Source organism: Dendropsophus ebraccatus, chromosome 13 (genome assembly GCF_027789765.1).
Source record: "Dendropsophus ebraccatus isolate aDenEbr1 chromosome 13, aDenEbr1.pat, whole genome shotgun sequence".
Classification (NCBI taxonomy): Eukaryota; Metazoa; Chordata; class Amphibia; order Anura; family Hylidae; genus Dendropsophus; species Dendropsophus ebraccatus.
In genome coordinates, this window is record NC_091466.1 from 18,896,831 (window position 1) to 19,185,188 (window position 288,358).

Consider the following 288,358-nt stretch of genomic DNA (forward strand, 5'->3'; position numbering starts at 1 on the left):
TCCTTAGGGGGTCTAGTTTCCAAAATGGGGTCATTTGTGGGTTTTTTTTTTTTTGTTCTGGCGGCTGAATACCTCTCCATAAGTACAATGGGGCCTAATTGATTTTCAAGCTAAATTGGTGCTCTAAAAACCACTGGATGCTCCCTTCATTTGGAGCCCTGCCATGTGCCTAGACATTGAGTTAGGGGCACAATGGTCATATGTCTGAACTCAGAAGAAATGGGACAATAAATTAGGGGGTGCCTTTTCTCCTTATCATGCATTTAGAAAGGATAAAAAAAAATTAAGTGACACGAAGAAAAAAAAAATTGACACTTTCACCAGCTTTGCATTAATTTTGTCCAAACACTGTGGGGTTTAAATACTCACTCTACCCCTAGATAAATTCCTTATGGGGTCTAGTTTCCAAAATGGGGTCATTTGTGTGTGTGTGTAGGGGGGGGGGGGTATTGTTCTGGCAGCTCTGTACCCCTCCAAGTGAACAGTGGGGCCTAATCAGAGGCGTAACTACCACTGTAGCAGCCATAGCGGCTGCTACGGGGCCCGCCGCATCAGGGGGCCTGGTGGCCCACTCCTACAATACACTAGGCCCCCTGAGTTGTCATCATTTTTAGCACACAGTGGCCAAGCGGGCCTCTCAGGTTCTGCAAATGTCCCTTTAACTGCAGGCACTCGTGACAAGCACTTGCAGTTATACAGTTATGACTTGACGGCTTAGTGGTCAGTTGGGGGGGCCCAATCAAAACTTTGCTATGGGGCCCAGCCATTTCTATATACGCCCCTGGGCCTAATAGATTTTTTAAAGCATAATGGGTGCTCTAAAATCATTGGATCCCGCTGTGTGTCCATACATTGAGTTAGGGCCACAATAGTTATATTTTTGAACTTAGATATGAGATGATAAATTCAGGGGTGCCTTTTCTCATTGTTATGTGTGAAAGACGGATAAATGTCTTTACAATGAATGGGAAAAAAAAAATGGTCACTTTTACCTGCTTTGTGTTCATTTCATTCAAAACACTGTGGGGTTAAAATACTCACTCTACCCCCTAGATGAATTCCTTATGGGGTCTAGTTTCCAAAATGGGGTCATTTGTGGGGGGTTTCTATTGTTCTGAAATGTATGAGCCTCTGAAACTTGGCTTGATGCAGGAAATAAAATGCAATTCACAATTTTTAAAAAGTATGGTTTATTTTGTACGTTCTCCCCCCAAACTGATGCCAAAACAAAGGAAACAGATGGATATATATGTATGATAAAAAAAATTCTACAGAAATTACATATAAGTGGAAAATTATAGTTAAAAGTTGAAAAAAATATATTTTTTTTAAATTTCTCACATTTTTTGCTTTTTTAATCTATATAAGAAAATTATATCAAACTTTTTTTACTTCTGCGATAAAGTACAAGATGTGACAAAAAAAATCTTAACCCCTTAGCGACCCATGACGTACCTGGTACGTCATGGTGCCGCGGGGGGTGTTCAGAGCAGGGTCCCACCGGGACCCCGCTCTGAACGGCGCTGATCCCGGCTGACACGTGCAGCCGGGCAGTGCCTCTATTAGCCGGCGCGGGTCCCGTTGCCGCACCGGCTAATTAAGCACTTCAATGCAGCTGTCAAACCTGACAGCTGCATTGAAGTGCTTTGTACACAGCATCCCTGGTGTCTAGTGGCACGGATCTCCCCCCTGCGATGCGATCACGGGGGGGAGATCCGTTCTTCTGGCCGGCCCGGGCCTCAGCGCCGTAATGACGCTGATCCCAGCTCGGCAATAGATTGCTATGGCCTGCAGTAGGCCATAGCAATCTATGACCAATCTCATCGATCTTTGCTGTGTATATACACAGCAATGATCTCTATGAGAGATCAGTGCTTTGTATATACAAGTCCCCCAGGGGGACTTCTAGTTTATGTAAAAAAAAAAGTAAAAAAGTGTTTTTATTAATAAAAAATTCTTTCCCCCAATAAAAGTCCAAATCACCCCCCTTTTCCCATTTTATTAATATAAATTATTAAATAAACAAATAAATAAACATATTTGGTATCGCCGCGCACGTAATCGCCCGAACTATTAAATTATCACATTCCTGATCGCGCACGGTAAACGGCGTCAGCGCAAAAAAATTCCAAAGTGCAAAATTGCGCATTTTTGGTCGCATCAAATCCAGAAAAAATGTAATAAAAAGTGATCAAAAAGTCTCATATGCGCAATCAAGGTACCGATAGAAAGAACACATCATGGCGCAAAAAATGACACCTCACACAGCCCCATAGACCAAAGTATAAAAACGCTATAAGCCTGGGAATGGAGTGATTTTAAGGAACATATATTTGTTAACAATGGCTTGAATTTTTTACAGGCCATCAGATACAATATAAGTTATACATGTTATATATCATAGTAATCGTAACAACTTGAGGAACATGCATAACCAGTCATTTTTACCATAGGGCAAACGGCGTAAATGCAAAACTCCCCGAAATCAAAACAAATTCGTTTTTTTTTTTTTCAATTTGACAGCGCAAATGATTTTTTTCCGGTTTCGCAGCATATTTTATGGAAAAATAATGCCTGTCATTGCAAAGTACAATTGGTTTCGCAAAAAAATAAACGTTCAAATAAGTCTCTAGGTGAAAAAATGCAAGCGCTATGGACTTTTAAACATAAAATGGAAAAAGCAAAAGCGCAAAAACCAAAATTGGCTTGGACCTTAAGGGGTTAAAATCGCTTTGATGTATGAAACCGTTATAGAGTTATAAGCAGATTAAGTGAACCATAGCAGATTTCCGAAATTTGGTCTGGTCATTAAGGACCAAATAGGCTTGGTCCCTAAGGGGTTAAAGCTTAAAGGGGACTCCGGTGAAAATATTTTTCTTTCAAATCAAGTGGTGTCAGAAAGTTATATAGATTTGAAATTTACTTCTATTTAAAAATCTCAAGTCTTCCCATACTAATCAGTTGCTGTATGTCCTGCAGAAAGTGGTGTATTCTCTCCAGTCTGACACAGTGCTCTCTGCTGCCACCTCTGTCCATGTCAGGAACTGCCCAGAGCAGCAGCAAATCCCCATAGAAAACCTCTCCTACGGGGGCGTGTCCTGGCTGTCTAGCTGTGTGGATGCACTGAAACTGAGCTCCAGCTGCTGCAACATTTATTAAGCGATTCATTAGCTTTTATCACCCACAAACCCAGCATCTATTGTGGGAAACAACGGCCACCATGCCTCTAAAAAAAATAGATCTACAAGACCAGTGAAGTTGAGTAACTTCTACCTCTCCAGAGATGAGGAAGCAGAACAAGATGGAGCCAACAGAGACACAGCACATGGCAAACTGCTGCAGGGACACACAAGACAGAAAGGAAAGAACGTCCTCTCACCTCTGCTAAGCAGAAGATCTTCCTCAGACCCAGAGCTACACCAGAGCCATAAGGTAAACAGGTGAGGAGCAGGGGAGGGAGATAAAACTAATAGCAGCCATGACAGTGATGAAGGAAATGGCAGCCCCTTACTACCACAGAGATCCAGACCAGAGAGCTTAGCCAGTCCATCTCCACTACAGAGCCCAGCAAAGCAGAGGCTGCGACTTTCAACCTTAGAAGAACTAAGGGGAGAAGCAGGAACAGAATGGGGCTCAGATCTTACAGGAGAAAATGCACTAATGAATCTCCCTGTCACAAATAACCCACCTACTGAGGCGTCCATGAGAGACATGTTAGTGGTGATGCAGCAATCCTTCCAAAACCACCTCACCTCACTGATCACTCCTCTAACAGCAAATGTAGAGAAACTAGGAGCCAGGGTGGACCGTGTGGAAAATAAAATGGGGGAAATGGTGTCCTCCCATAATAATCTTATTGACAGCCACAATGAATTAGAGGACACTGTACAAGCACTGAAAACCAAAATGGCTGACCTAGAAGATCGCAGCAGGAGGAACAACCTCAAGATTAGAGATGTGCCAGAATCAGTACCAGTACAGGAACTTTTCCAGTATGTTAAATCTCTTATTCATGTAGCCCTGCCTGATCTCCCAAAGCATGATCTGGAAATAGACCGAGCTCATCGCTTACCTAAACCTAAACACCTGGACCCTGCAGTACCTCGTGATGTCATAGCGAGGATCCATTTCTTCAGAGTGAAAGACTTGCTATTAGATTTCTCCAGAAAGAATAGCTCCCTTCCAGCTCCATTCCAGAAAATAAAGATCTTTGCTGATTTATCAGCCTCTACTCTTCAGATGCGCAAATCTCTTCAATCTGTCACCATTTCCTTACGTGACCAAAAAATCCCTTATAAATCGGGATTTCCAGTCCATTTGCTGATCCACAGAAATGACGAGCTCCATGTGATCAAGTCCCTGGAAGAAGGAACATCCCTCCTAAAAAGCTGGAATATCAAAATGGCGGATATCTTCCTACCTCGCAGACCTCCACGCAAACAAATACCTGAAGACTGGTCTATTGTAAAGTGACTTGGGTGGAAATACTGTACCGCAAGGTGCTAATAGGAGCAATTCACTATGAAAGGCCACAGTGGAACTCTAACCCCCACCTGGTTGCACAGCCCTATGGCTGTCTACTTTCTTTTGTTTTCTCACTATCTTATTGTTTATGTACCGATTTATTAACCAAAAAATAGAAACAGGCGGCACTATAGACCAGCAAGAAACGGCATACACGGGATATAGTCAGGAAGGACGATCTGCTGCTCATAGACTCTAATCAGTGGTGCAATAACTGCCAAAATCATAGTGAACAGTCTTAGTAACAGCAATTCAATAAGAAAGAAAAATGGAGTGCACTCACCAGGGTAGTCTTCATCGCTTTATTTCCTCAAATGAAAAAACACATAGGACATAGTGCAGACATGGACAAGGTGGACGCTAGGAGACAAACAGGGCGGTGACAGGCTGTTTTGTGCGTGACCGCGCTTCTACAGACCTCCCCTTACAACACGTCATGTGCTATACAAATAGGCAAATGTACTAATGACATGCATACACCTGTGAAACATAAAAAAACTGAAAATTTTAAAAGAAACTGAATATATTGCATAGATATTTAAAAACCATACAGACTTTAGAGCATCAGATTAAAAAACTGCGGTCTACCCTTTCATTCAAACCCCCGGGGCCCTCAGCAATAGTACGTATAATCCAGCTGAGCTTCGTTCTCAGCAGGAGACGTTTTTTTTCTTGCCCTTTTTTGGTGTGTACCCTCTCAATACCGGCAAATTTTAAAACAGAAGCATCCCCCCCGTGCTGCTCCCTAACATGCTAGATTAAACGGGGGGGCCCCTGCACGAGTCTTTATAGAGTAGTGATGTTCCCTTACCCGGGTACATAATGATCTTTTGGTTTGCCCTATATAAAACCTGCCACACGGGCAGAAGAGGACATAGACTACTGAGCATGTTCTACAACAGATGAAATCTTTCACCGGAATATTGACACCATTAAGAGTCAGGGCTGGACCTTTATACATGAATTTACACCAATTACATGAACCGCATAAATAATTACCTCGTAGTTTATTGCTCAACCAGGTACTATTATTCTTCCCTTTAGAAGAGAATTTGCTGTGCACCAGCAAATCTTTGAGACTAGTGCTACGCTTGAAGGCAATATAAGGTTTATTTTCTGTCCATTCACCTAAATCAGTGTCTCCTTCGATTAGATACCAATACTTGGCTATGGCTCTGCGTATATGTGGGGCCATGGCGGAAAGCTGAAAAGAGAAAGCAAAACGTTTTTTTTTTAATTTTCTTAGATCTAGAATTTTTTATAAGAGTCATTCTTTCTCTTCTAGCAGCCTTGTCACGGGCTTCATCCAACAGGGCCCTTGGGTAACCTCTCTGCAACAGGCGTAGAGAAAGATCGTCCGCCTGGAGCTGATAGGATTCAAGGGTACTGTTAATACGGCAAAGTCTAAGGACCTGCCCATAGGGCACTGCTTTTTTTGTAGCATCAGTGTGATAACTATCGTAACGGAGGAGTGTGTTACAGGAGGTGGGTTTTCTATATCCTACCGTCTCGATATCACGATCTTTTTTCTGAACCATGACATCTAAAAACTCTACTAGTGAAGAGCATATTCATCGTGTTAGAACAATTGAGCATAGAAACGAAATCTTGAAAATCTTGGGTAGTACCCGTCCACACGATGAATATGTCATCCACACAGCGTGTGTATTGCTGGATAAACCTGAAAAATGTGTTACTGGTGGACCAGACATATTGCATTTCAAACGATGCTAAAAAAAAGATTGGCAACGCTGCAAGCCACCGGAGTGCCCATGGCCACTCCGGAGACCTGCAGGTACCAAGAACCATCAAACTGGAAAGCATTATTAGAAAGAATGAGGTCGAGGGCCTCACATACAAATTGTATATACTTCTCACTCTTGTCTGTCTGCTAAAAAAGGGTGTGAATACTCTCTATAGCCAAGCTTTGTGGAATCCTAGTGTATAAAGATTCGACATCAATAGATGCCAAAAGAAATTTATCATCCTCCAGATGGCAGTCCCCCAGGGTGTCCAAAAAAGCATTAGTGTCCTTAACAAGGGCCCGGACTCCCTCCAGCAAAGGACCAAGTAACCAGTCAATGTACTGGGGGAGTGGTTCCAATACCGAACCCACACCGGACACTATAGGGCGCCCCGGGGGACTGCGAGCATCCTTATGGACCTTAGGCAAGAAGTACCAGTATGGAGATCTTGGATTAATAGGAAAAAGCTTGCGAACTGTATTCTGGGAAATCATACCACACTCAACCTGTTTTCTAAGGAATGTTTGTAATTTAGAAGAAATTCTATGTGTAGGGTCAGTGGTTAACCTTCTATAGTTATCTTCATTGTTGAGCTGGCGTAACGATTCCTTGACGTAATATTCCCTAGTCATGAGTACCAGTCCCCCCCCCCTTATCAGCATTTTTTACAATTATATCCTCCCGTCTTTTTAGATTCTGTAAGGCATTTTGTTTAGCTCTATTCAGATTCTGCGGTTCTGTAGGATAAATCAAAGCTTTAATTTCATTCAGAACCCCTTTCTGAAAGAGATCTAGACTGCTACCTGAAACAAGAGGGGGGGGGGGGAATGTAACACCCTTAGGGCCCTATTCCACTGGACGATTATCGTTCAGATTATCGTTAAATCGTTCGAATCTAAACGATAATCGTTCGGTTGAAATGCAGTTAACGATTAACGACCGAACGAGAAATCGTTGATCGCTTTATAAGACCTGGACCTATTTTTATCGTTGCTCGTTCGCAAATCGTTCGCGTTGAATAAGACATCGTTCGGTCGTTCGCAATAGATACGAATGCAATAGCGAATAAATAGCGAAGAAAAAACGATCGCAATTACGATCATAAGTAACGATTATCGTTCAATGGAAATGAGTGAACGTTTTCAGGTCTTTCGCAATAGTGGTCGTTTGCGATCGTTAATCGTTAATGATATGCAAACGATAATCGTCCAGTGGAATAGGGCCCTTAGAGAAGCCTGAGTCATCCAAAACTGTAGGGGGTCTAATAACAGATGTATCCCCAGCTAGTTCAGCAAGGGCAGCAATACAGTCACGCTCAGGTGCAGTGTCCAAATCAGGTGCTATAAAACCTAAAGGACCTGCACTGGAGCATACCTCACCTTCAAAGAATTCATGAGTAGAACTATTCTTGTTGTGGAAGAATTTTTTTAAATTTAATTTGCATATTCCCCGAAAAAGGTCCCTTTCGAAATCCGTTTTGTCAAAGGGCTCAGGGACACAATAGTTTAAGCCCCTGGACAGAACGGATATCGTGGCCTCATCCATGTTTATGTACCGATTTATTGTTTTCGTAAGCGTGCTTTGGATTTTTTTATTGTTTCTTTTCTGTTTAGGTATATTTCAAATGCTTGGCGTGGTAGAAAACTTCTGGGCGCAGCCGTTCTTGCTGCGAAATGGTCTGGGTCCAATCCAATTAATATGTTTCTGCTTATTATAATTGCGCAAAAACAACTATTATTTTATGGTTATTAATAGAGATGAGCGAACCTCGAGCATGCTCGAGTCGACCCGAACCCGAACATGCGGCATTTGAATAGCGGTGGCTGCCGAAGTTGGATAAAGCCCGACGGCTATGTGGAAAACATGGATATAGTCATCGGCTGTATCCATGTTTTTCAGACAACCTTAGAGCTTTATCCAAGTTAAGCAGCCCCAGCTAATCAAATGCCGAACAATCGGGTTCGAATCGATTTGAACTTGAGCCAGGTTCGCTCATCTCTAGTTATTAACACAGCAAGCATTAATGTGAAAGGATTAAATGCACCCCACAAGAGGTCTTTCATATGGAAAGAGGCACAAGCATTAAAATGTGACATATTATGCATGCAGGAAACTCACCTGCTTTCTGCTGACGACTTTCGGCTCAAAAACCCTCATTTCCCTTTTATTGTACATTCCCACTATAAAAATAATACGCGTGGAGTAGCTATTGCCGCACGAAATTCTGTAGCCTTCACATTAGGAGAACAGATCACGGACACATTTGGACGCTATGTGATTGTAACCTGTCTAATTAATAATGAACAGTACACTATCGTGTCCCTATATGCCCCTAACAGAGGGCAAGTTGACTTTCTTAATAAACTCCTTAAACTGGTTAAGAAAAATGCTAAAGGCAGAATTGTGATATGTGGTGATTTTAATGCCGTAGCTGACCATTCCATGGACACCACTAACCCTAACCACTCAGTATCTCAACCTCTTGCCTCAATTTTCCATAGGGAAGACCTATATGATATATGGCGTTAGCACCACTGTCAAGAGAAAGATTTCTCCTTTTATTCTCCTAGTCATAACGTATACTCGAGGATAGATATGTTTCTTTTAGATAGGCAAACCATCCAACTAGCACAAGCCTTGACCATTGGCATGATCAAATGGTCAGACCATGCTGCCATCACCTTGTTTCTGCAAGAACATTACACACAACCAAACACATACCTATGGAGAAGTAGCCCATTTCTTATGTCTCATACACAGCACAGTGAAGAAATAGCATCTAACCTCTGAGAATTCTTTATTTTTAACCGAGTAGTAGATAGTGACCCACATATAGTCTGGAATGCCCATAAGGCATATATCAGAGGCCATTTTATTAAATTAGGTTCCATGGTCAAAAAAGCTAGGGATAAACAGATCACAGATATAATAGCCACAATTAACCTGTTAGAATCACAAAATAAACAATCCCCAAATGCCACTCAGGCAAACAAGTTAAGAGAATTACGTCTGCAGTTATGCAATCTCCTATTATCTTATTATGAATTTTTTTTCCGTAAACTAAAAGCTTCCTATTAGGCGCAGGATAATAAGTCCGGCAAACTATCAGCTGCCCGGAATAAATCGAGGCAACTAAAATCTAAACTGCCATTTGTGCATCACCACCAGACAGGAGCCAAATTATATGCTCCTAATGATATAGCTAAGGCTTTCCAGGCGTTTTATTCCGACCTATATAACCTCAGAGATAATACACCTAATATTCCCTCTCTGAAAGAGGATATTTCATCTTTCTTAGCTACACTTATTTTGCCCAAACTCTGCAACTAAGCAGCCTCAATGCAGAAATTACAGTACCAAAGGTGTTGTCATTGATTAGGTCCATGCCGTCAGGTAAAGCCCCTGGCCCAGATGGCTTTGCATGTGAATACTATAAGCGTTTTGGTTTGATTCTAGCCTCTCCCATCTGAGATTTCTGCCAACATGCCATCGCTAAGGGTAATTTCCCACAAGAAAACTTGCAAGCACACATAGTGACAATCCCGAAACCAGGGAAGGCCCCTACCCATCCTCAGAATTCCAGGCCCATATCATTATTGAATAATGATATCAAGCTATTTGCCAGATTGATAGCACAGCGACTAGCTCCATTGCTCCGTAGCCTGATAAGCGATGATCAGTCAGGTTTTGTCGCAGGCCGTCAGGCATCTGACAATACACGTAGGCTGCTGAACATCTTGCACATAGTGAAGAAGAGGGGTACCCCCGTCTTGGTATTGGCACTTGATGCCGAGAAGGCAAACGACCAGCGAAGAAGGCAAAAAGTTGGAATTTGCTGGCAACATAATATCTGCCTTAGCAGCATTATACTCTAATCCTTCGGCAAAGGTGTTTGTAAATGGAGCTTTGTCCCAAGATCTGATAATAACTAATGGAAGCAGGCAGGGGTGCCCACTGTCTCCATTAATCTTTATACTTTCTATGGAGCCCTTGGCCCAAGGCATACGCAGCAACAGAGATATTACAGGGGTCATGATCGGTGATAAGGAGCATACTATAACTCTTTATGCAGATGATGTCATACTGACACTATCAAATCCAACGGAGTCTTTGCCAGCGATTATGGACCTGATCAATAAATATGGTATTCTATCATACTATCATCTCAATACATCTAAAACTCAGGCACTACAACTTAATTTATCCCAGGAGGTATATACTAACATAAAAGAGAAATTTTCCTTTGACTGGAAAGCAGAGAGAATAGATTATTTAGGAATCACACTGACAGCCCCACATGATAGGCTATACGCAGCTAACTATGAACCTTTGTTAAAAAAAGGTGGCTGAAGAAGCCCAGATACTGTTTAAATATGAGATTTCCTGGATTAGTAGGGTGGCCTCCTGTAAAATGTTTCTATTGTCCCGATTCCTATGTGTGTTTCGTAATGTCCCAATAGCTCTACCTGCCCGCTTTTTTACTAAAGCCCGAAAAATTATTAATTCCTTTGTTTGGGCAAATAAGAGATCAAGAGTTGCCACAAAAATTTTGTTCAAACATAGAGGAGTTGGAGGGCTGGGTGTCCCCGAAATAAAAAGTTACTATGTTGCCTCCATGGTAGCAGGAATTAGAAAGTGGTGGCAAGCAAACTCGTCCGCTCCATGGATACAAATAGAATCTAATGAAGTAGCCCCACTTAGCCTTAACCATGTTATGTTCCTTCCTTTCTGGAAGGGACTACGCTTTGCCTGTTCTAACCCTTTAGTCCTAGCATCTCTCCAAGCTTGGAAACAGTACCACATTTCCTCAGACTCCAACGCTGAACTCCACCCCTCTGTAATCCCTCTGTCATTTATTGAAGCAAATTTACCAAATCTTTCACTTTCCGAATGTTAAGCTAAGGGTCTAACCACCACAGCACAATTCTATGAGGCTGATCTTCTCCGCCCTTATCAAAGTCTGCAGGATGAATTTAATATACCAAAAGAAGACTTCTACAGTATTTTTATTCTTATTTTCTAACAAAAAAGGCCTGCGTGCTTTATATGAGTAACTAAATAACCTGACGACCTTTTCAAAAATGCCGCCCTTGTGTACTTGGGAGCGGGAGCGGGAGCTGGGCCGGCAATTTAGTGACAAAGATTGGCAAGCAGCCTTCTCTGTTATACATAAAACCTTCATATGTAGCACCCATATAGGATCTGCTATAAAAACCATCTTGCAATGGTATTACACACCAACAAAACTGGCACATATCTACCCAGGAACATCAGACAAATGCTGGAGGAATTGTGGCAACCGTGGCACGCTCTTCCATCTACTTTGGCAGTGCCCTATAGTGAAACCGTATTGGGACTCATCTTTCACAATCATTAATAGAGTCCTACAGGTGCAGCTGCCCCTGGGGCCCCACATGATCCTTCTTTTCTTGGATACCCAGTCTATTCCTCCCACAATCAGACCATTAGCTTGTCTCCTATTCATACATGCAAAAATACAAAAATAGTGTTAGCCAGATACTGGAAAACTTGTACCCTCCCTCTGGAAAATGAGTATATAACTGCAGTAAACTCATCTTTCCATTTTGAAATGGTTTTAGCATATGGCGCCGACTCCACACAACCTTTTCTACGCAAATGGGGTTTATGGATGGAATCATCATACTGTACACACGCACAATAAGCAGCTCACATATGGGCTTTGAGGAAATGTACACTATATTACAATATATTATTTTTCTCTCTTTACCTTGTATATTATCTTTACTGACAAACCAGTATACTTTACACCAATTTTCTCAGGAGGTGCTACACCTAATGCAGTTCTACTATGCTGAATGTATGTTACCACAATTTTATATCTATATAATATACCGAATGTTATTCCTGTTGTTTCTAAACGTTAACTATACTGTTGGCACTAAAGTCAGTGCTTATAGATTTTCTATTTTGTAATTTGTTCTTAAAAAACCTAATAAAAACATTAAACCAGAAAACCTCTCTGGACAGTTCCTGACATGGACAGAGGTGGCAGCAGAGAGCACTGTGTCAGACTGGAAAGAATTAAAATTAAAAAGAAAGGTAAGGACAAACTGGAGATGGAAGCCTACCGGCCTATCTCATTACTCAATACGGATTCTAAAATATTTGCAAAACTGCTGTCTATTCGATTGGGGAGGGTGATGGAGACCCTAGTTTTGGAAGATCAGAGCGGGTTCATGCCCTGTAGGACCACTATTAACAGCATAAAAAGGGCATATCTAAATATGCAAATCTTCGACCGTGTAGAATGGTCCTATCTATGGAAAGTGTTAGAAACATTTGGATTTAGGAGATGTTATCTTAGTACGATCCAATTGTTATATAGATCCCTCTGGGCAGCGGTTGTAGTTAATGGATCTCCCTCCTCTCCTTTTAAAATATACAAAGGGACCAGACAGGGTTGCTCCCTCTCTCCAATGCTTTTTTGTTTATATATTGAACCAATAGCAGAATTGTTAAGACAGTGCTGTCCATATCAAGGTTTTGGGGTTAGGGGGGTTAGGGAAAACATACTACTTTATGCCGATGATTTGCTCCTTTTTGTCTCAGACCCCGGTTCCAGTTTAGAAATAATTATGGAGGGTCTTCAGAAAGTTGGAGCCCCCACAGGGTTAGAGATAAATCGGACCAAGTCTTCGGTACTTGTACTAGATGGGGATATCATGAATTTAGCAGGGGGGTTAAATATAATCCCTAAAGGAGGGGGAATGGAATATCTGGGAGTAGTACTTACAGACTCGTCAGCACAATATGCAGAGTTCAATATGAAACCAATATTTAAAAAAAATGAAACAAAGATTGAAGTGCGGATAAAGTTGCCGTTAAGTATGTCAGCTAGACTGGCTTTAGTGAAAATGGTGATTCTTCCCCAGATCAACTACTTCCTTTCTGCTGCCCCGATCTGGATCAGTGAGAAATGGTTCAGTCGGATTGAGCAGATTTTGGACGGGTTGATCTGGGGAAGAAAGAGGATTAGACTTAAGTATTTCCCATTTTTGGCCTAATCTTTAAAACGGGGGGTTCGGGCTACCGGACTTTAAATGATACTTTTTGGCCGCACAGCTTGGTATCATAAGAATGCCGTATGGTGGGAAGAAGAATGCTTTATGGGGAGGAGAAGGGATATTTGGGTACAGTTGGAAGCTGGAGGATTTGAGGTCAAGGCGACGACTAAAGATTGGTTTGGAAATGTATTTTGTAAAGTCTGGAAAGAGATCAAAAGAGTATGTAAGGTGAGAAATAGTTTAGAGTTCACTGAGATTTGGAATAATAAAAATTTTGTAGAATTCACTTAAATTCAATCACAAAATTACAGGAAAAGAAGAGGGTATGTGAAAGGTTTTTTTAGGGGGGCAGTTTAAAAATATAGACACATTAGAAGGAGAGGCAGGGATACATTGGTTACACAAATTTAGATATTGGCAACTTAGAAAGGCGTATGAAGCATCACATAATAAAGATTTGTTTAAAGTCACTTATAATGAGGGTATACAAAACTTCCTGGATATTAGAGGCGTAAGACATCTGATGTCTAGGATATATAAAATTTTGTTAGCACAGAAATACGATTTAATCACAAAAGGGCACAGGGCACAATGGGAAAAAGATATTGGTTTACTTACAGAGAGTTGGCAAAATATTCTAAGCAGTGATTCCAAGGTATCATTGAATCCTGAGCATAAACTGACTCAATTTAAAATTATCCATAGAACCCATTATACTGCAGCATTAATGAATAGGATTGGACTAAGGGAAAACTCCAGTTCTGTGAGATGTGGGACGGAGGGAGCGGACCTTTATCATTTATTTAGGTCGTGCCATAAGATCCATAGATTTTGGTTAGAGGTAACAGAAGAACTGAAGAGACGGGGACTATTAGAAGACAACCTGACATTCACACAAGCCATATTGGGTGAGGAAAAAGAGAAAAAAGGTGATAAAAGACTAATCAGCAATGTATTATTTTTAGCCAGACTAAGGGCCCTATTCCACTGGACGATTATCGTTTGCATATCATTAACGATTAACGATCGCAAACGACCACTATTGCGAAAGACCTGAAAACGTTCACTCATTTCCATTGAACGATAATCGTTACTTATGATCGTAATTGCGATCGTTTTTTCTTCGCTATTTATTCGCTATTGCATTCGTATCTATTGCGAACGACCGAACGATGTCTTATTCAACGCGAACGATTTGCGAACGAGCAACGATAAAAATAGGTCCAGGTCTTATAAAGCGATCAACGATTTCTCGTTCGGTCGTTAATCGTTAACTGCATTTCAACCGAACGATTATCGTTTAGATTCGAACGATTTAACGATAATCTGAACGATAATCGTCCAGTGGAATAGGGCCCTAAGTATTCTTAGAAAGTGGCTCTCCTCCAATAGTCCATCAAGACATGAATGGCTTAACCAAGTAAATCGAGTCAGATGTTTAGAAGGATGGTTTCATAAGGCAAAAGGGAATGAGCAAAGCCCTTGAAGAAATGGGACAAGTTGTAGATGGTATCTGAAGGGGAGTGGGAGAAGAACTTTTTAAATTTTTTCCCCCCTGGCCTGGGGGGTGGGGGTGGGGGTGAGGGGGAAAGGGATTGGTGCAAGAGCAAAGGGATACAAGTTGTTATGTACAGACAAAACTAGTTATTTTTACACGTTATGTAAGGTTTGGTCTAAAACAATCAAGATATGTTATGTATGCGTTGTGTACCCCCCAAACGCAGGGTGAGGGGTATGTGAGGTGCCAACACGTCAGCGTTATACAGCAATCTCCCGGAGCGCCAATGACCCCAGCTTCGGAGGAGGCCCACCTTCCTTCCCCCAGCACCTCACACCGCCCGTTCTGATACAATTACAGTGAATAGGGGGCGGTGTATGGGGGCGCTGCTGGGGAAGAAAGCATAGTGGGCGGATGGACTAAGGAGCGGCATTGATTGGTCCTCAGTCACTGCTCCAAGATGGCCCCTCACCCGCACGTCCCACCAGCCCCGTCTTTCCTCACACTGCCTAAAAGGGGCGCTGATCTTTCTGTAGAGGGATATCTGTCTGTTGGGGGTAAATCTGGCTGCCGGGGGCGTACCTTACTACAAGGGTCATATTTGACTACAGGAAGCATTATATCTGGCAACAGGGGGCATTGCTACTGGGGAAGGGGAGATTATTACTCGATACAGTGGCCATTGTTTCAGTCTACAGGTGGCACTACATCTGGCTACAGGGGGCACTATATCTGGCTACAGAGGGCACTATATCTGACTACAGAGGGCACTATATCTGGCTACAGGGGGCACTATATCTGGCTACAGGTGGCACTCTATCTGGTTACAGATGGCACTATATTCGGCTACAGGTGGCACTATATCTGGCTACAGAGGGCACTATATCTGGCTACAGAGGGCACTATATCTGGCTACAGGGGGCACTATATCTGGCTACAGGTGGCACTATATCCGGCTACAGAGGGCACTTTATCTGACTACAGGTGGCACTATATCCGGCTACAGGGGGCACTATATCTGGCTACAGAGGGCACTATATATGACTACAGAGGGCACTATATCTGGCTACAGGGGGCATTATATCTGGCTACAGAGGGCACAATATCTGGCTACAGGTGGCACTATATCCGGCTACAGAGGACACTATATCTGACTACAGAGGGCACTATATCTGACTACAGGGGGCACTATATCTGGCTACAGGTTGCATTGTTAGGTGACGTTACTCTTATTTGAGTATTATCACTGGGACCTACAGGTCAGTCACATTATTATGGGGGGACAGCTGTTTTTTTGTAGCTGTGTGTGTGTGTGTGTGTGTGTGTGTGTGTGTGTGTGTGTGTGTGAGGGGGGGGGGGCTGTTTCTTGTAGCTGTTTTCCTAATCTTGAAAAAAACCCTTTAAGGCACGGGTCTCCAAACTGCGGCCCTCCAGCTGTTGCAATACATTTCCCATCATTACTGGAGAGCCAGATCCAAAGCTTTAGCTGTCCGGGCATGATGGGAATTGTGGTTTTCTAACAGCTGGAGGGCCGCAGTTTGGAGACCCAGGCTGTAAGGCTATGTTCCCACACAGTATTTTCGCTCAGTATTTTGCAACCTAAACCAGGAGTGACTGTCACTGAATGAAAGAACAGATGTACACTCACCGGCCACTTTATTAGGTACACCTGTCCAACTGCACGTTACCACTTAATTTCTAATCAGCCAATCACATGGCGGCAACTCAGTGCATTTAGGCATGTAGACATGGTCAAGACAATCTCCTGCAGTTCAAACCGAGCATCAGTATGGGGAAGAAAGGTGATTTGAGTGCCTTTGAACGTGGCATGGTTGTTGGTGCCAGAAGGGCTGGTCTGAGTATTTCAGAAACTGCTGATCTACTGGGATTTTCACGCACAACCATCTCTAGGGTTTACAGAGAATGGACCGAAAAAGAAAAAACATCCAGTGAGCGGCAGTTCTGTGGGCGAAAATGCCTTGTTGATGCCAGAGGTCAGAGGAGAATGGGCAAACTGGTTCGAGCTGATAGAAAGGCAACAGTGACTCTAATAGCCAACCGTTACAACCAAGGTAGACAGAAGAGCATCTCTGAACGCACAGTACGTCGAACTTTGAGGCAGATGGGCTACAGCAGCAGAAGACCACACCGGGTGCCACTCCTTTCAGCTAAGAACAGGAAACTGAGGCTACAATTTGCACAAGCTCATCGAAATTGGACAGTAAAAGATTGGAAAAACGTTGCCTGGTCTGATGAGTCTCGATTTCTGCTGCGACATTCGGATTGTAGGGTCAGAATTTGGCATCAAAAACATGAAAGCATGGATCCATCCTGCCTTGTATCAATGGTTCAGGCTGGTGATGGTGGTGTCATGGTGTGGGGAATATTTTCTTGGCACTCTTTGGGCCCCTTGGTACCAATTTAGCATCGTTGCAACGCCACAGCCTACCTGAGTATTGTTGCTGACCATGTCCATCCCTTTATGACCACAATGTACCCAACATCTGATGGCTACTTTCAGCAGGATAATGCGCCATGTCATAAAGCTAGAATCATCTCAGACTGGTTTCTTGAACATGACAATGAGTTCACTGTACTCAAATGGCCTCCACAGTCACCAGATCTCAATCCAATAGAGCATCTTTGGGATGTGGTGGAACGGGAGATTCGCATCATGGATGTGCAGCCGACAAATCTGCGGCAACTGTGTGATGCCATCATGTCAATATGGACCAAAATCTCTGAGGAATGCTTCCAGCACCTTGTTGTATCTATGCCACCAAGAATTGAGGCAGTTCTGAAGGCAAAAGGGGGTCCAACCTGTTACTAGCATGGTGTACCTAATAAAGTGGCTGGTGAGTGTATATAGACACCTGTAATTACATATATCTCACATAGCGTATCACTGCGGCATGGATTACATTACAACACTCTATTTTATTAGATATGCCCTAAAATGTAATTAAAAAGCCGAGGATGTCTTTGCTAAGGAACCATAGTAATTGTATATCTAGGTGCATTATTCCCTGACAAGTGGTCTCCTATCTGCTATGGGGGAGGTGGCCCTCATGTATCATGCTCTCCTGTGAATATTGTTGGTCTCCTGATGAGCCCAAAGTGGTAGGAGAAACGCATTGACACCCTGGTGCCAGATGTGTGGGTGTCACCAGTAATGCTATGTATGGTTTATGTGTATAAGAAAATGGGGCTATTTTAGTGAGTAAGGGTTTCCTAAACTACTTGGAAGAAGTGATCTCACATGTGACATTTGTATATATGAGAATACCCCCAGACTACTGATAATTACATTTTTAAGGAATATCGAATATCTAATAAAATACAGTGTTTTAATGTAATCCATGCCGCAGTGATATGCAAAACCAGGAGTAGATTGAAAACACAGAAAGACTATGTTCACACACTGTTGAAATTTAGTGCATGACCGTCATTTAATGGCAAATAACGGCCTTTATTTCACAACAACAGCGGTTGTTTTAGAATATCATCTGCTCATGTGTGAACATAGCCTTGCTGTGTTTTCAATCCACTCCTGGTTTTGGTTGAAAAATACTGACCAACATCCTGAGCAGAAATACTGTGTGGGAACATAGCCTAAAGAGAGATTTCCATTGTATTCTCTGTATTTCTGAGAGCCACACCTATGTTGGGAAGTGAGTCCCTGTACCCCGCTCCCCGAGCCAATAAGATAACATCCCTGAGGGTACATTAGCTTTAGGGCAGAGAATAAATGAAGAGTTATTCTTTCTCTGCCTCAATATCTACAATGGGTAAACTGTTTGAAATGGGGAGAGAACCAGTCAGGAGAAGTCTCTCCCGTCACATGATTTTTGTTTTTTTTAACAAATTTTTATTCACATAAAATTCCATACATAGCCAAGAAAAACAGGCATAGAATAAACCAAACACATTAGGCATAAACTTGACTATTACAGTACATACATTTAATACCTTTCCCCAATACCCACCCAACCACACTGCCCCAAAGAAAGTTAGAGTGAGAAGAAAAGAAGAGGGCGATAAAAAAAGGAGGGGGGGGGGGGAGAGAGGGAGATCGACCTCTAACCACTGATACCATGATACCATCTATCAATGGGGCCCATAACTTCACACATTTTGATAAAGCTTTCAGAGAACTTTGTTTAGCCCAGTATTTCTCATATTGATATAACCTCATAACCAGATTAGTCCATTCCTCCAATAAGGGAGAATTATCACCAAGCCATCTTCTAGAGATTACAATTTTAGCCAGTGCACTTAACTTATTTAACAACGATCCCATCAGACCATCATTATTATACCCCCCTAGTAGTAGACCGAGGGCATCAGTGCCAACTACTGGTCTCATGACGCCCTCAATATAGTTCTTGACCACAGTCCAGAACTCTTGCAGTTTGGAACAGCCCCATATTAGATGAAAAAAATCTGCATCATCGACTGAACACTTGGGGCAGCTAGAACTGGGTCTGTATCCCCTCCTACATAGATCTTTTGGCGAGAGATAGAGACCATATAGGATCTTAAGCTGTATCGGCCTGTGAGATGAATTAACCAAAACATAATGTATACCCTCAACGATGTCTGTCCACAAGTCATCAGAAATAATTCCTATTCTTAATTCCCATTTCTCCCTTGCCTTCCGTAAATATCCCGGCCCCCTCACTTTCAGTAGGCGGCGATATATCTATAAAGGCATTTTTGCCCAACCCAAGGTGACCTTAACCCTTAGACGACCCAGGGCGTATAGTTATGCCATGGAAGTCTGTCCCCAGACGACCTAGGGCGAAACTATACTTCCTGGGTGTTTCTCCAGCTATGAAGCGCGCTCCGGAGCGGAGTGCGCTTCATAGCAGGTGGGACCTCACCGGTAATGACACGCTGCAGCGATCGCGCTGCCGCGTGTCATTAAACTCCTTAAACGACAGGGGAGTCCCCTGTCACTTACCAATCGGGACCCCCGCAGTGTGACTGCGGGGGTCCCGATCGTTAAAACGGACCGCCGGAGGTCTCTCACCTGCCTCTGTGCGATCCGATCGGCAATCTGCTGCACTAAGCCTGCACAGGCAGGCTCAATGAGCAGAGCGCCGATAACACTGATCAATGCTATGCCTATGGCATAGCAATGATCAGTGTAAAAATCAAAGTATTGTATGTACAAGTCCCCCAAAGGGACTTCAAATGTGTAAAAAAAAGAAGTTAAAAACACTAATACACTGCCCCAAAACCCCTCCCCCAATAAAAGTCTAAATCACCCCCCTTTCCCATTATATAAATAAAACATATAATAATAAATAAACAAATAAACATATAATATACCATAGCGTGCGTAATTGTCCAATCTATTAAAATATAACAAGCGTCATTGCGAACGGTGAACGGCGTAGACGAAAAGAGGGAAAAAAGTGCGCGGATTACCAATTTAATGTTACATTATATATAAAAAAAAAATTATAAAAAGTGATCAAAACGTCCGATCTTCACAAATATGGTATTAATAAAAATTAGAGATCATGGCGGGAAAAATGACACCCCATACAGACCCATAGGTGAAAAAATAAAACTGTTATAAGCGTCACAATAGTCCCATTTTATTTATAATTAATTGCCAAAAAAAAAGGACTTCATTTCAAAAAAATATATAACATTATATGAGAATCTGTGTAACCTGCATATGGTTGTGTTCGGACTGACCTATAGAGTAATAGTATCATGTCACTTTTACCATATCTTCATAAATAATATATTTGAGATTCCGTCATACATGTTATGGTAAAATGAAAGACGCCATTACAAAGCACAACTATTCCTGTAACAACAAGCACTTACATGGCTTGTAGATAGAAAACTGAGAGTGCTAGAGCTCTTAGAAGGGGAGGAGGGAGAAACGAAAACACTAAGATCAAAATTTGCGCGGTCCACTGGGTCATTTAGGGCCTGGTCCTCATAGGGTTAAAGGGAACCAATCACTTAAAAAACGCATGTAATGCTATGGGAATGTGCTGTAGCAGCACCCAGCACACTTCCCAAACACACTTCCCAGTACAGCGGGTCCGGTCTGCGCCGTACTGCGCAGGTGCAAAATAGCCTTTAGTTTGAGGCTTTCTGCACCTGCGCAGTACTCACATAGCATTCGGGGAAGATGGCCTGCTATAATGTATAGCAGGCCATACTTGCTTGTCGGCACGGGGGGTGATTAACCCCCCCCCCCCCCCCCCGTGCCGACGATCGCTGCTATATGCTGATCAATACAGATCAGCATATAGCAGCTAAATTCAGCTTTTGGGGTCACACGGGGCTCTGAGGATGAGGGGAAGTTTCTTACCTCCGCCCTTGGTGCTGTTCCCGTGTAGTTTGTAGTGATGTCTTTAGGCTAAATGGGCGGTTTGGAGCACTGGGGGCGGGACTACAGCCGCCAAAGCACTGATCCACCCCCTGCTGGCTCCACCCTCTCAATGTTTATTAGCGGAGCAGGGCGGATCAGTGATCTGGGAGGTAGTCCCGTCCCAGTGCTCCACACCCCCCAGTTAGTCTAAGTACATAACTACAAACTACACGGAAACAGCGCTGAAGATGAAGGTAAGAAACTCACCCTCATCCTCAGCACATTGTGCACAAGAGGGACATATCAGCTGGTTAGATTCGTGTACCTGCTGACAGTTTCCCTTCAATGATTTCCCCCCCTTCCCCGACATTCAATAGATGATATGTATAGAGGATGTTCCATGCTCAGAAGATAACATGTTTTTTCTTCCATTGATAGATCGTTGCATCCCAGTATATAAAGGACTTGCAGATGGAGGGATACTTTGAGGTAAACTGACTGTTCTATAACAATATGAACAGTGACAGGTTTCTATCCACCACTTACTCTCTGTGTCCCCTATTGCAGGACAGCGACTTCGAGGACGTCGTGGAGGGTGAGTATTGCCGGTCTATGAATATCATCTCCTGATGATCGGATCTGTACTGACCAATCCAACCATAGCTTGTTCAAATGCCCTAGCGAGACAAAATTTTTTAAAAAAAGTCTAAAAAAATTCTTCCTATTATTATTGCTCTTTTATATAACAAATCATTTTAAACTTTTTTTTTATTTCAAATGAACTTTTATTTTCAGAGGAGGAAGACAGGTTAGTAAATCTTTACTGTAAATGTAGAATTTGTGTGAGCCTAAGTGATGGAAATACTATGTGTGAACATGGCCTGGAAATGTAAAGAGAGCTCAATAAATAAATACTAATGCTGATGCCATGTTGTGAATGTGTCGATATTGCGTGTTGCGTTCTCAGCATCTTCTCTATTCTGTCTCTTATAGGAGCGAGGAGTACACAGAAGAGGACATCCTGGAGTGGGCGTAAGTATCTTATAGTAATACACTGTACAATATTCTATTATCTGTATATTGTATTACTTGTAACTGCAAGATGAAAGGGGATTTCCATCATTTTTGTTGCAATTTTGTACCTTAAAGTGTACCTGTCATGGCGGCCCGGTGTCGGATCATCAGTGATTTCTTCTGTTAAACCGGAAGTTCAGGTCTCCTAGGATACAAATACGCAATCAGACCCTAATGCACCCCTCCACCCCTTCTGAGACAGATGATGGAAACAAGTCCCTGACAGGCTTTATCTGCAACATTGTAACTTCTTTATAATGCCAGGAGGGATAATGACAGTGAGTTCATCAGCAACTTGACCTCAGAATAACCCTCTCAGCATTACAAAGAAGCTACAATGTTGCAGATAAAGCCAGTCAAGGACTTGTTTACATCAGACGTCTCAGAAGAGATGGGGGGAGGGGGAGACGGAGAGAAAAGCTCACAGAGTTTTTTGTGTCTTCATCAGAAAGCAGCAGCTCAAAACTGGGGGAAGGAGACTGAATAGATAATAACAAGTATGGAACGAATTATTAGTCTCAGCATGGGCAGCAACATACAGTATCAAAAGTTATGTTTGAGTGGAAGACCCCTTTAAGGTACAAAAAAGATACAAAGTAATCACAATGTGAATACATGGCTATTGGTTACTATACATTACTATGTACTTTCTATTTACTAGTTTTAATGAACCTCCCCCAATGTGAAGCACTCGCAGGACTGGCTCTTACCACCTTATAATATATATTATTCTCGTTTTTCTTGTCCTATAATAGATGGCAGCAGGAGGTGAAGAAGACCCCGAAGATGTTCAGGTAACTATCCCACAATGCACCTTCTTGGCATAGGGATGAGATCAGATTCCACCTTTCATTCTTCACAGACTCTTTGGAACAAGAAAGGTGGAATCTGATTGGTTGCTAGGGGCAACTGCACCAGTTTCACTTTACACCATGTTTGATAAATCTCCCCCAATGTTTTTATGGAGACATCACAAAAAGATTCTCTGTAAGATTCATATAGAATAAAGTATCTCTATTCCTAACCAAACATATGTTCTCTGTTATAGTCCCGACAGATTTAAAGCGGACACGTGGACTCCCAGGCTGAGGACCATCATGTAAGTCTGATGAAGCAGCAGAGCTGAAATTATATAGGTTTATAGAAGAGTCCATTGTAATCAGTGCTTATAAACGTCCCACACAATCCCTATAACAATACATTAATATACAAGCTGATTTACATTCTATATACAGCGAAGAAGACGATGGTATCGGATGGGGAGCAGGCTATGTAGACTCTGCTCACTCCTATGGGACATTGTGGTAAATACTTATTGCAGAGACATTGTATAGTTTATAGCGTACCTGTCACTGCAAATAACTTATACATCCATCTATATACAGGGAAGAGGACACCGAGGAGGAAGAAGAGGAGCTTGTGTTCACCCCTAGGTGAGGAATCAAAGCCTTTAACTTTGTGAATGCAAAGAATTGTTTTCTTTACCATCCTGTACAGAAAGAGGACAGGGGGCACTCTAGGTGGAGGTGGCATCACATGTCCATTTATTTCAATGTCAACATACCAAACATATAGGGATTCCGTGATCCTGGCCTTTCCTGTAGCTGCTCACAACATGGAGGGGTAATCTGATGTAAACCCACTGGCGGAACTACCGCCGTAGCAGCCATAGCGGCTGCTACGGGGCCCCGCCGCATCAGGGGGCCCGTGACGCGTGTCCCGTGCTCCTCCTGACCCGGCGACTCCTTTCCCCAACCATAGGGAAAAGGAGTCACTGGGCCAGGAGGAGCACGGGACCGACCGACAGCGCTCCTGTCAGTCCCCCGTCTGATGCGCGGCTGCCGGGGGTGTCGCGTCCTATCCCCGGCAGCGTGCGTATCATAGAGCTCTCTGTGTGCCGGAAGTCGCGGCCGCAGCACAAGCCCACAGAGAGCTCTATGATACGCGCGCTGTCGGGGATAGGACGCGACACCCCCGGCAGCCGCGCATTAGACAGGGGACTGACAGGAAAAAGGCTCGACGGGGGAGCGCGTTGTAAGGTGAGTTTGTTTGTATTTTTTAAACCTGCTTTCCGGGGGGGGGGGGGGGGGAGGATAGAGAAGGGGGCATCTTTAAGGGGGATGGGGAGAAGAGGGCATCTATAAGGGGGATGGGGAGAAGAGGGCATCTATAAGGAAGGGGGGGAGAGGGGGACATCTATAAGGAAGGGGGGGATAGGAGGGCATCTATAAGGAAGGGGGGGGAAGGGGGGGGAGAGGAGGGCATCTATAAGGAAGGGGGGATAGGAGGGCATCTATAAGGAAGGGGGGATAGGAGGGCATCTATAAGGAAGGGGGGAGAAGAGGGCATCTATAAGGAAGGGGGGGAGAGGGGGACATCTATAAGGAAGGGGGGGAGAGGAGGGCATCTATAAGGAAGGGGGGGATAGGAGGGCATCTATAAGGAAGGGGGGGAGAGGAGGGCATCTATAAGGAAGGGGGGAGAGGAGGGCATCTGTAAGGGAGGGAGAAGGGGGCATCTATAAGGAAGGGGGGGGAGGAGGGCATCTATAAGGGAGGGAGAAGGGGGCATCTATAAGGAAGGGGGAGAGAGGAGGGCATCTATAAGTAAGGGGGGAGAGGGGGACATCTATAAGGAAGGGGGGGGAGAGGGAGACATCTATAAGGAAGGGGGGGAGAGGGGGACATCTGTAAGGAAGGGGGGGATAGGAGGGTATCTATAAGGAAGGGGGGAAGAGGAGGGCATCTATAAGGAAGGGGGGGAGAGGGAGACATCTATAAGTAAGGGGGGAGAGGAGGGCATCTATAAGGAAGGGGGGAATAGGAGGGCATCTATAAGGAAAGGGGGGGAAAAGAGGGCATCTATAAGGAAGGGGGGGAGAGGGGGACATCTGTAAGGAAGGGGGGGGGAGGGCATCTATAAGGAAGGGGGGATAGGAGGGCATCTATAAGGAAGGGGGGGAGAGGAGGGCATCTATAAGGAAGGGGGGAGAGGAGGGCATCTATAAGGGAGGGAGAAGGGGGCATCTATAAGGAAGGGGGGGAGAGGAGGGCATCTATAAGGGAGGGAGAAGGGGCATCTATAAGGAAGGGGGGGAGAAGAGGGCATCTATAAGGAAGGGGGGGAGAGGGGGACATCTGTAAGGAAGGGGGGGAGAGGGGGACATCTATAAGGAAGGGGGGGATAGGAGGACATCTATAAGGAAGGGGGGGAGAAGAGGGCATCTATAAGGAAGGGGGGGAGAGGGGGACATCTATAAGGAAGGGGGGGAGAGGGGGACATCTGTAAGGAAGGGGGGAGAGGAGGGCATCTATAAGGAAGGGGGGAGATGAGGGCATCTATAAGGAAGGGGGGAGAGGAGGGCATCTATAAGGAAGGGGGGAGAGGAGGGCATCTATAAGGAAGGGGTGGAGAGGAGGGCATCTATAAGGAAGGGGGGGAGAGGGGGACATCTATAAGGAAGGGGGGGATAGGAGGGCATCTATAAGGAAGGGGGGGATAGGAGGGCATCTATAAGGAAGGGGGGGAGAGGAGGGCATCTATAAGGAAGGGGGGAGAGGAGGGCATCTATAAGGGAGGGAGAAGGGGGCATCTATAAGGAAGGGGGGGGAGAGGAGGGCATCTATAAGGGAGGGAGAAGGGGCATCTATAAGGAAGGGGGGAGAGAGGAGGGCATCTATAAAGAAGGGGGGAGAGGGGGACATCTATAAGGAAGGGGGGGAGAGGAGGGCATCTATAAGGGAGGGAGAAGGGGGCATCTATAAGGAAGGGGGGAGAGGGGGACATCTATAAGGAAGGGGGGAGAGGGGGACATCTATAAGGGAGGGAGAAGGGGGCATCTATAAGGGAGGGGGGAGAGAGGGCCATCTATAAGAAAGGGGGGGAGAGGGGGACATCTATAAGGAAGGGGGGGAGAGGGACATCTATAAGGGGGGGGGGCAACATAGGGGGAGAGGGGGCCATCTATAAGGGGACAACATAGGGGAGAGGAGCACAACATAGGGGAGAGGGATATTATAAAGGGACAACATTGGGGGAGAGGGGAACATCTATAAAGGGACAATATAGGGGGAGAGGGGGCCATCTATAAGAGGACAACATAGGAGGGGCCATCTATGGGGGGGCAACATAGGGGACCATCTATTAGGGGACAACATGGGGGGCATCTATAAGGGGGACAGCATGGGGGGCTTCTATAAGGGGGGCAACATAAGGGGGTATTTATAAGGAGGGGCGACAGAGAGGAGGGCCATATAATAAAATGGGATCACATAGAGTCAGCCTTCCCACTAAATGAGGGTGTAAAGGGGCCAATGCAGATGTGCAGTATAGAGAGATGAGGATGGTGCCAGTGTGAGGAGACTAATATGTTTTTCTGGCAGATTCTTTGGATTTGTGGCTCGGAGAAGGAGATGGAGAAGAAAATGAAAAGGGAAGAACTCCGATCAGAGAAGACGTCCCCTGTAAGTCACCTGATATAACTGTACTGTAATTTATATGGTGTACAGGACCTGTGTAGAGCTGAGTGTGTTGATGGCGTAGTGGTCGATCGAGAGGGGGCGGGCGGGCCCAATCAAAAGTTTGCTATGGGGCCCAGCCATTTCTAGTTACGCCCCTGTGTAAACCATTAGACTGATCACACCTATATCACTGTATGGGCAACTCTTACAGCAATGTACAGCTTATTCCATTAGCTTTGCAATCACTTCCTTTATAATAAACTATATAAAGTGTAATATAACAATATATTTATAAGTGAGACGATTTATGTTCTATATCCAGTGAAGAGGACACCGAGGAGGAAGAGGAGCAGATCGTGGCCACCCCTAGGTGAGGAATCAAAGCCTATTACTGTGTAAATGCAAGGAATTGTTTTCCTGTACAGATAGAGGACAGGGGGCGCTCTAGGTGGAGGTGGCATCACATGTCTTCATTTACTTCAATATCAACATACCAAGCATATACGGATTCCGTGATCCTGGCCTTTCCTGTAGCTGCTCACAACATGGAGGGGTAATCTGATGTAAACTGGTTGTGTTGAGATGCTAGACAGATCCCACCTATCTTACTATAAGGCCAAGCAATGTACAGCCCAATCCATTAGCTTTCCAAACACTTCCTTTATAATAAACTATATAATGAGTAATATTACTATATATTTATATATGAGCTGGTTTATGTTTTATATACTGTACAGAGCTGAAGAAGAAGAGGAGGAAGAGGAGACGGCCGTGGAGACCCCCAGGTAAAGAGTCAAAGCCAAACATGTATTAGTCTTGGTCTGTAAGCGCTTGTTTCCCCCCCAGTCCTCCTAGTGTGTAAGCTCTTGTGTCCCCCCCAGTCCTCCTAGTGTGTAAGCTCTTGTGTCCCCCCAGTCCTCCTAATGTGTAATCTCTTGTGTCCCCCCCCAGTCCTCCTAGTGTGTAAGCTCCTGTGTCCCCCCCAGTCCTCCTAGTGTGTAAGCTCCTGTGTCCCCCCCAGTCCTCCTAGTGTGTAAGCTCTTGTGCCCCCCCAATCCTCCTAGTGTGTAAGCTCCTGTGTCCCCCCCAGTCCTCCTAGTGTGTAAGCTCTTGTGTCGCCCCTCCTCCTAGTGTGTAAGCTCCTGTGTCCCCCCCAGTCCTCCTAGTGTGTAAGCTCTTGTGCCCCCCCAGTCCTCCTAGTGTGTACGCTCTTGTGCCCCCCCCCCCAGTCCTCCTAGTGTGTAAGCTCTTGTGTTCTGGTGCAGAAATACCGTACTGTAGATCTGCAGCAGGGCCACAACGTCTGCAGGGGATCTGGTCCACTTACTTATCATCTTTAGTGTGGGAGGGGGGCGCCATGTCAATTCTCGCCTCAGGCGGCAGAAAAGCTAGAATCGGCCCTGCTATAATATAGGCGGTGCATAGTCCAGATATGTTTGCCATATAATAACCCAGCAAAGGCCTCATGTACCTCATACAACCAAATAAGTAACATAGTGCCGCCATAGTCTCCCTGTATCCCACCCACTAGGATAGCGCTGCTGCCCCTCTCTCCAGTCTCTTCTCCCATCAGCCCTGTGTCACCAGAAGACGTGTCTGATCTCAGGAAAGTCATGCTGGTTTTTCTCTCTCCCTTATAGACTGCGGGCGCTTTTCTGCTGCGGCTGCACCATCAGGGATGAGTAAAGGTGAGCAACCAAAATCTCATCACACCTCAGGCCGCAGATCACTGTTATCCTGATCGTATTTCTATACGGAGCGTATATCTGTAAACTGTGATGAATACTAATGTTATATCATGTTTATATTCTGTTAACACTTGGCTTGCTATATCTCCCATCTAGGTAACACTGCGCCGCCAGAGGAGAAGACACCCGACCACCTGGAGTTGTCTGGAGGAGGAGGTGCCAATAACATCAAGGAGGTAAATGAGGTGCCCAAAACATCTGGAGGACACATTTACCTCATAGAGGGGAAGGAGGAACCCCAATTTAACATCACAAACTGGAGGAGAAGACCCCCGTATAGATATATTGTCCCCTTGCAATGTCCCCCATATAGTTATATTGTCCCCCTGCAATGTTCCCATATAGTTATATTGTCCCCCTGCAATGTCCCCATATAGTTATATTGTCCCCCTGCAATGTCCCCCTATATAGTTATATTGTCCCCCTGCAATGCTGCCCATATAGTTATATTGTCCCCCATATAGTTATATTGTCCCCCTGCATTGCCCCCATATAGACATATTGTCCCCCTGCAATGTCCCCCATATAGTTATATTGTCCCCCTGCAATGTCCCCCATATAGATATATTGCCCCCCTGCATTGTCCCCCTGCAATGTCCCCATATAGTTATATTGTCCCCCTGCAATGTCCCCCATATAGTTATATTGTCCCCCAACGTTGCCCCCCATATAGCTATATTGTCCCAATGCAATGCTGCCCACATAGTTATAATGTCCCCCTGCAATGTCCCCCATATAGTTATATTGTCCCCCTGCATTGCCCCCTATATAGTTATATTGTCCCAATGCAATGCCGCCCATATAGTTATATTGTCCCCCTGCATTGCCCCCCATATAGTTATATTGTCCCAATGCAATGCCGCCCATATAGTTATAATGTCCCAATGCATTGCTACAAAAAAAAAATAATTATACTCACCTAATCCTGTCTTCATCTCGACTCCTGGCCTCTTCTCTCCTCTTCAACCGGTCAGTCGCCGGAGGGATCCCCCAGCAGGTGCAGCGAAGTCATCACTGCCCCTGCCGGAGGATCCCTCAGAGATCGTTTCCAGGTTACATCCGGGGCGGGGGGTTGGTGGTCCGTGCGGCACCGGCTGTAACCTGGAAACGATATACCTACGGTCAGTCGCAGGAGGGATCCCCCAGCAGGTGCAGCGACGTCATCACTGCCCCTGCTGGAGGATCCCTCATCCTCCGGCAGGGGCAGTGATGACGTCGCTGCACCTGCTGGGGGATCCCTCCGGCGACTGACCGGAGGGATTCCGAAAGTGCGAGGATCCCGGCCTGCCCGGGGATAACGACGGCGGCGGCGTGGATGCGGGGCTGGGGCAGGTATAGGCAGCGGTGTGGAAGTGCGGCGGGGCCGGATAAATAGCCTCGGGGGGCCGCATGTGGCCCGCGGGCAGTAGTTTGGGGACCCCTGCTCTAGGGGCATCTGTCTTTATTTAGGGGGTCATATGTCTTTAGGGAGACTGAAGTCTGTATGAAGAGTTTTTTCTGAGGTTTCAATCTCTTCTAGTTTCGCGCTTGGAGTCTGTACTATAATTTATAGGGGTATTCCTGGCAAAATTTGCTGATGAGCTCTCCACAGGTTAGCTAATCAGTTACTGATCGGTGGGGTGCTGACTCCCAGAACAGGCATCCATCAGCTGTTCAGCACCGTAGTACACAGAAAACAGAGTTTGTCTCCATTCATTGTGTAGCGGTGACGATGTGTAACTGCAACTCAGGCCCGTTCAAGTAAATAGGAGCTGAGCTGTAGTTGCACATTGTCTCTGCTCACTGTGTAGCGCGGCGCTGAACGACTGATCGGCACAGGTGCTAGGTGTCCCCCCCTCCCCCCCCCCCCCAATCAGTTACTAATGAGATATTTACTGGATAGCTCATCACTAAATTTTGCCCCCAAAAAACCCTTAAAGGGGGATGTAATAATTTAGCGCGGTGGTGTCAAACTCCTGGCTTCTCAGCTGTTCCAAAACTACAGTTGTGCATTTTTTATTAAGGTCTAGCCCAGGTTTATATATAGGGGTAATGTGGTCTGATTCTGTATGTATTTTGGAGTCTATAAGGATGGGCGGATAACGTCATTCATAATACATGCCAATGGCAGTGTAGCACCTGTAACTGCACATTATATGATAAGCACATTATCTCCCCTGACCTAGTTCCCTAATATTAATCAGCCAAGGGCCTTGCTCTTCTGCTCTTCTCCCTGCTTAGGGCTGGGCTCGCCCCGCGGTTATAACGTGCCAGGCACTAATAATTGCCACAGGAGTTCCTGACGAAGCAACGTGGGGGCGATACGCGTGGGGTATCTCCTACTCAGTGTCACCCAGGGACTTGTAATAGGAGGTGGTATGGCTTTCTCCCGTTCCCCCTCCCTTCTCCGTTTTTCCTCTTGGCAGACTATTATTGCTTGGATTCTATTTGTATCCTCTAGTTTTTCTTGTTGCCATTATAGTTACGTATTGTTTATAGTCCCGACATATTTGTGTATTGTACAAACTTGTGGCTCGGAGGCACAGCCTTCATTTCAGGCGGTTGCAGTTTTCTTGTGTTTTTAAATTGTTCTAGCGGGTTTAATAAAGCAATTATATTATACTTTTGGAGTGCACTGATTCTTATGGTATAACCTATTTCCTGATCGTCCTTGGCAGCACACAAATGGGTTAATGGATTCCCGTTGACCCGGAACAGAAGGGTTAATCTAGCAATACAAACACAAATAGATTAATTTGCGGCACCTGGTAACCCCCTATAACCCAGTAAGGAACACACAGAACCTTGTATTTTTTTCTCTTCTCGGTCCAGAAGGAATGAAGTAAATGAAAGAAGAAAGAAGTGGTGTCATTGCCTCTATACCGAGAGTATCCCGGTCCCTGGGGCTGTAAGGGGTTTCCAGCTGTATACCATGGGTTATCCTGGTCCCTCGGCTGAAGTCCATGCTCTGGCTATGACACCCATTACTTTATTAAGCCAACATGGAAAGAGAGCGTGGTTCGCTCTCCATACTTAGGTGAGTCTGTTATCATATACTGATCACCAATATGTCCCCTCCTGTAAATCATGTTACCCTTACTGTAATGGTCTCAGCCTGTCCACACTGTAGTGATGGAGTCCGGGTCCTGTAGGCATGTCTATGGCGGTCGCGGCATCAGCAGGTAGCTCCTCCCTCCTCAGGAAGCCCGGCTGCATTGCATGAATGCCAGAATCCAAGATGGCCGTCCGGGAGGTGGACGCGGTCTGCGCATGCGCCCCGCGGCGTCAGGAAGTGCACACGGCGCACGCGCCGGCGCCCCGGCGTTCGCGGGCTTTCTGGCTTAAATAGCAGCCAGACCAGTCAGGGGCTGCGCTCTCCCTAGGCAGCGGATCCCTGATGCCAAAGAGGTAGTAAAGTTCCCCTCTGGGGTCCTATGTCTTTTACCTTGCACATTATCTTACACTCTGTCTATGTGTGTTACAGAATGTCTGAATCTGGAGGAAAGAGAAGGAGGAAGGCCAGACATAATATTTGTGTCAAGTGTAATCAGCCTATGCCTGATTCCTGGGAGCATTCATCCTGCTCTGCCTGCAAGTCTGCTTCTCAGGATACCTCTCAGCTGCAGCCTAATGAATTCCTACAGTGGTTCAAAGATCAGCTGACAGACACATTCAAGGAAGTCAAAACTACATTTACTTCCAAATCTACTAAAAAACATAAAGCTCATAAGCGTTCTCATAAGCCATCCTCCTCCTCCTCTGATATCTCTGACCTTGATGCCAATGAAAATGTATATTTATTACAAAAAGATGCTGTTTCTAAGCTGATCTGTGCTGTCAAACAGACACTTGAGTCTACAAAGGATGTCACCCATAAGGCAAAGAAAGACCAGCTATATTATTTTCCACCTAATAAAAATAAAGTTTTTCCTTCACATCCTCTCATTAAAGACTGGTTTGAAAAAGCTTGGTCCAAACCTGAGAGATCCGAATCTGGATCAAAGTTTAAATCCACCTATAGACTTGATGCAGAATCCACAAGCCAGTGGACAGCGCCCCCAAAGGTGGATGTGGCAGCTGCACAGTTGTCTAAAAAAGCTTTCTATCCCTCAGAGGATTCTGCATTGCTTACCGATCCAATGGAACGCAAGGCAGACTCCTTATGTAAAAAAGCTTACTCAGCTATAGCTGCGTCCTCAAAAATCGCTATGACAACGGTTCCTGTAGCCAGAGCACTACGCTTATGGCTGCGTCAGTTGCACGCAGATATAGAAAAAGGAGTGCGAAGAGAGGATTTATTGGAAAATATATCAGTAATGAAATCAGCAACCGATTTTCTATGTGACAGTCCACTTGACAGCTTAAAATATACATCTAAAGCTATGGCTCTGTCTACATCTGCCAGGCGCGCACTGTGGATGAGACAATGGGAAGGAGATATTTTATCTAAAAATAATTTTGTGTCATTACCTTTTCATCCATCTTCTTTATTCGGGCCTCAGCTGGAAGGTATCCTGGAGAAGTTCAATAAGAACAAAAGACCAGTATTTCCCCAGAAAAGGAAATCCTTTAAGCTGTACAAAGGTCGAGATCAGAGGTCACCAAAAAGACAGTCTAATTTTCGTGCCACAAGAGGAAAGGGTCAGTTCAGAGGAGGCAGGCAGCAGTCTGGATCTACTACCAGAAAGAAGCCTGATATCACCAAAGAAGAGCGTATGTGACGCCAGGTCCCAGCCCCCTCCGGTAGGTGGAAGACTCCAGCTTTTTTCAGATCGTTGGTTAAAGACATCCTTGGATGCTTGGGTCTCAACTACAGTAACAAGAGGCTACTCACTAGAGATTCAACAATGTCCACCAGACAGATTCGTTCTGAACAGGCATCACAATCAAGTGATTCATCAACTTCTTCTCGAGTTTATCCAAAAGAACGCCTTAGAAGAAGTACCCCAAGAAGACAGGGGAAAAGGAGTCTACTCCCCAATTTTTCCAGTAGCCAAAGCCGGAGGAGGCTGGAGACTAGTAATAGACTTGACATATCTCAACCAATTTTTTGTCAAAAAGAAATTCAAAATGGAGACTATTCAGTCGGCAGTCTTAAATATCCAGAAAGGAGATTATATGGCAACAATCGACCTTCAGGACGCTTACCTACATGTGCCCATTCTGAAAAATCACAGAAGATTTCTCAGGATAGCGGTTCTCCATCATGGCCAAGTGAAACATCTTCTGTTCACGTGCCTGCCATTCGGCATTACATCAGCCCCACGAGTCTTCACCAAAATAGCAGTCATACTGACAGCACATCTCAGAACTCAGGGGATATGTGTAACTCCATATCTGGACGACTGGTTAGTCTCTGCGCCTACGAAGGATCTTCTTCTTCAACATCTGAAAATGACTCTGCAAACCCTAAAAGACCACGGTTTCCTTATAAACCTCAGAAAATCCAACCTTGTACCCACCAGAAGAATCACCTACCTGGGCTTTATTATAGACTCTCAGCTAATGCGCCTCTTCCTCACCAAAGAGAGAATAATGAAGATCACCAAGACAATCAGCTCTTTATTGACACAACATCAAACCACAGTTCGCTTTGCAATGAGGGTACTCGGTATGCTGACATCTACCATAGAGGCGGTGCAGTGGGCAAGGTCACATATCAGAGTTCTTCAGGATCACATTCTGAAGCATTGGAAGAGAACATCAGAAGATCTGGATACAGTAATACCTGTTACACACAGGGTCAAACAGGACCTGAAATGGTGGCTCACACGTTCTCGTCTCCAAGTTGGACGAGCTCTGACGATACCAACTCCAATAGTCCTCACCTCGGATGCCTCAGGCTCCGGCTGGGGTGCCCATGTGGAATCACATTGGATCCAAAAAAAGTGGTCACAAAGAGAACAACGCCTCTCCTCGAATATGAAGGAACTCAGGGCCATCAGGTTAGCCCTTCAACACTTCAGTTACCTTCTCCATTCCAGAGTGGTCCAGATACAATCGGACAACCTAACATCAGTGTACTACATCAACAAACAAGGGGGTACACGGTGTCCAGCATTACAAAAAGAATGCAGTCACTTGATGAGATGGGCAGAGGAGAATGTGACGTCAATTTCAGCAGTTCACATCAAAGGGTCACTGAATACTACAGCGGACTGGCTCAGCAGGAAAACAGTCCATCCAGGGGAGTGGGAGCTGAAGTCCTCAATATTCAAACAGATAGTGGACAGATGGGGTCAACCAGACGTGGATGTTATGGCCTCCAGCAGCAACACCAAGATCCGGAAATTCTGCTCCCTCTCCAGAGTGGGTCATCCTCTAGCGATAGACGGCCTCTCGATTTCCTGGCAAGGGATGTTCGTTTATGCCTTTCCGCCAATACCTCTCATTCCGAGAGTCCTGAAGAAAATTCAGCAGGAGAAAGTACGAGCCATAGTAATCCTACCCTACTGGCCCAGGCGGGCATGGTTTCCACTCGCGTGGAACTTATCGAAAGGCGTATTTTGGAAACTGCCACTACACAAAGATCTTCTACAACAGGGGGACCTATATCATCCCAACCTGAAGAATCTTCACTTAACAGCATGGAGTATGAACGAGTAAATTTGAGAAGCAAAGGCTTATCAGAGGAGGTGATACAAACTTTGTTAGCATCAAGAAAACCCAGCACACTGAAAGTCTACTCGAGAGTCTGGAAATTATACACCTCATGGTGTAAGAATAATCAGAAAGAACTCAAACAGGTTCCATCTGTTCTTCAATTTCTCCAAGAGGGTTTTCAAAAGGGTTTAAAACTCAACACCTTGAAAGTCCACCTTACAGCTATTAATTCTCACCTAGATGGTATTTTTACTAGAGTCCCAATGGTGTCAAGATTCTTCAGGGCAGTAGCGAAGCTCAGACCAAACTTCCACAATCCAGTTCCCTCATGGGATCTATCTATTGTGCTAAAAGTTTTGACCCAACAACCTTTTGAGCCTTTGGAAGAGTCATCTTTAAAATGGTTGTCCTGGAAAACACTATTCCTCATCGCTATTACATCTGCGAAAAGGGTAAGCGAACTCCATGCCTTATCCTGCAAGGAACCTTATCTAAGAATCTTGACTGACAGGGTTGTTTTAAGAACAATGCCGGGATTCCTTCCTAAAGTTTCTACCACGACAAATATAAACCAAGAAATTGTGCTCCCTGTTGTTAGTGAAGATCAAGATCATAACCTTCAATTACTAGATATCAAAAGAACGATTTCTACTTACCTGCAGAAAACGGAAACCTTCAGACAGTCCGAGAACCTTTTTATTCAATATCAAGGGGAAAATAAGGGCAAAAAAGCCAGCAAAGCCACCTTAGCCCGATGGATAAAGGACTTAATCCGTTATTGTTATACTTCAGAGAACCTTCAGTCACCTCTAACTGTAAAAGCTCATTCTACAAGATCAACTGCAACGTCTTGGGCAGAGAGGTATTATGTACCTCTAGATCAGATCTGCAAAGCGGCAACCTGGTCGTCTGCGTCTACCTTTGTCAAACATTACCGTCTTGACATCTCGGCATCAGAAGGATCAGCCTTTGGCTTGAGCGTTCTGCAAGGCGCAGTGGTGTCATAATTCCCACCCTTATAGGCATTGCTTAGTATGTCCCATTTGTGTGCTGCCAAGGACGATCAGGAAGTATAAAATTTACCTCTGAAATTTTTATTTCCTGGAGTCCGTAGGCAGCACAATATACCCCCCCAATAAAATCATTGCTGCATACAATACAAGGTTCTGTGTGTTCCTTACTGGGTTATAGGGGGTTACCAGGTGCCGCAAATTAATCTATTTGTGTTTGTATTGCTAGATTAACCCTTCTGTTCCGGGTCAACGGGAATCCATTAACCCATTTGTGTGCTGCCTACGGACTCCAGGAAATAAAAATTTCAGAGGTAAATTTTATACATTCCTCTGTCTTTTTCTTTTCTGCTTACAAGTCAGGTACACTTTGGTTACTGCAGGTGCACCAGGAGGTAGTAAGAAGAAGGTTGTGACAGCAGGGGAGAGTAGAGGAACGTCTTGAGTTGCCCTGTCCAATGTAGCAATGTACTTTGTCGGGATAGCATAGTAAAGAATAGAAATTACAGATGATACTGGTACTCACATATAGAATAGCTAATCTAACCGCCTTTGGCCCTATAGTGTTGGGTTACGCGTCCTGCTAGGGTAGTACAAGCTCCCAGATCCCTGCGCTGGGTTGAACAGACTTCTCGAGACGTCCCAGAACAGCCGTGCATTGCGATAAGATAGGTCGGCATACACACTCTATGTCAGCACTGTGCTCTGTATATATAACTACACTGTATATAACAGCACTGTGCTCTGTATATAACTACACTGTATATAACATCACTGTGCTCTGTATATATAACTACACTGTATATAACAGCACTGTGCTCTGTATATAACATCACTGTGCTCTGTATATATAACTACACTGTATATAACATCACTGTGCTCTGTATATATAACTACACTGTATATAACATCACTGTGCTCTGTATATATAACTACACTGTATATAACATCACTGTGCTCTGTATATATAACTACACTGTATATAACAGCACTCTGCTCTGTATATATAACTACACTGTATATAACAGCACTGGGCTCTGTATATAACTACACTGTATATAACAGCACTGTGCTCTGTATATAACTACACTGTATATAACAGCACTGTGCCCTGTATATATAACTACACTGTATATAACATCACTGGGCTCTGTATATATAACTTCACTGTATATAACAGCACTGTGCTCTGTATATAACTACACTGTATATAACAGCACTGTGCCCTGTATATATAACTACACTGTATATAACAGCACTGTGCTCTGTATATATAACTACACTGTATATAACAGCACTGTGCTCTGTATATATAAATACACTGTATATAACAGCACTATGCTCTGTATATATAACTACACTGTATATAACAGCACTGTGCCCTGTATATAACTACACTGTATATAACAGCACTGTGCCCTGTATATATAACTACACTGTATATAACAGCACTGTGCCCAGTATATATAACTACACTGTATATAACATCACTGGGCTCTGTATATATAACTACACTGTATATAACAGCACTGTGCTCTGTATATATAAATACACTGTATATAACAGCACTATGCTCTGTATATATAACTACACTGTATATAACAGCACTGTGCTCTGTATATAACTACACTGTATATAACAGCACTGTGCTCTGTATATAACTACACTGTATATAACAGCACTGGGCTCTGTTTATAACTACACTGTATATAGCAGCCCTGTGCTCTGTATATAACTGCACTGTATATAACAGCACTGTGCCCTGTATATAACTACACTGTATATAACAGCACTGTGCTCTGTATATATAACTACACTGTATATAACAGCACTGTGCTCTGTATATATAACTACACTATATATAACAGCACTGTGCTCTGTATATATAACTACACTGTATATAACAGCCCTGTGCAATGTATATAACTACACTGTATATAACAGCACTGTGCTCTTTATATATAACTACACTGTATAAAACAGCACTGTGCCCTGTATATATAACTACACTGTATATAACAGCACTGTGCTCTGTATATATAACTACACTGTATATAACAGCACTGTGCCCTGTATATATTACTACACTGTATATAACAGCACTGTGCTCTGTATATATAACTACACTGTATAAACAGCACTGTGCTCTGTATATAACATCACTGTGCTCTGTATATATAACTACACTGTATATAACAGCACTGTGCTCTGTATATATAACTACACTGTATATAACAGCACTGTGCTCTGTATATAACTACACTGTATATAACAGCCCTGTGCTCTGTATATATAACTACACTGTATATAACAGCACTGTGCTCTGTATATAACTACACTGTATATAGCAGCACTGTGCTCTGTATATAACTACACTGTATAAAACAGCACTGTGCCCTGTATATATAACTACACTGTATAAACAGCACTGTGCTCTGTATATATAACTACACTGTATATAACATCACTGTGCTCTGTATATATAACTACACTGTATATAACAGCACTGTGCATTGTATATATAACTATACTGTATATAACAGCACTGTGCTCTGTATATATAACTACACTGTATATAACAGCCCTGTGCTCTGTATATATAACTACACTGTATATAACAGCCCTGTGCTCTGTATATAACTACACTGTATATAACAGCACTGTGCTCTGTATATAACTACACTGTATATAACAGCACTGTGCTCTGTATATAACTACACTGTATATAGCAGCACTGTGCTCTGTATATATAACTACACTGTATATAACAGCACTGTGCTCTGTATATATAACTACACTGTATATAACAGCACTGTGCTCTGTATATATAACTACACTGTATATAACAGCCCTGTGCTCTGTATATAACTACACTGTATATAACAGCACTGTGCTCTGTATATATAACTACACTGTATATAACAGCACTGTGCTCTGTATATATAACTACACTGTATATAACAGCACTGTGCTCTGTATATATAACTATACTGTATATAACAGCACTGTGCTCTGTATATATAACTACACTGTATATAACAGCACTGTGCTCTGTATATATAACTACACTGTATATAAGAGCACTGTGCTCTGTATATAACTACACTGTATATAACAGCACTGTGCTCTGTATATATAACTACACTGTATATAACAGCACTGTGCCCAGTATATATAACTACACTGTATATAACAGCACTGTGCTCTGTATATATAACTACACTGTATATAACAGCACTGTGCTCTGTATATAACTGCACTGTATATAACAGCACTGTGCCCTGTATATAACTACACTGTATTTAACAGCACTGTGCCCTGTATATAACTACACTGTATATAACAGCACTGTGCCCTGTATATATAACTACACTGTATATAACAGCACTGTGCTCTGTATATATAACTACACTGTATATACCAGCACTGTGCTCTGTATATATAACTACACTGTATATAACAGCACTGTGCTCTGTATATATAACTACACTGTATATAACAGCACTGTGCTCTGTATATATATTACTACACTGTATATAACAGCCCTGTGCTCTGTATATAACTACACTGTATATAACAGCACTGTGCTCTGTATATATAACTACACTGTATATAGCAGCACTGTGCTCTGTATATATAACTACACTGTATATAACAGCACTGTGCTCTGTATATAACTACACTGTATATAACAGCACTGTGCTCTGTATATATAACTACACTGTATATAACAGCACTGTGCTCTGTATATAACTACACTGTATATAACATCACTGTGCTCTGTATATATAACTACACTGTATATAACAGCACTGTGCCCTGTATATATAACTACACTGTATATAACATCACTGTGCTCTGTATATATAACTACACTGTATATAACAGCACTGTGCTCTGTATATATAACTACACTGTATATAACAGCACTGTGCTCTGTATATATAACTACACTGTATATAACAGCACTGGGCTCTGTATATAACTACACTGTATATAACATCACTGGGCTCTGTATATATAACTTCACTGTATACAGGGCCGCCGATAGGGCAGTACAACCGGTACTGCCGTATGGGGCCCGGACCCTAAGAGACATGGGGGGGGCCCGGCGGGCCCGCCTTGCCCCCCCCCGACCGCTACCCCCCCCCCCCCCTCCCGACCGCTACCCCCCCCCCTCCCGACCGCTACCCCCCCCTCCCGACTGCTACCCCCCCCTCCCGACCGCTACGCTAGGGGGGCCCGCACGGCCCCCCTTGCCACCTGGGGGGGGGGGTTGTGCCGCTTCGGTCCGGTGAGCTTCCGGCACACGCTGCCTCTATCACTGTCCGGAAGCTCACAGCTGCAGCCCTGCGGTCCTTCTCTCCTGCTCAGCAGCGGCGCATGTGACGTCATCGCGCCGAGCAGGAGAGAAGTTCCTGGACCGCGGGGCTGCAGCTGTGAGCTTCCGGACAGTGATAGAGGCAGCGTGTGCCGGAAGCTCACCGGACCAAAGCTGCATGGGAAGGGGGGACCTGCCTCACCTGCCTCTGCTCCTCTGCTCCCCCGGCCGCTCCCTCTTCCCCCAGCCTCTCCTCCTGTACCCCCCCCCCTCCAGCCTCTCCTCCTGTACCCCCCCTCCTGTACCCCCCTCCAGCCTCTCCTCCTGCACCCCACAGCCTCACCCAGCCTCTTCTCCTGCACCCCTCAGCCTCTCCTCCTGCACCCCACAGCCTCTTCTCCTGCACCCCTCAGCCTCTCCTCCTGCACCCCACAGCCTCTTCTCCTGCACCCCCCAGCCTCTCCCCCAGCCTCTTCTCCTGCACCCCCAGCCTCTCCTCCAGCCTCTCCTCCTGCACCCCACAGCCTCTCCTCCTGCACCCCACAGCCTCTCCTCCTGCACCCCACAACCTCTCCCCCTACCCTACCCTCCTGCACCCCCAGCCTCTCCCCCAGCCTTTCCGTCAGCACCCCCCCAGCCTCTCTGTCAGCACCCCCCAGCCTCTCTGTCAGCACCCCCCAGCCTCTCCTCCTGCACCCCCTAGCCTCTCCACCAGCACCCCCAGCTGCTCTCCCTGCCCCCCAGCTGCTCCTCCTGCCCCCCATCTTCTCCCCCTGCCCCATCTGCTCCTCCGCCTGTCCCCCATCTTCTCCCCCTGCCACCCCAGCTGCCCAATCTTCTCCCTGCCACCCTAGCTGCCCCCTATCTGCTCCCCCTGCCTGTCACCCCAGCTGCTCCTCCTGCCCCCCATCTACTCCCCCTGCCACCCCAGCTGCTGCCCCGAGCTGATCCCTCTGCCCCACATTGCTCCCTCTGCCCTCCCCAGCTGCTCCCCCTGCCCCTCTCACCCCAGCTGCTCCCCCTGCCCCCATCTACTACCCCTGCCCCTCTCACCCCAGCTGCTCCCCCTGCCCCCCATCTGCTCCTCCTCCTGCCCCCATCTACTCCCCCTGCCCCCAGCTGCTCCCTCTGCCTCCCCAGATTCTCCCCCTGCCACCCCTAGCTGCTCCCCCTCCCCGTCACCCCAGCTGCTCTCCTTCCCCCTGTCACCCCAGCTTCTCCCCTTCACCCCAGCGGCTTCCCCTGCCACCCCCAGCTGCCTCCCTTCCCCATTCACCCCCAGCTGCCTGCTTGCAGACTAGTTGTGGTCAGAGAAGTCTTCTTGATTGCTGCGCCAGATGGAGAAGAAAGCAAGAAGCGACGGCAATCGGAGAAGACGTCACCTGTGAGTCATTAGTAACTGCACTGTAATCACTTCTATAGTGTGCAGAGCCTGTGTACCATTGGGGTCTAAATGGGTCAGTGTATTGTTTGCGTTAGTGTACTGACACAGGTCCGGGGTCACTACAGTACACTAGCGCAAATTTTTAAACTAGGACCCAACTACAACAGCCGCAGGCACTACAACTCCCAGCATATCCTGAGGGCTGCAGACTGTCAGTAAATGCTGGGAGTTGTAGTGCCTGCAGCTGTTGTAGTTGGGTCTGCTTTGTAGCATATAAGAATACATAGATCTGTGGGGGCTCAGTGCAGGGAAGTGACCCCAGAACATCACTAATAGGGGACAGAACAAAACCATCTCCCCCTATCCCCTATTAGTGATGTTCTGGGGTCACTTCCCTGCACTGAGCCCCCACAGATCTTTGTATTCTTATATGCCACAAAGCATTCAGTGTATAGGACCCAACTACAACAGCTGCAGGCACTACAACTCCCAGCATGTACTGACAGTCTGCAGCCCTCAGAGTATGCTGGGAGTTGTAGTACAGTGTAGACAGATGTATTGCTGGACCTTCAGGGCTGATGGTTGTCACCCACAGATTGCAGCCACCAGGAGCCTCTGCACACAGTGATTTATTACAGGGTTGTCCTCTCAGAGACTACAACTCCCAGCATACCCTGAGAGCTGTATAAATGTAGGGATTTGTCACAAATACAGATGAATTCAGGAAAGGAGCGGGTCAGCATGTCGTGTCTCACTGGTTCTATATTGGTGGGCCCCAGGTGCCCCAGTCCGACACTGGACAGAAGCGGCCCCCAAACTAAGAAGTCCCCGGCCTCCTTCCTTCCTCCATCACATTTGTTTGATGAGAACAGCGGGCATCAAGCAGAGCGACACCCAAGTGCCAGGGTATATACCATGCATGTACAGTAATGGGGGGGGGGGGCGCCTCAGCGTGCAAAGTGCCTAGGGCAGCATAAACTCTAAATACAGGCCTGGCTGCCGGCACTTCATACCAGCAGCCTATGGGAGGCCTGGCCGTGACCTCTCCGGCAGGCGTGATCATGTGACGTCATCACGCCTGCCGCAAGTCCCGTCCCTGCGGCTCGCAAGATGGAGCCCGAAGAGGAGGAAGAGCTGCTGCCTGCACAGCGCGGATTAGGTGAGTAGGATGTTTGTTTTTTTAGGGGCACCTCGGGGGCATTATTAGTTCATGGGGGGCACCTCTGGGGGCATTATTAGTGTATGGGGGCACCTCTGGGGGCATTATTAGTATATGGGGGCACCTCTGGGGGCATTATTAGTATATGGGGGCACCTCTGGGGGCATTATTAGTATATGGGGGCACCTCTGGGGGCATTATTAGCTCATGGGGGCACCTCTGGGGGCATTATTAGCTCATGGGGGCACCTCTGGGGCATTATTAGTGTATTGGGGCACCTCTGGGGGCATTATTAGTATATGGGGGCACCTCTGGGGGCACTATTAGTGTATGGGGCACCTCTGGGGGCATTATTAGTATATGGGGGCACCTCTGGGGGCATTATTAGTATATGGGGGCACCTCTGGGGGCATTATTAGTTGATGGGGGGCACCTCTGGGGGCATTATTAGTTCATGGGGGGCACCTCTGGGGGCATTATTAGTATATGGGGGCACCTCTGGGGGCATTATTAGTATATGGGGGCACCTCTGGGGGCATAATTAGTATATGGGGGCACCTCTGGGGGCATTATTAGCTCATGGGGGCACCTCTGGGGGCATTATTAGTGTATGGGGGCACCTCTGGGGGCATTATTAGTGTATGGGGGCCACCTCTGGGGGCATTATTAGTATATGGGGGCACCTCTGGGGGCATTATTAGTGTATGGGGGGCACCTCTGGGGGCATTATTAGTGTATGGGGGCACCTCTGGGGGCATTATTAGTATATGGGGGCACCTCTGGGGGCATTATTAGTGTATGGGGGCACCTCTGGGGGCATTATTAGTGTATGGGGGCACCTCTGGGGGCATTATTAGTATATGGGGGCACCTCTGGGGGCATTATTAGTATATGGGGGCACCTCTGGGGGCATTATTAGTTCATGGGGGGCACCTCTGGGGGCATTATTAGTTCATGGGGGGCACCTCTGGGGGCATTATTAGTATATGGGGGCACCTCTGGGGGCATTATTAGTATATGGGGGCACCTCTGGGGGCATAATTAGTATATGGGGGCACCTCTGGGGGCATTATTAGCTCATGGGGGCACCTCTGGGGGCATTATTATTAGTATGGGGGCACCTCTGGGGGCATTATTAGTGTATGGGGGCACCTCTGGGGGCATTATTAGTATATGGGGGCACCTCTGGGGGCATTATTAGTGTATGGGGGCACCTCTGGGGGCATTATTAGTGTATGGGGGCAACTCTGGGGGCATTATTAGTATATGGGGGCACCTCTGGGGGCATTATTAGTGTATGGGGGCACCTCTGGGGGCATTATTATTGGTGAACATATACAAATCAAACAGCCCCCCAGACCCTCGAAATTCAATAACCCCAAAGGGGGCATTGCCTAGTACTCAACAGCATTCTGAATACAGGGGAACCCCTACCCCACTCTTGTATAAGTTTTAGTCTCCATCATAATGAGCCCCGCTGGGCTTGTAGACACGCTATAAATTGTACGTTGCAGGGGTGAATATAACGCACTGCATACAGAGCACAAGAGGCAGCTATACAAGTAAGTGTCTGTATGGGGACATTTACATTGCACCTTAGTTTCTACAATTTTATAACTGTATAACAGAGGTTACATTTTAAGCCACTGGGAAAATGGGTTATATGAGCCAGTTCTCTAGAATTGATCGGAACCAAATTATACCTCCCAGCAAGGCGTGGGGCGAACAGACTATTTTTTTTTTTTATTAATGTGGGGGGCCCAGACACTTTGGTTGTATGGGGCCCCGAAATTCCTGATGGCGGCCCTGACTGTATATAACAGCACTGTGCTCTGTATATATAACTACACTGTATATAACAGCACTGTGCTCTGTATATAACTACACTGTATATAACAGCACTGTGCCCTGTATATAACTACACTGTATATAACAGCACTGTGCTCTGTATATATAACTACACTGTATATAACAGCACTGTGCTCTGTATATATAACTACACTGTATATAACAGCACTGTGCTCTGTATATATAACTACACTGTATATAACAGCACTGTGCTCTGTATATATAACTACACTGTATATAACAGCACTGTGCTCTGTATATATAACTACACTGTATATAACAGCACTGTGCTCTGTATATATAACTACACTGTATATAACAGCACTGTGCTCTGTATATATAACTACACTGTATATAACAGCACTGTGCTCTGTATATATAACTACACTGTATATAACAGCCCTGTGCTCTGTATATATAACTACACTGTATATAACAGCACTGTGCTCTGTATATATAACTACACTGTATATAACAGCACTGTGCCCTGTATATATAACTACACTGTATATAACAGCACTGTGCTCTGTATATAACTACACTGTATATAACAGCACTGTGCTCTGTATATATAACTACACTGTATATAGCAGCACTGTGCTCTGTATATATAACTACACTGTATATAACAGCACTGTGCTCTGTATATATAACTACACTGTATATAACAGCACTGTGCTCTGTATATATAACTACACTGTATATAACAGCACTGTGCTCTGTATATATAACTACACTGTATATAACAGCACTGTGCTCTGTATATATAACTACACTGTATATAACAGCACTGTCCTCTGTATATAACTACACTGTATATAACAGCACTGTGCTCTGTATATATAACTACACTGTATATACCAGCACTGTGCTCTGTATATAACTACACTGTATATAACAGCACTGTGCTCTGTATATATAACTACACTGTATATAACTGCACTGGGCTCTGTATATATAACTACACTGTATATAACAGCACTGTGCCCTGTATATAACTACACTGTATATAACAGCACTGTGCTCTGTATATTTAACTACACTGTATATAACAGCACTGTGCTCTGTATATATAACTACACTGTATATAACAGCGATGTGCTCTGTATATATAACTACACTGTATATAACAGCACTGTGCTCTGTATATATAACTACACTGTATATAACAGCACAGTGCCCTGTATATAACTACACTGTATATAACAGCACTGTGCTCTGTATATAACTACACTGTATATAACAGCACTGTGCTCTGTATATAACTACACTGTATATAACAGCACTGTGCTCTGTATATAACTACACTGTATATAACAGCACTGTGCTCTGTATATAACTACACTGTATATAACAGCACTGTGCTCTGTATATATAACTACACTGTATATAACAGCACTGTGCCCTGTATATATAACTACACTGTATATAACAGCACTGTGCTCTGTATATAACTACACTGTATATAATAGCACTGTGCTCTGTATATATAACTACACTGTATATAACAGCACTGTGCCCTGTATATATAACTACACTGTATATAACAGCACTGTGCTCTGTATATATAACTACACTGTATATAACAGCACTGTGCTCTGTATATATAACTACACTGTATATAACAGCACTGTGCTCTGTATATAACTACACTGTATATAACAGCACTGTGCTCTGTATATATAACTACACTGTATATAACAGCACTGTGCTCTGTATATAACTACACTGTATATAAGCAGCACTGTGCCCTGTATATATAACTACACTGTATATAACAGCACTGGGCTCTGTATATAACTACACTGTATATAACAGCACTGTGCTCTGTATATAACTACACTGTATATAACAGCACTGTGCTCTGTATATAACTACACTGTATATAACAGCACTGTGCTCTGTATATATAACTACACTGTATATAACAGCACTGGGCTCTGTATATATAACTACACTGTATATACCAGCACTGTGCCCTGTATATAACTACACTGTATATACCAGCACTGTGCTCTGTATATAACTACACTGTATATAACAGCACTGTGCTCTGTATATATAACTACACTGTATATAACAGCACAGTGCCCTGTATATAACTACACTGTATATAACAGCACTGTGCTCTGTATATAACTACACTGTATATAACAGCACTGTGCTCTGTATATATAACTACACTGTATATAACTGCACTGGGCTCTGTATATATAACTACACTGTATATAACAGCACTGTGCCCTGTATATAACTACACTGTATATAACAGCACTGTGCTCTGTATATAACTACACTGTATATAACAGCACTGTGCCCTGTATATAACTACACTGTATATAACAGCACTGTGCCCTGTATATATAACTACACTGTATATAATAGCACTGTGCTGTGTATATATAACTACACTGTATATAACAGCACTGTGCCCTGTATATATAACTACACTGTATATACCAGCACTGTGCTCTGTATATATAACTACACTGTATATAACAGCACTGTGCTCTGTATATATAACTACACTGTATATAACAGCACTGTGCTCTGTATATAACTGCACTGTATATAACAGCACTGTGCCCTGTATATATAACTACACTGTATATACCAGCACTGTGCTCTGTATATAACTACACTGTATATAATAGCACTGTGCTGTGTATATATAACTACACTGTATATAACAGCACTGTGCTCTGTATATAACTACACTGTATATAACAGCACTGTGCTCTGTATATATAACTACACTGTATATAACAGCACTGTGCTCTGTATATAACTACACTGTATATAGCAGCACTGTGCTCTGTATATATAACTACACTGTATATACCAGCACTGTGCTCTGTATATATAACTACACTGTATATAACAGCACTGTGCCCTGTATATAACTACACTGTATATAGCAGCACTGTGCTCTGTATATATAACTACACTGTATATAACAGCACTGTGCCCAGTATATATAACTACACTGTATATAACAGCACTGTGCTCTGTATATATAACTACACTGTATATACCAGCACTGTGCTCTGTATATATAACTACACTGTATATAACAGCACTGTGCCCTGTATATAACTACACTGTATATAGCAGCACTGTGCTCTGTATATATAACTACACTGTATATACCAGCACTGTGCTCTGTATATATAACTACACTGTATATAATAGCACTGTGCTCTGTATATATAACTATACTGTATATAGCAGCACTTTGCTTGTTAGAAAATAACCCAACCCAAGAAAATAAAAGTAAACTGCAGAGGTTTTTGGGATCATACGTAGAAAGAGGAGCGAAAAACTGGTATCTAATACAAAAAGATCCAATTTTATCACAAATATACCCGGATAGACCTATAATAACCTTTAGACTATGTTCACACTATGTATGTGTGCGGCTGTATTTTTTATGCGGCTGTAAATGTGCGGGTGAAACTCCGGCCGTGGGAAAAAATAGACATGCGGCTCGAAACATACGGTCATTTACTTGGAAATCTGGTTCAACTAAAAATAACAAATAAAATCTTAAGAAAGTGATGCAAACACCTCTGGATGCATCTGGGAAAGCAGGGAAACAGTTTACATGAATTGCTATTACCGGGGTTTGCGATCCTCTGCAGTAATGCCGATGTCTCTCATGGTTAATATATTGAATTAATAGAACACATTTTCGTTGTAATAAAGTCCCTTTCATTGTTCAATAATTTAATTTAAACAAATCCATCATTTTGCAATTAAATATACTGTTAAAATAAATATATATATAAATAAATGTATATTTATATATATTTATTTTTTGACAGTATATTTAAAGGACAACTCCGGCGAAAAAATTTTTTGGCTTATTTAACACACATTACAAAGTTATATAACTTTGTAATGTGGTTAAATACCCGGTCTGGCCCCCTTCCCCCACGTTCCGACCCCCCACCCCCCACCCCGGAAGTTAAAGAATATATACATTACCTATTACGGTCGTCACGGTCCTCTTCTCTGGTGTCGGGTGATGTCAGAGCTGGGGGCGGTCCGGGTCTTCTTCCTTCTCGGCGTCTTCATTGAGAGTGAATGGGAGAGAAAAGGCTGCTGGTGCACATGCGCACCAGCAGCCTTTTCATTGGCTGGAGCGCATCACATGGTTTCCAGCTTGCTCAGCCCTGATTGGCTGAGCTTGCTGGAAGCCATGTGATGCGCTCCAGCCAATGAAAAGGCTGCCGGTGCGCAAGCGCGCTGGCAGCCTTTTCTCTCTCATGGACCCGGAAGAAGGAGACATCGCTGGACGGCAGACGCAGGTGACGGTGAGGCGGACGGCGGGCGAATGGAGTGGCGATCGTCACCGGAGGGATGGTGAGTATGGTGTCTGTGTGTGTCTGTGTTTTTTTTTTTTTTTGGGGGTCCCGCCGGAGTTGTCCTTTAATTGCACAATGATGGATTCGTTTAAATTAAATTATTGAACAACGAAACTGATTTTATTTAAACGAAAATGTGTTTTATTAATTAAATATTAATTAGTACAGGAAGCTCCAGTAAGCCGTTTTTTTTTTCAAATAAATAAATAATTAAAAAAAAATGCATAGGGTCCCCCCTATTTTTATAACCAGCCGGGTTAAAAACCAAACGACAGCAGCCTGGTAACACCAGGGTGGGAAGAGCCATTAGTTTAGGCCCTCCCCAGCCTAAATCTTACCAGCCTGCTGCCGCCCGGTCCAGGAGCGCCAATTTTGATGCTCCGGGACCACTGGCACCCGGCTCTTCCCAGTACCCCTGGTGGCATTGGGTACTGGGGTAATAATGGGGGGTTAGTGTTAGCCATTTTATACCGGCTAACACTAGGCCCCAACTTAGTAATGGATTCCGTCTATTAGACGGCTTCCACTACTAAGTCTATAAAGTAAAGAAATAAAGACAAGACACAAGTTAAAAAAAAAATTTTATTCAGATAAAAACACCCCCACACCCCTCATTGACCATTTTATAAAAAAAAAAAAAACAACCGCTGGTCATCGACGTAGTCCACGAAATCCGACGTAATCCACAGGATACCGATATCTGAAAAACAAAAAGGGAGAAACACACAAAAAACACACAAACAGGAGCACAACACCCATCATTGTGAGCGGTGTTGTGCTCCTTACAGTATGCAGCATCTTTACAGATCGCTGCTTACAGTCTGACCCCCAAGGGGTTAAGGGAGGATGTATTGCATCCCCCTTAACCCCTTGGGGGCCAGACTGATGTCAGACTGCACCCATCCCAGCAAGGAAGGGGTTAACTGACCCCCCCCTTCCTTGCTGGGAGGGGTGCAGTGCTGGGGAGGGTGTGGGGAGAGCTCTATACTCACCCCCATGTGTCCTCTTCGCTGGTCCGCAGCACAATGAAGTCACTGTACTGCGGACCGGCTCATTATATGTGCTCTCAGCCGAACAGCCAATCAGCTGAGCGCACATATAATTCTAAATGTTTCTTCTAATAATGCTATTGTGATAACATAATTAGAAGAAACATTTGATGTTTTAATTAAAGTAAAGTGATGATTAGTACAGAAAGCTCTATTGCCGGCAATATGAATTAACGGCTTATGGAGCTTCCTGTACTAATTAATATTTAATTAATAAAACACATTTTCGATGAAATAAATTCAGTTTCGTTGTTCAATAATTTAATTCTAACGAATCCATTATTGTGCAATTAAATATACTGTCAAAAAATAAATATATAGATAAATATACATTTATTTATATATATATTTATTTTAACAGTATATTTAATTGCACAATGATGGATTCGTTAGAAATAAATTATTGAACAATGAAAGGGACTTTATTACAAAGAAAATGTGTTTTATTAATTTAATATATTAACTATTAGAGGCATCGGCATTCGGCATCATTGCCGGCTATTTTTGAAGTACTCCGTACGGACCGCCTGTCAATCCACGGCCGCATTTCCAGCCGCAAACAATGGTCTTGTTCATTTTTTACTGGTCCGTTTACGATCGGGCCGTAGATTCATACATAGTGTGCACTGTGCAGCCGCATATCCTATACTTTCCAGCGTACGCATGAACCACCAAAAATACCGCCGCACAATTACAGCCGCAAATACAGCCGCACACTTACATAGTCTGAACCTAGCCTAAAAAGGTATAAAAACCTAAAAGATGTGTTAGTTCATAGTAGATATAAAGAGAAAAAAAGATCCTTCTTGGCTAAAAACAACGGCCCCAAAAGGTTTGTACAAATGTAGAAACTGCGCCTGGTGTGAACAGTGTCTTACGACAAAAGCAGTAACACTAGGCGGATATACATGTACCATAAATAATTTCATCTGCTGTAAAACAAGGTGTAGTGTATGCCATCGTATGCGATTGTGGCGTACACTACATAGGTAAAAGAGTGAGGAACTTAAATAGGAGATGTTATGAGCATATATATTCATGTAAAACAACAAAGGGGCAACCAGGTTAGTAAAGCATGTAGAGGAAATTCATGGTGGTCATGTTAATTGTCTAAAGTTTGTCGGCTTAGAAGGCGTATATAATAGAGCTGGACAAGACATAAATACAGTGCTGCTACAAAAAGAAGCGCGTTTCATATTGAAAACTAGAGCACAAGCAGATATAGGCTTAAATGATAAGATAGAATTATAGATGTTTATTTAGTCACCGCAATTTGTATAAACGGAGCTATTACTGTTTTTAAATGTCTTTGTAACGCCCATCTCTGCACGTCACTGGGTGAGTGTTTTTAAATCCCAGGACATACACGAGAGGCGAGATCTGAAGAAGCGCGCATGCGCGCGAACCAGCTGTTACCTGTGTTCCATTAGGTGAGCGGCGTACTGTGAACAAGCCCATGTTGTCCGGCACTTTTAAAGTATACTGCATGAAATAAAGAAGATCACACTATAGGGTGAGGGCCCTTTCAGTCCTTTTCCTATACGGACTATGATGCTATTTTTCTATATCTGTGGAAAGTGAGCACAAACCAGTGATCAAGCTAAGTGTCAGATACAATGCCCCGTTACTAGTAAAAGCGCCCCCTGTACACAGATACAATGCCCCGTTACTAGTAATAGTGCCCGCTGTACACAGATACAATGCCCCGTTACTAGTAATAGCGCCCCCTGTAGCCACATACAATGCCCCGTTACTAGTAATAGCGCCCCCTGTAGCCACATACAATGCCCCGTTACTAGTAATAGTGCCCCCTGTAGTCAGATACAATGCCCCCTGTTACTAGTAATAGTGCCCCCAGTAGTCAGATACAATGCCCCCTGTTACTAGTAATAGCGCCCCCCTGTAGCCACATACAATGCCCTGTTACTAGTAATAGCGCCCCCTGTACACAGATACAATGCCCCCTGTTACTAGTAAAAGCGCCCCCTGTACACAGATACAATGCCCCGTTACTAGTAATAGTGCCCGCTGTACACAGATACAATGCCCCCTGTTACTTGTAATAGTGCCCCCTGTACAGATACAATGCCCCGTTACTAGTAATAGCGCCCCCTGTAGCCACATACAATGCCCCGTTACTAGTAATAGCGCCCCCTGTAGCCACATACAATGCCCCGTTACTAGTAATAGTGCCCCCTGTAGTCAGATACAATGCCCCCTGTTACTAGTAATAGTGCCCCCAGTAGTCAGATACAATGCCCCCTGTTACTAGTAATAGCGCCCCCCTGTAGCCACATACAATGCCCCGTTACTAGTAATAGCGCCCCCTGTACACAGATACAATGCCCCCTGTTACTAGTAATAGCGCCCCCCTGTAGACAGATACAATGCCCCGTTACTAGTAATAGTGCCCCCTGTAGCCAGATAAAATGCCCCCTGTTACTAGTAATAGTGCCCCTGTAGTCAGATACAAGGCCCCGTTACTAGTAATAGTGCCCCCTGTACACAGATACAAGGCCCCGTTACTAGTAATAGTGCCCGCTGTACACAGATACAATGCCCCCTTCCACTTGTAATAGTGCCCCCTGTACAGATACAATGCCCCGTTACTAGTAATAGTGCCTCCTGTAGCCACATACAATGCCCCGTTACTAGTAATAGTGCCCCCTGTAGACAGATACAATACCCCCTGTTACTAGTAATAGTGCCCCCTGTAGACAGATACAATGCCGCCCGTTACTAGTAATAGTGCCCCCTGTACACAGATACAATGCCCTGTTACTAGTAATAGTGCCCCCTCTACAGATACAATGTCCTGTTACTAGTAACAGTGCCCCCTGTGGCCAGATACAATGCCTCCTGTTACTAGTAATAGTGCCCCCTGTAGTCAGATACAATGCCCCCGTTACTAGTAATAGTGCCCCCTGTAGCCAGATACAATGCCCCCTGTTACTAGTAATAGTGCCCCCTGTAGTCAGATACAATGCCTCCTGTTACTAGTAATAGTGCCCCCTGTAGCCAGATACAGTGCCCCCTGTTACTAGTAATAGTGCCCCCTATAGCCAGATACAATGCCCCCTTTTACTAGTAATAGTGCCCCCTGTAGCCAGATACAATGCCCCTGTTACTAGTAATAGTGCCCCCTGTAGTCAGATACAATGCCCCCTGTTACTAGTAATAGTGCCCCCTGTAGCCAGACACAATGTCCCCTGTTACTAGTAATAGTGCCCCCTGTAGTCCGATACAATGCCCCCTGTTACTAGTAATAGTGCCCCCTGTAGCCAGATACAATGTCCCCTGTTACTAGTAATAGTGCCCCCCTGTAGCCAGATACAATGCCCCCTGTTACTAGTAATAGTGCCCCCTGTAGCCAGACACAATGTCCCCTGTTACTAGTAATAGCGCCCCCCCGTAGCCAGATACAATGCCCCGTTACTAGTAATAGTGCCCCCTGTAGTCATATACAATGCCCCCTGTTACTAGTAATAGTGCCCCCTGTAGCCAGATACAATGCCCCCTGTTACTAGTAATAGTGCCCCCTGTAGCCAGATACAATGCCCCCTGTTACTAGTAATAGTGCCCCCAGTAGCCAGATACAATGCCCCCTGTTACTAGTAATAGCGCCCCCTTTAGCCAGATACAATGCCCCCTGTTACTAGTAATAGTGCCCCCTGTAGCCAGATACAATGCCCCCTGTTACTAGTAATAGTGTCCCCTGTATCCAGATACAATGCCCCCTGTTACTAGTAATAGTGCCCCCTGTAGCCAGATACAATACCCCCTGTTACTAGTAATAGTGCCCCCAGTAGCCAGATACAATGCCCCCTGTTACTAGTAATAGCGCCCCCTTTAGCCAGATACAATGCCCCCTGTTACTAGTAATAGTGCCCCCTGTAGTCAGATACATTGCCCTCTGTTACTAGTAATAGTGCCCCCTGTAGCCAGATACAATACCCCCTGTTACTAGTAATATGCCCCCTGTAGCCAGATACAATGCCCCCTGTTACTAGTAATAGTGCCCCCTTAGCCAGATACAATGCCCCCTGTTACTAGTAATAGTCGCCCCTAGTAGTCAGATACAATTGACAGCTGTTAATAGTAATATAGCGTCCCTGTTAGCCAAGATACAATAGCCCCTGTTTATCTAGTAATAGTGCCGCACCTGTTAGTCAGATACAATTGCCCGCCCTGTTACTAGTAATAGTGGCGCCCCTGTAGTCAGATACAATTAGCCCTCTGTTACTAGTAATAGCGCCCCCTGTAGCCAGATACAATAGCCCCCTGTTACTAGTAATAGCGCACCCTGTAGCCAGATACAATGCCCCCTGTTACTAGTAATAGCGCACCCTGTAGCCAGATACAATGCCCCCTGTTACTAGTAATAGCGCCCCCTGTAGCCAGAAATAAAACATCCAGTAACAATAATTCTTTAGCCAGTAATAATGCCCCCAATAACTAGTAATGTTGCCCCTTTCCCCATCTCTTATATTCTCTATACTTTTCTTCAACTTCAGGTTCTGTATTTTACCTTTGTGCAATATCAAAATGGTGTGAAGTAGAATTGGCCCAGTTGCCCCTAGCAACCAACCAGATTCCACCTATTATTTTCCAAAAAATCTGTAAGGAAAGAAACGTGGAATCTGATTGGTTGCTAGGGGCAACTGAGCTTTACAGCCCTTTGATAAATCTCCCCCCAAACCCCAGAAGTGACCCCAGTCTCCCATAGACCGAGCAGGCGGGGAGAGGAGGAGGAGATGTAATAATAATATAAGTCATTTCTGAAAAAATATGCTAAGTAATTTATTGTTTGAGCAACTTTATCAACTATCAGTATATATCTGTACTGCTGCTGGGACATAGACAAAGATTTTATTCACCTTAGCAAAAAAAAAAAAAAAACGCAACATAATAATATATTGCCAATAATCCACTATTTATTATGTAATAATATAGACAATACAATTTTATCATTGTACATTTTACCCTATTTCCTCTCATTACTATTTCCAGTGTCTGTAATGTTCATTTCAGTGATCAATAAAGTTTTATTTTCCTGTAGCTGTAGATGACATAGTATGGTTACCATGGTACACAGGCCACTCTTCTAGTAGGAGTTGGAGTGTAAGTATGGCGTCTCATTGGCTCCTCCACAACTTTGTTTGTTTTTGTCTATATTGTAACTCTCCTTCATCTAATTTTTCCTTTTCTCTTATTTTCAGATATTTTTGCGAGATTTGTGACAGATTGCGAGGACGACAAAGGAGGACAGAGGAGGACAGACGACGACCATCGACGCTGATCCGGACCAGCCCCACCTAGTGGACGACATGGCCGATCAGAAGTATTTCCCAGATGACGTGAGTCCGGATTTACCACCCAACACGGGGTCAGGAGAGGAGAGGGGGGTCATATAGTGCAGAGACTATGCAGGTGGTCCCCAGGGTGAGCTGTTTATATATATATATATATATATATATATATATATATATATATATACACACACACACACACACAGGAGGACATTATAGCAGATAGGACACACTATATAGATGGGTTTGTGTACACAGTAATATCTGTACCCCTCTAATCTCCTCCCTAGTCACATGATGCTACATGGTGCCCCCTCCCCCATAGGAGACAGTGGTGATGGGATGAGCTGTGTACCATGGGGATCTATACACACCTTACATTATGTTATGTATTCCCCATATTCAGCCATTTCCAACTGTCACCGCCATCTTCCCTGCAGGGGGCGGGGCTTAGTTTGGGCCATGATAACTGCTGGGTGGTCTGTGTGGTCTATGGCCGGGCTCATGCACTGTGTGTGTCATGTGATCTCCACCACCTCTGACAAATTCTATATATATATCAGAGGTATAAAGGGAAAGCACATAGCACCCATAAGCCATGAGCCTGGTCTGAGACTATGCAGATATTTGCACTGCAGTAATAGGTGCTGATTCTATCACTGGATCAGGATCTACTGTGTAATCTCTCGAGTTGTCAGGTCTTAAAAGGGTTATGTAGCGAAAATCAACTGGATTCAGAAAAATATATAGATTTGTAATTTACTTCTATTAACAAATGTCAAATCTTCCCATCCTTATCAGCTGCTGTATGTCCTGCAAGTGTATTCTCTTCAGTCTGACACAGTGCTCTCTGCTGCCACCTCTGTCCATGTCCAGGACTGTCCAGAGCAGGAGAGGTTTTCAATGGGGATTTGCTTCTGCTCTAGACAGTTCCTGTCTCAGACAGAGATGTCAGTAGAGAGCATTGTGATAGACTGAAGAAGAATACACCACTTCCTGCAGGACATACAGCAGCTGATAAGGATGGGAAAACGAGATTTTTAAATTTAAGTAAATTTCTGTCCATGTCAGGAACTGTCCAGAGCAGGAGAGGTTTTCTGTGAGGATTTCCTGGCACGGCTCCTCTGCTGCCACTGCTGGCTATGTCAGGAACTGCAGGGCTGTGTTACCCCTTGTTGCTACCACTCAATGTAAAAACAATATATATATGATATGAAAAAAGTAAATAAAAAAAAAAAACTGTGAAAAACTATTACTTTTTCTTCAATAAAGTTTTATATTACAAAGGTTATACAAATGTAACAAATAATAATTGTTAGTCGCTGGAGTTGCCCTTTAATTTGTCAGGTCGCTCTTGGCTTTTTTTTGTTTGAAAAATTAAAAATCGGTCATGCGGCATCATTGTAACCAATCTACACAATGACGTGAGACAAATCCTGAATTAGGAAATGCATGGTAGCGAAATCTTCTCCTCTTTGGGTCATTGCTTTGTATTTTTAGTATTTGTGGTGTTATTTTGCAGTGTGCTTATGGTCTGGCATTTCTCCACAGGCTTCTCTATAGGAGAAAATACCTAAGGCTACGTTCCCACAGTCTCTTTTTTGGCTATTTGTCGGCCACCTTTATGAACGGCCATCATTTTGGGGCAAAGTAACGGCAGTATTATGCCAATTATGGTGGCAATTTGCATAATACAACCATAATTTGGCACCACAAGGACGGCCGTTCAAAAAAGTGGCCGTCAGATGACCAAAAGAAGAGGTTGTGGGAACGTAGCCTTAGGCTTTTTCTCCTATAGAGAAGCCTGTGGAGAAATGCCAGACCATAAGCACACTGCAAAATAACACCACAAATACTAAAAATGCTAAAAAAACAAAACACCAAGGAGAAGATTTTATCTAACATACACGTCATAATTCAGTATTCAGCCTAAAAACACTTGGGGGGAGATTTATCAGACTGGTGTAAAGCAGAATTGTCTCAGTTGCCCCTAGCAACCGATCACATGACACTTTTTATTCCTCACAGAATCTTTGGAAAGGGAAAGGTGGAATCTGATTGGTTGCTAGGGGCAACTGAGACAATTCTGCTTTACACCAGTTTGATAAATCTCCCCCTTGGTGTTTATTATGAAGGTAAAAAGGTTTTATTCTGGACGTCAATTTGGCAACAAAATACAAGTGTATTCTACAAACATTGGCCGTAATCTACATAATACGCCTGTATTCTGGGACCAAAATGATGTCCGTCCAAAAAAGTGTCCAAAAACTGAAGTTATGGGGAACACGGAGTATATTTTATGCAGTATGTAAATTCAGTGTAAGGTCACAGGGTCAAACACGGAGAAATGTTCGCTTTATTCTATGTAAAACCAATGTAAAATATCTATTTATGTGTTTTCTCTGTTAGGCCGGGTTCACACTGCGGTTTTGCTGTCCGTTTAATGGGAAAATGGGTGAAAAATAGGAGATTTATCAAACTGGTGTAAAAAACGGATTAGAACATACACACACAAATGAGTCTGTATTTTTTATTATACGGATCCGTTAAATGGGCAGCAAATCCGCAGTGTGAACCCAGCCTTACCCTTTGGTTTGGAGGAATCTTGGGGTGGGGGGAGATGAGGGGTCGGGGTTTTGTTAATGTTGTATAAATCTTGTCAAAAACTTTCAATAAAAAGTGACGTGATTCAAAAAAAAAAAAGAGAATGAGAAATATTTCTTTATGATGTTAGTGAGATCCTTTGTCTCTTTAGCCCGACCTGGTACATTACTGGCTGTGGGGGCCCATGTACTTCTATGGTGGACGGTTTTTCAGCCTCTGCTTTAATTGTTTGTAACCTTGTTCTGATGTCAGTGCAATAATAAAGATTTGTAAATTTGTATATGATTTTTGAGTGTGTAACTTTCTTGTATAGCTTAGACGTTTTTTCTCCGTTTTTGTTGTAGAGACTGATGGCTACACAGACATCACTTATACAGGGGTCAGATCACATGTAGCCAGTACAATTTCGGTACATAGGTAACACACCATCAGGTACATTCTCTTTAGGATTGGCCCATGGATAGAACAGCGCCGGTTGGTGCCGAGGTCCTTTTTTTGAACTACAGCCCAGTTCCCGTGTACGCCGCCGTTCTATTCACAGGCCCAGGCCGGGGGTGAAGCACTGGAGATGGGCCACCCCCAGTGGGAGGAAACCCCCGCCCCTCTATGATGTGGCTCAATGGATTCTAATGGAGCGGCGTCATAGAGGGGCGGGCCGGCCACCTCCAGTGCTTCACCCCCAGCCGCTGCCTGTGAATAGAACGGCGCTGTACACGGGAACCGGCTGTAGTTCAAAAAAAGGACCACGGCATCGGCTTTCCCACACCGGCGCTGTTCTATCCATGGGCAAAGCTTAAAGTGAATGGTACATTCTCTTTAAGAAAGGATGCGGACTATAGCAGTGCATACTAGCAGCGGCAATATGTGGCTTAACCCCTTGAGGACCTAGGATTTTTTTGTGCTATCATATTTACCTTCTTACCTTTTAAAGCTTTTAATATTTTTTCCCTTTTCCGCTGCTCAGACACGTCCTATCCTGACAGGCACCCTGTATAAGAGAAGCCATTATGTCCGGCATAGAGGGCCCCATCTGCTGGGGTAACTTATTGGCCCCCCACAATTCAGGAGTGTCAATAAGACCCCGACACCAGACCATCATGCTGGATATATCTGTCACTATGCAGGTAGAGATGAGGAAATTTACAGTAATAAGGAAGCAAACCCCTTCATTATCTCTGTAATCCGCTCATCAGCCGCTCCTCCCCGGGGGCCGGGAAAGCTGCAGCCAGTCCTGGGAAAAGGGGAGAAGTCTCCCAGGACTGGATCCAGCTTTCCCAGCACCCGGGGAGGAGCGGCAGTCAGGTAAATGGAAGCAGCTGAGGAGCGGATTGCAGACATAATGAAGGGATTTGCTTCCTTATTACTGTAAATTCTCTAAATGCAGGAACTGGCAGCTTCTCATGACTGATACATCCATTGTGCAGAGAATCCAGTATGGTGACAGATCTGTACAGAGACACTATCAGTACAATACATATAGTGTCACACCCCATCACTGCCACACACTGACTACAGACACCCCATCACTGCCACACACTAACTACAGACACCCCATCACTGCCACACACTGACTACACACCCTATCACTGCCACACACTGACTACACACCCTATCACTGCCACACACTGACTACAGACACCCCATCACTGCCTCACATTCTCCATCCTATGAGGGGGCAGGACTTCGGGCCTCAGGAATATAGATGACGGCCACCAGGAGCAGGGGACAGGGACAGACATCTGTGCAGGCAGCCTCCAGACCTCCATGTTCCCTCTGTGCTGTGCAGGCTGCCATAGTGTCATGGTAGAGACTAGTATGTATCCTCTCCTCTGAGCAGATCCTGACTGAGAGGGCAATAATACACGGCATGATTAAGAAGAGAAAGCGAGCGGCGATGTGTTAGGCCAGTGCTCACTTCCCGCTTGTTCCCCACTCGCTGTGTTATTACACACACAGACAGTGGGCAGGGAAACCGCGGGCAGCTGCGAGAGGGGCAGCCGGAACAATCCTTACATCGCTCAGGCTGCCTATTGTAGACAGCAGTGTTATTGTGATCTGGATTTCTCAACCTGTTTGAAGATCACAATCAGCCGATATTGTGAATTATTACACCAAATGATTATCAGATGGAACGGCCAAGAGTAATCAGAGAACGGCCAATAATCCTTTGGTGTAACAGGACAATTAGCTGTACAGGGAGAGGACTGCTGTGTAGGGGATCTGTATACAGGGGGAGAGAACTGGTGGGGGGTGTCTGTATACAGGGGGAGAGGACTGGTATGTGGTGTCTGTATACAGGGGGAGAGGACTGGTGTGTGTGGGGTCTGTATACAGGGGAGAGGACTGGTGTGTGGTGTCTGTATACAGGGGGAGAGGACTGGTGTGTGTGGTGTCTGTATACAGGGGGAGAGGACTGGTGTGTGTGGGGTCTGTATACAGGGAAGAGGACTGGTGTGTGTGGGGTCTGTATACAGGGGGAGAGGACTGGTGTGTGGGGTCTGTATACAGGGGGAGAGGACTGGTGTGTGGGGTCTGTATACAGGGGGAGAGGACTGGTGTGTGGGGTCTGTATACAGGGGGAGAGGACTGGTGTGTGGGGTCTGTATACAGGGGGAGAGGACTGGTGTGGGGTCTGTATACAGGGGGAGAGGACTGGTGTGTGGGGTCTGTATACAGGGGGAGAGGACTGGTGTGTGGGGTCTGTATACAGGAAAAAGGACTGGTGTGTGTGGGGTCTGTATACAGGGAGAGGACTGGTGTGTGGGGTCTGTATACAGGGGGAGAGGACTGGTGTGTGGGGTCTGTATACAGGGGGAGAGGACTGGTGTGTGGGGTCTGTATACAGGAAAAAGGACTGGTGTGTGTGGGGTCTGTATACAGGGAGAGGACTGGTGTGTGGGGTCTGTATACAGGGGACAGGACTGGTGTGTGGGGTCTGTATACAGGGAGAAAGGACTGGTGTGTCGGGTCTGTATACAGGGGGAGAGGACTGGTGTGTGGGGTCTGTATACCGGGGGAGAGGACTGGTATGTGGGGTCTGTATACCGGGGGAAAGGACTGGTGTGTGGGGTCTTTATACAGACACACACCAATCCTCTCCCCCTGTATACAGACCCCACACACACACACACACACACCAGTCCTCTCCCCCTGTATACAGACCCCACACACCAGTCCTCTCCCCCTGTATACAGACCCCACACACCAGTCCTCTCCCCCTGTATACAGACCCCACACACCAGCCCTCTCCCCCTGTATACAGACCCCACACACCAGTCCTCTCCCCCTGTATACAGACCCCACACACCAGTCCTCTCCCCCTGTATACAGACCCCACACACCAGTCCTCTCCCCCTGTATACAGACCCCACACACCAGTCCTCTCCCCCTGTATACAGACCCCACACACCAGTCCTCTCCCCCTGTATACAGACCCCACACACCAGTCCTCTCCCCCTGTATACAGACCCCACACACACCAGTCCTCTCCTCTGTATACAGACCCCACACACACCAGTCCTCTCCCCCTGTATACAGACCCCACACACACCAGTCCTCTCCCCCTGTATACAGACCCCACACACACCAGTCCTCTCCCCTTGTATACAGACCTCAGACACCACTCCTCTCCCCTGTATACAGACCCCACACACACCAGTCCTCTCCCCTGTATACAGACCCCACATACCAGTCCTCTCCCCCTGTATACAGACCCCACACACCAGTCCTCTCCCCCTGTATACAGACCCCACACACCAGTCCTCTCCCCCTGTATACAGACCCCACACACCAGTCCTCTCCCCCTGTATACAGACCCCACACACCAGTCCTCTCCCCTGTATACAGACCCCACACACCAGTCCTCTCCCCTGCATACAGACCCCACACACCAGTCCTCTCCCCCTGTATACAGACCCCACACACCGGTCCTCTACCCTGTATACAGACCCCACACACCAGTCCTCTCCCCTGTATACAGACCCCACACACCAGTCCTCTCCCCTGTATACAGACCCCACACACCAGTCCTCTCCCCTGTATACAGACCCCACACACACCAGTCCTCTCCCTGTATACAGACCCCACACACCAGTCCTCTCCCCCTGTATACAGAGCCCACACACCAGTCCTCTCCCCCTGTATACAGACCCCACACACACCAATCATCTCCCCTGTATACAGACCCCACACACCAGTCCTCTCCCCTGTATACAGACCCCACACACCAGTCCTCTCCCCTGTATACAGACCCCACACACCAGTCCTCCTCCCCCCAAGTCCTGACAGCAGGAGGCAGCTAAGTGGAGCATACACAGCACACAGTGACAGTATTGCTGTGCATCCTCCATCCCCTTCTCTATCTCCAGAGCCCTCACACCAGTGTCAGCACCTTGTGGGCCAAACAGGAAACAGCAAGGCTGAGTGGGCCAGGCAGGGAGGAAGGGCCCAGGAACGTACCATTACGGACCCCCCTCCCCCTGGTGCTATATGCCTGTGCCCCTGCTTTGCCTGCTCCTCAGCGCCCTCTGCTGGTATATACTGTAATGCACAGCAGCTCCACAAGGGGAATATTACTGGTTACAGAGAACATAGAATATACCCCCTGTAGCCAGTAATATGCCCCCTGTAGCCAGTAATATGCCCCCTGTAGCCAGTAATATGCCCCCCCTGTAGTCAGTAATATGCCCCCTGTAGCCAGTAATATACCCCCCCCTGTAGTCAGTAATATGCCCCCCTGTAGTCAGTAATATGCCCCCCCCCTGTAGTCAGTAATATGCCCCCTGTAGTCAGTAATATGCCCCCTGTAGCCAGTAATATGCCCCCTGTAGCCAGTAATATGCCCCCTGTAGTCAGTAATATGCCCCCCCTGTAGTCAGTAATATGCCCCCCCCTGTAGTCAGTAATATGCCCCCCCCCCTGTAGTCAGTAATATGCCCCCTGTAGTCAGTAATATGCCCCCCCTGTAGTCAGTAATATGCCCCCTGTAGTCAGTAATATGCCCCCCCTGTAGTCAGTAATATGCCCCCCCTGTAGTCAGTAATATGCCCCTGTAGCCAGTAATATACCCCTGTAGTCAGTAATATACCCCTGTAGCCAGTAATATACCCCTGTAGTCAGTAATATGCCCTCTGTAGTCAGTAATATACCCCCTGTAGTCAGTAATATGCCCCTGTAGCCAGTAATATACCCCTGTAGCCAGTAATATACCCCAGTACAATAATATACCCCCTGTAGTCAGTAATATGCCCCCTGTAGCCAGTAATATGCCCCCTGTAGTCAGTAATATGCCCCCCCTGTAGTCAGTAATATGCCCCCCCTGTAGTCAGTAATATACCCCTGTAGCCAGTAATATACCCCTGTAGTCAGTAATATACCCCTGTAGTCAGTAATATGCCCTCTGTAGCCAGTAATATGCCCCCTGTAGTCAGTAATATACCCCCTGTAGCCAGTAATATACCCCCTGTAGTCACTAATATGCCCCTTGTAGCCAGTAATATGCCCCCAGTAGCCAGTAATATACCCCGGTACAATAATATACCCCCTGAAGTCAGTGATATGTCTCTCTGTATACAGTAATATTCACCCCTGGTCACAGCAATATGCCCCCCATACACAGTATTGTAGACAGTAGCATGTCTGTAGCCCCCATATAGACTGCTGCCCTCTCATGTAGCCAGTAATATGCCCCCAGTACACAGTATTGTAGACAGTAGCATGTCTGTAGCCCCCCTATAGACTGCTGCCCTCTCATGTAGCCCGTAATATGCCCCCCGTACACGGTATTGTAGACAGTAGCATGTCTGTAGCCCCCTATAGACTGCCCTCTCATGTAGCCAGTAATATACATCCGTACACAGTATTGTAGACAGTGGCATGTCTGTAGCCCCCCTATAGACTGCTGCCCTCTCATGTAGCCAGTAATATGCCCCCGTACACAGTATTGTAGACAGTAGCATGTCTGTAGCCCCCCTATAGACTGCCCTCTCATGTAGCCAGTAATATGCCCCCAGTACACAGTATTGTAGACAGTAGCATGTCTGTAGCCCCCCTATAGACTGCTGCCCTCTCATGTAGCCAGTAATATGCCCCAGTACACAGTATTGTAGACAGTAGCATGTCTGTAGCCCCCCTATAGACTGCTGCCCTCTCATGTAGCCAGTAATATGCCCCCAGTACACAGTATTGTAGACAGTAGCATGTCTGTAGCCCCCCTATAGACTGCTGCCCTCTCATGTAGCCAGTAATATGCCCCCAGTACACAGTATTGTAGACAGTAGCATGTCTGTAGCCCCCTATAGACTGCTGCCCTCTCATGTAGCCAGTAATATGCCCCCCGTACACAGTATTGTAGACAGTAGCATGTCTGTAGCCCCCCTATAGACTGCTGCCCTCTCATGTAGCCAGTAATATGCCCCCCGTACACAGTATTGTAGACAGTAGCATGTCTGTAGCCCCCCTATAGACTGCTGCCCTCTCATGTAGCCAGTAATATACCCCCCTCCCCTGTAGCATCTGCTGCTTCTGCTGACAGGCGCCGTCCCCAGCTGCAGCCAGGACCACCAGTAGATGACGGTGCTATCTCCATCCTGACAACACAGCAGAGGTGCCCAGCCTGCCGGTATACCTCCTGCCGGCCGTGCTTACCACATGGAGAATAGTATCTTAGGCTGAGAAACCCCCATAATAAATACAGACCCCAGATACATGCAGCACAGCTCCACCCCCGGGCTTGAGGACCTGAAGAGATACGGTCAAGTGACCTTGTGTGTGACGGCCCATTTACAGTTCCTGCACAAATAAGTGACTGGGGATCATCCCATGTTAAAGCTTAAAGGGGTACTCCGGTGAAAATATTTTTCTTTCAAATCAACTGGTGTCAGAAATTTATATAGATTTGTAATTTACTTCTATTTAAAAATCTACAGTCTTCCCATACTTATCAGCTGCTGTATGTCCTGCAGAAAGTGGTGTATTCTCTCCAGTCTGAAGCAGTGCTCTCTGCTGCCACCTCTGTTCATGTCAGGAACTGTCCAGATAGAACTGTCCCCATAGAAAACCTCTCCTGCTCTGGACAGTTCCTGACATGGACAGAGGTGGCAGCAGACAGCACTGTGTCAGACTGGAGAGAATACACCACTTCCTGCAAGACATACAGCAGCTGATAAGTATAGGAAGACTTAAGATTTTTATATAGAAGTAAATTACAAATCTATAGAACTTTCTGAAATCGGTTCATTTGAAAGAAAAAGATTTTTGGTAGAGTACCCCTTTAACTGTATATTTAGCAGATTAGTGGCAAAAAGTGACACAATCCCACAGCCAATAACTCTTATCATTACATTTTAAATAAAACTTTATCCTCTGTTACATCATCTACAGCTGTGTTTCTCAATCAGAGGTACAATTACCACAGGGGGTACACAACGCAGGGTTAGGGGTATGTGGGGTGCCAACACGTCACCGTTATACAGCAATCTCCCGGAGCGCCAATGACCCCAGCTTCGGAGGCCGCCCACCTTCCTTCCCCCAGCACCTCACACCGCCCGTTCTGATAAAATTACAGTGATTACAGGGCCGTGTATGGGGGCGCTGCTGGGGAAGAAAGCATAGCGGGCGGATGGAGTAAGGAGCGGCAGTGATTGGTCCTCCGTCACTGCTCTACGATGGCCCCTCACCCGCACGTCCACCAGCCCCCGTCTTTCCTCACACTGACTACAAGGGGCGCTGATCTGTCTGTAGAGGGATATCTGTCTGTTGGGGGCAAATCTGACCGCAGGGGGTGTACCTTACTACAAGGGTCATATTTGGCTGCAGGGGGTGTACAAAGGGCACTATATCTGGCTACAGAGGGCACTATATCTGACTACAGAGGGCAATATATCTCACTACAGGGGGCACTATATCTGGCTACAGGGGGCACTATATCTGGCTACAGAGGGCACTATATCTGGCTACAGAGGGCACTATATCTGGCTACAGGGGGCACTATATCTGGCTACAGGGGGCACTATATCTGGCTACAGAGGGCACTATATCTGGCTACAGAGGGCACTATATCTGGCTACAAGGGGCATATATACGACTACAGGTGGCACTATATCCGGCTACAGGGGGCACTATATCTGGCTACAAGGGGGCACTATATCCGGCTACAGGGGGCACTATATCTGGCTACAAGGGGCACTATATATGACTACAGAGGGCACTATATCTGGCTACAAGGGGCACTATATATGACTACAGGGGGCACTATATCTGGCTACAGAGGGCACTATATCTGGCTACAGAGGGCACTATTTCTGACTATAGAGGGCACTATATCTGGCTACAGGGGGCACTATATCTGGCTACAGGTGGCACTATATCTGGCTACAGAGGGCACTATATCTGACTACAGAGGGCACTATATCTGGCTACAGAGGGCACAATATCTGGCTACAGGGGGCACTATATCTGGCTACAGGTGGCACTATATCCGGCTACAGGTGGCACTATATCTGGCTACAGAGGGCACTATATCCGGCTACAGGTGGCACTATATCTGGCTACAGAGGGCACTATATCCGGCTACAGGGGGCACTATATCTGGCTACAGGTGGCACTATATCTGGCTACAGGGGGCACTATATCTGGCTACAGAGGGCACTATATCTGGCTACAGAGGGCACTATATCTGGCTACCGAGGGCACTATATCTGGCTACAGGGGGCAATATATCTGGCTACAGGGGGCACTATATCTGACTACAGAGGGCAATATATCTCACTAAAGGGGGCACTATATATGACTACAGGGGGCACTATATCTGGCTACAGGGGGCACTATATCTGGCTACAGGGGCCACTATATCTGGCTACAGAGGGCACTATATCTGGCTACAGGGGGCACTATATCTGGCTACAGAGGGCACTATATCTGGCTACAGGGGGCACTATATCTGGCTACAGGGGGCACTATATCTGGCTACAGAGGGCACTATATCTGGCTACAAGGGGCACTATATCTGGCTACAGAGGGCACTATATCTGGCTACAGAGGGCACTATATCTGGCTACAGGTGGCACTATATCTGGCTACAGAGGGCACTATATCTGGCTACAGAGGGCACTATATCTGACTACAGAGGGCAATATATCTGACTACAGGGGGCACTATATATGACTACAGGGGGCACTATATCTGGCTACAGGGGGCACTATATCTGGCTACAGGTGGCACTATATCTGGCTACAGAGGGCACTATATCTGGCTACAGAGGGCACTATATCTGGCTACAGAGGGCACTATATTTGGCTACAAGGGGCATATATACGACTACAGGTGGCACTATATCTGGCTACAGGGGGCACTATATCTGGCTACAGGGGGCACTATATCTGGCTACAGAGGGCACTATATCTGGCTACAGAGGGCACTATATCTGGCTACAAGGGGCACTATATATGACTACAGGGGGCACTATATCTGGCTACAGAGGGCACTATATCTGGCTACAGGGGGCACTATATCTGGCTACAGGGGGCACTATATCTGGCTACAGAGGGCACTATATCTGGCTACAAGGGGCATATATACGACTACAGGTGGCACTATATCCGGCTACAGGGGGCACTATATCTGGCTACAAGGGGGCACTATATCCGGCTACAGGGGGCACTATATCTGGCTACAAGGGGCACTATATATGACTACAGAGGGCACTATATCTGGCTACAAGGGGCACTATATATGACTACAGGGGGCACTATATCTGGCTACAGAGGGCACTATATCTGGCTACAGAGGGCACTATTTCTGACTATAGAGGGCACTATATCTGGCTACAGAGGGCACTATATCTGGCTACAGGTGGCACTATATCTGGCTACAGAGGGCACTATATCTGACTACAGAGGGCACTATATCTGGCTACAGAGGGCACAATATCTGGCTACAAGGGGCACTATATCTGGCTACAGAGGGCACTATATCTGGCTACAGAGGGCACTATATCTGGCTACAAGGGGCATATATACGACTACAGGTGGCACTATATCTGGTTACAGATGGCACTATATTCGGCTACAGAGGGCACTATATCTGGCTACAGGTGGCACTATATCCGGCTACAGGGGGCACTATATCTGGCTACAGAGGGCACTATATCCGGCTACAGGGGGCACTATATCTGGTTACAGGTGGCACTATATCCGGCTACAGGGGGCACTATATCTGGCTACAGGGGGCACTATATCTGGCTACAGGTGGCACTATATCCGGCTACAGGGGGCACTATATCTGGCTACAGGTGGCACTATATCCGGCTACAGGGGGCACTATATCTGGCTACAGGGGGCACTATATCTGGCTACAGGTGGCACTATATCTGGCTACAGGGGGCAATATATCTGGCTACAGGTGGCACTATATCTGGCTACAGGGGGCACTATATCTGGCTACAGAGGGCACTATATCTGACTACAGGGGGCACTATATCTGACTACAGGTGGCACTATATCTGGCTACAGAGGGCACTATATCTGGCTACAGAGGGCACTATATCTGACTACAGGTGGCACTATATCTGGCTACAAGGGGCACTATATCTGGCTACAGGGGCCACTATATCTGGCTACAAGGGGCATTGTTATGTGACGTTACTCTTATTTGAGTATTATCACTGGGACCTGCAGGTCAGTCACATTATTATGGGGGGATCTGATCTGGGAATAAGCTGCTGACAGAGACTGTAAATAAAGTAATAAGTAATAAGTAATTATTATTATTATTATTATTATTATTATTATTATTATTATTGATAATAATGTGATCATAATAATAATAATAATAATAATAATAATGGGAAACACTGATACAGGACATGTTTTATACCCTTCAAATGCTTATGGAGAAAGTAAACACTTACATGAAAAGACAAGAGAAAAGAAATCTTCTACATGGTGTTAAAAAGATCAAAACTATATTAGATATATTAGAAGGGTTAAGCAGTGTTACAAAAACATGGCCGCTTCCTTTCCTTAGTTTAAGATGGGGGTTAATGATGTTAATGGAGATGAATTGTTATACCACACATGAGCTGGAAAGGGGGGGGGGGGGGCTGTTTTTTGTAGCTGTTTTTCTAATCCTGAAAAAAACCCTTTAAGGCACGGGTCTCCAAACTGCGGCCCTCCAGCTGTTGCAATACTACATTTCCCATCATGCCTGAACCGCCAAATCCAAAGCTTTAGCTGTCCGGGAATTGTGGTTTTCTAACAGCTGGAGGGCCGCAGTTTGGAGACCCAGGCTCCTATGTTCCCATGCAATATTTTTGCTCAGTATTTTGCAACCAAAACCAGGAGTGAATGTCAATGAAACAAAGAACAGATGTATATAGACACCTGTAATTACATGTATCTCACATAGCGTATCATTGCGGCATGAATTACATTACAACACTATTTTATTAGATATGCCTTAAAATGTAATTAATCAGTAGTCCGGGGGGATTCTCATATATACAAATGTCACGTGTGAGATCACTTCTTCCAAGTAGTTTAGGAAACCCTTACTCACTAAAATAGCCCCATTTTCTTATACACATAAACCATACATAGCATTACTGGTGACACCCACACATCTGGCACCAGGGTCTCAATGCGTTTCTCCAACCACTTTGGGCTCATCAGGAGACCAACAATATTCACAGGAGAGCGTGATACATGAGGGCCACCTCCCCCATAGCAGATAGGAGACCACTTGTCAGGGAATAATGCACCTAGATATACAATTACTATGGTTCCTTAGGAAAGACGTCCTCGGCATATCTTCTATTATCCATCAGGACATGGGAATCGGTGAGGGGCTCGGATGAGCCTGGGCATCTTTATACAACGTGTCATCATTGCCGACATTGCTCAGAATAAGCCATTGTTTGTGCTGTTTGAGTAATAAGGTGCACAGCACAACAGTGTGTTTTGTATCATTATTGTCTATATGACCCCTTATGTGTTAGAGCTAGGGCCCCCCCTTGTGTGGTCAGATAGTATATCTTTCCTAAGGAACCATAGTAATTGTATATCTAGGTGCATTATTCCCTGACAAGTGGTCTCCTATCTGCTATGGGGGAGGTGGCCCTCATGTATCACGCTCTCCTGTGAATATTGTTGGTCTTCTGATGAGCCCAAAGTGGTAGGAGAAACTCATTGAGACCCTGGTGCCAGATGTGTGGGTGTCACCAGTAATGCTATGTATGGTTTCTGTTTATAAGAAAATGGGGCTATTTTAGTGAGTAAGGGTTTCCTAAACTACTTGGAAGAAGTGATCTTACACGTGACATTTGTATATTTATCATCGGAGCAGGGCGGATCAGTGATCTGGGAGGTAGTCCCGTCCCAGTGCTCCACACCCCCCAGTTAGTCTAAGTACATAACTACAAACTACACAGAATTGGCGCTGAGGATGAAGGTAAGAAACTCACCCTCATCCTCAGCACATTGTGCACAAGAGGGACATATCAGCTGGTTAGATTCGTGTACCTGCTGACAGTTTCCCTTCAATGATTTCCCCCCCTTCCCCGACATTCAATAGATGATATGTATAGAGGATGTTCCATGCTCAGAAGATAACATGATTTTTCTTCCATTGATAGATCGTTGCATCCCAGTACATCAAGGACTTGCAGATGGAGGGATACTTTGAGGTAAACTGACTGTTCTATAACAATATGCACAGTGACAGGTTTCTATCCACCACTTACTCTCTGTGTCCCCTATTGCAGGACAGCGACTTTGACGACGACGTGGAGGGTGAGTATTGCCGGTCTATGAATATCATCTCCTGATGATCGGATCTGTACTGACCAATCCAACCATAGCTTGTTCAAATGCCCTAGTGAGACAAAAAATAAAAAAAAATCTCAAAAACATTCTTGCTATTATTATTGCTCTTTTATATAACAAACAAACTTTTTTTTTTTTCAGAGGAAGAACTTGTGTTTTCAGAGGAGGAAGACAGGTTAGTAAATCTTTACTGTAAATGTAGAATTTGTGTGAGCCTAAGTGATGGAAATACTATGTGTGAACAGGGCCTGGAAATGTAAAGAGAGCTCAATAAATAAATACTAATGCTGATGCCATGTTGTGAATGTGTCGATATTGCGTGTTGCGTCCTCAGCATCTTCTCTCTTCTGTCTCTTATAGGAGCGAGGAGTACACAGAAGAGGACATCCTGGAGTGGGCGTAAGTATCTTATAGTAATACACTGTACAATATTCTATTATGTGTATATTGTATTACTTGTAACTGCAAGATGAAAGGGGATTTCCATCATTTTTGTTGCAATTTTGTCCCTTACAGTGTACCTATCATGATGGCCCGGTGTCGGATCATCAGTGATTTCTTCTGTTAAACCGGAAGTTCGGGTCTCCTAGGATACAAATACACAATCAGACACTAATGCACCTGTCCCCCATTAGATCCAGTGGGGGTCATGCACATTATGGTCTTATTGTGTGTTGGTATCCAAGGAGACACGAACTTCCGGTTTAACAGAGGAAATCACTGATGATCTGACACTGGGCCGTCATGACAGGTACACTTAAAGGGGTATTCCGCTCAAACATAACTTTTGACATGTTGCTGCCAATGCTGAGACTAACAATTCCTTCCATACTTGTTATTATCTATTCAGTCTCCTTCTCTCAGTTCTAAGGTGCTGCCTTTTGCTGAAAACACAAAAACCTGTGTGTGAGCCTTTCTCTGCACTCCCCCACCTCAGAATAACCCTCCCAGCATTACAAAGAAGCTACAATGTTGCAGAAAAAGCCAGTCAGGGACTTGTTTACATCAGACGTCTCAGAAGGGAGGGGGAGGAGTGGGAGACGGAGAGAAAAGCTCACAGAGGTTTTTGTGTCTTCAACAGAAAGCAGCAGCTCAAAACTGGGGGAAAGAGACTTAATAGATAATAACAAGTATAAAAAGAATTGTTAGTCTCACCATGGGCAGCAACATACGGTATCAAAAGTTATGTTTCAGTGAAAGACCCCTTTAAAATGCTAAAAAATAATACAAAGTAATCACAATGTGAATACATGGCTATTGGTTACTATGCATTACTATGTATTTTCTATTTACCAGTTTTAATGAACCTCCCCCAATGTGAAGCACTCGCAGGACTGGCTCTTACCACCTTATAATATATATTATTCTCGTTTTTCTTGTCCTATAATAGATGGCAGCAGGAGGTGAAGAAGACCCCGAAGATGTTCAGGTAACTATCCCACAATGCACCTTCTTGGCATAGGGATGAGATCAGATTCCACCTTTCATTCTTCACAGACTCTTTGGAACAAGAAAGGTGGAATCTGATTGGTTGCTAGGGGCAACTGCACCAGTTTCACTTTACACCATGTTTGATAAATCTCCCCCAATGTTTTTATGGAGAAATCACAAAAAGATTCTCTGTAAGATTGATATAGAATAAAGTATCTCTATTCCTAACCAAACATATGTTCTCTGTTATAGTCCCGACAGATTTGAAACGGACACCTGGACTCCCAGCCTGAGGACCATCATGTAAGTCTGATGAAGCAGCAGAGCTGAAATTATATAGGTTTATAGAAGAGTCCATTGTAATCAGTGTTTATTAACGTCCCACACAATCCCTATAACAATACATTAATATACAAGCTGATTTACATTCTATATACAGCGAAGAAGACAAAGAGGAGGAGACAGAGACAGAGGACACCACCAGGTGAGGAATGAAAGCGTATAACATTTTAACAATCGCTCGGACCATGGCCGTATCCGTCCGACACCAAGCTGTGGCATAGGCTGGTATCGGATGGGGAGCAGGCTATGTAGACTCTGCTCACTCCTATGGGACATTGTGGTAAATACTTATTGCAGAGACATTGTATAGTTTATAGCGTACCTGTCACTGCAAATAACTTATACATCCATCTATATACAGGGAAGAGGACACCGAGGAGGAAGAGGAGGAGCTTGTGTTCACCCCTAGGTGAGGAATCAAAGCCTTTAACTTTGTGAATGCAAAGAATTGTTTTCTTTACCATCCTGTACAGAAAGGGGACAGGGGGCACTCTAGGTGGAGGTGGCATCACATGTCCATTTATTTCAATGTCAACATACCAAACATATAGGGATTCCGTGATCCTGGCCTTTCCTGTAGCTGCTCACAACATGGAGGGGTAATCTGATGTAAACACTAGACTGATCACACCTATATCACTGTATGGCCAACTCTTACAGCAATGTACAGCTTATTCCATTAGCTTTGCAATCACTTCCTTTATAATAAACTATATAAAGTGTAATATAACAATATATTTATAAGTGAGACGATTTATGTTCTATATCCAGTGAAGAGGACACCGAGGAGGAAGAGGAGAAGATCGTGGCCACCCCTAGGTGAGGAATCAAAGCCTATTACTGTGTAAATGCAAGGAATTGTTTTCCTGTACAGATAGAGGACAGGGGGCGCTCTAGGTGGAGGTGGCATCATATGTCTCCATTTATTTCAATGTCAACATATTAAACATATAGGGATTCCGTGATCCTGGCCTTTCCTATAGCTGCTCACAACATGGAGGGGTAATCTGATGTAAACTGGTTGTGTTGAGATGCTAGACAGATCCCACCTATCTTACTATAAGGCCAAGCAATGTACAGCCCAATCCATTAGCTTTCCAAACACTTCCTTTATAATAAACTATATAATGAGTAATATTACTATATATTTATATATGAGCTGGTTTATGTTTTATATACTGTACAGAGCTGAAGAAGAAGAGGAGGAAGAGGAGACGGCCGTGGAGACCCCCAGGTAAAGAGTCAAAGCCAAACATGTATTAGTCTTGGTCTGTAAGCGCTTGTTTCCCCCCCAGTCCTCCTAGTGTGTAAGCTCTTGTGTCACCCCCATCCTCCTAGTGTGTAAGCTCTTGTGTCACCCCCCCAGTCCTAGTGTGTAAGCTCTTGTGTCACCCCCAGTCCTCCTAGTGTGTAAGCTCTTGTGTCACCCCAAGTCCTCCTAGTGTGTAAGCTCTTGTGTCACCACCAGTCCTCCTAGTGTGTAAGCTCTTGTGTCACCCCCCAGTCCTCCTAGTGTGTAAGCTCTTGTGTCCCCCCTGTCCTCCTAGTGTGTAAGCTCTTGTGTCACCCCCAGTCCTCCTAGTGTGTAAGCTCTTGTGTCACCCCCAGTCCTCCTAGTGTGTAAGCTCTTGTGTCACGCCCAGTCCTCCTAGTGTGTAAGCTCTTGTGTCACCCCCAGTCCTAGTGTGTAAGCTCTTGTGTCACCCCCAGTCCTCCTAGTGTGTAAGCTCTTGTGTCACCCCCAGTCCTCCTAGTGTGTAAGCTCTTGTGTCACCCCCACTCCTCCTAGTGTGTAAGCTCTTGTGTCACCCCCAGTCCTTCCTAGTGTGTAAGCTCTTGTGTCACCCACAGTCCTCCTAGTGTGTAAGCTCTTGTGTCACCTCCAGTCCTCCTAGTGTGTAAGCTCCTGTGTCACCCCCAGTCCTCTTAGTGTGTAAGCTCTTGTGTCACCCCCAGTCCTCCTAGTGTGTAAGCTCTTGTGTCGCCCCTCCTCCTAGTGTGTAAGCTCTTGTGTCCCCCCCAGTCCTCCTAGTGTGTAAGCTCTTGTGTCCCCCCCCCAGTCCTAGTGTGTAAGCTCTTGTGTCCCCCCAGTCCTCCTAGTGTGTAAGCTCCTGTGTCACCCCCAGTCCTCCTAGTGTGTAAGCTCTTGTGTCACCCCCAGTCCTCCTAGTGTGTAAGCTCTTGTGTCCCCCCCAGTCCTCCTAGTGTGTAAGCTCTTGTGTCCCCCCCCCCAGTCCTAGTGTGTAAGCTCTTGTGTCCCCCCCCCAGTCCTCCCTAGTGTGTAAGCTCTTGTGTCCCCCCCAGTCCTCCTAGTGTGTAAGCTCTTGTCTCCCCCCAGTCCTCCTAGTGTGTAAGCTCTTGTGTCGCCCCTCCTCCTAGTGTGTAAGCTCTTGTGTCCCCCCCCAGTCCTCCTAGTGTGTAAGCTCTTGTGTCCCCCCCAGTCCTCCTAGTGTGTAAGCTCTTGTGTCCCCCCCAGTCCTCCTAGTGTGTAAGCTCTTGTGTCCCCCCCAGTCCTCCTAGTGTGTAAGCTCTTGTGTCCCCCCCAGTCCTCCTAGTGTGTAAGCTCTTGTGTCACCCCCAGTCCTCCTAGTGTGTAAGCTCTTGTCTCCCCCCCCCCCAGTCCTCCTCCATATACTTTATATTGTTCCTATATAATGTGCTCAGTGATTCTGCTTTCCTCACACTAACCACTTATTTCTGACCATTTCTTGGTCATTTCTCCTCAGCAGAAGCAGCAGCAGAAGCAGCAGGAGATCCATCTTTTCCAGGTAAATATAAGTGATGATACATGTACATGACAACACACGGCTATTACTGCACTGCATATCCTATACATTATATTATCAGTCACATATAATAACCCCAACACAAAAGAAAGAAAGGCCTGTCATATAAACTCACTGGCACCCCACATATATATGACATGCCTCCATGGCACACCAGTGAGTAGATATGACAGGCCCTTTCTTTCTTTTTTGTTGGTACTTTTCATATTCCTGTCATCTACAGAGCACCCTATAATATAGGCGGTGCATAGTCCACATATCTCTGACATATAATAACCCAGCAAAGGCCTCATGTACCTCATACAACCAAATAAGTAACATAGTGCTGCCATAGTCTCCCTGTATCCCACCCACTAGGATAGCGCTGCTGCCCCTCTCTCCAGTCTCTTCTCCCATCAGCCCTGTGTCACCAGAAGACGTGTCTGATCTCAGGAAAGTCATGCTGATTTTTCTCTCTCCCTTATAGACTGCGGGCGCTTTTCTGCTGCGGCTGCACCATCAGGGATGAGTAAAGGTGAGTAACCAAAATCTCATCACACCTCAGGCCGCAGATCACTGTTATCCTGATCGTATTTCCATATGGAGCTTATATCTGTAAACTGTGATGAATACTAAAGTTATATCATGTTTATATTCTGTTAACACTTGGCTTGCTATATCTCCCATCTAGGTAACACCGCGCCGCCAGTGTGAGGAGAAAACACCCGACCACCTGGAGTTGTCTGGAGGAGGAGGCGCCAATAACATCAAGGAGGTAAATGAGGTGCCCAAAACATCTGGAGGAAACATTTGCCTCATAGAGGGGAAGGAGGAGCCCCAATTTAACACCACAAACTGGAGGAGAAGACCCCACATAACATCTAGAAGGGTCTGGAGGAGGCGCCCATAAAGGGGTTATCCAGGTAACTAAACAGGTGTTGCCTTTCCTCCCACACCAGCATCTCACTTCCGGTTTGGTCACTTCTCTGACCAACACCTTCTGACCTGGCATAAAGTGCGGTGAGCTGAGACAGTGGGGCAGGTACTAGGTTGCGAATGTCGCATGTGGGTGGAATTAGTGGCAGCCAATGTACACACGATGCTCCCGATGTCATCAGAACATTGTGTATACATTGGTCACTGCTCGCGGTGAGTTTCACCCACATGTGGTGATCGCACCATAGTACCTGACCTACTGTCTCAGACTTGTGCCAGGTTAGAAGGTGTCGGGATGAGATGTGACCAAACTGCAAGTGAGAGGATGGTGATGGAGGAAAGGAAATACCTTTTAAGCTACCCAGATAACCCCTTTAACATCAAGAGGCAAATGAGGCGCCCAGAAGATCTGGAGGAATCATTTGCCTCATAGAGGGGAAGGAGGAGCCCCAACTCAACATCACAAACTGGAGGAGAGGACCCCACATAACATCTAGAAGGGTCTGGAGGAGGCGCCCATAAAGGGGTTATCCAGGTAACTAAACAGGTGTTGCCTTTCCTCCCACACCAGCATCTCACTTCCGGTTTGGTCTCTTCTCAGACCAACACCTTCTGACCTGGCATAAAGTCCGGTGAGCTGAGACAGTGGGGCAGGTACTAGGTTGCGAATGTCGCATGTGGGTGGAACTAGTGGCAGCCAATGTACACACAATGCTCCAGATGTCATCAGAACATTGTGTATACATTGGTCACTGCTCGCGGTGAGTTTCACCCACATGTGGTGATCGCACCATAGTACCTGATCTACTGTCTCAGACTTGTGCCAAGTTAGAAGGTGTCGGGATGAGATGTGACCAAACTGGAAGTGAGAGGATGGTGATGAAGGAAAGGAAATACCTTTTAAGCTACCCAGATAACCCCTTTAACATCAAGAGGCAAATGAGGCGCCCAGAAGATCTGGAGGAATCATTTACCTCATAGAGGGGAAGGAGGAGCCCCAACTCAACATCACAAACTGGAGGAGAGGACCCCACATAACATCTAGAAGGGTCTGGAGGAGGCGCCCATAAAGGGGTTATCCAGGTAACTAAACAGGTGTTGCCTTTCCTCCTACACCAGCATCTCACTTCCGGTTTGGTCTCTTCTCAGACCACCACCTTCTGACCTGGCATAAAGTCTGGTGAGCTGAGACAGTGGGGCAGGTACTAGGTTGCGAATGTCGCATGTGGGTGGAACTAGTGGCAGCCAATGTACACACAATGCTCCAGATGTCATCAGAACATTGTGTATACATTGGTCACTGCTCGCGGTGAGTTTCACCCACATGTGGTGATCGCACCATAGTACCTGATCTACTGTCTCAGACTTGTGCCAGGTTAGAAGGTGTCGGGATGAGATGTGACCAAACTGGAAGTGAGAGGATGGTGATGGAGGAAAGGAAATACCTTTTAAGCTACCCAGATAACCCCTTTAACATCAAGAGGCAAATGAGGCGCCCAGAAGATCTGGAGGAATCATTTACCTCATAGAGGGGAAGGAGGAGCCCCAACTCAACATCACAAACTGGAGGAGAGGACCCCACATAACATCTAGAAGGGTCTGGAGGAGGCGCCCATAAAGGGGTTATCCAGGTAACTAAACAGGTGTTGCCTTTCCTCCCACACCAGCATCTCACTTCCGGTTTGGTCTCTTCTCAGACCAACACCTTCTGACCTGGCATAAAGTCCGGTGAGCTGAGACAGTGGGGCAGGTACTAGGTTGCGAATGTCGCATGTGGGTGGAACTAGTGGCAGCCAATGTACACACAATGCTCCAGATGTCATCAGAACATTGTGTATACATTGGTCACTGCTCGCGGTGAGTTTCACCCACATGTGGTGATCGCACCATAGTACCTGATCTACTGTCTCAGACTTGTGCCAAGTTAGAAGGTGTCGGGATGAGATGTGACCAAACTGGAAGTGAGAGGATGGTGATGGAGGAAAGGAAATACCTTTTAAGCTACCCAGATAACCCCTTTAACATCAAGAGGCAAATGAGGCGCCCAGAAGATCTGGAGGAATCATTTACCTCATAGAGGGGAAGGAGGAGCCCCAACTCAACATCACAAACTGGAGGAGAGGACCCCACATAACATCTAGAAGGGTCTGGAGGAGGCGCCCATAAAGGGGTTATCCAGGTAACTAAACAGGTGTTGCCTTTCCTCCCACACCAGCATCTCACTTCCGGTTTGGTCTCTTCTCAGACCAACACCTTCTGACCTGGCATAAAGTCCGGTGAGCTGAGACAGTGGGGCAGGTACTAGGTTGCTAATGTCGCATGTGGGTGGAACTAGTGGCAGCCAATGTACACACAATGCTCCAGATGTCATCAGAACATTGTGTATACATTGGTCACTGCTCGCGGTGAGTTTCACCCACATGTGGTGATCGCACCATAGTACCTGATCTACTGTCTCAGACTTGTGCCAGGTTAGAAGGTGTCGGGATGAGATGTGACCAAACTGGAAGTGAGAGGATGGTGATGGAGGAAAGGAAATACCTTTTAAGCTACCCAGATAACCCCTTTAACATCAAGAGGCAAATGAGGCGCCCAGAAGATCTGGAGGAATCATTTACCTCATAGAGGGGAAGGAGGAGCCCCAACTCAACATCACAAACTGGAGGAGAGGACCCCACATAACATCTAGAAGGGTCTGGAGGAGGCGCCCATAAAGGGGTTATCCAGGTAACTAAACAGGTGTTGCCTTTCCTCCCACACCAGCATCTCACTTCCGGTTTGGTCTCTTCTCAGACCAACACCTTCTGACCTGGCATAAAGTCCGGTGAGCTGAGACAGTGGGGCAGGTACTAGGTTGCGAATGTCGCATGTGGGTGGAACTAGTGGCAGCCAATGTACACACAATGCTCCAGATGTCATCAGAACATTGTGTATACATTGGTCACTGCTCGCGGTGAGTTTCACCCACATGTGGTGATCGCACCATAGTACCTGATCTACTGTCTCAGACTTGTGCCAGGTTAGAAGGTGTCGGGATGAGATGTGACCAAACTGGAAGTGAGAGGATGGTGATGGAGGAAAGGAAATACCTTTTAAGCTACCCAGATAACCCCTTTAACATCAAGAGGCAAATGAGGCGCCCAGAAGATCTGGAGGAATCATTTGCCTCATAGAGGGGAAGGAGGAGCCCCACTTTAATATCATAAACTGGAGGATAAGACCCCCTTAACATCTAGAGGTGTCTGGAGGAGGCGCCTATAACATCAACAGGTAAATGAGGCGCCAATAAGATCTGGAGGAATCATTTACCTCATATGGGGCAGGAGGAGCCTCCTGTTCCATTAGTAACGAGGATAAAACTTACACAAAACCAAAGTAGTGCGGAGGAGGTGCCCTTAAAAGGATTATCCATGTAACTAAAACTGTATTACCTTTCCTTCTCCATGAGGATTTATTTGCCTCACATAGGATAGGTGGAGGCCCCTTTTTTACATCGGTAAATGGGTGACAAGACTCCATTAGCACTAAGAGGAGTCAGCGGGAAAATCCATAAATTCTAATGTCCATCTATCCTGTTTCTTCTGAATCTATGTAATGCTAGTCCGCCTGTTCCTCCTTGCCTGTGTGTTGTTGATTCCTTATGTCCTTGAATTTGTTATTCCATGTCTTCTGACCTGTGTGTTTATCAATTTACGCTTGCCTGCTGACCCGATCTGAGCGTCTTCATCTCCCATTGGTGACTGTCTGACCTGCATCCGAAGCCGCCTGCCTGATCCTGCACCTGACTGACTACAGAAGCCTGCTGACCCGATCCAATGTCCGACCTGCATCCGAAGCCAGGGAGGGGAGCGTGCACACACATCAGACCACAGGTACTATGACCAGTATGCTATTTTACCTCCTTTTGGTTATATTTGGGCCAAGTGGCTTTGTGTAATAGAATATATGGGGGGTTGTGCAATGATCTGTGACCTTCTACAGACTTCTGTGCAATAGTTTTACCAGTTCTTTTGCAATATTGTTTTACTCATCCTGTGTGTTGATTGGTCCCATGTGCATGGCTATTGGCTTTTAATATGTGAACCATTTATTTTATGAAATATGTCAATAAAAATTATGTATATTGATTAAATTATTGTCCTTTATTTGTAGGAGATATATCCAAAGCCACCTGCCTGATCCACCAGCTGTTTGACTACGCTTGTCACTAAAGATTATGTATATTGGGCCTCCACTGTGTGACCCGGCTGCTGTCCCTGGGATAGTAGCTGTCAGGAGGACCGTGTGATATCGGAGGCACCGGCAGCACCAGGAGAGTCTCCTTCGAGGCGGACGAGAATGATAACATCACGGTGGTGAAAGGAATCCGTTCGTCTGATAATGTTATCAACCGTATAAGAGAACCGACTTCTCCTTCTCCTAGACCACAACCACCACCTGCACAGCTAAAGCTTCCTGCTAAACTGCCCATCAGTAGTTATGCAGTTAATGAAGAAGGACTCAGGAGAAAGATTGCAGAAGAACTGGCTTTCAAACAAGCAAGGAGAGAAGATAGAACATAGTAAACGGTTGATGCAAGATGAAATAGGAAAAGCTCTGGAGAGGGAACGAACCGCCTCTACCGAACAGCTTACAAGGGCGGTACTGCGGGAGAAAACTGCCACTGAGGAGGAACGACTGAAAGCCAGAACCTTTGCTAAGATGCTGGAAGAAAAGGAACGTGAGCTCAAAGGCAGGATGAATACTATAAGGAGCAGCTGGCCAGATTGGAAGAGAGAAGTGCTCAGTTGTATAAAGTTACTACAGAACAATACCAGTCAGCTGCAAACACTGTGGAAGCAAGATTCATAGAGATATCACATCCAGTATGTGCTGACCTGCAGGCTCAAATTCTCCAATGTTATCAGCAGAAGCCACAACAGACATGAAGCTGCTCTGTTCTGGCAGGCCGATATCTACAGTGCGTCACCAGCGCCAAACAGAGCCTGCTTGGAAGAGGTGGGTAGAGCTTCCACACGTCAAACTACTCCAGCTGTAATTGGTGTTGTAAGAGCGTGAGAATGGTGTTTAATATCACGAGAAAGACCATTATAGAAACAACTGTACAGTAGAAGAGTCCTAACTACCAGTTATTATAAAAAAATGTCCTTTTATACTGGTAAAAACAGTAGATATTCTCTGCCCAAGGGACCCTACTATACCTTTCTTTGTTTTCTATACTCACCCAATGTCCCAGTTTTTTCCTTTACTGTTGCCACTTGTATTGTATTCTTAAATTGATATTGATTCACCCATAACTTGGAATTGTGTTTCTCTTGCTCCTTTATTTAATAAATTGCAGCTATGTTATCATGAAAAAAAAAAAGATTATGTATATTGATTAAATTTGCGTCCTTTATTTGTAGGCCATATATCCGAAGCCGGCGGCCTGATCCTGCACCTGACTGACTACCCTTGCCTGCTTACCTGATCTGGGCTGTTTGGCCTTTCCCGTTGCTGAATGTCCAACCTTCATTCAAAGCCGCCTGCCTGATCCTGCACCTGACTGACTACAGAAGCCTGCTGACCCGATCCAATGTCCGACGTGCATCCTAAGCCAGGGAGGGGAGCGTGCACACACATTAGACCACAGGTACTATGACCAGTATGCTATTTTACCTCCTTTTGGTTATATTTGGGCCAAGTGGCTTTGTGTAATAGAATATATGGGGGATCGTGCAATGATCTGTGACCTTCTACAGACTTCTGTGCAATAGTTTTACCAGTTCTTGTGCAATATTGTTTTATTCATCCTGTGTGTTGATTGGTTCATGTACATGGCTATTGGCTTTTATTATGTGAACCATGTATTTTATAAAATTTGCCACTAAAGATTATGTATATTAATTAAATTAGTGTCCTTTATTTATAGGAGATATATTCGAAGCCACCTGCCTGATCCTGCACTAGCTTGTCTACCCTTGCCTGCTGACCCAATCTGAGCCGTCTGCCTATCCCGTTGCTGAATGTCCAACCGGCATCCCAAGCCACCTGTCTGATCCTGCACTAGATTGACTACCCTTGCTTGCTGACCCGATCTGAGCCGTGTGCCTCTTCCATTGCTGACTGTCCGACCTGCTTTCAAAGCCACTTGCCTGATCCAGCACCTTTTAATCTACACTTGCCTGCTCACCCGATCCGAGCCGTCTGCCTCTTCCATTGGTGACTGTATGACCTGCATCCGAAGCCACCTGCCTGATCCTGCATGTCATTGTCTATGCCTACCTGCTGACCCGATCAGAGCCATTTGCCTCTTCCGTTGCTGAATGTCCAACCTGCATCCCAAGTCACCTGCCTGATCCTGCACCTGACTGACTATGCTTGCCTGCTGCCCTGATCTGAGCCAACTGCCTCTCCTGTTACTGAATGTCCGACCTGCATCCGAAGCCACCTGCCTGATCCTGCACCTGATTGACTTTGCTTGCATGCTGACCCAATCTGAGCCGTCTGCCTCTCCCATTGCTGATTGAGCTGCACCTAAAGCCAACTGCTCCAATCCTGCACCTGACTGACTTTGCTGCTGCCTCATCCATGCTTCCATGCTGATTCTCTCTTGTGATTGACTCAGCTTGCTGACCACCTCCCACTGGCTTAGCCTGGCTCTTAGGACAAGCTGACTTGTGGAGTGACCTGGTGTCCTCTAGCCACAGAAGTCCAGCTTCCACATCCTGGAGAGGAATAAAGGATGAAGACCTAGAGGGCACTCCGCTCCCTGGAGTGGCCCAAAGTCAAGCCGGTTTTGGACTCTCAAATAACCCCTGTAAAAGTTTATAATAAATACTAAATTATTTCTTTCTATAATGTTTGTTCAGTTGTGCAAATCTAATTGATAAATGTTGTGGAGTTGTACTGGGCAGATACTGGGCAGAGGAGAAGGGTGATCACAGCCATTTGTTGGAGCCAATCGCCCTAAATTAAATGGAGTGGATGCAGTAGTCTGGCTATAAACAGTGTATGGCGTTTGGCATCTGCATTTAATTATCTGTGTATCTGAGCCAGGAGGCAGGGGGTTGCTGGAAAATAAACTTACCTATCCTTGTGCCTTCACAGCGCCACTCCCGGGTCTCGTTGATGGACTCTGGTTGTCATTTTCGGCTGGAATCCAGTTACGATACGTAGGAATGTCGCGGCCTGACTGAGTGATTGCTTGATCAGCCAGTTAGTGACTGGGGTCGTATTCCACCCCAGTCACTGATTAGCTGAGCAGGCAATCACTTAGCCAAGTACATGACGCTGCAGCTGGAGGAGCTGTAGGTGTACGGCGGCCGTCGGCTGGACCTGGGAGCGGCCATACGGGGCATGAGGACGGGTAAGTTTACTTTGTTTATTATTTTCTGAACAGTAGGGACACTTGTCTAAAAGGTAGGAGTCCCTGTACACTGAACACCAGCAGGTTTTCCAAACAAAAATGACTGACTGCCTCTGCTCAGTATAGGTCATCAATTGCTGAGAACTGGACTGTCTATATCAGGGATGGGAAACCTTTGGCCCTCCTGCTGCTACAAAACTACAATTCCCTTTGCCTTGGCTTTGACTTCCCAGGCATGATGGGAATAAGAGGTTAGCTACCATAAGGGCAGACTATGCCACTGCTACGGCCCTGTGGACTAAGGGGGCTCGCTGGCCCTTTAACTGTGAGCAATAGTGATAAACGCTCAGTTAAATGCTGTGGTGTTCTGATTGACAGTGCAAGAAGCCATTAGCTAGCTGCCCTGCTAGTCTCTCTTGTGGCCGGAGGCAGTACTGCACCTCCAGCCACAAGAGGCCCCTCTTCCTTCATACACCTACTCCCTGGCCCGGCGCAGTCCCTCAGTGTTCATTCTCCCAGCTCCCTGGTTGTCATTGGGCCCCTGTACAGTTTTTTCCTATGGGTCCCCATGAATCCTAGTTATGCCCTTGATGGGAATTGTTTTTTTTCAACAGCTGGAGGGCCAAATGAAGTGTGTCAGTATATGTTTTGCTGCTGTTCCTTACTCCAACCACTAGATGTCACACTCTCTGGAGGAGGAAGGTGCTGTTGGTGAGTCAGCTGACAGTGCCACCCGCTAGTACCATGGAGGCAGACCACGTGTTTTTCCCCTGCCCCATGGGCCCCATAGCAGTTGCATGGTCATGCTCTATGGTAGCTACACCACTGCATACATACATTGTCAGATGTTACTGTAGGCCTCAGGAAGTTTCAGACCTCTGGTCAAACAGAAGACCTTGACCTGTGTACCAGTGCAGTACAAAGGCCAGTACAATGCCATCACATATCAGTGCCCTGAGGAGGAAGATGACCTGGCTGTTATGCACAGGAGAGTGCAGGAGTATTTTGTGTTTTTATCCTGGCACAAGGGGGCATAGCTGCTTACTGGGGGACTACCTGCCCACTGAGGTGACATAACCACCTACTGAGGGAGATAACTGTCCACACAGGTAACTGTCTGCTTACTGGAGGAACTACCTGTGTAATGGTGGGATCAATCTGCCTTCTGGGGGAACTGCCTGTCTTAAAGGGGACATATCTGCCTAAGTTCCTAACTGAGCTGTAGTTGCACATTGTCTCTGCTCACTGTGTAGCGCGGCGCTGAACGACTGATCGGCACAGGTGCTAGGTGTCCCCTCCCCAATCAGTTACTGATGAGATATTTACTGGATAGCTCATCACTAAATTTTGCCCCCAAAAAACCCTTAAAGGAGGACGTAATAATTTAGAGCGGTGGTGTCAAACTCCTGGCTTCTCAGCTGTTCCAAAACTACAGTTGTGCATTTTTCATTAAGAACTAGCCCAGGTTTATATATAGGGGTAATGTGGTCTGATTCTGTATGTATTTTGGAGTCTATAGGGATGGGCAGATAACTTCATTCATAATACATGCCAATGGCAGTGTAGCACCTGTAACTGCACAACATTATATGATAAGCACATTATCTCCCCTGACCTAGTTCTCTAATATTAATCAGCCAAGGGCCTTGCTCTTCTCCCTGCTTCGGGCTGGGCTCGCCCCGCGGTTATAACGTGCAATGCACTAATAATTGCCACGGTTTTGCAATGTGGTTATTGGCCTTGCAGTTTTCACAAGTGAAACATACAAAATATATACATATATATATTTAGAAGATCACACGGCAAAACTGCAGCAATTTATGGTAAATGTACAATCCAAGACACTAGCTAAGTGTAGGCCGAGCCTAGTAGGACAACTATCTCGGCAGACTTTGCTGTATATACAATATGGCTCCTCAATGTTTCCTACCCTTTACAGAAACTGCACACCCATAATGCCCTCTGGCATCAATAATTCCCTCTACAATGTCCACACAGTAATAGTACACCACAGTTGTAGGGCCCATTAGACCCCACACACTAGTAGTGCTCCGCCAACCAATAATGTCCCAGTCTTTACTCCCTATACAATAATGCCTCCCTCTGTCCCTCACACAGTAGTCATGTCCCCTTCTAAGCTCCCAACCAGTAATAATGTTCATCCCTGTGTGACCCCTATGGTAAAGTGACTCTGTGCTCCTGTATAGTAGTTTCTTTTATTCACCCCCTTTACCTGAAACTTGGAAACTCCCCAAACCTTGTTCCCACATCAAGCACCTTGGTCCTCTATTCACATTTAGGCTATGTTCACACAACGTAAAACTACGGCCGTAGTTCTCGCCGCAGAACTACGGCCGTAGTTTTGCGGGGTGGAAACATAGCCTATGTTCAATGGGATCCCGGCCGGAGCGTACACACATCATATGCGATCTGGCCGGGATTCCATGCGGCGCCGGAAAAAACTGACATGTCAGTTTTCTGCAGCCAGAATTCAGTGAATTCCGGCCGCAGAAGGACCTTTCAGTTCTCACAGTGAAGCAAGAAGCTCCGTCCGCTTGCTTCACTGTCTGCTATGGGAAGCTCTGATGCGGGCGCGCGGAGAGATCATCCGACCAGTATTTAAGTACCGGCCGGGATGATCCGTGCAGTGACCGGCTGTTCCGTGACAGTTTCTGGGTCACGGAATGGCCGGTCTCTAACGGTGTGTGAACATAGCCTTAGGAAAGATGGAGTAATCTGGATTTGATAAGTGTAAGGTAATATTTCAGAAAATGAAGTTTGTACAGTAGAATGATCCTGTGGGATCAGTCATGTTGTATTTCAAGATACCTGATTTATTTGTTCTCGAGAAGATGTTTGGCTTACCCTCATCTGCCCATTCATAGGTGTGCCCGGCCAAACATGCAAGTGTATGGGGGACTGAGAGAGATATCAATGCTCAGCCCACAGCTCCTTTCTATGTCTGGCCAGCTTAAGCCACAGGGGCTCCACCTAGATGACACAGAGCTCCTCTCGTATTGCTCCTCCAGATTGCTTTAGGGAAAGAAACACCTAGGTAAGGTAATATAACAATCTATTTGTCTTACAACTGATAATATCTTCAAAGATGCAATATAGAAACTTTGTATTCGCTCCACACTTGGGAGTAGTTTAGGATAAAAGACTTTACGAGGCTTGTCACCTTATCCTCTGGGACTCATGTTATTGAGTGGTAGGTGGTGAGACTATGTATAGAAGCAATGACAGATAATGTACGTGATATCAATGGTAACCGATACGCAGGGGTTAAGTGCACTGCTGGGGGTAATCTTGGGGTTACGTGCACTGCTGGGGGTAATCTTGGGGTTACGTGCACTGCTGGGGGTAATCTTGGGGTTACGTGCACTGCTGGGGGTAATCTTGTTGGGGTTAAGTGCACTGCGGGGGGCAATCTTGTTGGGGTTAAGTGCACTGCTGGGGGCAATCTTGGGGGTTAATTGCACTGCTGGGGGGCATCTTGGGATGCAAACCATTGCCCTGCCCCCGGTGGTGCCCATCCAGGCACCGCACAGCATAACATTAAGTTTGGAGCCCATGTAGTCTATGGGCCTCAAATGATTTCAAATTCATTTCGGTGCACACATATACTGGGAAAAAAAACTTTTAAAGCAATGGTGTAGGCATGTTCTGTAGGTGTATACATGATGTTTTTTATTTCTTCACCTTGATCCTATGGACTGTGTATTACAGTGTCCATGCCGGTCAATGGGGCCGTAATAAGGAGGAACACATCTGATGTTCCTATGCTTAAGATTGGTAAATGCCATTATCCATTACAGCAGGTGTGAGGAACCTTCGGCTGTTGCCTTCGGCTTTTGCTGTCCAGGCATGATGGGAATTGTAGTTTTGCAACAGCTGGAGGAGGGGTGGGGGCGAAGGTTCCCTATTCCAGCATTACAGGATTACCAACTCTTTGTTGAAAAGTGCATAGTTCAGTCTATTTAATAAAGGTAGATTGGCGGTATACTCACATGTATTAATGTTACACACCACTTATTGAAATATATTACTGAGTATATTTCCTTCTTACAGTCAGCTCATTTACATAATGGATTTATTGTCACTGGTGTGGCACTTTTAATAAGCTTTGTTCTATTGTAATCTTCGCTTCTCTGAACTGGCTTTAGGCCCAAGACCCAACCCAAGTGCCACAATCCCTATAAATCACACTGCGCCCTCTAGTGCTTTAAATGGTTTTTACACTTTTTTAAAAACTAAGCAAAATAATTAATCTAATAAATAATTAGAAAAATTACCGATCACGATATCTTCTGTGGGCTGCCCGGACAATCTAGTGATCACCCGGGCAGATCCCCAACCCCCCCTCCCGCGTGCCGACCTCCCCATGGCCTTCCCCGCGGCTCACTGCCCGCTCGTTGCTGGTGCGTTTACTAGCGCCAGCAGTGAGCGGAGAGTGGGGAGCAAGCAAGAATTGGCCTGACAGGTCGGCGCTCTCTTGCTCCCTCTCGTTGCCCCGTGTAATAGGGGCTTCAACCATGTTGAAATCTGACACCTTTGATCCTCCTTTCTTCTCATCTGTAGATGGGAAACTGTTGGGACTACAAATACATTGGATCCAGGGGCATTACTAGAAATGGCTGGGCTCCTATAGCAAACGCTTGACGTATGTTTTAGCATCTGCCTTTATCAACCCCTTGGCAAGGGAAGATGCCGAAACATGTATCAGGGCAGGGGTGTGTGGTGACCCAGGACATACGGGTATATATCACTGTCAGACGTCATCCATCTGTCCGTGTATTTGTTCAGGTACTCAGTCGTTTGCATTGTGCACTGCTCACTTTATTCACACTTGGGATTTACATGTAATTACATTCTATACAATATTACACAATTATTTGATTAACCATTAAAGCCTAGCATCAATAGCAGCTGCTGCGGAAGCTCTTTAGAAGCAAAACTGCCAATCACCTGATTGCTGAAATAAGCTAACTAGCATTACTACTAGCTGCTGCAGAACATCTTTGGGAGTGGTCTTTATGTGGCATTATACAGCAAAAGGACAGCAGGATAGAGGGAAGACATCTTCCAGTACAGAGATCGTGTGGTAGATGATCATGGTATTAAGATCAGAACACAGGCCTTATGCACACGTTCTGCAATTTACGGATCCAAGTTAGTGCACATTGATGTCTATTGGGCTATTCACACTATCAGTAGCAGATATGGATGGAAAAAAAAAGGACATGTCCTAGTACAGACCCGGTGCGGACCCAGATTTTTTTACGGATCCTCTCATTGAAATCAATTGTTCACGGATTGTTTACGGATTGTAACATGTTGGCATCCGTATTCCCCTAAAAAAATAAGGATGAAGTGCATTGAAAAGCATTGGAGTAGTAAAAATGGATTTACGGAAATACGGATGCAATACGGATGTCCAATCCGTAGATTTTAGCGGGTTGTTTCAGGACCAGAAAAAATTACTGAACGTGTGCATAAGGCCATAGCATGAATAGCAGCTGCTGCAGAAACTCTTTGAAAGCAGGCCTGTCCATCACCTGATAAAAGTGCAAAATGGGACAATATACAGTAGAGGGGGAATATCTTCCATGTGTAACGGGGTGGGGGGAATAACAACTATCAGAGCCCAGTATGAATAGCCCCTGCTGCCTACACCGACACCACTGACACACTCCACTGACACTGACACAGACACCGCTGACACTGACACACTCCACTGACACTGACACAGACACCGCTGACACTGACACACTCCACTGACACTGACACAGACACCGCTGACACTGACACACTCCACTGACACTAAAACACTCCACTGACACTGACACAGACACTGCTGACACTGACACAGACACCACTGACACAGACACCGCTGATACTGACACAGACACCGCTGATACTGACACACTCCACTGACACTAAAACACTCCACTGACACAGAGACCAATGACACTGACACACTCCACTGACACAGACACCGCTGACACTGACACAGACACCACTGACACAGACACACTCCACTGACACAGACACCACTGACACAGACACCGCTGACACTGACACACTCCACTGACACTGACACAGACACCGCTGACACTGACACACTCCACTGACACTAAAACACTCCACTGACACAGACACTGCTGACACTGACACAGACACCACTGACACAGACACCGCTGATACTGACACAGACATCGCTGATACTGACACACTCCACTGACACTAAAACACTCCACTGACACAGAGACCAATGACACTGACACACTCCACTGACACAGACACCACTGACACAGACACCGCTGACACTGACACACTCCACTGACACAGACACCGCTGACACTGACACAGACACCGCTGACACTGACACCGCTGACACTGACACCGCTGACACTGACACACTCCACTGACACAGACACCACTGACAGAGACCAATGACACTGACACACTCCACTGACACAGACACCACTGACAGAGACCAATGACACTGACACACTCCACTGACACAGACACCACTGACACAGAGACCAATGACACTGACACAGACACCGCTGACACAGACACCGCTGACACAGACTCCACTGACACAGACACTGCTGAAACTGACACAGACACCGCTGACACAGACTTACACACACACATATGTACTCACCCACACAGCAGTTACAGCTCTGTCCTCCCCTCTTCTCCTCAGGCCTTTCCAAGTGAGGGGATGGACAGGGTACGTAGATTCACTTGGATTTAGACGCTACCATCTCTTCACAGTAAATTTGAGGACCTTTGGGTCATGTGACATAGATCATGTGACCTCTTTCTCCCTCCCTCTGTGTGCTGCCCCTGCGGTGCCTGCCCAGCAGTGTCTCAGGAGCTCGGAGGAGGGGAGTGTGAGGTGCTGGGCCCCTTGCAGGTTGGGTGGCTGCTCCATGGTTAGTCAGTCTCAGGACAAAGGTCCTGAATGGCTAACCAGGGACATTGCAGGGCAGAGCAGGTCACAGGGCCCCCTGATGCGGTGGGCCCCATAGCAGTCGCAGCCAATCCTGTCAAAAGGTGCTCTCGAGTACAAAGAACATCAAACATGCAACCCTCCTGCTGTTGTAAAACTACAATTCCCATCATGCTTGGAGAAGCAAGGCTTTGGCTTTGGTGTCCAGGCATGATGGGAATTGTAGTGCTGTAACAGCTGGAGGGTTGCATGCTTGACACCCCTGACCTAGACCATCAATGTCTGCTCAGCTGTTTATCAGAGCCATGGCCTTGGTATATAGACACTTAATAGGGCGAGAAGCAGTTAGCGCCACTCATTGTGTAGTGGTAGATCCATATTACTGTAGCTCAGCTCCCATTATAGTGAATGAGAGGTACGCTGTAGCAACCCGGTGCCACCACTACACAATGGACAGAGCCATTTGCTTCCAGTGCCGTTCACAGTGCATGTGCCAGAGTAAAAAGGCATGGTGACAGCCAATCAGACATTGATGGCCCATCCTGAAAAAAAACTTAAGAAGATAAGAAATCTCTGTTTGTGACCCCCGCTTATCTAGCGTCAGCCATCAATGATAACTGTTGCTAGTTGGAATATCCATGTAGATTCACAGTATTGATAAATCTGCCCAGAAGACTTCTAATAATCAAAGGTATTTAGTATTTATATTAGGCTAGGTTTACACATGGTAACCCACCGGGTCACAGAACGGCCGGTGTGAGTGAAGAACATCCTGGTTGGTACTGCAGTACTGGCCAGATGAACTTCACGTATGATGAATAGGGATGTGGCGGGATGCGATGTGTGCCCGCATCCCAATTCACCATAGCACACATTGGAAATTGCAGCCGGAGCCACACTTTCCATTGTGTGAACTGACAGTTATGTGCAGCCACTACTCAATGAATAGCAGACGCACAAAACTGAAATGTCAGTTTTCTGTGCGACCGCTTGCAATGCTTGCAATCTGGCCAGGATTCCATTGACTGCAGTGCAACATAAATTTTCTATTAATCAAAGCCGTTGTTGCAAATCGGCAACAACGGCCATGATTGATAAAAAATTTACGTTGTGTGAACTTATCCTTATACTGTAAGAGCTTCTAATATCTAAATACAATAGAACAGGTCAGATTGCCAGAACATTACATCAGCTATTATTCTGTATTCTATAGCAAGAACATTGAACAAAGCTGGCGACAAGTCTCCTTTTAAGCTTTCCATTTCCCAGTATTATGTTCAAAGAATTTAACGCATAGCAAACAGAAGTATAAATATAAATATAATGGGTCCATTGTAAATCGTTCCCTTTAAGGAGAGTCAGCATCAGAGTATAGCAGAAAAATGTATTGACTATAAGTAATAACGCTATGGTTTTGGTGGCTCTGATGTGGATATCTAGATTAGGTCTATGGAAGCTATCGCCACTTCTCTCCATCTTCTTCATGTGTCTGCAGATAGATGTTATAATGGCCGCCAGTGATGCAAAAGATAGAAGAAAACCCAAAGAAGACAAACCCATAAAAGCTTCATATAAGCAAACGCATCTTGGTGCAATGACGGATGCATTTTTAAGGGAGGAATTGAAGGCCATGTTTGACCGATTTGTCTCCGATACATCCCAAGAGAAAGTAAGACTCAACAAGAAGGAGATGAGAATGGATGGAAGAAGAAGCCCTATCACCATCTTGGGGAATCTTCTCTGGACATACACGTAGAGTTGGTGTTTTAGGTTCGCAATTCTGAAGCAAAAATTTACAGAGAGCCAAGTAGAAATCCAGATGTTACACGACATTATAGCCAGACACACAGCCGTGCTAACCCTTTGGACGTCATACGTGACCACCACATGGATAGGTGGCAACTGCACAATATAGCCACAAAGTTTAAGGACTTCATATAGAGAGCTGAAGAAGCTGATGCCACAGATCAGTCCATCGGACATGCTCATACTTTTGTTTTTCACCCATTCTAGGCCATTCACGACAAGAATGAAGGTATTGCCTAAAAGCGAACACAATAGAGCAATGATATCAATGACTGCTAGCTCTATGGTCAACATGTTGGCTTTGTCTGGTCTCTGACCACTGTCAGAATGGGAAAGGTCTATATACAGATCAGATGTGTCACCTTGAGGACAATGCAAATATTCTCGCTTTGCAAGTGGACACCTAACACTTCTATTGTGTTTAACCCATGCTGGGATTGTCACGTGAAAATTTAGTTAATGCTCCCAACAAACAAAGAGGACTGAGCAATAAGATGAACAGACATCAGTAGGATGGTTGATAGATTGGTTCTGTCTTGTCTCTCGGGAACTTTTACCGAAGTTAGAATGACGTGTCTGCGAAAGGTCCATATAGACAGGATGGTTGGGAGACATATTATGGATGACAATAGACGAGAAACAATGCAAATACAGTAGTGTCTCTCATGCAAATGGGCATCTAACTACTCTCTGTTAAATGGAACCTGTCACGAAGATCCTCCGACCTGATCGCCATGCAATCAGGTATCCATTGAGTTGACCATGTCGGGTTGGTAATGTGTACGACGATTATTTGGATATATTATAGCTCTATAGTATCTATCTTTATTGTATCTACATCTTATCAACTTTATAGTATATTACTTTATTGTACATCTTTTTCTTTGCAGTTTCCAGTGCTATCTTCCTTTCCTTCGGGAGGGCAGGTTTAGACTACGTAATTCTTGCAGATAAATTCCTCTGAATTCCGTTGCCTGTACGCGCTCACGGCCGCGCGCCTCTCCGCCCATGCCATAGACACCATTCTATGCACGGGGCGGATTCTGTATTCCGCCGAAATAATTGACACGTCAATTCTTTCGGCAGATAGCGGATTCAGCCGGCCCATATAATGGTGTCTATGGAGCCAGTGGAAAGGCGCGCGGCCGTGAGCGGAATTCGGTGGAATTTATTTGTGAGGATTCCGTAGTCTGAACCCGCCCCAAGAAGGTATTGTCCTGCATAGACCATGACCCAGCCCTGGTCCTGTTTCTGTGTTCAGCTCAGAAGGTTTATACCCGTAGCTCATATTTCTAGAGAATAAGAGGATAAAAACCCTCCATGGAGCTCTAATGGCTACCCTAATGTTGTTGGTTTTGAATACAAATATATCTAATATACAACATAATAGAACTGATAAAACTTCAGAAATAAGACTATGAAGGATTACTGGTTGGGGAAGCATTGTTTAATAACTCACAATCCAGAATGTCCGATACTTCTGGTTTCTCTGGCTATGGTCGGCGCTAGTATAGTGGATATTATGTTAGCGATAAAACACGAGGACAGACGCTTCAGTGATTTCCCTGCTCGTACTGGATCCTCTGTGTGTCCCATATCCATCCCAGTCCCACGCAGCAAAGTCTCCGCATTGGCGAGGGTTGTTTTCTGGGAAATATCCCCCACCTCCGATGCAGAACTGAGAATATAGAGAGTTTTATCTTCTATTATTTACAGTCATTATAAGAAAAAATCATACAATTCCAGCAAATCCTACAGCAAGGACTTCCATCGTAGATGAGTGATATACTTACATGTTCAGTATTACACCCGATCGCTTTCATCCCAGGACACAGGGCCAGTGCCGCCTTCTCATTGTTAAAAACCCGGAAATGAATATAACCAGGAATGTACTGAGCTGTGAACGTATAGGAGTATACACTTTAAGAGGAATGACAGCAAGCATACAAATAATTCCATCACCCCCCAATACAGCCTATAGTAACACTGTGTTATCCTTACTTATTATTATAAAAGAATAATCTAATTGTTTAAATCACTGTCTGCAATAGTGTCCCTAAGGCTATGTTCACACTACGTATGAGTCCGGCCGTAGTTCGTACACAGCCGTACATGTGCGGCTGAAAGTACGGCCGTGGTAAAAATAGACATGCGGCCGGATCGCGAACATGTAGGCGAACCGCGAACATACGCCCGTAGTAGAGTTATGCTTCCCTAGCTTGTTTCGAAGTGATCTGAAACAGGTCATTTACTTGGAAATCTTCGCCCAGCCCAATAAAACACACAGAACCTTTTGGATCTAAAAATCAAGTTCAATTTGACTGAAATATGTATTCCGTACGGGACCGCATGGAAATCCACGGCCGTGAGTCGGAACATTTCCGTCCTCAAACAATGGTCTTGTTCATTTTTCACGGCGCCGTATACGATCCGGCCGTAAGCTCATACGTAGTGTGCATTGTGCGTGCGTATATCGTATACTTTCAAGCGAACGCATCAACCTCAAAACTACGTGCGTATATTCGCGGTTCGCACTACGGCCGTAAAAATACGTAGTGTGAACATAGCCTTAAGCTGTATACTTTATACTATACACACACTAGCCTGCAAGATCTGTGCATGTTAAAAGAGTACTCCGGCGAAAATCTTTTTTTTCAAATCAACTGGTTTCAGAAAGTTATATAGATTAGTAATTTACTTCTATTTAAAAAAAAATTATGTCTTCCAGTGCTTATCAGCTGCTGTATGTCCTGCAGAAAGTGGTGTATTCTTTCCAGTCTGACACAGTGCTCTCTGCTGCCACCTCTGTCCATGCCAGGAACTGTCCAGAGCAGCAGAGGTTTTTATAGGGATTTGCTACTGCTCTGGACAGTTCCTGACATGGACAGAGGTGGCAGCAGAGAGCACTGTGTCAGACTGGAGAGAATACACCACTTCCTGCAAGACATACAACAGCTGATAAGTACTGGAAGACTAGAAGTAAATTACAAATCTATATAACTTTCTGAAGCCAGTTGATTTGTAAGAGAAATATTTTTGTCGGAGCACCCCTTTAAATATATTACATTTTGACCACGTCTTTCCGAATGTGGCCCATAGAGGGAGCAACTGACCACCCGGGTCCCACTCACAGCACCCCCAGCTATTAGAGAGACAGTTCTTTACTTACATTTTGAGTCAGGAGCGTAATAGTTAGTTGTCTTTGTTTCATCTCCATGGTCATAGACAACTGGCACGGCTGGTCCATTATCTCTTTGGCAGGTGCCAATATTATATGCCACAGGGTATTTCTAGGGGAAGATAAAGTATAATAGGTAACCCATTTAGGAGCCTCTATGGGTCATGAATGATAGGTTTCCTTTAGGAAATAGATGCCAGTGCCAAGTCTATGGGGTGCCATTTGTTTGACACAAAACCTATTATTCAGCATAACATGTAACTTTATGCCACAAAATACAATTTATGTGTCGCACAGAATTTTGTCATACAGAATACTGTATATTTTTTCAAGAAAAATGTATTTTGTGACACAGAATTTTATTATTTTGGAGAGATTGTTTAGCTTGGTATGATATCCCCAGTCAATGTTATAAGACTCCTTGATAGAATGAGACTTGACTTGAAAGGACATATTCTTGCTCAAGAGATGTGAGAGCTATTTTGCATATCCTTTCTTCCCAGAATTCCCAGTGGAGCAGCAATGGTCTGTAAGTCTCCACCCATCTTTACTACAGACTCTCCTTAAGGAGAATTATTATCCCTTGAAGCCAGGTCAATAGGCTTCTCACTAGCCAGCCAACACCCTGCTTTGCACTGAAGAGGGGCCACAACCCCGAAACAGCTGTCTGCTGATGGTAAGTCTTATCTTCTGGAGAAATTGTTTGGCTTGGCATAATATCCCCAGTCAATGTTCTAAGATTTCTAGACAGAGTGAGACTTGACTTGAAGGGATGTCTGTTTGCTCAATAAGAGCTATTTTACATATCCTTTCTTCCCATTTGTAAAGTCCAAAAATTCAACGGCATATAAGGTGAAAGTAATCCAGGTCTATTCAGCCAAGTATCAATATAATGTTTTGACCAGGAAACCAGACATACTCGAAAAAAACCATTATTGGTCGAAACGTTGTATTGACACTTGGCCGAATAAACTTGGATTACTTTCACCTTGGACTTTCTTAGTGTATTGGTTCACCTTACTGGAATTGTAAACTTCTGACATGTATCCTCCCTATCTACCAAGAGCCTAGAGATCTCTTGGTGCTGCTGGACCCCCTATTCTACCGAATTTTACTTTGTCACACAGAATTTTGCCAAAACTTGATTTTCTGCCACGAAATTTGTAGGATTTACTGCAATTTTTTCATTTTTAATAAATATGGCACAGATTTAGTAAATATGCCAGATACTCCATTCTTAAAGCGAATGTACCACTAGTACATCGCGTTTTAATTTTTTTACGTGAACAGACCGGTGCAGGGTTGCTGTAGCTGTGGTCCTTTTTTTTAACTGCCGCTTTGTCCCTGTGCACGGCACCGGTCTATTACCGAGCACCAGCCCCGCATGAAGCACTGGTGGCGGGCCCGCTGATCCCCAGTGTGATGATCTCCCCTTCATTGATTCTGTATTGGCGCCGGTCTGTTCATGTGATAAACAAAAAAGCAATGTACCTAGTGGAACATTGGCTTTTATAAATCCCCCCATTATGTCACAAAATCTATATCACAAAATAATATTGTGTGCAAAAAAAAAAAAAGTTTTGTGAGAAAAAAAATGAATTCTGTAAATTGTCTGAAAATATCCATTATGCTGTAGATTTTCTTGCAGACTCTCGTAATGGTGGTGTGTGATTATACTATATATTACAGCTGGCTGACTGCATTTATTTCATGGAATCATACAATAATTCTGTTCCTACCCTTACAATGGTGGTGGTGGTGGGGGTGGGGGTGGGGAGAACGCCAAGGTTTTTATTAAACTTTTAATAAAAGTCCCACAATCTTCTTCCAGGAATCTGTGTAACTTGTTTACCATACTCGTGGAACTTAAAGGGTTTATTCGAGGATAAAATTCATAAATAAGGGTATAACAACCTATAAAAGCATCATGAGCCTGAGGCATATTGGAGGGGGTAAGCTGACAGGGAAAATTTTTTTCTTTCTTATTGTTTTTTTTTCTTTATTATATCTTTCATTATCTCCCGTAGCATGTGACAACCTAACCATGAAATACCTGGTATAAATAGAAGAGATTGTCGCCATGTGACTGCAGGAAGCCATTATTTGTTCGATATCTTAGAAGAGCTGAAATCCTCCAAAGAGAGGGGGGTGTTTTATTAGGTACTTGCCATATACCAACATCTTTTGCCCTGACATCGTAATATCCAGGGTTCTAGAAGAAGTGACCAAATAGGTTTATGTTACAGAAGAGAAACGTTTTATTACAGTATATATAGATACTGTATATATACCTTGTAGTCATCACTGGTGGCTCCTTCCGCAGTTCCGAATATAGCATAATTTGCCCAGTTACCCTCGCCTTCTGGGACATTCCGGTTGTTACCTTGCTGACTAGACCAACGATCTCCATCAGTGCATTTCCCATACATATTATTCTCATGTACACTGGCCACCAATGTCCAGCCTCCACCATTGGTAGTCATGTCACAGTATGTCTGGTAGGTGGCTCCATTTACTGTAGTCAGAGTATAAATCCCATCTAGTAATAAAATCATAATTGTTACTCGTATATATTGCCATACTGAAATGAGTTGATATAGATTGTAAGTAGCCGAGCGAAGAGAAGGATTTAAAATTTCTGATTTAATCCAGAGGTCAGCTGGCTAGCCAGTAGACATACCATGGTCTCCATTGTAGATGACCACCAGAATCCCCTGTTTTAGGACATCAGTGCAAGTTCCTGACTGAGAACACATGCACACTTGGCACACAATGGCATTCGTCCGCTATGTGATGTGTATGCAGGGGCGGGCTGGGCCGGGGGGCAGGGGGGCATGTGCCCCCCGGGCCGGTCTTACTCAATATCAATGGGCCGTGTGTTCCGGATACAGGTTAGGGGCTGCAGCGGCCGCCTACCCTGTGTGCGGAGGAGAATGAAGTCCGCCTCTGCTCCCCCGCTCTCACCCCCCCCCCCCCCGGCCGCAGGTTAAAGGACCCAGGGCCGCAGCGGCCGGCCGTTCACCTAGCAACAGGCCGGAGGAGGATGTCTGGCTCTGTCCCCGCCCCCAGCCTCCTTCCAGCTCCTGCAGCCGCACTACCCAGCCAGCGTCAGGCTGGAGGAGAAGGAGGGGGATGCCGTCAGACGGGAATCCCAGGCGCACTAATAGCAGACAGCCCATTGGCTGTCTGCCTTGTCAATCACCGCCACGCTGTTTCCGGCCACCCGCGCGCTAGTGACGTCACGCGTCTGCAGCGGGGAGAAGAGGAGCTGTGCGCAAGCCTGCCAGATCTCTAGGTGAGTATAGGGGATCCTTTACCCCCAATACTGCTCTACTACTACCCCCAATACTGCTCTACTACTACCACCAATACTACTCCTAATACTGCTCTACTACTACCCCCAATACTGCTCTACTACTACCCCCAATACTGCTCCTAATACTGCTCTACTACTACCCCCAATGCTGCTCTACTACTACCTCCAGTACTGCTCTACTACTACCCCCAATAGTGCTCTACTACTACCTCCAATACTGCTCCTAATACTGCTCTACTACTACCCCCAATGCTGCTCTACTACTACCCCCAATACTGCTCCTAATACTGCACTACTACTACCACCAATACTGCTCTACTACTACCTCCAGTACTGCTCTACTACTACCCCCAATAGTGCTCTACTACTACCTCCAATACTACTCCTAATACTGCTCTACTACTACCCCCAATGCTGCTCTACTACTACCTCCAGTACTGCTCTACTACTACCCCCAATAGTGCTCTACTACTACCTCCAATACTGCTCCTAATACTGCTCTACTACTACCCCCAATGCTGCTCTACTACTACCCCCAATACTGCTCCTAATACTGCACTACTACTACCACCAATACTGCTCTACTACTACCTCCAGTACTGCTCTACTACTACCCCCAATAGTGCTCTACTACTACCACCAATACTACTCCTAATACTGCTCTACTACTACCCCCAATACTGCTCTACTACTACCCCCAATACTGCTCCTAATACTGCTCTACTACTACCCCCAATGCTGCTCTACTACTACCTCCAGTACTGCTCTACTACTACCCCCAATAGTGCTCTACTACTACCTCCAATACTGCTCCTAATACTGCTCTACTACTACCCCCAATGCTGCTCTACTACTACCCCCAATACTGCTCCTAATACTGCACTACTACTACCACCAATACTGCTCTACTACTACCTCCAGTACTGCTCTACTACTACCCCCAATAGTGCTCTACTACTACCTCCAATACTACTCCTAATACTGCTCTACTACTACCCCCAATGCTGCTCTACTACTACCCCCAATACTGCTCCTAATACTGCACTACTACTACCACCAATACTGCTCTACTACTACCTCCAGTACTGCTCTACTACTACCCCCAATGCTGCTCTACTACTACCCCCAATACTGCTCCTAATACTGCTCTACTACTACCTCCAGTACTGCTCTACTACTACCCCCAATACTGCTCTACTACTACCCCCAATACTGCTCCTAATACTGCTCTACTACTACCCCCAATAGTGCCCTACTACTACCACCATCAATACTACTCCTAATACTGCTCTACTACCCCCAATAGTGCCTTACTACTACCCCAATACTACTCCTAATACTGCTCTACTACTACCACCAATACTGCTCCACTACTACCCCCAATACTGCTCCTAATACTGCTCTACTACTACCCCCAATACTGCTCCTAATACTGCTCTACTACTACCTCCAGTACTGCTCTACTACTACCCCCAATACTGCTCTACTACTACCCCCAATACTGCTCCTAATACTGCTCTACTACTACCACCAATACTGCTCTACTACTACCTCCAGTACTGCTCTACTACTACCCCCAATGCTGCTCTACTACTACCCCCAATACTGCTCCTAATACTGCTCTACTACTACCTCCAGTACTGCTCTACTACTACCCCCAATACTGCTCTACTACTACCCCCAATACTGCTCCTAATACTGCTCTACTACTACCACCAATAGTGCCCTACTACTACCACCATCAATACTACTCCTAATACTGCTCTACTACCCCCAATAGTGCCTTACTACTACCCCAATACTACTCCTAATACTGCTCTACTACTACCACCAATACTGCTCCACTACTACCCCCAATACTGCTCCTAATACTGCTCTACTACTACCCCCAATACTGCTCCTAATACTGCTCTACTACTACCACCAATACTGCTCCACTACTACCCCCAATACTGCTCCTAATACTGCTCTACTACTACCCCCAATACTGCTCTACTACTACCCCCAATACTGCTCCTAATACTGCTCTACTACTACCCCCAATACTGCTCTACTACTACCCCCAATACTGCTCCTAATACTGCTCTACTACTACCCCCAATGCTGCTCTACTACTACCTCCAGTACTGCTCTACTACTACCCCCAATAGTGCTCTACTACTACCTCCAATACTGCTCCTAATACTGCTCTACTACTACCCCCAATGCTGCTCTACTACTACCCCCAATACTGCTCCTAATACTGCACTACTACTACCACCAATACTGCTCTACTACTACCTCCAGTACTGCTCTACTACTACCCCCAATAGTGCTCTACTACTACCTCCAATACTACTCCTAATACTGCTCTACTACTACCCCCAATGCTGCTCTACTACTACCCCCAATACTGCTCCTAATACTGCACTACTACTACCACCAATACTGCTCTACTACTACCTCCAGTACTGCTCTACTACTACCCCCAATGCTGCTCTACTACTACCCCCAATACTGCTCCTAATACTGCTCTACTACTACCTCCAGTACTGCTCTACTACTACCCCCAATACTGCTCTACTACTACCCCCAATACTGCTCCTAATACTGCTCTACTACTACCACCAATAGTGCCCTACTACTACCACCATCAATACTACTCCTAATACTGCTCTACTACCCCCAATAGTGCCTTACTACTACCCCAATACTACTCCTAATACTGCTCTACTACTACCACCAATACTGCTCCACTACTACCCCCAATACTGCTCCTAATACTGCTCTACTACTACCCCCAATACTGCTCCTAATACTGCTCTACTACTACCACCAATACTGCTCCACTACTACCCCCAATACTGCTCCTAATACTGCTCTACTACTACCCCCAATACTGCTCTACTACTACCCCCAATACTGCTCCTAATACTGCTCTACTACTACCCCCAATACTGCTCTACTACTACCCCCAATACTGCTCCTAATACTGCTCTACTACTACCACCAATACTGCTCCACTACTACCCCCAATACTGCTCCTAATACTGCTCTACTACTACCCCTAATACTGCTCTACTACTACCCCCAATACTGCTCTACTACTACCCCCAATACTACTCCTAATACTGCCCTACTACTACCCCCAATACTGCTCCTAATACTGCTCTACTACTACCACCAATACTGCTCCACTACTACCCCCAATACTGCTCCTAATACTGCACTACTACCACCACCAATACTGCTCTACTACTACCCCCAATACTGCTCTACTACTACCCCCAATACTGCTCCTAATACTGCTCTACTACTACCACCAATAGTGCCCTACTACTACCACCATCAATACTACTCCTAATACTGCTCTACTACCCCCAATAGTGCCTTACTACTACCCCAATACTGCTCCTAATACTGCACTACTACCACCACCAATACTGCTCTACTACTACCCCCAATGCTGCTCTACTACTACCCCCAATACTGCTCCTAATACTGCTCTACTACTACCCCCAATGCTGCTCTACTACTACCCCCAATACTGCTCCTAATACTGCACTACTACTACCACCAATACTGCTCCACTACTACCCCCAATACTGCTCTACTACTACCACCAATACTGCTCTACTACTACCTCCAATACTGCTCCTAATACTGCTCTACTACTACCCCCAATACTGCTCTACTACTACCCCCAATACTGCTCTACTACTACCCCCAGTACTGCTCTACTACTACCCCCAATACTGCTCCTAATACTGCTCTACTACTACCCCCAATACTGCTCTACTACTACCCCCAGTACTGCTCTACTACTACCACCAATACTACTCCTAATACTGCTCTACTACTACCCCCAATAGTGCCCTACTACTACCCCCAATACTGCTCTACTACTACCCCCAATACTGCTCTACTACTACCACCAATACTGCTCCCAATACTGCTCTACTACTACCCCCAATGCTGCTCTACTACTACCCCCAATACTGCTCCTAATACTGCACTACTACTACCACCAATACTGCTCTACTACTACCTCCAGTACTGCTCTACTACTACCCCCAATACTGCTCTACTACTACCCCCAATACTGCTCTACTACTACCCCCAATACTGCTCTACTACTACCACCAATACTGCTCCCAATACTGCTCTACTACTACCCCCAGTACTGCTCTACTACTACCCCCAGTACTGCTCTACTCCTACCCCCAATACTTCTCCCACTACCATTCCTACTATTACCCCCACTCCTGATACTACTACTACTACTCCCAAAACTGCTACTCCCCTTATCTACTACTACACCCCTCACCTTCTACGCTTCTACTGTTACTACACCCCTTATCCACTATGCCTCTACTACTACACCCATCATAATTAGCAAAAAAAAATAATAAAAATAAAAAAATCGAGATTTAAATCTAGAATTGAGAAAAAAAAATAAATCGAGATTTAATGTTTTGCCCATATTGCCTACCCCTAGTTCCAGCCATAAGGTAAGGATGGGCGTTGGAGTTCCAGCTGTCAGGACATGAGTTGTAGTTCCAGATATGAGGTCAGGATGGGAGTTGTAGCTGCAGTTATGAGGTCGGGATAGGAGTTGTAGTTCCAGCTGTGAGGTCAGGGTGGGAGTTGTAGTTCCAGCTGTGAGATTTTTGCTACAACTGGGGGCACACAGATTGGGGAACATATGACATAATGACACCATAAATGTTTATAACATAGAGCGATTCTCTGCCTAATCAGATATCGCCCCATGTTACATGACCAGCAATCAGCTCACTTGTCGGCTGATTGTGCACTTTAAGGCCGGGTTCACACACAGGGTAAGACACCGACCGTTCTGTGACCCAGCCATGTGCACCCCCATCCCAATTCAACATTGCACACAATGGAGAGTGCGGCCGGGGCCGCACTCTCCATTGTGTGAACTGTCAGTCTTGTGCGGCCGCTATTCAATGAATAGCAGCAAAACAAAACTGACGTGTCAGTTTTCATTGCAGCCGCTTGCAATCCCGGACGGAGTGTATATGTGTATACACTCCGGCCAGGATTCCGTTGTCTGCAGCACAATGTAAATTATCAATTAATCATGGCCATTGTTGCAAATTGCAACAACAGCCTTGATTAATTGATAATACGTTGTGTGAACATAGACTAAACCTGTCCACCTGCATCCACCTGCATCCACCATTGGCTATGCATTTCTCTGTGTAATGGGGGCAAAGAGGGTTTAACTATTATATGGACACACAGAGAGGGGTTTAATTACTATATCTGATTGGTTAGGCACAAAGAGGGTCTATCCTCTATATATGGAGGCACAATGGGGGGCTTATCCGCTATATGAGGGTACAGATTGGGGGTGTCTTTCTATTATATGAGGACCAGGGGCGCATTAAGGGTACCACAGGACCCGGGCAGTTTAGAAATTGTGGGTTGTAGTATTGTACAGTGATATAGACACATATATACAGACATATATGACCCATATTGCCCCTGGCACCTGACAGTCTCACCATAAGAAGCAGCAGAGACAGACAGGTAGTCTGTCATCACCAGCAGCTGCAACATCTCTTCCGGTTGCCCCTTTTATCCTCCCTGGCATGTCCTCCTTGGTAGGCACACTTTGACACCGCCGCTCCTGACCCTCGGCGACAAGGGTGCACCACATGACCCGGACGTCCAACACGGACGCTACTCTGTTTGGGGGTAGCTGTGGAGATTGGGGGCTAGCAATCAAAAGGGAGACTAGACGGCATCAATCAGTGTGGTGCATTCCGGCTGAGGATATTTTCCAGCCATGAGCAGTGGTGTGCGTGGCTGTGTTATAATGGGGGCAATCTCCCTGGGTCCCCCGGAGCCCAGGGCCCTGGGCGGTAGCACAGATTGCCCTCATTATAATCTGCCTATGATGAGGACATAGAGTGAGCCTGCCAGCCTGGATCTAAATACTATGGGGGGCATAAAGTGGGCACTGTTATAGTGTGGAGCAATAGAGATGGGGAGTGTATAGAGGTAAGGGTGGTGCTGGAGCCAAGAGTCTAACATGTTTCTCTGGTTAATTCTGCATAGACTATTCATGGACTGGAGTAGTCTTTGTGATGGCCGGGCCAGATGGAGATGGAAAGCGAAACAACTTTGCTTAACAACACATCACCTGCAACTCACACAGAGAAGACGCCTTGGATGTAACTGCACTAGTATATCCGGGTATGATTAGTAATATTTGTTTATATGGTGGATTCTATCAGTCACCATACAGAACACAGGTGTCAGCTGTGGCCCTCCAGCTGTTACCATCATGATGTAGTTTTGCAGCAGCTGGAGGGTAGTGAGTTTGACCCTCCGGTATAGTGGTATCAGTTGCTATGTTGTGAGTAGAGATGAGCTAATCTACAGTAGGAATGGAGCGAAGCGCTTTCTATCTGCATTCAGCTTATCAGGCTGCAGGCTTTGCAGTCCGCTCTGCTTGCTGCCGCTTCTCCCTGGGTGCTGGGATCCAGTTTCCCAGGACTGGATCCATCTTTTCCCAGCACTCGGGGAGGAGTGACACAGAGTAGAATAGCCCACAGTCTGATAAGCTGAATGCAGATATAGGAATGAGGCACTTCACTTCATTTGTACTGTAGATTCACTCATCTCTAATTGTAATGATGGTGGTGGTCATGGTGCTGATAACTGATGGCTATTTAGACATGTACAGTATTAGGCATAGAAAAATGTTTTATTTTAATTTTATATATGTGTTTTTGGTTTTTCTTTATAAATCCTAAAATTTGCTGTAACCTGTAGCTGAAATATGTGCCCCATGCTGGGCCCATCAGCTACAGCACAATCCTCATACTGCCTGATAGATATTAGACAGACATGTGATAGATAGATAGATAGATAGATAGATAGATAGATAGATAGGAGAGAGAGAGAAAGATTATAGATAGATAGGAGAGAGATGATAGATACATAGATAAGAGATAGATAGATAAAGGAGATAGATAGATTTAATAATAGGTAAGGGCCAGAGTTGTCCTTGAAGGATGGGCCGCTGGCCTGCTACTCATGGGCCACTGCTATGTGGCTGCCCCCCAGGCTAAAATTTGCCAGCCAGCCCCTGTGTGTATAGCCAGCTATGTTGTCAGGTTGGGGACAGGAGGATACAAGACAGGTGAGTCCCTGTGCTGGCACCCGCCCTGCTGTCCCTCCCAACTTACCACAACTGCCCTAAGTGGCAGCAGACAACTGGGCAACAGGTGAAAACACAGAAACACGGACAATACCAACAAACACAATGAATCGTAGTCAACAAGTTGGTAGTCGCAGTGCCAAATCAGAAGTCAAAGGGGAAGTCGAGAAGCCAAAAAAGAGAATCAGGGAACCAGGAAATAAATCAAGATAAACGCTAGGTCAAGGGATACTGAGGCTCTATCGCAGGCAAGGGAGCATGCTAGGGGTAGTAGTCTAATGGAAGCCGGAGTCCCAGCCCCAGGATGTGATTGGGGCTGAAACTCCAGCCTCCAGCACACACAATGGAGCTGACTGGCGGTGCCGGCCTCCAGTCAGCAAGTACTTAGTAGAATTAGCTGTGCCGGCCGAGGAAGAGAAGTCCCGGCTGCGGCACAGTAACCATGGACGCCGAAGACCCACTAGCAACCGGCCGCGCTGATTGTCAGGTTCACCGTCTAAGAGGCCAGCCGGCAGTGCGGGGAGCCGGCTTGTGACATATGTACTACATTAGTGCTCGCTGTAAGGAAAATACAAAGCTGACTGAAACTCCATCTAGCAAAATGAGTAGTTTGTCAGGGGTTATGGGTTTGTCTTTAATAAACGCATGTTCACATTGAGGAATAGGCAAGAAATTTCAAGCAAAATCCGCACTTAATTTTACACGCATTCTGCTTGAAATTACGTCTGTAAAATATGTACAGAGCAATGGCCCATTGTGTTCAATGGGAAGCTCCGCTCTGTCGTTCACTCGGTGGAATTTACGTATGGAATGTTCCAGACAAATTCCACTAGAGAAATCCCATAGAAGTCACTGGGGCTTTGAATTTACACTTTCCTCTTGAATTTTATCAGAGAAGAAGAAGAAGAAATTTCAAGCAGGAAACTTCAATTCCTCATCTATTCCTCAGTTTGAACATACCCTTACTCCTTTAGGCCCCGTTCACACTAAGCAAAAGTGTGTCCTGCGGTGAATGAATGGAAGGGTATGCGCGCATCCGCTTCCTCCCCTCTCCGCTCAAAGAATTGAAATGTCATTTCTTTGAGAGGAGATCGGCGGGAGCGGACGCGCGCTTTCCCATTCCCTTTTTTGCTCAATGTGAACAGGGCCTCATAGTAAACCGGACATACTTTTATGCTGACTGAACCATAAGTCAATGGGGCGGTCCCTGGTGGCTTTTTCACTCCCCACAACATTGATTGATAGATCTCTCCCTGTTTGGCCATAGGGAGATTTATATAAATAGGCAGAAGCTTCAATGACTTGTGGTTCAGGCAGCATCAAATGGATTACAGGTTCCCTTTAAGACACATCAGGGGAGATTTATCAAACATGGTGTAAAGCGAAACTGGCTCAGTTGCCCCTAGCGACCAATCAGATTCCACCTTTCATTCCTCACAGACTCTTTGGAAAATGAAAGGTGGACTCTGATTGGTTGCTAGGGGCAACTGAGCCAGTTTCACTTTACACCATGTTTGATAAATCTCCCCCATGGGTCATAAATACCTAAAAACATCCATACATTACGGTATAGATTATATAGAAGCCAGTGGATTTGCTCAATATAAGACCCCAAGTTTGCTCATCTCTATTTATCTCCCAGAATGCACCTACCTTTGGCGTCTTTATCACATAGCTTAATATCATGGCAGCTGTGATATCGCAGACAACAGGTGGTGTTTCCTGGACCCTTCTCTGGGCAAACAACCGGTGCTGGGGAAATGCTGGTTTTCGGCGGTCCTTTAGTGACACACTTTACTGTATGGATACAATGGGGGTGCGATTAATCACGGACCACCTGCCTCATTGTAATGGATTCTTGTTCAGTTTTTATTGAGGCTATGTGGTAACTTACTGCAAAGCGAGGACGGAATCATGACCATCCACAGCAAGGCAAGTCCTGCCTGCATCCTACTAGGTCCTCCTGGAAGCATTGCTGCCTGAAGGCAAAACAATCGCCATATTATGTCACTAGTCGCCATATAATAGTGATAGTAAATGACCCCCTACTCTTCTTAAAGGGGTGTCCACATCTGACTATCCACCGGACAGGGGGATAATGAGCTGATCATGGGGAGTCTGACAGCTGGGACCCTACTGGTCCCCGGATTATGGACCCCAGTCTATAGATAGAATGGAGTGGAGTTCCTTATGCACCCCACCGCTCCTTTCATTATCTATGGTTGCTACAGGAAACAGCCAAACATTGCGCACAGTCGTTTCCACAGCTCCCATAGAGAATCCCCTTTCTTGAGATTGCAGGAAACCCTCCACAAGCAACTACTTATCCCATATCCTGGGGATGGGAAAACTAAGGGGGGTTAAAGGGGTACTCCGGTGAATTTTTTGTTTTTTTTTTTAAATCCACTGGTGGGAGAAAATTATACAGATTTGTAATTTACTTCTATTTAAAAATCTCAATTATGCCAGTACTTATCACCTGCTGTATGCCCTGCAGGAAGTGGTGTATTCTTTCCGGTCTGACACAGTACTCTCTGATGCCACCTCTGTCCATGTCAGGAACTGTCCAGAGCCGTAGAAAATCCCCATAGAAAACCTCCCCTGCTCTGGACAGTTCCTGACATGGACAGAGGTGGCAGCAGAGAGTAATGGGTCAGACTGAAAAGAATACACCACTGCCTGCAGGACATACAGCAGCTGAAAAGTACTGGAAGACTTGGCACCAGTTGATTAAAAAAATAATTTTTCAGGGTATAAACCCACACACCGTATACGCAGCGTATTTACTGCTGCGATACGCAGCAAATACGCAGCAGATTAGATCTAAATAACTGAACCCAGCATCAAATCTAAGGGTACAAACACACACAGCAGATACGCAGCAGATTTGATACTGTGTTCAGTTATTTAGATCTAATCTGCTGCGTATCGCAGCAGTAAATACGCAGCGTATAAGCCATGTGTGTTTGTACCCTCAATCTGCTGCGTATTTGTTGCGTATACGGTGTGTGGGTTTGTACCCTCAACAAAGTACCAGCAACCTCCACCCACCAGCTGCTGATTGTCAGTTATCCATGCTGTGTATAGGCAGTCAACTGTCAATCAGCAGCTTGAGGGCGGAGAGAAGGGTGTGACAAGAATCCTATTCTCCTGCATATTAGGAGAACTGAATGATGTAAGTAATACACCGATCTGCTCAGCATTTCTGTCACTAGTTTATGCTGCCCTCATTTATCGCAGCATAAACCTAGTGACAGATTCCCTTTAAGAGGTCACTGTCAATTCAGCAAACATTTGTAAATCTATAATCTTAAGTGTTAAAATGCATTTGGAAAATAAATGTATTAAGTTTGTCTCACCTAAATGGACGTTCTCACTCTATAAAGTCTTGGTCGGCCTATGATCTGGAGGTAAGGGCTCTATATATTAGGATGGAAATTCCCTGGATCCTTTGATGTCCATTGCCAAGGGTGGAGTAAGAGAAATAAGAATAGTTTTATCAATTGGCTCTTGAAGGTGAAGACATGTGATGGAGAACATAAGGGCCCCTCTGTGTAGCATGCTCCCTATCTGTGTACCCACTGATACCTGGGGCAGCTATTGTCATCCTATAACAATCCCCTAGCGTGTTCTCTTCTCAGCTTTCATAAAACGTCTTTCTTTCCTGTGGTTCAGCTCAAGCGGTTGTAAAAAAGAATAGAGTTTAGATAACGTTCAGTATGATATGGCATATCCAGGAGGAAAAGAGAAAAAATATGCAGAAAAATTAACTATGCCCCCCAGCCCTTATGTGCAGTATGACTGTGATTTTCAAGCCTGGCCATTAAAGGGGAAGTCCAGAAATGTTGTTTTCTTTCATATCAACTGGTGTCAGAAAGTAATATATATTTGTAATTTATTTCTATTTAAAATTCTCACATCTTATAGTACTTAACAGCTGCTGTATGTCCTGCAGGAAGTGGTGTATTCTTTCCAGTCTGACACAGTGCTCTCTGCCGCCACCTCTGTCCAAGCAGGAATTGTCCAGAGTAGTAGAAAATCCCCATAGAAAACCTCTCCTGCCCTGGATAGTTCCTGACATGGACAAAGGTGGCAGCAGAGAGCACTGTGTCAGACTGAAGAGAATACACCTTCAGGACATACAGCAGCTGATAAGGATGGGAAGACTGGAAATTTATTAATCGGAGTTATTTACACACCATTTTGAAGAAATTTTTTTGTTTAGCTGGATAACCCCTGTGTGTGTGTGTGTGTGTGTGTGTGTGTATATATATATATATATATATATATATATATATATATATATATATATATTTATCGGGTTCTGCTTCAATAAACCCCAACTCCACCTGCTACATCTAGCAGTAAATAAGTTGGTTTCAGACTATTCGACCTTAATAAAGTAGGGGGCGCCATATCCCCTAATAAGACAATTATGGCTCTGCTTACTAAGCAGATTGTCCGGTTTCGCTTTAGTAAGCATAAAAGTGGTGACAACCATGGAGAGCCCCTTTAAACAGTATGAGGATTTACTATGACTGCATTATTGTACACTGATCTAATGGAGAATGAAGTACCACATTTATCAGAGCTTTTACTTTTCATCTATAAGAAGGTCACAGGCACACGGAGGAGATTTATCAAACATGGTGTAAAGTCAAACTGGCTCAGTTGCCCCTAGCAACCAATCAGATTCCACCTTTCTTTCCTCACAGACTCTTTAGAAAATGAAAGGTGGAATCTGATTGGTTGCTAGCGGCAACTGGGCCAGTTTCACTTTACACCATGTTTGATAAATCTCCCCCAGTGATCTTTGGTTGCACCCTAAATCACTGTGTAGCCCCAGGGTCACATGACCAGTAAACACTTGTACCCCATAGATGTGAACAAAGAAGTTTGGAGTCACTTTTTTTTCCAGGTGAACTAAGCAGGCAGAATTTTTTTTTTTTTTAATAAAAAGTAAGCATTGTGCTGTGGGCTCCCCCTTCCCCTCTCGCAGCATGCTGTCTCACACTGATACACAGTCACTGAGAGAGTAATACTGCTGCAATGCTGCAGTAATTACGGTAAGAGGGTTTTTGGTGACTGAGGTTAACAAAAATGGATAGAAACCATGTGGACAGGCAAAGGAGAACAATAAGAAGCTTGGCACGATGAAGATGCCACTTCCTACATATGGCAAGGTGCCAACACTCCCAGGTACTAGGTACATGAGATATGTAACATGCTTAAAGGAATAGTTCAGAAAATTTCTTTCAAATCAACTGGTGCCAGAAATGTGTAATTTACTTCTATTGAAAGTAGTACTAGTACTTTTCAGCTGCTGTATGTCCTGCAGGAAGTGGTGTATTCTTGCCTGTCTGTAGGGCAGGAGAGGTTTTCTATCTGCTACTGCTCTGGACATGGAAAGAGGTGGCAGCAGAGAGCAGAGAGCATGCTGCGAGAGGGGAAGGGGATGCTTACTTTTTATCAAAAAGACTCTGCCTAAGTTCACCTGGAAAAAAAGGGATTCCATTTGATAGTAATCTTCTTTGTTCACCTTTAGGGGGTACAAGTGTTTACTGGTCATGTGACCCTGGGGCTACACAGTGATTTAGGGTGCAACTACTGACCCCAGAGTCTATGTGGATTTCACTTCATGGCTTCATTCATCATTGTGAATGTACAATTATTAGGAGTCTGACCACCATGGTCCTCACCGACCAAGAGAATCAAGGGGCCCTGTGAATCAAGTGAAAGTGCAAATGAATGACCACCACTTCAATCACTCTCTATGGGACCTAAAGGGATAGTTCACCCCAAAAAAACTACTTTTCTTTTAAATCAACTGGTGCCAGAGATTTGTAATTTACTTTTATTAAAAAATCTTAAGTCTCCCAGTACTTATCATCTGCTGTATGTCCTGCAGAAAGTGGTATTCTTTCCAGTCTGGAGAGCAGGAGAGGTTTTCTATGGGGATTTCCTACTGCTCTGGATAGTTCCTGGCATGGACAGAGGTGGCAGCAGAGAGCACTGTGTCAGACTGGAAAGAATGCACCACTTCCTGTAGGACATACAGCAGCTGATAAGTACTGAAATACTTGAGATTTTTTATAGAAGTAAATTACAAATCTGTGGCACTTGCTGGGACTAGTTGATTTGAATGAATTTTTTGGGGGGTGAATAACACCTTCTAAGTAATAGCTGACTGATCTCTCCTTCAGTCCCATGCAAGAGAATAAAAACCCTGTTTATGCAAGGCTTTGGATACAAAGCAACTTTCCAAAACCATGTGACCTTGTGTTAGAGACACAAATGGTAAAATTGCTGAGGAACACAAGAGGAGCCAACGACTATACTGTCGATAATCTGATGACCATTAACCACCAATGGTGAGTGATGTAATTTACCTATAGCGTCATGGTAACACAGGGTTGTCTAGAACAAGTTCCGCTCTTTGTCATTCTAGGTGTGCGTTTGGACATAGGTTGTCCTAAATGGACAGAGAGCATCCTAGGTGTGTGTATGGACATGGGTTGTCTTAAATGGACAGACAGCATCCTAGATGTGCGTTTGGACATGGGTTGTCTTAAATGGACAGAGAGCATCCTAGGTGTGCGTTTGGACATAGGTTGTCCTAAATGGAGAGACAGCATCCTAGGTGTGTGTTTGGACATAGGTTGTCCTAAATGGACAGACAGCATCCTAGGTGTGCGTTTGGACATAGGTTGTCCTAAATGGACAGACAGCATCCTAGATGTGCGTTTGGACATGGGTTGTCTTAAATGGACAGAGAGCATCCTAGGTGTGCGTTTGGACATAGGTTGTCCTGAAGGGACAGACAGCATCCTAGGTGTGTGTTTGGACATAGGTTGTCCTAAATGGACAGACAGCATCCTAGGTGTGTGCTTGGACACAGGTTGTGCTAAATAGACAGACAGCATCCTAGGTGTGTGCTTGGACATAGGTTGTCCTAAATGGACAGACAGCATCCTACGTGTGCGCTTGGACATAGGTTGTCCTAAATGGACAGACAGCATCCTAGGTGTGTGCTTGGACATAGGTTGTCCTGAATGGACAGACAGCATCCTAGGTGTGTGCTTGGACACAGGTTGTGCTAAATAGACAGACAGCATCGTAGGTGTGCGCTTGGACATAGGTTGTCCTAAATGGACAGACACCATCCTAGGTGTGTGCTTGGACATAGGTTGTCCTAAATGGAGAGACAGCATCCTAGGTGTGTGTTTGGACATAGGTTGTCCTGAATGGACAGACAGCATCCTAGGTGTGTGCTTGGACATAGGTTGTCCTAAATGGACAGACAGCATCCTAGGTGTGCTCTTGGACATAGGTTGTCCTAAATGGAGAGACAGCATCCTAGGTGTGTGTTTGGACATAGGTTGTCCTGAATGGAGAGACAGCATCCTAGGTGTGTGCTTGGACATAGGTTGTCCTAAATGGACAGACAGCATCCTAGGTGTGCGTTAGGACATAGGTCGTCTTAAATGGAGAGACAGCAGCAGAGAAAGTTCAAGATGCAAAGAACAATAAATGACTCAAATGGGTCAGAACCACCTTTCATTTTGCCCAGTTTGGCTTGTCATTGCTTATAGATGGTGTCTAAAAACAAGTGACACCCCCTGTCCACCTTCTCCACGAATGTCTACCGTATTTGCACAACAATACAACGATAAATATACAACATCTAAAAAGGGTCGTCCATCAGTAATACAGTCAAAGTGCTCAAAACTGGTTGGCGTAAGTTCTCCAGAAGGTTTGCAGAAGGTCACACAGCTGGGTTCGCTGCCCCCCTCATGTGAATGGTCTGATGTCTGACCAAGTGGGAACTTCGAGAGAAGGACTTTCCGCACTCTGCACAGGTGAAAGGTCTTTCTCCCGTATGGACCTTCTGGTGTCTCACCAAATGGGAGCTGTGGCCAAAACATTTGCCGCATTCCGTGCAGAGATACGGCTTCTCACCGGTGTGGACCCGCTGGTGGATGATAAGGTTGGAGCTGCTGATGAACCTCTTACCGCAGTCATTACAGGCATACGGCCTCTCTCCCGTGTGGACTCTTTGGTGCATCACCAAGTAGGAGCCACTTATGAAGCTCTTCAGGCATATTTTGCAGGTGTGAGGCCGTTCTCCTGTATGGGTCCGTCTATGGACGATCAGGCTGGCGTTTTGGGTGAAACTCTTGCCGCATTCTTTGCAAATGTAAGTTTTTGGTTCTGTCCGAGTCCTCTTGGCTACGATTTTGTCTGGTTTGTATGTGACATGCTTCCTACATCTGAGACGGTCACCCGTTTGGACTCCTTGATGTCTGGTAGGGGTTAGGCTCCTATCATGTTTGACCAAGTTTCTTTCCTCGGTATGGCCTGCTTTGTGTTCTAGAAAAGCTGATCGCTCCTCAAAGCAGTCCCCACACTCACTACATGTGTGTACTGGGGGCGCTCGGTCTCTCTGTCCCTCTACGGTCTCAGCGCTGTCATCCTGCTCCTTGGATGGTAGGTCTTCCATCTCTACAGGACTCTCTCTTCGACTAGACACTGACTCCTCCGGGAAGCCGGCTGTACATCTGTCCTGTTTTCTCCGGGCTCTTGATGAAGGTCTCTGGGTATCTGCAGTGGATCGTCCTGGAGAATGGCAGAAAGATACAGGAAAGATCAGCTCCTGACTGCAGTTACTTCATGGGTTCCACTTATTCCCTATGTGGCCCCCAAACTGTTCTGAGTTCAGCAGCCCCACACAGAATGACACTCGCAACGCGCTCCATTTATTCTCTATGGGGCCCCAGAACTTTTCTGAGTTCTGTACTTGTGTTCTGCAGCCCCATACAGAATGACATTTAGGGCCAGTTCGCACTGAATAAAACTGGCGGAATTCCGAATCCCACAAGCCTCCTTGTCATACTGGCAGTCTATGGGAGGCTTGCGCGTCTCCTATTTCCGCTCTGATAGACATGTCCAATCTTCTGCGTGGAGAGAGGAGGCATGCAAGCTGCCCATAGACTGCCAGTATGACACGGAGACTGGCAGCGGGGGAATCCGCCAGTTTTACTCCATGTGAACTGGTCCTTACAGCGTGCTCCATTCATTCTGGGGAGTTATGTCTCTGTTTTAGGGACTGGTGTGGTTCCAGGGGTCAGCCCCCATTGATCAGCTTGTTATTCCCTATCCTTTTCATAGAAGGTAACTTAAAGGGGTTATCCAGAAAGCAGAAAAGCTTCTACCTCTTTTGATCTCCAGTGCTCCACATCTGCCTACTTACTTTTTCTTTTTGAGATGAGAGGAAGTGGGAGCATGTTGTGGGCATTGTGTTAGGGCAAAAACATGCCTGTACGCAATGTGCAATAGCTGCCTGATGTTTCCCTCTGCTCTCTGGCAGGTGGGTTATACAGGTGGAGCAGTATGTAATTGTGCAGTGTGGTGTTGGGCTATACAGGAGGAGAGGTGTATATCGGTGCAGCGTGGTGTTGGGTTATACAGGTGGAGCAGTATGTATTTGTGCAGTGTGGTGTTGGGTTATACAGGAGGAGAGGTGTATATCGGTGCAGCGTGGTGTTGGGTTATACAGGAGCAGAGGTGTATATCGGTGCAGCGTTGAAGCAGTGTGTAATTGTGCAGTGCGGTGTTGGGTTATACAGGTGGAGCAGTATGTAATTGTGCAGTGTGGTGTTGGGTTATACAGGAGCAGAGGTGTATATCGGTGCAGCGTGGTGTTGGGTTATACAGGTGGAGCAGTATGTAATTGTGCAGTGTGGTGTTGGGCTATACAGGAGGAGAGGTGTATATCGGTGCAGCGTGGTGTTGGGTTATACAGGTGGAGCAGTATGTAATTGTGCAGTGCGGTGTTGGGTTATACAGGTGGAGCAGTATGTAATTGTGCAGTGTGGTGTTGGGCTATACAGGAGGAGAAGTGTATAGTGGTGCAGCGTGGTGTTGGGTTATACAGGTGGAGCAGTATGTAATTGTGCAGTGTGGTGTTGGGTTATACAGGAGGAGAGGTGTATATTGGTGCAGTGTAGTGTTGGGTTATACAGGTGGAGCAGTATGTAATTGTGCAGTGTGGTGTTGGGCTATACAGGAGGAGAGGTGTATATTGGTGCAGCGTCGTGTTGGGTTATACAGGTGGAGCAGTATGTATTTGTGCAGTGTGGAGTTGGGCTATACAGGAGGAGAGGTGTATATCGGTGCAGTGTGGTGTTGGGTTATACAGGAGGAGAGGTGTATATCGGTGCAGCGTGGTGTTGGGTTATACAGGTGGAGCAGTATGTAATTGTGCAGTGTGGTGTTGGGTTATACAGGAGGAGAGGTGTATATTGGTGCAGTGTGGTGTTGGGTTATACAGGTGGAGCAGTATGTAATTGTGCAGTGTGGTGTTGGGTTATACAGGAGGAGAGGTGTATATTGGTGCAGCGTGGTGTTGGGTTATACAGGTGGAGCAGTATGTAATTGTGCAGTGTGGTGTTGGGTTATACAGGAGCAGAGGTGTATATCGGTGCAGCGTGGTGTTGGGTTATACAGGTGGAGCAGTATGTATTTGTGCAGTGTGGTGTTGGGCTATACAGGAGGAGAGGTGTATATCGGTGCAGCGTGGTGTTGGGTTATACAGGTGGAGCAGTATTTATTTGTGCAGTGTGGTGTTGGGTTTTACAGGTGGAGCAGTATGTAATTGTGCAGTGTGGTGTTGGGTTATACAGGAGGAGAGGTGTATATCGGTGCAGCGTGGTGTTGGGTTATACAGGTGGAGCAGTATGTAATTGTGCAGTGCGGTGTTGGGTTATACAGGTGGAGCAGTATGTAATTGTGCAGTGTGGTGTTGGGCTATACAGGAGGAGAAGTGTATAGTGGTGCAGCGTGGTGTTGGGTTATACAGGTGGAGCAGTATGTAATTGTGCAGTGTGGTGTTGGGTTATACAGGTGGAGAGGTGTATATTGGTGCAGCGTCGTGTTGGGTTATACAGGTGGAGCAGTATGTATTTGTGCAGTGTGGAGTTGGGCTATACAGGAGGAGAGGTGTATATTGGTGCAGCGTGGTGTTGGGTTATACAGGTGGAGCAGTATCTTATTGTGCAGTGTGGTGTTGGGTTATACAGGAGGAGAGGTGTATATCGGTGCAGCGTGGTGTTGGGTTATACAGGTGGAGCAGTATGTAATTGTGCAGTGTGGTGTTGGATTATACAGGTGGAGCAGTATGTAATTGTGCAGTGTGGTGTTGGGTTATACAGGAGGAGAGGTGTATATTGGTGCAGCGTGGTGTTGGGTTATACAGGTGGAGCAGTATGTATTTGTGCAGTGTGGTGTTGGGTTATACAGGAGAAGAGGTGTATATTGGTGCAGTGTAGTGTTGGGTTATACAGGTGGAGCAGTATGTATTTGTGCAGTGTGGTGTTGGGCTATAAAGGAGGAGAGGTGTATATTGGTGCAGCGTCGTGTTGGGTTATACAGGTGGAGCAGTATGTATTTGTGCAGTGTGGAGTTGGGCTATACAGGAGGAGAGGTGTATATTGGTGCAGCGTTGTGTTGGGTTATACAGGTGGAGCAGTATGTAATTGTGCAGTGTGGTGTTGGGCTATACAGGAGGAGAGGTGTATATTGGTGCAGCGTGGTGTTGGGTTATACAGGTGTAGCAGTATGTTATTGTGCAGTGTGGTGTTGGGTTATACAGGAGGAGAGGTGTATATCGGTGCAGCGTTGGAGCAGTATGTAATTGTGCAGTGCGGTGTTGGGTTATACAGGTGGAGCAGTATGTAATTGTGCAGTGTGGTGTTGGGTTATACAGGAGGAGAGGTGTATATTGGTGCAGTGTGGTGTTGGGTTATACAGGTGGGTTATACAGGTGGAGCAGTATGTAATTGTGCAGTGTGGTGTTGGGTTATACAGGAGGAGAGGTGTATATTGGTGCAGCGTGGTGTTGAGTTATACAGGTGGAGCAGTATGTAATTGTGCAGTGTGGTGTTGGGTTATACAGGAGGAGAGGTGTATATCGGTGCAGCGTGGTGTTGGGTTATACAGGTGGAGCAGTATTTATTTGTGCAGTGTGGTGTTGGGTTTTACAGGTGGAGCAGTATGTAATTGTGCAGTGCGGTGTTGGGTTATACAGGAGGAGAGGTGTATATTGGTGCAGCGTGGTGTTGGGCTATACAGGAGGAGAAGTGTATAGTGGTGCAGCGTGGTGTTGGGTTATACAGGTGGAGCAGTATGTAATTGTGCAGTGTGGTGTTGGGTTATACAGGAGGAGAGGTGTATATCGGTGCAGCGTGGTGTTGGGTTATACAGGTGGAGCAGTATGTAATTGTGCAGTGCGGTGTTGGGTTATACAGGTGGAGCAGTATGTAATTGTGCAGTGTGGTGTTGGGCTATACAGGAGGAGAAGTGTATAGTGGTGCAGCGTGGTGTTGGGTTATACAGGTGGAGCAGTATGTAATTGTGCAGTGTGGTGTTGGGTTATACAGGAGGAGAGGTGTATATTGGTGCAGCGTCGTGTTGGGTTATACAGGTGGAGCAGTATGTATTTGTGCAGTGTGGAGTTGGGCTATACAGGAGGAGAGGTGTATATTGGTGCAGCGTGGTGTTGGGTTATACAGGTGGAGCAGTATCTTATTGTGCAGTGTGGTGTTGGGTTATACAGGAGGAGAGGTGTATATCGGTGCAGCGTGGTGTTGGGTTATACAGGTGGAGCAGTATGTAATTGTGCAGTGTGGTGTTGGGTTATACAGGTGGAGCAGTATGTAATTGTGCAGTGTGGTGTTGGGTTATACAGGTGGAGCAGTATGTAATTGTGCAGTGTGGTGTTGGGCTATACAGGAGGAGAGGTGTATATTGGTGCAGCGTCGTGTTGGGTTATACAGGTGGAGCAGTATGTATTTGTGCAGTGTGGTGTTGGGTTATACAGGAGGAGAGGTGTATATTGGTGCAGCGTCGTGTTGGGTTATACAGGTGGAGCAGTATGTATTTGTGCAGTGTGGAGTTGGGCTATACAGGAGGAGAGGTGTATATTGGTGCAGCGTCGTGTTGGGTTATACAGGTGGAGCAGTATGTATTTGTGCAGTGTGGAGTTGGGCTATACAGGAGGAGAGGTGTATATTGGTGCAGCGTTGTGTTGGGTTATACAGGTGGAGCAGTATGTAATTGTGCAGTGTGGTGTTGGGCTATACAGGAGGAGAGGTGTATATTGGTGCAGCGTGGTGTTGGGTTATACAGGTGTAGCAGTATGTTATTGTGCAGTGTGGTGTTGGGTTATACAGGAGGAGAGGTGTATATTGGTGCAGCGTTGTGTTGGGTTATACAGGTGGAGCAGTATGTATTTGTGCAGTGTGGTGTTGGGTTATACAGGAGGAGAGGTGTATATCGGTGCAGCGTTGGAGCAGTATGTAATTGTGCAGTGCGGTGTTGGGTTATACAAGTGAAGCAGTATTTATTGACTAATATTTTCTATGCAAGGACATGAATAACATTTTTAAATTGGCAGAGTACCCCTTTAAGGACCCTTAAGTTCTGGTCATTAAGGGGTTAGCAATGCACCACAAGATAATAACTGTGCAATACAGCTTTTTCGGGGGCTCTGAGGGACAATCTTTGCTTAGCTGACAGCAAGCAGAGATACCGCCATACCTGGGGAAGGCTGGGCGCTCTGTTTCCTCCTGGGCGTGTACAGGTCACTGCTCACACACAGCTCCTCCCCGCGATGAATTTTGGGCACGGTCTCTGGTTTCACGTACAGGTAACCTGGTACAAGATGGAGTATTGGATTTCACATGAGGCCCTCATAAGTATATTACATGGAAGAAGAAGATTATAAGATATGGAGGTCTTCTGGTATAGTTTCCCAGCACAGCGCCCCTCTTAGTATAGGCTGTCTATGGTACTGCAGCTTATTTTCATTCATTCATTCATTCATTCATTTACAGCTAATCTAGAGTGAAAGCGGCCATGTTTTTTGTAATCTCATACAACGTATTTAACCCCTTCCTACATTTACATATACATGTACATTGGGAATGTGGTGGGGACAACAGAAGTGCGCTTAGCCCACGCCACCTGCAGCATATGGCAGCTGTGTATTACAGTAGACACTTGCCAGCAGCATCCGAGTCAGACTTTGGGGCAGTTTAACCCCCTGGATACTGTGGTCAATAGCAGCCGCAGCATCTAGGTGGTTCGTTGACAGGTGCCACTCTGTTCCTCTAAGCAGCACAGCTTCATTCTGGTGGTACGGCACTGTATGGGTACCGCTGGTGGTGACTTCATGGCTCTTCTGTTTTTCTGAGCCTTTCCATTACCCACTGATTTTTAAGACCAGCAGTCAGGGTCTCCAATGCATCACTATGAGAGCGCTCTCATAGAAATGCATTGATAAGTCAGACTTCGGGCCTGCCCGCAGCTAATGAGAAGAGGTCAAATGGGCATCAGCGGGACCCGAGCAGCGTTGTATCACCTGAATGAAGCCGCACTGCTAAGTGTCCATAGCAGCCTGCAGCAGAAGAGAAGGAAAAAAAATTAAAGTGATATTTTTTACTTTAACTGCTCTGCTGGTTTTCACATTGTGCTATCTATGTAGTTAGAGCGCCACCTACTGGTCCGAATAACCACAAGGCATGCTGAACACCTAGTCACAATGTAACACGGTGCATGCCAAGCAGAAAAAAGAAATGCCAAGACCGGCTGTCCTGAATACAACAAAGTGATGTAAGAGGAGCAGACAGGTGCACATACTGCTGTACAGATGTCAGTTCATAATATATATATATATATATATATATATATATATATATATGGAGAACTCTGAAACAGAAACATTCACTTACCTCCCTGGCTCCAGCACTGACGCTTGCAGTCCACTCCTTCCGTCCCTGGACGCTTCCTGGTGGTGAGAGGGGACATGGGACATGACATGGTAGGCCCACTTAGCCATTCAGCAGGTGAGCGGGCCTGCCCCATCACGCCCCAAGTTACTTTTCACCACCAGGAAGTGGCCGGGGACTGGAGCAGCAGACTGCAGGCGCCAGTGCTGGAGCCGGGGAGGTGAGAGGATGTTTTTGTTTTCACCCACCTCCTCCCCGAATTGAAAAAAAGTGGCCTGCCCAGAGTTCTCATTTAAAGCTGAACTGAACACATCTGTAATATACTAATATTAGCTATGAAGAAGACACTGAAATAAAAACATTAGCTGGTCTTGCACGGTAGTCTGGCTGTGTAGTCTGGACCGCCTCCTTAATTACCATAATAACAGTTGTGAGGGGGCAGTCCAGACTACACTCTTGACTATATTTGGAAAGAAATAGTTTGAGCTGCATGTCCATCTAACATACATTGTATAGGCATCAAGGGTGGCTAGTGATACACAACTGTGCCAAGACCAGGGCTTGAGCAACCCTGCAGTTCTTGACACAGCCATTGGTGGGAGCTGAGAGGTTGTGTTGGATAATACAGTAGCTGCTCAGTCTAAAAGTGAAAAATATAAAATTTTCTTTAATAAAGTTACATTACAAAGTTATATAACTTTATTAAAGAAGTGTTAAAAAAAACACCTTAGGGATACAAAACGTTGCACAAATGTATTTGGAAAACTTAATAAACTTTGAAGACGGTTTCAACCATTGGATGCTGTTGGACTCTTTTAGCTCCTTGCATGTTCATAGCCAACAATTTAGATAGTTGGCGTTCTAGGATGCGTCCATCTTTCTACTCAATGCTACTTAAAGGGAACCTGTCACCCCCCGTGCCGGGGTGACAGGCTCCTGACCCCCCATTAGAGCCCCCTATGCTCACCTAATCCCGCCGGGTCCCGCTTCTGGAGATGGTCGGGTGACGGAGATCTCAGCCGCTGCAGCCCGGCGTGTGCGCTCCTCAGATGAGTCCGACACCCATAGAGGATGACGGAGCGTCGGACTCTCCTGTCATTCTCTATGGGTGTTGGACTCATCTCTCAGCGCGCGCGCCGGGCTGCAGCTGCTGAGATCTCCGTCACCCGACCATCTTCAGAAGCGGGACCTGTCGAGATTAGGTGAGTATAGGGGGCTCTAACGGGGGGTCAGGAGCCTGTCACCCCGGCACGGGGGGTGACAGGTCCTCTTTAAAGGGAACCTGTCACCTATTTCAAACCTGGCAGCAGGATCCCTTTAAGCCATGAGCTCTTATTAGGCAAGGACACCGCCTTTGCAATAGGTGTTTTCAGCCTAGTCTGCAGATCGGTAGGGCTCATTTTTTGCATGGTGATCTGCAATTTTTCCACAGTACACTGCAATACTAATATACTGCAATGTGCTGTAATTTTAATGATCTCCTATTAGACCCTGCCTCTGGTCAGTGAAGCAGGAGTCCTATAATGAAGGTCTTCACAACATCCACTGCAGGGACCCTCTGTATCTGTCTAACCATGTAGATGCTTTGGTCACTATTGACTACAGCATATAGGGGGTTAAATGGCCAGGAGCAGAGTATGCCCATTGACGCCTGCCACGAAGGGAAAGGCACAGCTTAATTTAGAAATTAAAGAGACTCTGTCAGTAGGTTTATGGTGTCAGGGTAGCAAAAAAAAAGTGACAGGGAAGCTGAACAGAATGATGTATCACTTACATTGTTCTGTGCAGCTGATTCAGAGATCTCCTCCTGAATAATATGGAGAATAAGTAGTCCTCTCCATTATGTGCATGAGCCCAGTAGTCCTGGATATTCATGAGAAGCAGAAAAGGCCACCCACCAGCTGCTGATTGGCAGTTATCTATCCATGCTGTAGATAGGCAGTCATCTATCAATCAGCAGCTGGAGGGCAGAGGGAGGGGTGTGGCAAGCATCCTATTCTCCTGCATATTAGGAGAACTGTTAAACAGAATGATGTAAGTAATAGAGCGATCTGTTCAGCATTTCTGTCACTAGTTTATGCTGCCCTCATTTAAGGCGGCATAAACGTAGTGAAAGACTAAACATGGGTGGTCTCTTCTGCTATTCAGTAAGGTTTGACCAGTGACAAGAGTCAGCGCCCCTCACCCACTAAGTTTGGACGTTGGTGAATCTTGATCTCTGTATTTTTACAACGTTCCTTTTCACGATCTTCTAAGGAGTCCAGCTCTTCTACTGAAAAACAGACAGTGGCCTCCTCCGGTTTTAAGGTTTCCTGTAAGACGAATAAAATTTTATATCACTAAAACAACAATGCAGACGTTCAAGTAAGTGTGACAATGTACGCCGAGCCATGCTATTCCTCCAGAATGCACTATGCTGGGAGTTGTAGTGTCACAACAGCTGGAGGGCCACAATTTGTAGACCACTTAGACCCCCTTATAACACTACAACCCCATTTTGGTTGGAGAGTACAGAGCCAGCTTGGGCCCCAAAGAAGATAAGCCCACTGGCAGCTTCTTTCCTCCCATTGCTGACAGCTCATTGTATAGTTTACCAACCACCACTCTGCTCTAAAAGCAGTGGTCTGGCTGGAGTATATATATAGCTTTAATATAAATGCATAAAAATATTGGGGGAGATTTATCAAACATGATGTAAAGTGAAACTGGCTCAGTTGCCCCTAGCAACCAATCAGATTCCACCTTTCATCCCTCACAGACTCTTTGGAAAATAATATATGGAATCTGATTGGTTGCTAGGGGCGACTGAGCCAGTTTCACTTTACATCATGTTTGATAAATCTCCCCAATAGTGTATATACATTCCATACAATATATATATATACCACTGCTTTTAGAGCAGAGTGGTGGTCGATAACCTAGTCAACCAGCTGTCAATAATAAAAAGGGAAAGAGCAGCATATCAGGAGAAGAAGACAAGTTGCGAAATGTTGCAGCACGGTCCTCTCCCCACTCGTTCCCCCAATTGGTACGGGTTTGAACACTCACACGCAGACCGATCAAAACTTTTGACATGTCTCTGTGGCATGTCAAAAGTTTTTTATGATATTAGGTACACTTTAAGGTATATATTCTTAAAGGGGTACTCCAGTGAAAAAAAAATCAAATCAACTGGTGTCATAAAGTTATACAGATATGTAAATTACTTCTATTTAAAAATGTCCAGTCTTCCAGTACTTATCAGCTGCTGTATGTCCTGCAGGAAGTGGTGTATTGTCTCCAGTCTAACACAGTGCTCTCTGCTGCCACCTCTGTCCAAGTCAAGAACTGTCCAGAGCAGCAGCAAATCCTCATAGAGAACCTCTCCCGCTCTGGACAGTTCTTAACATGGACAGAGGTGGCAGCAGAGAGCACTGTGTCAGACTGGAAAGGATACACCACTTCCTGCAGGACATACAGAAGCTGATAAGTACTGGAAGACTTGAGATTTTCAAATAGAAGTAAATTACAAATCTGAATAACATTGTGGGACCAGCTGATTAAAAAAAAATCTTTAAAGTACCCCTTTAAGAGCTTAAGCATCAACAATAATGGAATATAATAGAATTGTAGAGTGCTGTGGAACATGTAATTATTATTATTATTATTATTATTTATGAACAAAACATATGTTACCTCCATGGCGGTGGGGGTCATCTGTCTGACATCAGCGGCTACACCCTGTGCGGACTCTTCCATCAGTCTGTAAGGGCTCCTGAAAACAAATGTACATATCACATATGGAGCTTACAGCGAGGGGAACATCAGGATCAGCCATGGCCGACCTGGAGAGAAATCAGACGAGTACAATAATCCAGACATCTACAACAGTGTCCCATAACAGCGCCATCCTACAACACTGCCCCATAACAGCGCCATCCTACAACACTGCCCCATAACAGCGCCATCCTACAACACTGCCCCATAACAGCACCATCCTACAACAGTGCCCCATAACAGCACCATCCTACAACACTGCCCCATAACAGCACCATCCTACAACAGTGCCCCATAACAGCGCCATCCTACAACAGTGCCCCATAACAGCGCCATCCTTCAACACTGCCCCATAACAGTGCCATCCTGCAACACTGCCCCATAACAGCACCATCCTACAACACTGCTTCATAACAGCGCCATCCTACAACACTGCCCCATAACAGCACCATCCTACAACACTGCTTCATAACAGCGCCATCCTACAACACTTCTTCATAACAGCTAACAGCACCATCCTACAACACTGCCCCATAACAGCGCCATCCTACAACACTGCCCCATAACAGCGCCATCCTACAACACTGCCCCATAACAGCACCATCCTACAACACTGCCCCATAACAGCGCCATCCTACAACACTGCCCCATAACAGCGCCATCCTACAACACTGCCCCATAACAGCGCCATCCTACAACAGTGCCCCATAACAGCGCCATCCTACAACACTGCCCCATAACAGCGCCATCCTACAACACTGCCCCATAACAGCGCCATCCTACAACACTGCCCCATAACAGCGCCATCCTACAACACTGCCCCATAACAGCGCCATCCTACAACAGTGCCCCATAACAGCGCCATCCTACAACACTTCGCCATAACAGCACCATCCTACAACACTGCCCCATAACAGCGCCATCCTACAACACTGCCCCATAACAGCGCCATCCTACAACACTGCCCCATAACAGCGCCATCCTACAACACTGCCCCATAACAGCGCCATCCTACAACACTGCCCCATAACAGCGCCATCCTACAACACTGCCCCATAACAGCGCCATCCTACAACACTGCCCCATAACAGCGCCATCCTACAACACTGCCCCATAACAGCGCCATCCTACAACACTGCCCCATAACAGCGCCATCCTACAACACTGCCCCATAACAGCACCATCCTACAACAGTGCCCCATAACAGCGCCATCCTACAACACTGCCCCATAACAGCGCCATCCTACAACAGTGCCCTATAACAGCGCCATCCTACAACACTGCCCCATAACAGCGCCATCCTACAACACTGCCCCATAACAGCGCCATCCTACAACAGTGCCCCAAAACGGCACCATCCTACAACACTGCCCCATAACGGCGCCATCCTACAACACTGCCCCATAACAGCGCCATCCTACAACAGTGCCCCATAACAGCACCATCCTACAACAGTGCCCCATAACAGCGCCATCCTACAACAGTGCCCCATAACAGCGCCATCCTACAACACTGCCCCATAACAGCGCCATCCTACAACACTGCCCCATAACAGCGCCATCCTACAACACTGCCCCATAACAGCGCCATCCTACAACAGTGCCCCATAACAGCGCCATCCTACAACACTGCCCCATAACAGCGCCATCCTACAACAGTGCCCCATAACAGCGCCATCCTACAACACTGCCCCATAACAGCGCCATCCTACAACAGTGCCCCATAACAGCACCATCCTACAACAGTGCCCCATAACAGCGCCATCCTACAACAGTGCCCCATAACAGCGCCATCCTACAACACTGCCCCATAACAGCGCCATCCTACAACACTGCCCCATAACAGCGCCACCCTACAACACTGCCCCATAACAGCGCCGTCCTACAACAGTGCCCCATAACAGTACCATCCTACAACAGTGCCCCATAACAGCGCCATCCTACAACAGTGCCCCATAACAGCGCCATCCTACAACACTGCCCCATAACAGCGCCATCCTACAACACTGCCCCATAACAGCGCCATCCTACAACACTGCCCCATAACAGCGCCATTCTACAACAGTGCCCCATAACAGCGCCATCCTACAACACTGCCCCATAACAGCGCCATCCTACAACACTGCCCCATAACAGCACCATCCTACAACAGTGCCCCATAACAGCGCCATCCTACAACACTGCCCCATAACAGCTAACAGCGCCATCCTACAACACTGCCCCATAACAGCGCCATCCTACAACACTGCCCCATAACAGCGCCATCCTACAACAGTGCCCTATAACAGCGCCATCCTACAACACTGCCCCATAACAGCGCCATCCTACAACACTGCCCCATAACAGCGCCATCCTACAACAGTGCCCCATAACAGCGCCATTCTACAACAGTGCCCCATAACAGCGCCATCCTACAACACTGCCCCATAACAGCTAACAGCGCCATCCTATAACACTGCCCCATAACAGCGCCATCCTACAACACTGCCCCATAACAGCGCCATCCTATAACAGTGCCCCATAACAGCGCCATCCTACAACACTGCCCCATAACAGCGCCATCCTGCAACACTGCCCCATAACAGCGCCATCCTGCAACACTGCCCCATAACAGCGCCATCCTGCAACACTGCCCCATAACAGCGCCGTCCTGGACTTCGGGACTTGTAGTTTATTCCGGTGATGATGGGAGTTGTAGTTCTTCAGCAGTCAGGTGATCCACAGGTTGGGATTACATTGGGATATTCCATCCGGGCAGGGAAAGCTCCGGGTCGTACCCATGGGGCTCCGCTGTCAGACATCACCGATCTCCTGATCCGTCATACAGAAGGGCAGCGGACTGTCATTAGATTTCCCCTTTAAGGAACCACAATGTAAAGTTCTGTCTGATGGAAAACTTATGGGGCCCCTCTAAGGATGTCCCCATCATTGTATCATAGAGGGCACAGAAGCAAAGGGTTAATGGGGCAGTAACACTGCAGCACTGGTCTCCAGTGATTTATAGGCGGCACAGGATGGGGAGGGCTATGCCAGCTGCCCACTCACCACCTGTAGGAGCCCCCTCACCCACCTGTGTTATCCCCGGGCACAGCGCAGCACGGCTCCGCAGATGGCAGCACCTGGCAGCCTGGGCACGGCCACCACATCGCTGCCACACACTGGCTGAGCACCGAGTCAGGACATGGAGAGGACCGCGGACCGCGCCTGGGTCTTGTAGTTTCTGTCCCTATAGACGCCTCAGCTACAGCGGGGGAAGAAAACTACGAGTCCCAGTGTGCCTTGCGGCGACAACACATGACCGGCGTGATCCCTGCACAGAACACGGCGAGGAGAAGAGGAGAGGAGCAGAGGGAGAAGGGAAGGAGAAGAGGGGATAAGAAGAGGAGAGGAGAGAGAAGAGGAGAAGAGGGGATAAGGAGAAGAGGAGAGAGAAGAGGGGATAAGGAGAAGAGGAGAGAGAAGAGGGGATAAGGAGAAGAGGAGAGAGAAGAGGGGAGAAAAGGAAAGAGAGGAGAGAGAAGGGGAGAAGGATAAGAGGAGAGAGAGAAGGGAAGGAGAAGAGGGGAGAAAAGTAAAGAGAGAAAAGGATAAGAGATTACAGGGGTTATTAGATAGATAGATAGAGATATAGATAATAGAACATAGATAGATAGAAAGATAGATAGATAGATAGAATGAGATATAGATAATAGAACGTAGATAGATAGAAAGATTAGATAGATAAGAGATAGATAGGAGATAGATGGATAGATAGATAGATAGATAGATAGATAGGAGATAGATAGATAGGAGATAGATAGATAGATAGATAGATAGATAGATAGATAGATAGGAGATAGATAGATAGGAGATAGGTAGTAGATAAATAGATAGATAGATAGAATGAGATATAGATAATAGAACATAGATAGATAGAAAGAGATTAGATAGATAGATAGATAAGAGATAGATAGGAGATAGATAGATAAGAGATAGATAGGAGATAGATAGATAGATAGATAGATAGATAGATAGGAGATAGATAGATAGATAGATAGATAGATAGATAGATAGATAGATAGGAGATAGATAGGAGATAGATAGATAGGAGATAGATAGATAGATAGATAGATAGATAGATAGATAGATAGGAGATAGATAGATAGATAGATAGATAGATAGATAGATAGATAGATAGGAGATAGATAGATATATAGATAGATAGGAGATAGATAGATAGATAGATAGGAGATAGATAGATAGGAGATAGATACAGGGCCGCTTTAACCAGAGGGCACATGGTGCACGTGCACCGGGCCCACTGGTTAAAGGGGCCCCCCCGAGCAGGCCTGCCGTTGCTATGTGCGACCAATGCGGTCGCACAGGGCTCCGGCCACCAGCCTGTCAGGGGGGAGCGCCATGGATGAGTAATCTACTTACCCCTCCATGGCGCCCCCTGCAGGGCCCCCCCGCCGTTTGCCGCTGCCCCCGCCCGCTGCTGCTGCGGTGCTTCAGCGCTGCAGCAGCAGCGACACTGACAGAGAGAGAGCCATTGGCTCCCTCCCTGTCAGTCACTCACTCTTGTGGCCGCACTTCCTGCGGTCACAAGAGGCCGCACTCTCCCTCTAGCGCCCGACGTCACTGGAGCGTCGGCGCGAGGGTAAGGGGAGTGCAGCCTCTTGTGACCACAGGAAGTGCGGCCACAGGAGGGAAGAGAAGAGGAACGCGTGGACCTAGGTGAGTAACAGTGTTTGTTTTTTTCAATGTTATATGGGAGGGGGAGCTATATACTATGGGGGAGCACAGGGGAGCTATATACTATGGGGGGGGGCACAGGGGGCTATATACTATGGGGGGGCACAGGGGGGCTATATACTATGGGGGAGCACAGGGGAGCGCATATACTATGGGGAAGCACAGGGGGCTATATACTATTGGGGAGCACAGGGGGCTATATACTATGGGGAAGCACAGGGGGCTATATACTATGGGGGAGCACAGGGGAGCTATATACTACTGGGGAGCACAGGGGAGCTATATACTACTGGGGAGCACAGGGGAGCTATATACAATGGGGGAGCACAGGGGGCTATATACTATGGGGGAGCACAGGGGAGCTATATAGTATGGGGGAGCACAGGCGAGCTATATACAATGGGGGAGCACAGGGGGCTATATACTATTGGGGAGCACAGGGGAGCTATATACTATGGGGGAGCACAAGGGGCTATATACTATGGGGGAGCACAGTGGAGCTATATACTATGGAGGTGCACAGGGGGCTATATACTATGGGGGAGCACAGGGGAGCTATATACTATGGGGGAGCAAAGGGGAGCTATATACTATGGGGGAGCACAGGGGAGCTATATACTATGGGGGAGCACAGGGGAGCTATATACTATGGGGGAGCACAGGGGAGCTATATACTATGGGGGAGCTATATACTATGGGAGAGCACAGGGAAGCTATATACTATGGGGGAGCACAGGGGACTATATACTACTGGGGAGCACAGGGGTCTATATACTATGGGGAGCACAGGGAAGCTATATACTATGGGGGAGCACAGGGGAGCTACATACTACTGGGGAGCACAGGGGAGCTATATACTACTGGGGAGCACAGGGGAGCTATATACTACTGGGGAGCACAGGGGAGCTATATACTACTGGGGAGCACAGGGGAGCTATATACTACTGGGGAGCACAGGGGGCTATATACTATGGGGGAGCACAGGGGGCTATATACTATGGGGGAGCACAGGGGGCTATATACTATGGGGGAGCACAGGGGCGATATACTACGGGGGAGCACAGGGGAGCTATATACTATTGGGGAGCACAGGGGGCTATATACTATTGGGGAGCACAGTGGAGCTATATACTATTGGGGAGCACAGGGGTCTATATACTATTGGGGAGCACAGGGGTCTATATACTATGGGGGAGAGCACAGGGGGGCTATATATTATGGAGAGCACAGGGGGGCTATATACTATTGGGGAGAGCACAGGGGGCTATATACTATTGGGGGGAGCACAGGGGGGCTATATACTATTGGGGGAGAGCACAGGGGGGCTATATACTATTGTGGGAGAGCACAGGGGGGGCTATATACTACTGGGGAGAGTGCACAGGGGGGCTATATACTAATGGGGGAGCACACAGGAGGGCTGTATATAACTGGAGGAGCACATGAGGGGCTATATACTACAGGGACACCTTAAAACTATGGAGGCACAGGGGGGTGTAACTATGTAGGAGTACGGAGGGGTGTAACTACTGTATAGGGGTACAAGGGACCTAACTACTGTATGTGTTGGAGCCTAAAATATTTGTCTGGCAGATTCTGGAGAGAAGATTCACAGCCAGGAGAAGACTTCAAGGTGGCCCAGGCTGGATGGAGAGAAAAAGAAAAGGTGACAGACTCTGATCGGAGAAGACGCCCCCGGTGAGTCACTGGATGTAACTGCACTCTGTTATAGAGTTGTAGTGTTAGGGGTCATGATGTGGCGGTATTATGTAATGGTATCATTGGTGATATCTTTCTGTTTTGTTTAGAGCGGTTTTTATGTAATATGTAATCACTGTATGGTGGAAATAGTGTTATAAGGTAACTACTGTATGTATTGGGGCTCTTGATACAGTGTGGGGGCAAATTCAGTACATTATACAATGTGCCGAAAGGGAAGGGGGGGGCCCACTCTTGAGGGCTGTGCACTGGGCCCACCAATGTATTAAAACGGCCCTGGATAGATAGATAGATAGATAGATAGATAGATAGATAGATAGGAGATAGATAGATATATAGATAGATAGGAGATAGATAGATAGGAGATAGATATATAGATAGATAGGAGAGAGATAGATATATAGATAGATAGATAGATAGATAGATAGATACTGTAGATAGATAGATAGGAGATAGATATATAGATAGATAGGAGATAGATAGATATATAGATAGATAGGAGATAGATAGATATATAGATAGAAGATAGATAGGAGAGAGATAGAAGATAGATAGATAGATAGATAGATAGGAGATAGATAGATATATAGATAGATAGGAGATAGATAGATAGATATATAGATAGATAGATAGATAGATACTGTAGATAGATAGATAGATAGATAGATAGATAGGAGATAGATAGATAGATAGATAGATAGATAGATAGATAGATAGGAGATAGATAGATATATAGATAGATAGGAGATAGATAGATAGATAGATAGGAGATAGATATATAGATAGATAGGAGATAGATACTGTAGATAGATAGATAGGAGATAGATATATAGATAGATAGATAGATAGATAGATAGATAGATAGATAGATAGATAACAAAACACAACAATCACTGAACTCAGGGAGAACAGTGAAAAATTCCAATGGAGTACTCATTTACGAGTCTCCATTGATTGTCCCCTACAAAATTTAAATATGCAACAGGGGCCACCCTGGTGTTTCCCTATTTAGGTCCCAAAGTTCGCAACAGAGTGAGGATCTGAGGGACTACGTATCAGGGTGGTTTGGTGCTCTCCCCACTAGGAGGCACCCCTTGGCAATGGGCTTCCTTCTATGGAGAGAGGGATATCTGGCTATTCCCGTGTTTTGAGATTCGTACTTTTTGCATAGATAGGAGATAGATAGATAAATAATAGATAGATATATAGATAGATAGATAGATAGGAGATAGATAGACAGATAATTGATTGATTGATTAATAGATAGGAGATAGATAGATAAATAAATAAAAAAGGAGAGATAGATTTAGATAAAAACTACCTTGTTGAGGTCTTTATGGTATGGGTTTCCATGGCTGAGCAGCTGCATGCAAGCCTTACACCGCCAAGCACAATGCCGAACTTCAGATGGAGGGGCGCAAAGCCGCCACCATCGGACTCTGGAGCAGAGGAGACGTGTTCTGTGCAGTCATGGATCACACTTCTATCTTGGAGTCTGATGGAGGAGTCTGGGTTTGGTGACTACCAGAAGAGCATTACCTGCCTGACTGCATTGTGCCAGCTGTAAAGTTTGCAGTCAGACTCTTGGAATCACACTCCTGGGTTTTACAGCAGAATTCCTTCATCCCTGGGGCGAGTACCTCTTACTAGTAACACAGAATAATAATAACCTGAGAGCAGGAGGTGAGTGTCACGTTGTTGGCTGATCGGCAATGTGGCAAAGAGCTTGCAGGAAGAAGGAAAAGAAAGGAAGATTCCAAGTTACAGACTATATTTTGGGTGTTTCAGATAGAAAGCCGATAAAGGGGATCATACAACTGCGATCTAACCGCACACCACTTATTTATTGTACCTGTACACACATATAACCTACCTGCATATGTGTACTAGTGTTGTCACGATACCAGAATTTTGAGTTCGATACCAATACCAACTTTTTTTTTTCAATGCTCGATACCAATTCGATACTTAATAAATTTTATTTAAAAAAAACCCACAAGAATAGAGATGCGCCCGTACGGACCATATTATTTTAAAACTAAAGTTTGCCTTATTTAAAATAAATGTTCTTTAAAAAATTGCCCTATTCTCACTCCTAACACTTTTTTATCTTTTAGCCTGCATGGCTGTGGGGCAATCTGTAGTTTTATTTAGTAGCATGTTTTTATGTGGTACTGAATTTGGTGGTTTCTCCGCTTGCACCATTTACCGTGCGTCATCAGGAAGGTGATAATCTTATAATATGCACAATAACACTTCAGCTATCAGGGGGATGATGGGAACTGTAGTCATGTAACACACACTTAAGCTATCAGGGATGATGGGGGTTGTATACATGTAACACACACTTCAGCTATCAGGGATGATGGGAGTTGTAGGCATGTAACACTTCAGCTATCAGGGATGATGGGGGCTGTAGTCATGTAACACACTTCAGCTATCAGGGATGATGGGGGTTGTATACATGTAACACACACTTCAGCTATCAGGGATGGTGGGGGTTGTAGTCATGTAATACACTTCAGCTATCAGGGATGATGGGGGCTGTAGGCATGTAATACACTTCAGCTATCAGGGATGATGGGGGTTGTAGTCATGTAACACACTTCAGCTATCAGGGATGATGGGGGTTGTAGGCATTTAACACACTTCAGCTATCAGGGATGATGGGGGCTGTAGTCATGTAACACACTTAAGCTATCAGGGATGATGGGAACTGTAGTCATGTAACACACTTCAGCTATCAGGGATGATGGGAACTGTAGTCATGTAATACACTTCAGCTATCAGGGATGATGGGAACTGTAGTTATGTAACACACTTCAGCTATCAGGGATGATGGGGGCTGTAGGCATGTAATACACTTCAGCTATCAGGGATGATGGGGGTTGTAGTTGCACTATTCTAGCTGGATTCGGGCGGCAGAGTAATGTGCAGGCTACCGCCCCCCTTCCCAGTTGCAGCCATGCCGACCTTTTGCTCACCCCCCACATTGCTGATGCCGGCCCGGGAGTGTCCTGACGGCTCCCACCTCACAGCCATCCACCTCCTGTCAGGTCTCCTCCTCGCCTCCCCCACCTCCAGCCTTCTCCCCTGGACGGTGCAGCTCTCAGCCTCTCTCTTCCCTCTCCTGCCGCCGACGCTGCTCTGTAATGCTATACTGACCCGGGACCCCGCGGCGATGTGAGAGGCAGGAACGGCCGGCGGCAGCAGCATGGTGCGCGAAGATCGGGGTCCCAGGTCTGTGTTTGCAGGGGTGGCACATAGAGAACATGACAGGCGCTCAGGTAGCCGCCTGTCATGTTCTCTGCACTATACTCTGTTAAACTACGCTATTTTGTAGTTTAACAAAGTATCGATACCAGGAAATCCTGGTACCGAACCGTTTTTTTTGCCCCGAAAATCGATAGTAGTATCGATTTTTCGGTGCATCGTGCATCCCTAATGTGTACACACACACAGTCATGTCACAGGTAAGAAACATAATGCACACAGTAATGTCACAGTACAAGAAGCAGTAACTGCAACCTCTATGCCCCACAAGGATGAGGGCAACGTAATACAAAAGAATACACACAGTGATGTCACGGTAAGGGAATAATGCACACAGTCATATTGTAAAGGACTAATGCACACAGTGATATCACAATAAAGGAATACAATAAAGAAATAATGCACACTGTGATATCACAATAAAGGAATACAATAAAGAAATAATGCACACAGTGATATCACAATAAAGGAATACAATAAAGAAATAATGCACACAGTGATATCACAATAAAGGAATACAATAAAGAAATAATGCACTCAGTGATATCACAGAAAATTAATAATGCACTGATATCCCAGTAAAGGAACAATGCAAGAGAATATACACCAGGGGTAGGGAACATTGGCTCTAGCTTTGGCTGTCCAGGCATCATGGGATTTGTAGTTTTGCAAAAGCTGGAGAGCCAAGGTTCCCTACCCCTGATATACACAGTGATGTCACAGTACAAAGGTAATAAGCAGTAAAGAAATAATGCACACAGTGAAACCACAGTTAAAGAATAATGCACACAGTCATAGCACAGTCAAGTAATAATGCACACAGTCATAGCACAGTAAAGGAATAATGCACACAGTCATAACACACTAAAGGAATAATGCACACAGTCATACCACAGTAAAGGAATAATGCACACAGTGATATCACACGAAAGGAAAAATGCACACAGTCATACCACAGTAAAGAATAATGCACACAGTCATACCACAGTAAAGGAATAATGCACACAGTCATACCACAGTAAAGGAATAATGCACACAGTGATATCACACAAAAGGAAAAATGCACACAGTCATACCACAGTAAAGAATAATGCACACAGACATAGCACGGTAAAGGAATAATGCACACAGTGATATCACATGAAAGGAATAATGCACACAGTCATAGCACAGTGAAGGAATAATGCACACAGTGATATCACAGGAAATGAGTAATGCACACAGTGATACCACAGTAAAAGAATAATGCACACAGCCATACCACAGGAAAGAAATAATGCACACAGTGATACCACAGGAAAGAAATAATGCACACAGTGATACTAGAGGAGAGGAATAATGCAGACAGTCATAGCACAGGAAAGGAATACAAAAAAGAAATAATGCGTAGTAATAGCACAGTAAAGTAATGCAGACAGTGATTGTAAAGAGATAATGCACACAGTGATATCACAGTACACCCCCCTATGAATGTAAGCTTGCTCATACAGTAGTGGCTCTATATATACTATACATAGTAAATGACTGAAACATGTCAGCAGGCACATCAGCGATAGAAGATCAGGACTGCTGCGTCTGTTATTTCTTTGCTATTACTCCATCCGGTATGTGTACCATATCCATCCCAGTCATAAGAAGTGAAGTCCCCACACTGCCTGTTCAACGGTGCCTCTCCGACGTATCCCCCTCCTCCAATACAATGCTGCAACAATAAAGACAACATCACCTAGTGCACCAAACCTTGGCTGGACTATGCTACCCACAGCCTCATTAGACACTAATATACATCATTTCTTACCTTCAGGTCTAGCACTAGGTCACTGGTTTATCGTCCAGGTTATAAAGGATACAACTTTCCAGTGGTTTGGAAAGCTGCCGGCTCCAGAGCTACAGGTTACAGACCTCTTCTGTATACCACAGCTGGATGAATCCTCATCGCCATGACTAGAAAGCCCTGGCAACTATGTTTTGCTTCCTGTGTGGTGTCCCACCACAGGTATTACTAGTCTGGACACCCCTCCCAAGTGGTAATGAAGTCATGTATACGTTTTGCCACTAGATGTATGTCACTATTATGTATATCTATGTCTGTATATTGCACAGCTGTAGTGAATCGGAGTTAATGTTTGTTTAGGATCTGCACCACCAATGAGAACTGCTCTTTCCCTCTCTATCCTTCTTTCTCTTTGCACTCTATTCTCCACCACTCACAGGAGCTGTTACACACCCTGTAGGAAGTTGTCACATGGGGAGAGGAAGTGTAGTAACACACTTAGGGGGAGATTTATCAAAGGGCGTAAAATTTAGACTGGTGCAAACTGCCCTCAGCAACCAATCGCAGCTCAGCTTTCAGCTCTGGTGAAAGGAAAGAGGAGCTGTTATTGGTTGCTGTGGCCAGTTTGCACCAGTCTAAATTTTACACCCTTTGATAAATCTCCCCCCTAGTCTTATCTAAGTGTCGGTAGAGAGAGGACACAAGACAAAACGGTCCCTGCTGTAGTCCAGCTGGGCCCTGCCAGGTCCCCTACCAAGTCCAACGTAGTTTATTCTGGAGCGTGGTAGCAGACAGACGTATGGAAGACACAGAGAATTTTCTTCTTAAAACAACACTTCTCTCTCCAATGCAGTGCTAATCACCAAGAGTGGACAAGTCTCATCCCAACCCACGCGGTGAACATCTCTAAAAGTGCAGGACGGTATCCTATAGCAAAGGAACTGATTGCTACACACCTACGTACTCTATCTCGCAACGCAGGTGATACCAGGGCACATTCGGACACTTTGCTCAACTCAGGTAACAAGGACTGGGGCTCGTGTCACCCTAATAGGACGGGTCAGCCAACACTGTAGGGCAACAGGTGGCACAGCGACAAAAGGTACAAGTATTCTTCTATTTTTAAGTATTCTCTTCAAGTTTTCTTCTTCAAATGTTCCGGCAGAGCACAGTACTAAATTGGGTTGGGACTCTCACAACCTACTCCACTGAACACTCTCTATTACTCTCAGCACGCAACCAAGCCAACACTGCTGTTTCACTTCTACCTCAACAGTTCTCGGTGCGGATCTAGTCAAGTATCATACTACTTCTTGTATCACAGAAGATTCTTAAGTAAAAAGGAAGTTTATTCTATCAGGACTCAGTGGTCATTATATCAGCACCTACACAGCAGTTACACCGTTCTTGGGTCATCTCCCCTTTCTGTGGGTGGCGGTACCAGCAGTCCGGGTTGGTCATAACTCCACTCCTGACCACCGTGATAAGTGCCCAAGGGACCCATCACAACCCGGCAGGTCACCGACCACAGGGGAAAGGGTATAGCCAGTCACAAAAAACTAAAAGCAGGTGTGCCCCCATACCTGTGTGCTGATTCAGCACTGGGGTCACGACAACATACTACCTGGCTGAGCTATACTTCACCGAGAAACCACCACAATAGCAAGCGACCGGTGGAGCACATACCACACCTGCATGACCTAGTGATTCCACCATTACTAAATGTATGGAGCTGGAAGCTGGATCTAACTGCATCCAGCTTCCTATTTCCTGCAGAAGTGGTCAGAGACTGCCCCTACCCTACTGAGCTCACATCAGCTGTGACTGCTTCAGGAATCAGGAATATAAGTTGGTGTATGACCTGTTCTTTCATACACAGTATGGTTGTTGTTTTTGTGGCCTTTTTTTGGCTCTACTATTTGACATGGTCCAGCCTATCAATTTGTTATTGATATTGTTTTATTGGGTACACTCCAGTATACAAAGCAGGGGCAGATATCAGTGGTTGGGTCAGCCAATATATTGCTGAATAAATATTGATAGACCCACGTGCCTTTGTGGCTCCACAAGATAAATATACATATGAAAGTTAGGGAATATAAATGATATATAAAGAGAAAAGAAAAAAAAAACAATGTTACTTACGTGTTCTGCATCAGGACCGGTCACCTTCATTCCAGGACAGAGCGCCAGAGCGGCCCCTTCATAGTTTACTGCACGGAACTGAATGAAGCCAGCGATAAACTGCCCTGTGAAGGTGACAGGCATAGACAAATTTAGAAACATTAGGCCTTAAAGGGGTACTCCGGCAGAATTTTTATTTATTTTTTCAAATCAACTTTTGTCAGAAAGTTATAAAAATTTACTTATGAGCTGCTGTAGGTCCTGCAGGAAGTGGTGTATTCTCTTCAGGCTGATACAGTGCTCTCTGCTGCCACCTCTGTCCATGTCAGGAACTGCCCAGAGCAGGAGAGGTTTTCTATGGGGATTTGCTACTATTATGGGCAGTTCCTGACATGAACAGAGGTGGCAGCAGAGAGCACTATGTCAGACTGGAAAGAATACACCTCTTCATGCAGGTCATACAGCAGCTGATAAGTACTGAAAGACTGAAGATTTTTAGGGCCGTTCACACCACCGAAACCGCCTGCTATCTCTTTCAATGAAGCAGAGGCGTGCGAGCCCTCCCAAAGAGACAATGTTCAACACTGGGGCAGGCGGGATTCCATGGCGGAGAATTCTGCTATTTTTGCTCAAAGTGTACAATCACTAAGAGGTTAAGTTTATATGGCAGGGTAAGGGTCCATTTACACAGAAAGATTATCTGCCAAAGATTTGAAGCCAAAGCCAGGAATAGATTTGAAAAGAGGAAAAATCTCAGGCTTTCCTATATGACCTGACCTCTGTTTATAGTCTGTTTCTGTCTTTGGCAGATAATCTGTCTGTGTGAATGGACCCTTATGGCCCTATTCCACGGAACGTTTGTCGTTCATAAATTCGCTAAAACGACCGCTCGTTAACGATAATCGTTCCGTGGAATAGATGTAAACGATCGAACGACTACAGCAAAATCGTCGTTCAGTCGTTATAAAATGTTTTTCAAAATGTCGAAAAAAAATCGTTAGTCTTTCAACGATAATTCGCTAATCGTTTTGTTGAATTAGAAATCGTGAAATCGTTCACCCAATGTGTTGAAAAACTAGGTGTGTTGTATTCAAATTATCACCCCGGCGAACGTTTTAAACGAGCATGTAACGACCGCAAAGTAATCGTTATCGTTCACGTGTTATATGTTGTCGTTCGCAAAATATAGTCGTGAAATAATCGTTAACGAGCGGTCGTTTTAGCGAATTTATGAACGACAAACGTTCCGTGGAATAGGGCCAGTAGTGATGCAGGATTGCTTACAAAACTCTCCCGCAATGTGAAGGTGGGGCCCAACTCTTACATACAAGGTCTTATAACTTGGCGGCTATGTTTTGTCCAGGCAGCCATAGAGGACAATGGTGATCTGCTGCAGCTCCTATAAAGGCCCTATTCCACAGAACGTTTATCGTTCATAGACTCGCTCCAACGACCGCTCGTTAGCCATAATCGCTTCGTAGAAGAGGTGTAAACGAGCGAACGACCAAGGCGATTGTCGTTTGAAAATCTTTTTCAGCATGTCGAAAAAAATTCGTTTTTGTCTTTGAAAGATAATTCGCTACTCGTTTCGTTAAATTACAAATCTTCCAGTCGTTCGTAAAAAGGCCTACATGATCACCCCGGCGAACGTTTCAACGACCATGTAACGACCGCAAAATAATCGTTTCACTACAGGTATCGATCACTACAGGTATCGATGGTGTATTATGTATTATCGTTCGCTAAAAAAATAAGTTAAGTGATCGTTAACGAGCGGTCGTTGGAGCGAGTCAATGAACAATAAACGTTCCATGGAATAGGGCCTTAAGACGGAGTGACGGCCGCAGATCGCTGCTATCCAGATCATTGGTGTTTCCACATATTGAAGAGACAACGATCAGTTGACATTGTGCGTACCATCTGATCGCTGTCTTCTATTACACAAAGCAATTATTGTCCGTAATGGCCGATAATCGCTTAGTGTAATAGGGCCTTAAAAATTTGTCCATAGAGCTACTTCCCCTTTCTACATTGTGTACATGGAGGGGACCGTTCTCCATCACACCCAATGTCCCAGGTGTAAGCTCCCTGCTGCCGACCTGATTGTATCCCACCTGCGAATGGTTGGATGGAATTTTCAGCTTATGTCAACAAAAAAACCTTTATTTAAAAAATTACTCTCACTTCATTACATCGGTGTCACCTAGACGGGGCTAAATTACATCGGTGTCGCCTAGGCGGGGCTTCATTACATCGGTGGACAGTGTCACGTAAGCGGGGCTTCATTACATTGGTGGATAGTGTCACCTAGGCGGGGCTTTATTACATGAATGGACAGTGTCACCTAGACAGGGCTTCATTACATTGGTGTCACCTAGGCGGGGCTTCATTACATTGGTGGATAGTGTCACCTAGGCGGGACTTCATGACATCGGTGTCACTTAGGCGAAGCTTCATTACATCGGTGTCACCTAGGCGGGGCTTCATTACATTGGTGGACAGTGTCACCTAGGTGGGGCTTCAATACATCAGTGTTACCTAGGCGGGGCTTCATTACATTGGAGGACAGTGTCACCTAGGCGGGGCTTCATTACATTAGTGTCACCTAGGTGGGGCTTCACGGTGGTCGGTCCCCATCTCCTGGCTGGGATGAAATGAAGGGATTTTAGAGCAGAAGGCAGACAGAGACAAGTGTTATACAGGTATATATCACATGTACAGCGGCAACTAAGAGCCGTGTTACAGGAAGCCATAACTGACTGAATCCGGCAGATTATCGCTCTGTGTAATAGAGACAACAATCACGGCTGATGGCGTCAAATGGTCCGACGCCAAAATCATCGACTGCCAACCGTGCAATACGTGTAATAGTGATACATGGCCGACGGCTAATGACTCATACACGGTGTCCAGGAGAAGGGGAGCAGAGGTGTGTACGAGCAGGTGATACACTGTGCTCCTCCGCTGATGGGAGGGGGATACACGGCGGCCACATTGGGGTCATTCAGTGCCAGAAATTTGTAATTTACTTCTATTAAAAAAAATAATCTAATTTTCCAGTACTTATCAGCTGCTGTATGTCCTGCAGGAAGTGGTGTATTCTCTCCAGTTTGACACAGTGCTCTCTGCTGCCACCTCTGTCCATGTCAGGAACTGTCCAGAGCAGCAGCAAATCCCCATAGAAAACCTCTCCTGCTCTGGACAGTTCCTGACATGGACAGAGGTGGCAGCAGAGAGCACTGTGTCAGACTGCAGAGAATACACCACTTCCTGCAGGACATGCATCAGCTGATAAGTACTGGAAGACTCAAGATGTTTTAATAGAAGTAAATTACAAATTTCTGGAACCAACTGATTTGCAAGAAGAACTGTTTTGGTGACTTCCCCTGTAAGGCTAGGTTCACACTGCGTTTTCAGCATCCGTTTAACGGATCCGTTTTTTTTAACGTCCAGAAAAATAGGGTCAGCAACGTTTTTTGGTCCGTTTTGGTCCGCCAAAAAAAACGGATCCGTTTTTTTTTATAATGGAAGTCAATGGAAAAACGGATGCACACAAATGAATCCGTTTTTTGCAATCCGTTTTTCATGCGTTTTTTGCAAAAAACGGATGCGTTAAACGGATGCTGAAAACGCAGTGTGAACCTAGCCTAATTGTGTTATTATGTCTGGGCTGTCAGAGCAGTGTGAGGTGTGAGGTTACTCCCCCTGCTGGACAGTCACAGCTCGGGGGAGATTGTGTCAGGGAGTTGTAGAAGCTGTGGATCTCACACAGAGAATTTGGGCCCTGGAAAAAGGCCGCAGGAAAATCCATCACATGGACGATCAACTGTCAACGTCCGCCATCAATCACCTGGCAAGGAGAACGGGAGAGACGGGAGACTAAGCCACAGCTGTAACAGTGGAGGAGACCCCATTAACGTCAAGAGACAGCAAATGCCCAGCAGCCGTCCAGGGATATAAATCTGCCGCTAGCAGCACCCCAACATAGATTGTATATAAACCCCCAACATATAAGGAACAGGCGACCCTTCTCCATCACCTGCTTAAAGGGGCTGAGGAGCTTGTACAGTGTGTCCCCCTGCTGTGCTATTAGTAGAGGGGGGGGTGCGATACCTCTCCACTATAAGCACATGCACACTCCCCCCACCCCTCTCCACTATAAGCACATGCACGGTCCCCCCACCCCTCTCCACTATAAGCACATGCACGCTCCCCCCACCCCTCTCCACTATAAGCACATGCACGATCCCCCCACCCCTCTCCACTATAAGCACATGCACACTCCCCCCACCCCTCTCCACTATAAGCATATGCACGCGCCCCCCTCTCCACTATAAGCACATGCACGCTCCCCCCACCCCTCTCCACTATAAGCACATGCACGATCCCCCCACCCCTCTCCACTATAAGCACATGCACACTCCCCCCACCCCTCTCCACTATAAGCACATGCACGGTCCCCCCACCCCTCTCCACTATAAGCACATGCATGGTCCCCCCACCCCTCTCCACTATAAGCACATGCACGGTCCCCCCACCCCTCTCCACTATAAGCACATGCACACTCCCCCCACCCCTCTCCACTATAAGCACATGCACGCTCCCCTCCCCACTATAAGCACATGCACACTCCCCCCCCCCCTCTCCACTATAAGCACATGCACGCTCCCCCCTCTCCACTATAAGCATATGCACGCGCCCCCCTCTCCACTATAAGCACATGCACGCTCCCCCACCCCTCTCCACTATAAGCACATGCACGCTCCCCCCACCCCTCTCCACTATAAGCACATGCACGCTGCCCCACCCCTCTCCACTATAAGCACATGCACGCTTCCCCACCCGTCTCCACCAGGGGTGTAACTAGAAATGGCTGGGCCCCATAGCAAACTTTTGATTGGGCCCCCCCCCCCCCCCCCCCCGACTGACCACTAAACGGTCAAGTGAAGTCATAACTACATAACTGCTAGCTCTGGTCAGGAGTGCTTGCAGTTAAAGGGACATTTACAAAACCCAGGAGACCAGCAGGGCCACTCGGTGCTGCAAATGATGACGGCTCAGGGGGCCCAGTGTATTGCAGGAGCAGGCCATGGGGCCCCCTGATGCGGCGGGCCCCATAGCAGCCGCTTTGGCCGCTGCTATAGTGGTAGTTATGCCCCTGGTCTCCACTATAAGCACATGCACGCTCCCCCCACCCCTCTCCACTATAAGCACATGCACGCTCCCCCACCCCTCTCCACTATAAGCACATGCACGCTCCCCCACCCCTCTCCACTATAAGCACATGCACGCTCCCCTACCCCTCCACTATAAGCACATGCACGCTCCCTCACCCCTCCTCACTATAAGCACATGCATGCTCCCCCACCCCTCTCCACTATAAGCACATGCACGCACACCCCACCCCTCTCCACTATAAGCCCATGCACACTCCCCATTCCTCTCCACTATAAGCACATGCACGCTTCCACACCCCTCTCCACTATAAGCACATGCATGCTCCCCCCACCCCTCCCCACTATAAGCACATGCACGCTCCCCTCAACCCCTCCACTATAAGCACATGCACGCTCCCCCCTCTCCACTATAAGCCCATGCACGCTCCCCATTCCTCTCCACTATAAGCACATGCACGCTCCCCCCTCTCCACTATAAGCATATGCACGCTTCCACACCCCTCCCCACTATAAGCACATGCACGCTCCCCTCAACCCTCTCCACTATAAGCACATGCACGCTCCCCTCAACCCTCTCCACTATAAGCACATGCACGCTCCCCTACCCCTCCACTATAAGCACATGCACGCTCCCCCCTCTCCACTATAAGCACATGCACGCTCCCCCACCCCTCTCCACTATAAGCACATGCACGCTCCCCCCACCCCTCTCCACTATAAGCACATGCACGCTCCCCCCACCCCTCTCCACTATATGCACATGCACGCTCCCCTCCCCACTATAAGCACATGCACACTCCCCATTCCTCTCCACTATAAGCACATACACGCTCCCCCACCCCTCTCCACTATAAGCACATGCACGCTCCCCCTACCCCTCTCCACTATAAGCACATGCACGCTCCCCACCCCTCTCCACTATAAGCACATGCACGCTCCCCCACCCCTCTCCACTATAAGCACATGCACGCTCCCCTCCCCACTATAAGCACATGCACGCTCCCCCCACTCCTCTCCACTATAAGCACATGCACGCTCCCCTCCCCACTATAAGCACATGCACACTCCCCATTCCTCTCCACTATAAGCACATGCACGCTGCCCCACCCCTCTCCACTATAAGCACATGCACGCTCCCCTCAACCCTCTCCACTATAAGCACATGCACGCTCCCCCCCACCCCTCTCCACTATAAGCACATGCACGCTCCCCCCCATTCCTCTCCACTATAAGCACATGCACGCTCCCCACCCCTCTCCACTATAAGCACATGCACGCTCCCCCACCCCTCTCCACTATAAGCACATGCACGCTCCCCCCTCTCCACTATAAGCACATGCACACTCCCCATTCCTCTCCACTATAAGCACATGCACACTCCCCCACCCCTCTCCACTATAAGCACATGCACACTCCCCCCACCCCTCTCCACTATAAGCACATGCACACTCCCCCACCCCTCTCCACTATAAGCACATGCACGCTCCCCTCCCCACTATAAGCACATGCACGGTCCCCCCACCCCTCTCCACTATAAGCACATGCACGCTCCCCTACCCCTCCACTATAAGCACATGCACGCTCCCCTCCCCACTATAAGCACATGCACACTCCCCCACCCCTCTCCACTATAAGCACATGCACACTCCCCCCACCCCTCTCCACTATAAGCACATGCACAGTCCCCCACCCCTCTCCACTATAAGCACATGCACGCTCCCCTACCCCTCCACTATAAGCACATGCACGCTCCCCTCCCCACTATAAGCACATGCACACTCCCCCACCCCTCTCCACTATAAGCACATGCACGCTCCCCTCCCCACTATAAGCACATGCACACTCCCCCACCCCTCTCCACTATAAGCACATGCACGCTCCCCTACCCCTCCACTATAAGCACATGCACGCTCCCCTCCCCACTATAAGCACATGCACACTCCCCCACCCCTCTCCACTATAAGCACATGCACGCTCCCCCCACCCCTCTCCACTATAAGCACATGCACGCTCCCCACCCCTCTCCACTATAAGCACATGCACGCTCCCCACCCCTCTCCACTATAAGCACATGCACGCTCCCCTACCCCTCCACTATAAGCACATGCACGCTCCCCTCCCCACTATAAGCACATGCACGCTCCCCCCTCTCCATTATAAGCACATGCACACTCCCCACCCCTCTCCACTATAAGCACATGCACGCTCCCCTCCCCACTATAAGCACATGCACACTCACCCCACCCCTCTCCACTATAAGCACATGCACGCTCCCCCCTCTCCACTATAAGCACATGCACACTCCCCACCCCTCTCCACTATAAGCACATGCACGCTCCCCAACCCCTCTCCACTATAAGCACATGCACGCTCCCCCCTCTCCACTATAAGCACATGCACACTCCCCACCCCTCACCACTATAAGCACATGCACGCTCCCCACCCCTCTCCACTATAAGCACATGCACGCTCCCCCCACCCCTCTCCACTATAAGCACATGCACGCTTCCCACCCCTCTCCACTATAAGCACATGCACGCTCCCCCCAGTCCTCACCCCCTGTATACAGTGTATACAGCATCATACACTTGTATATAAGAACATAGGGGGAGATTTATCAAACATGGTGTAAAGTGAAACTGGCTCAGTCGCCCCTAGCAACCAATCAGATTCCACCTTTCATTCCTCACACTCTTTGGAAAATGAAATGTGGGATCTGATTGGTTGCTAGGGGCAACTGAGCCAGTTTCACTTTACACCATATCACCTCTATACATATCACTGGTCACCACACATGGTATATACTATATACTGCTCCATACACCTGTATATAAGAGCTGCAGGCAGGCACCATTCCTGGGCAGCATCTCCCATTACACATAGGTCCCGGCTCCCGGCAGCCTCCTCTCTTCCCTCAGGCTCTCTAGCTGCAGGAGTGTCCTCCCTGCCAGGCCCTGGAGCTGGGAGGAGAGAGCGGCCTCTAGCGGCTGCAGGGAGAATATACTGGCGCTGGGAGGAGAGAGCGGCCTCTAGTGGCTGCAGGGAGAATATACTGGAGCTGGGAGGAGAGAGCGGCCTCTAGTGGCTGCAGGGAGAATATACTGGAGCTGGGAGGAGAGAGCGGCCTCTAGTGGCTGCAGGGAGAATATACTGGAGCTGGGAGGAGAGAGCGGCCTCTAGTGGCTGCAGGGAGAATATACTGGAGCTGGGAGGAGAGAGCGGCCTCTAGTGGCTGCAGGGAGAATATACTGGAGCTGAGAGGAGAGAGCGGCCTCTAGTGGCTGCAGGGAGAATATACTGGAGCTGGGAGGAGAGAGCGGCCTCTAGTGGCTGCAGGGAGAATATACTGGAGCTGGGAGGAGAGAGCGGCCTCTAGTGGCTGCAGGGAGAATATACTGGAGCTGGGAGGAGAGAGCGGCCTCTAGTGGCTGCAGGGAGAATATACTGGAGCTGGGAGGAGAGAGCGGCCTCTAGTGGCTGCAGGGAGAATATACTGGAGCTGGGAGGAGAGAGCGGCCTCTAGTGGCTGCAGGGAGAATATACTGGAGCTGGGAGGAGAGAGAGGCCTGTAGTGGCTACAGGGAGAATATACTGGAGCTGGGAGGAGAGAGCGGCCTGTAGTGGCTGCAGGGAGAATATACTGGAGCTGGGAGGAGAGAGCAGCCTCTAGTGGCTGCAGGGAGAATATACTGGAGCTGGGAGGAGAGAGCGGCCTGTAGTGGCTGCAGGGAGAATATACTGGAGCTGGGAGGAGAGAGCGGCCTGTAGTGGCTGCAGGGAGAATATACTGGAGCTGGGAGGAGAGAGCGGCCTCTAGTGGCTGCAGGGAGAATATACAGCCTCCAGCCATAACTGCCACAGCACATTGTTTATATCTATAAGCCTGAGCTTCTATGCATGGGGGATGGGGCAGGGGGCGGGGCGTGCCATCACAGGGGTAGGGCTTTTCTGGGACACTGTAGTATATAGAGCAGAGTGATGTATGTGTGGATTATATAGAGGGGCAGTATACAGTGTTATCATACATAGGAGATTGCACATCTGTTATCTGTCATATTCACTATTAGTGCTGACACTGTCTCCGCATTGCACTTATATTTTTCTCTCCTTTGGATTGGCTGTACATTGCCATGTGGAGGTTGTTGGCCCCTCCCCCGTAGATGACATCACTGGTTATTATGGCCCCTCCCCCGCACATGATGACATCACACATGGTTCCTGTATAGGTCATGATGACATCACACACAGTATATAAGCAGCAGAGCTCTAGAATCTCCAGAGGTGTGTTAGTGGTTGGTGGAGGTAAGTCTGCTGTGTCCTTCCTTCTCTTCTATAATATAGGATGAAACTATTGCTAGAATATCCTCATCCCTACAGGTATATAGTATATTATATATCATGGGAGTACCCCTCTATTCTGATCCCTACAGGTATATAGTATATTATATATCCAGGGGCGGTCTTGGCATTTCTGGGGCCCCAAGCGAAGCTATGTCTGGGGCCCCCCTCGACACGCGTACCAAAACAATAGACCGCTGTGTGTTGCCCCCAGTAGTATATACCCCTTGTGTCCTGCCCCCAGTAGTATATACCCCTTGTTTGCTTCCCCCAGTAGTATATAGCCCCCTGTGTGTCCCCCCCATTATATATAGCCCCCCTGTGTGCTCCCCCAGAAGTATATAGACCTCCTGTGTGCTGCCCCAGTTGTATATAGACCCCCTGTGTGCCCCACTAGTATATAGGCCCCCTGTGTGCTCCCTCAGGGGTATTTAGCCCCCCTGTGTGCTCCCCTACTTGGATATAGACCTCCTGTGTGCTCCCCCACTTGGATATAGACCCCTGTGTGCTCCTCCAGTAGTATATAAACCCCCTGTGTGGTTCCCCCAGTAGTATATAGACCCCCTGTGTGCCCCACCAGTATTATATAGACCCCTTGTGTGCTGCTCCAGTAGTATACAGACCCCTGTGTGCTCCCCCAGTTATATATAGACCACCTGTGTGCCTCACAAGTAGTATATAGACCCCCTGTATGTTCCCCCAGTAGTATATAGCCCCCCTGTGTGCTCCCCCACTTGGATATAAACCTCCTGTGGGCTCTCCAAGTTGTATATAGACCCGATTCTGCTGCCCCAAGTAGTATATAGACCCCCTGTGTGCTGCCCCCAGTAGTATATAGACCCCTCTGTGAAGCCCCAGTAGTCTATAGCCCCCATGTGTGCTCCCCCTGTTATATAGCCCCCCTGTGTGCTCCCCCCATTTATATAGACCCCCGATGTGCACTCCCCCAGTTAAACAGACCCCTGTGTGCTCCCCCTCCCATATAGTATATAACACAATAAAACAAACACTTATACTCACCTGGGTACGGGCGTCTCCTCTTCTCTTCACTCTTGTGGCCGCAGGAAGGGTTTTCCCTACGATCACAAGAGGCCGCACTCCCCTTGTCCTGGCGCCGCTGATGTCACTGGAGCGCCGGCACCACAAGGACAAAGCTGCCACTTGTGACCGCAGGGAAAACCCTTCCTGCGGCCACAAGAGTGACTGACAGGAAGGGGGCCAATGTCTCCCGCCCTGTCAGTGCTGCTGCATGTAACTGTGAGCGCTCATTACGAGTACTCATAGTTACAGTTCAGATGGCAGCAGCGAGCGGGGCAGCGGCCCTGTCCAGGGGTCTTGAGCACAAGAGCAGGGCGTGGGGGCCCCCCTGGATGTTGGGGGCCCCAAGCGATCGCTTGGGGTGCTTGGTGCCGAAGACCGCCACTGTATATATCATGGGAGTACCCCTCTATCCTGATCCCTACAGGTATATAGTATATTATATATCATGGGAGTACCCCTCTATCCTGATCCCTACAGGTATATACTATGGAGGAGATTTATAAAATATGGTGTAAAGTGAAACTGGCTCAGTTGCCCCTAGCAACCAATCAGATTCCACCTTTCATTCCTCACAGACTCTTTAGAAAATGAAAGGTGGAATCTGATTGGTTGCTAGGGGCAACTGAGCCAGTTTCACTTTACACCATGTTTGATAAATCTCCACCTATATTCCTGCAGGTATATACTATATTATATATAATGTGATAACCCCTCTATCCTGATCCGTACAGGTATATACATGTTTTTCTAACGCTGGATAACCCTTTTAAAAACAGGTCTGATATATCAGAATTTCCCATTGCTCCCATATCCACTACTGTCTGATGTTCATTTTTGCATCTGTAAAGCTCATTGAGTAACTCCTGACTGTTCTTCTTTATTTGTAGCAGAGAGAAAACCAGAAGAGTTGGTGTTGGTGAAGGAGGTAGTGTTGGTGGTGAGGTAGTGTCGGTGGAGGAGGAGATGGCGGGGGTAGTGGTGGAGGATGTGATTGTGTTGATGGAGGATGTGGTGGTTGTGATGGACGACTTTGTGGTGGAAGGACAGGTGGTGAGAGTGGTGCGAGAGGTGTTGGTGCAGGTGGTGATGGCGGTGAGGCGAGTGGTAGTGGACAGAGCGGTGGTGCTGGTGGAGGTGGTAGTGATGGTAGTGGATGAAGTGGTGCTGATGGAGGCAGTGGTGGTGCTGGAGGAGGTGGAAGGGTTACAGCTGGAGGAGGTGGTGGAGGATGAGGTGGTGGAAGTGGAGGAGGAGGTGGAAGAGAAGGTAGTGGAAGTGGAGGAGGAGGTGGAAGAGGAGGTGGTGGAAGTGGAGGAGGAGGTGGAAGAGGAGGTGGTGGTCGTGGAGGAGGAGGAGGTGATAGATGAGGTGGTGGAGGAGGAAGAGGTAGTGGAGGAGGAGGAGGTGGGGAGGAGGGGATGGTGGAGGAGAGTGTCGAGGTGGTTGATGAGGTGCTGGAGGAGCGGCTGTTGTGGAGGAGGAGAGGATGAAGGTGATGGATGAGGTAGGGGGGGGGGGCGGTAAAATGTTGCTGATCCATGTCAGGGGGCATTTGTTTCACCAGTCCAGGGATTCATTCAATACCTTACCCTGCTGGTATCTTTGGCTGCCTCCCATGCATTTGGCCTGCTGCCCCTCATGTATTGGGCCTCCTGCCCCTCATGTATTGGGCCACTTGCCCCTCATGTATTGGGCCCTGCCCCTCATGTATTGGGCCTCCTGCCTCCCATGTATTGGGCCTCCTGCCTCCAATGTATTGGGCCTCCTGCCCCTCATGTATTGGGCCTCCTGCCCCCATGTATTAGGCCTCCTGCCCCCCATGTATTGGGTCTCCCGCCCCTCATGTATTGGGCCTCCTGCCTCCCATGTATTGGGCCTCCTGCCCCTCATGTATTGGGCCTTCTGCCTCCCATGTATTGGGCCTCCTGCCCCTCATGTATTGGGCCTCCTACCTCCCATGTATTGGGCCTCCTGCCTCTCATGTATTGGGCCTCCTGCCCCTCATGTATTGGGCCTCCTGCCCCCATGTATTGGGCCTCCTGCCCCTCATGTATTGGGCCTCCTGCCCCTCATGTATTGGGCCTCCAGCCTCTCATGTATTGGGCATCCTGCTTCCCATATATTGGGCCTCCCATGTATTGGGCCTCCTGCCTCCCATGTATTGGGCCTCCTGCCTCCCATGTATTGGGCCTCCTGCCTCCCATGTATTGGACCCTCTGGCCCTCATGTATTGGGCCTCCTTCCCCTCATGTATTGGGCCTCCTGCCCCTCATGTATTGGGCCTCCTGCCCCTCATGTATTGGGCCTCCTGTCCCGCATGTATTGGGCCTCCTGCCCCTCATGTATTGGGCCTCCTGCCCCTCATGTATTGGGCCTCCTGCCTCCCATGTATTGGGCCTCCTGCCTCCCATGTATTGGGCCTCCTGCCTCCCATGTATTGGGCCACCTGCCTCCCATGTATTGGGCCACCTGCCTCCCATGTATTGGGCCTCCTGCCCCTCATGTATTGGGCCTGCTGCCTCCCATGTATTGGGCCTCCTGCCTCCCATGTATTGGGCCTCCTGCCGCTCATGTATTGGGCCTCCTGCCCCTCTTATATTGGGCCTCCTGCCTTCCATGTATTGGGCCTCCTGCCTCCCATGTATTGGGCCTCCTGCCTCCTATGTATTGGGCCTCCTGCCTCCTATGTATTGGGCTTCCTGCCTCCTATGCATTGGGCCTCCTGCCCCTCATGTATTGGGCCTCCTGCCCCTCATGTATTGGGCCTCCTGCCTCTCATGTATTGGGCCTCCTGCCCCTAATTTATTGGGCCTCCTACCCCTCATGTATTGGACCTTCTGGCCCTCATGTATTGGGCCTCCTTCCCCTCATGTACTGGGCCTCCTGCCCCTCATGTATTGGGCCTCCTGCCCCTCATGTATTGGGCCTCCTGTCCCGCATGTATTGGGCCTCCTGCCCCTCATGTATTGGGCCTCCTGCCTCCCATGTACTGGCCTTCTGTCTCCCATGTATTGGGCCTCCTGTCTCCCATGTATTAGGCCTCCTGCCCCTCATGTATTGGGCCTCCTGCCCCCCATCTATTGGGCCTCCTGCCTCCCATGTATTGGGCCTTCTGCCTCCTATGTATTGGGCCTCCTGCCCCCCATGTATTGGGCCTCCTGCCTCCTATGTATTGGGCCTCCTGCCTCCTATGTATTGTGCCTCCTGCCCCCCATGTATTGGGCCTCCTGCCTCCTATGTATTGGGCCTCCTGCCTCCTATGTATTGGGCCTCCTGCATCCCATGTATTGGGCCGTTCCTTACCTTAGGTTTCAGGCTGACACAGCTAGATAGTGTGGATGTCTCCATAGCTCAGAAGCAGATGAAGCTGATAATTTGTATATGTAACGGCGGTCGGCGTTCCAGCTGCCACATGTTCATTCACTGCTAGTCCTTCAGGCCTTCGGGCCTAGCCCCATGTGTCCCCTGCATGTAGTATACATCCAGCCACTAGAGGGGGTGCGTGCACTTCCTTCTGAGAGTTTAGGCTTAGTGCCTTAATTATTCCACACCTGTGGCTTGGGTATTTAAGGAGGCTTCTTGCACATGTGCTCTGCCTGAGCATTGAGGTCCTTTGGTCCTGCAAAGATGTATCTGTGGTTGCTTTTCCTTACTGCTTCCTGTTACAGCTACCCTGTCCTACCTGGTTCCTGTGTTCCTGCTGTCTGAACCTACAGTCCCAGTGTCTCCCAGTATACCTGAGGTAGCGACCTGGCGTATCCTCTGGGAAAGTCTATCTCCACCATCAGGAGTATCTTGTGAAGAACAGAGGATACGCTTAGACAACGTCCTTAGGGATAGACAAGCACATGACACAATGGGCTTACGTTCCGCTGATCCTGATAGTATGGACTTCAGAGCTGGCAGACGTGTGGGAGCACAGAAAGAACTCCTGCAAGGAATATAGAAAGAATGTCCCAGCTCACCACACCTGATTCCAAATTTACTCCACCTGGTGCTCGTATAATGGGAATTCACCACAGGACAATAAGAAAGGAGAAGGAGCTGGAGATCGTGGACAAGGATCAGGTGCAATAGATAAAGAGCGATGAGGAGGAGGACTACCCACATGAAAAGTAAGTATATCACTGTAAAGTTGTTTTTATTATAGATGATATTGATTTTATAGGGTTATAAAGCGTACAGTCAATAAAGCGTTGTGGTTGCTATGGACAACTGCTCCATAGAATAGTCCTAACCTGGATACGTCCTGTTTCTCCCGACAGATGGAAAGAGAGAGTGCAGCGCTCCAAGAGGCCAGTTCTGTAAGTACACCACAGAACTAACACTGCTGACATTATCATCACCACCGGGGGGGCGCCGGTCATGTAGACTCTTATAGGGGGGTATATGGGCACATATGGGGCAGCTCCAGTTATGTGAATTGTGTTTTCTTGTATAGGATAAGAACAATAAGGGGACTGAGCGTCATACAAAGGAACTTCCATGAAAGTTGGACCAGGGACCCAGGCCACTACATAGAGCAAGAAAAGAAGCTCTCATCCAAGGAGTGGGGTCCAGGAGGCCCAGTAAGTGTATAGAACACTGCAGGAGGAGCCCAGGGGGTCACATACTTTTTGTGCATTCATCTCTTCCTCACTGAGTCTCCTCTCAATGTATAAACCCCTATAGACTGATTCTGGGATCACATGACACTGATTCTATTTGTCTCTTTTCTTTAGGCGCAGACAGAGATTCTCCTGGATCCCCAAGTGTCTGAGGAGGAAGAGGAACAAGTGAGTGATAATTTACCTGATGCTGCTGCCACTAGGGGGAGCTCACTGCACAGCAATGCATACAGCTCCTACTGATCTGTATAGTAGAGCAGTATGTAGTGAGCGCCCCCTAGTGGTGGCAGGGATATAATAGCTATATTTAGACTCTACTCCCCCATCCTGCCCCAAGTATAGACCATACTCCCCCTAACTCTGCTCTTCTCTCCTTTAGAGTCATCAGATTTCTTCAATGCTGCTCCAACACTAACAATGTGGAGTGAAGAATCCTGAAAAACCCAACTATACAGAGAAAATAAATTGTTTTTTAAAAAATGACTTGTCACAGGCAGTATGTAACTAGTGATAAATATGACTCTGCATGACCCCTCTTCCCTCCTGTAACATACAGTCCCATGATGCTAATTGCCGGAGGGGATTACCTACAGGGGATGTCTTCATGGAGAAATCTACATACTGGGGGACTTATTACTGGAGAGTTACCTTTACAAGGATGCCTGCTTATAGGGAAACTACCTACAGGGGGCCTAACCCCTATATTGATACACAGAGGGGGTCTAGACTATAATGGTGCACAGACTGAAATAACTACTTTACTGAGACAGGACGGTCTAACTACTATATGGGGGCACAAATAGGGCCTAACTACAACATGGGGGCACAGGGGGGCCTAACTATTATATGGGAGCAAAGACAGCAACTATAATATATGGAGTCACAGATGGGTCTAACTACTATATGGAAGGACAGAGAGGCCTAACTACTGTATGGGGTACATAGGGGTTTAGCTACAATATGATTGCACAAAGGGGGGCCTGATTACTATATGGGTGCACAAAGGGGCCTAACTACTATACGGAGACAGAGTGGCCGAAGTACTATAGGTCTACTATATAGGATACAGAGAGGCCAGAATACTATTTGTGACACAGGGGGCTTATCTTCTACATGGAGTCACAGAGAGGCCTGACTACTATATGAGGGCACAGATGGTGGCCTTACTACTAAATGAGGGCGTAGAGGGTCCTAAGTACTATTTTAGGGCTTTATACTACACAGGAGCACAAAGTAGGAACCCAAAGAGGAGGGAAACACTCTGCTGTTTGGAGTCTTATGAACTCAGTAACTTTTCCCATGAATTTTCCTTTAATTGTAACTAGAGTTGTAGTAAGAACCGAATAAACAGCAGAGACAAGTGATTGCACATTGATTACAACGGCCCCATTTACATGGCTCTGGATTCATTACACAAGCCTCAGCCAAGACGCCATGCGGATGAGTATGGGACATATTGTGCACTTGGTATTTTTGGCCTCTTATTGACAATCACATACGAGTGGAGGGAGACTGATAGATTTGCATCGCCTGAGGAGCTGCGAAAAACTAACCAGTGGTAATAGGCAGCTTCTGAAGTCCACAATAAGATGGCCAGTGATTGGCTAATGCTGCGGAGATCTCCACAAAAAGTTTCATCTAAAGTTGCTTGAAAACTTGAGGGTATATACTGAGTGCCCCCTATATTAGAGCCCCCTCACCACTGGAGAGATTAGACCCCGGAGCAGAAGAATATCCAGTGATCTGTTTTCTAAGGATCTATGAATCCACATTAGATTGCAAAATCCAGTGATCTGTGGGACTTGGCATGAGGCCTGGTCATCGAGGCTAGACTAGCCGGGGCCGGGATGTCACTGCCAACCTTACAGGGTTTTCTTATGTGTCAGAACTGAGAGTATATGGAAAATGGTCTAACTGAGGAAAAATACCCAAAGAAAGGGGATCCTGTGGGCCTCCAAACCATTGTCTCTGAGCAGGGTTGGAGGGGGATGTTGGCAATCTGATAAACAGAAGGAGAACATAGTAACAGTTAATAAGGTTAAATGAAGACAAGAGTCCATCAGGTTCAACCTAGGCAAACCCTACTGTGTTGATCCAGAGGAAGGCGAAAACCCCTATGAGGCAGATGACAATTGCCTCATCACAGGGAGAAAATTTCTTCCTGACTCCAGTGGCGGTCAGAATAATCCCTGGATCAGCGTATCATCGGAAATCTAACTTGTAATATTATATTCTTCAAGAAAAGCATCAATGCCTCCCTTGAACTTATTTAATGAATCAGCCATGACAACCTCATATGGCAGAGAGTTCCACAGTCTCAAGGCTCTTACAGTAAAGAACCTGCGTCGTTGCTGATGGTGAAACTTCTTTCCTCTAGACGTAGAGGATGCCCCCTTGTCATGGTTACAGACCTAGGAGTAAGTAAAACACTACAAAGATCTCTGTACTGTCCATTCATATACTTGCACATTGTGATCAGATCGCCCCTAAGACGTCTTTTTTCTAGTGTAAATAACCCCAAGCTTGATAACCTGTCTTGGTCCTTTAACCCCACCCCATTCCTTTAATGACCCTTGTTGCCCTCCTCTGCACCCGCTGCAGTTCAGCTGTGTCCTTCCTCTATACAGACGTCCACTGCTGTACACAGTATATACCATGTGTGGTTTGACCAGTGATTTATAAAGAGGCAAAACTATGTTCTCATCTTTAGCATCTCGGCCTCTATTGATGCCTCCTATTATTTTATTAGCCTTGGCAGCTGCTGCCTGGCACTGATCACTACATTTGAGTTTACTGTTCACCAATACCCCCAGGTTCTTTTCAGAAGCAGTTTTACCCAGAGTTTTATTATTTAGCACATATCTCTACTTATTATTTCTACGGCCCAAATGCATAACCTTACATTTTATCCACATTAAACTTAATTTGCCATTTCTCCGCCCAAGCCTCCAGCTTCTCCAAATCCCTCTGTAATATGATATTATCATCCTCTGTGCTGATTACTTTACCCAGTTTAGCATCATCTGTAAAAATGGAGATTCTGCTCTGTAGCCCCTCAACAAGATCATTAATAAAAAATATTAAAAAGAAGTGGACCCAACACTGACCACTAGTAACTAAAACCCAATCTGAATATGTTCCATCAATGACCACGCTCTGTTTTTTATCACTCAACCAGTTAGTTAACAATGTGCATACGTTTTCCCCTAATCCCAGCCTCCTCATTTTATAGACCAACCTTTCATGCGGCACAGTATCAAATGCCTTGGAAAAGTCTAGATACACAACATCCACAGCCTCCCCCAGGTCCAGTCTATAACTGACCTCCTCATAGAAGCCGATCAGATTAGTCTGACAGGACCGATCCCTCATAAATCCATGCTGATGCTGTGTTATAAGATTATTTTCATTAAGATACACCAGTATAGCATCTTACAAATCCCTCAAATATTTTACCCACTATAGATGTTAGACTTACAGGCCTATAGTTTCCAGGATCCCTCTTTGACCCCTCGTTGAATATTGGTACCACATTAGCTTTGCACCAGTCCTGTGGAACCATCTCTTTCATTATAGAATGTTTAACCTCTTAAGGACGCATGACGTACCCGTACGTCATGCGCCTGCAAGAGGTGTTCAGAGCGGGGCCAAGCGGCGACCCTGCTCTGAACCGCCGCGGTCCTGGGTGCCACGTTTAGCCTGGGGGCCACGCGGTCTCGGGTGCCACGTTTAGGTCCGATCGCCGTGCCCGCTAATACAGTAATCCACACATCCTGCTCCGGCCGGGGTCTCTGCCAAAATGGTGCTGATTCCGGCTCGGCACTCGGATGCTTTCGGCTGTATTACTATACAGCAAAGATCTCAATGAGAGATCTTTGAATGAATGAATCACCCCCCTTTTCCCATGTTTTAAATAAAAGTAAATAAATAAACATGTTTGGTATCGCCGCGTGCGTAATCGTCCGAACCATTAATTAATGACATTCGTGATCTCACACGGTAAACGGCGTAAGCACAAAAAAATCCCAAAGTGCAAAATTGCGCATTTTTGGTCGCATCAAATCCAGAAAAAAATGTAATTAAAAGCGATCAAAAAGTTGTTTATGCGCAATCAAGGTATCGATAGAAAGTAAACATCATGGCGCAAAAAATGACACCTGACACAGCCCCATAGACCAAAGGATAAAAGCGCTATAAGCCTAGGAATGGAGCGGTTTTAAGGAACATATATTTGTTAATAATGGTTTGAATTTTTTACAGGCCATCAGATAATATAAAAGTTATACTTATTACATATTGTTGTAATCGTAACAACTTGGGGAACATGCATAACAAGTCAGTTTTACCCCAGCGCAAATGGTGTAAAAACAAAAAACTCCTAAATAAAAAAAGCGTTTTTTTGTTCAATTTCACCACACATTGAATTTTTTTCTGCTTTTGCAGTGTACTTTATGCAAAAATTCCGCCTGTCATTGCAAAGTACAATTAGTGACGCAAAAAATAAGGGCTCATGTGGGTCTCTAGGTGGAAAAATGCAAGTGCTATGACCTTTTAAACACAAGGAGGAAAAAAACTAAAACACAAAAACGAAAATTGGCTCCATCCTTAAGAGGTTAAAGGGGTTGTTCACCAAAATCTGTTTTCTTTCAAATCAACTGGTGCAAGAAAGTGCCAGAGATTTGTTATTTACTTCTATTAAAAAAATATCAAGTCTTCCAGTATTTATCAGCTGCTGTATGTCCTGCAGAAAGTGGTGTATTCTTTCCAGTCTGACACAGTGCTCTCTGCTGCCACCTCTGTCCATGTCAGGAACTGTCCAGAGCAGTAGCAAACCCCCATAAAAAACCTCTCTTCTTCTCCAGACTGGAAAGAATACCACTTCCTGCAGGATATACAACAGCTGATAAGTACTGGAAGTAAATTAAAGCAGACAGTATGTCAATAGAAACTCTTACCTCTTCCATTGGGAGAGTAGAACTTGGCAGTCATATCTGCATGTCCAAAGTCATACACTATGGGTATAGCCGGTCCATTATCTGCCAAATAGGTTCCTGCTTTGAAAGTGACTGGATATTTCTAAAAAATGACATAATGTAACATGGTATTAAAGCTGGAAAATTAAAAAGAAGATAGAGATGACCAGCTGACCAGTCTACCATTGGACCTATCACCATTGTTATTTATTTTCTCATTGTGCAGCTACAATAAGGGCCCTACTACATGGCGAGATAATCGACCCATTAGTCGCAATTCTGTGTAATAGAGACAACCATCAGCCGATTAAACAATGATCAGCTGATCATTTCTTTAGGCCGAGACCTAAAATTACGTCCGTGCATCGCCACGTGTAACATCGATGTGCGATCAATGGCTGACCATTTCCCAAACAGTAAATACTTTACCTGTCCACACTCCCGGTCTCCTCCTGCGCTCTGTATGCGTCCGGCACCACAGGCTGTGGCTTCAGAGTGGCCTTTGTGAGCTAAAAGGCCGCTCAGCCAATCACTGTTCGGGACCCCCGCTCTGAAGCTGCAGCCTGCGGTGCCAGGACCAATACCGCGAAAAGACTGTTAGTGTAGACAGGTTAAGTATTTACTGTTTGGGCAAGGACTGCACGGGCATTGCTAACGATTATCGGTCCGTGTAATAGGCCCAATAAATGAGCGCCAGTCTTGCAGGTCGGTGCTCTTTTAAATTATTGATCGGGCCTTCGTTGGGCCATGTAATAGGACCTTAAAGGCAGGGTTGGGGAACATTTGTCCATACAGCTGTTGCAAAACCACAATTCCCATCACTTCTGGACAGCTAAAGCTTTAACCGTCTAGCCATAATAGGATTTGTAATTTTGCAACAACTGGACGGACAGAGGTTCCCCATCCCTGATCTAAGGGACTACTACGATGGTGTGTCCCCCATCACTCTACTCTTGATAGAACCTGAACCCTGTAACACATTGAACACTTATACCAGTAAGTGTTACCAGTCATCTCAGGAAAGAAATAGTGGACATACATTACCTTGTATAAATGGAATAGGTTTCCGCCTTCGTTTAGTAGGAAACCAGTGTCTGTCCGATACCTCTGTAATGATGAGCTCTTCCATAACTCTTGTGGGGTATTATTTGGCACATGCCAGACACTCACATCGCTGGAGAGGATATCATAATATCCAGGATTCTAAGGATTGAAATGGAAAGAAATGTTCACAAAGTCACTATGGATCAGGATATTTCAGCAAGATGGCAGGATATAAGGACATTGCATGATGGTCCTTGACCTGTAAACCTTACAACTTTATGGAACTTGATCAATGAACCTTACAACATTATCGGTCTTGATCGAGGAACCTTACAACATGATAAACCATTATTTATGAACCTTACAACATGATGGACCTTGATCCATGAACCTTACAACATGATGGACCTTGATCCATGAACCTTACAACATGATGGACCATTATTTATGAACCTTACAACATGATGGACCATTATTTATGAACCTTACAACATGATGGACCTTGATCCATGAACCTTACAACATGATGGATCTTGATGCATGAACCTTACAACATGATGGACCATTATTTATGGACCTTACAACATAATGGACCTTGATCCATGAACCTTACAACATGATATAGTTTGATCCATGAACTTTACAACATGATGGATATTGATCCATAAACCTTACAATATGATGGAGTTTGTCGAACTTGAATGAACACTGGTAGCATGATGGTTCTTAGTAATTGGAGTCGTCCAAATACTATTGGAACATTTGTAATTCTACACCATCATGTAACTTCAACATTATCATAAAAGTATTTGTATAAAAAGTTGTTTGACTAAAATCAGATACTGTGAGTGGTATTGCCCTCTCGTAACAGTCATGATAGTTTAAACTGTGAACAAACTTCAGCCATCTCACCTTATAATCATCACTTGTGGCTCCTTCTGATGTCCCAAAAGTAGCGTAATTGTCCCAGTTTCCTTCACCCTTCGGGTTGTTTGCATTATTTCCTTGTTGACTTGTCCAGCGATCTCCCAAGGTACATTTTCCATGTATATTATTCTCATGAATGCTTGCCACTAGAGTCCACCCTCCACCATTAGTTGTCATGTCACAGAACGTCTGGTAAGTCATTCCATTTTTTGTAGTCAACGAATAGATTCCATCTATGGGATAAAAATATCAGTTAATTATCAACGTCCACTATAAAGGCAGATCATTCATCTGCTATCAGGTCCTTGGAGAGAGGGGGCCCTGCCGTGGTTGATCTCATCCTCAAGGTAATGGAAAATTGTCTCAAAGGTCATAGAATGAAGTAAGGAGAGGAAAACAAATACGAGACCCTTCTATCCAATTTGGTAGAACCCATTACCATAAGGGGGTGGCAAATTCTTATTTTTTCTAAGGTAACCCCTCACTGATTACTAGTATGCATGAAACATCCTAAAATTCTGATATCATAATAAAGAAATCCATTTGCACCTTTGACAGAATTGTTGTGGTCTCTTATCTCCTTACAGCTCCTAAATCTGAACACTTGACCATCGTTCTTGTTGTCATCATCTTTCCAGCAGGACAGTAAGTTTAGGATCTTCTCTTTCTTTGATGAAACCGAAGTGTCTTCTACACAAAATACAAAGATAAAAATTCAGGTAATCCTGTATATGGTTCATTGTTATAGTCACTGTTCACACTTCACTGTTCTCTTCCCTCATGGTTTTCTTAGTTTTGAATGAGAGAATAGAATTGCATGTATTACCATCCACTAAAACCTGGAACCTGATTTATCCTATATATGCCAAACTGTAACACATGAAAATTGTACATAAGACCATATGTACACTGATAATATTAAATCGTGGACAGGCAAAGTATTTACCGGGTCGTGGCGGGTTAAAGGGGATGAGGCTTTACATACTCACAGTGAAATTTAAATTCCGCTGCGAGTATGTAAACCCATACAAAATGACAGTACCGGGAATCGCAGCAGATTTCACTGCTGAACTCACAGCGTGAAATCCACTGCGATTCCGGTACGTAATATCCATATCTCCAGCATAGATACCTGTAGTGTCCCAGAAAAGATGTGTGCCACTAAGTTTCTTATGCACCTGGGCAAAGTAACTCACTCAGCTTCTCACAAGGGGATGAAGGAAAAGTGTATTATAGGTTTTTCCCCACTAGGTGTCACTGCTGTATTTCTTGTATGTACTGTACTCAGCATAGCTGAATGAAGCATTGGGTTAACTGTTTGTCACATGTTATATTCTCTTCTATCACAGGTGCAGGCTTGTTTCCCTCAATTTTCCTCCTATCTTGTTTATTCTTTCTTTTACACACACAGCCCCACCAATAATAGGCTAGCTAAGGTAACCCCTATAAAAAAGGAGCAAGGTCCTGGTGGGAGGGTTCTTCTGGTCTTTTTTTGAGTCAGTAGAAAGAGCAAGACAAAGAGACAAAGAGAGATTTCTTCTATGTTGCCAGCTGCTGCTAGCATGCACTGCTAGACCCTCAGGAGGGAGAGACGTCCTCTGAGGGAAACCTTGTCCACGCCAGGGATACCCTCAACAACACACAGTGCTGTATACCTAAGGCTAGGTACTGACCCCAGTAGGACAAAGATTCAGTTAAGCCTATGTATCCTACTGTAATGCATGGCTATTCTAGGACGTCTTAGAAAGTCAGCTCAACCAAGCGCAGGGTCCTGGGACCTCGTACTACCATAGCAGGATGGGTACCCTGACACTATAGGGCATAAGGCAGTCAGATTAAAGGTATCTATACGTGAGTACAAATATCTTCTTTTTCTTCTATTCTCAACTGTGCTATCTCGAGTACACAGCTACCTTGGACAGGGCCCTCAAGACGCTCCTCTACTCCACTCTAGTCTTACCTACAAAGTCTATCACAACTACCTCTTTCCCGCACCTGCACTCCATAGTGTAATTATTATCTTGTATTGCACTGAAGATCCTGAAGTAAATGGAAGTTATCCTGTTTAAGCTATTGGACTCTGGTCTATTATTCTGCGCCAGTACCTACACACCCGATTGCACTTGGGCTATTCCAAATCCTCGAACGCAGTGCCTGTTTATCCAGGGGTGGGTTCCAACACCACTCCTGGCCGCCATGACAAATGCCCAAGTGACCCTACACCCACAGAGCTGCCACAACACCGCATAGCTACCCCAACATAAGGCATATCCCACTACATATAAACATGTAGTATAGCAGTCTGTACTTACTACAGAAGGAAGTATCTTCTGACAGAGATGAGCATTGTATCATCTGTAACAGCATCAACAGTATTATCTTCTTGATCCTAAGAGGCAAATAGACATTTCTTTACATAGAAACAGGCAGAAGGGGGCTGAGAAGACAAAATGTTGTGATTGAAATACTCCTTTAAGCTACTTTTAACATCTGAGGCAGTGGTGTAACTACCATCGTCAGACCACGCCACTGCTACTGGGCCCATGCACCTCAGGCTAAGCGCTCATAGTTAAATGCTGCGGTGCTCTGACTGACAATTGGCTTCCTGCCCTGCCAGTCTCACTTGTGGCAGGAGGCAGCATTGCACCTCGAGTCCCAAGAGCCCCCCCCCCCATAGACAAACCCACCTGCGCCAGAGCAGTCCCCCCAGCATTCATTTTCCCAACTCCCCATTCATGGGGCTCCACATGTATGGGGCCCCATGAATCCTAGCCACACCCCTGCTCAGAGTAGTTTAATTTTTTTCCTTTACTAAGTAATACCCCCTTATTACAGTTTGTATACATTCAGGCACATCGTCTAATTGTGATTGCATTGTGAGGAGCCGGATAAAAAAAAAGTAAAAAAAAAAAAATGTTGACAAATATTAATAAGCTGTATGTAACTGGAAAACAAACCAGTGTCAATAATAATAACAAGCCCATGAAAAATATAAAAAAAACATTATGGCTCTTGGAATAGCTTGTTATATAGGATAGAAGATAACAAGCTGATCACTGAGGACCCCCCAACTGATCCCAAGAACAGGGACGCAATGAATGACATGATCAGCGTGGCCTCTGCTCCATCCATGTGCTCCTGCATATGGACAGGGGATAAGAAGCTGAGATGGGAATATCACTTTAAGGCTCCGTTCACACGGAATAAAATTGGCAGAATTCCGCCAGCTTCCATTTTATAATAGAAGTCTATGGGAGACTCGTGCGCCTCTTCTCTCCGTGCTGAAGAATGGACATATTCCTTCTTCAGCGCGGAGAGACGCAGAGAGAGGAGGCACACGAGCCTCCCATAGACTTCCATTAAGAATTCTCCACCAGTTTTACTCTGTGTGAACGCAGCCTCAGCATCAAAACAGAGTAACGTCAAAAGTGTTTCAAAGACATTTCAGAAGTTTTAATCGGTGGAGGTCTGTGTGTTCAAACCCTGGGTAAGGGGCGGGAAGAAGCACACGGTTGAGCACTCTGTGGATGTCACCCAAAAAGTCCCATACACTTACATTATGAGACATCTCGATCACATAGCTTGGAGAGAGCAGCAGTTAGCCTGGCCTATGTCATTCTAGCTACCTCAGGTCTGAGTGTTCAGAACTGGGGGATAAAAACTATTGACGTGTCCATGTAAAAAGAAGTTTTGAAAGCCCAGTGTCCCTTTAAGATGCTACTTACAGCATGGTGAACAGAATATATAAAAACTGTTATACTTACCCCATGATGAGGATTGCAATGAAAAATATTGTTACTGTCGTCTCTCTTCTTGCTGGGTGCTGGAGAAATGTGTACAATGAGGTTTTGTGAAGAAGAAAATGGTATTTGTATAACACTGTGAAGGTTATCGGTATGTGTAGATAAAGGCTGTGGGTATTTCATCATAAATGCTGAGCAGATGTGGAAAAATCTCACGCTGTGGTGGTGGTGGCGTAGAGAGAGAAGTAGGTTTAGGGATTCATAGGAAAAAAAAAAAATCCATAAAACAGTATATTTGGCCTGTAAGTGACAGTGGCAATGTATTGTCTATTAAACAGATACCTTGGAGGCTCTAGTATAATTACTGTCCATTTATATACACTGATACTGGAGCTTGCTAAGGAAGAGACCCCCATTCTCTCCTCCGCCTGAGCTCCCTCCAGAGCGGCAGTACCGCTGACAGCCATTAGGATGTGTGTGGGGAGGCTGTCAGCGATACCACTGCTCAGGATGGAGCTCAGGAGGAGAAGGCTTCTTTCCTGGGGCCGATAATGTCTCCCACTGTGGGATGTATACATACAGGCTCTAAATGTGGTGTGAATTGGGCCTTATTCAGATACTATATAGTATTATTTTCCTAGGTATGATGGTGGCAGCACTATACATTATTGTACAGATATTTAATAGATATTCCTCTTAAAAAACAGGCCTCTTGCAGGTAAGCGAATCTCTGCTCTGCACCTTGTATTGCTGCTCAGTATTTCATGTATACATATGAAATGCCTGTATTAAGCGTATAGGATTATAACATGTTTGACTGTGTAATACACTGACCAGAGGTCTCGTATTGGTGGACTACATATGAGGATATGACTGTGTCATCTATATATGATCCTAATCTTGCTAAGGCTTAAGCTGGCGATCATCTCTCCTGTCATTGTGGGCATGCGAGGAGATCTCCCATAGCAGAAGATAAGCTGGATCAGACCTCATCCTGTTACTGCACAATACCCAGCAGCAGGTGAGTGACTATTATAGTATATACTGCTATTTCTACATGGTTATTTTCCTATATGTGGTATATATGTTATATACCTTATACTGCTGCATACAATCCCTGCAGTTGTGCCGCCACATGGTGCTTTTGTGAAGAAGTATATGCCGCCTCTATGAAGAATACCATGACACTGTGTTTTTTTCCTGTATAATATCTTTATAATATTAGTGGTATGGAATATGACTTTTCTATACAACCCAGATCTGTTATTTAGCCTTTAGTAGCTATGATGATAAACTCTGTCCACACTTTCTATAAAATAATGATATAATGTATATAGTAAACTTTGAGATAAACAGCAATAGCACATAATAACTGTAAAGTAAGTTATCAAGCCATGAAACTGTGTATTCCAAGCAGGGTCTTTTAGTATAAGGGCCATACTATATTCTCATAGTACATTGATCTTGTGTTATGTCCATCTCTGGTTATCTGCTTTGGACCTATTGTTAAAGACTCCTGACCTGTCTGTTTTAGCAAATACATGCAACACCCATGACATAACAATTCTAGAACATGTTTTCTTATAGCTGTGTAATGTGCCTATCCTCTGTTATTCGTAAAGGGGTATTCCACGCAAATATAACTTTTGATATGTTGCTGCCCATGGTAAAACAAACAATTTCTTCCATACTTGTTATTATCTATTCCCCTAGTTCTGAGCTGCTGCTTTCTGCTAAAGACACAAAGATCTGCATGTGAGCTTTTCTCTCTGTCTTCCCCTCCTCCCCCCTCCCTTCTGAGACAGATGATGTAAACAAGTCCCTGGCAACACTGTAGCTTCTTTGTAATGCTGGGAGGGTTATTCTGAGGTCAAGTGGCTGATTAACTTACTGTGATTAACCCTTCTTGGTATGACAGTTTGGTCCAAACATATCCAAAAGCATAGGTCCGGCTATATATTGGTTGCTACCTAATCAAAAAGGGTCATAGGTATGCAAAAATCAAGGGTTGGGTGCTAGAATGTCTTGGCCAATCCCACAGAAAAACTACTAGAACAAATTGCTGGAAAAGTTAATGCTGACTATTACAGATGAGCCAGTTTACAGTATTAGCAAAGCAAGGCGCTTTGTTAGATCGGCGGTCGTCTAATCAGCCTGACGCCTTTGAACTCTGTGCCGCTTCTTGCATGTCTGCTCTGTGTGCCAGGTAAAGGTAGATCAAGTCCTGGGAAAATGGGAGAAGTTTCCCAGGACTGGATCCAGCTTTTCCAGGCACCCAGAGCAGACATGCAAGAAGCGGCACAGAGTTCAAAGACTGCAGACTGATCAGCCGATCGCCGAGCTAACAAAACGCCTTGCTTTGCTAATACTGTAAGAATCCTATTTCACGGGCCGATGAAGGCCCGATCAACGATGTAAACGAGCGCCCATCTGCTAGATCAGCGCTCGTTTACTGGGCCTATTCCACGGCCCGATGATCGTTGAGCGAGGGCTGCAGGGACATCGTTACCGATGTCCTTGCAGCCCTTGCAGCATACATTACCTGGCAGGACTTCTCCTCCGCTCTGTCTTCCTCCCCGGGTCCCGTGGCACAGCATCAACTCCGGTGCGGCCTGTCTGATCTGTCAGACCGCTCAGCCAATCACTGGCCGCAGTGGTCCTGGCCTGTGATTGGCTGAGCGGTCTGACTGCTCAGTCAGGCCGCTCCGGAGCTGCTGATGCTGTGCCGCGGGACCCGGGGAGGAAGACGGAGCGGAGGAGAAGTCCTGCCAGGTAATGTATGGTGCTTCTCAAATCGTCGGTCGCCCGCCGCGCACCGCTATTCCACCGTAGCGATGCGCGGTGGGGGACCGATGATTTTAGGTCTGGCCCTAAATAAACGATCAGCCGATGACACAATCATCGGCTGATCATTTTCTCTATTTCACCGAGTGTTAATCGGCCGAATGGGGCCGATTCAGCCGATTATCGCTCCCGTGGAATAGGCCCCTAAATTGGCTCTTCTTTACTGACTATGATATGAAGGAGTCAGAACACAATTGACATGTCAATTCTTTGAGCAGAGAGCAGTGGAGAGCAGCAGAGAGTGGAGGCGTGCAGGGCGTGGGATTCCAAGCAAAGTTACACAGACAACTCATTGATATAAATGGGCACCGTGTTATGCTTAGTCTTTCCTATGATGACGCTGCCAGAAAATTGAAGATTTCCCAACAAATTACATCTGATCACTGGTTCTAGCAAGAAGAAACATTATTATTGACTTGTCAAGGGAGCCTTCAACAAATAAGAGTCATCCGAAGTGGAAAACCCCTTGAAATATCACAAATCTTCATGTGTTAGAGTAATTTTGGGGTAATGCTAGCCAGTCTCATGCCACATCAGCCACCAACTGGTCATTGGAGTGGTCAGTTTGACATGTTTCCTTACAATAACCAATGGCTTTTCAACAGGGCTGATCCTTGGATCCAGGTCTTTCCAGAATTGATAGTCATGGATAAATACATAGATCTCAACTTTATTTTCACCTCTGTTTATCGGCAGGAGTAACAACTACAGTATGATAAGAGGATGCGGCAGATTAATCTACGAGACCAAGGTTCTGTGTAGCCTCCCCCTTCAGCTGCCAGGAGCCGCCATTTCTTCTTGCCGCTTCTCAGTGAGTAATGTCTCATTCTTAAAGTGACTCTGTACCCACAATCTGCCCCCCCCCCCCCCAAACCGCTTGTACCTTCGGATAGCTGCTTTTAATACAAAATCTGTCCTGGGGTCTGTTCGGCAGGTGATGCAGTTATTGTCCTAAAAACAACTTTAAAACTTGCAGCCCGTGCCAAACTGGCGTGGCCTCTCTGTCTCTCCTCCTCGCCCTCCTCATCATTAGGAATGCTCCAGGCAGATTGTCTACTATTCATCAGCTGTGTGAACACTGCACATGGGCTGGATCGTTAGGGCTCCTGTGCAGTGTTCACTGCAGAGGAATAGGAAATATCCTGCCAGTGGCATTCCTAATGATGAGGAGGGTGTGGAGGAGGGACGGTGGGGTGGTGCAAGGTTAGGGCACAGATAATCTAGGCCACGACCGTTTGGCACAGGGCTGCAAGTTTAAAAATAGTTTTTTAGGACAATAACTGCATCACCTGCCGAACGGACCACAGGACAGATCTTCAAGTAAAAGCAGCTATCCGAAGGTACAAGGGGTTTGGGGGGGACAGATTGTGGGTACAGAGTCACTTTAAGACCTCATTACGTAACCCAGGAACTTACATTAGATTCTTACTGTCTTCCAGGTTAGACGTCCCTGTACTACCGAGGAACTGCGAGACTTTGGGCTACCTAATGCCACATGGAGCCAGAACCTGAAGGATCTATACAACAAATTCTTGGAACTTAGCAAAAATGGCAGCTGGAAGCGAATTCCTTCCCACAACACCATCGCCCATCACTTACAAGGTGAGGGTCTCTGGAAATAAGCCTAAAGGAAAGACCCCAAAGCCATCTTAAAGGGGTTGGTCACCCCAATTTTTTTTTCTTTCAAATCAACTGGTAGCAGAAAGTGCCAGAGATTTGTAATTTGCTTCTATTAAAAAATCTCACGTTTTCCAGTACTTATGAGCTGCAGTATGTCCTGCAGGAAGTGGTGTATTCTTTCCAGTCTGACACAGTGCTCTCTGCTGCCACCTCTGTCCATGTCAGGAACTGTCCAGAGCAGTAGCAAATCCCCAAACTTGAGATTTTTTAATAGAAGTAAATTACAAATTTCTGTCACTTTCTGGCACCAGTTGATTTGAAAGAAATTTATTTTGGTCAACTACCCCTTTAATACTAAGACATAGACCTCTAGGAGCAGTTTTAGAATGAGCTAGTCTTCCTCATGTTTTTCTAGCCCAGTTTTGCACTTTGTTTGCAGGTGACCCTCATGAAACAAGGATAGGCAAGCGCATGTTCCTCAGAAACTTGGACAGCGATGGTCTCGGATTTGAGTACTGCATGTTTTTCAACAGGGATGAAAGGAGAATGGTCTGTCTTTTCCAGCCTGGTCCCTACCTTGAGGGTCCTCCAGGGTAAGCTGTTAGATGTCTAGGTGACAAGCTGGATTGTACAGGAAACAGTGCCACACCTGTCCATAGGTTGTGTCTGGTATTGCTGCTTAAAGTGACACTGTCACCCCCTTTGTGCATTCTGACATCTCTACACAGGTGTAATGGCTAAATTTAGCGTTTTTCATACCTTATTTCATATCATACGTCATGGTGTTTGTTCAAGTAAAAAGTGCACCGTTGACCCCATCCCCTTGACGCCCATTGGTTGGCCTACGAAAAGGGGTGGGGTCTAGACCTTTCGGCCAGCCTGTTCCAATGGCCGGCGAGGGGCGGGGCCAACTGTGACGTTGAGGGCGGGACTAAGTGGCGCTAATGTCACGAGGCCCCACCCACTTAACACAATCTGCAGTTGATAAAAGATGACTTTTTACTTGAACAAGCACCATGACGTATGATATAAAATAAGGTATGAAAACCGCTAAATTTACCCTTTACACCTGTGTAGAGATGTCAGAATGCACAAAAGGGGGGGGACAGTGTCACTTTAAGCCCCTATTCCACGGGGTGATGCAGAGGAGCAAACAAGCGCTATCAGCGCCCATTTTCTCCTCGTTCCCCGCTCGCTGACGCTGATATTCCATGTGGAGGCAGCGAGCGGGTGAGTGTGGGAGGGGCCGCAGGGAGGTGCAGGGGAGGCTGCCCGGGTGATTGCTAGATTGTCTGGGCAGCCCATAGCAGAAAGTGACAGATCCCTGCTATATCAGTTGTTTGTGTTTCAAAATGCTGCACGACTGCACGATCAGCCGACATGAACGATGTCGGCTGATCGTTGGCTTGTATTCCATGGGACGATTATCGGCCGTAACGACCGATATCACCAGAATATGGCCGATAATGAGTTCCGTGGAATAGGGCCTTTAGTTCCATACAGGTGATATTGGATGCACAGCTTGTGGACAAGTGTCAGACATGTTTAGAGTAGTCATTTTTCCAGCAGAGAGGACCTTGCCCTTTAGTGCTACCTATTGGAGGTTGCTTTCCTTTAAGTTAATGATCTATTGTTTAAAGAGTTTTGAAACATGACAAGATATTATAAACCAACCTATCTCCTTCAAAAACTAAGGGGACTTATCTGCAGACAGCTGTCTCAGGGTTCTTGCCCCTTATAGGTGGTCTCACTCTATTGCTTCTGTATGTGTGTTCATGTGTTCCCATAGCCTTAGTATGTTGTGCTTCTCATACTGCACATTGTGATCTTTTCTTACAGGTATGCTCATGGAGGATGCATTGCAACAATCATTGACAGTACAGCCGGAGCAGGCGCTGTATATACATGTGGCAGCGTCATGACAGCTAACCTCAACATCACCTACCACAAGTAGGGCAGATAGATAGATAGATGATAGATAGATAGATACAGGGCCGTTTTAATACATTGGTGGGCCCAGTGCACAGCCCACAAGAGTGCCCCCCCCAACCCAGCGTTATCAGAATCGGAGCTCCACACACAGTATAATGCCCTGAATGCCCCCACACTGTATTAGGAGCCCCAATACATACAGTAGTTACCTTATAACCTTATAAAGATATCACCAATGATATCATTACACAATACCGCCACAACAGTTACATCCATTTACTCACAGGGGGCGTCTTCTCTGATCAGAGTCTTTCTGTGCCCCTATGTAGTAGTTACACCCCTCTGTGCCCCTATATAGTAGTTACTCCCCTCTGTGCTCCTATATAGTAGTTACACCCCTCTGTGCCCCTATATAATAGTTACACCCCTCTGTACCTCTATATAGTAGTTACCCCCCTATGTACCCCTATATAGTAGTTATCCCCCTCTGTGCCCCTTTTAGTAGTTACACCCCTCTGTGCTCCCACTTAATAATTAGGTATGCTCTGTGCCCCAATATAGTAGTAAGGTCCCTATATAGTATAGGCCCCTCTGTGCAGCCCCAATGTTAGTATAGACCCGTGTGCTGCCCCCAGTAGTATAGAAAGATGTGTGCTGCCCCCAGTAGTATAGAAAGCTGTGTGCTGCCCCCAGTAGTATATAGAGCTGTGTGCTGCCCCCAGTAGTATATAGAGCTGTGTGCTGCCCCCAGTAGTATATAGAGCTGTGTGCTACCCCCAGTAGTATATAGACCCCATTGTGCACTGCCCCAGTAGTATATAGACCACTAGGTGCTGCCCCCAGTAGTATATAGACCCCTTGTGTGCTGCCCCTAGTACTATAGACCACTAGGTGCTTCCCCCTTTAGTATATAGCCCCCTCTGTGCATCCCCCAGTACTATATAGACCCCTTGTGCACTGCCCCCAGTAGTATATACTGTAGACCACTAGGTGCTGCCCCCAGTAGTATATAGACCCCTTGTGAGCTGCCCCTAGTACTATAGACCACTAGGTGCTGCTCCCATTAGTATATAGCCCCCTCTGTGCTCCCCCAGTTATATATACCCGCCACTGTGCATCCCCCGGTAGTATATATACCCCCCCGTGCTCCCCCAAGTAGTATATAGTCCCCCTGTGCACCCCACAGTAGTATATATATCCCCTGTGCTCCCCCAAGTAGTATATAGTCCCCCTGTGCACCCCACAGTAGTATATATCCCCTGTGCTCCCCTAAGTAGTATATAGTTCCCCTGTGCACCCCACAGTAGTATTAATATCCCCTGTGCGCCCCTATATAGCCCCCTGTGTGCTCCCTGACTTATATATACCCCCCTGTGCACCCCCCTTTTATATAATCCCCCTGTGGACCCCCGTTATATATATCCCCTGTGTGGCCCCAGTTATATATATATACCCCCTGTGTGCCCCCCCGTTATATATATACCCCCTGTGTGCCCCCAGTTATATATATATATATACCCCGTGTGCTCCCCAAGTTATATATACCCCCTTGTATATAATCCCCCTGTGCACCCCCCAGTTATATATGTATATATATATATATATATATATATATATACACCCCGTGTGCCATCCAAGTTATATATACCCCACTGTGTGCTCCCCAAGTTATAAATACCCCCTTTATATAATCCCCCTGTGCACCCCCCAGTTATATATATACACCCCCTTGTGTGCCCCCAGTTATATATATACACCCCCTGTGTGCCCCCAGTTATATATACACCCCCTGTGTGCCCCCAGTTATATATATATACACCCCCTGTGTGCCCCGTTATATATATACCCCCTGTGTGCCCCCAAATATACATTTACCCCCTGTGTGCCCCCAGATATACATATACCCCCTGTGTGCCCCCAGATATATACCCCCCTGTGCACTTCCTTTTATATAATCCCCCGTCACTGTGCGCTCCCCCAGTTTAAAAATACCCCCTGTGTGGCCCCCCAATTATATATACCCCCCTGTGCACCCCATCTCCCCCAGTAGTATATAGGCCCCCCCTGTGTGCTGCCCCCGTTATATACCCCTCCTTTGTGCTTCCCCCTCCAATATAGCAAGTAACAAAAAAAACAAACACTTTATACTCACCTGGGTCCGCGCGTTCCTCTTCTCTTCACCTCACTCTTATGGCCGCAGGCAGTCCTTTACCTGCGGTCACAAGAGGCCGCTCTCCCCTCTCGCGGTGTCGCCGTTGAGTGACGTCACTCAGCGCCGATACCACTGCGGGAAAGCGGCCTCTTGTGACCGCAGGTAAAGCACTGCCTGCGGCCACAAGGATGACTGACAGGGAGGGAGCCAATGGTTCCCGACCTGTCAGTGCCGCTGCTGCTGCCTGTACCTATGAGCGCTACTGTAGCTACCCATAGCTACAGTACAGAGCGCCGCAGGGGGGGCCCTGCAGGGGGCGCCATGGATGGGTAACCTTACCCATCCCGATGGTGCCCTCCTGGCAGGCTGGTAGCCGGAGCCCTGTGCGACCGTAATGGTCGCACAGAGCAAAGGCTGGCCCTGCTCAGGTTGGGCCCCTTTAACCGGTGGGCCCGGTGCACGTGCACCATGTGCCCTCTGGTTAAAGCGGCCCTGGATAGATAGATAGAAAGATAGATAATAGATAGAAGATAGATAGATGAATAGATAGATAGATAGATAGATAGATAGATAGATAGATAGATAGATAGATGATAGATATATAGATATTCTTCTGTGTGTATTTCTATTTAGTGAGTGCCTGTAATGGGTGGATTTTCAGTATTTTTGTATGTGTCCCCTTTGGTAGTAAGTTCTCCATGAATACATGTATGTAGCCAGCGTGTCATCTGTTCCTATGTAATTAGTGTCTGTACATGTGCCTTGTCTTTTGATTTCAATGGATCACAGTTAAGGCCCTATTCCACCAACAGATCTGACGACAGATTATCTGCCAAAGATTTGAAGCCAAACCCAGGAGTGGATTTGAAAAGAGGAGAAATCTCAGTCTTTCCTTTATGACCTGTTCTCTGATTATAGTCTGTTCTTTGGCAGATAATCTGTCGTCAGATCTGTTGGTGGAATAGGGCCTTTAGTCCACTAGTGACTGAATTTGGTCCATTCCTAACTGTTTACAGTTTTTGGGGAAATTCAAATATGCGACCACTTGTCCTTTGGAGTCCCATGTAAAAACTGTATATGTTTTGGAGTTGACCATATGTAGAAACTAGTAAACTATGTTCGGGCACACAATCTACCCTTGACCCATTATCCTCTGAATGTAGGTCATGTCTCTGATGTGAACGTAGCCCAAACCTGACACACAGTCATAAAAGCACTCAGTACCCAGTAGACAGCCATTATCTACAGCTTTAGAGCTATTCTTCACCATCTTACATCTATTCTTCACCACCTTCTAGTACACATTGCCACCTTGTGTTTCAGCTATAAAAACCCTTTGACTCATTATAAAGACATGGCCCCACCATGATGTTATTGGGACCAACCTTCTCTTCTTGGCCATGTTTTCTATATCCTATATCCCACAGTGGTAGTTCTGTATGCAGTATTCTGTAGGCAATGATATTCCAGCTGAATATCTGTATTGTTTACATTGGTTGAGGAACATGAATAAGGCTGGGTTTCCATTTGGGTTTAGAATAAGTTCCAAACACAGCCACAACCATGCCCTCATTGCTTAACCACAGACACTGGGATTATCGCAATATTGCGGGACTATTGGTTTAGGAATAAAGGCCGGAGAAACACAACCTATAATGTAACCCACCATAGGATCTGTTCTTTGCATGATTCACCTCTGACGTATAGAAACTATAAAGCCATTTCTCACTTCCTGGCAGGCCCATACCCCTGGGATGCACCTTGTTTGTGGACAGCCATGTGAACAAAATTGAAGGACGGAAGGTGTATTCAAGCTGCCATATCCAAAGTCATGATGGTGTAATACTACATGCAGAAGCCACAGGTAACTAACCAGAGTACTTATTGCCCTTCACTATCTCTGTATCCAAACTAATTCTTAGGCCTCGTTCACACACTTTATTTTTTCATTAAACAACGGCCGTTGTTGCAAGTTTGCAACAAAGGCAATTGTTTAATCACAGCGGCCGTTCTCATTAACTACTATGGAATCCACAATGTATACACTCCAGGCGGGATTCCATGCGGCCACACAAAACAATGACATTGAACAGCGGACACACAAAATAGACTGTGCAGACAATGTACCTTACATTATCTGCTATGGCTAATCGGAGCATGGGCACACCTGAATGTGCCCGGATTCCAATTAAAAAGAAGTGATAATCACCCGGCTGGTACTGCAGTACGGCTGCTGATTTGCCATGTGTGAACATGACCTTATAGTGTATAGTGTTATGGCCCATCTTGTATTTATTGCTTGTACGCCAACCTCTATGGTTTAAGAAAAGAAGGCAGCCAAAAGAAGTCATAAAATTCTCTCAATTTATTTCACACATGTGCCATTTTTAGTGTAAAGTATGGGGGAGATTTATCAAACATGGTTTAAAGTGAAACTGGCTCAGTCGCCCCTAGCAACCAATCAGATTCCACCTTTCATTCCTCACAGACTCTTTGGAAAATGAAAGGTGGAATCTGATTGGTTGCTAGGGGCAACTGCACCAGTTTCACTTTGCACCATGTTTGATAAATCTCCCTCCAGGAGTTGAGAGGGAAATGTATTTCAGTGATCCAGTTTTATAGCATGCCGTGTGTTGGCTCGGACATCACGTATACAGGGCACATCCTTTCCACAAAGTTGTGGGGCTTGAGCTTTCATCCCTTGGTTCTGATATGATCCTATTATAGTTGAGTGAAATATTTGCTTTCCATTGTGTTCTATGGTCCATAGTGTCCCTGTTTTTAATTTTTAACAGCTCTCTTTATAAAGGCAAACCAATAAGAAAGAACAGATAGAGGAACGAAGAACAGGTCACGACTACTATGCATCCATTAGAGAAGAGCCTAGTCAACCAATGGCAAGATGCCATCTACGCCACCTATCCATTGACAGGAGATGAGAATCACTAATAAACCTAGATGGATCCACCATAAGGCGGCTCATTGGTCTTCTGTATGTTATTAGGAAATGAGGGGTTCCGGCCTCCATAAATCCCTGCACATTCATCCACAGCCTCCTCAGTGTTTGCCAGCACTAGTCCGGGCGGCTTTGCCTCATTCGGGAGACTACTACACCCAGAAGGGCTTGTGTGTAACTTCTCACATTCAGAGAGTTATAGGAAAACTCTTTTTTTGTTCAGTATGAGGAGCCATATGAGGGGTTAATTTTTTTTTTTAGGACAAATAGACCTTTTTAATGTTATCCTTTATTTTATCATAATGCAAACGTGGACTCTTCACCTAAAAGATGAGGGTCTATACACGGCGCTCTGCTTGCAGTACATGTGCGCTGCTAAATTCCATTTGCCAGTCCTGTGCTGGCAGTATAAAGGAAATACAGATACAGCACTCCCACTAACTGTGTAGTATAAAGTGTGTTATACAATCTGACCACTAGATGTCATATGTATCCATGCAGAGTGAGGTGTGATAGTGTGGTAGTACAAGATATCCGTACTTACTATGGGAGATATTCTTGGGTATTCAGATTCTGTTACGATCCTTATTCTTATGTAGATGGTATTCCACAATGTTACAGGAATCTGTTTGGTGTATAGTCCAGAAAGCTGATCCTAGCTGAATTTTGTGCCATGCAGCAGAAAGCACAGGAAGGGGCCTGTTATTGTTTTTTTTTTACATGTAATTTCTACTCATACTGCTCCCCCTGCTGCACCCTTCAGGTATAGACCTGGTCGTGACATCACATTTTTTTTTAGAGAAATTGAAGCCTGCCTGATTTACTAGATTGAGGGAAATAGCGCTATATGTGCATTTTCCATAATTAGTGTATATTAGGAATTTGTCTAACTTTGCTTACGAAATAACATATTATAAGATAGATTTTGGCCAGAATTGTCCCTTAATGCAATTTTAAATAAATCTATTTTACCGTAAAATGTACTGCAAAAAAAGAAAAAAAATATATTTGTTGGCAAAATTGTAAAAAGACCCTGCAGTTCTGCATCTATTCAGGGATTTTGCTGCAACATTGTTCACTTTGCAATAAAAGTGATATTTTTAGGAAAAAAAAACATGGTTTTGAATAGGGATGGTCCGAACCCTCCGAGGTTGGGGTTCGTATGAACCCAAACGCTCGGCATCAGATTCCCGCTGTCTGCCCGCTCCGTGGAGCGGGTGGATACAGCGGGAGGACCACCTGGAAAACTGGGATATGGAGCGGGCAGACAGCGGGAATCATTACCGAGAGTTCGGGTTCGTATGAACCCGAACCGAACTCGGTTTGGACCATCCCTAGTTTTGAATCTTCATATTCTGACTTCTATAACCTCATCATTTTTCCGTCTACACGTCTACAGAGAGATATGACGGCTTATTTTTCGCACTATGATCTGTAATTTTTATCGGTACCAGTTTTTTTAATTTCATTTAATTCAATAGATGATATCGCCCAAAAGCAGCATTTTTGGAGTAGGAACAATAAAATGGTCTATTTTAATAAATCGGGCAATTCCGCATGCAGCGATATATCATTTTTTTTGTTGTTTACAGTTTTTATTTTAAAAATGGAAAAAGAGGGGTGATTTAAACAAAAAGTGTTTTTTTTTTTTTGTCCTTTAAAAACTTTTTTTATCTTTTACTTTTCATATCTTTTAAGTCCCCCTGGGGGACTATAATATGCAATCATTAGATTTCTTCTGCATTGCACTGATCAGTTATATCGGTGCTCTGCTGCCTGAGGCAGACTTAAACAGCAAAGAGGCCGGAACTGCCATGGAAGGTAAGTATAACCCTCTGGCAGCCCGAGTAACCTAGATGTCACACTCTTACCGTGCAGCTGCACTTCCTTTTGTAGTAATAACTTTCCTTTTGTAGTTAGTTAGTGTCTGGCTACAGGCCAGACAGGGCCTGTACATAGTTGTTCCTGCAGCTAGTTACCCAACCACTATGGGTTGCTAGGTCAGACCCCATGGGAAACCAGAGACAAGGGGAGTCTTTACCCTTGCCTACGCCATGGATTTTACTGCTAAAACAGGACAGTCGACCACCTTAGCGAAAAGGGACGGATAACTCAAGACTGGACCTGCAGTAGAGCACAGTGCCAACATGCCGCTCTCTACTGACAGACGCTCAGCTAAGTAGGAAGGGTTCTACAAGCCAGCTGCACTCACTGCAGAGACCCGGGACTGGTACTACCCCCAATAGGGCGGAAACCTGACATTGTGGGGCAGAAGGCTGTTAGGTGAGATAACTGGTACTCATCCATACATGAGTACGAGATATTCTTTCACACTACAGAAACACTTCACCACATTCCTGACACCTGTTAACTTATTGTTTCTTCTATCATCTCTCCTATCTACCTGTTGGGAGTATTATGTTTTACACTAAGAAACCTTTTTCAAGTTAAGTTTGAAAGTTGTTTAAAGTGGGACTCATCTCTAGCACTACACCTCACAGCTCACCTCAGTTCAAACCAAGATCCGGTTGCTGCGTGTGGGTGTTACCACTCCTGGCCACCAAAACACCAGAACCCACCAGCAGGTCTAACATCCGGGCCACAGCAATATTAGCTCATTGCTCAGGCTAGAGATGCTGAACCTGGGGGTAGGAGGAAACTATGATGGACAGAGAAAGAAAACCCATTGTAATTTTTTGGATTATGTTATTTGAGCATCGCAAAGGCCATGTGTGTCTATTGTAGAAAAATGAAATTCAGCATTGTTGTCTAATTAGACGTCTATGTTTTTCCATTGTCTAAATAATTACACTAGAAGCCCTGGAGGCAATTCTCTGGGCTACCATAATTCCCTCATGCCTTGTATAAAGGATCATTTATAATACTTCTAATAAACAATATATAGACAGTCCTGATGTCAGTCTACAGCATATCTATAAATTGTCACCAGTGAGTTGTGCACATAAGTGTTGTTCATAATGCTCTATATGAAGACTTCACGTACCCCTGCTGACCACAATATAATGGTTTCCATTGTGACCCAACTATAGTAAACTGATCACTATTACACATGGTGAGTACCCATCTCATACAAATGCTGTATACAAGGTCAATGGCGTACAAAAAATAGTACTGGTTGCATAGGGGTCCAAACTATGGTGTGATTGTCCTAGCTATGATGGTTTAGGCTATGTTCACACTGCGTAAAATAACGGCCGTTGTTTTCACCGGCCGGACTTTTACGACCAAAACTACAGCCGTAGAATTACGATCGTACGGGCTAGTCGTGAAACTACGGTCGTTGTTTAATTTTGATTTCTAGCATGTTTATAAACGGGATGAAACAGGTCATCTACTTTAAATACTGTGCCCAGCCCGAGAAACCACGGGGCCGTATAAACTACTGATACATAGTGTGAATTCAACGGCCGTAGTTACATTGTATTGCAGTCATTATAGGGAACTTCAAAACAACGGCTGTAGTTTTGCGGCACAGACAACGCAGTGTGAACATAGCCTTAATGTTATTGGGCTCTCAAATAGGGAATGGGTGGTGTGTAAATTTACATGATATACTGTTAAAGCGAACCTGCCACCAAAACAATGCTATCTAATATATCTCAATCATGTTATAGAGCAGGAAGATCTGGGCAGATTGATATATATCTTTGTGGGAACAGATTCAGTCTAACTTGTAACATGTTAATAGAAATCCCTGATCATTCTGTGGTAAAGAGTCCAGTGGGCGGTATCACTCAAGGGACTGGACTCTTTAGTAAATTGCAATAAATTGCAAGTTATACAGAATCTTTTCCTAGAAAAAGTTATATATTAATCCGCTTAGCTCCTTCTGCTCTATAACATGATGACCGTAGGTTAGATAACATTGTTATGGTGACGGGTTCCCTTTAAACTATAAGACCTGTCCTAATCGTGAAAATGAGCGAGAAGACTGAGCTAAGCGTGATCCTCTCCTGGCTCTGTCTCACGTGATGAGTCGGGCTCTTAGATAGAGAAGTCCCCATTTAAAAATTCCTGGAAATTGTTGATGTCCGCAACAAAAGTACATTAAAAGATTCTAAATTATATTATTTTGTAATTTGATATTAATATTTGCTTTCCGCCTTTCTTCCCGATACAGTTGCATCCATGAACCCAACCAACCAAACGGTCGTTGTAGAGTTCCTCCTGTTAGGATTCAAAAACCTCTATGCCTTCAGGTTTCTACTCTTCCCTTTGCTCCTCCTGGTTTATGTTGTATCATTGGGTGGTAACTTTGTGATCATCACTTTAGTTCTATTCAGTAGATTCCTCCGGTCTCCTATGTACTTTTTTCTCGGTCACTTGTCCTTTTGTGACACAGTGTTTACTACCAGCGTCTTGCCAAACATGCTGCGAGTCATACTACATGGAGGCAGTACACTGTCCCTAGTGGGGTGCATTGCCCAATATCATGTTTTTGGTTTCTCAGCTACTACAGAGTCATTTCTTCTTACAGTAATGTCTTATGATCGCTACTTGGCCATATGCAATCCATTACGGTATACTGCAATGATGACTTTGACTCTTCAGGTTCTTCTGGTGGCTTTGTCGTGGTTCCTTAGCTTGGTGGTGACCCTGAGTTCACTTCTTCTCATATGTAGGCTCCAGTTTTGTGGATCCAATGCGATTGATCATTTCTTCTGTGACATTGCTCCTCTTCTGGAACTCTCTTGCTCAGATACGTCTCTCGTAAAAATTGAACTGTATGTTAGTTCTGTCCCCATTGTAGTGTTTCCATTTTTGTTCATAATGGCAAGTTATATCTCCATCTCCATGAGTATTGTAAGGATGTCATCCACCTCCGGGAGGCAGAAGGCCTTCTCCACCTGTAGCTCACATCTTACTGTAGTATCCTTGTATTACGGGACACTGTTTGCAGTCTATGTTGTGCCCACCAGCATGTCCTCCCTGAACCTCAATAAGATCCTGTCTCTTTTATATACCGTGGCCACACCAATGTTCAATCCCATTGTATACAGTCTTCGAAACCAAGAGATAAAAAACGCACTACAGGTCCAAATCGTAGAAAGAAAATACTAAACATGATCCCAATGCGAACATGAGAAAAAACAACTGAGTTATTCTCTATCCCACAATGAATAGCAGTGATTCTAATGCCCAGTTATTAGCCCGCTACTTTGTACTACAGTCAGTAATATAAGAAATTATTATAAGAATTTCATCTACCTCTGGGAGGAAGAAGGGTCTCCACCTGTAACTTACATCTAACTGTAATATCCTTCTATTATGGGACATTGTCTGCCTACCAGCATCTCCTCACTGAACCTCAATAGGATCCTGTCTCTTATATATATACTGTGGTCACACCAATGTTCAATCGCATTGTATAGTCTATAAAAACTGCGCTACAGGTCCAAATCTTAGGAAGGCATAACAGATAAGAAGCATGCAGGGAATCCTTTATATACTGTAAACTGTATTACTGGTATATGGCAGTGAGCCACTGCACTCTCTGTGCTATTAGCAGTTTAATCCTCATGTTAATTAGGCGTTTTGCCCCCTGCTGTCCCGATCTGCTGATATTCATTGGAAGGGATGGGCCTGTCAGGGGCAGATCGGTGCACTAGGGGAAGTAGTCCCGCCCCCAGTGCGCCAAAACACCTAATAAGCACAAGGATTAAACTGCTAATAGCATGGAAATGGCGCAGAGGATGAAAGTAAGAAAGGGGTAGTGCGGCGCTAAAAAATTATTCACAGAATAACACACATTACAAAGTTATACAACTTTGTAATGTATGTTATGTCTGTGAATCGCCCCCTGATCTGTGTCAAGCCCATCCGCTATCTTGTGCCAAACGTCATCTTCGGACGGACGGCCGAATCGCTGCCGCTGTCACCCCTCCGCCGCGTCATCAGCCGCGATTGGCTGAGCATAACTGTGCTCAGCCAATCGCGGCTGAGCACAGTTATGACGCGGCAGAGGGGGGGCGGCGGCAGGGATTCGGCCATCCGTCCGAAGATGACGTTTGGCACAAGATGGCGGACGGGCTCGACACGGATCAGGTAATGTATAATGCACCACACACTTCCGGGTACACGGGCGGGGGTGGTGGGACACGGGGAAGGGGGCGATTCACAGACATAACATACATTACAAAGTTGTATAACTTTGTAATGTGTGTTATTCTGTGAATAATTTTTTTGCGCCGCACTACCCCTTTAACCTTCATGCTAAGTGCCTTGTGCGCTATAGGAAAATATCAGCAGGTTAGATGTTTCTAACTAGAGATGAGCAAACGGGGTTCGGGTCGATCCGAACCCAAACGTTCGACATTTGATTAGCTGGGGCTGCTGAACTTGGATAAAGCTCTAAGGTTGTCTGGAAAACATGGATACAGCCAATGACTATATCCATGTTTTCCACATAGCCTTAGGGCTTTATCCAACTTCAGCAGCCACCGCTAATCAAATGCCGAACGCTCGGGTTCGGATCGACTTGAGCATGCTCGAGATTCGCTCATCTCTATTTCTAACCTTATAGTTTCCCTTTAAACCCAAAGTCCCTGCTAATCCAACCTATTATTACCTACTGTAGGGCAATTGTACAGATCAGCAGGACCTTCAAGATGGTCAAGTCCTCTCAGCTGCTGTCTAGAACTTTATCTGCATCAAGGATCTCCAAGCACTGCTCCCACTTTAGCAGCTAAACACTTGCACCACCAACCACCATAGACTCCTTCTGCATTCAGAGGCGGCATTCTGGTGTCTAAGCATCTGTTCACACAGCAAGTTCTCTCAGGCCTAGTCTCTGGTGGCATGGGAGACTCCCTCTCATTCCATGCTTTCTAAGCAACACAACGTGTTGTGTAGCCAAAAGTTAGACCCCACAGTTGTGGTGACCATTGCCAGAGGTCCGCTGGCAGATGTAGGGGACTACCTATCCTCTACACCATAAGTCACTGAGCTCTCAAAGTTAAAACTGGCGCCTCCTCCTGTCCGGCCTTCTGATTGCTCCTGACCATGTATGTTCACAGTGTGGTTCTAATACTGGGACGTAACAGAAACACAGTGGTCATGCAGCAGAGGCACAGGGACAGCACATACAATCCCGAAAATAGGTTTCTCTGCTTTCAATTAAAAATAACTTATAAAATATGTGAAGAAAATTAAAACAACTCACGCAAAGATTTTAAATTATAAAAAAAAAAGTTTAATTATTTAACAAAGATTTTTTTTAAACACTTCCAGAAATCTCCCCACCCCCACCCCAGCATGGCACATAAAATATGGTATCATCTACTAGTTGTCCGACATGGATAGTGCAAGTGCTTAGTACAATGTGTATGGAGCCTAAACCGTATACTAGGACTGGGTGATGGTCTTAAATTTATTTGTGTTTGTAAATTATTTTTTTTTACTTAATTGCATGCAGAGCAATTCTTGTATATATACAGATCATCAGAACTATAACTTAGAGGCTATGGGCATGTTTAAAAAGACGTTTTTAATGCTTTACTCCATGGGTCTTAATTATAAATGTTGCTTAGTTCAGCTTGTGCAGCCAATACACTATAAGAACTCTGTTACCTCTCTATATACAGCTTATATAATTCTCCTCTGCAGCCTGTGAGTTGTCTTCCAGGGTTCCTCTCCCCCCTGTCAATATCCACTATCTGAGCTGCTGTACAACCTCTCCCCAGCTGTAAATTTTATCACTGGAAAAACAGGAAGACTAAACAAGCGCTGGCATGGGAGGTGAATATAGTGTTTTTTTCCTATTTTACTTATACAGGGAAAACAACTATTCAATCCTTAGGGTAAATCTGTGGGCATTGGCTGTAGTAGATGTAACAGGACCCGTGCGAGGATGGTGCTGTGCTAATGCTTGTGAAGTGTCAGAATATAGTCCTGTAAAGTGTACCGTCATGGCGGCAATGAGGTTTAGCGCTATCGAGTTATAGCTGCAGCCTGAACTTTTCCTACAGATCAGGTGGCACTGTCCCTATGGGTCAGCCGATAAGCTCTGGAGTGTATTCTATAGCAGCAGTTTTGACTTTTGCATGCAGATTGGGTCAGACCTGAGCCAATGAGTCTTAAAGGGGTTATGCAGTGCTAGAAAAACATGGCCGCTTTCTTCCAGAGACAGCACCACTCTTGTCTCCAGTTCGGATGTAGGTTTTGCAATTCAGTTCCACTGACGTGAATGGAGCCTAATTGCCAACCAGACCTGACCTGGAGACAAGAGTGGTGCTGTCTCTGGAAGAAAGCGGCCATGTTTTTCTAACCTTGTATAACCCCTTTAACTGACACACAACTTAAACATAAACACTAGTCTCATCACTATGGAAGTTTCCAGGAGTGTCTCCTTCTCTGTCACCAACCCTGTTGTCCTGCTCCCCGGCTTCTTCCACACACTGCTCCCTCCTCTTGGTCCCCATATTCCCCGTCTGTAGGATCGGGGCGAATATCAATTTTATTAAATTATTCTGATGAATCACCCAGCCCTGCAGTATACTGTGCAAGGGAAAACACAGTCCTATACAATCCACCATGCACTGTCATACAGATAATATACAGACACATTGTATTCTTCATCTTGAATGTGTGAGCCATTCTCCAGTGATTAGTATTAATGGTTCCGAAAATAAAGACATAAAAGTACTGGAAAGATCTCCATTGTTTCAGGCACGGCCTAATTTCTGGTGGCCGCCCAGATAATCACTGCGAGAATGGCGACAAGTATTACAAGCACCAGGATGATGATGCAGATCTTCTTCCTGGATTTGCGCTAGAACGAAAAAGGCAAAAAAAAAAAAAAGATACACGAGTGAGAAGGGCGACATCTATGTAATACCACATTATTATAAGAGTGAGAAGCTGGGCAAAGATCCATAGCCACATCATTCTCTAATGCTAATACAGTGCACTGATGTTTCCCAATTCTTAAAGGGACAGTGTCATCAGAAAAGGACTTCTTGTTTAAAGAATGGTTTTATGTTAAACAATTTTTAAGAATTTTTGGTGACATTTTTCCAAATTTTCCATCTATATTATAAAATAATCCTGAAAACTTGCAGTTTTCATTCTCACCACTGGGGTCAAAACTAAGCTGAGACTTCCTGTTGTGTTTATAGTGATAAGAGGAGGCTGTTGTAAAGTGATCTGTACAGCATTGCAGCAACATGTGACACCGGTAGATAGCAGCTCCCTATAGAATAGCAGCTCCCTATAGAATGACCTCTTCAAAGGTCATAGAGCGCGCCCAGTGATGTTTCATATTCATCTCAAGGGACAGAGTCTGTCTATTGTAGTCTATGTCCATGAGGCTTGCTGTAAGTCAAGTCACTAAGAACCCAATGGTCTCTCTGGCAGATGCCAAAGATCCTGTGTCACCAGAGGGTCACCACCATCACTGCAGCCTCTGGGCTTTATGGCAGAGTGGCCAGGAAAGGAGCCTGTCATCAGGATGAAAGCTGCCTGGAGTCTGCAATAAATCACCAAAAGGACTCTCAGACTGTGAGGAACAAGATTATCTGGTCCTATGAAACAAAGATGGAACTTTTTGGCCTCAATGCTAAGCGCCATGTCTGGAGGAAACCAGACACTGCTCATTACTAGAGATGAGCGAACCTGGAGCATGCTCGAGTCCATCCGAACCCGAACTTTTGGCATTTGATTAGCGGTGGCTGCTGAAGTTGAATAAAGCCCTATGGGTATGTGGAAATCATGGATATAGTCATTGGCCTTAGAGCTTTATCCAAGTTCAGCAGCCCCCGCTTGTCAAATGCCGAAAGTTCCGGTTCGGAACCCGGTTTGCTCATCACTTCTCATTACCTATCATGTACGGAACTCCCAGAAACACTGTAGACTCCATTGTAAGTGTATTAAAATGCAGTCTATGGCACTTCCGGGAGTTCTGTACCGTGGCTTGTGTTTGAAGAGGAACGCCGACCTGCAGGATTTTTTTCTGAGGATTCTGCCACGGGTTGCAAAGTGAGAAGTATCCTTTAATGGAAACCTAATCCAGTTTCCACCCATGTTACATGATATTAACCCTTGTACCTGGTACTCCGCTGCTCGGGCCAGCTGCTGGTTGGCTTGCTGAACATGCACATCAGCGCTTTCTACATTGGCCTCTATGCTGTCTGTAAGAAAATAATAACAAAGCCCCTTATTATTTTATCGACACTGTACCAACAAATGTATATCCCTAATCTTAGGCTCAACTAATAAAGAAAAAACCCCACATTTCATATTACGTTGAAGACCAATCTGAGAAGCCTGATATAATATAGTGATGTAATCCAACCCAACCACCCTTCCAGTATGGGACTTGTCTCAATTGTGTGGGGGTATATAATGAGTGTAACAAAGTGAGCAGGCAGTATAAGGGGCAATTAGTTTGCAGTATGGGGGCACAAAGTGGGCTATCTACTGTCTAGGGACAAAAATGGAGTTTAAAGTGACACTTTTACCCCCTTTTTGCATTCTGACTTCTCTTCATAGATGTAATGGGTAAATTTAGCAGTTTTCATACCTTTTTTTATCATACATAATGATGCTTGTTCAAGTAAAAAGTGATCTTTTATCAACTGCAGATTGTGCTAAGTGGGCGGGGCTTCATGGCAACAGCGCCACTTAGCCCTGCCCACAGCGCCACCGTAGGCCCCACCCCTCTGCAGCGTCATTGGTACATAGGCCATGCCCCTCGACGACCATTTTAACAAGCTGGCCTAAAGGTCTAGGCCCCACCCTCTTTAGGTCGGTACATACCAATGGCCTATGCGCCAATGACATCAAGGAGGGGCAGGACATGCGGCAGGCGGGACTAAGTGGCACAATTGCAGCGAAGCCCCGCCCACTCAGCACAATCTGCAGTTGATAAAAGATCACTTTTTACTTGAACAAGCACCATGACGTATGATGTAAAATAAGGTATGAAAACTGCAAAATTTACCCTTTACACCTGGGTAGAGAAGTCAGAATGCAAAAAGGGGGGGACAGTGTCACTTTAAAGCAAATGTACCATCAGTAAAAATGTGGGACTTTTGTATGCCAAAAAACATGTACATGAATAATAATAATTCCACTCTAATGTGTTCACATATATATATCTTCACTACTTACCAATCATCTCTCCCTGCTCATGGACCATCATACCCAAGTCTTTAAAGATTTCGTTTATCCCTCTGATATCCTCCTGGAAAATGTGCATTGAATTATTAGAGAAGAAAGAGTAGCTGTGTGGAGAATAAAATGTCCAATATTAATTTGCCTCCAACATGTCCAACCTGCAAATGTTACTAAACTAGAACTCACAGAGCGCATTAAGAAGTCAATGAGACGATGGGGGTGGATACCCAGTTGCGATCATTATATCTGGGTGAAACCACACTTACCAATAGCAACACATCTTAACATGTCATTGTTACATTGGAGACATTGTGTGGCTATAGGACACTGTGGTTTTGTGGACATGGCTTTCCCTACGTGCGATGATCACGTCTTGGTACGCCTTGGTAAGTCATGGATTTGGTGCAGAGATGCATTGACTTTACTGTAAGTAAAGGGGCAGAGATTGTTGTAGACCCCAGGACTCCCCGATTCTGTACCCTTGTGAGCCACTATTTTAATTATAGGGAAAAAATATTATAATGAATGAGCACGACAGTTGTTTCCCCAAAGTACTATAACTTTTACGTTTCTTTACTTTTTGTAGCTAAAACACTGCCCAGACTGACCATGTGCTGTACAGCGGGCTGCTTATAGCTGTACATTACCAGATAGTGTTGTCTGCTCTGCCTCCAGTACATTCTACAGCATTAGATTCCCTATGATACACTGTATCATTGCACATTACGATTTGGGAAGCAGCCTGTGTAGGTAGCGCTACAGCCACCACTCGGTAAAGCAAGTGCTGCACGTGATACATAATTGTGCTGGGCACAGGGATTCTGAAGCCCTGCAGTTCCTGACGCAGCCACTGGTGGCAGCAGAGGAGCCATGTCGCCCCTCACTGCTGCGTGTCAATGAAAACACATAAAAAATTTACAATTTCTTTAATAAAATTACAACGCTATTACAACGCTATATAACTTAAGAAAGAAATGTAAAAAAAAACCACAGCTTGTTTCTTGCAAAAACAGCCCCCCCCCCAGACACTTCAGCTCCATTCACCTCCATTAACCTGAGCTGCAAGTGTCCCACCTTAACCAGTGACTGGCTGTATTAGGATGGAGAACATGAAGCTCTGAGCTCTGTCGGAATAGTTTACATAAATAGGGGCTGTCATTTCGAGATGACCCCTGACAGCCTCCACTGACCGCACATGTCAGCAGTACGCAGTGTTGGAGACATACCTCAAGCTGATGGATAGCCGTCTCACGTTCTTCTATGAGCCGCATATCATCTTCTGTGATGAGATCCTCCTGCAAGGTCACCTGTGACTGGCTCTCACTGGAATATATACATCAGCCATTAGGTATGTGTAAAGCATAAACCAATGGATAGACAATCAATCCTTATTATAACCATGAAAAGGTGATTGTTATTTATCTTACTGGTTACCTAAGTGCACCACGTTTCATGCCGCAATCTGTATTAGTGCATCACCTATTATGAGACCACAACATTCTCCTAGAAGACTTCCAGTCCTATGTGCTAGATGGGAGGTTTGCGTGCCCAGGATGCTGCGGTCTTTACACAGATTTATCTGACAGATTTTTTTAAACCAGAGCCAGGAATGGATTTGAAAAGAGGAGGGATCTTAGTCTTTCATTTATGACCTGTTCTTTGTTTATAGTCTGTTCCTGGCTTTGGCTTCAAAAATCTGTCAGGTATATGTGTGTGTAAAAGGACCCTAACTCTCGGGAATCAGCACAGCTTCATTCCTGTGCAGCCTATGAGAGATCTCCTCTCCCTTCTGCTGACAGACACCGATGCTGAGGAGTCTCCTGTGGGTGCTCTCCTCCCTCTCTACACTCATACACAGCCTGTATGAGCTCTCCCTCTTCCCGTACAGACTGCCCTGTGGGTGCTCTCCTCCCTCTCTACACTCATACACAGTCTGTGTAAACTCTCCCTCTTCCCGTGCAGACTGCCCTGAGGGTGCTCTCCTCCCTCTCTACACTCATACGCAGCCTGTATAAACTCTCCCTCTTCCTGTGCAGACTGCCCTGTGGGTGCTCTCCTCTGTCTCTACACTCATACACAGCCTGTATAAACTCTCCCTCTTCCCGTGCAGACTGCCCTGTGGGTGCTCTCCTCCCTCTCTATACTCATACACAGCCTGTATAAACTCTCCCTCTTCCTGTGCAGACTGCCCTGAGGGTGCTGTCCTCTGTCTCTACACTCATACGCAGCCTGTATAAACTCTCCCTCTTCCCGTGCAGACTGCCCTGTGGGAGCTCTCCTCTCTCTCTACACTTATACACAGCCTGTATGGAACTCTTCCCGTGCAGACTGCCCTGTGGGTGCTCTCCTCCCTTTCTACACTCATACACAGCCTGTATGAACTCTCCCTCTTCCTGTGCAGACTGCGCTGTGGGTGCTCTCCTCTCTCTCTACACTCATACGCAGCCTGTATAAACTCTCCCTCTTCCCGTGCAGACTGCCCTGTGGGAGCTCTCCTCTCTCTCTACACTTATACACAGCCTGTATGGAACTCTTCCCGTGCAGACTGCCCTGTGGGTGCTCTCCTCCCTCTCTACACTTATACACAGCCTGTATGAGCTCTCCCTCTTCCCGTGCAGACTGCCCTGTGTGTGCTCTCCTCCCTCTCTACACTCATACACAGCCTGTATAAACTCTCCCTCTTCCTGTGCAGACTGCCCTGTGGGTGCTGTCCTCCCTCTCTACACTGATACACAGCCTGTATAAACTCTCCCTCTTCCCATACAGACTGCCCTGTGGGTGCTCTCCTCCCTCTCTACACTCATACACAGCCTGTATAAACTCTCCCTCTTCCTGTGCAGACTCCCCTGAGGGTGCTCTCCTCTCTCTCTACACTCATACACAGCCTGTATAAACTCTGCCTCTTCCCGTGCAGACTGCCCTATGGGTGCTCTCCTCCCTCTCTACACTTATACACAGCCTGTATGAGCTCTCCCTCTTCCCGTGCAGACTGCCCTATGGGTGCTCTCCTCCCTCTCTACACTTATACACAGCCTGTATGAGCTCTCCCTCTTCCCGTGCAGACTGCCCTATGGGTGCTCTCCTCCCTCTCTACACACATACACAGCCTGTATAAACTCTCCCTCTTCCTGTGCAGACTGCCCTGTGGGCGCTCTCCTCCCTTTCTACACTCATACACAGTCTGTGTAAACTCTCCCTCTTCCCCTGCAGACTGCCCTGAGGGTGCTCTCCTCCCTCTCTACACTTATACACAGCCTGTATGATCTCTCCCTCTTCCCGTGCAGACTGCCCTGTGGGTGCTCTCCTCCCTCTCTACACTCATACACAGTCTGTGTGAACTCTCCCTCTTCCCGTGCAGACTGCCCTGTGGGTGCTCTCCTCCCTCTCTATACTCATACACAGCCTGTATAAACTCTCCCTCTTCCTGTGCAGACTGCCCTGAGGGTGCTCTCCTCCCTCTCTACACTCATACGCAGCCTGTATAAACTCTCCCTCTTCCCGTGCAGACTGCCCTATGGGTGCTCTCCTTCCTCTCTACACTTATACACAGCCTGTATGGACTCTCCCTCTTCCTGTGCAGACTGCCCTGTGGGTGCTCTCCTCCCTTTCTACACTCATACACAGCCTGTATGAACTCTCCCTCTTCCTTCTAGGTACATTGCTTTTGTTTTTAACATGAATAGACTAGCGCCGGTGTGGGGATGCCGATGCCGCGGTCATTTTTTTGACCCACTGCCCGGTTTCCGTACATGGTGCTGGTCTATTCAGGAGCACCGGCCCAGCATGAAGCACTGGAGGTGGGCCCCCAGTGCGAAGATCTGCCCTCCCCTCTGTTACTCAGCTCTATTGATTATAAAAGAGCCGCTCCAACGTCCTCAACGCCAATTGAGTGCCAGATAGAAAGAACACATTTACCTTTCCCAGTTGACCAATGAGCCGTCCCTAAGTCCATCCTCTGGGGCGCCACCCTGGAATATGGGAACACAATGGTAGTTTAGGAAGAAAGAGATTCAGCAAGGACATCAACTGGTTTCAGAAAGTTGAAAGTTTCATCTCAAGTCTTCCCTTACTTATCAGCTGCTGTATGTCTTGAAGTGGTGTATTCCTTCTAGTCTAACACAGTGCTCTCTGCTGCCACCTCTGTCTGTGTCAGGAACTGTCCAGAGCAGGAGAGGTTTTTCTTTGGGGATTTTCTATTGGACTGGACAGTTCCTGTCACAGACAGAGGTGGCAGCAGAGAGCACAGTGTCAGACTGGAAAGAATACACCACTTCCTGCAGGACACACAGCATCTCAGAAGTATGGGAAGACTGGAGATTTTTAAATAGAAGTCAATTACAAATCTATATAAATTTCTGAAACCAGCTGATTTGAAAGAAAAAAAGATTTTTTTTTATACTGGTAAAAACACCAGTATAAAAAGGTGTACACCACCGATCACAAAACAGTATGAGGGTCCCAACCCAATGTTCAGTGCTTTGATGGAACATGGAAAACATTGACCAGAGGAGCCTTTAAAGCGAGGCTGGGCCTGAGATAGAAATCAAGTTACCATGTGCAATATCCACAAATAGGCAAGTACATTATAGCGTCCAGACATCATAGGGAAGGCATTTATTTGTATATTTTAGGTCTCGGTGGGACCCCCTGACCATGACCACCATGTAGAATGATCTACATTCACCCCTTCCCCTCTGTTAAAGAAAAACATATATAGGGGTGCACGCTGCCTAGTACAGGCTGAGTATGGACCAGAGCCTGTAGAAGACATTACTAGTTCACAGCCTATCATACCTTTCCAATCCGGCCAATTCAGGAAGATATCACCCCGTGTAATAAAGACAATTAGGAGGTGCCAAAGTCAGCGGCCAATGAAAATGCTGAGAAAATAAAAAAGCTATACTTTACCTCTCCACGCTCCCTGGCATCCTTCTGGCTTCTCCCGGCTCACCACAGTCACTACTGTAGCTTCTGAAGCCATCTATGCAGTGACCAATCACTGGCCATGGCTCTGTCCCTTCTTGGCCAGTGACAGGATGTGTGGCCTGTCACTTCAGAGGCGTCTGGGAACGCAAGGAGAAGCTGGAAGGAAGCCATGAAGCATGGAGAGGTAAAGTATTGCTTTCTTATTTTCTATATACGCAGCTAGGGCTTTATGGATGATCCTCATGTAATAGGCCGATCTAGCAGATCTGCGCTCGCTTACATACAGTTCTACTTTACACCATGTTTGATAAATCTCTACTACTTAGGCTGCTATTAAGCAACCAGATAGTGTACAGATAGATGCTGACCCCCATTTCTTCTCCTCAGAAATAAACTACAATGGATTCTACCTACCGATACTCTGGAGCCAGCCCGGACCCTGGCCACAAAGTCCTTCTCTTTTTCTGCAGCTAGTCTCTGAATCTTCTGGAAGTTGGTCAATGCGGAAGAAAACTCGTTCAGGAGTCTGTCCTTCTGGAGCTTTCTCTGTCTCTGCAAAAGAAAGAAGAATTGAGTTATACGGCAAGTACATAACGTATACATAGTATGATAGAAAAAGATGTCAACCGTCAACCTCAACCATGGAGAAGATGTGGAGGAAACAAAGAAGAAGGACGAAATCTAATCCCTATGCTGTAAACTAAATCATACAAATAGGATGGGTCACCATGGGCCATCACCCTCCCCCCTCATGTTTTCTGTACTAAAAGGGGTTAAAGGGGTAGTTCACAAAAAAAAAAACAACATATCTTTCAAATCACTTGTAGCCAGAAAGTGCCAAAGATTTGTAAATTACTTCTATTAAAAAAATCTCATGTCTTCCAGTACTTATCAGCTGCTGTATGTCCTGCAGAAAGTAGTATCATTTCCAGTCTGGAGAGCAGGAGAGGTTTTCTATGGGGATTTGCTACTGCTCTGGACAGTTCCTGACATGGACAGAGGTGGCAGCAGAGAGCACTGTGTCATACTGGAGAGAATACACCACTTCCTGTAGGACATACAGAAGTTGATATGCACTGGAAGACTGGAAATGTTTTAATAGAAGTAATCTATTAAATCTTTGGCACCAGTTGATTTGAAAGTAATTTTTTGGGGGTGAACTACCCCTTTTACAGTATGGGGAGAAGAATGTGGTCAGTAATGTTACACCAGTCTGGTATTAGATGGCTGAATAACTGACTAGACAGTACAGCAGCACTGACCAACAACATACAGCAGGGTCATAAAGCAGATGCCTAGTATATTAAGTAAATCTTAAAGTATAGGCTTTGGAAAACGTTTTTACGAGAAGGGTTCCTCAAAGACGATGACAGTAAGTCCTGACAATCACGTCATTTGCAGAAGTATTCAATGGCAGCTGTTTCGATTTGCACCAAATGATCTGGACTTGGATAGATCTCCCTCTTCATATAAGGCTGGGTTCACACTACGTTTTTGCAATCCGTTTTTTGCAAAAAACAGATAGAAAAAAACAGAAGCAAGTGTGTGCATCTGTTTTGATCCGTTTGTCCATTGACTTCCATATATATATATAAAAAAAAAGGATCAAAACAGATCTGTGTTTTTTTTGACACACAAGATAACATGGTAGACCTCATTTTTGTGTCCGTCAAAAAAAAAAAAAAAAAACTGATCCGTTTTGATCTGTTTTTTTTTTTTATAATGGAAGTCATGGGAAAACGGATCAAAACGGATGCACACACTTGCACCCGTTTTTTTTGCAAAAAACGGATTGGAAAAAAAGTAGTGTGAACCCGGCCTAAGCATCTCTGATGGACTGGATACACAGTTTACCATTTCTCTGGCAATCCTGTGGCCATGTTCTCCTCTGTGGCCTTCAACGATGCTGTGTCAGCCCACGTGACTGCTGCACTGATCCCATAGGGACTCACCATGCAGAGAGCAGCAGGTGACCAGGGAAGTGTTGTTTACGGACCACACGTATGTGGATCAGGAGATGTAGATAATCCGCACAGTTCCATGCTACTACTCTAGCTGCAGGCAATGTATTCATGAGAGATGGCGGATAGAAGAACAGCATTCTCTTAGCTCCTTCCTCAGTAGCATTAATGTCTATGACCCTTATGATAAAACCCTTGCAGTAATGGTGGTATTACACAAGACGATTATCGTTAAAAAAAGCGTTAAATCGTTTGGTTTTGAGCGACAATCGATTTGTGTAATAGCAGGCAACGATTAAACGACCAACGAGAAATCTTTGATCGTTTGATAGAATCTGGACCTGTTTTCATTGTTGATTGTCCATAAATCTTTTGAACAACGTGGCGCTTGGTCGTTCCCTGGTCTATCAGCTAGGAAAGGACGAGCGCAAGAACGATTGTAAGTAACGATCATCGTCCTGTGTAATAGGGTGAACGAGTAAGATTGTTCGTCATAGTGGTCAATTGAGATAGTTTATCAATGAAAAATGGTCTAGTGGTCCAGGAGTGCCATATACTGAGAAGCTGGAACCAAAAGCTTACTTTTTATTTATTTGTTAATGGGTGCTAGAAGCTATAGTGCGCTAAAATATCCTTCTGTGCTTACTCCATCATAGTGCTCATGCACACTGAGCAAAAGGAGAGAAATTGAAGAGGAATCCGCTCTTAAATTCTGCTTGAAATTGTAAAATATGAACAGGGCAATGTGTTTAATGGGATTTTCGCTCTTTTGTTCACACTGCAGAATTTCCGAGCAGAATTTCCTGCCGCAGATCTGCTTTCCGCCCAAAGAAGTAACATGTCACTTCTTTGGGTGGATTTTGCTAGACGAATCCTATAGAAGTCAATGTGGCTTTAATTGTTGTTAAAGTGTCCCTGTCGTTTAAATTTTTTTTACAGAAATCAATAGTACAGGCGATCGTAAGAAATTTGATAATTGGATTTTTTAGCCGAAAAATGCATTATTATCATGAGAAAGCAGTTTCAAGCTCTTCCCCCTGTCTTCAAGGTTCTTTATGGAGAGGGGAGGAGTGGAGGGAGATAAGGCACCAAAACAGGACAACAAAGAGTTAATTTACAGCTACATCACCAGGCTCTCTCCTCTGAAGTCAGCATTGACCTCTAAGACCTTTGAATACTAGCTTTCACACAGGTCCCACTGTGTAATCCTTTGTTCTCTGCTCTCTGCTGGCGACTTGTCTCCCTCCTCCCTCCTCTATAGGTTACACAGGGCTCGACTGTAAAAGAGTCGAGATTTCCTCATAATGAGCAGTGACTGAGAGAGGAAGGAAGGGGGGGGGGACTGGGGAAAGTCTTTTTGAATGCAGATAATGACATATTTGCCTAATAAACCCAATTACAAAGTTTCTTAAAATCGCCTGGACTATTGATTTCTGCAAAAAAACAAACCCAACAGTGTCACTTTAAAATTCTGCTTGCATTCCGCTCAAATTCAGCCAGAGCAGAATAGAAAAGGAATTTTCAAGCAGAGATCTTTCCTCCTTAAGGGCCGGTTCACACTGAGCAAACACGGAGTAATTCGGCGGCGGAGCTCTCCGCCGTGGAATCCCGGAATCCGCAGCGGAATGAAGAGGGCGCGCGCTCGTCCGCTGCCGCCGCTCTCCGCTCGAAGAATGAACATGTTCATTCTTTGAGTGGAGAGGAGAGGGAGCAGACAGGCACACGATGTTTCATTCGCTCAAAGCAGGACACTGAGCACAGAGGGATTCCGCGGCGGAATTGCGCCGTGTTTGCTCAGTGTGAACCGGCCCTAATTCCTTGTCTATTGGTCAGTGTGCATGAGCCCATAGGGGTCAAACTCAGGCCCTCCAGCTGTTACAAAACTACAATTGTCATCATGTCTGGACAGGCGAAGCTATCATAATGGGAATCATAGCTTTTGCAGCACAGCTAATAATATATACATACATACATATATATATATATATATATAAACATAGGGAAGAAAAGTGGGAGAAAGCTAGAGGTAATCTAGTCGTAACAGGGAAGGAAAAAATATACTGCAAAGATAAGAAAGTGCAGCAAAGGTGGTAACAAACCCAACCCTCAGAACACCAATTTATGAGTGATTCTTTACCCGCAATGGTTTTATGTGCTACATGTCATCTTTACCTGATCGCTGTCGAAAGGGAGGGATGAAAACTCCTTGAGACATTTGTCTGTGTCTTTGGCGAGCTTGTTCACAAACTGTATCTTCTGCTGTCTGGAAAAAAACAGGAGAAAAGTTGCTGAAAACCTATGTATAAGTAACAAGACAAAACATGAGAAGATATAATAATGATACAAAGCCTTCTTCCTTCTGCTCGCTTCCCGGAGCTGCCATTGTAGCTTCAGAGAGGGTCCCTGAACAGTCAGGCTACTCAGCCAATCACTGGCTGCCGAAGTCCTGTTCTGGCCAGTGATTGGCTGAGTGCCCTGTCAGTTCAGAGACCCTCTCTGAGGCTACAACGGCAGCTCCAGGAAGCGAGCAGAAGGAAGAAAAACACTGAGGGCTGTGGAGATATCATGTATACAGTTTAAGGGTAAGGGCTGCACGGACATCGCTAACAATGTCTGTGCAGCTCTTGCTTAATGAGCAGCGTAATAGGCTTAGTAAGCGAACGCCGATCTAGCAGACCAGCACTTGCTTATAGGAGGCATCGGGCCCTCTAGTACAGTCCTTAAAGGGGTTATATTGTGTTAAAAAAACATGCCCACTTTCTTCCAGAGACAACACCACTATTGATCAGCTGTGGTTTGCAATTAAGCTCCATTCACTTCAATGGAACAGAGTTGTAAAACCTTACCAAGGTGGAGACAAGAGTGGTGCTGTCTCTGGAAGAAAGTGGCCATGTTTTTCTAACACTGGATAACCCCTTTAAAGTGTTACTTAAACAATTTCAACCTGGCTCTCTCTGATCTGACCATCTTGGGACCCGACTACAATGAGACAGGTAAAGCAGTGAGCCAGAGAGAGAAGCACTTAACTGCACGCTTCTCTCAGCTGTCTGGCGACTGGTGAGAATCTAACACCCAGACCCCAACTTTGTCAATTTTTTTTTTTTTAAAGTGACAGTAATAATTTAAGACCATCCTAAAATCAAAAAGACACCGGCTGTCAGCGCAGGCTCCATATCAAAAAAGTTTATTTAAAATAGTCCAATACTATAAATGCATTTTCGAGGCTACAAGCCTCGAAAACGCGTTTATAGTATTGGACTATTTTAAATAAACTTTTTTGATACGGAGCCTGCGCTGACAGCGGGTGTCTTTTTGATTTTTGCATGGACTAAAAATCCCTTTGCATGGACTAAAAAAGATAGATCATATTTATTCATGCGCCAGGCCCTTTAATCCTTAGAAAAAGTACTGTGCCTTATGCAGAAGTATTTCTGGGGCCAGAAAGTACCTAAGTTCCCAGCAGGTTTATATGAGCCCAGCTGGAATAGATGTAAAACTGTGTAGCCATTCAGCAATATACAGATAACAAAGCTAAATAGGGAGTTATAGTTAAATGATCACATGGTCCTTAACCCCTTCAAGACAGAGCCCTTTGATGCACGGATGTCCGGGTCAGATTAATGCAATGTTTCTCCTCACCTTCTAAGAGCCATAACGCTTTTATTTTTCCACCTACAGGGCTGGTTGGGGTGATCCCATATCATATTGGTGTAACAGAAAAATTGTGATCGCTTTTTATTTTATTTTTTTCTGATATATAATTTAATAAAATCAGCAATCCTGGTGTGTTGTTTTTTTTATTTTTTTTTTTCCATTTATGCCGTTCACCGTGCGGGAACAATGTTATATTTTAATAGATCGGACATTTACGCACGCTACAATATGTAATATGTTTATTTATTTTTTAAAATATTTTTATAATGGGCAAGGGGGTATTTTAAACTTTTATTGGGAGGGTGTTTATGCGTTTTTTTTTTTATACTTTTAAAAACTTTTTTTTTTATTACACTTTTTTTCACTGTAAAATATGCAATCATTAGATTAAATTTACTGATCTATGCTATACCATAGCATAGCATAGCATAGATCAGTGTTATCGGCGATCTATGTATAGAGCCTGCCTGAGAGGAGACTCTATACACAGATCACCGAACTGACAGGACGGAGGTAAGAGGCTTACCCCCGCCCGTCAGTACATGCGCATGTCTGCGGGGGTCCCGATCACTGAGTGACAGATGCTTGTTCTGTCAATGAGTACCTTAAACACTGCGATCACTATAGATCGCAGCCTTTAAGAGGTTAATGAGATGCAGCTGCGGGATTGCAGCTGCCTCTCAATACCTCTGGCCCCGGACACACTGATGTGTGCTGGACCGCTCTTACTGCAGCGGTCCAGCACACATCAGAAGCCCCTTGGTCAGGAACATATATATATACATTCCTACAGCACAGGGTATGTGCAGTAGGAAGGTATATATATATATCTTACTTACGGGAAGGGGTTAAAGAGGTTTGCCCACAAAGGCAATGACCCACTAGCTACAGGATAAGGGATTAGTTTCTGCTCATCGTGGGCCCAATCTCAGACCCCATGATAATGGAGTCTTGTGTACCCCATTTAGGATTTAAATTGTACCTTCTAAAATTTACTTTTTAGGGTGCGTTCACACCAACAGGATCTGCAGCAGATTTGATGCTGTGTTCAGTTATTTAAATGAAATCTGCTGCAGAAAATCAGCTGCAGATCCTGTAGGTGTGAACGCACCATTAATGTGGATGATCTCCCTGCCCTTGTAGTAACCACTTTATCCCCTCAGCCAATCAGTGCACTGTCCTGCCGCACCCACTGATGGCTGAGCGGGACGTCAGGAGCCACAGAAGCAGTTTGCAGCGCAGGCGGGTAAAGTATTCACTGGGCAGCATCGGGTAAAGGGGGATGGCATTTTACAAACTGACAGTAATGGGAACGGCAGCGGATTTTGCTATCTACACTACCACAGAATCTCACAGGCTTACTTCACAGATGTGGAGTCTCAGAAAGTGAGCAACAGGGAGCAGAAGAATTCAGCCGTCTTCTGCTCCTCAGACAACCCACTTAAAGCGATACCGCATTCACCGACCCACTCCCCCAAACCGCTGGTTTCATCCGTTTGATGATAGTAAGAGCTTCCCAGTCGTGTCTTTTATTATGCTCCCGGTGCCTTGGTTAGGGTAAAAAAATTATCTTATGATCTGCGGCAGTTGAGTCAATGAGGCGTGGCCTAGAGTGTCTGTGCCCTAGGCCTGCGACGCCTCTCCTGCCCTCACAATGCAGCACATGTGCACTGCCTAGACAAGCAATGAATAGGAGAAATCCTGCCAGGGGCGTTCCTTATCATCAGGAGGGAGGAGAGGAAGAAAGGAGAGGCATCGCAGGCCTAGGGCACGGACAATCTAGTCCATGCCACATTGACTCAGCTGCTGCAGATTAAAAGATCATTTGTTACTTGTTCATCCATTGATCGCTGGCCCATTTACATGGGGAGGTTATGGGAACAATCACTGCTAGGAACACTCAGTTGCCTGATAAGCATCTGTGTAAGGCCACGTCTTAACATTGCAGAGCCCGCATGCATTTGAAACAAGGCCTCCTCGGGTTCCCCAATTACCTTGTGGTGTTGCTGAAAGTCACTATTTTTTAAGCTGCACAGTCTCCTAGTTGGAAGCAAGAGTCAAGACTGTAATAACTCTGCAGTCTCATAGTGTTCTTGTCATGACCTAACAGTATGTCCACAGCAGTGACGGGTTATGCAACGTCCAATATCTAGGAAAGAGCGAGCCGGATTACTCACAGTTGGTTCTGTAGCTCGGCTGTGTCTTGTACGGTTCCCAGCTGATTCACTATCCTCTGGATCTCAGCAGCTGCACAGGACACAACACATTGGTCATTAAGCACAAGCCTAAAGGACAGAAATGGCTGCACATTGCACCCATGGTTGACACTAAAGCTTGTTCAGCTACATTAAAAACCAACATCAGAAGTATATAATTCGATCAAACCATATTGCCTCATGTACCACGTGCAGGTCTCTGATACACATGAGTCCCTAACCAAACAACACTGCCGGTCAGTGAACGCCCAACCCGCAAAGTGTGCGCAAGCAGGGAAGGGGGACCACGGAATGGCCCTGCAACCCCAATGTCACAGGACCAAACCCCAAGGGCCCCCTCAAACCCTGCAGGCACTGCCGGTGGAGAAAGCGGCCACCGAGCACCACAAGTGTGAACAAGATGTTACCTCTCACCATTGCTCCTGCAGGCAGAATGAGAGAAAAGAGGAAGTGCTTACTATATGTACACAGGTGCTTCCTGCTAATTAGGCGTTCACTGACCGACACAGTGTTGTTTGGTTAGGGACTCATGTGGACCAGAAGATCTGCACATGGTACATGAGGCAATATGGTTTGATGAAAGTATATACTAACTTCTGCTGTTGGTTTTTAGTGCAGCTGAGCAAGCTTCTTATCAAACATGGGTGCGATGTGCAGCCATTTCTGTCTCTCCAGGCTTGTACATTGGTCATTAATCTCACATTACATTTTATACGACAAATATGAAATAAGAAAATCAGCGACATATCAGGACGGGAGAAGCTGAGGTCTATTGTGGTTCATACTTCTTCATGTCCAGTCTTTACTATGCAGAATCCTCCTGTGACGGCATCACAGCCCTGTCATTTGGGCCATTAATATATAATATTTATGGAAAACCCCTGTAAACGTAAACCAATCCTATAATTATCCATATAAAATACCTCGGTATGCCCACCCTGATAAAAAGACCTGGGCAAACACTGATCAACTATTGATCTGATCAATCCTGAACTGAGGTGTCAAAGCAATGGCGGTCTCATAGGCACAGTATGGCTACCATACACATGGGGCATTTGGGGACTACAGTTTCCTGATGTGGTGTCTGCATACTAAGTAAATAGAGCTAGAAGCAGACAGCTCCATACACAGTGTAGTGGCCATGCTGGGTTACTGCAGCTCAGTTCCAACTGAAGTGAATGAGCTGCAGTAACTCAACTCAGGCACTACACAATGTACGGCGCTGTCTGCTTCCTGCTCAGTTCTCAGTGTACGCAGGTGGCACGGCTGATCAGTGGCGGTGCTAGGTGCTGAACCCCCACCCAATAGACAGGCCATCCATGAAAAAGTCCCAGAAAACCCTTTAAGGATCTCTGGGCCAATATACCTTACCCTCTGGCTTTCCAGCTGTTACACAATTACAACTCACAACCACAATCTGCCATGGCATGATGGGAGTCATAGTTTTGCAACAGAAGTAAAGCCCCAAGTTGTAGTGTACAGAGCACCATAGATGCATTTGGGGGGACCCGCTATATCACATGAACCTTGTAGCTCCCTTTACAAACCATGGAAATTCCCCGCACAAAGTAACCCTTGTAATACGAGAGCTGGAGAACGGCCGCCTGTCATGTGCCACATCACGCTTTTTATTTCCCCATATCTGAATACATTCTTTACATTCTTTAAATTACAATTCTTGACAGATGAATGTAGAAGGGGTGACGTACAGCCTTGTGTTATCCTCAGGATGTTGGCGGAGATGGTCTGCGTCAGCTGCGCTGGGTCTCGGCTGCTAGTATAGGCCATGGCTGCGGTAGATTGGCGAGTCCGTTCTCATTCAGAGCGCTCAATGCTCACACCTTGAAGAGAAGAAAAACACATCAAGCCCTGACTTTCCCATGTCTGCTCCGTGGCCGACAGCCAACAAGGTCATTTGTGGCTATAACAATGCTTGGCAAACAGCGTGAGATAAAGCGCCGGCCAAACACTTCATATCTGATAGGAGGGCAGAATACTCCCCTGTAAGATCTACCCCCTGCCCATGATCAGGACCTCTACCTTACCGGATGGGTATCACATGCTGCTCAATGGCAGATCTGGTGCCTACTGGTTGCTGCTTAAAAATATCCCCTCCCCGAGCCATACAGTCCAACCCAGGAGGGGAGAAGATGGAGGGCAGAAAAGGGGACAGGGGGATACAGGGGAGGGGGGTAATTCTATATTTCTTGTCACATTTCAGGATAAGATTCTCTTTGTGTGTACATGAGGAGCCAATTCGTTGCTGAGTGAGTTTACCAGGAAGGATGGAGAGGGAAGACACTTAACAGGAGAAAGCATTTTTGTCTGATAAGATATATTACAATGTTTCTTATATTAAAGGGGTTATCCGACGAAAATCTTCTTCTTTCAAATCAGAAAGTTATATAAATTTGTAATTTACTTCTATTTAAAAAAAAATCTCCAGTCTTTAAGTACTTAAAAGCTACTGCATGTCCTGCAGGAAGTGTTGTTTTCTTTACAGTCTGACCCAGTGCTCTCTGCTGCCACCTTTGTCCATGTCAGGAACTGTCCAGAGCGGAAGAGGTTTTCTATAGGGATTTGCTACTGCTCTGGACAGTTCCTGCCTCGGACAGAGGTGGCAGAAGAGAGCACTGTGTCAGACTGGAAAGAAAACAACATTGCCTGCAGTGCATACAGCAGCTGATAAGTACTGGAAGACAAGATTTTTCTAACATGGATTTAGAGGCTAGGTTTTAAGTATCTTTTCGTTAGTGTGAACTTGCCTCTATGGTGTATTAGATGGGCAAAGCTGTGCCCCATACTAGTACTGATCTAGCGGGTTCTGCCCTCATTAGGGGTCTATTACATGGCATGAATGACTAGGTCAATAGTGTGGGCCTTTACTTCCATCACATCCCCATTACTTGGAGGGATGTGCGGACAATAAATGAAGGTCATTTAGTCAGCTTAAAGGGGTTATCCAGTGCTACAAAAACATGGCCACTTCACTCTCTCTTGTCTCCAGATTGGGTGAGGTTTCAAACTCAGTTCCATTGAAGTAAATGGAGCTTAAAGCGACTCTGTACGCACAATCTGCCCCCCCCAAACCACTTGTACCTTCGGATAGCTGTTTTTATTCCAAGATCTGTCCTGTGGTCCGTTCGGCAGGTGATGCTTTTATTGTCATAAAAAATTACTTTTAAACTTGCAGCCCCATGCCAAACGGGCGTATTTGTGGCCTAACTTTGCACCACCGCTCCGTCCCTCCTCCCCACCCTCCCAACCAAAACACATCTGAACTGGAGAAAAGAGAGGGGGAAAGTGGCCATGTTTTTGTAGAGCTGGATAACCCCTTTAACCTCTTAAGGACGCATGACATACCGGTACGTCATGCGTCCGCAAGAGGTGTTCAGAGCAAAGCCGTCCGGCGACCCTGCTCTGAACCGCCGCGGTCCCGGGTGCCACGTGTAGCCCGGGTCCGCAGCTATTAGCGGGCGCGGTCCGATCGCCATGCCCGCTAATACAGTAATCAGGTGCAGCTGTCAAAGATGACAGCTGCATCCGATTACCGGATGCAGCACTTCCCTGGTGTCTAGTGGGGTGGAACGTTGTCCTGGAGGAGAGATCCACACATCTTTACCAGCCGGGTGTCAGCTCCAAAATGGCGCTGATCCCGGCTCAGCACTCAGATGCTTTCGGCTGCAGCAGCCGAAAGCATCCGAGTGCCGATCTCATTGATCTTTGCTGTATAAGTATACAGCAAAGATCTCAATGAGAGATCAGTATACTTATACTAGAAGTCCCCCAGTGGGAATAACCCTAACCCCAGGGGGGGAATAACCCTAACCCCAGGAGGGGGAATAACCCTAACCCCAGGGGGCGTATAACCCTAACCCCAGGGGGGCGAATAACCCTAACCCCAGGGGGGCGAATAACCCTAACCCCAGGGGGCGAATATCCCTAACCCCAGGGGGCGAATAACCCTAACCCCAGGGGGGGAATAACCCTAACCCCAGGGGGGGAATAACCCTAACCTCAGGGGGAATAACCCTAACCCCAGGGGGCGAATAACCCTAACCCCAGGGGGCGAATAACCCTAACCCCAGGGGAGGAATAACCCTAACCCCAGGGGGGGAATAACCCTAACCCCAGGGGGGGAATAACCCTAACCCCAGGGGGGGGAATAACCCTAACCCCAGGGGGGGGAATAACCCTAACCCCAGGGGGGGAATAACCCTAACCCCAGGGGGGGAATAACCCTAACCCCAGGGGGGGAATAACCCTAACCCCAGGGGGGGAATAACCCTAACCCCAGGGGGTGAAATAACCCTAACCCCATGGGGGAATAACCCTAACCTCAGGGGGGAATAACCCTAACCCCAGGGGGGGGAATAACCCTAACCTCAGGGGGAATAACCCTAACCTCAGGGGGAATAACCCTAACCTCAGGGGGAATAACCCTAACCTCAGGGGGAATAACCCTAACCCCAGGGGGAATAACCCTAACCCCAGGGGGAATAACCCTAACCCCAGGGGGGAATAACCCTAACCCCAGGGGGAATAACCCTAACCCCAGGGGGGAATAACCCTAACCCCAGGGGGAATAACCCTAACCCCAGGGGGGCTTCTAGTATAAGTAAAAAAAAAAAAGTGTTATTATTAGTAAAAAGCCCCCTCCCCTAATAAAAGTCTGAATTACCCCCAATTTCCCATGTTTTAAATAAAAGTAAATAAGTAAATAAACATATTTAGTATCGCCGCGTGCGTAATCGCCCGAACTATTAATTAATCACATTCCTGATCTCACATGGTAAACGGTGTAAGCGCAAAAAAATCCCCAAGTGCAAAATCGCATCAAATCCAGAAAAAATGTAATTAAAAGCGATCAAAAAGTCGTATATGTGCAATCAAGGTACCGATAGAAAGTAAACATCATGGCGCAAAAAATGACACCTGACACAGCCCCATAGACCAAAGGATAAAAGCGCTATAAGCCTGGGAATGGAGCGATTTTAACCCCTTAACGACATCGGGCGTAAACTTACGCCCTGGCGCCATGGTACTTAGCGCATCAGGGCGTAAATTTACGCCCGATGTTTCCCCGATCGCTGCGTGTTCACACACAGCGGTCGGGGAAGATGGCCTGCTATAAATCATAGCAGGCCATCATAGCTTCTCGGCACGGGGGGTGGTTAACACCCCCCGTGCTTACGATCGCTGCTATAGGCTGATCAATTCAGATCAGCCAATAGCGGCGATCGGAACCTTTCCGGGTCATCGGTGACCCGATGACCCGGAAAAAAATGGCGGTCGGTGCTGTCCGAGGACGGCACCGACCGCCATTACTGTAAAAAGTAATGTTGATCGCCGTGCCACCGGCCCGATCGCCGTGAACGGCCGGCCGGCCGTTCACGGCGATCGGGCCGGTGGCACGGCGATCAGAGTCCCACAAAATAGTAAATACCTGCCCTGGACCCCTCAGCTAGGTAGCCGAGGGGTCCAGAGCAGGTATTTGTACATTACTCACCTGTCCCGGGCTCCTGATCGGCGTCTTCCGGGTTCGCGGCGTCCTCCGTCATTCCGTTCGGTCTTCGGGTCTTTCCGGCGGTCCTCGTCGTCTTCTTTCGGCTATTTTCGGCTCCAGCCTCGTCATTTTCCGGATTTTGCGCTCTGCTGCCCCCTAGCGGCTGATATGTGTAATACACTTATCAGCAGCTACAGGGATATTCAGAATATTAAAAAAAATTATTTTTTTTTCCCAAATTTTTTTTTTTCTATTTTCCGCACCCTATCGCCGCTGAGTGTTGATCAGCATCGCACGAAAGTGCGCTGCTAATCAGCAACTCCTCCTTTTTGGCGTAGGGTGTTTTTTTTATATATTCTACTGCCACGGTCTGCTTATAAGTGCCGCACATTGCGGCATTTATCAGCAACTCCTTTGTTGGCGTAGGTTTTTTTTTATACTTACTGTAAAAAAAACACGTAAAAAACACTACATTACACCACACTACATTGAATAAAGTTTGACACTACACCACTACATACCCCATATACTAGTCCCCGTATAAAGATGGCCCCCAGGGTGTTTTCGGCGTCAGAGGGATACGTTATTATTGCCTCCGACACCAAAACAGCCAGTGAGGATGAATGGGGGGGATCCTTCTTTCCTCCATTCATCCTCATCATCCAGTGACGTGTCTGGGAGTAGCGTAGCGTACGCTGCCCCCCAGACACGTCTTTTCCGCCAGTACCGTCCCAATAAGAGATGACGGCATGGTGTGAAATTCTACACACTCTGTGACAGTACCTCAGGGTACACTTACAGATTTCGGGTACGTGCAAACTGCGGAATGGCGAAGGATAACCCTTTGTGCATTCCGCAGCTGGCACCCACCGGCGGACTGATGCGGGCGCATGTCTCCACCCGTGTCATAGACTCCATTCTATGCACGGGGCGGAATCCGTCGTCCATCCAAAGAATGAACACGTTGGACGGAGAGCGGAATCCGCCCGTGCATAGAATGGAGTCTATGACACGTGTGGAGACGTGCGCCTGCATCAGTCCGCCGGTGGGTGCCAGCTGTGGAATGCACAAAGGGTTATCTGTCGCGATTCCGCAGTGTGCACGTACCCTTACAGTGTATGTAGGAAGGGACACCCGAATCCAGCCCCCAGATGCCCCCTTCCCCCCCATCCTTGGAACAAGTGGGAAGATCGTCCGGGAACTGATCTTCCCACTGCTGGATAAAGGTTACCACCTGTACGGGGATAACTTTTATACCAGCACCCCCCTCTTCCAGTCCCTCGCTGCCCTGTAGCTTGCGGCACGATCCGAAAATATCAGAAGTAGTAATAGCGCCCTAATATTTAGCAGCCATGGAGCGGACCCAGCGCTTCTGGATATGAGGGACCCCGTATCGCACCAGGACAACATTTTCCAGGTGACGTCCCCCACACTGGAGAAAGGGAGACCCCAGAAGAAGTGCAGAGTGTGGTGTAACAGGGGGATCAGGAAGGACACCATTTTCCTGTGTGACACCTGTCCTGATCACCCCGGCCTCTGCATACTGAATCGCTCCAAGGCGCACCACACGTCACTGGGGTTCTACATTATCTAAATTCTCTCCCTTATTCCTATTTCAGGGGTCACGTTGGTCCGGGGATTATTCTGATCGCCATTATGGAGTCAGGAAGGAATTTTTCCCCTGTGATGAGGCTACTGTCGTCTGCCTCACGAGGGGTTTTTGCCTTCCTCTGGATCAACACAGGTTGAGTTTGATGGACACCTGTCATTTTCAACCTTATAAACTAATAATTGGCCTAATACCCCCAAATAAATTAGAATTGTCCCTTTTCCCCAGCTAAATAGATATGGACGCCATTCCCATTAGAGGATGCCATGATGCAATTACAAAGCCTCTGTGCGGCCAGGACAGTAGAAACCCCCCACAAGTGACCCCATTCTGGAAACTACACCCCATAAGGAATCTAAGAAGGGGGGCAGCGGGGATATGGCCCCCTGGTGACGGCCACATTTGGGACGTGAAAATGAAAAAAATTGTATTTTTTATTTTCTCGGCACATGTTCTACGTAAGTGCCCGTCACCAGTGGGGTCCATATGCTCACTGCACCCCTTGTTAGATTCCTTATGGGGTGTAGTTTCCAGAATAGGGTCACTTGTCGGGGGTTTCTACTGTCCTGGCAGCACAGGAGCTTTGTAATTGCGACATGGCCTCCATCCTCCATTCCAGCCTCTAAATGGCGCTCTGTCCCTTTGGTGACTTGTCCTGTGCCCATATGGCACATTATGCCCACATGTGGGGTATTTTCGTACTCAGGGGACACTACCCTACACGTTTTGTGTTCATTTTCTTTTTTAACCCCTTGTGGAAATGGAAAAAAATCAAGGCTAGACCAACATTTAGTGTAATTTTTGTAAAATTTTTACTCTAAATTATTAATCTTGTCATGTTTTTTCATTTTCACAAGGGGTTAAAAGATAAAAAAAAACATTTAATGTGTAGAGCAATTTCCCCTGAGTACGGAAATACCCCACATGTGGACATAAAGCGCCATGCGGGTGCAGGGTAAGCCTCCGAAGGGAAGAAGCGCCATTTGGTTTTTGAAGGCTGGATTTCGAGGGGCCATGTTGCATTCAAAAGGCCCCTGTGTTGCCAAGACAGTTGAAACCCCCCACAAGTGACCCCATTATGGAAACTGCACCCCTCAAGGAATGTAACAAGGGGTGTAGTGAGCATATGGACCCCACTGGTGACGGACACAAATGTGGAACAATGCGGCGTGAAAATGAAATATTACATTTTTTACACTATAATGTTGGTTTAGCCTTGAATATATCATTTTCACAAGGGGTTAAAAGAGGAGAAAAAAAACAAAATGTGTAGCGCAATTTCCCCCGAGTCCGTAAATACCCCACATGTGGACATAAAGCGCCATGTGGGCGCAGGGCAAGCCTCCGAAGGGAAGGAGCGCCATTTCGTTTTTGAAGGCTGGATTTGGATGGAATGGATTTTGAGGGGCCATGTTGCATTCAAAAGGCCTCTGTGTTGCCAAGACAGTTGAAACCCCCCACAAGTGACCCCATTATGGAAACTACACCCCTCAAGGAATGTAACAAGGGGTGTAGTGAGCATATGGACCCCACTGGTGACGGGCACAAATGTGGAACAATGTGGCGTGAAAATGAAATATTACATTTTTTACACTATAATGTTGGTTTAGCCTTGAATTTATCATTTTCACAAGGGGTTAAAAGAGAAAAAAACACACAATATATGTAGAGCAATTTCCCCCGAGTCCGTAAATACCCCACATGTGGACATAAAGCGTCATGTGGGCGCAGGGCAAGCCTCCGAAGGGAAGGAGCACCATTTGGATTTTGGAGGTTGGATTTGGCTAGAATGGATGATGAACGCCATGTCGCATTTACAGAGCCCTCGTGCTGCCAGGACAGTGGAAACCCCCCACAAGTGACCCCATTCTGGAAACTGCACCCCTCAAGGAATCTAACAAGGGGTGCAGTGAGGATATGAACCCCTTGATGACGGGCACATTTGTGCCATGAAAGTGAAAAAATGAAATTTTTCCCTTTCACGTCACATTGTTCCACATTTGTGCCCGTCACCAGTGGGGTCCATATGCTCACTGCACCCCTTGTTAGATTCATTGAGGGGTGTAGTTTCCAGAATGGAATCACTTGTGGGGGGTTTCCAGTGTCTTGGCAGCACGAGGGCTCTGTAAATGCAACATGGCCCTTGAAATCCTTTTCAGTGAAATTCAGCTTCCAAAAGCCAATTGGCGCTCCTTCCCTTTGGAGGCTCGTCCTGCGCCCCCTTGGCACTCTATCGCCACATGTGGGGTATTTCTGTACTCGGGAGAAACTGCGCTACACATTTTTTGTCTTTTTTTGCCTCTTATCCCTTTAAGAAAATGAAAAATTGAAGGCTAGAACAACGTTTTAGTGTAAAAAATAAATTTTTCTTTTTTCATGCCATATTGTTCGGAAAATCTGTGAAGCACCTGTGGGGTCCAGATGCTCACCGCACCCCTTGTTACATTCCTTGAGGGGTGTAGTTTTCTAAATGGTGTCCCTTTAGGGGTGTTTTTTAGGTTTTGACACCCCAGAGCCTCTGCCAACCTGAAGTGGTACAGTCAAAAATGACCAAATATAACGGAGGCGTTGAAATTCACTAGGCGCTCCCTTATATCTGAGGCTTGTGGTTGCGTCAAATAGCGCAATAGGGCCACATATGGGGTATTTCTATAAACTGCAGAAACGGGGCAATAATTATTGGGGTGCATTTCTCTGGTAATAGGTTTATAATTATGAAAAATATTGGATTACAATAAAATCTCTGCACAGAAAATTAAAATTTTCAAATTCCTTACACACTTCGCTTTTATTTCTGTGACTCCCCTAAAGGGTTAAAACACTTTCTGGATGTGCTTTTGCAGAGTTTGGGGGGTGCAGTTTCTGAAATGGGGTGCTTTGTGGGGCTTTCTAACATACAGGCCCCTCAAATACACTTTAAACCTGAACAGGTCCCTAAAAATATCTGATTTTGAAATTTTACTGAAAATTTGGAAATTTGCTGCTAATGTTTTAAGCTTCCTATCGTCTAAAAAAAATGAAAGATAGTTTAATAAATGCCGCCAACATAAAGTAGACATGTTGCTAATGCTATTTAATATATAATTTATGTGGTATAACCACTTTCTGTATACGCAAAAAAGTTTCAAAGTTGGAAAAATGCATTTTTTCACATTTTTTCACATTATTTGGTTTTTTTTCATAAAGATTTGTTATGAGTATCGACTCCAATTTACCAGAAATGTAAAGTACAATATGTCACGAGAAAACAATCTCAGAATCAGCCGGATAGGTAAAAGCATCCCGAAGGTATTAATGACTAAAGTGACACTGGTCATATTCATAAAATTTGTCTCTGTCATTAAGGCCATTTCAGGCTCTGTCCTTAAGGGGTTAAGGAACATATATCTGTTTACAATGGTTTGACATCATATAATATAAAAGTTATACATGTTACATATCATTGTAATCGTAACAACTTAAGGAACATGTTAGTTTTACCCCAGGGCGAAAGGCGTAAAAACAAAAATAACCCTAAATAAAAAAAATGTGTTTTTTTTTTTTTCAATTTCACCACACATTGAATTTTTTTCTGGTTTCGCAGTGTACTTTATGAAAACATTCTGCCTGTCATTGCTAAGTACAATTAGTGGCGCAAAAAATAAGGGCTCATGTGGGTCTCTAGGTGGAAAAATGCAAGTGCTATGGCCTTTTAAGCACAAGGAGGGAAAAACGAAAACGCAAAAACGAAAATTGGCTCCGTCCTTAAGAGGTTAAAGGATGGAGCTAGTATCAGCTGATCACTGGGCCTATTATATTGGACTGTATCGAGCCTAGAATCCCCCCGTGTAATAGGGCCCTTATACTGGAAATGAGGAGTGATACAAGTCCATGGACTAAGTTCACACTGTAAGTATTCTGACCTATACTGTGGCGTACTCACAGCAGACCCATTTATATGATGGGGGAGCTGTATAGTAAAATGGGTCTTTGTTGCCCATAGTCTAAATACATAGGAGGGAGATTTATCAGACATGGGGTAAAGTGAAACTGGCCCAGTTGCCCCTAGCAACCAATCAGATTCCATTTTTCATTTTCCAAAGAGTCTGTGAGGAATGAAAGGTGGAATCTGATTGGTTGCTAGGGGCAACTGAGCCAGTTTCACTTCACACCATGTTTGATAAATCTCCTCAGAGAGTACACGGTTACACAGCGCTCGGCCACATCTGCTCTGTGGTCAGTGATGCAAAACATTACCGAAAACCTATTCATATCCTAGGAAAAGAGGAACCAAAACCGAATTCATCTTCACTATGATGCAAGAAGATGGCGGCGCATGGACGTTAATGTGAAATTACACATGAGGAAGACTGTAACCCCGGCCAGTGATGGCACAAGACTCACTATTCTACTGACATCAATGATGCCAGATACTTATACAGATGTACATCACATACATGGTAATGGAGTCTTAAAAGGGTTGTTTACCAAAAAATGTTGTTTTTTTTTTTAAATTAACAATTCATACTTTACTTCTAATCTGAAGTCTTCCAGTACTTATCAGTTGCTGTATGTCCTGCAGGAAGTGTCTAGAGTCTAGAGATCAGGAGAGGTTTTCTATGGGGATTTGATGCTGATCTGGACAGTTCCTGACACCAAGGGGGGGGGGGGGGGTAAGAGCTGCCACTTACCAGGGGTCCATCGCTGCAGTGACAACCAGCACCCACCACCACCACCACGCAGAGATGCCTCTAAGTAAACAAATCTCTATGGTATTGGGGAAGGGGAGTCTCATTGCCTAGTTTACATACATAAGATGCATCTGTTTCCGTTTTTTTGTAGGAACCCGACTACAACTAATGTCACAACTAATGGCAAAAAAGCATCAGTTGTCATCAGGTTTTCCATCCTTTTTTAGCTAAACACCATCAGTTGCCATCAGTAATTATCAGTTGCCATACGTTTATTTATTTAGTTATGAGTTTTTTTCCTATACAGTATATAGGGGGGCATCGATATAGGGGGCAGCAGCATTACAGGGGGGCATCTATATAGGGGGCAGCAGCATTACAGGGGGCCATCTATATAGGGGGCAGCAGCATTACAGGGGGCCATCTATATAGGGGGCAGCAGCATTACAGGGGGCCATCAGCATTACAGGGGGCCATCTATATAGGAGGCAGCAGCATTACAGGGGGCCATCTATATAGGGGGCAGCAGCATTACAGGGGGGCATCTATATAGGGGGCAGCAGCATTACAGGGGGCCATCTATATAGGGGGCAGCAGCATTACAGGGGGCCATCTATATAGGGGGCAGCAGCATTACAGGGGGCCATCTATATAGGGGGCAGCAGCATTACAGGGGGCCATCTATATAGGGGGCAGCAGCATTACAGGGGGCCATCTATATAGGGGGCAGCAGCATTACAGGGGGCCATCTATATAGGGGGGCAGCAGCATTACAGGGGGCCATCTATATGGGGGGGCAGCAGCATTACAGGGGGCCATCTATATAGGGGGCAGCAGCATTACAGGGGGCCATCTATATAGGGGGCAGCAGCATTACAGGGGGCCATCTATATAGGGGGCAGCAGCATTACAGGGGGCCATCTATATAGGGGGCAGCAGCACACGGGAGCCCTTTACTCTGGGCAGCAGGACATGGGGACATCTCCTAGAGCAGGGGTAGGGAACCTTGGCTCTCCAGCTGTTACAAAACTACAACTCCCATTATACCTAGATATCCCAGACATGATGGGATTTGTAGTTTTGCAACAGCTGGAGAGCCAAGGGTCACAAGGGTTAATGGGGGGGGGGGCAGGGACAGGGACAGCTCTTCTAGGACCACCGGAGGCAAAGGCCGGAGGATGCATAATGCATGCGTCTGTACACGGCATACCTCCGGCGCTCCATAGACATTAGTGGATGCGGGGCCAGATGAGGGAGCTGACCCCACGTCAGGACGCTGCAAACAGTGTTCTGAGGTGCAGTGAGTCTGGCGGCAGATGTATGAGAACACATCATCCGAACAGTATCATTGAAAAGAATGGGATCAGTTCAGAGACGCGTTTCCCACCGATGCTTTTCTACTGCACCGGAGGGAAACGCCGCTGTATCGCCGGATATGTGTAAACTAGGCCTAAGTGTACACGAGGTTCAGGAGGCATGGTTAGCACTTTGAGGGGTAGACGTGTCAGTCTCTCCTCCAATCAGCGGTGTCAAAAAATTTAAAGGGTCTTTTAAATGAAAAAGTGTCTGGCATATTTGCAAAAGTGTGGCCGCTGAGATGTGCCATCCCCATCTATATACGTGTGTTATGGAGGGGGCTATTCTGGAGGTATTATATAACCCCTCCCCTATTTCTGTGTACTGACGTGTAATAAGATTAGAGATGGACCCCCACCAGTCAGATTATTCCATAGACGGGACGCCACCATACACGACGGGCGCTGGTATCCATGGGCACTGCCAGCTTACCTCACCAATATTTCCTGGACACCTGACGGACTAAGCTTTGGGAAAGCTGTGTGCTGCCGCCATTGGCACCAAGTAACAGGAGCTAGCTACACAGTGTGGTACTACAAGTCCCAGGATGCAACTACAATATAACTACATTATACAGGTGACAGGGCTCCCTCATCACATGACCCAGTAATAACACAGCCCTCCCCCCTCCTCCACCCCAGCAGTCACATGACCAGAGTTCAGCCTGATTTCCTGATTTGCAGGGAGGCTCCTATCAGCGCCCCCCAGGAATGCAGCGGTCATGTGACCCCACAGCGCCCCCCCCCCCCCCAGGAATGCAGCGGTCATGTGACCCCACAGCGCCCCACCAAGAATGCAGCGCTCATGTGACCCTGCAGCGCCCCCCCCAGGAATGCAGCGGTCATGTGACCCTGCAGCGCCCCCCAGGAATGCAGCGATCATGTGACCCCACAGCGCCCCACCAAGAATGCAGCGCTCATGTGACCCTGCAGCGCCCCCCAGGAATGCAGAGGTCATGTGACCCCCACAGCGCCCCCCAGGAATGCAGCGATCATGTGACCCCGCAGCGCCCCCCCCAGGCTGTGCCGCCGTGCTGGAATGCCCCCCCCCGTGCAGGCAGTGCTGCCATTGTCTGTGTGGTCAGGCAACTGTGCCCGGGCTTCCCGGTGCTGGGATACAGTGCGGGGGGCAGTACCCGGTATACAGGAGGTGCCCGCCCGGAGCCCCGCCGTGCCCAGCCCGTGCCCCTCCATCGTGCCCAGCCCGTGCCCCTCCGCCGCGCCTCACCTGTCCCCGGCGGCGGCCTCCGTCTGCTCCCTCCCTGGTGACGGGCGGCGGCGCATACTCAGTCCTGGCGGGGAGGAGGAGCTGCCGGCAACAGCTGATCTGTCACCCGGTGCGGCTGTCACTGACAGCTCCGGAGAAGGGTGGTCACGTGTGCGGGGGCTGAGGGAGGGAGAGAGGGGCAGTGTAGTGTATGACGGGGGCCACACGGGGGCGCTGCTAAGAGCTGAGAAACATCATGTGTGACTATAATAACAAACCGAAACCGCTCCTCACCTACGGTATATAACCTCTATAGTGCCTGTATATAGGCCTCACCACTACTCCACATCCCTATAACCTCTAATAGTGCCTGTATATAGGCCTCACCACTACTCCACATCTATATAACCTCTATAGTGCCCGTATATAGGCCTCACCACTACTCCACATCTATATAACCTCTATAGTGCCCGTATATAGGCCTCACCACTACTCCACATCTTTATAACCTCTATAGTGCCCGTATATAGGCCTCACCACTACTCCACATCTATATAACCTCTAATAGTGGCTGTATATAGGCCTCACCACTACTCCACATCTATATAACCTCTATAGTGTCCGTATATAGGCCTCACCACTACTGCACATCTATATAACCTCTAATAGTGCCCGTATATAGGCCTCACCACTACTCCACATCTATATAACCTCTAATAGTGCCTGTATATAGGCCTCACCACTACTCCACATCTATATAACCTCTAATAGTGCCTGTATATAGGCCTCACCACTACTCCACATCTATATAACCTCTAATAGTGCCCGTATATAGGCCTCACCACTACTCCACATCCCTATAACCTCTAATAGTGCCCGTATATAGGCCTCACCACTACTCCACATCTATATAACCGATAATAGTGCCTGTATATAGGCCTCACCACTACTCCACATCTATATAACCTATAATAGTGCCCGTATATAGGCCTCACCACTACTCCACATCTATATAACCTCTATAGTGCCTGTATATAGGCCTCACCACTACTCCACATCCCTATAACCTCTAATAGTGCCCGTATATAGGCCTCACCACTACTCCACATCTATATAACCGATAATAGTGCCTGTATATAGGCCTCACCACTACTCCACATCTATATAACCTCTAATAGTGGCTGTATATAGGCCTCACCACTACTCCACATCTATATAACCTCTATAGTGCCCGTATATAGGCCTCACCACTACTCCACATCTATATAACCTCTAATAGTGCCTGTATATAGGCCTCACCACTACTCCACATCTATATAACCAATAATAGTGCCCGTATATAGGCCTCACCACTACTCCACATCTATATAACCTCTAATAGTGCCTGTATATAGGCCTCACCACTACTCCACATCTATATAACCTCTATAGTGCCTGTATATAGGCCTCACCACTACTCCACATCTATATAACCTCTAATAGTGCCTGTATATAGGCCTCACCACTACTCCACATCTATATAACCTTTAATAGTGCCTGTATATAGGCCTCACCACTACTCCACATCTATATAACCTCTAATAGTGGCTGTATATAGGCCTCACCACTACTCCACATCTATATAACCGATAATAGTGCCCGTATATAGGCCTCACAACTACTACACATCTATATAACCTCTATAGTGCCGTATATAGGCCTCACAACTACTCCACATCTATATAACCGATAATAGTGCCTGTATATAGGCCTCACAACTACTCCACACCTATATAACCAATAATAGTGCCCGTATATAGGCCTCACAACTACTCCACACCTATATGACCAATAATAGTGCCCGTATAGAGGCCTCACAGCCCCTCTACACATATAACCAATAATAGTGCCCGTATATAGGCCTCACAACTACTCCACATCTATATAACCAATAATAGTGCCCGTATATAGGCCTCACCACTACTCCACATCTATATAACCTATAGTAGTTCCCGTATATAGGCCTCACAACTACTACACATCTATATAACCAATAATAGTGCCCGTATATAGGCCTCACAACTACTCCACATCTATATAACCTATAGTAGTGCCCGTATATAGGCCTCACAACTACTACACATCTATATAACCAATAATAGTGCCCGTATATAGGCCTCACAACTACTCCACATCTATATAACCTATAGTAGTGCCCGTATATAGGCCTCACAACTACTACACATCTATATAACCAATAATAGTGCCCGTATAGAGGCCTCACAACTACTCCACACCTATATAACCTATAATAGTGCCCGTATAGAGGCCACATAACCCTTCTACACCTATATAACCAAAAATAGTGCTCGTATAGAGGCAACATAACCCCCCTAAACCTATAATAGTCCCCGTATATAGGCCTCACAATCCCTCTAAACATATATAACCCAAAATAGTGCCCGTATAGAGCCCTCACAACTCCTCTACACCTATATAACCTATAATAGGGCCTGTATAGAGGCCACATAACCTCCCTACACCTATATAACCTATAATAGGGCCCGTATAGAGGCAACATAACCCCTCTAAACCTATAATAGTCCCCGTATATAGGCCTCACAACCCCTCTATACCTATATAACCAAATATAGTGCCCGTATAGAGGCCTCACTACCCCTCTACACCTATATAACCTATAATAGGGCCTGTATAGAGGCCACATAACCTCCCTACACCTATATAACCTATAATAGGGCCCGTATAGAGGCAACATAACCCCTCTAAACCTATAATAGTCCCCGTATATAGGCCTCACAACCCCTCTATACCTATATAACCAACAACAGTGCCCATATAGAGGCCTCACAACCCCTCTACACCTATATAACCTATAATAGTGCATGTATAGAGGCCACATAACCCCTCTACACCTATATAACCAATAATAGTGCCCGTATAGAGGCCACATAACCCCTCTACACCTATATAACCTATAATAGGGCCTGTATAGAGGCCACATAACCTCCCTACACCTATATAACCTATAATAGGGCCCATATAGAGGCCATATAACCCCTTTACACCTATATAACCAATAATAGTGCCCGTATAGAGGCCACATAACCCCTCTACACCTATATAACCTATAATAGGGCCTGTATAGAGGCCACATAACCTCCCTACACCTATATAACCTATAATAGGGCCCATATAGAGGCCATATAACCCCTTTACACCTATATAACCTATAATAGTGCCCGTATAGAGGCCACATAACCCCTCTACACCTATATAACCTATAATAGGGCCTTTATAGAGGCCATATAACCTCCCTACACCTATATAACCTATAATAGGGCCCATATAGAGGCCACATAACCCCTCTACACCTATATAACCTATAATAGGGCCCATATAGAGGCCTCACAACCCCTCTACACCTATATAACCTATAATAGTGACCCTATAGAGGCCACATAACCCCTTTTCACCTATATAACCTATAATAGGGCCCGTATAGAGGCCACATAACCCCTCTACACCTATATAACCAATAATAGTGCCCGTATAGAGGCCACATAACCCCTCTACACCTATATAACCTATAATAGGGCCTTTATAGAGGCCACATAACCTCCCTACACCTATATAACCTATAATAGGGCCCATATAGAGGCCACATAACCCCTCTACACCTATATAACCTATAATAGGGCCCATATAGAGGCCACATAACCCCTCTACACCTATATAACCTATAATAGGGCCCGTATAGAGGCCTCACAACCCCTCTACACCTATATAACCTATAATAGTGACCCTATAGAGGCCACATAACCCCTTTTCACCTATATAACCTATAATAGGGCCCGTATAGAGGCCACATAACCCCCCTACACCTATATAACCTATAATAGGGCCCGTATAGAGGCCACATAACCCCTCTACACCTATATAACCTATAATAGGGCCCGTATAGAGGCAACATAACCCCTCTACACCTATATAACCTATAATAGTGCCCGTATAGAGGCCACATAACCCCTCTACACCTATATAACCTATAATAGGGCCCGTATAGAGGCAACATAACCCCTCTACACCTATATAACCTATAATAGTGACCGTATAGAGGCCACATAACCCCTCTACACCTATATAACCTATAATAGGGCCCGTATAGAGGCCACATAACCCCTCTACACCTATATAACCTATAATAGTGCCCGTATAGAGGCCACATAACCTCCCTACACCTATATAACCTATAATAGGGCCCGTATAGAGGCCACATAACCCCTCTACACCTATATAACCTATAATAGGGCCTGTATAGAGGCAACATAACCCCTCTACACCTATATAACCTATAATAGTGACCGTATAGAGGCCATGTAACCCCTCTACACCTATATAACCAACAATAGGGCCCATATAGAGGCAACATAACCTCTCTACACCTATATAACCAATAATAGAGCCCATATAGATTCCACATAACCCCCCCTACACCTATATAACCAATAATAGTGCCACTTTAGAGGCCACATGACCCCTCTACACATATATAACCAATAATAGTGACAGTATAGAGGCCACATACCCCCTCTAAACCTATATAACCAATAATAGTGCCCTAAAGTGTGACCATAGAGGCAGATCAGACTTTGCCAGGGCGGACCCCACACCCCCCTAATGCTCGGGCCCTGTAGCAGCTGCATGGTCTGCCTACATGGTGGCTACGCTGGTGTCTGTGATGTTTTTGATGTTTTGTCCTACAGTCTATGTCACATTAGGGGCCTAACCATCCTGACCACTCCACAGGGCTGTGGATGTGGTCTCTTCTCTTCTTTTTTTTGCACTTTGTCGGATTTTTGCCTGCACTGATTGTAATAGAGAAGTGATACCATGTGTAGTGACATATCCTCCTTTTGGTTTTCTTACTTCGCTGATTTATGTGGACCATACGGATGCCAAAAGGTTACAAGCTGTAACAATTAGCAGATCCCATTAACTTCTATGGGTGAATCCACAAAAAAATTTTTTTTTTTAAATTACGCACTAGGACATGTCCTTGTTTTTTGCGGATCAGATTGCATACTCGTAATCTACTGATCATGTACATAATCCAATAGAAATCAATGGGCAATAACTCAAGTACTTAAATGTAGATCTACTATTACGGAACATGTGAATAAGGCCTGGGGTAGTTAACCCAAATTTTTTTTCAAATCAACTGGTGCCAGAAAGTGCCAGAGATTTTTAATTTACTTGTATTTGAAAAAAAATCTCCAGTCTTCCAGTACTTATCAGTTGCTGTATGTCCTGCAAGAAGTGGTGTATTCGCTCCAGTCTGACACAATGCTCTCTGCTGCCACCTCTGTCCATGTCAGGAACTGTCTAGAGCAGCATAAAATCCTCATAGAAAATCTCTCCTGCTCTCCAGATTGGAAAGAATACCACTTCACGCTGGACATCCAGCAGCTGATAAGTACTGGAAGATTTGAGATTTTTCAAAAGAAGTAAATTAAAAATCTCTGGCACTATTTGATTTGAAATATTTTTTTTTCCAGTCAACAACCCCTTTAAAATGTCCAGCATTACAGGGATATTCCCATCTCAGCGTGTTATCCACAGGATAGGGGGTATCATGCTGCTCAGAGGATGTCAAACCTCTGGGATCCTCACCATCAATGGAGAAAAAAATTGTCTTTGGAAGGAACAGAGTGCATTGTGTCTGTCACGCCAGCTCTCTATTCATTCATTATATGGCTTCTGAGCATTGCTGCCAAGAAAGCCCCATGGACATGTTCATTCTGGGGACATCTCACTTCTGTTATATAGGGCCACTTGATATGGTGGTTTTGGTGGTTTCCTTACAGGAGCCACCCCTTGGCTGGGTCCTCCCCGGAGGGATATCTGGCTAGTCCTGTGTTTTGAAACTCTTTGATGAGGCTCCACGGGCCCTTATTTTGCATATTCATGTTTTCCAGGGGGCAATGCACCTAGGACTTCACTGCATTGAGCGCTTTCACTAGCAGCCGGCATTGTTGTCGTTTGGCTGGTATCCCTCAGATCAGCGATCTGTTTCTCTTATGGCTCTACTAGACATTGCTCCCACCTAGCCAGAATCCTGCTCCACACTGATGAGGGGCAACCCCCCCGAAACAGCTGTATGTGGATGGTTACCTAGCCTTGGTTTTTCCCTTACGATTACATTGACTTATAGGGCCACTTAATATGGTGGATTTGGAGGTTTCTTTACAGGAGCCACCCTTGGCTGGGTCCTTCCCCGAGGGATATCTGGCTGGTCCTGTGTTTTGAGACTCTTTGATGAGGCTCCACAGGCTCTTCTTTTGCATAAATATCAGTAGGGGTCCAATAGTCTGACCTCACAGAGCAGTATTGCCCCACCTTTCACACTATATATACAGTTTCTCTCTGTGTATTCTGTAGACTGTGTGACCCATGTCTTCCTGTCTGGTGACCTGTAACTCATACATACCCACTTCCCTGGATGATCCAGGAGCAATCTCTCAAGCTCCCAGAAGCCACCACTTCTCCCATTGCTTTTAACTGGGGTATTCTGTTGGCACTGGTAATAGAGTAAAGGGGCCATGACAGTCTATGTGCAGTCTATGCCCTGTAAGAGAGGAACCACACCTCACTGCTCTATAACATTGCTTGTTAAATGCCGGTGAGAATATTATCTACATGAATAATGTACTAACAAGCCAGCTAAGGAAATGAAGTCTGAGAGGAAAGCTTTGTGATACATTCTCAAAAGCCGGGAGAGGGAGGGGGAGTAGTAGAAGGTTTTAAAGGGAACCTGTCATCACTTTTATGCTGCCTGAACGATGTGTCATCAGGGCGGTCTGTTAGAGTGTAAACCGTGCATGTATAAAGTCACCACGTAGAGCAGAAAGCTTCCTATTAGAATCCCTCCCACTTATAAGGGGAACACTGTGGGAAAGATGTTTCCCAAAGTCATCACTAAAGTCTTTTAAGTCTGGGGCAGGGGTGTTTCCTCCAACAGGCCAAGTGGTGGTCTCTGGTGGCGCCCTCCTGCTTTCAGAGAGAGAGGACAACATGACCAACTTCAGCACCTGACAAAAGCAGGCAGTCTGGCCCTTTAACTTTGTGGTGACTAAGGGAGAAGGGTTGCTACATAGGGGATACTATCTACTGAGGGGCTACCTGCACAGAGAGGCCTAAGTACTATATAGATATACAAAGGGGACCTAGCTACTATATTGATTCACAGAGGGGGGGGGGGCAAACTGCCATATGGGAGCACAGAGAGGCCAAACTACTAAATGGGAGCTTAGATGGTTTCTAACTACAATATGGGGGCTTAGAGGGTGTCTAACTATTATATGGGGGCTTAGAGGGTGTCTAACTACTATATGGGGGCACAAAGGGACCTGGTCCCTAATTCATGCATATATACAGTATACATGGCCACAGCACAACTTTATATTTATGAGAAATTAACGTTTTGGCTTCAAATATTGAAGGGAATGTGTAGTATTATATATCAGTCAGTCAAATAAATGACCAGCCATGAAAACCATGGCATCCGGGTCCATCAGAGCAGGAGCTGCTCTTATTCAGGAGACACTTTACCACTTTACTATCGCTTATAGTAAGGAGTCCCCATAGGAGTCTTCCATCCTCTTTTTAATGTCTATATGGCCTAATAGAGAAACCCTATCTGTCTCTGTGAGACTGACCCCCGTTAGATTAGGGCATCTCACAGTAATAACAACTACCAGCACTTATTTCCATAGTTGGGAATTTTTATGGGACTCTCACACAAATCTGAATGGATCTATGCTGCTCTGCATCTTATGGGGCATTCTCAGCATAGGTACAAGTCGTAGTACCATTAGACAGCAGACCACCAATCTAAGTGATCAATGCTATACAGTGGTATAGCATTGATTAGTAAAAGCAGTGTAATGATTGCTTATTATAGTCCCCTAGAGGAACAAAGTTTTTAAAAGTCTATAAAAACATTAAAGAAAAGTCATATTTTTTAAATAAAGGTTTAAAATATATATATATATATATATTTGGTATCGCCATGTACATAATTGTCTGAACTATTAAATAAATTATCGATTCAGTATTGTTATCGGCGTAGTCATAAAATAATGTCTAATGCTCAATTACTTATTTTTGTTTATATCATATATATCAGGTAAGATAGGACAATCCGGTTCGTATAAAAGCTAGAGATGACAGCACACCACGTAAGTCATCATACTTCTCCATAGAAGACAAAATGAAGAGGTTCTAGAGGTTATAGGATGAGAAAAATAAAACCATGTTTCTTAACTTTTAAGTGTTCATTTTCTTGAGTAAAACTGGGTTGACCCCGCATTTTTGCAGTCCATTTGTGTCAACAGTTTTAGGAAAAAAACAGATGAAAATCAGTTTTAATCCATTTTTTCCATTGACTTCCATTATAAAAAAAAAACAGATAAAAAAACGAATCAAACCTCATCCGTTTTTTTCAGCGTACCCAAAAACATTGTTGACATAAAAAACAGATGTGTTTTGATCCATATTTTGATCCTTTTTTTTTCTATAACGGAAGTCAATGGGAAAACAGATGCACAGAAATACATCCGTTTTTTCATCCATTTTTTGCAAAAAAGAGATAAAAAAAAAATGCACTGTAAAAAACAGTGTGAACCCAGCCTTAGTAAAACAAAGCAAAAATGATATATATTGAGTATCACAGTAATCATACTGACCTGCAATATAGAGATAATGTTTGTTTTATTTCAAAGTAAACAAAGTAAAAGCAAAATCTCTTGAAATTTGTAGAACTGCAGGTTCTTTTTTTCCAATTTCAGCCAAGAAATATTTTTATTCTTCTAAACAAATGATTTGTTTGCATACTGTTGATAGCTTGATGCACCTGCGAGCTGCTTTATATTTGCCGATCTCCTCTTATGGATCGTCCTAGTTCATGGGTCCGTATGTGATATATTGTTGTGGACATTGGTGCTAGCTCTCCTGCTTCTCATTGGACACAATTTTTATTTTTCTGTTTTGCACTTTGCTTGATGGTAAAGTGAAGGATGTATTTAAAGTGTACCTGTCGTTATAACTTTCAAAATCTAAATCAACAGTAGATGATATATCAAACAAGTTTGCAATATACATTCATTATTTTTGTTGTTGTCATGCTGTAAAACAAAGCTATACTTACCAGAAATCCAGGTCCAGTCTCAGGACTTCCTGTTTTCTGACTGTTTCCTGTTTTTTGAGATAAAAACAGTCAGAAAACAGGAAGTTTTCCATAATAACTATAAAAAATAATGAAAGTAAATTGCAAACTTGCTTTATATCACATCTACTGTTGATTTAGATTTTTAAAGTTATAACGACATTGACATTTTAAACTAACTGTACCACTAAAGCTAATTATATTTTTTTATATCACCTGGTCAGCACAAACGCATAGATCCTAATGGTCTATTTTTATAAACTGCTGCCCGGTTCCCACCATTGCCGCTGGTTTCTCTCTGCAATTAAGGCTGTTTTGTGCACTGGGGGAGCTGGACCCACCTCCAGTACACTGAGCAGCCATAATTACAGATTGAGAAAACGACGCAGATGGCGAGAACTGGATGGCGGTTTGAAAACTGGACCGCGCCACAATACTGATACACTGACCCTCAAAACCAGCCTCCCCACCTCCCCGAAACTCACTCGGCAGTAATCGATCAGTAATTTATTTGCAGCGTTAAATCCACTGCGATGTGATACATGTGAGTCCATCCATATAATAAATAACAATCTGAAACAATCTGGAACCATGGACCTATTTTCCTTTCATTCCTTGAGCTAATTTAGCTATTGCGTTTCTAAACTCTTGGTTTCTAACACTATATAACAAGGGGTTAATAAACGGTGTTAGGACTGTATATAACAGAGACCTAAGTTTGTTCTCTTGAGAAGGCTTTCCATTTGCAGTAAATACATAGACAGTTACTAGAACCCCACAGTGCATGCTGACCGTGGCCAGATGTGTGCTACAGGTGGAGAAAGCCTTCTTCCTGCCAGAGGAGGTCGAAATGCTCAAGATGGTTGCAAAAATAAACACATATGATAAGATGATTAAGAGAAATGGAAGGAGGATAAGAAGAAGTGAGATGACAAAGTCTTGCCATTCCACTAATTGTTGGTTTGACGAAGCCAGGAGGAGGATCGGAGCTAAGTCACAAAAAAAGTGGTCGATCACATTAGAGCTACAAAAAGTAAGGTTGAATAGGAAATAAAATTCGCTTGGGCTGAGTAAAAGACCGGCCGTCCAGCACCAGAAAGCCAGATGAAGGCACAATTTAGGGGTCATTACGGAGGAATATCTAAGAGGTTGACAGATGGCCATGTATCGGTCAAGAGACATAGCAGCAAGGACCATCGATTGCGTGCATACTGAAAGAGAATGAATGCAGTACTGGATAAGGCACCCTGTAACAGTTATTGTACCCCCTGCCATCAATATAACATGTAACATGTTGGGTACTATGTTGGTGGTGAACAAAAGATCCACAAGGGCCAAATGCTTGAGAAAGTAGAACATGGGAACATTGAGTTGGCGGTTGGTGGAAACCAAGATGACGATCAGAAGATTTCCAACTAATATGGCAAGATAAGCCAGGAGGATGAGAGAGAAAACCAAAACCTTAAAGTTATAAAGATTTTGAAATCCCAGAAGAAGGAATTCAGACACCATGGTTTGATTCTCCGTACACATTTACAATGGTATGGAAACCTGTAAGATAATACTTGTCAGACATATAAATGAATTTCGAAAAATCTTCAAAATTTTACCAAATCTTGCAGGAAGTCTTAAAGAGTCATTACTAGCAGGAACTCCGTGAGTTCCCTCTCAACGCCTATACGTACAGTATAGCATCTCACATGACCAACCAAAACTCTTTTGCCTACAGATTAGAGTCTCTGGCTTGGCTGATGACCATTTCTGTAGTATGGTAACTACCTATAGGTGACACTAGAATGAGTGGTGGGAGCTATTTTGCGTTCTTGCCCTAGCTGGATAGATAGAGTTTTTAAGTTCTCTCTGTGTTCGTGTGGATTTTCTCCAGGTACTCCGCTTTCCTCCCAAATTGACAAAGCTTCAAGCCCTATTGCCAAAGCTTCATTTTGCTCCTACGGCACTGTTCGGATCACGTTGGCAGTGATGTCACAATTTTCAGACCCCTCTTCTTTTTACAGCTCTTTTGAAGGCTGGAAGTCAGGGTCTCCATTGGAGACCTTGACTTCCAGCCTCTTTAGCTGCGGGGGTGTCGGCAAAATTGCTATGATTAAGAACAAGAACGATTGAAACGCGTAAGCAACCTATATTTGTGGATTTTAGGTGATAACTTCAATAAAGTTTTTGGACTGTACCGAGTTGCTGGAAATCCTTTGCATTAGTCGGCAAAGAGGTTATGTGGGCCCCAGCGTAGGACCGAATGAAGCCGGTGTGCGGGGGGTGGGGGGGGTTGTATAAAAAATATATGCAAAAAAAGAAAGCGTCATACCTTTTTAAGGCTGAATTCACAGTGCAAAACGGCTAATGATGTATATGTCAGAAACCTGTAAAAACAGAAGGTCATGGCCCACTTAACTTTCATTACCCAAACATTGTCGACTAATGAATATGTCTGGGTCATTTCCTGCACATATAAATTTTCTTTAGTGGCACAGCAGAACAAGCTTTTGAGTCCAGATAAATAAATATATATGTGGGGAGTGACTATGTTAGGGTCGGTAAAGTTAATGGGGTAAATCCAAATCCAAGAAAATGTCTGTTGCACTCAAATCCCATAAATAAACGGTGCTTTATTAGTCACAAGTACAAATACAATCCACTATTAAACAATTGCGTGTGACTAAAAAAAAGGACCGTTTATTTATGGGATTTGAGTGCAACAAACATTTTATTGGATTTGGACTACAGATACCCAGCAAGCTCCTGGGTGATGTGTGCACCTCCCATGGTCTTGGAAACACAACCAGGACAGGTATGCCTTGTATACATTATGAGCATGATTAATGGTTCGTTTACACGAAGAGATAATTCGCCGAATCGATTGTTTAATGATTTTGAAGCAACAATTTGCTTTTTATAACGATCAGCATTTAGACAAATAAATTGATGGAAAAATTGTTGGAAAAATCGTTATTGGGATCGTTTATAAGATCACTTAAGCCCATCTCACACAAAGCGATCCGCGAATTTTCAGCAAACGACGATTTGAGAACATGTTGAAAGATCACAATGAACGATTTTTCGCTTGTCGTTTCATCGTTCACTGTGTTTGCACAAGCTGATTATCGCTTAAATGCGATCGTTATAGCGAAAATTTGAACGATAATCGTTCCATGTAAACGCACCATAAGATTGAGAGGTGAACCTACTTTGTTTGGACTGGAAAGTTAATGGGTCCCTTACCAGTCCACTAAAGTATATGTTGGCACCATTTTTCAGGGATTAAGGATAGATAGATAGATAGGAAATAGATAGATACTGTCAAGCCAATAAATTCAGTAGTACTCACTATTATTTTAGATCCCAAGAAGCATTGATAATGTAATGTAGAATTCTGTGGATGTAGAACTGAACCTAATGGCTGTAGATGGTCTTACTGTAATGCGCTCTGTATGATGTCAGGGAAGGAGAATGTGACTTTTATATTCCCATTTGATTAACAGGTTGAAGACCTTGAAATAGTTGATTTCATTAAACAGGTAATGAAATCCCCAGGAGCACAATTATCCCAGAGACCAGAAGATTGTTATAAATTGGTCCCCTGCCTCTGTGACTGCAAATACTTAACAAAAGTCATAGGAAAATCTCAATGTGATTTGATGTCGTATAAATCAGGGATGTTGTGATATTTCCACATGTGATGCCTTCTGATGGGATTTGTATCACTCTATGGCTTTCACTATAGGGCTATTTAAAGTGGTATTCCTATCCTGTAACCATATATCACTATCATTTTCCATAACATTCCCTATAAGGTTGCCCTTCCTTGCATAAGAAACGTCAGCAGAGCAGAACAGGGTTGTAGTAGGAAGGGAGTTGCAGTTGTAGGAAGGGAGATGACGGGCCAGGAGTGTCACTGTACAGGACTATAGTGACTTATGGGCCTACAGTCTCTTCATTCGGGGCATTGGTGAGGGTACATGTTCTACTGATGTTCTTTCAACTTTCAACGGTGGCAACTTATTTAAGTTTTTTTCCCGATTTAAATTTGTTAATTTGTCTACAGAATAGGGACAAGTAAAAGATTGTAAAGGTCCGACCTCTATCTCTGGCTCCTTAGTTACAAATGGAGCTGCGGGTTAGCATGTGACCCGCATCTTTATTGAATTACTATTGAGAGAGTTGTGTGCTTGGCTGTTTCTTTTTTTTTTTTTATTTAAATTTTTATTAAAGAAGTTTATCATTTTTTACAATACTCACGAACATTGGCTGATTACATAATCAGCTCCAAAACAGACTATAACAAAACAAAACACTACATTTACACAGTCCATGCTTAGGTAATTAAAACATAAAGGCACAGTGAAGGTACTTAGGCTCATAACATTTTAATACTGTAACACAGCTAGTTATCTAACCAATAAAGTTATAAGATTCATCTCTTGGACACCACCTAATCTAGCCATGGTACAAATACAGAGCAACCCTATTTGTAAAACTCTTTCCATTTATCCCAACATTTATTAAATCGTAAAACCTTACTAGTTCTAATGGCAATCATGAACTCCATATTGAAATTATATCGCACTGCAGCGGTGACTTCCGTTTCTGTTGGAATCTCTATAGATTTCCATTTTTTAGCTATGCAATTCCTGGTTGCCATAAGAACATGCAAAACTACGGCAATATCCTCTTTTGGAATTCCATCAGTATCATGTGACAACAACGCTAAGCTTGGGCCCCAAAATAATAATGGGTATCCAAGCAATGCTTCTAAGTATGCCCTGATACCTGACCAAAATGATACTAATGGCGGGCATTCCCACCAAATGTGCAATAAGTTCCCAACCAAGGCACCACATCTCCAACACACTGTAGAAGCATCGGGAAACATTTTAGCCATTCTGTACGGTGTCATATACCACCTGTACATTAATTTTCTTGAGGATTCCAAATGACCTATACAATGAGACACTCTAGTTGCTAGTCCGAAGACAGTATACCATTGTTCTTGTGAGAATATACGTCCTAAATCCCTTTCCCACTTGAACATAAATCCCATTTCTACCTGCTGCGAAGCTATTAAGCTATATGCTAAAGCTATACCTCTTACGCCACTATTTCTGCTCCTCAAGAAAGTATCAAATTTAGTGGTGTCCCCAACCTTCTGTAATTTAAGCTTAGCGAGACAATGCCGCATTTGTAAGTATTTATAGAAATCCTTATTGTGGATATTATATATGGCCACTAACTCCGAGAAGGATTTCAGTTGATTATCATAATACAAATCCTGAACTGTAGTTATGCCTTTAGATATCCAATCACTATAATCTGAGTCCAAGATAAGACCATGCAGAGTTGCGAGGGGGATGACACCTAAGCGTGTAGGTACTAAGTATTGTATGACCTCACGTTTATTAAATACTTTTAATGCCGCAGCTATCGTAGGTAATAACAGTTTAACTGATATTGGAGCTAAGCGGTGTTGCCACAGCAATGCCAGGAGATTATTATTGGGTATAGATGCTTTTTCCATATTGACCCATATTTTCTCGCTGTCCTTATGCCACCACTGTTTTAGTTGGTCCATAATCGTAGCTGAGTAGTACATAATTATGTTTGGGCTACCCAGACCCCCTTGCTTAACAGGTAAGCAAAGAACTTTACTAGCTACACGTGCCTTCTGTCCTGCCCAAATAAAGCGAGTAAAAGCCGACTGAACACTTCGTAACATAGTTAGAGAAAAGTATACAGGCAGATTTCTAAAGTAGTATAGGACCTTAGTAAGTAACACCATCTTGGCCGTAGATATACGACCAACCCAGGATATTGGTACCTTCGCAAGTCTATTAATCTCATTATTAAGAGTAGTCATAAGGGTCTTAAAATTAGTAGATGCTAATTTAGTTATTGGGTATGTGAGAGTTATACCTAGGTATGGAATATGTCCTCCATTCCATTGGAACAGGAAAGTTTCCTTAAGTTTTGTAACCATATGTGACGGAAGGCCCATATCTAATATTAGAGACTTGTTAGAATTTACTTTATAATAACTAGCTTCTCTGAATGCTGTTAAAACTTGTACCGTGTGAGCTAAAGAAGTTTCAGGGTCGGATATTGCCAAAATGATGTCATCCGTGAAAAGACCTATACGATGTTCTACATCTTTTATATTTATACCGGAGATACCTTGATGCGTTCTGATTTTCTGAGCTAATGGCTCAATTGCCATAGTAAAAATTATAGGGGACAGGGGGCAACCCTGTCTAGTCCCATTTGATATTTCATATGTGCGAGATAAGGTACCAGCAGAGTATATCTGTGCAGTAGGCACTGTATAAAGGGCCATTATGGCTTTAAGAATGGGGCCTTTTAGCCCAATTTTTTTCAATGTGGCCTGTAGATACCCCCAGTGGACCCGATCGAACGCCTTCTCCGCATCCAGGGTAAGGAGCAGAGAAGGCGTTCGTCAGGCTTCTGCTAATGAGATGAAATTTATAAATCTACGTGTCCCATCTGATGTTTGTCTTCCAGGGACAAATCCCACCTGGTCACCATTAATCAAAGAGGGTAAGACTTCTGCCATTCTACCTGCTATTAATTTAGCGTATAATTTTAAATCCCCATTTAGCAGGGAAATTGGACGGAAGTTGGCCGCAATATTAGGTGGTTTTCCTGGTTTAGGTAGAGTTATCACCAGGGCCTTAAGCATTTCAGGTGGGAATTTATCATTAGCGAGTATGCTGTTAAACAATCTAGTCAAAAATGGGGTTAGTATCTTGGCTAGTGCTTGGCTGTTTCCAGCAGCTCCATGTCCTGCTGTATTTTGTTTTAGATAATTCAGACAATCCATTCAAGGAGTCATGGTGGCATAATTATACAGACCAGGGATCACATGTACAGCAGCATTGTGTGACAGTAGTAGGAGATAGTATAGAGAGTAAGGATCCAAAGATATCTGGGCAGCAAACTCGGCATAGATGAGATGTGACCGGTACAAGACTTCATGGCAGCCTGGGCTGGATGGAGAAGAAAATAAACGTCTCCAATCAGAGAAGACGTCACCTGTGGATGACTGGATATAACTGTATATTCCCCTTCTGACTGGATCTTGTTTCTGAGGACCTTGCCTTGGACGTAAGGTGCACTTATGATATGCTACCTAGTTGAATGGTGCTACGGAGAGCAGACAAGAAGTGAATGCAGCAACCTTGCTGATGTGCAATAATCTGCAGTAAAATAAGACATTCTGCAACAACTTTGGGTGGCACACTGTCAGGAGTGCTGAGGGAGGGGACTAGACAGTTTGGGACCTGAGGGAAAGCAATGCATTTCTGGAATTGTAGTACTGAGCAACTGTGTAACCAGTAAGTACCGCCATGGAATATAGAAGTAAGAGCCCTAAAAGAAAATAATTTGATAGTTTTAGAACTAGGGCAGACGGGTAAGCAATGCTGTATGCTTCTGCAGCATTTTCAACTTTTGAGAAAAGGTGTATGGGGCTCCCCTGACCAACCACCGACAGATAATGTGATGGAACATCACCACAGTATTCCAGATATGATATCATTAGAGCTCTGTACAGCAGGATCACAATATCCCTCTTCCTACTGGTTAAAAGAGGAGCTGCTGATAAGTCTTTGACTTTATGTTTTATTGCACATACTCTCCACTGATGTCAACACGCTTCTTACATTTGTATTCCAAGTTCTGTAAACCTTGCAGAAAGAAGGATTTTTGTTGTGGCTCAAACCAGTCATCCATAGCAGCCATGACATCAGAAATGGGGTGAAATTTGGTACCCTTGAGGTGTTTCTTCAGGTTTGGAAGATCTGGTGAATAAGGAGGCTGGCCAACCAACTTGAAGCCTAGCTCCACCAGTTTCGCCATGGTTGCTTGTGCAGTGTGAGCAGAGGCATTGTCTTGCAGGAACAAGGTTCCTTTGGAGAGCTTTCCGCACCTTTTGGCCTTCAGAGCTGCCTTCAATTGGTCCAGAAGTTCAATGTAATACCTTGCATTGATGGTGGAAAAATTTTGAAGGTAGTGCATTAGCAGCACACCCTTCTTATCCCAGAACACAGACACCATCACCGTAGTTGCTTATTTTTGCACCTTGAACTTCTTTGGACCAGGAGAACCACTGTGCCATCAATAGTGACCATTGGATCCAGGAAGTTCTTATCAGTGCATTATTTTAAAACTGGAAACATTACATTGTTTTGACCACTGTGCGGTCATGCACACTCAGCAATAGACGAGGAATTGAAAAGGAAAGAGTTCTGCTGGAAATTCCTCTTCTATTCTGCTCCGGCAGAATAGAAGCAGAATAGAGACTTAATTTGAGCGGAATGCAAGCAGAATTTTAGATGCCTAGATGCCGAGAAGGCATTTCATCGGCTACGCTGGTCGTTTGCCTTCTTGGTGCTCCTTTGGATATGGTTTCTGCCTTGTACTCATCCCCACCTGCAAAAGCTTTCGCTAATGGCACTCTCTCAGAATACTTTTATACCACTAACGGAACAAGGCAAGGTTGTCCTTGTCCCCCTTAATATTTATTATCTCAATGGAGCCCCTAGCCCAAGAGTATGATGTCATCCTGATCCTTACAAACCCTGCGATTCCATTGCAGACTACTATGCGACTGATAGAGGACTTTGGCACTTTGTCTTTCTAACATCTCAATGCCTCTAAGACCCAGGCCTTGCCAATTAATATACCCCCTGATTTAATTGATAGATGGAAAACAGATTACCAATTTGATTGGAAAACTAGCAACATAGAATATCTACAAATTAAATTATCTACTCCCTACTCCTCACTGAGTGGAATCTTGGAAGAAGCAGTTGTCCAGATCAATAATTTTTTCGGTTGGCCGAGTTGCCACTCTGAAAATGTTCCTACTTCCGAAGTTCCTGTATTTGTTCCGGGTGCTGCCTATACATTTACCCGTTAGCTTTTTCACTAAAACGCAACACATAATCAGTTTGCCTGGGTACATGATGAAGCAAAGATTGCTACTAAACTGTTGCATAAGCAACGGAAGGTGGTAGGGATGGGAATCCCGAATATCAGATGTTATTATATAGCTACACTCACTTTTTTTAAAGAGGTGGTGGAAATTGGACACAAGTTTGCCATGGGTTCAGATAAAAAGCTATGATGCCCGACCTTTAGACTTAAATCATATTTTGTTTCTACCTTTTTGGAAATCTGACAAACTTACCTGCTTAAATCCTATGGTGGTAGCTTCGTATAGAGCCTGGGAAAAATATCCTATCCAATCAAATACCCGTTCCTCACTGAACCCTACCCTTCTGCCTATGTCATTTCTAGAAGTGAATGTACTGTACCTTGACCTTACTAGCTGGAAGCAAATTTTTGTGAATATTTTTTTTGCATCTGACCCATCTGCGCCACCTTTGCCAGTGGGGCTGAGAGGGGGCATTACGGGGGGTTCGGCAGCACACAGAGGGGGCGCAGCCTCTGCGTGCCCCGCATTTATCATTTTTCGGGTGGAAAAATGATACTAAAACCTACGCCAGCTCTGAGCTCCATGCGATTGGGATTTATGTAGAGGCAATGCGCCTCTACATAAATCCCCTGAGCTCCGGAGCTGCGGAGACATTTGTAAGCCGGCATAAAAAACGCCGGACTTCATAAATGTCCCCCAATGTGTTTAATAAGTACCACTCCCTTAGGTCCTGAGAATGTGATCTACAGCTTGCGTTTACTGGGGAGGAGTGGCAGGCGGCTTTTCATGTAATTCATAGCACATTTAGATGCAGTTCCCACTTACAGTCAGACCTTAAGACCATCCTACAGTGGTACTATACCTCGGAGAGATTGGTTAGTCTCGCAATCACTGTTGGAGGAAATCTGGTGGCATTGGCATGTTTTTCTATACTCTCTGGTGATGCCCCAACACACATAAATAATGGAAGGAATGTTTCGCAGTTGTTAGGTGGGTTATTCCTAGCAACATCATGCTCGCACCTCAAACTTACCTATTAACCCCTTCACACTTCTGCTATCCCTCCTAAACTTAGGTCTTTAGCATGTCTACTTTTCATTCATGAAAAAATAGTTTTGACCAGATATTGGAAATCAGCTAAGGTTCCGTAAGTCCAAGAATTTATAGCGCCTGTCAACAGTTCCTTCCAATATGAAAGAATAATAGCACATGGGGCATCCTCTGTGAATAAGTTAAATAGCAAATGGCTAGGGTGAAGTCAATCCACTTATTGTGAATATCAGTAAAGACCTCTTTGTACTTAATATCTCGGGATACCTGGGATTTAGGGTAGAGATGGCAGTGCATGTTCCAGGTGATCTTAGACACTATTACTCTTAATTCTGGTATTGTATGTGTACCCATGTATATTCATTTTGTTGTTGTTGTTGGTTTTGTATTGTGAAGCACTGTTTGTCACACCAATTGCACATGTCACCAGTTATATGCTGCTTATGTTATCTTGCATGTCTTATGAATGACCTGTGATATTAGAGTTCTTGTATTGTCAAGTTTTGCTGAAAAATTTGAATAAAAAACTATTGAACAGAATCACTTCCAAGGGAACATTGTGGGTATGATGTTTTTATCAGATGTCTATAGCGGGGAATAAAAATGTCATCCCAAAGAAGGGTTATATATTCTACCAGCAATCCAAGTCCCTGCCATGTGTTATAGAAACACAGAAATCACAGATCTGACTGTAGTTTACCCTCTTTAATATTGTGGAGACATACAGTATCATGGTGACGTCACAGTACGAAATGCATTTTACTAAGAATATTCCTTATTGGCTCTACACATATAGCATTATTATTATTATTATTATTATTATTATTATTATTATTATTATTATTATTATTATTATTATTATTATTATTATCATAAAGTAATCTCATTGTCATTGTCACAATGTTATGCCCATGCCTGTTCCAACCTCGGTGTAGTCCACAGCTCTGGTATATGACCGAAACTGCGCTCTTAGTGATGATTAATTTGTATTCTGTGTTTTATTTCCACTTCTCTGAACACAGCTCTAGTCTTTCTGCTCTGTTCATTGAATTTTTACCACACCCATCTCTTCCCTGCTAGTTACCTTTAAACACTTAGAGAAGTTGGCCACTTTGTAGTAAAATTTTTTGTGTGTAGTATAAGTAAGTGTATTCAAATTATTTACTGAGAGTAGCAACCTGCATGCCTCACAGAGCTAAAATCAGATTTGCTTCTTCCTGGTTGTGCTGCCTTGCTCTGTGGTGAGTCTAATCATAACATGGCCAACATGGAGCAACAAGTGACCATACCCCACCCCCAGTGTCCACCATAGGCATATACAGGCTCAGTGGTGGACACTGAGGGCCAGGCATGGTCAAATTCTCCTCCATGTCAGCCATGTTATGGACAGACTCACCACAAAGCAGGGCAGCACAGCCTGGAGAAGAGGAGTCTGATTTTAGCTCTATGAGGTACTCAGGAAGCTGCTGTCAGTATATACAGTGACTACAGTTACTAATACTGTACACTTTAACCATAAAATGCCCAACTCCTTTAACAGTTAACCTCTCTTTTGCTTTGGTGATTGACATTGGTCTTTCTAGTTAAACTGTGCTGTGTCTGTTTCAGTGTGTGTGTGTGTGTGTGTGTGTGTGTGTGTGTGTGTGTGGTCTAACCAAATCCTGGTCCGGGTCCATGACCTCCTATAAAGTGTCTCACAGCCCTGTACTCCCCGCTAATTATTAGACTTGGATTCAAGCATGCTAAGCGTCTTCATATGTCTTCCTTGTATTGTTACCTAACTTATCCCGACCTCAGCTCTGTTACCTGACTATTCTCTTGGATTCGGTTTTTATACTTTGCTACCCTTTTGGTTTTGACCTTGGCCTATTGACCACCCCTTGTATGTAAATCACTGGCAGTGATCTCACTCTCTTATCCAATAGGCAGATACTGAATGTCTCACCATGTAATTGATGTCATATTACCTCATAATGGAACCTTTATGACACCACAAATCTGAATGGGTCTATGCTACTCTGCATCATATAGGGCATTCAATATTGTTTCCCTAGAACATTTAAAGATCTGTCATTGGCTTCATGGATATAACCATAGATAGGCTTCCTTGGGACAAACATTCAGACAGACCATGAGCTCAGTACCTATGATAAGGCAGAGTGTTCCTCCTAGTACCCCGTACCCAATTGTCCTCCCTATATGATTTCCAAAATATTTTACTTAAAGCAAATCTCCAGGTAAAACTGATACACTGAGGGGGAAGAGCATAATCTCTAACACCCTGTGTTCTGGGCTGCAACCTAATGTATTACACAATTTATCAGTTTTGTCTGGAGGGTCCCTTTAACATGTATTATATATGCACATATATATATATTTATATATAATGAATATTAATCTGGAATAACCTTTGTAACCATAGATCTATTTTCTTTTAAATCCTTGCACTAATTTAGCTATTGTTTTTCTAAACTCTTGGTTTCTAACACTATATAACAAGGGGTTAATGAACGGCGTTAGGACTGTATAAAACAGAGACCTCAGTTTGTTCTCATAAGGAGGTATCCCCCTTTCAGTAAATACATAGACAGTTACTAGAACCCCACAGTGCATGCTGACTGTGGCCAGATGTGAGCTACAGGTGGAGAAAGCCTTCTTCCTTCCAGAGGAGGTCGAAATCCTCAAGATGGTCGTAAAAATAAACCCGTATGATAAGACGATTAAGAGAAATGGGAGGAAGATAAGGCTAAATGAGACGACAAAGTCGTTCCATTCCACTAACTGTTGGTTTGTCAAAGCCAAGCGGAGGATCGGAGCTAAATCACAAAAGAGGTGGTCAATCACGTTGGAACTACAAAATTCAAGGTGGAATAAGAAATAAAATTCCGATGGACTGAGAAAGAGACCGGCCGCCCAGCACCAAATTGCCAGATGAAGACACAGATTAGGGGTCATTACGGAGGAATATCTCAGAGGTTGACAGATGGCCATGTATCGGTCAAGAGACATAGCAGCAAGAACCATCGCTTGAGTATATACCAAAAGAGTATGGATGCAGTACTGGCTAAGGCACCCAGTAACTGTTATTGTACCCTCTGCCATCAGTATAACATGTAACATGTTGGGCACTATGTGGGTGGTGAACAAAAGATCCACAAGAGCCAGATGCTTGAGGAAGTAGAACATGGGAACCTTGAGTTGATGGTTGGTGGAAACCAAGATGACGATCAGAAGATTTCCAACTAATATGGTAAGATAAGCCAGGAGGATGAAAGAGAAAATTAAAACCCTAAAGTTATAAAGATTTTGAAATCCCAGAAGAAGGAATTGAGACACCATGGTTTGATTCTCCGTACACATTTACAATAGTATGGAAACCTATATGATAATACCTGTCAGACATATAAATGATTTTAGAAAATCTTCATCTTCAGTCAGCAACAGATTCTGCTACGAGGCCATGGACAAAGCCTCTAACACATTGTGAACCTAGCCTTAGCCGCTTACTGTGACCACATTTTTCTGTGGGACCTGCAAGAAGAATAAATAACTTATTAGATTAGTTTTTTAAGGAGTCTTTTCCATTTTAATATGAATACCTTCCCTTTTCTAGGGTAAATACATATTATGTGTGTGCGTGTGTGTGTGGGGGGGTTCCATTCCAGTATGTGGAAGCTGGTCTTAGTTGCCAGAGGGAATCGAGTTGCTTCCTGAGAAAGTTCCCAGTGTGGGGTGCTGCCAGCCCAGGGGACCAGGGAAACTGTTACCCAGGCAAGGACAGTCTTGGTGTGGTACACAGGCAGGTGACTCTCTCATTTGATTTTCTCATTTGATCGCCCTAAAAAGGACGGCCCCTACCCCGCACTACCCCTAACGCCACTCACCCTGCAATGTCCCTTTCTAAATACACTCCCGACACCAGTGTTTCGTACTGATACTCATCAAGGGGTTCACAGTATTAGGACAGGGTGACAAACAAAATAAATAACGTGGATGCTTAGACAGTATATCCCAAGTAGGTTAGGGATACTGCACTCACGTGGCCCAAAGGCCTCTGGTAACAGGCAGCGATCAGTATGCGGCTCCTTGCGGGTCCAAGTATTTTATGGTGGAGGTTTTTTGTACACAATAGGTGTTTGGTAATTTTAACATAATATTAATTAAAGGTTACGTTTTAATAGGATCCTAACTGTAATTATTGTCTATTTGAGGACTCCATAATTCGTCAGATTCAATTATCTCTACTGATCTGTGATTAGATAGAAAATTATTTAGCTTTACTACTGTACATAAGTGGTCCAAACAATGGAAACTGCAGTTCAATGTTTTTTTAAGTGTAAAATAATGCACTGGGGGAGGAGGAATCCTCTATCATATTGGAAGTTCTGGATTGGCAAAGACTTCAGAAAAGAGGGACTTAGGGTGGTATTACACGGAACGATTATCGTTCAAAAAATCGTTAAATCGTTCGGATTTGATTGATAATCATTTCGTGTAATAGCAGGCAACGATTAAACAACCAACAAGAAATCGTTGATCGTTTAATAGGATCCGGACCTATATTTATCGTTTGATCATTCTCTCATCGTTCGCACATCGTTCGCACATCCTTCGGTGGAATAAGAATTCACAGCTGAAACGTACGCAATAGCGACGACTAAACAACCGCAAGAACGATCATAAATAACGATCATCGTTTCATGTACTTGGGCAAACGATTTCGGGTCGTTTGCCTTAGCGGTTGTTTAAGATCGTTTATCGTTAATCGTTAGTCGTCGGAAAATTGCTTGGTGTAATAGTACCCTTAGGGGTAGTGATTTCTAACAGCAGGGGAGGGGGGAACATAAACAATCACTGCTCACCTCTCCTTGTTCCTTTGCAGCGCCAGATTGCTGCCCTGGGACCCCGCTGGGCTCTGGGATCTCCTTAACAGCCAGCATCTTGACCGGGCAGATGGACTGCCAGTCAGTCATTGGGGTGGGACACAGCTGCAGTCACTGATTGACTGAGCGGGCAATCCATCAGCCGTGTTGGGCATTTTACCCTAAGTACTAACAGCATTGAAACTGGGGGGAAAATGCCTTTCGGTGAGGGTCCCGAAGCCAGTGCCAGTGCACTTCATGGGCACAGGGATAGGTAAGTATTGATTGTTTAATATGTTCCCCCTGCCCCAGCCGGCTGATCTTTTTTTTTTTTAATCGCCAGACTTCTCTATTAAAGGGAACCTGTCACCCCCAGTGCCGGGGTGAAGGACGCTCGACCCTCCCGCTAGAGCCCTGGATACTTACCCCATCTCGCCAAGTCCCGCTCCTTGAGCCGCTTCTTGGACGGATATATCCTCCCCGGAAGCCTGGGGCGCGCGTGCTGCATAGGTGAGTCCAATGCCCATAGAGAATGAATGGAGCCATCATTCTCTATGGGCGTCGGACTCACCTCTACAGCGCGTGTGCCGGGTTTCCGACAAGGATATCTCCGTCCCGGGACCAGCTCCAGGAGCAGGACTTGGTGAGATGGGGTAAGTATCCGGGCTTCTAGCGGGGGGTCGGGCGGCCTTCACCCCGGCACGGGGGGTGACAGGTTCCCTATAAGGTACTAAATCTGTAAATCTAAGTCTGGAGGAAAGAAGGGGACATCATTAAAACCTTTAAACATGTTAAAGGACTAAAAAAAGTAAGGTGGGGAAGTTTTTTAATAGGAAATTGAACACAAGAACAAGGGGGCAGACTTTAACGGGACTCTAAGCACAGCAGACCAAGCTTTTGTATATAGGTAGCAAACAGTCCAAATGTAGTCAGTGCTTAAGTGTGTAGAGGTCAATGATGTTATTGGGGCCATTGCTAGTACACTGCGATATATGGCAGCATCTTTTTTTATTCCCAGCTTCAATAAGGCAATGTGAATCTAGCCTCTATACCTGTATTCACTAATCTTTGAATGTATGCGGAGAACAGAGTCCATAGAAGATAAGATAGCTCCCCCTCTACCCCAACTGGAATTCGAGACCTGGTGGTCACCACTAATATACCTTATAAAATGAATTTATATAGCTGAGTTTTCTGGTGTCCTGCAAGAGTAATATAGTGGAAAATTGATTTTATGTTAAAGAAAATATATGCTCTATAACTAAAAGGGTTGTTTTATATTGGAGATTTTTTTTAATTATTATCCATGGGTTATGCCTGTAACTGATTCATAGTTGCATGGTATGTGTGCCATTATGCTTGGATCCAATGTCAAATAATTATTTAGCAGAAAAGAAAACCAAATGTGTAGAAACAGCTGGCAATTCTAAATATAAAGCAATTATGTACAGTGCATGGCATGTAGCACGTTCATGGAAGTTAAAGCACGGTGTGGTAGAGTACCAGTTACACAAAAAATAGCTACTAGCCTATAATAATCAGGGTTTGGCTATAGGTTGTACAGACATAGGGATCAAACCAAGTCCACTGTGATGTAAGACACCATATTATAAATGGCACATGGTAGGGTAAATCCTATTACAGATCTGGCATTGAAGCTTCAATGCCTATCTCTAATAATATTAATAGATAATAAATGTGGAACACTATTAAACAGATAGATAGATAGATAGATAGATAGATAGATAGATAGATAGATAGATAGATAGACTGAGAGGAGCGTGATATGTCATGGACTCCTATACACTGACCCTGAATGTATCCCACACCCCCCATCATGATACATCATGAACCCCTGTACACCGACCCCGGTGAATCCCATTTCCTCACCCCCCTACTTTCCACATGCTTTGGCAATGCTAATGTGTAACTTGGACCTGCCAATATTGCTTTTTAGATAGATAGATAGATAGGAGATAGATAGATATGAGAGAGATGGATTGATGGATGGATGGATAGATAGATAGATAGATAGATAGATAGATAGATAGATAGATAGATATGACATAGATAGATAGAAGATAGATAGAAGATAAATAGATAGAGAGGAGATAGATGGATAGATAGATAGATAGATAGATAGATAGATAGATAGATAGATAGATAGATACTGTCCAAGCAATACATTCTATTGTACTCACTGTAGTTTAGCATTTAAAATTCACTGTAGAATTCTCTGGATGTACAACAGAATCTTATTGCCTTATGATAATCTGTATCGTGGCTGTAGTTGATCTTCTGACTGTAAAGCGCTCTGTTGATTCTAAGGAAGGAAAACCCGACTTTTATATTCCCATTTGATTGATAGGTTGAAGACATTGAAATAGTTGATTTCATTAAACAGGTAATTAAATCCCCAGGAGCACAATTATCCCAGAACATTGTTATAAATAGTCCCCCGCCTCTGTGAGTGCAAATACTTTGGAAAACTTAGAATAGTCATAGGAAAATCTTATTTTGATTAAAAGGGATTTGATTAAAGTCAAGTATATTGTAATATTCTACCTTCTGATATGATTTGTATGACGATGCTTTTATTGTAAAGGTGTTAAGGTGTTGTTAATGTATTGATGATATCACTATTATATTCCATAATATTCCCTATAAGTTGGGAACAAAAAAGAAACCTGCTCCAGCAGGTGAGGTGGACTTTTGGATAAAGCCCCGTTGCAGGTTCTCCTTGATGTAAGTGGCCATGGCGTCCGTCTCCGGGAATGAAAGCAGATACACTCTACGACAAGGAGGCGTAGCCCTTGGAAGAAGGTCAATAAGGCAATTATATGGCCGATGGAGTGTTAGTGTCAGCATCCCTTTCAGAGAATACACCTCCCAGATATTAGTATTTGTCCAGAAGGCCAGGAAATGGCTTGGAAGAATCTGGCGGTGAAGAAGGAGGCCGTATCTGAGGAGTCTTCAGACAGCGGTTGAGGAAATTCGGTCCCCAACGACAAGTTGGGGGCATAAAGCTGTAGCCAAGGAAGACCCAACAGGACGTCCGAAGAGACAGGAGGTAGAGAGCAATCCTCTCGGTGTGCACTGAACAGAATCGTTGAGAGACTCGCCGGTGACTGAGGACATAGACAGTGGTCTGGTGAGTCGAACCACTGGAAGTTGCCACTTTTGGACCAAAGATTTCGCAATGAAGCTGGCAGCAGAGCCAGAGTAAAGGAGGGCAGTGGACTGGAACCGCTGTCCAAAAGGAGCCGAGATGGTAACTGGCAAGGACAGACGTGGAGAGGACACGTTCACACCTAGGGGGGGCCTCTCCTACCACACCTAGATGTTCCCCAAGCACTGTGGACTCTGGGGAAGGTTCAGACGGAAGTGGTTGGGGCTGGCACAGTAGAGGCACAGATGCTGCTCCCAATGGCAAGTTCTTTCTTTTGATGATAGACAAACTCCACCTGCATTGGCTCCTCAGATACTGGCGGAAACTCGGGAACGGGAGGTCTCTGGAAAGCTGGAGCCTGATGGAAGGTGCGGCAAGGACTACATAACTTGCGTTCTTGCAGAAGCTCTTCCTCTTGCTCGGAGAACCGGATGGATCAGGTTGTTTAGAGAGGTCGAGAGGTCTTGGCTGTATACCACATCCTTCACACGACTGGAAAGGCCCTTCTTGAAGGTGAAGGTGGGCAGCATGCTTCTCGAACATGCACCAGAACTCCCGATTCTGAACCAGATCATCGCAATCCCACAACGGTGCTGCCCAGGACAGGCCTTCCCCTCAGGGAGGCTGATGACAAATGTCACCTTTTACACTTGGTGGTGAACTGGTTGGCCAAGAGCTTGATGTGCATAGTGCACTGGGTGTTGAATCCTCTGCACATCTTTGGGTCAAACCCATACTTGGAAGGCAATGATAGTCATAGATTTGGGCCAAGAGTAGACGTCACTGGTGCTGAAGGTGAAGGAGAAACTTGTGGAGGCTGTTGAGCCGGAGCATGTTGCTGGAAAGCGGCAGACAAGTGCTGAAGCTGCTGGGACTGCTGGAGGATCTGTTGGGCCTGCTGGGCGACCACTCTAGCTATCTCGCAAATGTCAGGCACCACACCGAGATCAATAGTTGGAGCCTACTGTAACAAATGGAGTCGTGGATCCACTGTACCACTGCTAGCAATGTCATAAGCCACACCAGATAGTGGAGTCTAATGGGCTAATGGGCGGCAAGGAATCACGGGCAGAAATCAAGGAGAGCTGGGGCCACATGCTATGGGAAGAATACAGAGGCTCCAACAGGAAATATCAGGACAGGTGCATTATTTATAGGGCAGGTGCACTGTCCCCTTAAGTCTGTGACAGCCGACACGCGTGCCCTAGAAGGCGAGGCGTGAACGCCGGCCGGGACAGCGGGGGGCAGAACTGAGGAGGGGTGAGGTGCCCAAGGGTCTGAAGCAGCAGCGCCGTGCCCCTGCATGTGGGTTCCGGCATCTGCATCAGAGAGCCGGGGAATAAAGCGGGTGTGGCAGTGGCCCGGAGCACAGGATGCCGCCGCAGCCCTAACAATCACCACATAGTGCACAAAGTCCATGATAAGCCAAAAAAAACTATCAATAGGACATAATTTCTTCAGAGAGATTCTATGGAGGTGGACAAGATGCAAAGCTGAAGGCGTGGTTATGCCATCTTATCCACCTCCATGGAATCTCTACAGAAGAACTGATGTCCAATTAATGCTAGTTTTTTTTGCGTACCATAGACTTTGTGCGCTATGTGGTGATTATTATCATTTACTACCAGGGACATGACTGGGGGGTTAACTAGGCTACCAGGGACATGTCTGGGGGGTTAATTAGGCTACCAGGGACATCACTGGGGGGGGTTAACTAGGCTACCAGGGACATGACTGGGGGGGTTAACTAGGCTACCAGGGACATCACTGGAAGGGTTAACTAGGCTACCAGGGACATCACTGGGGGGTTAACTAGGCTACCAGGGACATGAATGGGGGGGGGGGGGGGGTTAATAGGCTACCAGGGACATGACTGGGGGGTTAACTAGGCTACCAGGGACATCACTGGGGGGTTTACTAGGCTACCAGGGACATGAATGGGGGGGGGGGGATTAACTAGGCTACCAGGGACATGACTGGGGGGTTACCTAGGCTACCAGGGACATGACTGGGGGGGTTAACTAGGCTACCAGGGACATCACTGGGGGGGGGGGGGGGGGGTTAACAAGGCTACCAGGGACATGACTGGGGGGTTAACTAGGCTACCAGGGACATGACTGGGGGGGTTAACTAGGCTACCAGGGACATCACTGGAAGGGTTAACTAGGCTACCGGGGACATGACTGGGGGGGGGGGGGGTTAACTAGACTACCAGGGACATGAATGGGGAGGGGATTAACTAGGCTACCAGGGACATGACTGTGGGGGGTTAACTAGGCTACCAAGGACATCACTGGGAGGGTTTACTAGGCAACCAGGGACATGACTGGGGGGGTTAACTAGGCTACCAGGGACATCACTGGGGGGGGGGGGGGTTAACTAGGCTACCAGGGACATGACTGGGGGGGTTAACTAGGCTACCAGGGACATCACTGGGGGGTTAACTAGGCTACCAGGGACATGACTGGGGGGGTTAACTAGGCTACCAGGGTCATGACTGGGAGGTTAACTAGGCTACCAGGGACATCACTGGAAGGGTTAACTAGGCTGCCAGGGACATCACTAGGGGGTTAGTTAGGCTACCAGGGACATGACTGGGGGCGATTAACAAGGCTACCAGGGACATGACTGTGAGGGGGTTAACTAGGCTACCAGGGACATGACTGGGGGGGTTAACTAGGCTACCAGGGACATCACTGTGTGTGTGTGTGTGTGTGTGGGGGGGGGGGGGGTTAACTAGGCTACCAGGGACATGACTGGGGGGGTTAACTAGGCTACCAGGGACATCACTGGGTGGGTTAACTAGGCTACCAGGGACATGACTGGGGGGTTAACTAGGCTACCTGGGATATGACTGGGGGGTTAACTAGGCTACAAGGGACATCACTGTGGGGGTTAACTAGGCTACCAGGGACATCACTGGGGGGGTTAATTAGGCTACCAGGGACATGTCTGGGGGGTTAACTAGGCTACCAGGGACATGACTGGGGGGGAAGGGGGGTTAACTAGGCTACCAGGGACATGACTGGGGGGGTTAACTAGGCTACCAGGGACATCACTTGTGTGTGTGAGTGTGGGGGGGGGGAGGTTAACTAGGCTACCAGGGACATGACTGGGGGGTTAACTAGGCTAACAGTGACATCACTGGGTGCATTAACTAGGCTACCAGGGACATGACTGGGGGGTTAACTAGGCTACCAGGGACATGACTGGGGGATTAACTAGGCTACTAGGGACATCACTGTGGGGGTTAACTAGGCTACCAGGGAAATCACTGGGTGGGTTAACGAGGCTACCAGGGACATGACTGGGGGGTTAACTAGGCTACCTGGGATATGACTGGGGGGTTAACTAGGCTACAAGGGACATCACTGTGGGGGTTAACTAGGCTACAAGGGACATCACTGTGGGGGTTAACTAGGCTACAAGGGACATCACTGGGGGGGTTAACTAGGCTACCAGGGACATCACTGGGGGTTAACTAGGCAACCAGGGACATGACTGGGGGGTTTAACTAGGCTACCGGGGACATCACTGTGTGTGTGTGTGGGGGGGGGGGGAGGGGTTAACTAGGCTACCAGGGACATGACTGGGGGGTTAACTAGGCTAACAGTGACATCACTGGGTGCATTAACTAGGCTACCAGGGACATGACTGGGGGGTTAAGTAGGCTACCAGGGACATGACTGGGGGGTTACCTAGGCTACTAGGGACATCACTGTGGGGGTTAAGTAGGCTACCAGGGACATTACTGGGGGGTTAATTAGACTACCAGGGAAATGACTGGGGGGGTTAACTAGGCTACCAGGGACATGACTGGGGGTTAACTAGGCTACCAGGGACATCACTGTGGGGGTTAACTAGACTACAAGGAGCACCACTGGGAGTTAACTACAATAGCAGGGGCACTAGGGGAACAACACTTTGCCTTGCCCCGGGTGCTGCAAACCCACGCTACTAAATGCCATGCATGGTATGCGGCTCTCAAATGATTTTATTAATGCCCGACTGGCCCTCGGCATGTAAAAGGTTCCCCACCCGTGCTATAGACAATCATTTTGGCTATCTGATACATATATTTGACTTGCAGCTTTTAAGCCTATGCTTTGTTATGCAGATTCTTGTCATGTAATTGCATTGCTGCTGTGTTGCTTCTTATGGTGGAACATTCTGTTTTCTTCTTGTATACTACAAATTACAACCTGTTGTCACATTCCCTAATAGCTCAGTGTGGTATTAGGTTGATTCACAAGCACAAGGTCACTTGTTTGAATCAAGCGGCAGCCATGAAGAAAATTTCCCCAGAAAAGAGAAACCATCCATCTCATCGATAGTGGTCTCTTGGCCAAGAAAACTGCCAAACTGTATCATGTAAGTGCCAAGATAGTTGGAAGAATACAAAAGAAAGTCTTTAAATTAAAAAGTGAAGAGGTGTACATCCAACAAAAAATTGGAGTCAAGAAGTCAGCTCATCGCGAAGTGTAACAGTGCTGATGTGACAAACACGGCAGTGGAGGTGCCTCATATGCTACATAATACTGAGATCACAGATGTCCAGGCAAGCACTATGCACCGCACGTTACACAAGTCTGGAATGGTGGCCCCAAAACAGGTGAAGAAGCCTCATCTTCAATATCTTCATAAGAAGCGCTGGCTCAAGTTTGCAAAAAAGTACGAAAAGTGGACAGTAGAAGATTGGAAACAGGTGATTTGGAGCAATGAGACAAAAGTCAATAGACTGGGCTTTGAAGGGAAAATGGGTTAATGAATCAATAAATTGAAGGATCTGTCAAGTTCGGTAGAGGAAGCCTGACGATATGAGGTTGTTTTACAGCCAAAGGCAGTGGATACTTAATGAGGATTCATAATGAAACAGCAACCATTGAGCTCAGTGAAAAAAATCCAATGAAGTACTCTCTCAAGAATCTCTACTGATACATTGCCCCCTATAAATTTAAGGCCGGGCTCACACAGCATGAGACACCGGCCTTTCTGTGACTGCAGTACTGGTCTGGATGATCTTCATTTGTGCTGAATTGGGATGCGGGTGCATTTGTGTACACCCGCATCCCAATTCACCATAGCAAACAAAAGGAAATGTGGCTGGAGCCTGCACTTTCCATTGTGTGAACCGACAGTTCTTTGCGGCTGCAATTCAATGAATAGCGGCAGCACAAAATTGACATGTCAATTTTTCCTGCGGTCTGAGTGTATACTCTAGGGGACATTTATTAAGTCAGTCGTTTTTTACGCTGGGCTTAAAAATGTCCCCACAACTCCAGAGCTCAGAAGATTTTTGTAGAGGCGCATTGCCTCTACATAAATCCCATGCACACAGAGCCCGACCATGCAAACAAATTGAAACCTACACCAGCTCAGAGCTGGCGTAGGTTTCACTCTCATTTTTGCCCCTTCTACGTGCTGCTGCACCCCCTGTAATGCCCCCTCTCTGCCCCACTGGCGCAGGAGGCACAGATGGGCCCAATGCGAATTAAATATTTCCAAATAGACCATTTTCGAATATTTTTACGACAATCGGGCCTATGTGTGCCTAAAAAAGGCATTTTAGCCTTTTTATAAATTTCCCCCTATGTGTGTATACACTCCAGCCGGGATTCCATTGACTGCAGTGCAATGTAAATTTTCTATTAATCACGAAAGTTGTTGCAAATCTGCAACAACGGCTGTGATTGATAGAAAATTTGCGTTGTGCCTCACTTGCGAGTCTTGTTATATATGTTCCTCAAGTCGTTACGATTACAATGATATGTAACATGTACAACTTTTATATTATCTGATGGCCTGTAAAAAATTTAAACCATTGTTAACAAATATACGTTCCTTAAAATCGCTCCATTCCCAGGCTTATAGCGCTTTTATCCTTTGGTCTATGGGGCTGCGTGAGGTGTCATTTTTTGTGCCATGATGTGTTCTTTCTATTGGTACCTTGATTGCGCATATGCAACTTTCTGATATAGATATACAGCATAGATCAATGAGATAGGCACTCGATTGCTTCTGGCTGCTGCAGCCGGAAGCAACCAAGTGCCGAGCCGGCATCAGCGCCACAACATCCCGGAGGAGCGATCCACTCCACTAGACACCAGGGAACAGCTGCATCAGGTAATCGGATGCAGCTGTCATCTTTGACAGCTGCATCCGATTACCTTATTAGCGGGCACGGCGATCGGACTGGGCCGCTACATGCGGTACCAGGGACCGCGGCGGTTCAGAGTGCAGCTGCCACGCCGCCCCGCTCTGAACACCCGTAGGCGGCCCTGGACGTACAGGGATGCCCAGGGTCGCCTAGTGGTTAAAGATAAGTTTTCATAGGTCATTTTTCTTTTTTAACCATCTTTTTATTAAAGTTATAAAGGTCTATAGGTAGATTTTTTTGAGTTGGTTGCCCTACCAATACCGTGAATGAATTTGTATTTGTATTTGATTAGACATTACAATAGATTTACAATCAAATAATATTCCACGTATCATTGTCTTTATGGATAATTTTATTTTATTCTCCTGAGAGACAAAGGGCCCTGGAAAACAGGTAAAGTAGAGATTCTTGTTCACCAATATTCATATCAGTGCAGCTGCAGTTGAATGCAATGGTAAAGTCGGGAGCTGTCAGTAAACTGCTCCACCATTATGATTCATAGGCTTCAGAATACTTCAGTCCTTAAGCCTATGGGCCACTGGATGATTTTCCTGCACGGGCAAACACAATGAGATGACATTATCATAACTATATTACACAGATAATATATACATATAGGTTTTTATTATGGAATACTAGCTCCTTCTCTCTGTACACAACGCATCACCCTTTGCTGTCTGAGCATTTCTCTTTTGTCCTTTAAGTGATGTCATCATCTCTGATCAGCCCATCCGGCCTTCATTACTATCCCCTCACCATTCCCCTGTCATATACACACACATATATACATATATATAGCCATTTAGAAAGAGTGAGGTGACATTACAACATGCTGCCTTGTGCTGAATGAAGCAGCAGATGCTGCAACCTCACTGATGGTGCAACAGTCTGCAGTGAAATGGGATGTTCTGTAACAGCCTGGAACTAGCATGAGTAATGGAGGAGGGTAGGAGGTAGGGTGGAAGTACTGTAGTGAAGAGCTGAGGGCAAGCAATGCATTTTGGGAATTGTAGTGCTGAGCAACTACAAAATCCAGAAATAATTTTTGGTAGTTTCAGAACTGGGCAGATGTGTAAGCAATGTAAGCAACATTTTTTTTTTTTTTTTTTTTTTTTTTTAACGTGATGTCGATGTACCCTTAAACAAGTGCATAGTCCTCTAATGTCGGGCAGTGTGATTAGAATAAATGATCTCTGTGTCTGACTACCAGTAACCAATCCTCGGGCAGACTGTTCCTCTGCTTCACGATCAAGTTGCTTGATATGTTCTTAGAGTCTCCCCTATCCCTGGTCACCTTACAACCAGGCATAAATGGCTTCCGGTCTCTGTGCTGAAATGTAGAGCTGCAAGCCTGTAAGCTCCTTGACACCGCTTATTACACCAAACTAACACCGGCACTAGCCAACCTTTTTATAGCCGTTCTTCAGATAGATCGGCTGTTCAGACATCTATGACCTGTCCTACGTAGATGGTGGCCACATCAATACATTTATCACAGCATGGCAGGTCTTCCAGTCTTTCTGTCACAATGGCCTTAGTTCCAGACCAAGATGGCGTAGAGCTGCACAATGAATATGACAATTCCTGCTTTCCCTTGAGAAAGGGGCAATTTATGCCTCGAAACGCGTTGTTTATGAAACCATTAAAATTCATCGTTTTACTTCACTAAACTTGAAGCCGTGAAGCCCCGTCTGGCTCCTGTGGTCCCCGCCTACCCCGAGGATCTGACACTTCATCTTCCGGGTGGTTAGACACCTCCATCACCACCACTGTGAGTAGACTGTACCTCCAAATTAGGTACCCCCTTTTCAGTTAGCCAGCACATCCACAATAGCTTTTGCGGACAGCATTAACTGCAAAATCTATAGTGGGCCCATGCTTCACATTGCAGTGCTGATGTAGATTTTCATCTTGTTTCTTCTGCTGCTGGCACCCATGAGTAGCTGTGCCCAATGCCCGTGGACTGATATCTATCTATCTATCTATCTCCTATCTATCTATCTATCTATCTATCTATCTATCTATCTATCTATCTATATCCTATCTATCTATCTATCTATCTATCTATCTATTATCTATCTATCTATCATCTATCTATCTATCTATCTATCTATCTATCTATCTATCTATCTGCCATACTTGTGGTAGGTGATGTTGAGGTTAGCTGTCATGACGCTGCCACATGTATATACAGCGCCTGCTCCGGCTGTACTGTCAATGATTGTTGCAATGCATCCTCCATGAGCATACCTGTAAGAAAAGATCAAAATGTGCAGTCTCACAATCTCCTATCTCATATAAGAGATTGGGTAAGATATTGATATCAGAAAACTGATATAAGTTCCCATATTCATCAGTAAATTCTCTTCATCTGGGGATGAGAAAACTTTATCCTAGAAAAGTTCCATAATCTACCAGCAATCACAGTCCCAGACGTCTATTATAGAAACAGAAATCACAGATCTGACTGTAGACTACTCTTTTTAAAGGAAACCTTTACCCTGGCATGGAGGGCAGAGCCTGCCCTACCCCCTGGTAGAGCCCTGGATACTTACCCCGTCCTGTTAGTCCCGCTCCAGAAGCCGGTCACGCGGTGGACAAATCGCCACCCGATGGTCTGTGCGTGTGATATGTAAATGACAAGAGATGAGTCCGACGTCCATAGGAAATCACTGGAGCAGTGATTTCCTATGGATGTCGGACTCATCTCTCATGGGGGGGGGGCGGCGTTTTCTCCGCAGCAGGACTGGCTTCTGGAGCAGGGCTTGCAGGACAGGGTAAGTATCAACGGCTCTACTGGGGGGTAGGGCGGCCAGTGTGAAAGGTTTCCTTGTTTTTGTGGAGACAAATCAAAATGAGGTCAACGTACAAAATGCACGTTAGGCTTGGTTCACACTGCGTTTTTGCAGTCAGTTTAACGTATATATTTTATGGGGGAAAAACGGTTAAGGTTAAAAAAAACTAATGCAAAAATGGATGCAATTGTGTGCAATCCATTTGGATCCGTTTATCCATTGACTTTATTTTAAAAAAAAACCAAAACTGATCAAAGCAGATGTGTTTTTTTCCCTTTTTTTTAGGGTACACAAAAAAGTGGTTGACCAGGTGTTTGTGTATGTTAAAGTAAAAACGCAGTGTGAACCAATCCTAACTAAGATGTTTCTGGGCATCCCAGCAATCCTTATAGGCTCTGCACATATAGCAGCATTATTATTATTGTTCTATAAGTAATCTTATTAGTGTTGTCACTATATGGAATAAGAATCACTTTCAGTAACTGCCAGTAATCTCACTCTCTGATCCAATGAACAGATGCATGTCTCACCATGTAATAATCGTCACATTATCTGATAACGGAACCTTCTATAACACAACAATTCTGATTGGGTCTATGCTACTCAAATGGGGAATTCCGGAGACATCCTCAGTGTGGGTCCTAAGATGTGGTTTTCAAATATCGGTAAGTATTTGTTCCCTAAGACATTCATAAATCTGTGATTGGCTTCATGGATATCACTCAGTATAACCATAGATAGCCTTTCTTGAGGCATTCAGTTTGCTGCCCTAGACCTTTATCTAAATAGCTATGCTAAGGCAGAGAAGCATATGAGCTCCTCGTAGTACCCTGCGCCCCATTGCTTTCCCTATATAATTTCTAAAAGATTTTTCTTTACAACACTCCAGGTAAAACTAATACACTGAGGTTGTAGAGCATAAGCTGTCATGTCCTAGGTTCTCTGCCTCACCTCATATATAGAATATACACACGTATATATTTATAAATAACAAATATTAATCTGGAATAACCATTGTAACCATGAACCTACTTTCTTTTAATTCCCTTCACTAATTTAGCTATTGCTTTTCTAAACTCTTGGTTTCTAACACTGTATAACAAGGGGTTAATAAACGGCGTTAAGACTGTATATAACAGAGACCTCAGTTTGTTCTCTTGAGGAGGCTTTCCATTTGCAGTAAATACATAGACAGTTACTAGAACCCCACAGTGCATGCTGACCGTGGCCAGATGTGAGCTACAGGTGGAGAAAGCCTTCTTCCTGCCAGAGGAGGTCGAAATCCTTAAGATGGTCGTAAAAATAAACCCATATGATAGGATGATTAAGAGAAATGGGAGGAGGATAAGAGTAAATTCGAAACCAAGAGGAGAAGCGGAGATAAATCACAAAAGAAGTGGTCAATCACGTTGGAGCTACAAAATTTAAGGGTGAATATGAAATAAAATTCCGATGGACTGAGAAAGAGACCGGCCGCCCAGGACCAGAAAGCCAAATGAAGACACAGTTTAGGGGTCATTACAGAGGAATATCTCAGCGGTTGACAGATGGCCATGTATCGGTCAAGAGACATAGCAGCAAGGACCAACGATTGAGTGTATACCGAAAGAGAATGAATGCAGTATTGGATAAGGCACCCAGCTATGGTTATTGTACCTCCTGCCAACAGTATAACATGTAACATGTTGGGTACTATGTTAGTGGTGAACAAAAGATCCACAAGAGCCAGATGCTTGAGAAAGTAGAACATGGGAACATTGAGTTGGCGGTTGGTGGAAACCAAGATGACGATCAGAAGATTTCCAACTAATATGGCAAGATAAGCCAGGAGGATGAGAAAGAAAACCAAAAGCCTAAAGTTATAAAGATTTTGAAATCCCAGAAGAAGTAATTCAGACACCATGGTTTGATTCTCCGTACACATTTAGAATATTATGGAATCCTGTAAGATATTAATTATCACACATGTAAATGTATTTATAAAATCTTCATCTTCAATCAGGATTTTTTTTGTCCTGTAATTACAAAAAGCCTTTGCCATGGAGGCCTTCGATTGAGCCTCTAAAACCTTTACTTTTTCCAATCTTTTACTTAATGATATTTTTTTTATCCCTCCGACTTGAGTAGGTGGTTATTTCACCATCAGTTTACTATTCTTATCCATTGGATCCTCAATCTTTGATCCATACACTACTCATGTCAGCTTGGCCGCCACAGGATGACCAGGAAGGGAACGAGGATGACACAGATGGCCCTGAGCTTTGCCCCACCCAGCTGTCCCTGCCTACTTGCCTCAAGACAACCCTAGGTGGCTGTGGGCAACTGGACAATGTTCCCTAACCAGCACCAAGGGTGTAAAAAAAAAATAAAGACAAGACAGACAAACACCAAGGGATGGCAGTATGGGCTGGGGTCAAACCTAACAGACAACGTGGTACAGAATCAGTATCCAAAAGAGTAGTCAGAGGTACAAAAGCCGAGATCAGACTAACCAGGTGAAGAGATACAGAGATATACAGATACAGGGTACACTTAGCATGCTCAGAGAGACTAAGGTTCCATTCACACTATGGAATTTGAGCAGTATTTTAAGTGGAATGTGCACCGTGGACCCTGCCTGTCTGATTGATTGGTCGGATGGTGGAGTGCGTGTGAGACATCCTATTCAATCAATGGGACAGGCAGAACTTCAATCAGGATCCAAGGGAAAGACTCTGCTTGAAATTCTGCGCAAATTCCATTGTGTCAACTGACCCTTATTGCTAGCAAAGACTACTGGAGAAACAAATACTTTATAGGATGCCAGGGGCCCAATCCAGCAGATGTTTGCACCAGGCACACAGAATATAGACTTACAAACCAAAGAATCAGTGGAAAGGCAGGAATTCAGTCACAAGAAAATAAAAAAAGTTAACTGTTAAATGAGGAGACGGAACTTAGCAGAGAAGAGATGGAAGTGGTAGAGAATCAATTACCAGAGCAAAAGGAGTAGAGCTGTGTCCAGACAGTGTTCAGACTAATGCAAATGAAACATAGAACTAAGAGATCTGCAAAAAGAATGAATAACTTATTAATTTTGTTTTTAAAGAGGTCTTTTCTATTTTTATATAAATGTATTCCCTCTTTTTTGGCAAATAAATATATAGTTTTCTTCAGACCTGAGATTTTCTATGTAACATGTTAGTGTGAACCCATCGTGCAACCCAATGAGTTTGACTTTGAGCATCTAAGCCCCCGTTCACGTTTTGTCCTATTCCAAGATGCTAAAGCTTGTCTTAGGTGCCAGAGGGTATCAGGTCGCTTCCTGAGAAAGGTCCCGGTGTGGGGTGCTGTCAGCCCCGTGGACCTGTTTTACTATTGTGGGGTGAGTCCACAATGAGGAAGGATTTGGGTGTCATCATTGATGATAAACTCAATTATAGAGCTCAATGCCATGCCGCTGCATCGGAAGCTAACAAGATATTATTTAGTTTTAGAAAGGCATGACCACATCTTGAGTATGTAGTCCATTTTTGGGAACCAGCTCATTAAAAAACAAGAGGATTACCTGCCTTATCTTTATAAAGACATCTGATATCTAGTGCAGTCACAGCTAAAAGCTTAGATTTTGGTAGCACAATGAGATACTAATTATCCCTGTATGCTTTGGTCATAGCATCAGCTTTTGCTATTTAAGTAAAGTACTATGTTCAGCAAAAGGCCTTTTTTGAGCAGCTGAATAGAGGCGAGGTTAACCAGACGTTGGATGTATGTCAAAAACTGGAGGCAGGGATATTAGAGAGGGGGTCTTGTAAGGATTGGCCTTTGGCGCATACAGCGGTCTTGGCATGGCGAAAGCTCAGATTGCTGGTGGGGGTCAAGGGAATAATGGGCTTTGCCCCAATCTGGGATAATGCTTTACTATTGAATGTGAAAGATTTAGCAGGCAGAAAGATCTGGCAAAAGAGGGGAATATTGTGTTTTAAAGATGTGTATAGAGAGGGAAGAGTGCGTGAGTGGGAAGACCTGAAACTTGAATATGGTTTGACGAATATATGCTGGCTGGAGTATAATATGTTGAGATCAGCACTAACTAAGGTAGTAGTGGTAGATACTAATCCCATTTTGAATAAGATAAGAGAACAAAAGGTGAAATGTAAGGTTATTACTGGTCTATATTCGTATGTTATGAATAACAGGGAATATATACATAATAGCAAAGGAAAATGGGAAAAGGAGTTGGGGTTAGAGAGAGAATTGAACTGGTCAGCTATATATAAAAATATAAAAAAGGTATCTAAGTCAGGTAACCATCAGATCATACAATATAATTCAATTTATCGTATTTACTACACCCCAACCCTCTTGTTAAGAATCAAGAGATGGTCGCACGATAAATGTCCAAGATGTGGGGAGGAGAAAGCGGGATATTTACATCTCCTGTGGACATGTGTGACGATCTCGGATTATTGGAGAGGTGTGTTTTTAAGCATAGAACAAAAAATGGAAATAATAATTCCCCGTACGCCTCAGATTGCCCTTTTGGGGGATACCTCGGGAATAAAGATCCCTAGTAGAGGATTGAAGGTGATTCTGAGATGGTTATTCTATGCTAAACTAGTACTGGTTTGAAGGTGGATATCCCCTGACCCACCAAATTTAATAATCTAGGAGGCATGTAAAAGAAAATATGAAAGACTTTATAAATAAAGGGAGAAGCAAAACAATTATCGTTATGGGTACATGTGGGTTTTTTTTTTCCCTCTCTCTTCCCGAGGAGCGAATGGGGGGGGGGGGGGGGGTTAAAAGAGGGAAAGAGGGGATAAGCATGGTGTAATTATACAGAAGCTTAAAGTGTATGAGATGGGTTGTAATTCTATGTGTTTGTTTTTCTTATGTAATTATATGTCAAGTTGGAAAATAATAAAATAATATTGAATAAAAAAAAAAACAACTATGAGGGTGTCAAAACAATCGTAACCGCAGGTTAATGTTTCCATGTGTAAAATAATGCACTTTGATAGGAGGAATCCTCTATCTGAGTATAATACCGGCAGTTCTGTGTTGGCAAAGACTTCAGTATAGAAGGATTTAGGGGTAGTGATTTCTGACAGCCTTAAAAGGAGTCACCAGTGCAACCAGGCGGTGGGGAAAGCAAACTGTATGCTGGGCTTTATAACTTGAGGTATAACCAGAAAGAAGAGGGAGATTGTGATCCTGCTGTATAGAGCTCTGGTGAGGCCACATCTGGAATACTGTGTCCAGTTTTGGAGACCCCACCTAAAAAAGCATAATGATAAAATAGAACAAAGACAGGCCACAAAAATGGTGGAGGCATAAACCATATCAGGAAATAATTAAGGATTTGAATCTGTATAGTCTGTAGGAAAGAAGGGAAAGGGGGGACATGATCGAAACATATCTGTTAAAGGACTAAATAAGGATCAGGAGGGAAGTGTTTTTAATAAGAAACTGAACACAAGAACAAGAGGACACAGTGAGAGGTTAGTTGTGGAATGGATCACAGGCAACATGAGAAAATATTATTTTACTAAAAAAGTAGTAGATGCGTGGAACAACAACAAAAAAACGTGGTTGATAAATCCAGGGTAAGTGAATGTAAACCTTCCTGGGATACACATACTGTATTTTTCGCTTTGTAAGAGGCACCTGATGATAAGACTCACATAGGTTTTAGAGACGGGACAATAGGAAAAAGCTGTTCGGTGCCACACTACACAGTAAACGGAGGGGATGTGTAATGGTGGGGATGTTTAACTGCAGCTCAACTACCATTTATCTGGTAATACCTCTAGCTATACAGCCCAGCTTACGATTTGCTTTCCCTACTGCCTGGTTGCACTGGTGACTCATTTTAAGGCTATCTTCACACACAGTATTTTTCCAATCCAGGAATGTTCGCATACTGTTGAAATTTAGTGGATGGCCATCATTTTATGACAAATAATGGCCATTTTTTCATGACAACGGCCGCCGTTTTAAAATAACGCCAATTATTTGCCATTAAATGATGGCCATCCACTAAATTTCAACAGTGTGTGAACATAGCCTTTCTGTGTTTTTTAATCCACTCCTGGTTTTGGTTGCAATATGAGGACCAAAATTCTGAGCAAAAATACTGTGTGTGAACCCAGCCTAAGGCTATGTTCACATAGCATATTAGAACGGCCGTTCCACTGCAGTACCGGCCTGGATGATCTTTTAGGCTGCAGTGTTCTGATGCACGCCCGCATCAGAACTCCCCACAGCACACTATGGAGCGAGATCCGCTCGCTCCATAGTGTGGACTGACAGGGTTTTCTGCGGCTGCTATTTAATGAATAGCGGCCACAGAAAACTGACATGTCAGTTGTTTGTGGAGCTGCGAGAGATCCCGGCTGGAGCGTATATTATGTGTATACGCTCCGGCTGGGATTCCTAGGCAGCAATGGACGTATATTTCCGTATAAATCACTGCGTTTGTACAACAGCCTTGGTTTTATAAAAATATACGGTGTATGAACATAGCCTAAGACTGTAAGAAATCACTACCCCTAAATCCTTCTTTTTGCAAGTCTTTGCCAACACAGAACTGCCAATATGAAAAATAAAAAATACGGTGTATCCATTCTAAAATAATAATATAAATAATATAATGGGAAACTTTTTGGTAAATTTTCTATGTTTTTACTAAGTGTTTTTACTATGTTTTTTATAAATAGCATATGGTTGGTGGGGGTGGAAGGTCCTATCACAGCTCTTGCTTTGGGCCCCAGACACTTCAATGGCTACCTCTAATAGATATATAGACAACACTGTTCAATAGATAGATAGATAGATAGATAGATAGATAGATAGATAGATAGAAGAAAGGGAGATAGATAGGAGATAGACCCTGCCCAATCAATAGATTTAGTTGTACTCACTATATTTTAGGTCCCAAGGTGCATTTATAATGCAGTGTAGAATTCTCTGGATGTGGACCTGAACCTTATTGCCCTATTACAGTCTGTATCATGGCTGTAGATGGTCTTCTGACTGTAAAGCGCTCTGTATGATGTCGGGAAGAAAAACCTGACTTTTATATTCCCATTTGATTGATAGGTTGAAGACATTGAAATAGTTGACTTCATTAAACAGTTGATGAAATCCCCAGGAGCACAATTATCCCTGAGACCAGAACATTGTTATTAATAATTCCCCACCTGGAAAACTTAGAAGTCTGGAAGTCATAGAAAAATCTTCAATTTGCTTAGAAGGAAAATGTGTAAAATAAATCATGGATATTGCAATATTCTCACAGCTTTATGTCTGGCCCTTTATAGTGGTATTCCTATCATGTAATGTTAAATAATTATCCATAATACTATTATTGGTGTGGTCAAGCTCCCTGTGGGATTTCCTCCATAAGGTGGCCTCTCCTTGCCAGCCACTGCACTAGGAACTTCAGCACAGCAGCACAGGGTTGTACCACCATGTGGGTAAGGGAGGTGATGGGCCAGGAGCGTCCCTGTACAGTTAATGGACTACAGTGGTTTTCTAACCTGCAGCCTGTTCATTCTGGGCAATACTGAGGATACATGTCCTACTAAAATTTCACCATTTGCAAGCAGCTGAGCTTTCATACAAGTGAATAGCAGCCAAGTTGCAGTAACCAGGTCCAGCCACTATACAGTGAAGAAAGCTGGCGAGATAGACTTGCTGCCGCAGGCGACCCCCAGTTCGCTGCCCCTGGCTAGGCTTGCTAACGGCCGCGGCTGTGACAGTACCCCCCTCTTTGGTCTCCCCCTCTTTCTTGCCTGCAATAGTTTCTGGATTAGGATTGCCTGCAATAGTTTCTGGTTTCTGGATTAGGCCTTGATCCAAGATGTTGGTCTCAGGCTCCCAGGATCTCTCTTCAGGACCGAAGCCTTTCCAGTCCACCAGAAAGTAGCGTCTTCCCCTAACCGTCTTCATCGCCAGGATGTTTTTAACGGCAAAGATGTCTTTGGAGACTGCTTGTGGAGGGAAGGAGGAGTACTTGCTGGAAAATTGGTTGAGGACCACTGGTTTTAAGAGGGAGACATGGAAGGAGTTCGGGATCCACATGGAGGAGGGCAGATGTAGCTTATAGGCAACCGAATTGATGTGCCTCAGTACAGTACATAATCCAAGGAACCGAGGGCCCATCTTGTGACTGGGAATCTTCAACCGAACGTACTTGGCCGATAGCCAGACATTGTCACCTGGAGCGAAGGTTATAGCAGGCCTCCTTTTCTTGTCTGTTTGTACCTTCGTCCGAGTGGTAGCATGTACCAGGCATTGGCGCTTCTGTTCCCAGATGGATTTCAAGTCTTTTACCAAATTATCCACGGCAGGTACCTCGGAGGATGTAGGCAGAGGTAGAGGAGGAACAGGGTGTCGACCGTAGAGCTGGAATCCAGATGATGGTAGGAGAACTCCGCCCAGGGAAAAAGACTAGACCAATTATCCTGGCGGGCTGAAACAAGATGGCGGAGGTAGTTCCCCAGAACCTGGTTGACCCTTTTCACTTGCCCGTTGGTCTCAGGATGCTAGGCTGAAGAGAAGTCCAGCTTTACCTGAGGTGGGAAACCTGGCAGGCCGTGCACCTGGAAAACATGCTGGAAGAAGAGGCTGTCAAGGCGAGAAGCAGATGGTAAACTGATAAGAGGTATGAAGTGGGACATTTTTGAGAACCGATCCGTAACCACCCAGATGGCAGTGTTACCTTGAGTGGGAGGAAAATCAATGGCAAAGTCCATGGCTATATGAGTCCAGGGGCGATCTATTATGGTTAAAGGCTGAAGAAGACCGTCTGGCCTAAGGTGAGAGGACTTATTCTGAGCACAGACAGAGCAAGAGCCCACAAAGTCCTTGACATCCCTGGAGAGGCTGGGCCACCAGTCATGTCGATATATTAGTTGCCCAGTCTTCTGGACTCCTGGATGACCAGCGATTAAGGAGGAATGACCCCATTTTAGAAATCCTTTCACATAAGGGAATCTTCAGTTGCGCATATAGATAATGCTAGTGTGTGTAGCTCACTCCATGATGAACAGATGGCCCTATGTCGTGCTGTATCCTGTGCTTTATTTGTGGGACCATTTCATTCAGGAACAAAGAAGGCACCATCATTCCAGTCTGTGTATCCTTCTCCCTGAGGTTTGTGTATGTTGGATATTGTGGTGTTCTTAGGTCACTGAGTGTACAGAGGAGAGACTTTTAAGCAACAACATCTATAAATGCTGTTCAGTTTTGTTTGTGCAATTTGAGATGACAGATTTAAAAGAAAAAAAATAAGTAAATAAAATAAAAATACTGAACTGTGGAAATCCTTCTCTGGAGCGCGGGACCTACGTAGGTCTTACCCGGACAGATCCTGAAGGACAGGGGTGGCCACTGGCATCAGGTGTTCAGGTGGTATGATATGGCGGGAAGCATCCTCTTGACCCAGTATATCAGACTGCCTTGAGACGGCATCAGCCTTCACGTTCTTCTCTGCTGGACAAAATTAATAACGAAATTAAACCGGGAGAAGAAGAGAGACCACCTGGCCTGCCTGGGATTAAGTCGCTGGGCTGACTGTAGGTAAAGGAGGTTCTTGTGATCCGTGTAGATGTTAACTGGATGTCTTGCCCCCTCCAGAGCCAACTTAATCGCCAGTAGCTCCCGATCTCCTATAGTGTAGTTCCTCTCAGCTGGAGAAAAGAAGCCACATGTCTTGGTCTTCCCGGAAGAGTCTTTCTGAGAGAGCAGCACCGACTCCTACCGAAGAGGCATCCACCTCCAGGAAAAACAGCCTGGCAGGGTCTAGGGGGGACAAGAGAGGAGCAGAAGCAAACACAGACTTCAATGTGGAGAAGGCTTGCTCAGCCTCAGGAGACCAATGTTTGGGGTTCGAGGTTTTTTTTTAGTGAGGGCCACAATCGGCACCACCAGGGAGGAAAAGTGGGGTATAAATTGCCGGTGTCTGAACAATTTATCTGACAGATTTTTTAAGCCAAAGCTAGTCAGATAAATTGGTCAGATATCTGTGTGCGAAAAGACCATGAGTAAAGTTTTCACAGTCCCCTGACAGACTTCTGTACTACATGGACAGGTCCCCTTGGTTGCCCTGAGTCCTACAAGTCAAGTCAATCCAACTAATAAAAAGAATGTACTATCCAAGCCAACTAACTACAACTATTACTATCTTATTTTCACCGTCAACCACGTCTAAGTGTCTAAAACTGCTATTCAATTCAACCTTTTGCAAAAGGCTCCCACTTTAAGAAGATTTTCAATAACATTCAATAATATTCAATAACAAGTGGTTAAGTTATCTGGGACCCAGGGAGGGCTTACACCACTCAGGTCCTGCAATAGGACCATAACCAGTCCTAGCTAATGCTATCTGTCTACCTCTGGATCACCACATGATGACCTATCCTTAAAGCTGTTAAGGTGAATTTTACCTTTTCATCCACCTTATTCCCAAGTGACTATCCCTGTCCAAATTGAATAAAGCTGAGTGCTAGCGACAAGGAGAAAACACCTCAGCTGAGATAGAAGTATACTCTATTCTTTATTTAGTTTCACATTGATTATATGTTCCTTCATTATAGGAGGAGTTTCAAGTCACAAAGAGTATACATGTAATACTGTGATTGGTTATTCCATAAATGGTTAGCTATTTCCTGTTCGGCGCAGTGAGCTGGTTAGTGGTTATTTATTAGACATCATCTTCTTCTTTTGTGAGTTCAGGGTGGTGTCCTCTCGGGGGGACTGCCAACATTCCAACATGTCTTGTAGACCAGTCTTGTCCAGCTAGAAGCGGTTCCAAAGCTGAAGGCATTTCAAGGAATACAATGTTTTTCCACAAGTATTAACCCTTCATGGTTACCTTCACAGGCCCCCCTAAAAACATTGTAATCTAACTATCCCTAAAGGTTCCCTAAGGACCTATGAATACCCGAGGCCTCTGAGCGGGAAGGGAGTATAGGAGACTTCACCAGTTTGAGACGAGTTCCTCCTAATGAGTAACCCCCCTTTGTACCTGGACTTCTCAGTACCCTCAGATATTCTTACTAGTTATCCCTATGCCCTTAATTTGAGTCTTGGTAGTGCACCGTAGTCTTCAAGGGGGGCAAGTGCTCTTCTTTGTTCATTGGCTTCTTTGGAATCGTCTGAGACTGAAACTCGGCATACATAGTTGGAGTTACTTCTTTAACATCCGGATGTTCCTTGAAGGCGCGTGGTTCTTTCTCCTGGAAAAATATCTATAACCATCAAGTTAGTTTCATCCCCTGATTTACCTCCAGCCTTTGATACAGTTCTTATAGTAAAGAGTTTATAGAGAAGTTAATAAGAATTGGACTTAATATCTGGTTGGTGTTAGTGGTTGGCTCATAGATAGATATCAGGGGGTTGTTGTGCCTGGAAGTGTCTGTGACATGGAGAACTTTACTAGATAAGTGTCTAAACAATGTGTCATCTCGGCAGTTCTGTGTCTGAAAAGTATATATATATATATACACATGATGAATACCTCTCCGAATTTTATCAAATTAACCAAACCTTATTGTCTTATCACTCCTGTCCCTAAGACTTATCCCTAATCTTGACTCTTTCACAAGGACTCTACCACTTCGGCATCATGTGGGTATAGGAAAGTCACAATAACTAACTTTAAAAAGTTTTTGAAAATGGAAAGTTTAGATGTGAGCAAATCTTATCTCATGGCAAAAGCAAAATACAAAGTTGATTGGTACATAAACCAAATACAGCACAACAGATAAATGCAATAAAATCTCCACAATGTGACCTACTATGTAACCACCTGTTCACTTATAATAACCAATCAGTGAAGCTTCATAATCTTTAGTATCGGATTCCCTTATAGTCCCATTACATATGTCCCATTATAAGTTACTGTACAATTTAAAAAATCAGCATGTAAAGTATAATGTATAGTAAATGCATAAACCTCAAAAACAGCAGCAGTGTGTAGATATCAGTAAGTGAGAATCACAGAGCTGTGCAGGAGGACATACAACCTGGCAACACAGGGGGCCATGGGCCCAAACAAACCAGTATATCCCTGAATAACAAATAAAACGTAACTTTTATTAAATAATGGATAGAAATATTGACGTGAAAATATGTGATTAAAACTCCTACCATACAGTCACAGATCAAGGTACCTATGTACTATCAAGTGATACACGTAAGGCTCAAATTAGCTGCAGACTAACTAAGCTAGATATGACTGTATAGGTAGACTTAAAATCAAAACACCGCCTCCACAACTAGTTTCACTCCACAACGGAGCGTCTTCAGGTGTAGGGCAAATGGCAAACCTGAAAACGCTCCGTTGTGGAGTGAAACTAGTTGTGGAGGCGGTGTTTTGATTTTAAGTCTACCTATACAGTCATATCTAGCTTAGTTAGTCTGCAGCTAATTTGAGCCTTACGTGTATCACTTGATGTGAACATAGGTACCTTGATCTGTGACTGTATGGTAGGAGTTTTAATCACATATTTTCACGTCAATATTTCTATCCATTATTTAATAAAAGTTACGTTTTATTTGTTATTCAGGGATATACTGGTTTGTTTGGGCCCATGGCCCCCTGTGTTGCCAGGTTGTATGTATATAAATAACCAGTAGTCCCTGATTAGTAAGGCACATTTTTTCTTGAGTTTGTGCAGGAGGACAGTGACAGAAGCTTTTCTATACAGCAGTGTGAATGGCTGAGTGTGAGTGCAGACAGATTATAGCAGGAATGGAGAGGACGGGACAAAGGGCTGACAGGGAGCATGAAGGAATGAGCAGATGTGGGCACAGATTGAATTGATATGAAGTAACTGGGCGCTTACTACCAATATAATATTTGGATCTTACTGAATTATCTCTTGTTTCAAAAGATCATCACATATTACACATAAAATAACCACTTTAGGAATAAAAACAAAGTATAAGCTATAAAATCATTCAAGGTTTGAAAAACCTTCTCTTATAATGAAAATCATAAATCACATTATACTTTTGTAATGGTTAGTAGCATTGGTTTGGGTTCTTGAACCTTAACCCTTAGGGGACACAGCCAGTTTTCATTTTTGCGTTTTCGTTTTTCCCTCCTCGTGTATATAAGGCCATAGCGCCTGCATTTTTCCACCTAGAGACCCAAGTGAGCCCTTATTTTTTGCGCAACTAATTGTACTTTGCTATGGCAGATGTAATTTTTGCCTAAAATGTGCCGGGAAACCAGAAAAAAATTCAAAGTGTGGTGAAATTGAAAAAAAAAACGCATTTCTTTTATTTGGGGGAAATGTGTTTTTACGCCATTCACCCTGGGGTAAAACTGACTTGTTATGCATGTTCCTCAAGTTGTTACGATTAAAACGATATGTAACATGTATAACTTATATTGTATCTGATGGCCTGTAAAAAATTCAAACCGTTGTTAACAAATATACGTCACTTAAAATGGCTCCATTCCCAGGCTTATAGCGCTTTTATCCTTTGGTCTATGGGTCTGTGTGAGGTGTCATTTTTTGCGCCATGATATGATCTTTCTATCGGTACCTTGATTGCGCATATATGACTTTTTGATCGCTTTTTATTACAATTATTCTGGATTTGATGCGACAGAAATTGCGCAATTTTGCACTTTGGGATTTTTTTGCGCTGACGCCGTTTACCGTGTGAGATCAGGAATGTGATTAATTAATAGTTTGGGCGATTACGTACGCGGCGATAGCAAACATGTTTGTTTATTAATTAATTAATTTATTTTTATTTATAAAATGGGGAAAGGGGGGTGATTCAGACTTTTATTAGGGGAGGGGGTTTTGTGTTATTAAAAATACATTTGTCTTTTACTTTACACATATACTAGAAGCCCCCTGGGGGTTAGGGTTATTCCCCCTGGGGTTAGGGTTATTCCCCCTGGGGGACTTCTAGTATATGTACTCTGATCTCTCATAGAGATCCATGCAGTATAGTTATACTGCATGAATCCATGAGATCGGTGTTCTATTACTTTTGGCTGCTGCAGCCAAAAGCAATAGAATGCCGAGCCGGGATCAGCGCCATTACGGAGCAGACCCCGGCCCAGGATGGATGCAGGGATCGCCCCCCCGCAATCGCGCCGCAGGGGGGCGATCCCCCCACTAGACCACCAGGTATGAATAAAAGCAAGTATTTAGAAGCAGCTGTCAACTTTGACAGCTGCTTCTAAGTACTTAATTAGCGGGCACGGCGATCGGACCGTGCCCGCTAATAGCCGCGAGCCCGGGCTACACGCGGCACCCGGGATCGCGGCAGTTCAGAGGGTGGTCGCCGCGCGACCCCCCTCTGAACTCCCATAGCGGCACGAGGACGTTCAATAACGTCCTGGTGCAGCTATGGGTTAAACCTATCTTCTGACTGACTGACAGGCCTCTGTACAGACACTTGGACTCTTGGCCTCAGTTATATCGCTTCTTTTAAGGCCACTAGTATCACCTCAGACATTGGCTTTGTCGTCTCCCATAGCTTTGGTTGACCTGTAAAGAAGACACCAGTACAGACAAGGACATACCTATGTGGACCACCTGTAGCAGGTGGATGACGTCCACTTACATTCCCTGAAACAGGCAGGAAGATGACAGACTATGCAGACAGGCACTTTACGGTGTTACTTACAGTAGGTTATGACAGGTGTAGATAATACAGCCCTACACAACCCTCTCTGCTATATTTGTTGTCCCCTGGGCCGCCCAATGTGAATATACAACACCACATTACACATGGCTTCCTTCTGCTGGTTTTGTCAGACAACTTACAGTGGGATACGAGGCAGGCGGCACAGTTACTTACTGTCTGACGCCATCTTTACCCTGTACCTCCTCTCCATCCGCTGGTCTCACAGCTTGTTGCTGATCGTCTCTGGAAAAGACTTAAAAACAAACAGATCCACATCTCCCCCTTCACCTGTACACTATGTACGGTTATCTCAGGAAGAGACCGGAAACATCTCCCCCTCCACCTGTACACTATGTACGGTTACCTCAGGAAGAGACCGGAAACGGCAGCATCGGCAACTTCGTCCATCATCTGTCACCCTTTGTGACCTCAGGTTTTGTCTGCGTGAACGTTGCGTCAGCCGCTCTATGGCAGATTTCCTTCTTTGAACAGGGTTTTTTATTGGTTAGCCCAGGGACCAAACAAATCTCTCACTTGCCAATTAACCAATAAAGGTGGGTTTCATATAGACATCTGCACAGTTACCTCCAACCATCTTACATGTCTCAGTGATTGTAACCCCTGCAGGGTCGACACCCCCACAGTCTCCCTCCCAGCTAACTGATAAGAATGAAGGCTTCACAGCAGAATTGAAAAAGGGAACAAGAAAAAGAAGAAACTGGGAAAATACTTATAACTCAGTAGGAAAAACAAACCAATGTGCTTAGAACTTATTAGGATAGATATCTCTGGGAAAAACTTCTGCGCTTGATCTTTACCAATTATCACTTTCCTCCTGACATTCCTAGTAAACCTTGCTATGTCTCTCTGACTCTTACTGACACTTCCGTACAACAATCTTATATACTAATAGGTCTTATAGACCCCGCTCTTACAGACAGTCCATAAATCTTTGTCTAACTTTCCTAACTATCACATAATAACATTCATTAGCTGAAGTACAAAACAGTTGTTAATCTCTATGGGAGAGTCCTGTGCCCGCCCCCTCAGTGACACTAAGCAGTATGGGCATGGGGGTTGGTAGGTGGGATGTTCGGGAGGGCGGATGACAAAAATGCCAGGAGTTAAAATGGCCACCGGACCGGAAGCAATAGCGGATATGGGGGGACATTGGCTTAGGGCGTGGTAATAGGTGGTGTCATCTTAGGGGCTGTTTCTAAAGACACCTTTGTTCTCTAGAGGCGGGGGAACAGGGGCGATGGAATGTGATCCACAATTGTAACAGACATGATGGGAGTTAGAATTTTTTTTTTTTTTCACACCACAAGTCCAGTAATCGACGCCATCTTAGGGTGGTGGCCCCCACCTGCTAGCAGTGTCTGATACACATACATAATATACTTATTCTGAACACTTTTCCCCCCCTCTGCTTGTGTGTATCAGCTTTTATAGTCCCCTGAGTGTCGTGCATCTATACACTAAGGATGACCAACACTCCAGCAAGGCCCTTAGCCCCCCCTGTACTTTGGGCAAGTGTAGATCAGCATCGTGTTCTCATTGGGGGAGAATGTGAAGAGTCTCACAAACACAGTTATAAAACATCCAGCTGACAGGCAGCTCAGATAAGGAGTCTCCATAAACATTAGGCCAAGAACAATGGTGAATTGAAGGAATTCACACTTAATCCATGATGACTGTCTCAAGTTCCTATATACTACACTATACATAGAGATTCACTGTGCTAATCATTTAACTGATAAAACCACACACAGATAGTACACAATCCACCCCTGGTTTTATCCATTAAATTATCTTTTATCTAACACACCATGTACAGTACAGTGTATACCTGGAGTTATCTTCTCAATGTATATTAACATTACTACCACAAACACTACAACTTCTATTCTCTTCTAACTCGCAACAAGTGTTTTCCTTCTCTCCAGGCTTACCAGCTCGACTGGGCTTCCTTTCCTTTTCAGACCAACTTTTGGCTTGAACAAGGACCGTAGGCTTTCCATCACACTACGGGTTTCTGCTTCCCGTCTGGGGCGAATGTGACCGGTTCAGGGTGGTGTCCTCTCGGGGGGGGCTGCCAACATTCCAACATGTCTCGTAGACCAGTCTTGTCCAGCTAGAAGCGGTTCCAAAGCTGAAGGCATTTCAAGGAATACAATGTTTTTCCAAAAGTATTAACCCTTCATGGTCACCTTCACAAAGCGACTCTGTACCCACAATCTTTCCTCCCCAAACCACTTGTACCTTCGGATAGCTGCTTTTAATCCAAGATCTGTCCTGGGGTCCGTTCGGCAGGTGATGCAGTTATTGTCCTAGAAAACAACTTTTAAACTTGCAGCCCTGTGTCAAACGGCCGTGGCTTGGAGTATCTGTGCCCTAACTTTGCACCACCCCTCCGTCCCTCCTCCCCACCCTCTTCATCATTAGGAATGCCCCTCGAACATTTTCTTCTGTCTGAACATTGCACAGGTGCCTTAACGATCCAGCCCATGTGCCGTGCTCACACAGCTGAGGAATAGGAGAGAATCTACCCGGAGCATTCCTAATGATGAGGAGGGCAGGGAGGAGGGACAGAGAGGGTGTGCCAGCCTAATGCATACACAATCTAGGCCACGCCCGTTGGGCACAGGGCTTCAAGTTTAAAAGTTGTTTTTTAGGACAATAACTGTATCACCTGCCGAACAGACCCCAGAACAGATTTTAGATTAAAACCGCTATCCGAATGTACAAGAAGTTTGGGGGGGGGGGAGGTTGTAAGATTGTGGGTACAGAGTCGCTTTAAAGTGTCACTGTCGTTAAAACCTTTCAAAATCTAAATCAGCACTAGATATAAAGCAAGTTTGCAATTCACATTCATTATTTTTTTTTTAGATCTCATGCTGCGGATTAGCAGCGAGATCCGCTGTGGATCCAGTCCTATTAATTTCTATAGAGCACATACTCGCAGCTGCATTGACATTCCGCTTTGAGTATGTGCTTTAACCCCCTGTTGCCCGCAGCCCCGCCGCCTGTAGCCCCGCAGCCCCGCCGCCGAGATCATATATTACCTGCTCTGGCGAAGCAGCTGCATGTCAGGCTCCTGGCTCCGGTCCCGCTCAGCCAATCCGTGGTGCTGATTGGCTGAGCGGGACCGACGGGAGTCGGGAGCCTGACATGCTGCAGGCGGAAGGGCTGCGGGCAACAGCAGGTTAAAGCACATACTCAAAGCGGGATATCAATCCCGCTGCAACTATGTGCTCTATAGAAATGAATGGGACTGCAGCGTGACATCCGCTGCGGATCCGGTAGGTGTGAAGGCTCCCATAAAGTGTTTTTTTCCCTGCACTTACTACTGCATCAAGGCTTCACTTCCTACATAAAATGGTGATGTCACTTCCTGGATAACATGGTGCCAGAGCTGTGCGGGCTGTGGCTGCTAGAGAGGATGATGGCAGAGGGATGCTTAGTGTCCCTCCAGTGCCCTGTGTCCCTCAGTGTCCCCCTGCCATCATTCTCTCCAGCAGCCACAGCCTGCACAGCTCTGGTTGTCGGGGCGTGACATCACTATGTTATCCAGGAAGTGACATCACCATGTTATCCAGGAAGTGACATCACCATGTTATCCAGGAAGTGAAGCCTTGATGCAGTAGTAAGTGCAGGGAAAAAAGCACTTTATAAGCATTTCCCATAATAAGTTTATATTGGTATTTTGTATAACTTTTGGGGAGCAATACTATACTTTAATAACAATTTTTACTAGACTTCTCCTTTAATGAAAAGCTCAGCTGGGGCTGAAAAGGAGGTTGGTGCTTCACCCACATGTGTAGTTACCAGACGTCGGAATGTCGGATTAAAGATCGATATTTTGAAATTACCGCCCTGAGTCTGACAACCACAAAAGTGGCTGGTTTCCAGAATAGAAAACATGTCAAAAAATGATGACTGGCTTAATATATCTGTTGCTTGTAGCGAGTTTTAAAGGACACACCCATGATGCGCCCACCTTGCGAGTTTCTAAAGGTCACACCCATGACACGCCCATTTGGTGCGTTTTTGGATAAAAATGAATGGCTTCTCAGGTTTTGGAAAAATTGTGTGGCAAGCTTTTAGTAAATATGTCAGAACACTAAAAAGACAGTAAAAATGAACAAAAACCTGACAATTTGCTGCTGGGAACACATGGCTATCTGAAAGGAAAATTGGAGGACCTGGAGAACAGATCATAGAGAAACAACCTTTCTGTTTTTTTTATTTATTCTATTTATTTCAACATGTTCAAAATACAGCAGAACAGAGAAGCGACTTAGGGGGACATTTATTAAGTCCAGCGTTTTTTACACCTGACTTATAAATGTCCCTGCATCTCCGGCGCTACGGAGATTTATGTAGAGGCGTACTGCCTCTACATAAATCCTGTGCGCGTCGGTGCGCACAGCTGAAAACCTACTCCACCTGAAAGGTGGAGTAGGTTTTCGGCGTATCTTTTAGTTGAAAAAATTATAAATTGCGCGGACTCTGAGTCCGCGCCCCCCGTTCCGCCCCCTCCACACCCCCTCCCCGTCCCCCCCCGCCATAAAGTGCCGATATGCGAATATTTTATTCGCAAATCGGTTATTTGCGTATAAAATTATTCGCATATCGGCACTTTACGCCAAAATTAAACAGTACGCCAGATGATACATGTCCCCCTTAGTGTTCATGAACACAGTATATTAATGATATAACAAGTACATAAAACTCCAAGAGCTATCAGAATTAGAGTAACAGTTGCACATAATTTTTTTTTCCAGAAATCAGGCCTTCTAGACCCTCTAGAAAATACAGATCTGAAGAGAGGAGAAGAAGAAAAGAAGAGGAAAAAGTGGGGGTGCGGAGAGGAGGGGAAGGAGGAAGGCAAAAATGGATTGCGTGAGGAGCTGCATTTATTTCAAAGTAAAGCAATATATTTAAAGGACAAGTGCCATGAAAAACTTTTTCCCAGTAATTGAAGCACATTACAAAGTTATATAACTCTGTAATATGCTTCAATCACCTATCTGCCTCCCTTCCCTGTCTTTTCCCCCCTCCACCCCCCTACCAGGAAGTGTCCTGACTCACACAGACCTGATTACTGTCGTCACCGTCACCAGGCAGCTCCTTCTTGTGAGTCATCAGCAGGAGGGCTGCTCTAGCTCCTGTTACAGCAGCCTCCCCTCCCCTCCTTGTCAGGTGACTCTGCTTGCTCAGCTTATCTTCTCTAGTGACATGACTCCTTCACTGAGTCCACGGCAGCAGGAGAGAGGGTATGAGGGGAGGGGGAGCTGCCTATGTGCTGGAGTCAGTCTGAGGGAAGATAAGCAAGTGAGATGTGACAAGTGATGGCTTGCAGTTGTTCAGCCAATGGGAGCTGAGCAAGCCTGTCACCTGACAAGGCAGGGGAGGGGGGAGGCTAGTGTAACAGGAGAAGAAGCTGAGAGAAGAGCTTGGTGACGGTGACAACAGTAATCAGGTCTGTGTGAGTCAGGACACTTCCTGGTGGGGGGTGGGGGGTGGAGGGGGGAAAAGACAGGGAAGGGTGGCAGATAGGTGATTGAAGCACATTACAGAGTTATATAACTTTGTAATGTGCTTCAATTACTGGGAAAAAGTTTTTCATGGCACTTGTCCTTTAAGAAGACAGGTGAAGACCCCCAAAGGGTTCCGCTGATATCAGAGGTGAGATACCACGTTGTGAAATGGAGGCACATAGGATTGAATCTGCTGCACAGAAAAGTTTTAAAGTAGAAAGACTCTCCATTTATTAAAGAACCTTTAGGCCTGCCTTTCACTGTGATGTTCAGCACTTTCATGTCTGCCACCACTGCTGGCACATCAGGTGCAGAGGGGCTTAAAGGGACTCTGTATCCACAATCTGACCCCCCCCCCCAAACCACTTGTACATTTGGATAGCTGCTTTTAATCCAAGATCTGTCCTGTGGTCCGTTCGGCAGGTGATGCAGTTATTGTCCTAAAAAAATACTTTTAAATTTGAAGCCCCGTGCCAAATGGTAGTATCTGTGCACTAACTTTGCACCACCCCTCCGTCCCTCCTCCCCACCCTCTTCAGCATTAGGAATGCCACCGAAACATTTTCTCCATGCTGAACATTGCACAGGTCCTTAACGATCCACAGGGCTGCCACAGGTGGGGAATAGGAGGCAATCTGCCTGGAGCATTCCTAATGCTGAAGAGGGTGGAGAGGAGGGACAGGGAGGTTGTGCAAAATTAGGGCACAGATACTCCTGTTTGGCACGGGGCTTCAATTTTAAAAGTATTCCTTTAGGACAATAACTGCATCACCTGCCGAACCTGCAGGACAGATCTTGGATTAAAAGCAGCTATCCGAAGGTACAAGTGGTTTGGGGGGGGGGGGGGGGCGCAGATTGTGGGTACAGAGTCGCTTTAACAATTCTTGCAGGAGAACATGCTTGGCTATTATTTGGTTCACATGGACCAGGGCTGCAACTGACTTTAGACCCGAAGCTTCAGCCACAGAAGGATCAATAGATGGAAAAATCAGAATCAAAGGCATTAGCAATCTCTCTATTCTGTGTGTTCCATCTGTGCTACCAGAATCCCCACCCCCTCTTTTATTGCTATGGGTTTTTGTGGATTGCTTGTGATTATTTTATTGTGACTATGGTATATTTGCAGTCAAGTCTGTTGAACCTAAGTTTACATCAGATTTACACTTGGGGACTGAATATCTGATTGACGCTGATTGGCACTGTGGAAGGACCAGAACCATGGAGTCCACCATCACAGCTAGGTCCATAAATATCTTCAAGCTCTATTTCATGGCATTTAAGGGTAACTATCAGCAAGTTAGACTACTGATAGCTCCCTATTGTGCACAGGGCGCTGAGGATGAAGGTATGTCTCTTACATTGATCCTCAGTGCCCTTCCTGTGCTGTTTGTAGTGTAAGGCTGGGTTCACACAACGTAAGACACCAGCCGTTCTGTGACCCGGCCAGGTCACAGAACGGCCGGTGTCAGTGAAGATCACCCCGGCCAGTACTGCAGTATCTGTGTGTGTCCGCATCTCAGTTTACCATAGAACACAATGGAGAGAGCTGTCAGATCCGCACTTTCCATTGTGTGAGCTGTCAGTGTTGTGCGGCTGCTATTCAATGAATAGCGACCGCACAAACCTGTCATATCAGTCTTTTGTGCGGCCGCTAGGTATCCCAGCCGGAGTGTATACTATGGGGGACACTAAGTGTACACTATGCAGATTTGCCCCTTCTCCCTGGCGTATGCCTCCCGGATGTCCCGTGGCCTCCTCCCGAGCCACATTAATCATGATTTGCGCCTGCTCGCAGGCGTAAATCATGCCCAAAATCTACACCTGCTGGAAGTAGATTTCATACGCAGGGTGCAGATTCGGGCGCCCGGCCGGATTCATTAAGAGGCGTGCGCCTCTTATTGTATCCTGCCGGGGAGAAGGGGGCAGGGCCCAATATAAGACCCGCGTACTTGTACGCTGGTCCTTGTAAATCCCCCCCATGTGTATACTCTATGGCCAGGATTCCCTCAGACTGCAGTGCAACGTATCTTTTGTAATTATCATAGCCGTATTGAAACCAATTTATAACAACACCCGTGATTAATTCAAAAGATACGTTGTGTGAACATAGCCTATTCCTGCGCCCAGTAAGGCGGTTTGGAGCACTGGGGGTGGATCCCTGACCAGCCCTCTTCCCTGATAATTATCATTAGAAGAAGTGGCCAGGGGACCCCACTATGACCACTGACTGGCAAAGTAGGCCTGGAACATCACGCCCCATCCCGCCTCAAACCAGGAATTGTCCGGGGACCAGGGAACAGGAGCAACACAAAGTCCCCCACTCCACAACTGGGTCCAATGGGCGCAGGTCCAGTCAAAAAAGCAAGGCAAAATGAAGTCCTAAAGATTTATTAAAAGATTACATTGTTTTTTAATAACTTTTTAGTTCATTTTTACCTTGGCCTGCACCTTTGGACCTAGTTGTGGAGTGGAGGATTTTTGTTGCTGTTACTATCCCGTTGTGGTTGCCTGGGAGTGGCTGCAGTTCATACACCTGCTGTAGTCGAGTGTTGTGCCTTGTATTGGACAACACCATCAGGTGAGAATCTCCATTTTCTCTCTTTCCTGATGCCATTCTGCCCGATTCTACACTATGAAGCACTGTTCATTTTTGTATTGCAGGGAACAGAAGCGGCGGCATGAATGTTATTTTTCTTTTATTCTCCCTCTCCCTGCGCTTTTGAATTGTACGTCTAATACGGCCCATACATGTGGACATTTTCCGAATGAAGGATACTAACTGTACTGTATAATCGTCAGGACTATTTTTTTCTCCTGACCTCAGATGCCATTACTTTGTTCTGTTCATATGTCATTGATATCTCTTACTGTAATGCAGCAATTACCAACCTTATTGCCACAGAGGACCCCTATAAGAGAATAAAAAAGTGGCAAAAGGACCAGGTGGGTTGAGAGTTCCTGTAAGCTTTAGCGTTTGGCTGTTTAGGCATTAAGGGAATTGTAGTTTTGTAATACCTGGTGGGCCTGAGTTTGACACCTGTGTTGTAAATGAAAGGCCACATTAGCAATCAGTGACTGAAGGCTGACAGTTCTTTTCTGGACATGACATCACCGGAACCCGGAGATAGAGGAGGCCAGCAGAGGGAGGAAGTCAGGGCAACGGAACTGTGGCTGTGGGGGGAGCAGGAGAGGTAAGTTGTTTATTATATATTTTTTTGCCTGGACTGGCGCTATGCGCTATGTCTAGACTGATTGCATTTGTAGGCTGGGTCATCTCCAGTGAGACAGAGAAATCCCTTGGTGGAGACCCGATCCCTACCGCAAGAGAAAGAACATAATTTGAGATGGTTTTCTACCCTTTACCTGAAAAAACTACATAGTAAACTTTATATAAGATCATAGAAGAAAAACCAGAACTATGAATGGTTAGCTTCTACTAGGGTTCTCAGGCCTAGTGCCTGCATTGCCTCTATTGGGTGTAGTCAGGGCCTAGAGCATGCATTGCCTATATCCTCTATTGGGTATAGTCAGGGCCTAGAGCATGCGTTGCCTATATCCTCTAATGGGTATAAATAGGGCCTAGAGCGTGCATTGCCTATATCCTCTATTGGGTATAGTCAGGGCCTAGAGCGTGCATTACCTATATCCTCTATTGAGTATAGTCATGGCCTAGAGCACCTTTCCGAATGATAAATAATAAAAAATATTCTGGTTTGCCCAAATGATTTGGATCTGGATTCTGGGATCTGGAGTGGCACGATTACCAACCACACTCCACACTCCACACTATGTGGCAATGACATCCAGATGATAGGAAGGTGCTGTAGTCATTCCAGAACATAAATGATGTTGATCAAAAGACATTGAGAGGTTATTTTACTTAAAACACTCATGGCTAGATCCACTATGGCTATATCCACCCATGGCCAGATCCACTATGGCTACATCCACCCATGGCCAGATCCACTATGGCTACATCCACCCATGGCCAGATCCACTATGGCTACATCCACTCATGGCCAGATCCACTATGGCTATATCCACTCATGGCCAGATCCACTATGGCTATATCCACTCATGGCCAGATCCACTATGAACTATAGGTATCCTGCCTTTATTACAGTAATGTCATAGGATTTACTATCAGCCACAAATTCTCTTTGAGGACTTTAGTATTTGTCACTTACTATTTAACAGAGACAATACGAGACACAGACATTTGTAACGGATTTCCATTTATTAAACATTTCTCAGAATAAACATTTAACAAATGCGTAATTTTCACCCTTTCAATTGAGTAAATTTTTTTAACACTTTTCTGAATTCTTGATTTCTCATGCTGTATAGAATAGGATTAATGAATGGTGTTAGGACGGTGTATAACAGAGACCTATATTTATTTTCATGAAGAGAGTTACCCCGCGCAGTAAAAATATATATAGTGACCAAAGCCCCATAGTGGGTACTGACAGTAGCCAGGTGGGAGCTACACGTAGAGAAAGCCTTCTTTCTTCCAGCCATCGTAGAGATCTGGATGATGGTTATAAAAATGCATATATAGGACACAATGACAAACAAGAACGGGAGGAATATGAGAAAAACTGAAATCATAAAGTCTTGCCATCGTATTATTTCTGTGTTGGATGAGGTAAGGCTAAGAAAATGGGCAAAGTCACAAAAGAAGTGGTCAAGGACGTTGGAACCACAGAATTGTAACTGGAATATCAAAAGAAATTCACTTGGGATGATAAAGAAACCAGCCGCCCAAGACCAGAAAGCCAGATGAAAGCAAACCTTAGGGTTCATGATGGAAGAATAATGAAGAGGTTGACAGATAGCCATGTATCTATCTAAGGACATAACAGAGAGAATGACTGATTGGGTGTATATGGCAATGCAGTGAATGTAGTACTGTATAAAGCATCCAGTCGTGGTTATCTTTCCACCTTCCATGAGTATAATATATAACATATTGGGTACAATGTTGGTTGTGAACATAAGGTCCACAAGTGCCAAGTGCTTTAAAAAGTAGAACATGGGAACCTGCAGATTGCGTTTGGTTGACACAAGGATAACAACCAGGAGATTTCCAATCAATATGATCACATATACTATACATACAAGACTAAAAACGAGGCCTTTGAGAAGGTTAAAGTCCTGGAATCCAAGAAGCAGAAACTGGGTCACGGTGGTCTCATTCTGTCCACACATTGTTCGGGAAGTTTAAAGATTCTCTAGACCTGTAACACAATTTGTCTTCATTGTTGAAAGCATCAAGCACGGATACATACAAGTCATGAAATAAGTTATATTTATATATAAAAAAATAGGGTTAACATTTCAGTCAACAAACCTCAGATCCAGACACAGATCGTTTTGACCCTTATCCCAAGAGCAGTTCCACATCTGCTCTGTGCTTTCCCATGAGTCGGTAGGTCTACTGTTTTTATAGTAGCTAACTGGCATCTCCAGCTTAGGGGTTACACTAACCAGCACATCCAGTTTAGGGGTTACACTAACCGACATCTCCAGCTTAGGGGTTACACTAACCAGCACATCCAGTTTAGGGGTTACACTAACCGACATCTCCAGCTTAGGGGTTACACTAACCTGCATCTCTACCTAAGAGGTTAAACAAGCCACCATCTCAAGCTTAGGGTTTACAGTAACCATCATCTTCAGCTAAGGGTTTACACTAGCTTGCACCTCAAGCTTAGGGGTTACTCTAACCCTCATCTCCACTTAGGGTTTACACTAGCCAGCATCTCCAGCTTAGGGTTTACACTAGCCAGCATCTCCAGCTTAGGGTTTACACTAGCCAGCATCTCCAGCTTAGTGGTTACACTAGTCAGCATCTCCAGCTTCGGGCTCACACTAGCCGCCATCTCAAGCTTAGTGGTTACACTAGCTGGCATCTCCATCTTAGGGGTTACACAAGTCAGCATCTCCAGCTTAGGGCTTACACTAGCTAGCATATTCATCTTAGGGGTTACACTAGTCAGCATCTCCATCTTAGGGGGTTACACTAGTTAGCATCTCCAGCTTAGGGGATACACTAGCTGGCACCTCCATCTTAGGGGGTTACACTAGTTAGCATCTCCAGCTTAGGGGTTACACTAGCTGGCACCTCCATCTTAGGGGTTACACAAGTCAGCATCTCCAGCTTAGGGTTTACACTAGCTAGCATATTCATCTTAGGGGTTACACTAGTCAGCATCTCCATCTTAGGGGGTTACACTAGTTAGCATCTCCAGCTTAGGGGTTACACTAGTCAGCATCTCCATCTTAGGGGGTTACACTAGTTAGCATCTCCAGCTTAGGGGTTACACTAGCTGGCACCTCCATCTTAGGGGTCACACTAGTCAGCATCTCCAGCTTAGGGGTTACACTAGCCGGCATCTTCATCATAAGGGTTACACTAACCATCAACTCCAAGCACTGTCATCTAGGTAACAGAGCAGCATCAGATGATGTTTCGGGGATGAGGTATAGTGGAAGAAGGTGACCAATTCTGACTGTATTCAAGGCTACCTCGAGGCAAACCTAAAGGTCTTCAGAAGACCTTCAACTGCAATGACAAACATAATCACTTCATGGGGTAGGGGGGGTTATAGGCCTCTCTGACCTTCCACCTAATATGGCCAGTGCTGGTGGTCACACATGCTCAGTAGCTCAGTCTCCAGCACCTCGATCCTTTTTTACACAGGCAGCTGGGTGACCGCACTATTGTACAAGCAACCAATAAGAAATAGCATACAGAGGCAGATTCTTATCATCACTAGACATAATGGAACATAATTTGCCAAATTTACATTATTAGGCTATGTTCCCACAATATAAAAATTAGAGTAAATAACATCCATCTTTTGATAATGACATCCGTAAATAATGCTTACGATTATTATTTAAGGCCTTCTTTTACAGCCATCATTTCGCTCTAAAATCTAATAGTGGGGACATAGGGGGACATTGGTTTTTCTCCAGCAAATAGAATATCATTTACCAAATATCCATGAATTTGTGAAAAAAAATTATCGCACAAAAATAAAAAAAACATGCAATTTTTTAAAATTTGTAGCAATAATATAAAAAAGTCTTTGTAAGGATGAGGCACTCACCATTTTGTAAACTTCACTAAGCAATCAATTTTTTCACTTTTTTCACAAGTAGTGGATGAGTTAGGCCCCCTTCACACGTCCGGAAAATCTGTCCGGATTTTCTATCAGGAAATCCGGATGGATTTCCGGACTCATAGGCTAACATTAGACACGGACACCCTTCCGGATTTTTTAGATCCTGTCCTATTTTCGTCCGGAAATCCGGCACGGACGCCCCCATAGAAGTCTATGGGAGCACCGGAATCACGGGCATTTTCCTGATGTATATCAGGAAAGTGCCCGTGATTCCGGATTGGTAGAGAGCCAGCCCCCAACCCGGACCTCAGCACAGGACTGCCCCCCCCAGGACTGATCTTCCCGCCGCCGCCGCCACTCACCACCGGACCTCCGGCTCTCTGTCATCTGACCCTCTAACCCCCCCCCACCAGGCCGCCCGCCGGATGCTCCGCACCTCCGACCGCCGCCGCCACCCGGACCTCAGCACCGCACTCTGACCCAGACCCGGACCCCAACCTCGCGGCCCTGACAAAGCAGGATCCAGGACAGATGAGATTACCCCTTAGGACTACTACTCCCACCATGCTCTGCTGGCAGGCCATGATGGGAGTTGTAGTTCTGCAGCCTGTCGCCATCCAGGTTGCAGAACTACAACTCCCACCATATCTTGCTGACAGGTCATGATAGGAGTTGTACTTCTGCAGCCTGTGGCCATCCAGGTTGCAGAAGTACAACTTTCATCATGGCTCTGCTGGCAGGCCATTATGGGAGTTGTAGTTCTGCAGCCTGTGGCCATCCAGGTTGTGCAGAAGTACAACTCCAATCATGGCTCTGCTGGCAGGCCATGATGGGAGTTGTACTTCTGCAGCCTGCGGCCATCCAGGTTACAGAAGTACAACTCCCATTATGCCTTGCTGACAGGCCATGATGGGAGTTGTAGTTCTGCAGCCTGTGGCCATCCAGGTACACTAGGGGCTGTGTGGGTACCTGTGATTTATGTTGGCATACTAGACCATATTATCTCATCAGGAAATCCTGAAGGTTTTTCCTGATGGTTTCCTGATGGTAAAAACGGATTACTGTCAGGAAATCCTGATACTTTCCTGATGACATTTGAGGTCTCCTGATCAGGATTTCCTGACAGTAAAAACTGACACGGACGTGTAAATGGGGCCTAAATGGGCCCACATCTTGTGATACCTGTGATGAAGCGAATAAATAGATTGCTTAATGAAGGTTACAAAGTGGTGAGTGCCTCATCTTTCCTAAGATGTTTTTATTCTATTGCTACAAATAAACCAATCTGGGTGATAGAGCACCACCAAGTAGAGGATTGCTAGCGCCAGTTCACGTGGTCCGGCTCCTCAGTGGTAGTAGTGTCGAGAAATTTCTTGGAGAAAATATTTTTTTAAATTGTGCATATAATCAATTGGCTGCAAATCCCGGATTATGCACATTTTTGGGCAAATACTCAAAACAGGCAGATTTTTAAAAATTGCATCTAAAAATATTCGCCCGTCGAATACTGGTTAATAAATAGTCAAAAAAAAACTATGGCAAAAACCATATATTCACAGAAAAAAGTGCAATGTTGCCCATAGTCCTTCATGACCACTGTAAACCTGAAGGGAATACAGTCAAGATTGTAAAAAATTTACTAAGAATGAAGAAGCCATTTATAATGTCTTGAAGCCGGTGACCTAACTATCGTGAAGCATATACGTGAGGAATCATAGTGTATATTTAACTTAAAGGGGTACTCCCAACTACAAAAGTTATCCCCATCTACAGGATAGAGGATAACACGCTGTTTGGCAGAGGTCAAACCGCTGGAAAAGTGTCCTCCATTTTCCTGATTAGTGGGGACTCCAGTAGTGAGACCCCCATCTATTATTCTCTGGATAGGGAATAACCTTAGAGCCAGGAACACCCCCTATAATGTTCAGTTTATTGTGGTCTTATCCTCTAATAAATATAGGAGGGGTATTACAGGAGTTTACTAACCTTGGAATAATAGGCTCCTACTGGGCCTCGTCACATCATGTGACCATAGCAGAAAATCGCTAGCTGCTTCGGTGGCGACAGAAGGGACAACACGTCACTGAAGTCACCAGCAATTGGCTGCCGAGGTCTGATGACGCACATCTGGGGGCTTCCTCGGTTGACTTTAAAAAAATCTTTCCTGTAAAAAATAATTTTTGCTTTGGCCAACCTGCTTGCGTTTAGTGTCCTTATCCAGCCATAAATTAAGTTTCCCTGGGCACTCAGGATTTCATTAAGTAACATGTATTGAATTTTGTTTAATACCGTCATTACAACGTCTCCCCGTCCTGGTTTATTAATCAGCGTGGACGCATTACATAAATATAATCGCTCTGATATTATGTTTACGGTGTAATGTTTCATCCTTTCCCAAAGAGAGGAAATTGTAGTCGCTGTTAATCCTATCATCTTACTTGGCCGCTAACCATAGTGTTATCGCTATCAGTCTAATTCAATAAGCGGTGTAATATTATATTACACATGGATCTAGACTTGGCCATTGGGGAGCGCTTATTTTTATCGGATAACTAGCTGTCCTTTTAGGCTTTTTTTATCTTGTCTGGACTAAACCTCCACCAAGAAAAATTAGATCAAGGTAAAGAACATCACTGTGTAATGGATGATAAGAATACAAGAGCCTATGTAACATTCTACAAAATGTATTTATATGCAACCTTTAGATGCTATTCTATTTTATTTACTGTGATTTTATTCTATGTATCATGATATATTAGAAGAATATGGAATTTTTTATTTTATTTAATTTTTTATTAAGATTATAGGTAGAATTTTGAATATATAGATACATGTATGAAATAATAATAATAATAATAATAATATTTTAGATGTTTTTAAATGTACATGTAATTTTTGCAATGTATTTTACAAACCTTACGTTACAATGTAATATTAGGTTTATTTTATTATTTATATATATTTTTTATTTTATTTTTCATTTTTTTAATTTTATGTTTATTGTACAAAAACTTTATACATTTACATTTTTTTCCTCTCATTCTAATTTGTTATTTGTGTATTTTTTTTTATTTTTTTATTTTATTTTATATTATCATGTCTGGTCCTCTATTTAGCAAAATTACCCTTCACACCACATCTAAAACAACAAAATACATAAAAAAATATATATTCTGATTGTAACGTAGATATTAGAAATGTGGATTACAGCCTCAGATATGTCAGTTACTTGTAAATGCTGTAACATTATAAAGGTACTTACTATATATAGGTCCCGGTACTTAAGAGTTTTTTGGCCTTGATGTGATATGGAGGGATAGTATGATGGTTGAGTGAGTTGTTCCGGTTGCTTTCAGCTGCAAGTTATTTGATGTTCATTGCTGTAATTTTTACAGTAAGGATGAATCGTCCTTTTATAAGACCCCAGAAATTTAGATCCTCATCCATTGCGCCACTCATTGCCCTCTTAAGGCCATACAAATCCCCGGAGCGTAATTAGAAGATAGAAAACAAAGCAATAACATCCTTTCCTAATTAACAATGCATTACTTTTACACATTGCTGGATCTCTGGGACTTAGCGTCGAATTATGTCGACTTGGGACAATGAACCGTTTTCTGTTTTGTCAATACAAATAATTATAGATGACAGAAAATGATAATGTTTGTATCAGTCTAACCTATATTAAATCCTTAGTAGTTATACATTCACATACACCAGTCAGCCATAACATTAATCATAATATTGTGTAGGTTTCCCCTGACTAAAAGTTCTCCAACCCCTTGAAGCATGGACTTCACAAAACCCCAGAGAAGGCTTATAGAGGAGCGATAGTATCTGGTACCAAGACTTTATCAGAAGATCCTACAAGGTGTCTATACATTTTCAATTACTGTCAGCTGAACAAAGCTTAGGCCGACAATTATCTCTCCTGGCCTCCCCGACACATGAACGTTTAGCGCTAAATGTTCATGTGTTCCTCATGAGAAGGTATAATCTGTGGCACTGGCTTGTCCCTCAAATAAAAGTACGGCAAGCATTAGAAATCCATCATGGCAGACCCTTCTCTGTTATGGCAGGTTCCTCTGATGTTAGTATAAGGTGTATAGAAACCTTAAGTCTTGCAAGTCACAAGGATGAGGTTTCCATGGGCCATACTTGGTTTTCCCACAAATGTTCAATCTGGTTATGATCCAGGAAATTTGGAGACTGAGTTAGCACTATGAACTCATTGTCATATCCTTCAAACTATTCTTTTTTTTTTTTTTTAAATCTGAGTTATGTTCATGGGGCTACACATATCCTGTTAACAGGAAGATACTTTAAATGACAGTTCAGAAGCGAAGATATGAGGAGGGCACTCACCGTTTTGGTTCACGTAAACTTTATTTTCTTTCCATCAGAACAGATAAAAGTCCAATATTCGTATATGGTTACATCGGACAGCTTCCCACACCAACACCCTCTAGCTGATTGCTACAGCTGTTTCGTGCTTCCGCACTTCTACAGGCACCCTGTAGCACGAAACAGCTGTAGCAATCAGCTAGAGGGTGTTGGTGTGGGAAGCTGTCCGAATATTGGACTTTTATCTGTTCTGATGGAAAGAAAATAAAGTTTACGTGAACCTAAACGGTGAGTGCCCTCCTCATATCTTCGCTTGTGAACTATTTGCATATGTAATTGGTTTCTAAGAGTGAGGTGCACCCCTAGTTCACAATCTTTCCTGCCATCCAAATTACCTCCAGGACCGCATTTACTATTTACTCGTTCACCCGTAGTGCCAGTCGCTGTGCCTTGTAGTAGCTAACTATAAATGACAGCCCGGGCCCACAGCTATCTAAGCAAACCAGCGGGCAAGTCAGCCTTGAATGTGGTCCACAGGAGCCAAGCACGCTCCACCTTCTTACTGCGGCCATGTTCCTCCGCTGTTAAAGATTCCATAAAATAGATGAAGGAGATCCTGTTGTCATCAAATGGTGGACTTGGCTTGTACAATGTTTAATTATGTGGTAGGCATCGAAGTAACATCTACATGAATGATAAACCCAAGGTTTCCCAGAAGACAATTGTCCAGAGCATCACACTACATCCAGCCTTGCCATCTTCCTTTAGTACATCCTGATGCCCTTGTGACATGCAGTAGCTGTGTTTGCCCATCCATATAATCTAAAAAAAATACATGATCCATCAGACCAGGCTACTTTCTTGCATTGAGTCAGTATGGGCTCATTGACCAGTTTGTAGCTAGTCAGGCCAATGCTTAAAGGGGTAGTGCAGCGTTTTACTTTTGCTGCTTAATTAACACACATTACAAAGTTATATAACTTGTGTGTGTGTAAATAAGCTGTCTGGGGGCGCCGCACTACCTCTTTAACCCCATAACGACACAGGGTGTAAATGTACGCCCTGGGGTCATTAAGGGTGTTCAGAGGGGGGCCGCGCGGCGATCCTGCTCTGAACCGCCACGATCCCGGGTGCTATCTGCAGCCCCGGACCGCGGCTATTAGCGGGTACGGTCTGATCGCCGTGCCTGCTAATCAGCTTTTTAAATGCAGCTGTCAAAGTAGACAGCTGCATCTAAAGCTGATTTTCCGGTCCCCGGTGGTCTAGTGGGGGGGATCAACCCCCCCGCGACATGATCGCGGTGGAACGATCCCCGCATCTGGTCCCGGCCGGGGTCTGTGCCGTAATGTTGCTGATCCTGGCTTGGCATTCTATTGCTTTCGGCTGCAGCAGCTAAAAGAAATAGAACACTGATCTCATCGATCTATGCAGTATATCTATTTCCCATTTTAGGTCAATTAGGATTACCAAAATTATTTATATTAGCCAAATGCCAGAATAATGAGAAAAGGGGAATTCTTTTAAGGCATTTTTTTATTACGTTCTGAAAAATCAAAAGTTTACATAAACTTCATTAGTGTTTGGTACCATTGCCTTTAAACTGTATGACTTGAGTCAAATGTTTGGATATTCTTCCACACACTTCTCACAATAGTTAGTAGGAATTTGGCCTCATTCCTCCTGACAGAACTGGTGTAACTGAGCCATGTTTGTAGGCCGCCTTGCTCTCACCTTCCTTTTCAGCTTTGCCCATAAATTTTCAATAGGATTCAGCAGGTGCGTAGCTAATGTCTCCTGGGCCCTGGTGCGAGAGGTTAACTTGCCCCCCCTTCTCCTTTTCCGACCAAGTGATGCTATTGGTATATATATATATATATATATATATATATATATATACACACACACACCAAGACAGATATTACCAATAACACCAATATATAGGAAGGAAATATTATCACCATACATATTACCGCCATACTGTTACTGACCAAATCCTGTATACTAAGACCAATAAAACACAGTAACAAATAATTCCACCACATACTGACTTATCCCACCACATACTGACTAACACCACCGCTGCTACTGACTAATACCACCACATAATGACTAACACCACCACATACTGACTAACACCACCACATACTGACTAACCCCACCGCTGCTAATGAATAAGATGCACTGTACACAGATCACTATCACCTCATCCAGTCATATAGAGGTAGACCCAGCTCTACACAGGCTCTGTACACCATATACATTACAGTGCAGTTATATGATAGGGGACGTCTTCTCTGATCAGAGTTCTTCCCTTTTCATCTTCTCCATCTGCCCTGGGCCATTAGAACTTCTCCGAGCCACAAATCCACAGAAACTGCCAGACAAACATATTAGGCTCCTCACTCTGTCACCATCCTCATCTCTCTACACACTGCACATCTGTATTGGCCCCTTTACACCCTCATTAAGTGGGTAGCTCTGACACTATGTGACCCCCTAATAATATATGCCACCCCCTCTGTGTAGCCTTCCTATTGATGCCCCCTCTGTGTATTCCCTCTTATAGATTCCCCCGCCTTAGTTGTCCCTTTTATAGAAGGCCCCCTATGCTGCGCCTCCCTTATAGATGGCCCCCTCTCCCCCTATGTTGCCCCCCCTTATAGATGGCCCCGTCTCCCCCTATGTGCCCCCCCTTATAGATGGCCCCCTCTTCCCCCCCTTATAGATGGCTGCCCCTTATAGAGTGCCCCCTCTCCCCCCTTATGGATGCCCCCCTTTCTAGATGGCCCCCTCTCGCCCCTTATAGATGTGCCTCCCTTATAGATAGCCCCTCCCCCCTTATAGATGGCCCCTCCCTCCCTTATAGATGGCCCCCCTCTCCCCCTTATACATGCCCCCCCTCTCCCCCCTTATAGATGCCCCCCTCTCCCCCCCTTATAGATGGCCCCCACTCCCCCCTATAGAAGCCACTCCTTATAGATGGCCCCCTCCTCTCCCTCCTTATAGATGGCCCCCTCTCCCCCCTTATAGATGGCCCCCCTCTCCCCCTTATAGATGGCCCCCTCCCCCCCTTATAGATGGCCCCTCCCCCCTTATAGATGGCCTCTCTCCCCCCCTTATAGATGGCCCCCTATTCCCTCACTTATAGATGGCACCCTCTTCCCTCCGTGCAAGCAGATAAAAAAATAAAAGAACCCCATACAACTCATCTGACAACCCACTCCCTTGCCGAACCTCGTTTGTCCTGCCGGCTCCGTTTGCCCCCGGCTGATGTGGGGCTGCCGAGGATGTCCAATTCTATCCCCCGGCAGCGCGCGCATCAGAGAGCTCCCTGTGCGCTGGGGCTGGGACTTCCGGCAAAGGGAGCATCTCTAATAAGTGCTCCCTGTCCCAGAAGTCAGGGCCCCAGGTGCACAGGGGCTCTCTGATGCGCTCTGCCGGGGGATATGATGGGACATCCCCGGCAGTCGCACATCAGCCGGGGGCAGATGGAGTCGGCCTCTTGTGACCGCAAGCAAAACAACGCTCTGACCCTGGGAGCTACGCACTGGGATTGAGATCAGAGATTTGTGATGGCCACTCCAGTACATTGACTTTGTTATCCTTAAGCCACTTTGTAACCTGTTACTTCGGGTCATTGTCCATTTGGAAGACCCATTTGCGCCCAAGCTTTAACCTGGCTGATGTTGCTTGAGATGTTGCTTCAGTATTGCCACCTCATGTTCTTTTCTTATGATGCCATCTATTTTGTGAAGTGCACCAGTCCCACCTGCAACAAAAAAAAAAATCAGAACATTGAGGTGTCCCACTAGGGATTTTACTATTATCCAAACCCTTCATAAAAGTCTACTTTTGGTGGCCTTATTGCAGCTGAAGTGTTACTAAAGATGACCACCAGATGTCGCTGTATTGTATCCTATCTGTTCTTCTATTGCACTTTTTCCACCCAACCACAGCACATCTCACATGCTGGTTAGGAAGTTAGTCCCTTGGGTGAAGGAGGAGTCTTAGTTGAGATTCTGTGGAGAAAGGATGCAGCTCAGATAGCTCTTCACAGTGGATCTGCCCTGGCCCCCTGCCAGGTCCACCTCAAGATCTGTTGTATTCCCTGCTGCACATTAACAAGTAGTAAACCAAGTCAACGTTATCAACTGAGTTTGTGATTATTCACTACCACCTGCACAGTATTTACACCGCAACCTTGGGACATTTCCCTTTTCTGTGGGTGGCGGGTCCTACCATTACTCGGGAGGGTCATTACACTGCTCTGGCCACCTGTGACTACACTATCCCAAGGGACCCGGCAGCAACCCGACAGGACACCGACCACAGGGGGAAAAAGTACAACCGGCCTTACTCCTTAAAACAGGAGTAACATTACACCTGTGTGCCCACCGGCACTGGCGTCACAAGACAAACTCCGACTGTATCTAGGCCATCCATCCCAGTAGTGGTGTCACACTTCAATCTAGCAAGTGACCGGCTGTGGGGGCATACCATAACAAGATGCTGCCACCCCTGTGTTTCACAGTTGTGATGGTGTTCTTAAGTTTGCAAGCTTCTCCAAATGTAACCATGGTCATTATGGCCAAATGCAGTAACCTGGGGTTACTAGCTGTCATTAGCAGTGGGCTAGGTGTTGGGGTGTACTAATTATGCACTTGTAACAGTGGCCAGGAGTGGTATGCCCACCCCTGCGTATACTAACACTAGGCTCTGAAAAGGTAGAACTGTCGGTGCAGGCGTGAAGCAAAGAGTCCAGCACTTAAACAAGAGAATACTTTACTGATGTGATCTTCAATGCAAAACAGTTTAAAGAGTGAAATGTGCAAAAGATAATCACAAAAATAGGAAATGACCTTTTCCTTGATGGATAACACAAGACTTGGCTTGTGTGCTTGTAGTGTAGTAGGTATTACTTGAGTAGACTAATGCTAAGGGGCAGGGGCGTAGCTAGGATTCATGGGGCCCCATAGCAAAAAACTGTACGGGGCCCCATAAATCCTGTACGCTCCCCCCCCCCCCCGCCCCCCGCCAAACACAGACAATGCTGCACATATACACACACAGAGGCACCATTAACGTATGTACAGATACGCCACTGACATACACACATATATATGCTGTAATGTGATTACACTAGTGCTGATGTATACACCATGAGTAGACTGTACACTGGGAAATCATCTCAGTGTAATAAGAAATACTCAACCAGAAATAAAAGAAAATGCAGCAGATATTAGTGGTGGGTTCTTTTATTAGAGCCCAGCATTAATAGAATCCCAGGGTTGAATAACTGGGTGTAGCTATCCCCTCAAGGTTCCCCGAGTAGGTCAATCGTTTATCAATGGAGTTAGTTGGCTTACTGGCCCCCTACTTCACTGCAGACTAATCCTTTTGTCTGGGATTGTCCTGACTAGGTATTAGATGGTTACCCCAGGCATAGCCAAGGTTTTCCCAGGTGACAGTCACCCCACCTCTGGGCTGAGCATTAAATACTTTTTAATAGGAAGTCTCTCTGGAGAATCTGTGATCTGGGGAAAGTGCTAGAAAGAAGGAGTGTAAGTGTCTGATAGGTAGAGAAGTGTAAGGCACCCAAGTCACTGATTGGACAACAGAAAGCAACACAAGAATATAGTTAACCCTTCTAGACCTTCAGCTGTGAAATTAGAGTAGGGGAAAGTGAGACACCAAGTGGTGAAAGTGCATAATAGCACCCATCATCCCAGAGTGTGACAACCTTTGTGTGATAGCTTTCGACAGGTGGAATATAAAGTTAGTGGCACTCCTGTACTGGAACCCTACACAGTTCAATTGTACTTTCATCACACCACAGGACATATCTCTAGGAACTAAGGTCTTTGTTCTTTTGTGCATTTCTCTAATAATCTGGCTTTTTTCTGTTTCTTCTTCCTGGCCTTTCAGCCCATGTGGATACAGTACTTGATTCATAGTGGATAATGACAGACTCTTACCAGCGTCAGCCAGCAGAGTCACAAGGTCTATTGCTTTCGTTCTTGGGTTGGTATGCAACAAAGTAATAAAGGAATGTGGTAGATGAAAACTTCATGCAAAGATGTGTCTTTTTATGTACAGTGTAATAGATAAATATACCGTGATTGTGCAATAATCAGTCCAACAGTATCAGTGGTAAAAAACTGATGGTCCCCCTTTGGGCATTTTTTAGGGGAATGGTTTCCTTCAAAAACTCATTATTTATTTGGAGCAGGATTTTTTATTTTTTATTTTTATATACTTTATTACATTTTTAGAAGACGAAAAAGAAGAACAAATATTTTTTTACAGTGCCAACAACGTACGCAGTACTTAAAGTGTAACTGTCATTTAAATCATAAATGGCTGAAAAGAAATTTGCAGGGCGCCATAGGGTGTAAACTGGGAGACAGAGGTGAAATAGTAGCTAACCATATACACTCATCTTGGGATGTTGTACTAAGAGCACAACATCTATATGCGCTATCAGTGAAGAATGGAGAGCCAGAGCTGCCGGGGGCAGGGGTTGTTGGAGGGATCCAGAGCCACTGGGTTCCAACAGGGATGAA

General features: G+C 45.3%; 8 protein-coding genes, 2 long non-coding RNA genes and 1 pseudogene across 17 annotated transcripts in view; 5 read left to right on the plus strand and 6 right to left on the minus strand.

Moving 5' to 3' along the window:
• Positions 1–4,819: 4,819 nt before the first annotated feature.
• LOC138770690 (uncharacterized) lies at positions 4,820–55,953 on the minus strand. 3 transcript variants are annotated; one of them, XR_011359486.1, is made up of 5 exons: positions 55,844–55,953; positions 51,572–51,723; positions 22,296–22,372; positions 21,700–21,830; positions 4,820–5,728 (listed from the first exon to the last, which is right to left on the minus strand). It is a non-coding gene; the product is annotated as an uncharacterized lncRNA (long non-coding RNA). The 3 variants fall into 3 exon arrangements; XR_011359485.1 differs by having other exon boundaries at positions 22,308–22,372; positions 55,839–55,953; XR_011359484.1 differs by having other exon boundaries at positions 55,839–55,953.
• LOC138770689 (chromo domain-containing protein cec-1-like) lies at positions 55,212–83,200 on the plus strand. 3 transcript variants are annotated; one of them, XM_069949845.1, is made up of 19 exons: positions 55,212–55,276; positions 55,375–55,512; positions 70,697–70,747; positions 70,826–70,853; positions 71,028–71,061; positions 71,247–71,285; positions 72,277–72,315; positions 72,570–72,620; positions 72,757–72,801; positions 73,021–73,068; positions 73,431–73,478; positions 73,846–73,893; positions 75,389–75,427; positions 75,912–75,959; positions 76,116–76,199; positions 79,809–80,232; positions 80,513–81,358; positions 81,766–81,992; positions 82,272–83,200. In XM_069949845.1, exons 2-14 carry the CDS (start codon positions 55,483–55,485, stop codon positions 75,955–75,957), a joined length of 546 nt encoding a protein of 181 aa, XP_069805946.1. In that variant the 5' UTR covers positions 55,212–55,276; positions 55,375–55,482; the 3' UTR covers positions 75,958–75,959; positions 76,116–76,199; positions 79,809–80,232; positions 80,513–81,358; positions 81,766–81,992; positions 82,272–83,200. The 3 variants fall into 3 exon arrangements, with proteins under 3 accessions (XP_069805946.1, XP_069805948.1, XP_069805947.1); XM_069949847.1 differs by lacking the exon at positions 72,757–72,801; XM_069949846.1 differs by lacking the exons at positions 80,513–81,358; positions 81,766–81,992.
• On the plus strand, positions 76,025–81,366 carry LOC138770445 (MICOS complex subunit Mic19 pseudogene; annotated as a pseudogene).
• Positions 83,201–92,185: 8,985 nt separating the features above from the next.
• On the plus strand, positions 92,186–137,415 carry LOC138771226 (uncharacterized). Its single transcript, XR_011359567.1, has 3 exons — positions 92,186–93,222; positions 96,160–96,332; positions 137,044–137,415. It is a non-coding gene; the product is annotated as an uncharacterized lncRNA (long non-coding RNA).
• On the minus strand, positions 93,911–110,802 carry LOC138771223 (intelectin-1a-like). The gene is made up of 9 exons (XM_069950786.1): positions 110,748–110,802; positions 109,509–109,598; positions 108,044–108,128; positions 107,803–107,946; positions 97,948–98,195; positions 97,710–97,868; positions 95,648–95,768; positions 94,272–94,375; positions 93,911–94,156 (listed from the first exon to the last, which is right to left on the minus strand). The coding sequence occupies exons 3-9, from the start codon at positions 108,120–108,122 to the stop codon at positions 94,004–94,006; spliced, it is 1,008 nt and encodes a 335-aa protein (XP_069806887.1). The 5' UTR covers positions 108,123–108,128; positions 109,509–109,598; positions 110,748–110,802; the 3' UTR covers positions 93,911–94,003.
• Positions 113,694–132,653, minus strand: LOC138771221 (zinc finger protein 551-like). The gene is made up of 5 exons (XM_069950784.1): positions 132,465–132,653; positions 124,611–124,689; positions 123,121–123,247; positions 119,746–119,859; positions 113,694–114,765 (listed from the first exon to the last, which is right to left on the minus strand). Exons 1-5 carry the CDS (start codon positions 132,494–132,496, stop codon positions 113,915–113,917), a joined length of 1,203 nt encoding a protein of 400 aa, XP_069806885.1. The 5' UTR covers positions 132,497–132,653; the 3' UTR covers positions 113,694–113,914.
• On the minus strand, positions 134,911–164,241 carry LOC138771222 (intelectin-1-like). Its single transcript, XM_069950785.1, has 8 exons — positions 164,186–164,241; positions 162,734–162,810; positions 160,971–161,111; positions 160,407–160,654; positions 159,495–159,653; positions 158,433–158,553; positions 138,336–138,439; positions 134,911–136,118 (listed from the first exon to the last, which is right to left on the minus strand). Exons 1-8 carry the CDS (start codon positions 164,188–164,190, stop codon positions 135,963–135,965), a joined length of 1,011 nt encoding a protein of 336 aa, XP_069806886.1. The 5' UTR covers positions 164,191–164,241; the 3' UTR covers positions 134,911–135,962.
• On the plus strand, positions 149,493–175,669 carry LOC138771224 (acyl-coenzyme A thioesterase THEM4-like). Of its 4 annotated transcripts, none has more exons than XM_069950787.1 (8): positions 149,493–149,548; positions 161,009–161,140; positions 167,705–167,819; positions 168,448–168,610; positions 169,068–169,221; positions 170,468–170,578; positions 174,452–174,576; positions 175,508–175,669. In XM_069950787.1, exons 3-8 carry the CDS (start codon positions 167,721–167,723, stop codon positions 175,531–175,533), a joined length of 678 nt encoding a protein of 225 aa, XP_069806888.1. In that variant the 5' UTR covers positions 149,493–149,548; positions 161,009–161,140; positions 167,705–167,720; the 3' UTR covers positions 175,534–175,669. The 4 variants fall into 4 exon arrangements, with proteins under 4 accessions (XP_069806888.1, XP_069806891.1, XP_069806889.1 ...); XM_069950788.1 differs by lacking the exon at positions 149,493–149,548 and adding an exon at positions 160,393–160,527; XM_069950790.1 differs by lacking the exon at positions 170,468–170,578.
• Positions 175,670–179,814: 4,145 nt separating this feature from the next.
• LOC138770446 (olfactory receptor 5G29-like) lies at positions 179,815–180,750 on the plus strand. Its single transcript, XM_069949548.1, has one exon. It carries the CDS (start codon positions 179,818–179,820, stop codon positions 180,748–180,750), a length of 933 nt encoding a protein of 310 aa, XP_069805649.1. The 5' UTR covers positions 179,815–179,817.
• Positions 180,751–183,944: 3,194 nt separating this feature from the next.
• Positions 183,945–214,083, minus strand: STX7 (syntaxin 7). The gene is made up of 10 exons (XM_069950670.1): positions 213,930–214,083; positions 201,271–201,402; positions 199,523–199,592; positions 195,864–195,954; positions 192,145–192,282; positions 190,720–190,772; positions 188,031–188,127; positions 186,799–186,871; positions 185,734–185,816; positions 183,945–184,459 (listed from the first exon to the last, which is right to left on the minus strand). Exons 2-10 carry the CDS (start codon positions 201,347–201,349, stop codon positions 184,364–184,366), a joined length of 780 nt encoding a protein of 259 aa, XP_069806771.1. The 5' UTR covers positions 201,350–201,402; positions 213,930–214,083; the 3' UTR covers positions 183,945–184,363.
• A 71,383-nt stretch (positions 214,084–285,466) lies between these two features.
• The window catches only part of LOC138770447 (olfactory receptor 10A3-like), a 6,685-nt gene continuing 3,793 nt past the window's right edge, over positions 285,467–288,358 (minus strand). The window contains exon 2 of the mRNA XM_069949549.1: positions 285,467–285,564. Coding sequence (XP_069805650.1) covers positions 285,467–285,564 — 98 coding nt within the window. The remainder of the gene's footprint in view (positions 285,565–288,358) is intronic.

Excerpts from the sequence above, each read along its gene's own strand:
- LOC138770689 (XM_069949845.1), top strand. The coding sequence starts at position 55,483 with ATGGCCGATCAGAAGTATTTCCCAGATGAC. Across the intron at positions 72,621-72,756 it reads CCCAGCCTGAGGACCATCAT|CGAAGAAGACAAAGAGGAGG; the intron begins GTAAGTCTGATG and ends TTCTATATACAG. Across the intron at positions 73,069-73,430 it reads GAGCTTGTGTTCACCCCTAG|TGAAGAGGACACCGAGGAGG; the intron begins GTGAGGAATCAA and ends TTCTATATCCAG.
- LOC138771223 (XM_069950786.1), bottom strand. The coding sequence starts at position 108,122 with ATGCTTCCAGGAGGACCTAGTAGGATGCAGGCAGGACTTGCCTTGCTG. Across the intron at positions 107,947-108,043 it reads GATTCCGTCCTCGCTTTGCA|TAAAGTGTGTCACTAAAGGA; the intron begins GTAAGTTACCAC and ends GTATCCATACAG. Across the intron at positions 97,869-97,947 it reads CCACCAGTGATGACTACAAG|AACCCTGGATATTACGATGT; the intron begins GTATATATACAG and ends CACTTCTTCTAG.
- LOC138771221 (XM_069950784.1), bottom strand. The coding sequence starts at position 132,496 with ATGGAAACCCATACCATAAAGACCTCAACAAG. Across the intron at positions 123,248-124,610 it reads TGACCCCCACCGCCATGGAG|GAAACCTTAAAACCGGAGGA; the intron begins GTAACATATGTT and ends TTCGTCTTACAG. Across the intron at positions 119,860-123,120 it reads CCAACGTCCAAACTTAGTGG|GTTACCTGTACGTGAAACCA; the intron begins GTGAGGGGCGCT and ends ATCTTGTACCAG.
- LOC138771222 (XM_069950785.1), bottom strand. Across the intron at positions 161,112-162,733 it reads AGAAGATACTTCCTTCTGTA|AAGACACTTCGGTTTCATCA; the intron begins GTAAGTACAGAC and ends TATTTTGTGTAG. Across the intron at positions 138,440-158,432 it reads CTACTCTCCCAATGGAAGAG|GGCAGTTTATCGCTGGCTTC; the intron begins GTAAGAGTTTCT and ends TCACCTTCACAG.
- LOC138771224 (XM_069950787.1), top strand. The coding sequence starts at position 167,721 with ATGATAAGAGGATGCGGCAGATTAATCTACGAGACCAAGGTTCTGTGT. Across the intron at positions 168,611-169,067 it reads CATCGCCCATCACTTACAAG|GTGACCCTCATGAAACAAGG; the intron begins GTGAGGGTCTCT and ends CTTTGTTTGCAG. Across the intron at positions 170,579-174,451 it reads CTCAACATCACCTACCACAA|GCCCATACCCCTGGGATGCA; the intron begins GTAGGGCAGATA and ends ACTTCCTGGCAG.
- LOC138770446 (XM_069949548.1), top strand. The coding sequence starts at position 179,818 with ATGAACCCAACCAACCAAACGGTCGTTGTAGAGTTCCTCCTGTTAGGA.
- STX7 (XM_069950670.1), bottom strand. The coding sequence starts at position 201,349 with ATGGCCTATACTAGCAGCCGAGACCCAGCGCAGCTGACGCAGACCATC. Across the intron at positions 186,872-188,030 it reads CGGCTATCCATCAGCTTGAG|GAGGATATCAGAGGGATAAA; the intron begins GTATGTCTCCAA and ends CACATTTTCCAG. Across the intron at positions 184,460-185,733 it reads CCCGAGCAGCGGAGTACCAG|CGCAAATCCAGGAAGAAGAT; the intron begins GTACAAGGGTTA and ends TTTTCGTTCTAG.